Here is a 202,666-nt window from a genome sequence, read left to right on the forward strand (position 1 = left end):
GCCCCCAGTCCCCAGACTGTCGGTGAATAAAGAGGCCCGGGGCTTGTGCAGTTTAAGGAGGGCTAACTTGGCCACCCTCGGTCCAGAGCGCCGCAGCGCGCACGCTCTGCCTGAACCCCCGGGCAAGCCGCGGGACTCGCGGCAGGTAACACCTGCACAGACGCTCAAGTTCTGGCTCGCGCTCAAGTACCCATCCCTAGTCTACATGCCCTAGAAAAACACGGGAACCAGTTCTCAGTCGTAGTGACCCATCTCGCACCCCACGCTCCTCCCAGGCACTAACCTCCTGCCCACACCACCCGGCCCAGGCGGGACCGCCCACCCCACCAGAGCGCAGCTCCGGCCCTCGGAACTTCCCCCGCCCACTGCGCCCACGTGACTAAGAACCCCCTCCCCCGCCTCACCCTCCACCAATCAGCAACCACCTCCTCCCGGAATCCGGTCTCCGGCGCTCCTCTTTCAAAAGGGCAGCTTACTCTTCCCGCCCTCCGCCCCGCCCTCTTCCCCACCTCCCCGCCCCGCTGGCCCCGCCCACTCTCCCAACTCCCTTTCCCCCTCCTCCCCTCTCGGCGCGCCCTCCCGCTCCCGGGCTTCGCCCCGCCCCACCGAGGGCAGCGCGCTCGCTGCGCTCTCGCGAGATCCGAGCGTCCCTGCGGCCGCCCGCCTCCCCCTCCCGTCCTCCCACCCCCCTCCCCCCAACCTCTCCACTCTCCGGCTCTCCTCCCTCCCTCCTCCCCCCTCCACCCTCTGGGCCGGATCTCGTCTCGCTGAGGCGGAGGAGGAGAAGGAGGAGGAGGAGGACGTTCGGCCTGCGCAGTGAGATGTTTGTCCGTCGCCGCCGCCGCCGCCATCGCGGAGGAGCGCGATAAAGGCAGCCGACCCGGGCGTGAGGGGCATCCCGCGGAGCCGCCGCGCCAGCGCAGCCCCTCAGCCGAGCCCGCGTCGCCGGAGCCCGCGCCGCCGCCGCCGCGGCCGCCCAGGGGCCGGCCAGCTGCCCAGCCCAGCCCGGGGGCCGCGCCGCCGCCGCCCCCAGCGTCGCCCCCCGCCTGCCCGCCCGCCTTAAATGTGACACCGGCGCCTCGGAGAGCGACCTGAAGCCGCCGCCGGGGAGGGGACGAGCACCATGTCGAATCTGAGCAAAGGCACGGGCAGCCGGAAGGACACCAAGATGCGGATCCGGGCCTTTCCGGTGAGTCTCTTGGCGGCGTCCGGGACCCCGGGGCCGGGGGCCCGGCCGAGAGCCGCACGCGAGGCCCGGGCTGAACTCCCCCAACAGGCCGCAGGCCCGGCCTCCCCTCCCCCACGCCCGCCGGCCGCGGGGCTCGAGCCTGCCCGGCCACGGGGCGCCGCGGCCGCCCTCCCGGGCCGTTCCCCGCGCTCGGCGCCCCGGGCCGGCGCCGCGCCCCCGCCCGAGAGCTGCGCCCCCAGCCGCCCCGCGGGCGTCGGCTTGCGCGGGGGCCCCGGCGGCGCCCCGGCGGCTCCCCACGTTCCTGGGGTGTAGGCCCGACCCTCGGCGCTCCGCTCCGCTGCAGGGTCCCGGGACTCCAGCCCTACGCGGATGGAGGCTGGAAGTCTTCCTTGTGTGGGGCGTGTGTGTGTAACTTTTCACGTGTGGTCTCTCTGCGGCTTAAAAATGAGCTGGTTTGGCTAGCTGTTGGGGTGCGAAGAGGGCTGCCTCGTCTCCCTCCTTTCTCCCAGGAAGGGTTCTGCCACAGGCCGTCCTGGTGCAGTGACAGCGGTTCCGCGAAATGCCCAGTGCTCATTCACTAATCACCTCGAGTGTGATGATAGCATCTTTCATCCCGCGAGCTTCCTAAGCACTTCACTAACTCGTATGCAGCCAGGAATTGCCTCGCCTCTCCTGGGGGTCCAAAGGAAGCGAGCCAGCGAGAACAAACTGGACGTTGATTTTCCATTTCTGAGCTGTGGAAGCCCAGAAGGATGATTATAGTCACCCACCGAGGCGTTCTACTCTATCGATTTTAGTGACAGCAAACAGTGTTTGTTCAGAAACTTTCCTTTTTTGACGTTACGTTGAGATCCACGCTTGCGGGTTGAGTATGTAGATAGGGTATGACTTTAGATGTCATATCTGATTCAGATAGCCAATAGCAAGCAATTAAGTTGTACTGTTGTAACAGAAAAACTTGACATACTTGCTCATGTCGCTACAGTAACAGGCAGACGTCAAGGTAGACAGCAATTGATGGAAGATTGTGAAAAGTAAAACTGGCGAAAGATCTTAATTTTCCCTTCTCAGATTCATGAACATCGTGTGAGGGGAAAGGGGTCATTTGCATGTTTATTTTTTTAATCATTTTATTTTGAAGTGCAGTTTGCCGTCAGGAAAGACTTAACTACCTTAATACGATTGTCTTAATTAAGAATATTAGTCCCAGAGTACTTGGGGATCCCTCTGAATTCTTAAAGTTTAAGAAAATTCACCTGATTGTAGAATTCAGGCCCAGAAATACCATTGTCAATATGCAGCAACTTCCTACTTTATGTGAATAAATAGGTGTGGTATACTCAGAATTAAATGTTTTGGTACTAATTAAAGGTTTCAAATGTTTGAGTTTTTTTAAAAGTAGGTGTGAGAAACTATCAGAAAGTGAGAAAGAAATGTTGACTAAAGTGCACTAATGAAGTTCACTAGCATGTTTTCTTATTACCAGGCAAAGAGCTAGGCTTGTGAGTTGGAGTAATGTTAATTTTCTTACTAAATCAATTTAACCATTTTTAGCAGAATTTAGAATTTAGAATGAATGCATTGTATTCCAAAACAAGAAAATATTTATGGTTACATGTATGTGCAAACTTAATAAATATTGTAGTTTTTATATACCATTTGGGCATAAAGTTACTGTAAGGTAAATTATAGCTTAAGCAAAAGTCTCTAGTGCTCATTTCAGATTATGTATTATAAAATTGATCTGTAAAATGCAGATATTTATCTGTTTTGTTCTTATTTTGTTTTCATCATAAAAATAGAGTGGGAAGCGAATTTATAGCATATTTTCATTTATATTCTTGTGTTTTGAGTACTTTGAGAGAAAGAGAGTTCCCATTCCTGGTTTGCTGCCCAAATGCCTGCCAATGCTGGGAATTGACTGGTGCTGAAACTAGGACCTGGGAACATAAGCAAGATCTTTTACCCAGGTGACTGGAACCCAGTTACTTCAGCCATTGCCATTTCTTCTCAGGGTGCAAGTTGGTGGGAAGCAGAAGTCAGGAACTAGAGCCAGGCATTGAACCTGAGCACTGTAAATAGAGGATATGGACATCTTTTTTTTTGTCATCTAAGATTTATTTTATGTATTTGAAAGGCAGAGTTACAGGGAGAGAAAGAGACAGAGAGAGAGAGAGATTGATCTTTCATCTGTTGGTGGTTCATTCAGAGAATCACCATCTGCTGGTGGTTCACTTTCCAAGCTACCAGGACTGGGTCATGCTAGGCTAGGCAGAAGCCAGGAACCCCATCTGGGTCACTCATATGGGTAGCTGGGGTCCAAGTACTTGGATTAACTTTTGTGCTTTTCCCAGGTGTGTGAGTGGGGAGCTGGATGGGAAGTGGAGCACCTGAGCAGCAGCTTAACCTGCTCTGCAAGAACTCCTGCCCCAAGGATGCAGGCATCTTAACTGCTAGGCTAAACGCCTACTCCCTGAGTCCATTTTAAAAGTATTACTGTCCACAAGAGTGAAAATTATACCATACCACAGTTCAATGCACAATTTACATTTTTAAAGTAGAACTTTTCCTAAGAGAAACTGTTTTTAACGTGAAAAATAATAAGGAAATTTCTACTTAAAAACTGTTGATAGTGGAAAAGTTTATTCTAGTTTGTAAGCTTTCCTGCATTATAATACATGTCATTTCACATCTTTTTGTTGATAGTGTTTAATTTCTTTTCTATACAAAACCAGAAAACTTTTCCAAAAAGAGAGACTAATAGTTGTCATACTCTTGGAAACCATATGGGTTTGGACCCAGTAATTCCACCCTAAGAAATCTCTTACTGGCTGTTGCCATCTGTCTTGCTCCTGAGCTTTTGTTCCGCTTTGTAGAGTTAGTGGCTGTCAGGTAAACATTTTATCCTTACCTTTGAAAAACTATTCCTCACCATCTGTACTGTCCAGGGTTTTGTCTGTCTTCAAAGGTTTGACAGGCTTGATGTGAATCAGAGGAGTAATGTTTGAATGAACATGCTGTAGTGTTCTCTCATTTGCCTTTCTTAGCCTTCAGAGTCCAGGAGACATACTCTATGACTGTCTCCGAGAGAGATGAGGCTCTTAAGATCTGTATCGTGGAGTCCTGGAGATAACTTCAGTTATTAGTTTATAAAGGCATGCAAAATCATGTCAGGAACAAATCTCTAGATGTAATACTGCTCCATATGTAATTCCAGGTGAACTCCACCTGTGTAGCATGGACAGTGAATGATACGAAGATTACTGTTAGGTGAAACCCACAAATTGACTGCTGTTGGTGAAAGAGGGGTTTTAAGGTCATTTGTGATGTACTCAAGACGAAAAGACTCTAAGGACAAATAGGGACAGTTAACAGTTTTTGTTTTGTGTTTCTTTTCTTCTACCTGCAGTTATATTGCTACATTTGGGGAACAGCTTTGCTCTTTATAATAATCTTTTTCTCTTTCTTTGGGTAGGAAATTGTTGTATAGAACTACCTGGACTGTACATGCAGAAGAGCTGAATAATCTTGTAAATTACACAGAACAGGGGATTTACTATTAATTTGTTTTTCATTCTCCATGTTACTTTCTTACAGAGAAATTATGAAGTAAGGTATAACAGATTTATGAAGTGTTGCTTATACTTGACCAAGTCTTTCTGTTTAATACTTTGGGGACAGCCAGCTGTTTTACAGCTGTTAGTATATCTCTGGCTTTAGAAGGCAAAAGGAAGAAAAGGAACATAAAGTTGTTACTAATAAATAGTGTTTATTTGCACTTCATAGTTCAGAGGAGTTTGAAAAATTATTAATACCAATATTGAAGTTGAGACTGTTTTTGTAGTATAGAATGTAATGTGAAAGTTTGGCCTCTTAGATAGTACATGTTAATCAATTAATTCATTCAAATAAGATAATGAAAGCTTCATTTGTTTACACTTCATTGTTATATGCAGCTAAGTAGTAGTAGCATTTGTCCAGTTAAAGAAGGTCATATACTTAAGATTACAAAATGTAGTATGCCTCTCTTTTGTGTTATGAATTAGGAGGCCTTAGAGGTAATTTTGTTGTTCTTTAAGAGTGTATAAATGGTCTTTTAGCAGTTTTTTACATTTACACATGTTACTGCATTCCTTGCTGTTTTAAATAACTTGGCAAACAGTTCTTTTTTGCCCTTTGTAAAGTCTGTAAAATGCTCTAAGGATGAATCCTTGGAGTCAAGTATGAATTGTTGTAAGTATTAGTTGATCAGTGTAATGTGAAACTGTTCAGTCTGTCAAAGCAATGAACTTCTTAGTTTTTCTAATTATAAAAGTGATATATTTGCATGTTAGAAAATTTTTTTATTTTTAATTATTTATTTGAGAGGCAGAGTTACAGAGAGAGAGAGAGACTGAGAGAAAGATCTTCCATCTGTTGGTTTGCTCCCCAAATGGCCGCATCCAAAGCCAGGAGCTTTTTCTGGGTCTCCCACAGTGCAGGGACCCAAGCACTTGGGCCATCTTCCACTGCTTTCTCGGGCCATAAGCAGACAGCTGGATGGGTAGAGGAGCAGCAGAACTAGAACCAGTGCCCATGTGGGATGCCGACACTACATCACATGCCACAGCGCTACCCTTGTTAGGAAACTTTTTAAATATCTACATTTATAAGTAAGAAAATTTAAAAAATCACCTGTAATCCTATCACTTGAAAGTATTAACATTTTGATTGATTTTAATCTTTCATATGCATGTATGAACACTGAGTAAAGGTGAGATAGTGCTTTTAAAAAAGTTTCATGCAGTAAATATACCTCATGTTAAATATTAATGAAAACTTGATTTTTAATGACTGTGTGATACTTCACAGTACCTAAATTTGTGTCACCATTTCCTTCCTGCTAGGTATTTTGATTGATTTCAGGAAGTTCAGATTTTCTTGAGTTAATAAAGAATGCAACTGTGACTGTTTAGGAATAGAAATATTTGAGCCCAGCTGTGGTTATAGAACTATTAAACTAAATATAGTTGGTATATTTTACCTAATAGACCTCCAGAAAGGTAGTAGTGATAGTTAACACTTTTGAACGCTTACCATTTACCAGGCACTCTTTCACTATACTTTGCTTGTCTAAATTTACTTAATTCCTTCAACTCTATGAAGTAGTACTGTTGTCTTCTGTTTTACAGATGAGGCCTTAAAAGGTTAACTAATTTGCTTAAAGTTACTATGCTTGCAAGTGGGAGAACTGGGGTTCTAACCAAAGCAGTCTGGCTCTAAAGTGAGTGCTTTTAAGAATTACAGGGGACTGCGTTGTGGCATAGCAGGTAAAGCTGCCTGAGACATTGCGTCCCATGTGGGCACCTGTTCCATTCCTGGCTGCTCTACTTCCAATCCAACTCCCTGCTAATGCACCTGGGAGAGCAGTGGAAGGTGGCTCAAGTGCTTGGGCTCCTGCCACTCACATGAGAGACTTGGAAGAAGCTCCTGGCTTCTGGCTTCAGCTTGCCCAGCCCTGGCTGTTGAGGCCATTTGGGGAGTGAACCAGAGGATAGATTTTTTTTCTCCTCTTCTCTTTCTAACTCTGCCTTTCAAATAAGTAATGAAAATCTTTAAAAAATTACATTTCTCTAGATTCTGTCAGTTTAACCTCTCTGTAGTAGTATTGTGGCCAACATAATTGCGTCTAACTTTATGGGTGAGAAAATAGTTCTCTTTAAGGCTTAATTTGTATTTCTGTTGACTACTTGGAAGAACAAAACAGACTTGGTAGTCTGTAGGGAATTTTCATTTAATTCGCACTAGAGAAACTCAATGTATATTTTAGGTATCCTACTGAAAAGTAAAGAGACTGAGAGCATAATAGTACAAACTCTTCTGTTTTTAACTGCTTTAACAAGTTACTTAATTTTTTCTAGCTTGTTTTCTCCACTGTAAAATGAGCATAGTAATAGAATTTACCTTACAAGGCTTGTTTTCAGTAGAGAAAATAAAGGTTTTACAGGAGTGGGGAAACTTTTGTGCCAAGGACCATTTGGACATTTATACTATTTGTAGGCCATGCAGAATTATCAGTTTAAAAATTTGCTTGCTATAGATTTATTGAATTTTGAGTCCTGCCTGTGGTTGTATTGGTAAGGTCAGACCAGTTGATTTTTGTAGGCCTTATATAGCCTGTAGGCTGGACGGTTCCCACCCCTGCTTTCCAACTGTGTCTGCCATATAGTTCATACCAACATTTAGCTGTGATTATGTCAAAATTTAAATATTAAAAATCAGTGTTATTTTTGCATGACATTGAAAAGCTATACACTTACATTATTGATGCTGTTTTTGGGGGTACAGTTTCTAAAAGTTTAAAAAAAAATCTTTAAAGATTTATTTATTTGAAAGGCAGAGTTAGCATGAGCAAGCTTCCATCAACTGGTTCACTCCCCAAATGGCCGCATTGGCCAAGACTGGGCCAGGCTGAAGCCAGAAGTTAGGATCTTCCAGGTTTCCTGGGTGCAGGGGTCCAAGCACTTGGACCATCCTCTGCTCCTTTCTCAGGCACATTATCAGAAAGCTGAATCTGAAGTGGAGCAGCTGAAACATGCATATGTGATGCTGTCATCTCAGGCGGTGGTTTAATCCATTACTCCACAATGACAGCCCCAGAACTTAAGTCTGCAGAGCCAACTTGTGAACAACACGAAGAAATCAATTCTCAGAGGATACAGGTTTGATACCACAGAGATATTTCCAATTAGTACTACTGGCTCTTGGGGTAATTTCAAAAGAGAAGTTCTTGTGATTCTCATATAATCATTAAGTAAGTACCTAATGTCTCCAGGTAACTTTTGAAGGAGTGAACCGTCATTTGGTGTGTACATTCTAATATGTACGTTAAATGTTCATCTAAAAGCACATCTTGTTTCTCTTATTATTTGCTCTTTTTTTTCCTCTTTTATTCCTTTCCCTTTTCTTCAGTTTATTTCACTTATGAATGAGGTTGTGGTTCCAGGCCAAACTTTATACCAGGGACCCTTTTGAACCACTGGTCATTTAGCGCAGTGGGTGGTTAGTGAAGGGTTGATTCAGTGAGAAACTAGTCTCACTAAGCCAGACCATAATAATTGATTAGGTTAGTCAGTACAAATGATAATCCAAAACTCTGAACTCTTTTTGCAACTCTAAGACATTACTATCTTGGCACTTCCCTTAGAAGGGTAGTCAGCTGGAATAATAATGACTTCAAACTACAGGTGGCTATGATGCATTGCATGTCAGAAGACATGATTTCTGAATACTTGATCTTTAGTTCACTTCAGCCATCATGATTTCCTCTTTGCAACCCATCCATCACATTTCAGCTTCTTAACACTGTATGCTGTGTTCCTTCGGTTGCTGATTTTTTTAATTTATTTGAAAGGCAGAATTACAGAAAAGGAAAGAGACATCTTCCATCTGCTGGTTCACTTCCCAGATGGCTGCAGTGACCAGTGCTAGATCAGGAGCTTCCTCCTGGTCTCCCTTGTGGGTGCAGGGGCCCAAGGATTTGGGCCATCTTCTGCTGCTTTTCCCAGGCACATTAGGGAGCTGGATCAGAAGTGGAGCAGCTGGGACTCGAACCAGCATCGTAGGTGGCGGCTTAAGCCGTTATGCCACAACACTGGCCCCATCTGGTGCCCAATTTTCATTGCAGATTAGCTCTCCTAAATACTTAGCTTGTTCTCGGATCTCTGCTTTCCCTTTATCTGAAATCTGGTGTTTCTCTGAAGATACAGGGTCACCTTCTTGAATTGAGGTGTCTGTATTCTTTATAATCCTTTATAATCTGCTCCCATTAGGGCAGATACTGTGTATTGCCTTTTTTCTTTTCTTTTTTTTTGGGGGGGGGGGGGTACAGGCCTTAGAGAACCACTCTCCTCCTGTGTTCCTCCACTGTTTTTTTTTTTTTTTTTAAAGATTTATTTATTTATTTGAAAGTTGGAGTTAACAGAGAAAAGGAGAGATAGAGAGATCTTCCATCTGCTGATTCACTCCCCAGATGGCAGCACTGGTTGGAGCTTGGCCAGTGTGAAGCCAGGAGCCAGGAGCTTCTCCTGGGTCTCCCATGTGGATGCTGGGACCATGCACTTGAGCCATCTTCCACTGCTTTTCCAATGTGTTAGCAGGGAGCTGGATCGGAAGTAGAGCAGCTGTGTCTTGAATGGGGGCCCATATGGGATGCTGGCATTGCAGGCAGAGGCTTAACCTGCTACACCACCATGACGCCAGCCCATAAAAGATGTTTATTTTGATGCAACATTTTTTTGAAATCCAGGCATAGTTTTTTTCATAATACAGGTTTCCCATGAACTAGAACCTCTTATGCATGGATTTAAATTTTTTTTTTTTTTTTTTTTTTTTTTTTTTTTTGGACAGGCAGAGTGGATAGTGAGAGACAGAGAGACAGAGAGAAAGGTCTTCCTTTTGCCGTTGGTACACCCTCCAATGGCCGCCACGGCTGGCACGCTGCGGCCGGCGCACCGCGCTGATCCGAAGGCAGGAGCCAGGTGCTTCTCCTGGTCTCCCATGTGGGTGTAGGGCCCAAGGACTTGGGCCATCCTCCACTGCCTTCCCGGGCCACAGCAGAGAGCTGGCCTGGAAGAGGGGCACCTGGGAAAGAAGCTGGCACCCCAACCGGGATTAGAACCCGGTGTGCCAGCGCCGCTAGGTGGAGGATTAGCCTATTGAGCCGCGGCGCCGGCCAGATTTAAAAAAATATTTTATACATGAATAAACTTGTTTTTCAATTTCATTTTCCACAAACTTTTGAAGTACCCTAAATCACACAAAGCTCTTAGAATAGTGACTGGCATTTAATAAACATCAAAAGTGAATACAAGCTGTTATTTAATTATCCTACTTGTTCCTTCTCACATCTCTCATTAATGTGCTATCTGTCTTCAGAAAGACACCTTTCATCTCCCCTAGTCATGTTGCCATTCCTTCAGCTTATACTGGTTACTCCTTCTTTCTTACTACCTCTCTGGAACAAAGCCAGAAATATCAGCAAAAAGCATCTTTTGGATCATTCTCCCTGTATGTTTTCACTGCTCATATTTTGCTGTGCTGTTAAGCATTCAGTGCAGCTGAGCATGTGTGTGTGTGTGTTTTATATTCATAGTACGTTCCTTCCTTCTTTTCCTCTATGAACTATTCTGTACTTTAAACACTGCCCTTTATCTAACTTTATTTCTTCAAGAAGCTCAACTGAGACAGGCATTTAGCCTAGCGATTAAGGTGTCAGTTACATGCCTGCCTGCCTTATTAGATAGAGTACCTGGGTTTGATAACCAGTTCTGGCTCCTGACTTGTTTCTTGCCAGTTTGGGCCCTGGAAGGCAGTGGTGGGTAATGACTCGGCTTTAGCTGTTGTGGGCATTCAGGGAATGAAACAGCAAATTGGAGCACTGTTTCTCTTGTTTCTCTCAAATAAATAAAACCTAACTACCACTTTACTGTGAAAACTAATGTTCATAGGTAAAAGTTGTTCAGTGATCTTCCTTCAACTTGTATTCTTTAATCCATAACTACCCATTCTCAGGTGTTTGTGTCTGATATCTGAGAAGGAAGATTTTTTTTTCCTGTCTTTCCCTTCACAGCCAGAATTCCTAATAGTCTGTATCTCTCTTTTCAGAGCAGTTTTCTTTAGAGGAGGCTAAAGTCTTTTTGCATTGGTCTTCATCTGTGCAGCTTAATGGAACCCAGCATATTATATGCAGTGTTGATTGGATGAACTAACATTTTGAGTTTTTCATTTTTTTTTAACTTTTATTTGAAAGGCAGAATGACAGGGAGAAAGAGCACACATATGAGCAAGAGTGTTTCCATGTGTTGGTTCACTCTCCAAATGGCTGCAACAACCAGAGCTGGGGCAGGCCAAAGCCAGGAACCAAAATTCCATCCAGGTCTCCCATGTGAGTGGCAGGGACACCAGCACTTGGGCCATAAACTTCTGCCTTCCCAGATGTATTAGTGAGGAGCAGCTGGGACTCTGATACATGTTGCTGGCATCACAAGCAGAGGCATAACCCACTGTACCACAAAATTGACTCCCTCTTTCTTCACCTTTAAGATGGGAACTGCAACAGTCTTTCACAATGTTAATTGTAAGAATTAAATGAAATAGTTAGTAAACAGGGGTATTACTGAGACATTAAAAAGAATTGCCTAATCATAAAGTCATTTTTCAACTAAATGTGGTATGTTTATGTAAGATACTTTTCATCCTTATGAGGAGCCTGAAGGGCCTCCAGGACCCAGGAAATAAAGTAGTAGAGTGGTTGTCTTCAGTATCCTACTGTAGTCGTGTACAGGAGATCTTATGTTGTCTTTGTATGTGGAATTTTACAAATGATTTTATTTTAAAAGGTTCTGTTCATTGTGTGTGTGTATTTTTTAAGATTTTATTTATTTGGGAGGTAGAGTTACAGGTGGAGGGAAGGAGAGACAGAGAGAAAGGTCTTCTATTAGCTTGGTAATAACTGTCTCAGATGGCCACAGTGGCCAGAGCCAAGCTGATCTAAAGCCAGGAGCTTCTTCTGGGTCTCCCATGTGGGTACAGAGACCTAAGCACTTAGGCCATCTTCTGCTTTCCCAGGCCATAGCAGAGAGCTGGATAGGAGGAGGAGCAGCCAGAACTAGAACCCGTGACCCTATGGGATATGGGATGCCGGCACTGCAGGCAGAGGCTTAGCCTGCTAAGTCACATTGCTGGCCCCTGTTCAATGTTTTAAAATCAGTAGTCATTAATCCAATCTTTCTCAAGATGAGGAGAGTCCTACTTCCCCAACATGCTAATAGAAAATTGAGGGCTGACCCTGAACTAGAGCTTTTGCTACTAGTTAGCATTTTTTTTTTACTTTGCTTAAATTCAGTGTTAAAGTTGAAATGTAATTAAGTAAAACTTCATTTGGCTTAGTTTTCATTTAGTACTTAGCAGTCAGCGAGGAAGGAAAAAGCAATATGCCCACTTTACTCTTTTTTTTTTAAGGTAGAGTAATTTATTGCAAAGAGGCAGATGTATAAATATATACAGAGAAAGGAGTAGTTGCTGCTGAGCAAATGGACAAAAGACTGCAGAGAGGAGAACTTTATTTACTTTTAGAAAATAAAAGATCTTAGAGATTCTTTTCTATAAAAGCAAGCTGTCACTGCTAAGAAGAATTCTATAATACACTGCTTGCAAGACATTCTTATCTACAGCAACTTTTAAGGGAGCAATGCTGAGCTTCTTTTATTCTATCCTTTCCAAAGAAATATTTAAAAATTCCTTTCAATCTCCAAAAAGAGAAGTTGCTTTATTAAGGTTAGTAACTACAAATTGTTGAGAGTCTGTCTTGTGTTAGGTTATTTTAGGTAGTTTGAGCTACTTATCTCAAATCCTCAACACATTTTTCAAGTTTAAATGTTGTTACTTCTGTTTTAAATCCATGGGGGTTGTGGAGGTCGTGGTCTTAGAGACCTACTAAAATATATACATTATCACATATGCACTAGGAAAGGGTAGAGCTGGGATTTAAATTGCAGGTGTGTCGGACTCAAAAGTCCATGCTTTTTCTGTTATATCACATGGGTAGTTACATCTTTAAGAATTTCCTAGATTCTGAAAACCATTTTTAACAGCATATTAGAAAATTAATTCTAAGGTTGCTATTTAAGTTATTTAGCAGAGGAGGCAGATCCTGAGTCCATGAAGCTTAAAGTGCACTCTCTTTACAAAAACAATCAGGTTCTGTTCCTTGGGGGGAGTTTTTACAAGTCTAAGCTTCACTAAGTACAATGTAAATGGACCTTTATGAGAGAATGAAAGTTACAGAAACTTTGAATCAGTTGCAGTAGATATTGCTCAGGAATATTTGGACATATGTGAAGGTTTCAAATATTTCATGGAAAATGTGTATTATCTTCATTTTCCCACAAACTAATATATTAAACAGTAAAATGAATTTGAAACACAAATAATAGATAGTTTATTGTTACTATAATGAAATAACTGGCACAGGCTAACTTTGTAAAGAAAAGAGATTTACTTTGGTTCATAGTTCTAGAATTTCACAGTCCAAGATATGGCAGCCTGCACGTATTTGGCCTCTGGGGATGGCATTCTTGTTGGCAGAGTCCTGAGGTGGCACAGAGCATCATTTGGCGAGATGCAGGGAGCATTAATGTCTTTGTGTAATTTCTCTCCCCTTCCTTATAAAGCCACTAGGATTCAATCATGGGGCTTTCTTTAATGAACTGATCTAAACTGGTCACTTTCCAAGAACCCTTACCTCTAAATACCATAATTAGGCTAAGTTTCCAACCGCTCAGTGCTGTTAATATAAGACTTGGAGACTAAATTCCTCCATGAGTTGTGGTGTGTCGGGGGAGGTGGTGAAACAGTTATTCAGAGCATTGCAGAAGGTGAGACCAGGTGAGGATTCTCTTGCTGGAGCTAGGGCTGACCTGGCTTGAACTTTTCCTTGAGGCCAAAGGAGGAAGCACAGGACCTTTCATGCTGGTTTTCCCAGTTGTGAGACCAGAATGGAGAGGTAGGGGGTGGGGGTGCAGAATGTTAGGCTTGAAACTGTCAGCATTCAAACACAGAAATGGAGTCACACTGTATTACAGAACATGATTGTGGAGTTGTGTGTCTGTTCTCTATTATTTTAATGTATGTTGGAAACTTCCACTCAAAAACAAATTTTATGCATTATAGCTTTAGAAAAGCTGGTAAGTTTACTCATTTAAAAAACAAACCTAAGTAACTTAAACTAAGAGAGACTGCTACCACTTTTGATTAATGTTAATTTTAGGTTGTAGGATAGAAGTATAGGATTCAAATACGTATTCAGAAATATTTTTTCTCTTTAACATTACTGTAACTATGAGATTCTATGCGAAGTACCCGATTCCTGGTTCTCCACTGTTTGTATCTACCAAATGAATGTTTAAAGGATTACATGAATAGTAGTGTTTTGGATTTAATTGTATACTGAGAAATGCAGCAGATTTTATTAAAGTTTTGCTCTTATAAGTGTAATAACTAATTTTCTTAATAGAGATCACCTGTAAGTATAATGCTTGAAGGGTTCAAATGAAGATGAATACTACATGTACATTCTGTGGATAAAATGTGTTTCAGGGAACCCACTGTCACATCTCCTTTTTAAAGATTTATGTATTTGAAAGGCAGAGTGACAGGGAGGGAGGGTGGGAGGAGAGAGAGAGAAAGATAATCTCTCCATCTACTAGTTCATTCCCTAGATGGCTGCAGCAGCCAACGCTGGTGGGTGGCAGGTGCCCAAGTGTTTGAACCATCATTTGCTGCCTCCAAGGTATATCAGCAGGAAACTGGATTGAAAGCAGAACAGCTGGGACTTGAATAGGCACTCTGATACAGAATGCCAATGTTGCAAGTGGGAGTTTAGCCTACTGCAGGACAGTGTTGTCCTAGATGTCTGAAGTGGTGAGAACAGTACCAGCAGTAGGATGCTGACAGGGTTTCTGCCTCAGGGAGAATACAGTCAGCTCAACCAATTGTGTGGATGGAAAATACTCAGAAAAAGAAATTGTGTCTATACTGAACATGTACAGTATCCTATTTACATAGCATTTACATTGTATTAGGTATTGTAAGTCACCTAGAGATGATTTAAAGTATACAGGATTGCATAGATTATGTATGAATATTACTTCATGTTAAGAGACTTTAGAATATCCTCTAATTTTGGTGTAGGAGGGTAATCCTGTATCCAATTCCCCACAGATCCCAAGTGCATCTCAAAGATTGATTTTATTTATTTGAAAGGCAGAGTGACAGAGAAGGAGAGGGAGTCAGTTCTTTTCATCTGCTGGCTCACTCTCCAAATGGTCACAACAGCCAAGGCTCTGCTAGGTAGAAGCCAAGAACCAGAAACTCCATCTGGGTCTCCCCATGTAGGTGGTAGGGGCCAAGTTGAGCCATTATCCACTGCCTTTCTAGGCACATTAACAGGGAGCTGGTTGGAAGTAGAGCAGCTGGGACTGGAACCTACACTCTGATATGGGAGGCTAGTGTTAAAAGTTGGCCATTATCAGATAATGTTAAATGTAAATTTTTTCCTTATATGCAAAATCCTTCTCAGAGAAACAAGTTGAAGTTACCACACTTCAAGTCAATTCCTCTGACTTAATTGGATTTTAATAACCTAATGTGGGAGCTTGACCTGTGTCTTCGAAAAAAATTGTTCTAGATTTCTCAGATTTTTCGAATTGAGTTTTGGACAATCTGCTCGTGTTGAAGACTGATACAGATTGTAATTGATCATTTTATTGATGATTTAACTTTCTCATTATGACTAACTTAATGATACTCATTAGAGGCCAATTGACTGTAGATCAGGGTTAGTGTACGATTTTTGTGGAGTTGTCCCAGGCCACTGTGCTTTTCTTTTTTTTTTTTTTTTTTTTTTTTTTTTTTTTTTTTTTGACAGGCAGAGTGGACAGTGAGAGAGAGAGACAGAGAGAAAGGTCTTCCTTTGCCGTTGGTTCACCCTCCAATGGCCGCCGCGGCCGGCGCGCTGCGGCCGGCGCACCGCGCTGATCCGATGGCAGGAGCCAGGAGCCAGGTGCTTTTCCTGGTCTCCCATGGGGTGCAGGGCCCAAGCACCTGGGCCATCCTCCACTGCACTCCCTGGCCACAGCAGAGGGCTGGCCTGGAAGAGGGGCAACCGGGACAGAATCCGGCGCCCCGACCGGGACTAGAACCCGGTGTGCCGGCGCCGCTAGGCGGAGGATTAGCCTAGTGAGCCGCGGCGCCGGCCCCACTGTGCTTTTCTAATTGATAACCCTTATCTGTACTTCTTGACTTTTCTTTTGGTAACACACTTCAATTCCCCTTTGTAACCAAAGAGAAGCCCATTGAGATATTTTTAAGTCTTTCAGCAAGGCTCTGTCTCCTCTGTAGTAAAGGCAAAAACATATTTATTGAGAAATTGATAACGTGTGAGATGCTTTCATAAACTTTAAAATACCAGCTCCCGTATCTCTGGCTAGTAGCAGGCAAAGGAAATTGAGATTTGAAAAGTTTTGAATGTGCCCCATCAAGCTGTTTTCCTCATAGCTTGGAGTTTTGCTGCTTGACATTGCCCAAGGAATAATTTACAGATAAATGGGATTTTGTAGATGTCATAGGTCAGTTTATTTGTTGATTATTGAGTAAGATTCTTTATCATTATTGACTGTAAGTGGACTGTGTTCAGATTTTTTTTTAATGTCATGTAGGTATTGGGCCATGTATAATACAAAAAGAAAGATCTTACCTATTCTGCAATGCTTACAGCCTGGGAGGAAGCTTTTTTACATAATTAATGGCTTTGTTATATCTGATTAGAATACTGTGGTTCTTCAGATATTTGTATCAAAGCAGCTTTTTTGAGGCTGACGCTCAAAATTAAGATGAAGCATTTTTCTTTTTTTTTTTTTTCCTAGCTGTGTCATTCTGAATTGCTTGGAATTTCAGATTCTCACCCTTTTCCCCCACCCACCCTGTTCTAAATTTCTTCTTGTGGAAAATTATTCACAGAGGACTAAAGACTTCTTGTCCTTTGTGTGTAGTGAATGAATACAGTTCTCTTCAGTTTTGTTTTACTTTTTCTTTTGATATAGTTCTGTACAACTTTTAATAATTACAGAAACTTTAATATGTCTAAGTATATGATAGACTGACATCTGATCAAATTCAGCATTTTGAAGATTGTTTTTATATCACTTGAGGTAATGTGGATGTTTATGAAAGAAAACAAAGACCATTAGAGTTTTTTTGGCTTAATGAGGGTGGTGGTTGGGGGCAAAGATCACTTAAGAACCTAAGTCTTGATTTGATTTTTAAAAGTCTCATTAAACTATAAATATTTAAGAATACTTAAATACTGTTTTTCTTTTATAAAAGAACTTTTCTAGCTTTTCGTTTCCTTCTGTATGAATTTACTTTGCTTTGTAACTTGAGGGAACTTTGTAACTTCTTATAACTGTATGCATCTGATAATTAGATAGTAAACATAAAATATGTATATATACCTGTGTGTATTTTATTATTTTAATGTTTTCTAAACCATCGGTCACTAGATTGCTTCCTGAGTGTCTACAGTTATTGTGACTTAAATAAATTAGTTTTATCAATGGAATTAAAATCCTACCCAAATAATTTAAGTTGTTGTTTTAAAACAATGTTATTACTCTTTTAAAAATATGTAAAAATAGAGCTTCTAAATTTTATCTGAGTGACAACAGTTTATCATTTAGTCCTTTAAGAAAACTCAATAATAGTTAATGTTTCTGTATCAAGGATGGGTGAGTAGAACATTAATATTAATCAGAAACAGTTATTTTGCCAGTGTTGATGTGTTTGATGCCAAAACCAAATCACATGTATGTAGGAATCTACACTTGTGGCCTGTTTCATTTGGTGTATTCCTTTTTAACTTGTTTATTTAGGGAAAGGTTGTACCTTATTGATTCTTTCCTGAAAGGCCTATTCAGTCTACTATTTATTTTTCTCTGTTAACATTTATCATTTATTAATAAAATTAGTAATTAGGGTGCCGGCCCTGTGGTGTAGTAGGCTGAGCCTCAGCCTGCAGCACTGTCATCCCATGTGGGCACCGGTTCTTGTCCTGGCTGTTCCTCTTACGATCAGCTAGCTCTCGGCTATGGCCTGGGAAAGCAGTAGAAGATGACCAAGCGCCCATGAGGGAGACCCAGAAGAAGCTCCTGGCTTCAGCCCAGCCTAGCTTCAGCCATTTCGGCCATTTACGGAGTGAACCAGCGGGTGCAAGACCTTTCTGTCTCTCCCTCTCTGTATCTCTACCTCTCAAAATCTTTAAAAAAAAAAAAAAAAAAAAAAAAAAAAGACCTTGTCTCTCAGCAATTAAAAATTAATAAATTGGGGTTGGCACTGTGGCACAGTGGGTTAAAGCCCTGGCCTGAAGTGCCGGCATCTCATATGGGCGCTGGCTCTAGTCCTGGCTACTCCTCTTCCGATCCAGCTCTCTGCTGTGGTCTAGGAAAGTAGTACCATCTGGGGAGTGAACCAGCGGAGTGGATGGAAGACCTCTCTCAATGTCTCTACCTCTCTCTGTAATTCTGTCTTTCAAATAAATAAAATTAAAAAAAATAATAATGAATTAACAGCCTCCTGAGGCCATCAGTTAGTAGGTAAATGGGAAAATCTGAAAATACTAGTTGATATATGAAATTTGAGAGTCTGTTGCTTGTTCTTTATTGTACTTTATTTGAAGAAGTCATTTGATTATTTAACATTTAGTTAACTAGTATTAATTAGAACAAATATATTTTCATATCGTTGTGTATAGTAATTAAAATGTTTTTGTTTTCAAAGTTGCATTGCTGTAAAGTGGGTGAAATAATAGTGCATTCAACAGAAATTTGTTTATGGCCATCGAAGTGACATTGACGATAATTACACAGTCCCTTACAAATCTCATGAATTCTAGTGGAAGAAGATGCACAGATAATTATGAAGTTGTGTAGGAGTGTATTGAGAGATATAATCTTAGTACTGCAGAGGAGCTGGGAGAGAATCATTAACTTTGCTTGAGGAGGTAGGGAAGGATTTCTTGAGTATATGATACCTGAACTGTGTTCATAGGATATGTAAAGAATTAGATAAAAAAGAGGCAGAGGAGAGGGGTAGAAGATAGAAGACATTGGGGCTGAGGCGCTGATGGAAATGCAGTGATAAACACCAAGTTGTATATTTCTTGAGACTTCCCATTGGCTTAATGTTTAATTAAGGAATAAATTTAAGACAGGTGGTAGGGGCTGGCAGTGTGGTATAGTGGGTGAAGCCACTGCTTGTGGGTGCCAGTTCAAGTCCTGGCTGCTCCACTTCTAATCCAGCTCTCTGCTATGGCCTGGGAAAGCAGTAGAAGATGGCCCAAGACCTTGGGCCCCTTCACACATGTGGGAGATCTGGAAGGGGCTCCTGGCTCCTGGCTTCAGATTAGCACAGCTCCAGCTGTTGTGGCCATCTGGGGAGTGAACCAGCGGATGGAAGACTTCTCTCTCTCTCTTTCTCTCTGGCTCTGCCTCTCTGTTGGTCTGCTGTTCAAATAAAAAAATAAATCTTAAAAAAAAAAGATAGTAGTAGTGAATAGAGACATAGACACAGACTAGATCTTGGAAGGTATCATCTTTCCCTTTTAAAGTTTTAGTTTTTTTTTTTTGTAAGAGTTACACAGAAAGAGAAGAATCTTCCATCCACTGGTTCACTCCCTAGTTGTATGCAACGGCTGGAGCTGCGCCAATCCGGAGCCAGGAGCTTCCTCCGGGTTTCCCACGCGGGTGCAGTGGCCCAAGGACTTGGGCCATCTTCTGCTGTTTACTCAGGCTTTAGCAGAGAGCTGGATCGGAATTGGAGCAGCTGGGACTCGAACCAGCGCCCACATGGGATGTCAGTACTGCAGGCAGCAGTCTTACCTGCCGCGCCACAGTGCCAGACCCAGCATCTTTACCTTTTAAAAAAGAGAATTGTTTTTAAAAAAGAAAAGTGTTGGGGATAGAGATAGATAGATCTTGCCCATCTGCTGGTTTTCTCCTGAAGTGACTAAATTGCTGTGGCTCTGTCAGGCCTAAATCTGTATCTCCCACATTGGTAACAAGGACTCAAGTATATGAGCCATCGTCTTGCCTCCCAGGTTGTACATTAACAGGAAGCTGGAATCAGGAGAAGAACCAGGACTACAGGCCAGGCAGCCTGGTATGAAATGTGGGCATCCCAGATGACATTAACTTGCCACACTAAAGGCCTGCTCCAATTTATGTTCCTGTTTAAGGTAATTCCCCCATCTTTGAAGGGTTTTAAACAGGGCATGATATGCTTATGTTTATTTCAGTGGAGATTTTGAGGAAGATAGATTCCATGAGTTTGAAGTTCATAATGGTTGGAAGGCTGCTGCAATGATTTAAATGAAAGTTTTAGATAGTCGTATTTGAGTTGAAAGACTGGGACGTAACTTGACAAATAGGTTGGACTTATGTACTTTAGTACTTGAACATTATTAATACTTTAATGATTGGATGAGAAGGGACTCATAGAGGGGAAAGAATATGAGATACAGCTTATACTTCTAGCTTCTAAAATTAGATGTTTTCTGTTGCCTTGACTGAATTAAAGAATACTTGGGCAGATTTAGATGGCAGTTTCACCAGGGGTTTGGATGTGTTAAGTTTGATTTTTGTCATCAACATTTGGTTACAGATTTATACCAGGTATTTGAATATAGAGATTTTGGGTTTTGGGGAAAAATTGGGACTGGAATTTTAATTTGGGAGCCATAAACTTTTTTTATTTAATTTTTTTAAAGATTTATTTATTTATTTGAAAGTCAGAGTTACACAGAGAGAGCAGTAGAGAGATGGTTCACTCCCCAATTGGCCGCAATGGCCGGAACTGCGCAGAACCGAAGCCAGGAGCTTCTTCTGGTCTCCTACGTGGGTGCAGGGGCCCAAGGACTTGGGCCATCTTCTTACTGCTTTCCCAGGCCATAGCAGAGAGCTGGATCAGAAGTGGAGCAGCCCGGTCTCGGACCGGCACCCATATGGGATGCCGGCGCTTTAGGCCAGGGCATTAACTCTGTGCCACAGCGGCTGCCCCTAGGAGGCATAGACTTTTAAGTGAGTAATTCATCTTTTTTTTTTTTTTTTTTTTTTACAGGCAGAGTGGATAGTGAGAGAGAAAGACAGAGAGAAAGGTCTTCCTTTGCCATTGGTTCACCCTCCAATGGCCGCCGCGGCCAGCGCGCTGCGGCCGGCGCACCGCGCTGATCCGATGGCAGGAGCCAGGTACTTATCCTGGTCTCCATGGGGTGCAGGGCCCAAGCACTTGGGCCATCCTCCACTGCCTTCCCGGGCCACAGCAGAGAGCTGGCCTGGAAGAGGAGCAACCGGGACAGAATCCGGCGCCCCGACCGGGACTAGAACCCGGTGTGCTGGTGCCGCAAGGCGGAGGATTAGCCTAGTGAGCCACGGTGCCGGCTGAGTAATTCATCTTTAAGATGTGTGTCAAACTTCTTGGAAAATCAACTAAAAGCTAGAAACCCACCTCTCAGAAAAGAATACACGCATTTTATTGTAAAATCGTGTGTTGCAGATTTTGGAACCTCCTGAATCTTTTACAGCCAATTTAGAATTTATTTGAATTTTATGACTACAAAGAATAGCAGTTGTAATCATGAGACTTCATAGGGACCCAGTATAGATTGAAAGATTCAAGGACAGGGTTAAGAGGGTAAATAGGATTTCTATGACTTTGGAAAAGTTAGGATAGATGTAGGGAAATAATGTTTCTGAAAGAAAACTAAGTTATATGATTTGCTTTTAACATAGTTGTACTCTTATTTGTTTGGTGCCCACTCTTGGGAGTTTAAGAAATTCTCTCATTGGGTACTTCTTTAATCTATATGGGAGGGATTATTCTGTGCCCCAGACTGACTTAATCTGACACCATTTAACATTTTTGACAGTCCTTTGAAAATAAATGCTGTAACTGAAACCATTTTACAAGTGAGGAAATAAGGCTTTGGAAGAATTAAATAATTTGCCCAGGATTGCATGGCTTGTGAGTAGCAAAACCATACACACATCCAAGTGCATCTGATAGAAGCAACCTGTGTTCTCTACCAGTATTCTGTATTGTATTTACCCAGATATTTAGTGATTCAGGTTGTGATACTATTTTACCGTGTTAGCACAATGAAATATGAAGGTAATCCAACAGTTTGGTTTGGGGAATATGTGACTTTAATCCCAGCTGCATAATTCTGGTTATATCATTTAATCTCTTTGTGTCTGTTTCTTACTTGGAAATACCTTTTACCTTGTAACAGTCTCTGGAAGGAACATTATTATCTTGTGGCTCATCTCTGCTCTATCTGTAAGGCCTGTAAGGCATAACTACTGAGAACATTGCAACATACAGTCTTGGATTTACATATGTGAAAATGGTTCTTCAATCATAAGAATTTGAGAATGCATGGAAATACTTGAAGTCTCTTGTGTTTTAAAAATTCTTTTTTTTTGGCCTAAAGAGCATCCAGTTTTTTTTTTTTTTTTCCCTGAGTAGAGATCTTTCTGTATACTCTTTTCTGTCTTTCACTGGATCTCTTACATTCTTATAATACAGAACCTGAATAAATCATTTGACATTTTGCTCAATTGTTACCAGTGAATTTATCTCTGGAGTTGATAGCCCACATCAACATTGCTCTTTCTTTGAAATTGTTCTGAATATTCTGCTTTATGTGTTTGCCATTTAATGTCAAGGGTTGTGTTTGCTCTTTAGTTGCACATACATGGAACATTTCTGGTCATTGTTATCCATGGGCTTGTATATTTTACTTGTGAAAAGTTAGATAGCTGCATCTTTATATTTTATATGGATGACAGTGTTTGTATCAAGATGTCTGATAAAAATAGGTAGCAGTTAAGGTGTAGGGATAAATTCTTCCAAGGTCATTTTATAATGTCTGATGGACATAAACTTCGGATAACAGGAAAGGTGTTGATCTGTTAAATCGGTACTTTGTAAGTTCTCCAAAGAAGATGACCACAGTGAGACTCAGTTTTGTTATTTAAAGATCTTCTTGATTGACAGTTGATCAGATATTTTACAGCTAGGATGACTGAAATTAATTTACCTACTCTTTTCTCTTTCACATTCATAACCATCATTCTTGAGGATTCCACTGAGTCAGTAATTTTTATTCAGTTCAAATCAGGAATATGTAAAGCTGACTAATCTTGCTCCATTGTAAATGGAGAGCTTGTCGGTTTTATGTGGGATAAGAAGGGTTCCTTACTCAGAGGTTTATCAGAAAATTCTTCATGGGTTAACTGAGTGCTTATTGTGTGCTTTTAGGGGCTGAGTAATTAAGTGAAAAATAGCCCAACTTTTTTATTTTTATTTTTTTAAGATTTTTATTCATTTTGAAAGGCAGAGTTACAGGGAGGGAGAGAGAGAAAAGTCTTCCATCTGCTGATTCACTCCCCAAATGGCTGCAGTGGCCGGAGCTGGGCTGATGAAAAGCCGAGAGCCACAAGTTTGGTTCTTCCTGTATGAGTGCAGTGGCCCAAGAACTTTGGCCATCTTCCACTTCCTAGGCTATGTGCAGAGAGCTGGATTGGAACAGGAGCAGCTGGGATTAGAACCAGCTAAAACCAGAACTAGAACTACAAAATCTAATTGGCGTGATTTCAAGATATGGTGGAAAGATGATGGTACCTGGAGACAAGAATGTAGAAATCTTACCCTCTCCCTGCCTGTGATTTGCTATAAATGGAAAGAGAAATTAGGTGATGCTGGAGGGCAATGTGAAGATTTGTTTAGGAAAAACTGACAGTTTTGAATGTAAATGGAAATTACTTAGCCGAGAGGAAAAATATTGTTGACGCTGAGAAGAGTGATTGCTAATAGTGTTCTTTAAATAGATGATTTGAGTTGGAGCTAGAGTAGTCTTTGTCCAGTGTCATTCTATATCACCTACAGTTCTTGTTAAAATGCAGATTCTGTTTATGTAGGTCTGGGATAGGGCCTAGAGTTCATGATTTCTGAAAAGTTCCTAGGTAATGTCTGTGTTTCTGGTCCTTGTGCTTTGCGTTTAGTGCAAGAACTTGGCACTTTTTGACACAACAATGAGCAGATTATATTGGCGTAACATTAAAATAGATTGATGGATATGGTCAGAGTTTGTGCAGTCTATTCATGTTTCTGTTTTCTCAGTGCATCAGGAAGCAGTCATCTTAGAGTGAGGATGTAGGAGGTGGTGCAAAATGATGTAGGAGGGTGAAGTCAGACTTAGGGGTAGTGGTTATAAGTTTAAACTCAGAGGGGTCAAACATGAGTGCATGTCTATGTCAGGAGTAGGTGGTAGGCTATTAGAATTAGCATAGCAAGAATTTTGGAGGGAGAGAGAAAAGAAGGTTCAAGGGATTTATGGGCATATAAATCATGATTTCGCTTAAGGTCATTAATGCTGCTGTAGGTAAGAATGGAGAGAGATCTTAATGGATTAGAAAAACTGCCTCTGTTAAACTCTGTTAACTATTTTTAAATGTATACCTTTATTTATGTTAAAACAGTTTTAGAAGTAATTCAGATTTATAATCATAGCAGTGTAACAAATATTTAGTATTTGGACAAATATTTTCTACCATTGGAAAGATTTTCAATCACTGGCTTTTTTGTCTCTTTTCTGTCTTGGATATTACAGATGACCATGGATGAAAAATACGTAAACAGCATTTGGGACCTTCTGAAAAATGCAATTCAAGAAATCCAGCGCAAGAATAACAGTGGTCTTAGTTTTGAGGAGCTCTATAGAAATGCATATACAATGGTTTTGCATAAACATGGAGAAAAGCTCTACACTGGACTAAGAGAAGTTGTTACTGAACATCTCATTAATAAGGTATCCAATTTTAAAGAACTATTGCTAATACTAGTGAATATACTATATTGTATTTCGGAAGTATTCTTTTGAAATGCCCCATGAAGCTGTAAGAGTTACTTCATGACTGTATTATAAAACTTTACTGAAACATACATGCAGCTAAAGCAGAATTTTTGATAATTGAGGGAAGATAGTTTGTGATCTATGATGGTAACATTCTCTGTATCATAAGTAATGAGTCATATCAGTTCTTGATATTCTTGCTTATTTATTGATATATTAATTATAGATAATTTCTTTAAATGCTATAAGCCCATTTTTAGCTTTCTCTAATTTCTCTATATTTGAAATAAAAAACTACAGTGTTAAAAAGTATATTCTCTAAGACATTTTATTAACTGAAACTGACCTTATTCATATTAATTGAGTTTTGTGGTAAAAATGATACATATATTGATTTTTATCTTAAGATAAATTAACAGTTGGCTATTTCTATTATAAAACAAATCTTTGATTCCAGAAGTAGCTTTTTAGAACAACTATTTTTATAGAGCAAACTCTTCACTGCAGATAAAATGTAATTTTGCTTATAGAATAACTTCACTACAATGTCTTGCTTTTAAGATTGTGAGATACAGTGTAAAATATCACAGATGCATACAAATTTCCCATAGTTTTTGTGGTATTAGGATATTCATTTTTGAAATTTCATTTTGGAGGGGAGGAGCCAGAAGAGTTGTATGAATAGTACAATGAACTCATGTGTACCCTTTTACTTACATTTAAATGTAATGGTTTTGGCACATTTTTGCTAAACTTTCTATTGATACTAGTTACTACTATTATCAGTTTTAGATTTCATTTACCCTAAAATACTTCCTAACATTTCTCATAAGAGTAAGGAAATTTCTTTTACATAACCAAAGAACAATGATCAGTATCAGGCAGTTTAATATAATACTGTTTTAAAATACAGTAAATATTCAAATTTCACCAGTTGTCGTGTGTAGCAGTGATACCCTTTATAGCAGTTTGTTTTCTGATCCTCTAGTCATACCCAGGATCACGTACTCAGTTCCTCAGCCTTTCTTTGTCTTTCAGCACATTGACATGTTTGAAGAGTTATAGGTCAGTTGTTTTGCAGATTGTCCCTCAGTTTTTGGTTTGTCTGATTGTTTCCTCATGACTAGTTTCAGGTTATGCATTTTTGGCAGGAATAATACATAAGTGATGTTGTGTCCTCAGTGCATCACATCAGGAGGCACATGATGTCAGTTTATCCCATTATTGGTGATGTTAACTTTGATCACTTGGTGTCCGCCAGATTTCTCCACTGTGAAGGTACCTTTTTTCCCTTTGTAATTCATAAGTAATCTGTTCAGTTATATTTTGAGACTGTATGAATATCCTGTTTCCCTAGAAACTTCCCATGTGATGATTTTAGCATCCATTGATGATTCTTGCATGAATCATTGTTACTGTGGTGGTTGCAAATTAGTTACTTTCTATTGCTATTCTTCCTTCTATAATTTCTTTCTCTTAAATGGGATTATATGAGCCAGGTGTTAGTATCTCATGAAAGGGAGTAGTTGTGTTCTCAATGAAATCAGTGTTTTGTTATGTGTTTGTTGTGCCCAGCTTTCAATGAAAACAAAGTAGATGCAAATAGGTAAGATACTTTCCTGGGGTTTTTAACTGGTGTGAGAGATGACACACATTTAGATAACAATATGAGAAATTTTATAATTAAGTGGCAATGAGTTGTATAGGTGATAAATGGCTTTTAAATTCAAGTGAAGGAGAGATTACCCTATGCAGTAAGACTTCATGGGCAGGGATGAAATTGAACTGAACCTTGAAAAATCTGGGAGGTATTTGAGCAGTGTGAAAGGCATTCCAGAATGGCAGATATCATGTGATTCTGTAGAGATGGTGGTAAGTAAAGATTGAGGTTTATTTTCTATTTATGGAGATTAGAGAATTACAGTGTTAGAAAGATGGTGTGGGAATAGATGAATTCCAGTCAAAATTTGAACAGTGGAGAGTTATTGGAGATTTTTAAGTGGGTGATAATGTGACAGAATATTTAAAGAGATTAACTTGAGAATAAGTGCAGAGTTGGAGGATGTTCACTAGAATCAAGCGAAGTCCTGGGAAAATTTGGATATAGTGATAGGTTAGAACAGAATGAGTATTGTTAGAAATTCTAATTTAAGACTAGAGAGAATTTGGTTACTGCAAGAATTATGTTGTCACCCATAGAAATGGTGCAAAACCATAACGGAAACCTTACTTGGTTGGGTACAGGAGATGATCAATTTTGTTTTAGATTATATTGAACGATTTTATAGCTGGAAGTTACCCTAGAAATCATTTTACATGAGAGAGGATTGAATTGATGGTAGGGTTAAGAAGTTTTGGTACAAATGTAATATTTTGTAGATAGGATACTTCAAAGGGTTTGTAGAAAAATATAATCAAAGGATTAGTTTATTGTGGTGCAAAAGTAATTTGAAATTATGCATAATTTTTCATAATATGCATTTTCTGCAAACTTTTGGGGACCTTTTGTATAAAAAACTACATACAGAGATTTAACATTTGGTGGCATATACTGAGGAATAAGGATTAGAGTTAAGAGATTCTGTGAAGAGCCCATAACCAAAGGGTTAATCTTCAGAAACAAATTATAATATTTTTCTCAGAAATAAATAATAATTTAAGAAGTTTGGCATTGAAAAAAAAAAACTAGATTGGAAGAATTTTCCTTAAAGCTTCTGCAGGGGAGAAGATTGGAACATCTGAGTTCTTGGATATGGAAAGAGTATAGACTTAAGAACAGTGGATAAGAAATAAATTTAGAAGAGGGATATGTTTTCATTTGGCAGAGATTGTATTGCAGGTAATAATAACTATCATTTATTTATTGTTTTACTATGTGATAGGTTCTATTCCAGCAATTTTACTTGTATTAGCTGATGTTCACAACTCATTGTATCAGTTACCACTGTTACCTCTGTTTTGCAAATAAAGAAACCAAGAAGCAGAAAATGGCAATTTGTGTTAGATATCTGTAGTTAGTGAATGTCCTAGCTGGAATTGAATTTATGCAGTGTAGCTTCAGGCTGAGACTTTGACTTCGCTGTAGGTCTGCTATAGAATGAGTTGATCAAGGTGCAATAAATAGGTGGGTAAGGAACTTCATGTGAATTACCTCACTTCTGTTAAAACTGTAGTCCTTTACATTCTGATTCATTTAAATGTTACTTTTATGTAATGAGTTAGAAATAATGGCCTAAGGATTTGGCAAGTGAGGAAAAAGATGGCTTGGTAGGAGTTGGCCTGAATGTGTGATTGTCATTTTTTTTTTCTTAATGCTTTGCAGCTTGGGCACAGATGCAGAAAAATATCTGTAGTCATGTGTTATGATTGAAAATTGGCCCATCCAAAAAGTGAGAAGAGGGAAGGCCAGAGTGCGAGGTTAGTGTTCAAGTGATTGGTTTTTGACTCTGAAATATGGTCAAGTAGATATTGAATTCATGTGAACAGTAATTCCAGGGCAATTCTTAAGAGCATCAGGATATTATAAGTTGTTATAAGTGGTTTGGTATCTGAAATTAACTGTTGTCTCAGTTTGGGTTGCTATAACATATAGCATAGACAGGCTAACTTAGATTTCTCAGTTGTGGAAGCTGGGAAATCCAAGATCATGTTTCCTGCAGATAAATTTCTGGTGAGAGCCCCAGTGCTGGTTTGCAGATGATCTCTTCCTTGCTGTATCTTCATATGGTAGAGAGGAGAAATCATCTCTCTCATGTCTGTTCTTACAATAGCGCTAATCCTACTCAAGAGGGCTCTGCCCTCATCACCTAATTACCTCCCAAAGGCTCTGCCTCCAGATACCACCACACTGGGTATTAGGGCTTCATTATGGATTTAAAGCAGTCCATAGCAACTGTCATTTTGAAATACAGAAATTCCCTGTAGACCCTAAAACATGTGTTCACATTGACTGTGCTAAATTAAAAAATATGTTAAATTTTTAATTTTCTTTCTCTTACACATTGGTAATATGTCTCCCACTTTTGAAAATGTTCTTTAATTTTTGTATTCTTTCACACTCATTTGACCAGTTTTTGACCAGGAAATACATCAGCTTCAGCACATCTCTTGATTGACTTTCTTGTGTCAACTGAATTAACTTTTTGAAATCTCTGCTATTTGTGCTTTCATTTTTGTGTTATCCATGTTTCTTATTTCATTTTTACTCTTATATCTATGCAAATACAGTATTACTGTATGAATGAGACACTACCAAAATAAAACGATTAACTAAGGCTGGACAGTAGCCACAATGTTTGTCTCTGGATGTGGGAAGTCTTCATTTGTTCTCCCAAATGGAATGTAGAACTGTTACTGTTACATTGCCTTTCTCTGTATTACAGCTCCTGTGGTATCAGAATACCTGCATTTAATCCCACAGAATATACCCATTTTTGTGATTCTGAAAATGTTAATATTTAATCTGTTCATTTTTTTTTATGGTGCTTTTTACAATTAGCTGAATTAACTGTGTACTTGTATATGTATAAATTTTAATTTTAAAATCTTTATTTCATTTCCTTGATTGGCAGAGAGCGAGGTCGGGGAGCTCTCTTCTGCTTGTTCACTCCCCAAATGTTTGCAACAGCTGGGGCTGGGTCAAGCTGAAGGTAGAAGCTGGGAACTTAGTCCAGGTCTCCCACATGGATGGTAGGAACCCAAGTACTTGATCCATCATGTGCTCTCTCCCAGAATGCATTAGTAGGAAGGTGGACTCCGAAGCAGAGCTGGGACTCCACTGCAGACACTGTAATGTGCCGTGTAGCCAAAGTGGTATATTAACTGCTATGCCAAACACCCTCCCCTTTGCCCCTATTGATTCTAAAGCAAAGTTCTTGTTAGTATTGTGGTGTACACAGCCAGGACCCACCTTTTCACATTGAAGGATTAAAAGGAAATAACTCTCTTTATGTGGTGTCAGGGCTGGTTTTATATAGTTTTACATTGATTTCAAGGTGAACAGAGTGAAAATCTTTAAAAGGTTTATTTCTTTACTTGAAAGGCAGACTAACAGAAACAAGACGAGAGAGAGAAGAAGGGAGGGAAGGTAGGTCAGTGGGAAGAGGTATCTTCCATCCATTGGTTCACTCCACAAAGACTGAAGCTGGTCCCGGCCAACACCAGAGCCAGGAATGCCATTTGAGTCTTCCATGTTGGTGATGGGCCCAAGAACTTGGGCCATCTTCTGTTGCTTTCCCAGTAGGGAGCTGGTTCTGAAGTGGTGCAGCCAGAACTCCAATCTTTGCTCTGATACAGAATGCCAGTACTGCAGGCAGAGACTTTTAACCTGCTGTGCCACAGCACAGGCCCTTATAGTGAATATCTTTTGACAACCAATTTTGCTAAAGCAGAACAGTGAAGACATCCAGAGGGCAAGTAAAATGAAGTTTCTGAAAGGATGCTTCTTAAGTATTAAAATAGCTTTAGTATTGGCTTTGGGAATAAGGTCCCCAAACTGAGCCAGGTGTAGAAAGTGTAAATGGTGTTTCCCTAATTAACTTGAAGCACTCCTGGTAGTATTTTTCCTTATCTCTAGAAGGTTGTTTCCTCTGAGGAAACTGAAGCCCCAAAGCAACTCAGTGAATTTCTGAAGACTACAAATTAAAATGTAGGGTGTCATGTATTCTTTTGTGCCTTGTCATAAGAAAAATCTTATTTTAGTAAACATGAAAACATTTTAGCTCTCACAGGTTTTTTCTTTAACTTTTTTTCTAAATAGTTTAAAAATTATGGTTATACTGCAGAAAAAAGTTCTGCTTTTCAGATTTAAGGACTTCGTATCATTTTATCAAAGACTCACAGGTATCTTTTATGATAGAATTCAGCATTCAGAAGTATTATTTGTCATGCTCTTAGTTAGGTGTAAGGAATATATTGGTAAGCTGAACACATCTGACCCTTGAAATCATGAAAGATAATAAAGTAAACAAATGTTTAGCTATAAAATATAATGATAAAATGATGCAGTGATGGAGGAAAAAATGGCAAGAATAACTAGCTACATAGGTCCAGAAATGGTTGTTTGAGGAAGTGGTGACTGGAAGAGTGGGGGGGGTGCTCATGAGAAAAGTGAGTTGAAGAACCTTCCAGGTAGGTAAAGAGGATAGTTACAGAACATTTTATAAGACAGGATAGCTGTTATTTTGGTTTTTCTAAGCCATGCTTGTCTCTGTTGCAGCTGCTCAACTGTTTTTTCCCCAGAGCGGTAGTAGACCATATGTAAATAAATGAGCATGATAGCATTTGAATAAAACTTTTAAAAAACAGCAGGTCATCCTTGGCTAATTCCTGGAGTAGAGATATTGGGGGAGGGGGGAATCCTTACAGATGGACAATTAAAAATTAGTAGTGATGGGGCCAAGCATTGTGGTGTGCCTGCGACACTGGTATCCCACATTGAGCCCTGGTTTCAGCCCTGCCTTCTCTGCTTCTGATTCAGCACCCCACTTAAGTGCTTGGTAAAAGAGCAGAAGATGACCTTAGTGCATGGGCCTCCTACCACCCATGTGGGAGACCTCGATGGAGTTTTGGGTTCTTAGTTTCCGCCTGCTCCATCCCCATCCATTGTGGCCATTTGAGGAGTGAACCACAGATAGAGATCCCTATTTCTCTGTAAGTCTGCCTTTCAAATAAATAAACCTTAAAAAAAAGTTGGTTGTGGGAGGATTAGGACAATAAGAAGTTGGAGAGAAAAGCAGAAGCTGGAGCTGTTTCTGTGGCGCAGTGGGTTAAGGCCCTGGCCTGCAGTGCCAGCATCCCATATGGGTGCTGGTTCTAGTCCCGGCTGCCACACTTCTGATCCAGTTCTCTGCTATGGTCTGGGAAAACAGTAGAAGATGGCCCAAGTCCTTGGGCCCCTGCATCCACATGGGAGACCTGGAGGAAGCTCCTGGCTTCAGATCGGCGCAGCTCCGGCCATTGTGGCCAACTAGGGAGTGAACCAGCAGATGGAAGACCTCTCTCTTTGTCTCTACCTCTCTCTGTAACTCTGTCTTTCAAATAAAATAAAATAAATCTTTAGAAAAAAAAAAAGCAGAAGCCAGATCCTGACAGGACTTGAAGTTAATGTCATAAGGGCTTTGTATTGCATTTTATTAATGTAAGGAGGCCTTTCAAGAATTTTAAGTAAGGCAATGACATAGTGTGATGTAGATTTTTAAAATACTGCTGTGGTTGTTATGTGTGAGTAGGTTAGGGAGCTTCAGAGTTTAAGTGAGGGGTACCAGGAAGGGGTAATGGTGGTGATTTACACCAGTGTAGTAACAGTGATTGTAGAGAAGAATGTTCAGATTCAAGATAAGTTTCAAATGTAGATAGAATGTTATAGATGGATTGATTATAGGGAACAGTAGAGGGTATAATTCAAGAGAATTTCTGAGTTTTGACTCTTGGACAGTTCTGATACAGACTTTTTATAGAAAAAGGAACTTCTTATACAGATGTAGTTCTCGGAGAAGTTTGAACTGGAAATGTAAATTTGGAAATTGTGAACATATTGATGTCATTTAAAGCACTGGAGGTAGCCGAAAACAAATGACAAGAAGCACCAATATTGAACTCTGAGGAATTTAAACATTTAGTGTTCAGATCCCACTGAGTATTGCAGTGGAGACTGAAAAATGACCAGTTAGTGCTACTTTAACACTGAACTCTATCTTCAGTTACAATTTAATTTTGGCATTTAGTGAGCAGAGTTAATGTTTCTCAAAACCATTGGGTGTGAAAAGTCAGTTTTAAATTAAGAAATACTGATAATCAGTTCCACCATTTTATGGGCAGATTAAGAGTGGTAAAATTCCTGTCTGGGAATCAAACTTGACATTCTCTAATGTTGTATAGCAATGAATTTTCATCTTGTAACTCCTCTTCAGCATTCTGTTTAATAATAAGAAATAACATGCAGGTGCATGTTCTGTTCTGGAGTTCAGTTTATTAATCTGTAAAATGAGATTGAGGATTTTCTTTTAGCCTAAAGAGCTTTAGAATAAAGACGATGTGTTTTGAAAAGTTTAGTTATTCCATTCATGACTGTGCCATAATATGTGTTTAGATAAAACCATTTCAATTTTAAATTAAGTCATGGGATCGCCAGCGCCTCCGCTCACTAGGCTAATCCTCTGCCTTGCAGCGCCGGCATACCGGGTTCTAGTCCCGGTCGGAGCGCCGGATTCTGTCCCGGTTGCCCCTCTTCCAGGCCAGCTCTCTGCTGTGGCCAGGGAGTGCAGTGGAGGATGGCCCAAGTGCTTGGGCCCTGCACCCCATGGGAGACCAGGATAAGCACCTGGCTCCTGCCATCGGTTCAGCGCAGTGCGCAGGCTGCAGCAGCCATTGGAGGGTGAACCAACGGCAAAGGAAGACCTTTCTCTCTCTCTCTCTCACTGTCCACTCTGCCTGTCAAAAAAAAAAAAAAAAAAAAGGTCAGGGGAGACTAATTTTACTGTGACAGTTTTGTAATAGCATACTTCAGATTTCCCTTATGCTTAATTTCTGCTTTAATAGTAAATAACATGGTTGTCTCATGTTAACATGGAAAAATTGGTTTTATTTTTTAAAAAGATTTGTTTGTTTATTTGAAAGAGTTATAGGGGGGAGGAGGGAGAGAGGGAGAGGGAGATCTCCCATCCGCTGGTTCACTCCCCAAATGGCTATAATGGCCCAGACTGGGCCAGGCTGAAGCCAGTAGCTTCATCTCGGTCTCCCATGTGGGTGTCAGGGGCCCAGACACTTGGGCCATCTTCTCCTGCTTTTCCCAGGCTATTTGCAGGGAGCTGGATGAGAAGTGGAGCATGCAAGACATGAACCAGTGCCCATATGGCATGCTGGTGTCACAGGCTTTACCTGCTGCTGTGCCACAGTGCCGGCCCCTAAAAGCTAGTTCTTAAACTTTGGAATTTGGTTTTCTTTTTAAGAAAATTAGCTGAAGTAAAAGATGTTAACCTTTAAAATCTTTAGAAGCAGCTTATTACTAGAAAGAATGTTTATTCTAGTGGTTTTCAAAGTCTGTATATCCTGTTCTTCAAATAGTATCTTACTTTGATTTAATGGAGAAAGACAAAATAAAAGAAGCTTAGTCTTGCTCATTTTTCTTTCATTCAGAAAACTGCATATTTTTTTGAATTTTTTTATTTTTTTATTTTTAGACAGGCAGAGTGGACAGTGAGAGACAGAGAGAAAGGTCTTCCTGTTACCATTGGTTCACCCTCCAATGGCCGCTGCGGCCGGCGCACTGTGCTGATCCGAAGCCAGGAGCCAGGTGCTTCCTCCTGGTCTCCCATGTGGGTGTAGGGCCCAAGGACTTGGGCCATCCTCCACTGCCCTCCCTGGCCACAGCAGAGAGCTGGCCTGGAAGAGGGGCAACTGGGACAGAATCTGGCACCTCGACTGGGACTAGAACCCGGTGTGCCGGCACCGCAGGCGGAGGATTAGCCTATTGAGCCGCGGCACCGGCCAAAACTGCATATTGAGACACTGGTCTGAGTATTTGTGATAGATCAAAGATTCCCACCTTTGTGGAACTTGGGTTTTGGACACACAGAGTTGTATATATGCATTGTAATTGCGATGTATTTTAAGCACTTTGTTTTCTTCCCCCCCCTTTTTTTTTTTAAATTTTTTTTGACAGAGTTAGAGAAACAGAAAGGTCTTCCTTTTCTGTTGGCTCACCTGCCAAGTGGCTGCTACGGCCGGTGCATTCGGTGTGCTGTGCTGATCTGAAGCCAGGAGCCAGGTGCTTCCTCCTGGTCTCCCATGCAGGTGCAGGGCCCAAGGACCTGGGCCATCTTCCACTGCACTCCTGGGCCACAGCTGAGAGCTGGCCTGGAAGAGGAGCAGCTGGGACAGAATCTGGTACCCCAACTGGGACTAGAACCCGGGGTGCTGGCGCCGTAGGCAGAGGATTAGCCAAGTGAGCCGCGGTGCCAGCCAGCACTTTGTTTTACAAGTAGAGAAATCAAAACCTTGAAGGGGACCTGGTTTCAAATTTGAGTGACTGTTTTGAGTCTCTTGTAAATGGGAAAATTCTTTTTGGTAGAACAAGTGACACCTTAACCATTTACTTTTGTACGTGGGATCTCATTTGCTGAAAATGATTCTCTTTGCAAGGTACTTTTTCAATATTTTGGTTTTTCTTCCCATTTAAAGAGGGAGAAAGAGAAGAGGTGGCATTTTAAATATTATATCTGTAGATAATAAAGGTATTTATGTCAGAGTACTAATTGGCTGTGAAAATGATGGGGGGAGGCAGCACTGTGGCGTAGTGGATAAAACAGCCACCTGCAATTCCAGTATCCCATATGGGTGCCGGTTCAAGTCCTGACTATTCCGCTTCCTGTCCAGCTCTCTGCTATGGCCTGGGAAAGCAGTAGAAGATGGCCCAGGTCCTTGGGACCCTGCACCCACACAGAAGACCCAGAAGAAGCTCCTGGCTCCTGGCTTAAGATCAGCGCAGCTCAGGCCATTGCTTCCATTTGGGGTGTGAACCAGCAGATGGAAGACACACCTCTCTCTCTCTCTCTCTGCCTCTCTGTAACTCTGTAACTCTGCCTTTCAAATAAAATAAAAGTTTAAAAAAGAAAGAAAATGATGATGTTAACTCTAAGGTAAACAACTGTTTTGTAGGCTGTTATCTAAACATTTTATACACATCCTTCTTTCTAGGCAAATGTGGAGACATTTTTAATAGCATTTTTTTTTAATTAAAATAGAAGTATAGTGATATTTAAGAAAGATAATGAGATTGGGCATTTTGGTATAGTGGGTAAAGCTGCTGCCTGCAATGCTGGCATTCCATATGGACTCAGGTTTGTGTCCTGGCTGCTCCACTTATGATCTGTCTCCCTGTTGATGGCCTGGGAAAAGCAACAGAAGATGGCCCAAGTGTTTGGCCCTGATACCCATATGAAAGACCTACATGAAGCTCCTGACTTCAGCCTGGCCCAGCTGTGGCCATTGAGGCTACCTGGGGAGTGAACTAATGGATGGAAGATTGATATCTCTCTCTCTTCCTCTCCTTCTCCCTCTTGCCCCCTCCCTCTGTATGTAACTCTGACTTTCAAATAAATAAATTTTAAAATAAAAAGATGGTTACAACAGATGGAAATAAAGTTTTAGTCAAGACAGTTCAGAAGCTTGTGTTTCAGTTATCTAAAAATTTCTAAGACAATGTGACCTGGTCATCAAGAAGCTCAAAGTTTGAGTTAGGTAAGCAGATTTGAAGAGAAATTGTTTTGCTTGAGAAATACAAAGAGGAGAGGGACCTTTAAAAAGAACTAAGAGACAGAGAGCGAGCTAGCGAGTGCACAAGTGAGTGTGCTCCCTCATCCACTGGTACACTCAAATGCCTGCATGCAGTACAAATACTCCTCTGTCTTACTTCTGTTGTGGTTTTTGATGATGTTCATTTAAAATTATGTAAATACGTGAATGAATGCATTCATCTGTGTGCCTCCTGTTCATTGCATATAGTTGGCATTCATTTGAAATGAACCACTGAGAATAGTACCAGCAGTCAAAATGGAGGCCATTGTGGTTATAAACCACACATTGCTGAGACCCATTTTGTCTTATGAACGTGAGGTTCTATACCTACACAAGTTAGTTACTAAACCTAAGCTCTAATTAAAGGCATGATGTGGTTTTGGGGGCTACGTACCTCTATATTTTTGGGGTTTGAATTTGGTGTCCACTGGGACTAGATCATGATTTTGTGAAACTATGGTTCTTTTCTTCCATGATATTCAAGAAAACAAAAATAGTAATTGCCATATTACCATGCTTTTTACTAGTTAACACTGTCAGTGTCTCTGTTGCTCAGTTTAATTGTGATACTAATACTATAATAGCTTTTAATGTGTATCTTATTATTTTAATCACTGGAATTGAAGTAATTCATAGTGGTGTCCTTTTGTGATATAACCTTTACTTTTTTTCTGCATTTTTTTTTAAGATTTTATTTTATTTATTTGAAAGAGTTACAGAAAGAGTTAGAGACAGAGAGAGGTCTTCATCCGCTGGTTCCCCAGATGGTAGCAACGGCAGGAGCTGCACCAATCCGAAGCCAGGAGCTTCTTCTGGGTCTGCCACGCAGGTGCAGGGGCCCAAGGACTTGGGCCATCTTCCACTGCTTTCTCAGGCCATAGCAGAGAGCTGGATCGAAAGTGGAGCAGCCGGGACTAGAACCTGCACCCTTATGGGATGCTGGCGCTTCAGGCCAGGGCTTTAACCTGCTGCGCCACAGCACTGGCCTCTGCATTCCCTTCTAATCAGTAAATTAAAATTAAAAGTTACTGTTTTTCATGGTGCTTTTTTTTTTTTTTTTGAAGATTTATTTTATTTGACAGAGAGAGGTCTTCTATCTGCTGGTTCACTCCCCAAATAGCCTCAACAGCTGGAGTTGGGTGGATGGGAAACCAGGAGCCTGGAGATTCTTCTGGGTCTCCCACATGGATGCAGGACCCCAAGTACTTGGGTCATCCTCTCTTGTTTTCTCATGCACATTAACAGGGAGCTGAATCAGAAGTGGAGCAGCTGAGACTCGAAATGGCTCCCACATGGGATGCTGCAGATGGTGGCTTTACCAGCTCTGCCACAGCGCTGGCCCCAGTACTTTCAAAACAAAACAAAACAAAAAGCAATGTATTAGAGTGAAAGGGGGGGTAGAGGGCGGATGAATGAGAGACACTGAGAGAGAGAGAGAAATAAAAAGAGATCTCATTCAAAGGTTCTCTCCCCAGAAGCTCCCAACAGTTGGGACTGGGCTGGGCAGGAGCCAGGAACCCACCCCAGGTCTCCCACATAGGTGTCAGAAACCCAACTACTTGAGCAATCACCTGCTACCTCCCAGGGTCCTCAAAAGGAGGAAGCTGAAATCAGGAACTTGGGCAGAAATCCAATCCAGGTACTCCTGTATGGAATGCTGGTATCTTTATCTCTAGGATGAATGCTCACACTTCATTGTACTGTTTTGTACTTATAGAAAAAGCCTGATTTTGTATGGTGTGTCATTTTTACAAATTTAAAAAGACTATTTGAATTAAGAATACATTTTGAGAAGTGATTCTAGATTTGTTTGTTTTTTATTTGCTTTAGTATGTAGCAAATTATCTTTTTTAAAAACAAAGATTTATTTATATATTTGAACAGCGGAGTTACAGAGAAGGAGAGGCATAGAGAGAGAAAGAGATATCTTCCATTTGTTGGTTCACTCCCTAAATAGCTGCAACGGCCAGGGCTGGGCCATGCTGAAGCCAGAAGCTTAATCCTGGTCTCCCTCCTGGGTGCAGGGGTCCAAGTACTTGTGCTATCCTCCATTGCTTTCCCAGACCATTAGCAGGGAGCTGAATGGGAAGTGGAGCAGCCAGGACTACAACAGGTGCCCATACGGGATGCCAGCACTGCAGGTGGCAGCTTCATCTGCTACGCCACAGTGCCATCCCATAAATTATCTATGTATGTAATTGTGAAGATTGTTGTGCCCCTGCTTTGAACCTCATCATTATCTAATAACTGTTCATTGTATTTTACTTTGCGTTAAGGTCGTATGAATGGTGATATTAGGCTATTATTAGAGATTATAAATTGACTAAAATGAGTCTTGCATCCCATATTGTGCCTGTTGCCCTGTTTTGCTTGTTAGAAGCCATTATAAGTATTAGAACTGTCATTTCTGTGAAAGATTTTTATATATTCTTTAATGGACGATTGACATCTGATTTTTTCTTTTTCTTTTTTTTTTTTTTTTGACAGGCAGAGTGGACAGTGAGAGAGAGAGAGACAGAGAGAAAGGTCTTCCTTTGCCGTTGGTTCACCCTCCAATGGCTGCCGCGACCAGTGCGATGCGGCCGGCGCACCGCGCTGATCCGATGGCAGGAGCCAGGAGCCAGGTGCTTCTCCTGGTCTCCCATGGGGTGCAGGGCCCAAGCACCTGGGCCATCCTCCACTGCACTCCCGGGCCACAGCAGAGGGCTGGCCTGGAAGGGGGGCAACCGGGACAGAATCCGGCGCCCCGACCGGGACTAGAACCCGGTGTGCCGGCGCCGCTAGGCGGAGGATTAGCCTAGTGAGCCGCGGCGCCGGCCCTGATTTTTTCTTTTAAAAAGCTTCACTTTACACATTTTTTAAAAATTTTTTTGTTTGACGCATTTAAAACAAAGCAGGAGAGTAGGGATATTACTGCTAAGAATTAGATTGATTTTGAAATTGAAAGTGGTATGTTCTCTGTGAAATGCTTAAAATGATATCTATATATAAATCAGTAAAATCACTTGTACAAAAATCTTCTGGAGGCTGGCGCTGTGGCTCAGTGGGTTGAGGCCCTGGCCTGAAGCGCTGGCATCCTATATGGGCTCCGCTTCTATTCCCGGCTGCTCCTTTTCCAATCCAGCTCTCTGCTGTGGCCTGGGAAAGTGGTGGAGGGTGGCCCAAGTCCTTGGGCCTCTGCACCCATGTGGGATACCCAGAAGTTGTTCCTGGCTCCTGACTTCGGATCGGCGCAGCTCCTGACATCTGGGCAGTGAACCAGTGGATGGAAGAACCTCTCTCTCTGTCTCTACTTCGATCTGTAACTGTCTTTCAAATAAATGAAATTAAAAAAAAAAATTTTGACAACAGTTGAACCAAAAGTTTTCCCTTATTTATTTATTTGAAAGAATTAACAGAGAGAGGAGGAGAGGTGGGGGGGGGGGGAGCGGGGACTCTATCTGCTGGTTCATCACTCCCCAGTGAGTTGCAATGGCCAGAGCTGCACTGATCTGAAGCCAGGAGCTTCCTCTGGGTCTCCCAGGTGGGTACAGGGCCCAAGGACCTGGGTCATCTTCCACTGCTTTCCCAGGCTGCAGCAGAGAGCTGGATTGGAAGTGGAGTAGCAGGGACTTGAACCGACGCCCATATGGGATGCCGGCACTGAGGCAGCGGCTTTACCCACTATGCCACAGTTCCGGCCCCAAAAGCTTTCCCTTAATGTTTGTTAATGGAACTGGTGAAATTTCTGTCATCAGTATTGCCATCTTTATTCTTAAAAGTTAGTGAACAACAATGAGACGAATACTACCAGCTTAGAAAATATGTAAGTAAATTTTATATCCTTAGGAAAATTTTTCTTTGAAATACGGAATTCTTAAATTCTAACATGTGCTTTGAAAGATAGCAATATCTGGTCAGCAGATTTATATTGAATATAGAGGTAATTGAGGTTCAGCATCATTAAAGTTCTTCAGAGTTTGAAATAAATTTTTTTCTAGTCTTAAAAAATTTCTGTTCTTTGAAGGAATGGAAAGCATGTGTGCTCTGTGCTGTTACTTTTGTATATGACTGTTGTGTTTAATTAGCAAAAAGTTACACTCTTTTTACCCTTTTAAATTTAGGAATTCCTGGGGCAAAGAGAAATGCTGTGGAGCTTTTTTCAAACTTTTGTGTTCTATTGGAAGAAGTGTCTTCTGTGTTCCATAGCTAGGTGGCTACTGAGTCACTTACGTAGTCATCCACTGGTTTTGATAGGTTTGTGTCATATCACTCTGGTGTGATAAAATGGTAATTTTTTTGACATCTTCAAGAATTATTTAATGGCACCCCTTGGAAAAATAAGATTTAATAACTTGTGAAAATTTTTAGGGGACTCCCTGATCGTGATTAATTCAGAACTTTGGAAAATCTTAAATGTTGTAAGTGGACATAAATGCTGTTTTTATAGATCATGGTAAATGTTGCATATTTGTGTGTTTTTCTTGCAGCAACAGATGAAACAAGTCTCATGTTTTAGAATTTAGAGCCAGAAGGATGCTTAATGATCATCCAGTGGCTCTTATTTTTTTTTAAAACAGTGGAAAGCCCCCTGCTAAAAAAATTGTACAAAAATAATATAGATCATATTTAATCAGGGGAAATAGAACTTTTCCTTCAAGAGTACTATGGCATCATAGTGGTACATTGTGTAGAAGTTACTGATCTAATCTGTCAAGTCCTGTTATAGGTTAAGAGTAGCTACACATTAGATAGGTTAATGACTTGATTAAAATCCTGCCTGAGTAATTCTTTTGGGCAGTTGTCTACAAATAATGATTTTGATTATTTTATTTTCTGGGTGAATGTTAATATAAAATTACAGATTTTAAAAGGACATACTTCTTAAGAGTTACCTTTTACTGTTCTTTGTATGATCAGCGTTTACTCCATGTTATTCATGCTATTTTGTGTTTTTAATACATGATGTGTGTGTGTGTTTAATTTGACAGGTAGAGTAGACAGAGACAGAGAGAAAGGTCTTCCTTCCGTTGGTTTACTCTCCAAATGGTCGCCACGGCCAGCGCTGTGCCGATCCGAAGCCAGGAGCCAGGTGCTTCTTCCTGGTCTCCCATTGTGGGTACAGGGGCCCAAGCACTTGAGCCATCCTCCACTGCCCTCCCAGGCTACAGCAGAGAGCTGGCCTGGAAGAGGAGCAACCGGGACTAGAATCTGGCGCCCATATGGGATGCTGGCGCCACAGGCAGAGGATTAACCAAGTGAGCCACAGCACCAGCCCCATGATGTGTGGTTTTTTCACTGCAGTATAATGCGAAGTGTAAATTTCTGTACTGTTGGGGTGTCTATATTTGGATTATGTATTGTCATGAAATTTGAATCTTTTTAAGAAGAAAGTCCTCAGTGTTTATTCTGAAATGATGATTCTATAGCTGTGTTCTGGTTTCAGTGTACTTTAGCATTTAAACCTTTATATATAATAATTTGTTTTGGCTGATGTTATGACTTTCCTGGACATTTTATTAGGAATCACTGGAATTTTGCCCTAGGCACTGATATTTAGAGGGTAAAAAATTTTAGTTAAAGATAATTGTGTGTATTGGAGAGTGGAGGATATTGTATAAATTATGATGTGCTTCAGTTCTCTAAGTAGTCTTACCCAGGGTCAGCTTCTTCGCCAAACTGTAAAGACGCTTAGGTGCTAAAAAACTCAAGAAAACAGACTAGAAGCCCACAGCTCTCTGACATTCTCATGCCTGCTGTCCTCTTCTGTCATTTTCTTAAACATTTCCTTTACATTTCCTTCCTCATTCCCTTCTCCTTACCAGTAATTTGATTTATTTGATTGTATGTTTCTTGTGGCTTAGACAGTAATCTTACCAGTAAACAGTATGTCATTGAAAAAATAGTCATTACAGTTTGATATTTCTAAGGGTATAATTTTTAGAATTCAAGAAAAGCTATATTCACAGGAGTGAAAGCATGTAGTGTGTACATTCAGATTGTTTCAGTGGTGGTTCACAAGATTGATGTACTCAGATTGCTTAGTTCTTTCAGTGTTTGGTGTTTAAGTTACTTTTCTTATAAAGGTTGTAACATGTTACGATAAAATAACCAAATGCTACCCAACATGAGAATCATAATTACTGCAAGTTTTTAAAAAAATTAAATATGTAATAAAGTTGGCCTTTGTTTTTATGTATACTTTGAATTTTAACACACAGACTCATGTAACCATTAACACTCTATAGGGGCTGACACTGTGTGGCGCAATGGACTAGACCTCCACCTGCAGTGCTGGCATCCTGTCTGGGTGCTGGTTAAAGTCCTGGCTGCACCTCTTCTGATCCAGCTCTCTGCTATGGCCTGTGAAAGCAGTGCAAGATGGCCCAAGTTCTGGGGGCCGCTACACTCATGTGAGAGACTGAGAAGAAGCTTTGGATTGGCTCAGTTCTGACTGTTGCAGCCATTTGGGGAGTGAACTAGCAGAAGGATGACCTTTATCTCCGTGTGTCTGTCTGTCTCTCTCTCTCTGTAACCCTCTCTCAAATAAATAATAAAAATCTTTAAAAAAAAACTTAGTATAAAAATTCCCCAGAAAACTCCTTCTGATACCCCTTTATTTTCATACCTTTATAAAATAAGATTTATTTATTTATTTATTTGAAAGTCAGTATTACAGAGAGAGCTGGAGGGAGAGGGAGAAGTGAGGGGGAGAAAGATCTTCCATCTGTTGGTTCACTCCCCAGTTGGCTACAATAGCTAGGGCTGTGCCATGCCAAAGCCAGGAGCCAGGAACTTCATCTGGGTGTCCCATGTTGGTGCAGGTGTCTCATGTGGGTGTAGGGGCCCAGGCTCTTTAGCTATCCTCTGCTGTTTTCCCAGGCCGATTAGCAGGGAACTAGATCAAAAGTGGGGCAGCTGGGACTCGAACTTATACCAGTGTGGGATGCCGGCACTGTAGACGGTGGGTCAACCTGCTTGTGCCACAGTACCAACCCCTCACACCTTTCTTTAACTTTTAATTCTTGACAGCTACTGATCTGTTCTCTACTGCTAAGGTTTTCATTTTTAAGAGTGTTGTATAATTGGAGACAAAGTATAACTTCTCAGATTGGCTTCTTTTCAACATAGTAATTACTACGTTTTTAATGTTTTTTAAAATATTTACTTATTTGAAAGGCATAGAGGGAGAAACAAAGGAGGACATTTTTCATTCACTAATTCACTCTCAAAATGACCACCAACAACTGGTACTGGGGCCACGGAATAGCCAGGAGCTGGGAACTCCATTCGGGCCTCCCACGTGGGTGGCAGGAACTCAAGTACTTGAGTCACCATCTGCTTCTTTCCAGGCACATTAGCAGGGAGGTGGATCGAAAGTGAAGTAGCCAGGACTCCAACTGGCACTTTGATGTGGGATGTCTGGGCATTGTAAGTGGTACCCTAACTCACTGCACCACAACACCCGCCCCAACATGACTATTTGAGGTTGATCTAAGCTATTGTGTATATCACTAGTTTGTTCTCTTTTATGACTGAATGATACTCCATTGTATGAATGTACGACAGTTTGCTTGTCTGTTTACTTATATCTTTGTTGAAAGACAGTTTTGTAGGGGCCAGCACTGTGGCATAGCAGATAAAGCCACCACCTGCAGTGCCGGCATCCCATATAGGCACCCATTTGAGTCTTGGTTGCTTCACTTCCAATCCAGCTCTCTGCTATGGACTGGGAAAGCAGTAAAAGATGGCCCAAGTCCTTGGGCCCCTGTACCCTCATGGGAGACCAGAAGCTCCTTGCTTATGATCAGCGCAGCTCCGGCCGTTGAGGCCAATGGGGAGTAAACCAGTGGATAGAAGAACACCCCCCCCCCCCCCGCTGCCGCCTTTCCTTCTCTCTCTGTGTAACTCTTTCAAATAAATAAATCTTAAAAAAAAAGACAACTTTGTATATGGAGTTGTGTGGTTATAAACAGAACTGCTTTGAAAATTTGTGTGCAGATTTTTGTGTGGAATCTCTTTTTATTTCACCAGGGTAAATACCTACAGGTAGGACTGTTGGGTTATATGGTAATCATATACTTAACTTCCTAAGAACTACCACTCTCTATGTGAGCCTCTGCCAGTCTGCACTCAAATCAGCAATGTATTATAGTTTCAGTTGCTCTGAATCTTTGCCAGCTCTTCATATTATTAACACATTTTATTTTAGCCATTCTAATGAGTGTGTGGAGGTATCTTACTGTGTTTTATTTTTTAATGATCTATTTGTTTATTTAGAGTTATAGAGAGAGAAGGTGAGACACAGATTAAGCATCCATCCAGTGATTCATTTCCCAGATGCCTGCAATGCCCAGAGATGGGCCAGGCGGAAGCCAAGAGCTTCTTTGTATCTCTCTCCTGGGTGGCCAGGGCCCAAATATTGGGCCGTCTTCTGCTGCTTTTCCCAGGCCATTAGCGAACTGGATCAGAAGTAGAGTATCTGGGACCAAACTGGCACTTGTGGGATACTGGCATTACAGGTGGTGGCTTTTCCTGATAATGCCACAGTATCAGGCCCTCTCCCTGTGATTTTAATTTGGATTTCCCCAGTGGGTATTATTGAGCCATGTTTATATGCAAAATTGTCTCCTTTTTTTTTTTTTTTTTTTTTTTTACAGGCAGAGTTAGAGAGAGAGAGAGAGAAAGGTCTAACTTCTGTTGGTTCACCCCCCAAATGGCTGCCACGGCCAGCGCGCTGCACCAATCCGAAGCAAGAAGCCAGGTGCTTCCTCCTGGTCTCCCATGAGGGTGCAGGGCCCAAGCACTTGGGCCATCCTCCACTGCACTCCCGGGCCACAGCAGAGAGCTGGCCTGGAAGAGGGGCAACCGGGACAGAATTCGGTGCCCCAACTGGGACTAGAACCCAGGGTGCCGGTGCCACTGGCGAAGGATTAGCCAAGTGAGCTGTGGCGCCGGCCACAAAATTGTCTTCTACGTATGCTGTTTATTGAATTACCTGTTCAAGTCTTTTGCCCCTTTTTTGGTTATTTGCCTTTTTTTTTTTTTTGACTGATTTTTAAGAGTTTTTTTCAAATATATTCTGAATACAAGTCATTTGGATTTTTTTTTCTGGTTTGTAGATCAAAAATTTTTAATTTGATGGAGTCCTGCTTCCCTTTCATTTCATGCTTTTTATATCAGCTTGGCAGTTAAAATTCTTGAATGATTTTTTTACTGTTTCATTGTAATATAATTCTTCTCTGTATTAGTGTGTTTAATAATGTATAAACATATTCTGTAAAGAACAGAAGTGGTTAATATGGCTCTTAGAAGCCAGTGGTTTTATAATCCTGGATGTTGTATCCGATTTGCCTGCGTAGCAGAGATTGTCTTTCCTTGGATCTTGAATGGTACCAACATGTAAGTTTTGAACAGACTGTTTTTAGAGCAGTTTTAGATTTATAACAAAATTGAGCAGAGGGCCCAGAATTTTCATGTATACCCTAAGCCTCCCTACTATCAACATCCTTCACCAAATTGGTATATTTGTCACATCAACACTTAATTACCAAAATCCATAGTTTTCATGAGGGTTTGTGTTGGGTGTGTACTTATGTGCGTGTGCCTACCATTATAAGTACCATTTAGATTGGTTTCACTTTTGTGCTCTGCCTTTTCATTTTTCCTGCCCCCAATCTCTGGCAACCAAATCATTTTATTGTCTCATTTTTTTTTTTTTTCTATTCTGCAGTCATCTGTTTGGAATCGTATGGTATATGTCCTTTTCAAATCAGTTTCTTTGGCTTAGTAGTATGCCTTAATATTTCTGCCATGGTTTCATGGTTGATGGCTCATTTTTTTTTTTATGGTAAATAGTATTCTGTTGTCTGGATATTCCACAGTTTTTTTTATCCATTCACCTACTGAAAGGCATCTTGGTCTCTTCCACGCCTAAATAAAACTGTTATAAATATTTGTGTAGAGGTTTTTGGTGGAAACAAGTTGTTATCTTATTTGAGCAGATTCTACAGAGTGAATTGCCAGTTCCTGTGGTAAGAATCTGCATACTCTTTTCCAAAGTGGCTGTACCATTTTGCTTCCATAGTAACAATAAGAGTTCCTATTGCTCTACATCCTTGTCAGCATTTTATGTTAGTGTTTGGAGTTTTGCCATTCTAGCACATATATAGTAGTATATTTTAATTTGCAACTGCCTGATGATGAGTGATGTTGAGCGTGAGCGTTTTTATTTGCTGTCCCTGTATCTTCTTTGGTCATTCATGTGCCTGTTTTTTTTTTTTTTTTTTTTTTTTTTTTTTTTTTTTTTTTTTTTAAGGTTTTTTTATTTATTTGAAAGGCAGAGATACAGAGAGAAGAGGAGAAACAGAGCAAGAGAGAGATTTTCCATCTGTAGGTTCACTCCCCAAATGGCCACCATGGCCAGGACTGGGCTGGTCCAAAGCCAGGAGCCAGGTCTCCCACATAGGTGCAGGGGCCCACGCATTCGTGCCATCTTCAGCTGCTTTCTCACACCCATTAACAGGGAACTGGATCAGAAGTGGAGCAGCTGGGACTTGAACTGGTGCCCATATGGGATAATAGCACTGCAGATGGTGGCTTAATATGGTACCCCACAATGCAGACCCCTCTTATGCCTATTTTAAGGCTTATTTATTTGAAAGACAGAGCACAGACAGATCTTTCAGCCTGGGCTGCACTAGGCTGAAGCTAGGAGCCAGGAACTCCATCTGGATCTCCCAACATGAATGTCAGGGGCCCAAGTACTTGCGCCATCTTCCGCTGCCTTCTCAGGAGCATTAGCAGGGAGCTGGATCAGAAGTGGACCAACCGGGACTTGAATTGGCACTCCAGTGTGGGATGATGATGGTGCAAGCAGCCTTCTAATCTACTGTGCCGTAATGCTGGCCCCTCTTGTGTGTTTGTAGTCTTCAGTCTGGTATCTCTTTTGCAAGTATTTTTTCCCAGCCTGTGGTTTATCTTCTCATTCTGTTCTCTTGTATCTACTTTTAAAAGCTCTTGAAGTGATTCTAATTCTCTGCCAAATTTGTGATTCAGTATTCTGCGCTGCGCTGCTTTATCTTTCGTTTGGGTAAATACTGTGAACAGCTGTCAGTTCTCAACTTGTCATTTTGTTCTCTTTGTCACATTGTTTTTAGACCCATCCTACTTGTACTTCATGTGCTTCTTTGTCTCACCCAATTTCCTGTTCTTCATGTAGATAACTTTATTTTACATTTCCTATAATAATAACACCGGTAGTACCTGCAGTGGAGGGCTCTCTGATTCTGACACCACCTTTACAGCAGACTTTCCTCCCATTTGTCTTGCTGGTACAAAAAGTAATTATTTTTATTCAGGTGTGAGATTAACAATGTTTACTTCCCACACTGTTTTTTAAAGTTTATTTATTTGAAAGGCAGTTACAGTGAGGAGGGGTGGCATGGAGAGATTAGAGATCAGTCTTCTATTCGTTGAATCACTTTCCAAGTAGCATCAAGAGCCAGGGCTGTGCCAAGCCAGTGCCAGGAGCCAGGAACTCTATCCAAGTCTCTTTCCACATGGGTGGCGAGGGCCTAAGTAGTTGGGTCATCTTTTGTTGTCTTCCCAGGCACATCAGCAGGGAGCTGAATTGGAAGCAGAGTAGCCTGGTCTAGAACCTGCACTCATGGAATTCTCGTCCACCTTAACCCACTGAGCCACAGTATCAACCCCATCCCTTTTTGACTTTGGGGGGGGGGCGTATATCATATCAGTAATGCGTGTTTTTTAACATTTCATTTCATTTATTTAAAAGGCAGAGAGATAGCAACAGAGATCTTCCCATCCACTGGTTCACTCCCCAAATGCCCTCAGCATCCAGGGCTACACCAGGCTGAAGTCAGGCTCTCAGAATTCTGGGTCCTGCACACAAGTGGCAGGGTCCTAAGTATTCACATCATCACCTGCTACCTCCTAAGGTATGGATTACCTGGAAGTTGGATCAGTAGTGGAGGTGGCCCTGGAACCTGGACTTCCCAGTATGGGATGTGGGTATCCCAAGTAGTGTGTTAAGTGCTGCACCAAATGCCTGCCCCATGTAGAATAAATGTATTTTTTTTTCTTCACTTAACGTAGGTTTTGCTTTTATGCCAGTTTACTCTCTTCAGATTCCTGTTTTAATCTTCATAAAGGTTGTATTTTCTTCTCCTATAATTTTGTTGTATATGCTTGAACAAATATTTATTCATTTTCCATGTATGAGGGTCAAAATATTTTAGGGCAGTGATAGAGAAGAAATCCTTCACTCAAAAAATATGAATAATTACTTGTACTTACTTTTATCATATTTTATGTGTATATGCCCAAAGATTAAAAAATGAACATAAAATCAGCTTTTGTCAGGATGATTTTTTGAGGTATGATATAGAGCAATTGTTTATGGTACATTGTGCTAGTTGATCGCATTTTCATTTTGCTGAAAGGCAGGTATATTAGTCTGCTTTTTAGTTACTTTAAAATACCTTTTAGGAGTAGCCAGCGTTGTGGTGCAGCAAATTACGCCACCACTCACTGTGTCAACATCCCATATCCATGCTTCTGATGGAGCTACCTGCTAATATGCCAGGGAAGGCAGCAGAAGATGACTCAACTGCGTGGGTCCTTACCATGCAGATGGCATTCCTGGTTCTTGGCTTCTGTTTGTTCCTCTGTCTCTGAAGCTCAGCCTTTCAAATAAATTAGTTAGCTAAAAAAAAAAAAAAAAAAAAAAAAAGCACCTGAGAGGAACTTCTTTGGTAAAGAGAAGGTTTATTTCAGCTTACAGTTGAGGATACAGGATCAGGTGCCCCATAGTCAGGTGTTGAATGGAGGCTGATTATGATGGATGCAGAGGCAGGAATGCATAATGTGCTAGGAAGGAGAGAGAAACTAAGTTGAACTTAAGTGCAATAATTAAACCTTTCCTGAGACCCACCCTCCAAGAATACTCCACTGACCCAAAGATCTACCTGTCCCTCTCTTAGATAACACCATTAGATCCAGTCTCCACTCTTAGTTATTCAGTTGTTAATGTTAAACATCAGAGTTTAAACACTAGCATCAGTTTTGGAAAGACAAAGCCTACTCAAAAGCGGGTTCATATAAATTATAAAACTACTTAAGTACTTGTTGATAAGTTTTATTTTAAAGTGCATAAGTCGATGACTTTAGAGAACATGCCTTATTATATGCAAGCTTTTGTTTTGTTTTGTTTATTTCTTGACAGGCAGAGTGGATAGTGAGAAAGACAGAGAGAGAGGTCTTCCTTTTCCGTTGGTTCACTGCTCAGTGGCCGCTGCGGCCAGTGTACCGCGCCAGTCCAAAGCCAGGAGCCAGGTGCTTCTCTTGGTCTCCCATGCGGGTGCAGGGCCCAAGGACTTGGGCCATCCTCCTCTGCACTCCTGAGCCACAGCAGAGAGCTGGATAGAAGAGGGGCAACCGGGACAGAATCCGCCGCCCTGACCGGGACTAGAATCCGGTGTGCTGGCACCGCAGGCGGAGAATTAGCCTATTGAGCCGCGGCGCTGGCTCATGTACAAGCTTTAATTGATGAGCTTTTAATTTATTTAACAATTATGTTAAGCATATTTGTATTAGCTTTTGTAACAAAGGGGTATATAAATGTTCTCTTAAGTCCTTAATAATTAATTGGCCAATGTTTATACATTCTTGTGAATTCTATTTATATATTTTAAAAATGTTTTTATTTATACAAGATAAACACATTCCATGTATTCATATACACAGATTAAGGAACATAGTGATACTTCCCACCCTACCCATGCTCCCTCCTTCCTTCCTTCCTTATTCTTTCTTTAAATTTTTACAATGATATACTTTATTTTATAATCATAAGCTTAATGCTCCACTAAGTAAAGAATTCAACAAATAGTAAGAAGAAAAAAAAACCAAAATGTCAATTCTATTTTTATATATTACATTTTTTTTGTTCACTATTAGTTACCACAAATCAAGGAAAACATAGATATTTGTCTTTTGAGGACTGGCTTATTTCACTAAGTATAATCGTTTCTAGTTGCATCCATTTTGTTGCAAAAGACAGGATTTCTTCTTTTTTATGGCTGAGTAGTATTCCGTATTGTATATATACAGTAATTTCTTTATCCAGTCATCAGACGATAGATATCTGGATTTATTCCATATCTTAGCTGTTGTACAATGAGCTGCATTAAACATGGGAGTACAGGTAACTCTTTCATATGCTGATTTCATTTTGTTTGGATAAATTCCCAGGAGTAGGATGGCTGGGTCATATGGTAGATCTATTTTCACATTTCTGAGCAATCTCCATAATGCCTTCCACGATGGCTGTACTAGTTTACATTCCCACCAACAGTGGATTAAGGTACCTTTTTCCTCACATCCTTGCCAGCATTTACTGTTTTTTGATTTCTGTATGAGAGCCATTCTAATTGGGGTGAGATAAAACCTCATTGTGGTTTTGATTTGCATTTCCCTGATGCCTAGTGATCCTGAGCATTTTGTTTTATGTGTCTGTTAGCCATTTGTATTTCATCTTTTGAAAAATGGCTGTTCAAGTCCTTCACCCGTTTCTTAACTGGATTGTTTGTGTTATTATTGATTTTCTTGAACTCTTTATAGATTCTGAATATTAATCTATAGATTCTAAATATTAATCCTTTATCAGTTAAATGTTTTTTATTTAAAGATTTATTTTATTTATTTGAAAGAGTTACAGAGAGAGGTCTTCCATCCACTGGTTCACTGCCTAGATGGCCGCAACGGCTGGAGCTGCTCTGATCAGGAGCCAGGAGCTTCATCCGGGTCTCTCACGTAGGTGCCGGGGGCCCAAGGAGTTGGGCCATCTTCTACCAGGCCATAGCAGAGAGCTGGGTCGGAAATGGAGCAGCCATAACTTGAACTGGGATGCTGGTGCTTCAGGCCAGGGCGTAAACCCACTGCGCCACAGTGCCGGCCCCTCAGTTGAATGTTTGCAAATATTTTCTCCCATTCTGTCAGTTGCCTCTTCATTCTGTGTTTCTTTGTAGTGCAGAGCTTCTTAGCTTGATGTAATCCCATTTGTCTATTTTTGCTTTGATTGCCTGTGCTTTTGGAGTGTTTTCCAAGAAGTCTTTACCTGTGCCAGTATCTTACAAAGTTTCGCCTATTTTCTTCTCTAGTAATTTGATGGTGTCAGGTCATAGACTTAGATCCTTGATCCATTGTGGGTTGATTTTTGGTTAAGATGTAAGGTAGGGGTCTTGTTTCATACTTCCACATGTGGAGATCCAGTTTCCTAACAACATTTGTTGAAGATACTCTTCTTTCTCCAGGGATTGATTTTATTTCCTTTGTCAAAGATTAGTTGTACAAGATGTGTAGATTGACTTCTGAAGTTTATTCTGTTCCATTGGTCTACCCTTCTGTTTTTTGCCCAGCCCAGTCTGTTTTGATTATAAACTGCCTGTAGTATGTCTTGAAATCTGGTATGGTGAAGCCTCTTGGCTTTGTTTTTGTTGTTCAAGATTGCTTTATCTATTCTAGGTCTCTTGTGTTTCCATATGAATTTTAGCATCTTTTTTCTTTTTAGATGTCAGAAGAATGTCATTGGTATTTTAATTGGGATTGCATTGAATCTGTAAATTGTTTTTGGTTATATGGACATTTGTTGTTATTTCTTCAATCCACGAGCATGGAAGATTTTTCTGTTTTTCATGTCTTCTGTTTCTTCCTTTGACATTTTATAATTTTCATTGTAGAGATCATTTACATCCTTGGTTAAACCTACACCAAGGTATTTAACGTTTTTTGTAGCCATCGTGAGTGGGACTGATCTTAACAGGTTCTTTCTCAGCCATGCATTGTCTATGTATACAGAAGCTATTGAGTTCTTTTTTTTTTTTTAAGATTAATTGTATTTATTTGAAAGTCATAGTTATACAGAAAGAGAAAGAGAGGCAGAGAGAGAGATCTTCCATCCACTGGTTCAGTGGATTTTCTGCAATTTTCTGCAACAGCTGGAGCTATGCCGATCTGAAGCCAGGAGCCAGTGGCTTCCTCTGGGTCTTTCCACTGCTTTCCCAGGCCATAGCAGAGAGCTGGATCCCAAGTGGAGCAGCTGGGACTCGAACCGGCGCCCATATGGGATGCCAGCTCTGCAGGTAGCGGCTTTACCCACTAAGCCATAACGCTGGCCCCAAGCCATTGAGTTTGTTTGTTTGTTTGTTTGTTTTAATTTATTTATTTATTTGAAAGTTTGAGTTACACAGAGAGGGAGGGAGAGGCAGAAAGAGAGAGGGTGATGTCTTCCATCCCCTGGTTCATTCCGCAAACGGCCACAGTGGCCGGAGCTGCGCCGATCCGAAGCCAGGAGCCCTTAGCTTCTTCTGGGTCTCCTGTGAGGCTGCAAGGGCCAAAGGACTTGAATGATCTTCTACTGCTTTCCCAGGCCACAGCAGAGAGCGGGATCGGAAGTGGAGCCCACATGGGATGCCGGCACTCTGTAGGCAGCAGCTTTACTCCCTACGCCACAGTGCCAGCCCGTCTATTGAGTTTTATGTGTTGATTTTATATCCTGCAGCTTTACCAAACTCTTCTATGAGTTCCAGTAGTCTCTTAGTGGAATCTTTTTGTTCCTCTATGTGTAGAATCATGTCATCTGCAAACAGTGATAATTTGACTTCCTGCTTTCCAATTTGTATCCATTTCATTTCTTTTTCTTGCTTAATGGTTCTGGCTAAAACTTCCAGGACTATGTTGAATAATAATGATGAGAGTGGGCATCCTTGTCTGCTTCTGGATCTTAGTGGAAATGCTTTCAGCTTTTCCGCATTCAACATGATGCTGGCTGTGGGTTTGTCATAAATTGCCTTGATTGTATTGACCAATGTTCCTTCTATACTGAATTTATCATGAAAGGATGTTGTATTTTATTAAATGCTTTCTTTACATTTACTGAAGTAATTATATGTTTTTTATTCAGTTTATTAGTGTAGTGCCTCACATTTATTGATTTGCAAGTGTTGAACCATCCCTGCATACCAGGGATAAATCCCACTTGATGCCCACATGGGATGCCTACGTTGCAGGCGGTTACCTAAGCTGCTGCATCACAACGCTGACCCTCTAGTTTTATTTTGTAAGTAACATAGTTTACTCTAAGACTGTCACTTTAATTTACTACTGTTTTGTGGTTCCATGAAAGCTTTTGAAGGTTGGTTAAGAATTTCGTGAATAGGTGTGTTTTTATTTTGTAGATTTTTTTCATGTTAACCACCTTGGAAAAGTCCATATAAAGTGCAAAATCATTTGGCCTGGCTCTGCCAAGGCAACCAACAGCAGCACTTTGAAATTCAGTAAATTGAAGAAAACTAATGTTTAAGTTAATTTTATATAGCCGAGAATGGTGTTACAAATATGCAAATAGTCCTTGGCAGGGTAAAGGTTCCCTGCTCCTGTTGCAAACAAATGACTAAATAGGTAATAGGATTCTAAATTATGTGGGGTACCCTGATGGTTTTCATAGTTAGGGTTATGGAAAACAGCCTGTTGAGGCTGGTGTCATATGCTGAGAAAGAATTCACTGAACACACAGAGAGCAGGGCTAGATTTATTGAACTCAGGGCAAGGAAGCATTGGTCAAGCAGGTCATCAGGTAGAGGCTGACGACTGTTGCAGTATGGACTGTACTCTGCTTTATGTTTGGAGTAACAGTGCCGTTTTAGTTAAAGTGACTGTTGGCATATGCTTTCAAGGGAGTAGCTGACAGGATAGCCAAATGCTGTCCATTGCAATATGGGCTACAATCCAAGAAACACATTTGTAACTATAATATTTTCTCAGTTGAATTTTCTGCAGTCCAAAAGGTTTTCCCAGGTAGTTAATTTGCATCTCTGGGTTTATATCTGAAGCCAGGAGCCAGTGGCTTTCTCTGGGTCTTTCCTCGTGGGTGCAGGGGCCCAAGGACTTGGGCCATCTTCCACTGCTTTCCCAGGTCATAGCAGAGAGCTGGATTGGAAGTGGAGCAAGCGGGACTCGAACTGGCGCCCTTATGGGATCTCATTTATTCTAGGAGAAACTACACCAAATGCACTGGGGCCACCCTCTACACTTGTTAGCTCACATGGATTGTCCTTTCATTTAAACTGAATGACCTCTTTTCCTCCATACATAAGAAAAACATAGATAACGGTTTTCTCAATTTGAACTTACTTTTGTGTATTACATTTTTTTTTCAATTTGGCACTTCCAACTACTTGTTAATAATGTGTCTAATATGAGATTGCATGTTTTCATATATATTTATAATGATAATTATAGATATCTATATCAACATGTTTATTAAGTATAGTTCATGTTTCTCCAAAAAGCACCTTGACTTCAGATTTTCCCTGTCACAGAAAAGTTTAGCTACTAGTCTGGATTACCTGTGCTAAAGGATGATTGGAATTATTGATAGTTGAGTAGGTTATAGAAGGTTGGCTAGAGATGAATAACTGGAGAGAGGATTGCAGGAAAATAATCATCCCTGGTATCCACAAGGGATTAGTTCTAGAGCTTCCTGTGTATGCCGGAGTCCACAAATGCTCAAGTTCCTTGTATAAAATGGCATAGTCCTTGCATATAATCTATCTGCATCCTCCCATATAGTTTTTTATTCATTTAAAATGTACCTATTTATGATGTTTAGGTACTTGAAGACATTATGTAGTGTTCAGTTAGCATAAGTATATTTATTCTTTCAGACATTTAACATTGCTTTATAGTAAAAAAAAAAAAGTGCATTTTATTTATTTGAAAAGCAGAGTTGCTGAGAGAAAAAGTGAGATACAGAGACAAATCATCTTCTACCGGTTCACTCCCCAACAGCTGGGGTTTGGCCAGGCCTAAGCCAGAAGCCAGTAACTTCATATGGGTTCCTCACATGGGTTCAGGGGCCTTGGCCATCTTCCACTGCTTTCCCAGGTTAGTTAGCAGAGAGCTGGATTGGAAGTGAAGCATCCAGGACTCAAACTGGTGCCCATATAGGATGCTGGCACTACAGGCGGTGGCTTGACACTTCAAACCACAGCACTGTTTTTTAATAGAGATATATAGTACCTCAATGATAGTCAACCTACCCTGTAACAGAACCCTCAAACTTCTTATTCCCTTCTACTTAGAGTGTTGCAGTCAGTTTTTCCCTGTGCTTTCTGTTCTACTTCTGTCCCTAGCCTCTGGTAGCTTCCATTCTGTTTTTGACTTCTATGAGATCACCTATTTTTTAGACTCCATAGATGAGTGAAATCATCTGATGTTTATCTTTCTGTAGTTGATTGATTTCCCTTAACCTAATGACCTCCAATTTCATCTGTGTTGTAGCAAATGACAAGAAGATATCCATTTATAGGTGAATAATTGTCCATTGTGTATATGTACTACATTTTCTTTATCAATGAATAAGCACTTCGGTTGTTTTCACTCCTTGGTGGTTGTGAACAGTGCTGCAATAAACATGGGAAATCAAATATCTCTGACTGATGGATTTCATATACATGGGTAGGATTGCTAAATTCTATGGTAGATTTATAGATTTGTGAGAAACCTCTATACTATTTTCTGCAACGACCATACTAATTTGCATTCCCATCAACAATGTACAAGGATCCTCTTTTCTCCATATCCTTGTCAACACTTGTTTTTTGTCTTATTAAAAGCCAGTCTTACTGGAGTGAGGTGGTAACTCATTGTGGTTTTAGCTTACATTTCTCTGATTACTAATGGTGCTGAGCATTTTTTCATGTAGTTATTGCCCATTTGTATGTCTTCCTTTGAGAAAAATCTGTTAGATCTGATCTTCGCCCATTTTTAGATTGGGGTTTTTTTGGTTTTTGTTTTTTTTTTTTTTTTTTTTTTGCTATTTAGGTTTTTTAGTTTTTTATATATTATGGATACTAAGTGCCTATCAGATGTATAATTTGCAAATATTTTCTTCCATTCTGTAGGTTGTCTCTTCATTCTGATTCTTTCCTTTGCAGAAGGTTTTTAGTTTGATGAAATCCTATTTGTCTGTTTCTGCTTTTATTTTCTTTTGGGATCTGATGTAGAAAACTCTTGCCTATTCGATATTCTGGAATTTTTCCCTATGTTTTTTCTTGTAGTTTAAAAATTTCAGGTCTCACATTTAGATCTTTAATCCATGGCTCTAGTTTCTTCTGCATGTGGATATCCAACTTTCCTAGTACAGTTTATTGAAAATACTATTCTTTTCTCAATGCATGTTCTTAACACTTTCGTCTTGGATCGGTTGGCTATTTATGTGTGGCTACATATGTGTTTGTATTCTGTTGCACTGGTTAATGATTCTGTAATGTCAATGCCATGCTGTTTTCATTACTGTAGCTTTGTAATGTATTTTAAAGTCAGATAGTTAATGCCTCTTTGTTCTTTTTACTCAAGATCATTTTAGTAATTTGTATCTTTCTTGTTCCACGCAAATATTAATGATGCTTATTTGTAGTTGTCATTGAAATTTTGATAAGGATTGCATTGATTCTAAATCTCTTTGTGTACTTCACATTTTGATGGTATTAATTCTTCCAGTCCATGAATGTGGGCTGTCTTTCTGTTAATTTGTATCCTCTTCAGTTTCTTCCATCAACGATTTATAATTTTTATTGTAGAGAGCTTTCATCTCTTTGGTTAAATTTATTCCCAAGGTGGTATTTTTGTTTTGTTTTGTCGTTTTCTTTTCTGGTGTGGAAGAGGTAGCTGTTGGAAATAGGATTGCTTTCCTGATTTCCTTTTCAGGTGATTCCTTGTTGGTGAATAATGATACTACTGATTTTTGTAAATTGATTTGGCATCCTGCATTTTGTTGAATTTGTTCATTAGTTCTAATAACTGGCAAAGTCTTTGGGGTTTTTTATGTAAAATCGCTTTCTTTAAATTTGGATGCCCTTTATTTCTTTGTTTTGCCTATTGCTCTAGCTATAAACAAAAGTGGTGAAAATGGACATCATTATCTTGTTCCAGTCTTTTTTTTTTTTTTTTTTTTTTTTTTTGACAGAGTTACAGACAGTGAGAGAGAGAGAGACAGAGAAAGGTCCTCCTTCTGTTGGTTCATTCCCCAAATGGCCGCCACGGCCGGTGCTGCGTTGATCCGAAGCCAGGAGCCAGGTGCTTCCTCCTGGTCTCCCATATGGGTCCAAGCACTTGGACCATCCTCCACTTGGACCATCCTCCACTGCCCTCCCTGCCTGCGCCGGTCCCTTGTTCCAGTCTTAAAAGAAAACCTTCAACTTTCCCCGTTCAGCATAATGTTGGCTATTGACTTGTTACATATATAGCCTTTATTATGTTGAGGTATGTTCCTTCTGTACCTAACTTGTTCACAGTTAAATGCCTTTTCTACATCTATTGTAATGATCATATGATTTTTGTACATTCTGTTGATGTGGTGTATCACATTTGTTGTTCAGTCAACCTTGCCTCTGGACTGAATCCCACTTGGTCTGAATCCCACTTGGTCATTATGAGTGATTTTTTTTCTTTTAAGTTTGTACATTTTATTTGACAGGATGAGTTAGAGGGGAAGAGGGGCAGGAAGAGAGATATAGATATCGTCTGCTGGTTCATTCCCCAAATGGCTAGGTCAAAGGCTGGAACTCCTCCTGGTTCTCCTGTGTAGGTAGCAGGGGCCTAAGTACTTGGGTCATCTGCTGCTGCTTTCCCTGGCATGTTAGCAGGAAGCTGGATCAGAAGTAGAGCAACTGGGATGTGGGATGCCTGCGTTTTAGGTAGCCCTTGGAACTGTTGTGCAAGAAAGTTGGCCCCAGTGAGTGATCTTAATTTTGTTGAATTCAATTTGGAAGTATTTTGTTGGGGATTTTACATGTTGACCTGTAAGCTTTCTTTTTTATTGTGATTTTGGAAGAATTTCTTCTCATTGTAGTTTTGTAACTAATTTAAGGAAGATTTGGAGTTAATTCTTCAAAAGTTTGGTAGAATTCAGTGGTGAAGCCATCTATTCCTGGTGTTTTTTTTTGTTTTTGTTTTTTTTTGTTTGTTTGTTTTTTGTTTTTTGTTTGTTTTTTGTTTTTGACAGACTGGACAGTGGAAAGGTCTTCCTCCTTTTCCGTTGATTCATCCCCCAATGGCTGCTGCGGCTGGCACACTGCGCTGATCCGAAGCCAGAAGCCAGGTGCTTCTCCTGGTCTCCCATGTGGGTGCAGGGCCCAAGGACTTGGGCCATCCTCCACTGCACTCCCTGGCCACAGCGGAGAGCTGGCCTGGAAGAGGAGCAACTGGGACAGAATCTGGCGCCCCAACTGGGACTAGAACCTGGGGTGCTAGCACCGTAGGTGGAGGATTAGCCTATTGAGCCACGGCGCCTGCCCTAGGGTTTTCTTTAATGGGAGTTTTTTTGTGTATGTGGTTTTTTTGTTGTTGTTGTTTGTTTGTTTTTTGACAGGCAGAGTGGATAGTGAGAGAGAGACAAGAGAGAAAGGTCTTCCTTTGCCATTGGTTCACCCTCCAATGGCCGCCATGGCAGGTGCGCTGCAGCCAGTGCACTGCGCTGATCCGAAGGCAGGAGCCAGGTGCTTCTCCTGGTCTCCCATGGGGTGCAGGGCCCAAGCACTTGGGCCATCTTCCACTGCACTCCCTGGCCACAGCAGAGAGCTGGCGTGGAAGAGGGGCAACCGGGACAGAATCCGGCGGCCTGACCGGGACTAGAACCCGGTGTGCCGGCGCCACAAGGCGGAGGATTAGCCTAGTGAGCCGCGGCGCCGGCCCTCCCATGTTTTCTTATGTTCTGTTTGCATTTTCATTAATTTCAAAAAATTATAAAATTTCTTCCTTGACCCATTGGTTGCCCAGGAAAAATTTCTTTGTTTTCTTTCTTTCTTTCTTTTTTTTTTTTTATTTGACAGAGTTATAGACAGTGAGAGAGAGATGGACAGAAAGATCTTCCTTCTCTTAGTTCACTCCCCAAATAGCCGCTATGGCCGGCACTACGCCAGTCCGAAGCCAGGAGCCAGGTGCTTCCTCTTGGTCTCCCATGGGGTGCAGGGCCCAAGCACTTGGGCCATCCTCCACTGCCCTCCCGGGCCACAGCAGAGAGCTGGGCTGGAAGAGGAGCAACCGGGACTAGAACCTGGTGCCCATATGGGATGCCAGCACCGCAGGCAGAGGATTAAGCAAGTGAGCCACGGTGTCAGCCCCTCCTTTTTTTTTTTTTTTTAAAAGGTTAATTTATTTGTTTGAAAGGCAGAGTTACAGAGGCAGAGAGAGGTCTTCCATCTGCTGGTTACTCCCCAAATGGCCACAATGGCCAGAGCTGTGCTGGTCCAAAGCCAGGTGCCTGGAGCTTCTTCCAGATCTCTCCCACATGGGCGCAGGGGCTCAAGGTCTTGGGCCATTATCTGCTGCTTTCCTGGGCCATAGCAGAGAGTTGGATTGGAAGTGAAGCAGCTGGGACTCGGCTCCATGTGCCCATATGGGATACCAGCACTGCAGGCCATGGGTTTACCACTATAACACAGCACCAACCACTGGAGAGAGGTTATTTATGTATTTGTGTGGTTTCCAAAGTTTTTCTTGTTAACTGATTTGTAGTTTCATCACATTTTTTTTTTTTAAAAAGATGTATTTATTTATTTGAGGGCCGGTGCTGCGGCTCAATAGGCTAATCCTCCACCTAGCGGCGCCGGCACACCGGGTTCTAGTCCCGGTCAGGCCGCCGGATTCTTTCCCGGTTGCCCCTCTTCCAGGCCAGCTCTCTGCTGTGGCCAGGGAGTGCAGTGGCGGATGGCCCAAGTGCTTGGGCCCTGCACCCACATGGGAGACCAGGAGAAGCACCTGGCTCCTGCCTTCGGATCAGCGCGGTGCGCCGGCCACAGTGCGCCAGCCGTGGCGGCCATTGGAGGGTGAACCAATGGCAAAAGGAAGACCTTTCTCTCTTGTCTCTCTCTCACTATCCACTCTGTCTGTCCAAAAAAAAAAAAAGAGAGAGAGATTTATTTATTTATTTGAAAATCAGTTAACACAGAGAAAGAAGAGGCAGAGAGAGAGAGGTCTTCTATCTCCCCAATTGTACACAACTGCCGAAGCTGCGCTGATCTGAAGACAGGAGCCAGGAGCTTCTTCCAGGTCTTCCCTTTTGGGTGCAGGGCCCAAGGCCTTGGGCCATCTTCTACAGCTTTCCCAGGCCGTAGCATAGAGCTGGATCAGAAGTGCAGTCGGGACTTGAACCATTGCATGTATGTGATGCTGGCATTGCAGGCGGTGGCTTTATTATGATGGAGTCTCTCCCTTTAGATTATATTAAATATTTATATATTTGGGGGCTCCACTGTTGGGTGCGTCTATAATTTACAAGTGTTATTTCTTATACCTGGATTGATCCTCTTATTATATTATGACCTTCTTGGTCTATTTTTACTGCTTTTGATTGGAGATATGTTTTATCTCATAGGAGTATAGATACTCTTATTTTGTGTACCATTTACATGTAAAGTCTTATTCCATCTTTAGCTTTCAATCTGTGTATCCTTAGAGGTAAAGTGAGTTTCCTGTGAGAAGCATGCAGTTGAGACCTGTGTTTTAGTCCATCTAGTCACTCTGTCTTCTGATATTTTCTTCTTAATTGTTAAGATCTCTTTCTTTCTGTTTAAAGAACTCCCTTTCGCTTTCTCACATAAAGCAGGCCTGGTGATGTTAGTGATGAACTCTCCAGCTTTTGTTTGGGAATGTCTTTATTGCTCTCTGAGATTGAAAGGAAAGCTTTGCTGAGCATAGTATTTTTTTTTTTTAATTTATTTACTTATTTGAAAGGTGGAGTTAGAGAGATCTTCCTATCTGCTGGTTCACTCTACAAATGGCTGCAATGGGCAGAGCTGAGCTAATCAAGCCAGGAGATTCTTCCCGGTCTCCCATGTAGGTGCAGGTGCCCAAGAACTTGGGCCATCTTGTACTGCTTTCCCAGGCCATAGCAGAGAACTGGATTGGAAGTGGAGCAGCTGGGACTCGAACTGGTACCCATATGGGATGCCAGCACTGCAGGCGGCTGCTTTACCCATTAGGCCACAATGCTGGCCCCAAGTATAGTATTCTTTAGCTTTTTTTCGTTTGCTTGTTGGTTTGTTTGTTTGTTTTCAGTACTCATTTCAGTTCCCTTCTGGCCTGTTAGGTTTCTCCTTGGAAGTCCAGTCAGGTGAATTTGAGACCCTTTATGTGTTACTTGGTTTCTTTCTCTTGCAGCTTTGTCAATCCTCCCTTTAGCCATGAAGAGCTTGATTTTGTCTTGGGGTGGACTTGGTTGGGTTGAATCTGACTAGGGATCTTTGATGTCCTAGTACCAGGATAGTTGGGATCTTCTCTAGGTTTAGGGAGTTTTCCATCCTTATCTCTTTTGAATCCCAGTAATTTGGGTGTTGTTCTTTTATATGCTTAGAGTTCCCAGAGCTCTCTTCATTCTTTGATCTATTCTAGCATTGCTGTCTTCTATTGTATTTCAAATTTTACTTAGTGTACTTTTCAGTTGAAAGATTTCTGTTTTTGTTTAGATCTCTCTGTTAGAATATGGAATTGTTTGTTCTCCTGAATTTCATTGAGTTCCTGTAAACCAGCTGTTTTGAATCCTTCCTCTGAGCATTTTGAAGTTTTGATTCCTAAATAGTTGATTTCTGGCACCTTATTTTGCCCATTAAGTGAAATCTTTTTTTTTTTTTAAAGATTTATTTTTGTTTATCTGAAAGAGTTACAGAGAGAGGTGGAGACAGAGAGAGATCTTCCATCCGCTGGTTCACTCCCTAGATGGCCTCAACAGCCAGAGCTGTGCCGATCTGAAGTCAGGAACCAGGAGCTTCTTCCAGGTCTCCCATGTGGGTGCAGGGGCTCAAGGACTTGGGCCATCTTCCGCTGCTTTCCCAGGCCGTAGCAGAGAGCTGGATTGGAAGAGGAGCATCCGGGTCACGAACCAGCGCCCATATGGGATGCCGGCGCTTCAGGCCAGGGCTTTAACTCAGTGCGGTCTCTGGAAGGTCTTAATGCTTGTTGGTATATGACATTATCTAGACATTGAAGGACTGTAGTAATCTTTGTGGCTGTCCTTCTGGAAATTTCATTCCATTTTCTCTGAACCTGTGGATGCTTCTAGTGGAAGCTCCCGAAGTCAAGTTTGCCTCAAGTTCGTGTTTACCTATTCACTGATTCAGTCCCACAGTACTCTCCAAACTCAGATTTCTCTAAAATGTGGAATTCATATGTTGTTAAGTATAAACTGGGTAAATGTCTAAAAAGGAGTACTCTGTCCTACAAAGCTGTTCTGAGGCCTGTGGTAGGTTCACATTTCTTGCCATATGTCTACCAATGCCACAATGCTGGGTTACATCTGGAACCCACCGCCCACCATGGACACTGCAGACTGTGGGTAAAACCCAAGCTCATACTGCTGTGGTCTTTCTGCTGCTGAAGTGGGCTTACTGCCTGATGCCCATCCCTGCTAGCTACTGGTGATGCTGCCTGGGGTGTAAGACTGTTCAGCCAGGACCATGGAACTCTGCTTGCCCTGAAGCAGGTCCAGTGGCTCTGTCTGCAGGCACTGGCCTAAGGTCAAGAACCGTTAAGATCTGCTCAATGCTAGGTTTTACCAGCCTAGCATCAAATCACAAACACAGTCCCATGATTCTTTGCTGTTTACACAAGGTTGTAGGAAGGATGATAAAGGCAGCCTCTCAGCTCGTGTACTACGTGGGTCTCCTGGTCCTCAGGCCCTGTGCACTCTTGGGGGTCCACAATATACCTGTGAGAGGTTGGTGATACATGCCTCAACAAAGCTGTCTCATGAGGGTGCAGCTTTCCACCTGATACTGGGGCAAGTACTGAGATTTTATTCACAGGCACTTACCTAGGCAAGGAAACTCTTAGGAACTACCAGTGTTGTGCTTTATCAGCCCAACACTGAGTCCCAAGACACAGTCCGGTGGATCCTTGCTATTGGCCCAAGATTGGAGGAGACTAGTAAGTCAGTCCTCTGGCTGCTCAGGCTGGTCATACCTGTCACCATCACCAGCCCCCATGTAATCTCAAGGGTGTGCTCCAAGCCCATCTGAGGCCAACAGTGACATGCCAAAATGAGTGACCCACTGGAATATAGATTTCTACCTGAGCCAGGCAAATCTAGAGGTTCACACTGTGAGCACCAGTGGTCGGGTGGAGACCTTTGGGCTTTATCAGGTGCCTGGACTGTGGTAGGCTTGGCTCTGACCTCCAAGATGAGATCCTAGGTTCCCTTTCCTGTCCTCTCAGCACTTCTGGAGTTTGCCTTTCTGTCAGCAGTAAGTGGAGGCTTGGCAGCCACTCCCTAACTTGGAAGCTGCAAATACTCAGTCTACAGGTACAGAGCTGGGGGCAAGTGCATGGGGCTCAGTCCAGCTGAGTTTTTTCTTAGTAAGCCTGGCACTGGGATTCAGTTCTCTCTTCCCCCTATCAAGTGGGAGGTGTCTCTCTTTAAACTCTGTTCCCTGGAGCTGGAAGAGGGGTGATGCAGGCAGCTTTTTGTTACTTGCTTTCAGTGTAGCTTTTATGATTATAACAACAGGTCTCTCACCTGGCTATGATAGCTCCTGCGGTTTCTATGAAGGTTACTTAGTGTGTGTATAGATGTTCAAATTGGTATCTGGGAAGGGATCACTGGAGCATTTTGCTCAGCTGCCATCTTTTCTCACAAGACACATACTCATCTATAAATTACATTATAAATGCCATATAATTATTGTTAGACTGTATTGTTTAGGGAATAGTGACAAAAAGTCCACTTGTTCAGAATATGTGCATTTTTATTTTTACTTACTTTTATCTGCAGTTGGTTGAATCCATGGGTATGGAACACAGGGATATGGGAGGTAGAGTTGATAGTCCCAAAGTGTTATAGGAATTTAGAGGACACACTATTTCTTCATGATAAAGCTAGAAGTAGAGACTAGATTTTGTTTCCTGGGCAAATAATCTCTTGTTGGACTGATAGTAAGTGGTCTATAACCTCTTACTGGAGAAGATGGTACTAAGCTTGTGGATTATGAAAAATAATTCTTGAAGTTTGAATTGTCTCAATGAGATTGGATTAGGATGGCTTTTCAGACTCAAGGGAACTGTATGTGTAAAAGCAGATATCCTGAAAGTGTTCGCCATGTAGAAAATGAGTCCCGGTACTGGAGGGTGGGGATGAAATAAATGGTCTGATACATTAATCAAGTATAATTCTATGTGAAGAAGGTATACACAGAAAAGATAGGAATCCTGCCACTGTGGAGGCTTTTATGTTTATATGTTAATGAGAGAAAGTACTGCATATACTTAGAGGAAATAGGTCACGATGAGACTGTGGAAAACTATGAAACTAGATTTGAAAAAATGAAGTGTAAGTAAAGAAGAGGTGGATATTATTGAAACATAGTGGTCAGGAACACCTTTCTAGAGATGAAATTTGAGCTGAATAAAGTGTAAAAGTGAGCCATGTGAATGGAGGTGAAAGAAATGGCAGAGCAATTACTGTATTTAGCAAGAAGACCATTGTAACTGGAGCATATTAATAGTATATATTTATTTATTGAGTGTGTACTGAGTGCTAGGCACTGTTCCAAGTGCATTGCTCATGTTCAAGCTTATCAGCAGTCCTACAAGGATATTACTTGACATATAAGGCAAACTGAAGCTTAGGAATTAATTTATTCAAGGTCACTGTGGTATTCATGGAGCTGGGATTGGTAACCCAAGACATTTGACTCCAAAATCAGTATTCTCAACCCTTATTTGGAGGCAAGGGAGGGAAAGTTTAGGAGGAAATTTAGTTGGAGCTTAGTCTAAGAACACTAAATTCTTACAGTTTATTGTTGTAAGAATTCAGGATTTTCTTTTGTGATGTTAGGTCAGTAGGAAATTGCTTTATGATTCTGGAGGTCAAGAGAAAAGTCTAGACCGTACATAACATTGGTAGTTATCTATGTGTAGGATATAGCTGATAATATTTCTACTGGCATATTATATACAAATATTTCTTTGACTTAAAATTAAGAACTCTGCATTTTTTATTGAACAGATATGCTTGTATGTGTATAAACAAACTGTAATGAACTCTTCTGTTAATAGGTGCGAGAAGATGTACTAAATTCATTGAATAACAACTTTCTTCAAACACTAAACCAAGCTTGGAATGATCATCAAACAGCTATGGTGATGATTAGAGACATACTAATGTATATGGTAAGTAGAGCATTGTTTTTTTCTTTTAAGAAGATAAACATTTCAAAAACGTAATGACTTTCTGTCAATTTTAGTCAGATTGTACATCCCAGTGTGGAAGGTGGTTTTTGTTTTCTTATAAGCAGTTATTTCCTTTGTTAAGGGCCAGCCTCAGCCTGTGAGTGGAGTCTTAATTGTTCACTTAGCTAACTGGATGATTAGAATGGAAAAGTGAAAAGGAATGATTTTATTTTTGTTTAGTACTTGTGCTTAAAAATGGGAAATAATGAAAAGCCTTTTATTAACAGCTGTTAATTAAGGGTGGTTAAATGACAACATGAGAGATGAAAGGCGAGTTTTCTCTAACAGGTTTTTAAACTCAAGTCCATATATCTTCAGTGACAGGGGATGTCATAGTAATACAAATATTTCTCTAATAATTATATTCTAATAGTCACCATCTGTCTTTTCCTCCTACTAAATTCTTAGAGTGCATTATTGCAGCCAGTCTTGTTTCAATGCACTAGCAATCTTAGCTTCTTCAGATGTTGTATTCCACTTTTTACCTCTTCTTCTGGGTTTTATTTGTTTCGTTTTTGTCAGCCAAGAAGAATCCTGAGCAGGAATTGGATCTAGTGATTTCCTTCCAAAGTTTTAGATTCTTCAAATTATTTTCAATTTTGTTAGTCATGATTTTAGTAGTAATAAGAGCTTGTGCTAGTTTGCTTTATTTGATAAACTAAAACTATTGAGAACAGATAGCTGTAGAAGTTTTTGTTTGGCTGAGTGAATTCGGTTAGGCTTGTTACCCCTGGTTTTGTTAGGGCTTAATGGCAAGGGGATCAGAGAGACTACTTTATTTTTCTGGGATTTGATAAAAAAAAATTACCAAATTTCTTAGCTTTTCTGAGCATAATTTTCCTTGTCATGTTACAGATTCACCTTGTGTTGTCATTTGGAGGATAAATGAGATACCATGTGAAAACAAATGTATCTGGCATGAAAATGTCAACTAAGTTAGCTTGCCGTTCTTCTCTTTTAATTCTTGATTTGGTAATTCTTTAATTTCCATTCCAAAACTATCTCATACTAAGAGAGAAAAGTAACTTATGATTTCAATTTCTAATGACAAATATTTTAAAGTAAGCATGCAGATGGTCATGTTATTTTTTAAAATATGGTTTTGTTTCAGTTCCTTTTTTCTTTTTTCGTTTGCAGCAAAATCTCAGACCTTGAATCCTGGTTCAGCCTCTTATGTGACCATGGTCAAGCAATTATTCATACCTGAGCTTCCTCGTTTATAAAGTGAAAATAATATTGTACCATTTGGGTAGGATAGCTGTGAGTCTTAAATGACCCATTCATGTAAGGCACTCAGAGGGCTTGCTCTGTAGTCACATACTCACTTAAAATATACTACTGTTAATATTTTTTGTCTCTTCATCCTTTTATCAAACCCATCTGGTGGTATTGCAAACTGGATAAACCCAGCAGCTTGCCTGTCCTGTCTTCTGCTGGAAGAAGCTTCATGGAGTAGATAAGTGCTGTAGACTTCCCATCAACTGTGCCCACTGCCCTTACACAGCACTCTCACTTTCTCTCCAGTCAGCCTGCTCTACCAGTCATTTCTGTACAACCTGTAGCTTTCCTTCTGTTCCCCTGTTAGTAAATTATCTTGCCTTCTGCCTGTCAGAAAACAAAGCATCAGGCACAAACTGTGTTCATTCCTTACCACTGAATCTACATTACCTCTAAATTCTCCCTTTTTTTCTCCTTTTTTTTTTTTTAAAGGAATATTACGTCTGCTTTCCTGTTAAAGTCCAGTGCTTCACCTCATATTAAGTGGTTTTGAAGTTTGCGTTGTTTAAAAAAAAAAAAAGAAAAATTGAATCTTACAAGCATTAAACATGTTCAAGCCACTCCACATCCTGAAAATTAAATTTCATGAAATTTTCTGATGGATTCCTACCCTGTATCCTAAACGTCTCTCATCTGCCCAAATGTCTCATAAGAAACGTTGATACTTTCTCCCTTGTCTCAGATTTCATTCACTTTGAATATGTTCCAGTTAAGCGTCTACCTCAAATATTCTGTTCAGTTTTTGCCCTTTCGAGGACCACTAATGTATTTCTGCATCTTTGAATGCAAAGATCACTGCTAATCCTCATTTTCCTTGATTATTCAGCAACATTTGGCACAGCTGATCACTCTTCCTTTCTAAAGTCCTTGGTTTCTGTGACAAAGTACTCCCTGAGATGCCTCCTGCCTGCTCCCGTTTCCTGTTCATTAGAGGCATCCTTGATACTTCGTCCTCAGTTTTCTTTTCATAGTACATTCTCTTCATGTTATTCACTCCCATAGTTTCTTGTGACTCTGTGCGGATAATTCCCAAATAATGTCTCTTGCCTTAACCTCTAAGATTCACACTTGTGTTACTTGTGTTTGTCTAGTTGATGGCTCCCTTCATTGTATGAAAGCCACACTCATTTGATGTGTCCACATAAACTCATAATCACTGTCATTCTAGTTTATACCGGGAACTTGGAGCTTACTCTTGTCAGATCCTTCTATCTCCCCCTCTTTATACATCTGTTGCTAGAATCTGAAATTTCTCTGTGCTTTCATGTCTAATAGCTAAGAACAAACCACCTTCATTTCTCTGAAGGAATATTCATTGGGCTCTTAGAATATTCATTGGGCTCTTTTCTATTTTGTTTTCCATATTATTCTCAGAGTTACTATTTTAACAAATCTGATCGTGTTATTGCCCTACTGAAATCCTTACATTTTATCGTAGAATCCTCACACATATCCTCTATCTGGAAATATTTTAGAACATTTCTTTTCTTCCTGTGACTTATTCTTTCTTTAAGTCTTAAATTCCATGTAGACTTTGTGTGACCCATGTATTCCTCACTAACTGCAGTTGCTCTCAGTTTTTGTACTCAGTACTATTCCATTGTAATATTTATTTTAGTAGACCCCGTTATCTGTGGGGTATGTTCCAAGACCCCCAGTGGATGTCTGGGAATAGTACCAAACTCCATATGTGTTTTTCCTGTGCATGCATTCCTATGATACAGACCAGTTTATAAGTTAGGTACAGTAAGAAATTAACAATAATAAATAATAGTAAAACATAATATTCATAACAATATTCTGTAATATAATTGCCAGCATCACTACTCTTGTACTTTGGGGTCATTAAGTAGAATAAAGATTGCACATACACAAGCTCTGTGAAATTGACAATTGATGGGGATGAGGGGTACCACAGTATGGATACAAGCGACGAAGGAATGTTTGCCTTCAGGTCAGGTGAAGTATCATGGTGCTAGATTTTTATAATGCCATTCAGAACGGTATGCAATTTAAAACTTATGATTTATTTGTTGGTTTCTTATCTAATATTTTTGTGCCATTGTTGACCATGGGTAATTTAAAACTACGGGATAAAGGGGTACTACTGCAGTAACTGTTTAGTGCATGGTTTCCCAGTAGTCTGAACTTTATGAATATGGGGAAAATGTCTGTAACCCCTATACCCTAAACACCTAAGCACATAGCACATCTGCTTGCACAAACTAGGTTATCATATATGTATCTTTCATGAATTGATGCAGATGTTGTATGTTTACGTATAGTATGTTTTTCCTTTTTCTTTTTTTAACAGATTTATTTATTTTATTTGAAAGAGAGGGAGAGAGATTTCTTCCATCCACTGGTTTACTCCCCAGATGGCTGCAGCAGCCAAGGATGGGCCAGGCAGAAGCCAGGAACTTCATCCAGGTTTTCTGTGCTGGTGGCAGGGCCCAAACATTTGGGCCATCTTCCATTGTTTTTTCCAGGCCGTTAATATGGAGCTGGATTAAAAGTAACGTAGCTGGGACTGAACCTGGTGCCCAAATGGGATCAGTGTTGCAGGTAGCAGCTTTACCTGCTACACCACAAATGCCAGCCCCTAGGCCATTGCTTTTCAAAATTTCTATTAAAAGTGTTATTTTAGATTCAGAGAGAAATTAAAATATCCATATCCTCATGTTCTACAAGGTAAATGCTTTTCATTTCATATCCTCCATTCTGTTATTTTATGCATAATAGTATATGCTTAATATGCACTTAATGCATTTTAACATAAAGATGCGATTCATGTATGTTGAAATGATCTGGATTGCTCAGGGTGAATTTTGGCAAATATATGCCACTCTATAATCACTACCCTAGGTAAGATAAATTTATGGTTTTAATTTTCCAACAGTAAAAAATTTGTTTTCCTAATGACATTGGTTACTATCATAGATAGCTCAGTTCATAATAACTTGGATAGTGCACGTATCCCAGCTACACTGGCTGTGCCTCCCTAGAGCCTCTATAAGTTTCTTCTTCCTGTGATTACTGGCTTTGACTGTTGGAATTTTGAGTGTCAGTTTCAGACACCCAACTACCACCTACTCAGCTGGTTGACTTTTACTCTTGGATGTCTGTGTCTAAAATGTCATTTATGAGCATACGTGTGTAGATTCCATATAGAACACATTTTTTTTCTTCAAGTCTTGAAAGTGAATAAAATTACAAGTTCATGGAGGCATCGTTGGTCAAAATTTTTCCCATGTAATTTTGTTGTTTGACAGGTTCACTATTTGAGGAGGTATATTTGTGTCTTTTTTTTTTTTTTTTTGACAGGCAGAGTAGACAGAGAGAGAGAGACAGAGAGAAAGGTCTTCCTTTGCCATTGGTTCACCCTCCAATGGCCGCCGCGGCCGGCGCACTGCGGCCAGCGCACTGCGCTGAGCCAATGGCAGGAGCCAGGTGCTTCTTCTGGTCTCCCATGGGGTGCAGGGCCCAAGGACTTGGGCCATCCTCCACTGCACTCCCTGGCCACAGCAGAGAGCTGGCCTGGAAGAGGGGCAACCGGGACAGAATCCAGGACCCCGACCGGGACTAGAACCCGGTATGCCAGCGCCACAGGCGGAGGATTAACCTAGTGAGCAGCAGCCCCGGCCCATATTTGTATTTGTGTCTTGATGGTAGCCTCTGGCACTCTGCCTATTCCTGATGTTTGAGACTTGTGTTACCTCTTTGGCTCCTGCTGGCTTTTGAGTTTGTAATGTCTGCTTTACTCAAATTTATTGCTTTTCAGTCATTGCATATTTAGCTTTTAAGATTGTTTGGAAGTAGTTAGTGTAAGTTTCCTGTAAAGTTTTAATGATGCAAAAGCTTTAATGAACTGCAAAAAATTACAGCATTTCATACAGAATATTTGTTCTTTAAATTATTTAATCTAGAAGTATTAATATTTGGTTCTTTTTTTTCCCCTTGAACCAGGAGAATTAATATAATACAAAGGAAAATTAAATTTATGAGTGGTATTCTGTAGGCTACCGTGGGGTTAATAGAATGTTAATAGTAGAATTTTCTGCATGAAACCTTATGGTGAATTTCAAAGATTTTTTTTTATGTCTTTACTTGAATATTTCTGTTTTCAGTCATATTCACAAACAAGAAAGGTAGAGTTCTATTGCAAGTTATTTATCCTTAAAGATTAGAGGGACTAAATTCAAAGGCAGAGGTAGAAAGGAACCTGGAAAAGAGGAGGATCACTGTTCCCTTGAGCTATTTGAAAGTTGTCAAGGATGGGTAAAGAGGTGAGGTAGAGTGAAGCAACAATTTTGTGACGATGAGGGAAACAGAGAAACTTTTCTGAAGCTTAGTCTCCTTAGTGAATTAGAACGTGGTACTGTCAGTAACAGAAGCATATGAATGAGTAGTTGGTAGCTTGAGGGAGGTGTTTGACTGAAAAGTACTCTTGCTCTCCAGCATATCCATTGCTAGTGTCTAAAATCTGGGAATGTTAACCTTATGTTGCAAAAGGAACTTTGTACAAGTGGATAAGGATTTTTAGGTGAGTTGATCCTTTGGCTGTTCCCATGGCTTGATACAATCACAAGGGTCCTTAAGAAATAGAGGGGATTCAGAGAGTTGGAGGAAAGGTTGACATGGGATAAGCCATGGGTCATGGCCTTTTTAGATGGAGGAAGGATCACTAGCAACAGAATATAGATGGCCACTAGAAAAAGAAAATGGCAAAGAGGTAGAGTCTGCTTTGGAGCTCCCAAAAAGAACGTGGCAGCATCCTCTTGACTTCAGTTCACTGAAACTGCTTTCCGTTTTCTGAATTCTGGAACTATAAGAGAAAAATAAGCCACTTAATTTCTGGTAACTTGTTACAACAGCAACAGGAAATGCTATAAGCTGTTTGCTTAGGCTGCCAAGGAGGATGTGGGTGGCCTTGGGGAAGAGAAGTTAGGATGAGAATGTGGAGATGATGGACTTGGTGGGTCTGTAGATTGTGATACTTTTAGCTCCAAAAAGCATTTCTTCCCAGTATTCTATAATGTACATGAGGAGAAGTTTGAAAATAGCTATAGTCTGGAGAGGATAGATGGGTTGATTAAAAATCTTCTTGATACCTTCTGTGCTTTCAGAATGAAATCTTAAAGTAGGGTAGGGGTCAGTGCAGTGATGTAGTGGGTTAAGCTGCCTCCTTCAGTGCAAGCTATCTATATTGGTGCAGGTTCTTGTCCTGGCTGCTCCACTTCTGATCCAGCTCCCTGCTTGGGAAAACACCAGAGGATAGCCCAAATGCCTGGGACCCTGCACCCACATGGGAGACCCAGATGGAGTTCCTGGATCCTGGCTTCTGCCTGGTCCAGCCCTGGCTGTTTTGGCTATTTGGGGAGTGAACCAGTGGATGGAAGATCTCTGTCTCCCTCTGTCTCTATGTAACTGCCTTTCAAATAAATAAAATCTTTAAAAAACAAAAAAAAAAAAACAAAAAAAAAAAAAAGAAAGAAAAGAAAAGAAATAGGGGGCTGGCACTGTGGTGTAGCAGGTAAAGCCACCACCTGCAGTGCCGGAATCCCATGTGGGCACCGGTTCGAGTCCCAGCTGCTCCACTTCTTTTTTTTTTTAGCTTTTATTTAATAAATATAAATTTCCAAAGTACAACTTTTGGATTATACCAGCTTGTTCCTCCCATAACCTCTCTCCCACTCGCAACCCTCCCATCTCCCGCTCCCTCTCCCATCCCATTCACATCAAGATTCATTTTCAATTATCTTTATATACAGAAGATCAGTTTAGTATATACTAAGTAAAGATTTCAACAGTTTGCACCCACACAGAAACACAAAGTATGAAGTACTGTTTGAGCACTAGTTATACCGTTAATTCACATAGCACAACACAACACATTAAAGACAGAGATCCTACATTAGGAGCAACTGCACAGTGACTCCTGTTGATTTAACAAATGACACTCTTACTTATGACGTCAGTAATCACCCAAAGCTTTTGTCATGAGTTGCCAAGGCTATGGAAGCCTCTTCAGTTGGCCAACTCTGATCTTATTTAGACAAGGTCATAGTCAAAGTGGAAGTTCTCTCCTCCCTTCAGAGAAAGGTACCTCTTTCTTTGATGGCCCATTCTTTCCGCTGGGATCTCACTCACAGAGATCTTTCATTTAGGTCAATTTTTTTTTTTTTTCGGCTGCTCCACTTCTGATCCAGCTCTCTGCTATGGGAAAGCAGTAGAAGATGGCCCAAGTCCTCAGGCCCCTGCACCAGCATGGGAGACCCAGAGGAAACTCCTGGCTTCAGATCGGCCCAGCTGTGGCCATTGCAGCCATTTGGGAAGTAAACCAGCGGATGGAAGACCTTTCTCTCTTTCTCTCTGTCTCTGCCTCTCTCTAACTCTGCCTTTCAAACAAATCTTTAAAAAAGAAAATAGGATCCCATGACTTTTAGGTTATTAAGCATCATATCTGTTGAACATGTTTACCAGCTCTGCTTTTATGTGAATGATATATTTAAGACAGGATTTTCTCATGCTCTTAATTTTTGTATCCATGACTAACAATGTCAATTATGCTGACATCTTTTTATAGTAAGGGCAAAAGCCAGGTACTAAGCATTTATATAAAATAAAGCCACTACATCATTAATAATATTATGTGCTTGAAAGTTAGGATTTTTACCTTGCCTTCCTTCTCAATTCTTGTTTCTTTTTTGTTCTGTTTTTGTCCTACATAATTGTTTCATTCTTCTTGCTGTTTAAAGTTGTTATTTAATATTTTTCTTTTCCTGTTTGAAACAAAGTAATAGAACCATAAACATGTTGACCACCATGTTCTTGTAGCCGGTTTTTTCTGTGTGTGGTGATTAGCAGATTGTTTAGGAAGGCAGGTATCTATGTGCTGTTCACATTGCTCAGCACAAAGCAGGCAGGCCTGTAGTCAGAAATAGAGCACGTATTTCTTGGTGGAGGACAGGGGATGAAGCTACAGTGCATAAAATGGACTGCTTCCAGTTTATATAAGCCATTTGGAGTAGTGAAGAAAATTAAGGCACACAACTTTTATTTAGCCTCTCTGGGTAAGATTCTTTTTTTCCTTATCTGTGAAAATAATTTATTGGATAAAAACTTGCTTTTATGTTTTTGAGAGTGATGAAAATCCATTGGTTAGTGGTGAAAAGTCATGGACCCTTTCTGGAAGTAGGCATGTAGGGATCCACATACTGCATAACAGTTTCACAGGCTTTATTGGTGGCTGAAAACCAATCTGTTGGATCTAGTTAAGGATAAATCATATGATTTAAAATTTTAGAATCCTTTTGGCTCTGAAGTTTTACACCATCTTAAAACTGAAAGTGAACAACTGGATGTGATGTCTTGTAAATGGCAATGAATTTAGAAAGTGTAGGTAGATTGTTTTAATTGGATCACGGGTTTCCTTAAAATGAGTTTATGTGGCCTTGGTTGGCTAGGGTTCTACCCATATCACTTAGAAGAGCTGATAACACTTTACATAGTCATTTTGTGTGTACCAAGCGCTGTTTTAGGCAAATAAAGTATATTAATTCATTTAATCCTCACAGTACCTCCTCTTCCTGTTGCTGTTTCAGGAAGTTGTGGTTTGGGAAACCAAAATTAAATTCCTATTTTCATTTCTTTGAAAAAGTAAAAAATACTTTTCTGTGTATATAACAATAAATATCTTTAGTTTCATAGCCCTATCACTGTATGAAATGCTTTAAATACCTGTCCTTCAAGTTGAGTGTCAAAATCTCTATTTTGTGGGTTAAGAAATGGAGTTTAAGAAGATTGATTATTGAGATGAGAGATTAACCCACAAGCATATTTAAGTTGCTAAATAACTAAAGTAAAGAATTAAATCAAGTCTTTTTTGATGTCAAAGCCTGTGGTCTTTCCCACTTTGCTGTACCACCTCAGTGCAGAATTGTATTAGTTGACTGTTTAATAGAATTTATGATAAACTCAGAGTTGAGGTACATTCACCTTTGTGCAGTGAGCATAAGTTCATTTGTATACTGAATGTGTGTTATTATATCAGGCACTGTTCTAAGACTTAAAGACTCCTATTTGTGATCAGAAGTTATTTAAAACTTATTGGAATACTTAGACTCAATACTTAACTCATTATTGGAATACTTGGAAACTCAACCAAAAATGATAGATACCATAAAAGTTACTCTTATGTACCTATTAATCCACCAGCCCTATGATAATTTGAAAATACTTAATTTGAGTGGAAAGTTTGTTTGTTGATATATAATATAAAAATGCACACACAAATCTTTGGCCCATTTTTAAAAAATGTATATTTGTCGTCCTCTTAGTGTTTTGTCTGAATTCTTTATCAAGGCTCATTAAAAGTCCTAAATCAGATATATGAATTGCAAGGTACTGTCTTCTATTCTGGACTTAACCTTTTCCCTTTTTTAGGGGGGTGTCTTTGGTGAAGAACTTAAATTTCTATTAATTATACTTTTTTAACTTAGACTTATTAGATGAAGTGTAAGTACCAGTTTGGTTAAATGTATTAACCATGTTGTTTACATCTTCTATATTCTTACTGATTTTTGTTTGTTTCCTTCTGTCGGCTATTGAGAAATGTTAAAATCTTCAGGTTGGAGTATGTGATATTGGAATTTCGGGTGCCATACGATATCACCATATACTTATTAATAAATCCCATTATTAATAAGCCTGAGTGGATTCTTGCCTAATATTTTGAGAAGAATTCTAAATACCGGCATAAATGAATGAGGCAGCATGGTACATTTTAAGCTTATTTAGTGAGAGAAATCATAGGAGAGTGAGGGCTTTATTTATAAGAGAGGGGTAAATCTAGGCTCATACCAAATACCAGGAACCAGCCACGTGGAAGAGCATCTAGGACAGGAAGCATGGGGCAAGTGGCCCAAGGCCATGCGCCCAGGAGGCTCAAGGCTGCAGCCAGCCCCTTACTTGCAAGAGGCCAGAGTGAAGAGAAAGGAGGGAAAGGGCCAGACACACCCTGTCCCAGATTTTAATCCACTTTCAAAGGGGAGTGGTTAATTAACCTGATTGGCCTGTGGGCACTCAGGTATGGCTAGGTAGGGGTATGAGATCACACAGGAGCATGGTGAAGGCATGGTCTTCCAGCTCACAAACCTAATCAGTTTTAAGCTGTATGCTTGTGTACTTCATATGGATTTGTTTCTCCTTTTGATGTATGTACTTGAGGTTTATAAATGTGTGTAAATTTACAAATGTTTTCTCTTGTTGAATTGACTTTTTTTTTTTTTTTAAGATTTTATTTTATTTGAAAGAGTTAAATAGAGAGGCCGGCGCTGCGGCTCACTAGGCTAATCCTCCACCTTGCGGCGCTGGCACACGGGGTTCTAGTCCCAGTCGGGGCACCGGATTCTGTCCCGGTTGCCCCTCTTCCAGGCCAGCTCTCTGCTATGGCCTGGGAGTGCAGTGGAGGATGACCCAAGTGCTTGGGCCCTGCACCCACATGGGAGACCAGAAGAAGCACCTGGCCATGGCGGCCATTGGAGGGTGAACCAACGGCAAAAAGGAAGACCTTTCTCTCTGTCTCTCTCTCTCTCTCACTGTCCACTCTGCCTGTCAAAAAAAAAAAAAAAAAAAAAAAAAGTTAGAGAAGGAGAGGGGAGAGGCAGAGAGAGGTCTTCCATCAACTAATTCATTCCACAGATGGCTACAACAGGCAGGAGCCGTGCTGATCCGAAGCCAGGAGCTTTCTCACATGGGTGGCAGGGGCTCAAGGACTTGGGCCATCTTCTGCTGCTTTCCCAGGCCGTAGCAGAGAGCTGGATCAGAAGTGGAGCAGCCGGGACTTGAACTGGCACCCATATGGAATGCAAGCACTGTAGGCGGCAGCTTTACCTGCTAAGCCACAGTGCTGGCCCCGAATTGACTCTTTATTTCTATAAAAATATCCCTCTATATGTCCAGTAGTACTTCTTGCCTTAAAGTCTGTGTTATTTGATATTGTCCTAATGTCTTTCTGTTGGTTAATATTTAAATGATGAGTTAGTTCCCAACCTTTTTATTCAACTTTTCTGTGCCCTTCTATTTAAGGTGTGTCATTTGCACCAGATAGTTACATGCTTTTTAACTCCATCTGACAGTCTTTGTTTTTAAATTGAAGCATTTGGCTTATTTATATTTGGGTTTAAATTTACTATCCCACTGTTTTATTTTCTATTTCATCCATTTTTTGTTGCTTATTCCAGCTTTTTGGGGGCTTTAAGTTAATAAGTAGGTTTCATTATGCCATCTCCTTCCCTATAGCTTATTATTCATGTTTTATTATTACTCTAGGAATTACTTAAGAGACTACAGTATACATTGTATTCATTCTTGTTTTGTTTTGCTTTTTACCACATTCTGGGTAGTATTAGAACTCTTTGCCTGATTTTTTTTTTCCCCCATGGGTCTTCAAATGTTCAATCCTGAGTGTCTTGGGGGGTTTGGTTTGGTTTGGTTTGGTTTTTTGTGGAGAGGGACAAGCCTTGTAATTTTGGATTAAATGCCATTATTGTATGTGAAAATTGTGGAGATTCTGGATGATATTTCCTTACAAAGGAAGTTTAATATTGTTCTGTCAAGAAGGCAAAGTATGAACAGATCACCGTGATCTTTTAGGCTTTGTTAGTACTGTTTTGTTTTCAGTTTGCCTGTTTATTCACAGGACATAGCCTTTCTGAGATCTCAGCTGTAAAGCCCAAGCTCTTTACCAGGTTGCTTTCCACATTACTGACATCGATCTCTTCACTCTTCAGTACTGCAAGTCTGCCTGTAGTCTCTGCTCACCTCTTTAGCCTTCTGGCACTCCTTTGTTTCACTGTTTTGGTTTGGTTTTTGTGGGCTGGGTTTTTGTTTTTTGTGAGGTTTTTTTGGGTGGAGGTTGTTGGTTTTTGTTTTTGTGTGTGTGTGTGTGTCTCAACTACTTGCTTGGTGATCTGTCAATAAACATCTCAGTGGGAACATTACTTGCAGAATTTCTGATTCTTCCTATTTCTCTCACCTTCATAACCTTGGCCTCTTAAATCTTAGCTGCTCCATAGCTAACTTCACCTAGGGCTTTCTGCTTGTCCTTTTATTTCCAGTCCTCCAAATATAGCAGATGACCCATGGGACCCAGTGAAGGTGAATGTGAGACTCCTCTCAGTATCCTTGCCTTTTCTCTAGATTCTTGGCTCCAAAAAATCCAGGTTGTTTTTGTTGTTTTTGATGCTATGAAACAGTGGGACTTGAGGGTTTTGTTTTTAAATTGTAAAATAATGGAAAATTTACTATTTTACTCATCTTTGAAGTGCACAGTCCAGGGCTATTAACCACACTCACATTTTTGTGCAGCTGTCACAACCATCCATTCACAGAACCTTACGTCCTGAAAAACTGAAACTCTTGAATCCATTCAACAATAACTTTACATTTCTCTGTCCCCTGCCAACCATCATTTTACTTTTTATTTTGTGATTTTTTTTTTTATTTATTTGAGAGACAGAGTGAGCTCCAGTTTGCTGGTTCACTCCTCAAATACCTCCAGTGGCTGGGACTGTGAGCCAGCAACTTAAATCTCGATCTCATTTGATTGACAAGAACCCAGCTACTTGAGCCATAACAGCCGCTTCTCATGTTCTGCTTTGACAGGAATTGAACCCAGGGCACTCTGATGTGGGACATGGGTGTCTTAACCATTAGGCCAAATGCTGACCTGTTTCTATAAATTTGACCACTTTGGGTATCCCATTTCAGTGGAATCATAAAGTATTTATCTTTTGGCTTATTTAATTTAACATAATGTCCTTAAGGCTCATCCATATTATGACATATGTCAGTTTCCTTCCTTTTAAAGGCAAATAATGCATCATATGTAATTTATTTGTCCATCACTGGATACTTGTATTTATTTCTACCTTTTACCTGGTGTGAATAATGATCCTGTGAATATGGGTGTACAGATTTCCTCAAGAACCTGCTTTTAGTTCCTTGGGGTTTATCTCCAGAAGTGGAATTGCTGGATCATATAATACTTAATTTTTTGAGGAACTTCTGTACTGTTTTCTACAGCAGCCATACCATCTTCAATTCCCATGAATAGTGTACAAGAGTTCCAGTTTTCCTAGCTCTTTACCAACACTTGTTATTTTCTGAGGATTTTGGATATTACCTATCCTAAGAAGTGTGAGGTGGTAGCTTTTTATTTTTACCCTTTTATTTTTATGCAGCTTTAACAGTTCTTGCTGGGGGAGTTGTTTTTTGTTTTTTGTTTTTGTTTTTTTTTTTTTTGTTTTTTTTTTTTTTTTGGACAGGCAGAGTGGATAGTGAGAGAGAGACAGAGAGAAAGGTCTTCCTTTTGCCGTTGGTTCACCCTCCAATGGCCGCCGCAGCCGGCGTACTGCGGCCGGCGCACCGCGCTGATCTGAAGGCAGGAGCCAGGTGCTTCTCCTGGTCTCCCATGTGGGTGCAGGGCCCAAGTACTTGCGCCATCCTCCACTGCACTCCCTGGCCACAGCAGAGAGCTGGCCTGGAAGAGGGGCAACTGGGACAGAATCTGGCACCTCGACTGGGACTAGAACCCGGTGTGCCAGCACCGCAGGCAGAGGATTAGCCTGGTGAGCCGCGGTGCTGGCCAGATTAACTTTTCTTGATCTAACAATATTTATTTTTAGTAGAAAATCACAGGATATGGTCAAAACCCCGTTGTGAAGACTTAGCCACAACTTAAGCTCAGTCATAGTTTCCACCACAGTCAAATGGGCTGCTCACACCCGTTGTTCTTTGAGGGCTGTGAAGGCTTTTAACAACAACAACAACATACTACTCAAGAACCAGACAGCTTCTGTTTTCAACTGTTCCTCTGCCTTGGTGTAACCTTGGTATGTGCGGTCTTAGGTTCTTTATCTATAAAATAACATCTACTGGCAGTGTGCCGGCCACAGCGCGCTGGCTGCAGAGGCAGCCATTGGAGGGTGAACCAACGGAAAAGGAAGACCTTTCTTTCTCTCTGTCTCTCTCTCTCTCACTGTCCACTCTGCCTGTCGACAAAAATAATAATAATAATTATCTGTACAATGTGCTTCTTCATCTCTTAATGATGTCTTTTTAAAAATGTGGTTCACTGGGGCTGACATTGTGGCACAGTGGGTTAAAGCACAGCTTGTAGTTCTAGCATCCCATCTGGTTGTCTATTCAATTCCCAGCTGCTTCCTTCTGATTCAGCTCTCTGGTAATGAGCCTGGGAAAGCAACCGAGAATGGCCTAAGTCCTTCAGCCCCTGCACCCATGTGAGAGACTCAGAAGCTCCTGGCTTCAGCCTGGCCTAGCCTGAGTCATTTCAGCCATTTAGGGAGTGAACCAATAGATGGAAGATATCTTTCTTGGTCTCTCTTCTCCCTCAAACTCTGCCTTTCACATGAATAAATAAAGTTTGAAAGAAAAATGTAGTTCCCTAGCATTGTGGAAAATATTGGGATTATTCTTTAAACTCTGATTAGACACACTCCCCCGTTACTGTGATTCTGTAATAGAAACTTTCTGCTGCTGTTCTCTGTATATGTGTTACTGTTGTCTGTTTCTGATTTCCTTGTTAAACCTTTTTAACCGACTGTTTATATTGCATGATTTCATAGTCAACTCTTTGAAAACATTCCAATTTTTTTATTTGTTGATAGATGGTCTAATGATTACCTTGGTGAGACAGAATCAGATGTGTTCTACAGACTTGCTCTATACAGTTACTTGCTTGTTTTTTTAAACAAATTACGAGTTTTAAGTTTTCAGGGTTTATCTATAGTTTGTTATTAGCAGAATAAGTATTTAATATTGGTAAAAGTTTTTAACCCTAAACTTACATTTTTCTTTTCCTGTCCTCTTTTTAAAAAGATGAAAACACAGTTTAACACTTAGTTTGAGAACAAGAAACTGAAAGAGTAATTACTTAAGAATTTGAATACTAGCTTGACAGTTTTAAATACACCAACTTTCACAGCTATTCACATTTTCACCTGTGGTCTTCACCTAAGTAAACAGCAGTTGCTAGAAGTGACTGTTAAGTGGGACCAGCCAGGGAAATGTAGAATGAGTGCTAATACTATTTATATTGTTAAAAGTACTGAACCTACTGAACTTTAAAAGCAAAAATGTGGTTTCCTTAAACTTTGTAATGGAATCAAAGGACTGTTGTATTTATATTTGAGTGTGACCCAGAGGTTAGTTTGGAATTTATTTCCAAATGCTCTTTTAATCTTGGAAGCAAGCATGGTTCAAATGAAACACTAGATATGGATGGTACTGAAAGAATTTGTAAGTTGTTTCTTTCCTTGGGTACACTGCTTTACTGTACTCAGAGCCCATGTATCCTAGTTTGCTGTTCTATAACGTAATAACTTGAAAATACTCATCCTTACTGAACATTTTTTGCATGTAAATTAAGCAGTAAGAGTTGCTGTTTCTGAATTTTATTTTTTCAAGTTTGTTTTTATTTTGATATTTTGATTTTGTTTTTGTTATCACTCCCTGAGTAATGAAGCCGTTTAGCCCAATTACAAAGGCAGTCCTTGACTTTGCATAAGCTTAGCTTTCCAGAAGAGAGTATTTTGTCATAACTTTATATATTTAATTGGTTTGAAAGGCAGAGACAAATCTCCTAACTGCCTATAAATCTGATACTCAAGAGCCTGGAACTCCATCTGTCTCCCACGTGGGTGACAGGGATCCAAGGACTTGTCGTTTCTTGCTGCCTCCTTAGGTGTGTATTAGCAGGAAGCTGGAATGAGGAGCAGGTACTGTGATATTGATTGCACATGTTCCAAGTGATCCTTAATCACTGTTTCAAATGCCCACCCTATTTTTAATCTAACTTTTATAGTTGTTCTTGGCAGGGAAGTCGATCTTTAAAAAACTATTCCTTTGATACTAGAAGTGAAAATCAGTGGAATGTATTGTAAGACAGATGTTGTGTTATAGGTCAAGTGTTTATAGGTTGGTTTGTCAGCTAACCATATGAATGAAGACAGATTTAGAAGCAGTCTGACTTCTGCCTAGCCTTGTCAGAAGAGGGGCATGAGGTAGTTCCCATCATTGATTTCTTGTCTTTCCTCAGGACCCACCTGGTCTGTGGAGGTTCTTGCCCATTGCAGGCCTAGTTGGCTTAATAGCAACCCATGATACAGAACTGTAAATAGAGATGTAGAATGTGGTTTATGTCTGTGGTGATGAAACTCACATCTCTTTATGTAAATAAAATTTTTGCCCCACACATTAAGCTTTCAATATGTATTTCAGAACATTTTATATTTAAAATGCCTGCATTTTGGTTATAAAAAAAGCAGTTGAAAACTACCAATTTTTGATTTCTGTTAAGCTCTCTTCAGTAGACAAGGATTAATATCAGATCATACAAACTGCACTTTGCCTGTAGCCTGAGATTAAAGTATTTTAAAGTTCAGCTTTAATATTTTTTCTCTCTGTCAAGGTGAGTTTCTTAATCTTTGTCATATTTGGGGGATTGCATTTATTTAGCCAGTTAGCAGTTAACTGGAGCCAGGACTTCAGAAAGTCTTGAAGAAAATTAAATGCTGTGGCCCACGCTGTGGCTTAGGGGATAAAGCCACCACCTGCAGTGCTGGCATCCCATTTGGGCACCGGTTTGTGTCCCGGCTGCTCCTCTTCCAATCCAGCTCTCTGCTGTGGCCTGGGAAAGCAGTAGAAGGTGACCCAAGTCCTTGGCCCCTGCACCCACGGGGAAGACCCAAAGAAGCTCCTGGCTCCTGGCTTTGGATCGGTGCAGCTCTGTCCGTTGCGGCCAACTGGGGAATGAACCAGTGGCTGAAAGACTTCTCTCTTTGTGTAACTCTGACTTTCAAATAAATAAATAAATATTTTTAAAAAAGTTAAATGCTAACCTGGAAATATATATAAAAATAAAAACCTTACAGTGTTTTTAATGAGTGGAGCTACATTAATATTGTATTGCATAAAAGCTACCACTTATATTTTAACAAAGGGAGAGTCCTGTTAGAGTTTTAGGGAAAATGCTGCTGTTTACTGATGGGCCAGATTCGTTTTGATTGTGGTAATAAGCAGTATAAGCAGTTAAAAAAAGCTCAGTAAGCAAATATTTTCATAGTTTACTATATAGCCCTTATTTATTTGATGGTAAGAAATCATAAATATCAAACCTTTAATATAAATGACAGTTTAGTATTAATGGTTTCATATTACCACATTAAATTTCTGAATTTTTCCTTAAATTTCTTAGCTCTCTGATTTCTCTAATTAGATTTCATTGTTAATATTAGATTTTCTTAATATTATATGTCATTTAATTATAATTATTATACACAGCTTGACAATCTCAAGTTGAAAAACAAAGGTTTAGCTTTTGCATTATTACAGATTCTGCCTTGCCATACAACTGTGTTCTGATCATACTTAGCTTCCTCTACTGAAGTATCCATTCCCCCATACCAGCATACTGAGTAGTTAGTTCATCAGCTGCTCCTGATTCCTTTCTTTTTGCCTAGGAACTCGAGATAGCAGACATTATAGCACCTTTTTCAGTGGTGGTAGCATTACTGCTTAGGAGATAGATAACCAATAGAAAGGAAATAAATAGTTGTGCAGTGCATCTTGGATCCCCCACCATGGACCATTAATTTTTGGTCAGAGAATTAAGCTTCATAGATGATCATATTAAAATTGTAAAGATTCTCCTTAGCACCACTGTGTTTAACTGAGGACCAGATGACTTAAGAGTTTCAACAAATTAAGAGTAGGGTCAGGTTTCATAAAAGAATCCCTAACTCCACATTTCATATTCTTACCAGTGTAATTTTCATATTCAAAAATTTGCCGTAACTGGTGGAGCCACTTTAGAGAACAGCTTGGTAAAAATCCTGCAACCCAGTAATCCATGCTTAGGACCCACCAAGAAAAATGAAGATGAGGGGCCAGCATTGTGGCATAGTGGGTAAGGCCATTGCCTGCAATGCCATCATCTCCCTTGGGTGCTGGTTCAAGTCCTGGCTGCTCTACTTTCAAACCAGCTCCCTGCTGATGCTCCGGACAGGGCAGCGGAGGATGGCCTAAGTGCTTAGGTCTCTGCACCCTTGTTGCAGATATGGATGAAGCTCCTGGTTCCTGGCTTCAGTCTGCCCCAGCCCTCGATGTTTTGGTCATTTGGGTGGTGAGCCAGTTGATGGAGGTGTTCTCTCTTTCTCTCTCTCTCTGTCTCTCCCCCACCTCTTTGTAACTGTACCTTTCAAAGAAATAATTTTTTGAAAAAAAGAAAAGAAAAATGAAGATGAATGTCCACATAAAGATTATACCCAAATGTTCATAGTCACATTACCCATAATAGACAAGAATTGAAAGTAACCCAAAATTTCAATTTATGAATGGGTAAGCAAAATGAATCATATCCATATAATGGGATACTGTTCAGTACTTAAAAGAACAAAATACTTGCATTTATTACCACATTAATAAACCTTATAAACTTTATAAAAAGAAAATTAACACAAAAGATTACACATAATTATATGAAATGTCCAGAAAAAGAAATTTATATATAGAGAAAGTAGGAGTGTAGATGTGTAGCCTAGGCTTGAGGAATTATCTAGGGGAGTGGAAATGTTCTAGAACCAGATTATGGCAGTGCTCACACAACTCTAGAAATCTCTCTACATTATTGAACTGTATTATTTAAAACATTTTCTATTTGTTTATTTGTGAGACAAGAGAATCCTCCTCTGCTGATGCACTTCTCAAGTGCCTGCCACAGCTTTAAGTAGCCAAAGTCGGCAGCTGGGAATGGACATGGGTGGCAGAAATCCAATACTTGAGCAACCACTGTGAGCTGCCTCACAGGGTCTGCATTGGCAGGAGACTGGAGGCAGGAGCCAGGAATTGAAGCCAGTTATTCTAGTACAGAACACGAGTTGGTAACTGCTAGGCTAAACACCCACTCCCTTGAAGTATATTTTCTCATGAACTTTTTAATTAAAAAAAAAAGTAATTTTAATTAGTTTGTAGCAGATTCAGTGTACTTTGTAGATACAATTCTAAGAACATAATGATATTTTCTTCCTTGCTCCCTCTCCCACTATCCTTCCTAACAGAGACTTTATGGTACATAAATTATACTAGAGTAAAGCAAAATGGGGGGAAAAAAAAGGAATGTTTAAAAAATGACTGCAACATTGATTCACTGAATATTTGTGTGAACCTTTTGAAATTCTTGTAGGTAATGTTCTGTTTGCCCTTCCACCAAAAACATTGAACACTGCTTGAAAAGTTTATTTTGTGCAAATAATTTTTAAGATCTATGCATAATTTTTTTATAATATGCATTTTCAAGATTTATTTATTTATTTGAAAGAGTTCCAGGGAGGCACAGAGAGAGAATCTCCCATCTGCTGGTTCACTCCTCCGATGGCCACAACAGCAGGGATGGGCCAAGCCAAGGCTGTAAGCCTCATTTAGGTCTCCACATGAATGGCAGGGGACCAAATAATTAAGCTGTCTTCTGGAGCTTTTCCCAGACCATTAGCAGAGAGCTGGATCAAAAGTGGAGCAGCCAGTATGTGAATCAGCAGCCATATTTCCTTGAAATTTTGAAGAATCCTTGTGTAGTTGAAACTTAAAGTACTTGACTAAAATTACCAGTACTTCCTGTTCTAGCTGTGAAACTTCACACATATTTAGATCCTTCTCTATTCTGTTGTGCTTACTGAAAGTTGTATTGTTTTCAAGCATTTTTATGCCAGTTATACTTCTTGTTAATACTTACATGTCTCTAGTTCATGCTCTATTGAAACCAAGAATGGCAATATATTATGTGAGGATATCTATCAGAAAGATAATTCTAGCTATATAACTTATTTTCAAAGAACACATTGATAAATGAGTGAACATTTATGTTTTAAAATGTTTAATAGTTGCCTTTTTTTACCATCTGTCTTTAACTCAACTAGATGCTAGTTTTGGTTACATTGGGTAACTGTGATTCTCCAAGGAGGTAGTGCTTTACTGTGCTGCAGAATTTTATATTCAGAACTGTAAAAAATCAGTATTTAAAATACCTTAAGTAATGTTAAGAATGTTTATTTTCATAATAAAATTATCATTGGTTTTTAAATTATTATATTATGGCAGCATTTTTTTTTTGTCATACATCTTGTTTTATGTTGAAAGGAAGATAGGATGACAGTGGAGAAAAAGTTGGGCCTGGGGTTTACAATGAGAATAAAGAGGGTCCAATGCTGTGGCGTAGCGGCTAAAGCTGCTGCCTGCAGTGCTGGCATCCCATATGGGCGCCAGTTCGCATCCCGGCTGCTCCACTTCCAATCCAGCTCTCTGCTATGGCCTGGGAAAGCAGTGGAAGTCCTTGGGCCCCTGCACCCATGTGGGAGACCCAGAAGAAGCTCCTGGCTCCTGGCTTCAGATTGAGCCCAGCTTTGGCCATGACAGCCATTTGAGGATTGAACCAGTGGATAGCCGACCTCTCTCCCTCTCTTTGCCTCTGCCTCTCTGTAACTCTTCCTTTCAAATAAGTAATCTTTAAAGAGTAAAGAGGAGGTTCAGAGAGGATGGGAACCATCAAAAAAAGGAGTGTTGTAGTCAGAGAAAGACTTGAATTTAAGATCTTGGTGATGAAAATGTGAACTTAGTGAAAACTGTCATCTGTGAAAATTTGAGCTGATGTCAATATTTGAAGAATGTGAGCTTGAGCAAAAATTATAGAGAATGTAGAATAGTGAACACCAAAGATTCTAGTAAAAGAATAGCCTTCCTTGTGCCAACTGATGTATGCCATTAAGATGAACAAAGAGAGAGAATTGGAGAAATGATGTATTAAAATGAAGGCTGCACATAGAGAATTAAGTTTGGAAGATTGGTTAATACCATTGTAGTTACATTATTAATGATGGGTGTTATCTGTAATGTTTTAAGTTTTTAGGTAATTACTTTAAAAAGTTAATAGAAACATGGATTAAAAGTATGTATACTGGAGTAAGCATTGTGGCACAGCAAGTTAAGCCTAGGATGCCTGCCTCCCATACTGGAGGGCTAGATTGAGTGCTGGCTACTTCACTTCTGATCCAGTTTCCTGCTAATGCATTCTGGGTGCCAGCTGATGATGGCTCAAGTACTTGGGTCCCTGCTACCCGCTTGGGAGACAAGGATGGAGCTCCCAGCTCCTAACTTTGGCCTGGCCCAGCCCTGGCTGTAGTGGATGGAAGATCTTTCTCTAGCCCGCTCTTTCTTTCCAGTAGATGAAAATAAACATACATGAAAGACAAAGTGATAACACATTGTAAAAATGTAGATAATTTTTTTAAAAAAGCCAAGTATTAGTACTTTTTGTTGGAAAAATTGTTTCTGTCCTCAAATATACCCTTACATTTAGCTTCATGTTTTCACGAACTTTCTGAAGTATGCTTGTATATATAATACAGTGTTTCAGAAAGTTCAAAGATCAGTGTTTGTAATGATATTTAACTGTTCTTTGATTATAGATTTCTTTAAGACTGGTAAAAGTTATGGTTTTATTTGCAAAGTACTTACATACAAATAAACACGTAATGATTTCATAATTTCAGAATGTTGACACAATCAGCCAACATAGAGACCCTTGTTTAAGGACAGAAAGGGATTATATTACTAATTCCTTGTGCATGAAAAACAGTAGTTGTATGTTAATATATTTCAACGTAAATATAAGTTTTTCAAATAATCCATAAAATAGAGACCTTAATAGCCCTTTATTCTGGATTATCTGTACTATCGACAGTGAGATACCTAGAATCAAGTTAGTAAGAACTTGAAAGTGAGGATTACAAGTCATCTGTTTGAAGTGATAATATTAATGGTGTTTTAAATATGTAATGTTTAATGCTGTTATGAAGAGACTTCAAAATCTTCCTGCAATATGGAATTTAAAAGTTGATTCTGCTGCAAAAAATTTTTGATACCCATACATACATACAAGTCTTCAAAAGTTAATGGGAAATATGAAAAAACTGCATGGATTTCTTAATTACCTTTTCCATGAACTTTTTGAAGTTTTCTGCCAAATGTGTTATAGCCTTTTAATACTTACTAGTGGCAGTCAGCTTAAGTCATATTTCAGCTCTCAATTTTACTTTGAGCAATATGATCTTCAAGTACAGCTTTTAAGAAAGAACCATGTCTGGGCATGTTCTAACTTTGGGGAGAAAGTGTGATCTGCCTGCCTCACTGTCTGCCTTTTCCTCTGCTGTCTGCTTACCTTTCTGTCCCTGGGTATGATGCTTGCTTACAACTCTCCTTCCCCCACCTCTTTTTCTTAACGTAAATGGGCAACTATTTATAGTCAGACTTGTTTCAGTAACCATATAAAAATTACGAATTGTAAAGATTCACTTTTAAATAACTTACAAAATAGTAGAAAATACCTGATTGCTTAAGGATAATTTGAAGTGTTTCTCACCTGAAAGATAACTAAGTTTGGAATGTTATTTGCTTTATTTGTTATAGTAGCTTATAGTAATGATGTTTGTGAAAACTATTCACATTTATATGGTTTTATTTTGACTACAGGACCGTGTATATGTACAACAAAATAATGTGGAGAATGTCTACAATTTGGGATTGATTATTTTTCGAGATCAAGTTGTGCGTTATGGTTGTATTAGGGATCATCTTCGACAAACTCTATTGGATATGATTGCAAGAGAGCGCAAAGGAGAAGTTGTAGACAGGTATAATTTATCTTTCTACTCTTGTGGTTTGGGTTTTTAGTGGTTATATCTGAAGAACCAATTGGCTGTCATGGTTTTACTTTAAGAAAGGTTTGACTATCCATCACATTGCTTAAAATCCTCAAAAACCTTTGTGTGTCATAGTTTAAAAAGTTGCCTAGTATTGAAACACACCTGTTATATGTTTAGAAGCAATCATCCTAAGCTTTTGTTTTGAACTTTAAAGACAAATCAGTCATTAGTCTTCCCTTTTGATTTTTCGTATTTTTTTCTGCTGACATTTTGTTTCTTTTTTGCTGCATAATAACATTTTTTATTTCTGCTCTTACTTATTTTCTTTAAGGGCATTGATCTAGCTTTCATTCTTACCATTTTTGAAGAAAAATGTTGAACACAATCTAAAATGACTAAGAACTACTATACTTCTTCTCAGTCATATTCCATCCCCCTTCCTGATATGATTTCCATGCCATATTTGTGATGCTGCAGCTAGAATGACTTTAAACATGTAAGATTGCTTTCTCTCCTTCTCTGTTTTTATGCAGCTGTTAGATGAAGACTTGCAAAATTATTATCATTTCAGTTCTGGTGTTTTATAAATATTGCCCAAAAGTCATTTAGTGCAGAAAAATTTATAGCCTACGAGTAGCTGTATGTTGTAAATCCATGTCTGGCAATAAATACATCCCAACCTGCTTATCTACACTTCTCTCTCTTTCCTGCTTCTACATATAGAAATATTTGACTCCTTAAACATTTTCTTTAAAAGTTCTAAGTTATAGCAGGGTAAACAACTTGAGGTAAATAGCTGTGCATTCAAGGTATGCTTTCTAAACAAAATTACTCTAGGGGAGGACATTTGGAAAAGCAGTTACGATGTTGCTTTGCACACCTGCATCTCGAATCTGAGTGCCTGGGTTTGAGTCCCAGCTCCTGATTCCATATTCCTTTGTCTGTGTACCCTGAAAGACAGCAGGTGACGGCTCAAGTACATGGGTCCCTGTCTGTCATGTGGGAAACCCGGAATTGAGTTCCCAGCTCCTGAAATTAGCTTGATCCAGCCCTGGCTTTTGCAAGCATTTGGGAAATCAGCCATCAGATGGAAGATCTGTGTCTGTCTCTTTCTCTTCCCATTCTCTCCTCTCTTTCTTTCTCCCCTCTCCCATCCCACCTGCCTCTCAAAGTTTTAAAAATTGTACTACATTATTACATTATAAATGAGTTGCTTATGGGAAAGTGATCACCTTGATAAAAGTAAAGTTCTACAGTATTTCTAATTACTTTTGCATTTTCATATGAATCTTAATATAATTTGACTATCAAGTGATTTAACTTCTTTTGACAGAGGCGCAATAAGAAATGCTTGCCAGATGTTAATGATTTTAGGTCTTGAAGGAAGATCAGTCTATGAAGAAGATTTTGAGGCTCCTTTTTTGGAAATGTCTGCAGAATTTTTTCAGGTAATCAGTGAAGATATAAACAAATGCACATTAAAATGGTTTCATATTTTTGATTATAGTTATGTAAACCTTTTGACCTTTTTTGACTGAGACGTATTGGGATTCTAAGGGATTCAGAAAATACCTTCTGCACACATACCCCACATTCCCATATTCCAGGAAAGGGTATCATTCATAACAGATGCAAGAGTCTGAACTTACACACATGGTTTTTAAAATTACAAATATAAAAATACAAATATCTTTAGCATTATTTTCTGTTACAAATTAAGTACTGTAAATTCAAAGGTAGCACTTCACCAATGAAGTTCTTACTGTGTAGGCTTTAATTGATATTAATTATTAGTAAAAAGTATATTGTAATATGCATGATTCCATAACGCATATTTGCTTTTGGAGTTGTTGTTTAGGAAAATATAGGCAGGTAAGTACAAAATTACTACTCTTCTATCATGAAATGATGGCAATAACAGTAATTGAGTACTGATAAATGTCAGAAAACATTTGTAAGGTAATGATAACCAGGCATCTTCCTGAAATTCATAACTGAGCATTTCACCTGAGGAGCTTTGCAGTTTTTGCCAAAACAGAAGTCTTAGTAAAATGTTAATTTAAAAATTTTACTCCAATAACATTTTTTAAAAATATATAAAATTCAAAGTTATCAGTTTCTTCATAAGAGACACTAGGTGTATACAAAATGGAACTGGGTGGAGTTTGGTATTGTTTACCCATAAACAAAGAATGGACTTGGTACCTATTTCCCTTCCCCATAAATCAGTTTATAGCCCACCATGAAGATGTTTGGCTATACTGGTGAGCTAGGACCATCCTTTATGAGCTGTTAATTTATAATGTAGGAAATATTCTTTATATTGTATTATATCAAATAATCTAGACATTTTTGACAGTATTTTTGACCTTTGCAAATTTTTAATTTCACTACAGTGTATAAACACTAGAGGAAGATACATCACTTGTATATCAAGATTCTAAAATGACATGTATATTTGTGTGCATAAATACATACATAGACAAACACACAAACACAGTTATTTAATGGTCACTAGATAGATGGTCTCACGTAGACTTTTGTTTGGTGTATTGGTGTCTGCTCTTAGGAACTTGATTATCCTCAAGGATTAAAACTACTTTTTGTTAAGGAAGTAGGAAATATCATTGAACATTGTACATAGTTTATATCAGTGTGAATTCCATTATATAATGCTTAAATGCTCATTAATGCTATCATGTAGATTAAAATCAATTGGCATGGCATTTGTAATTTGGTGGAACTTCTGTAAGGCTAGTGCTAGCAGACAAGATTAGTAATTATTTAAATGCTCTGTTTCCCAGTATATGTACTCCTTTGATACTATCAGTGGGATAGCACAAGAACTTTAAAATAAACATGATGACTCTTTTTAGTTATAATTTTACATTAAAACAAATCAATTCTTAGGAGGGGGGAGGGTCAGATTTTTCACTCCAATACTTAGGACACTTAACTATCAAGTGTTTGCTTTCTCTACTATTTGAATTATATTGGCATAGTTTTAAGAATACTGTTTAGAGATAATGTATTAATGGAAATACATGCTTTAAATGATATAATTCAGACTATGTATGAATTTACATAGGGGAAATTATATAAAAATTGATAATCTTTAGGTTATTTAGGCTGATTTATGAGAAAACTCTGTAGAAACCCAATAAATACCTTCTGCATTTTAAAGGAAAAAAAATCATTCTTATTAATTACAGATGGAAAGCCAGAAATTTTTAGCAGAGAACAGTGCTTCCGTATATATAAAGAAAGTAGAAGCTAGAATTAATGAAGAAATAGAACGGGTGATGCACTGCCTTGACAAATCAACTGAAGAACCAATTGTAAAAGTGGTTGAGAGGGAACTCATTTCCAAGCACATGAAGACTATAGTAGAAATGGAGAATTCTGGTCTAGTCCATATGTTGAAAAATGGAAAGACAGAAGGTAGGTGTGTTACCAGTTGAAAATCAGTTAAATTCATATATGACCTATCAATTTTTTTATTCTTCTGCAATTAAAGTAGATTATAAATGTCGGTTTTCAGGAAGTTGTGGTTTGTGTCATTAATTTATTACCTTGTTACTTTCTTTTTTACAATTTTAGGTAGTTCTAGTGAATTGAATGACTTTTCTTTTTCTCCTATCCCTCAAGTCTCCTCACTTTGTGTTTTTCTTATGTGGACAGTAAGAGGTTTAATAATATTGATGTGACTCGTAGTTGAGCTCCTTATTCATTTCTGTATTTTATTTTTATATAGTGGTGGATTTGGCTTCTTACTATGCCCATGTACTCTCAAAGTTTTTGTGATTCTTTTAAAATCTGAAATCCACATTTTAAAATTTCTGTAGGATTCTCTGTGGAACTTAATTTTGATAAGTGAGCCAAAATGTAAAAATAAGTTTGTTTAAATTATTAGTAAAATACATACAGGGATATGTGTGATTCCATTATACATATTTCTCAAATGTTGTTAGTACTTGTTGACTTGTAATTTCCTATTAATGAAAACTTGAAACTTTACAATTTCAAACCAACTAAATTATTGAAGGTGAAGCTAAATAAAAATACTGACATATTTAGGAAAACTAATAGATTGGTTTGGAGGAACTCTGAAGTGATAGACTGGTAGAAAAGGAGTAGAAATTACAGAAATTAAAGGTAAGCATTTTTGACCTAATTGTAACATTTATTCTTTAGGGCTTTTTTCTTCCTGTTTAAAAAAAAAAAATATTGAGCAGCCTAGGAGAAATATTAGAAGTAGAACAACAACAATCAAAGGATCTCATTCTTCTAAAATTTAAATTTTTCACTTTCTAAACTACTGATAATGGTAATAAACATAAGTAAGCATGATTTATTCTTGCTTTCTTTCCTTGATGAAATCTTAGCAATAACTTAGCCATTTATCCTTACTAAAGGAAATACATGTTTCCTATTGGGTTCATGACCTAAGAAGCAGGGAATGAAAAACATCTTTATGTGAGAGGCAGAGAGAACGCCCCCTTCCTGCTGATCCCCAGATGTCCAAACTTGCAGGAGCTGAGCCTGGCCTGAATTGGGAACTGGCTGGGAAATCAATCTAGGTCTCCAACATCATTTGCAGGAACCCAATTAGTTGAGCCATTCATTACCTGCTACTTCCTAGAGTACATTTTAGCTAGAATTGGAACTGAGAGCCAGAACCCAGATGTGGGCATGCCAGCTGGCATCTTAACCACTCGGCTAACCACCTATCCAGGAAACAGTTTTTCAAAGAAGAGTTGCAAAGGGAGGAAGGTGCATAAGAAAGGAAAAGAAAACTGATAGGAGGAGGGGATTACTCATCTTTTTTTTTTTTTTTTTTTTTTTTTTTTTTTTTTTTGACAGGCAGAGTGGACAGTGAGAGAGAGAGACAGAGAGAAAGGTCTTCTTTTTTTGCCATTGGTTCACCCTCCAATGGCCGCCGCGGCCGGCGCACCGTGCTGATCCGATGGCAGGAGCCAGGTACTTCTCCTGGTCTCCCATGGGGTGCAGGGCCCAAGTACTTGCGCCATCCTCCACTGCACTCCCGGGCCACAGCAGAGAGCTGGCCTGGAAGAGGGGCAACCGGGACAGAATCCGGTGCCCCGACCGGGACTGGAACTCAGTGTGCCGGCACCGCAAGGCGGAGGATTAGCCTAGTGAGCCGCAGCGCTGGCCCATCTATTTTTACTAGTGAAATTCTTGCCTTGTGTTTTTTAATGGTTACATTTCTGTATATGTGACAAATTCATAAAAGTTGTATGTAACTTTGTTGTTTTTATTAAATCAGAAACTTCTAATAGGATTTGTCTGATAAACTTGTTTGGTAAAAGCAAAAAAACAAAACAAAAATCATGTTTTAGTTTGTTTGCCATGTTTTATAAAATAAGGTACTCTTGTAACGTTTAAACCGGGGATAGGTGAAGTTCTTTTGGTAAAGGACAAGCTAGTCAATATTTTAGGCTCCGAGGCTATACATTCAATTACTCATCTCTGCTGTCATAGTGAGGATGTAGCCTTAGACAGTAACTCAAATGAATATGCTTGACTGTGTCCGTATAAAACTATTGGATTTTCAGATGTCACTAAATATTTTTCTTTTAATATTTTCTGCAACCATTAAAAAATGTGAAAACCATTCTTAATTTGTGAGCTGATAAAAATAAGTGCCAGCCTGTATTCAGTCCACAGGCTGTAATTTGATGAGCCCTGGCTGAGTAGGACTTTATGAAAAGTGAGAATGATTGTCTATATTAACTGATGTACTATTCAAGGATTGATTTAGTGCTTTCCTGCTTACCTTTAGAATGTGTGGGGAGAGGTGATTAAATACTCAAAAGATTAGGGCTAGGAAATGTTTGATGAAGAGATTGTTGGGATATTCCTGAATTAATACCATCTCTATAACCTGCATGGAGACTTGTGTTAAAGGTATTAATTATGCCTAACATACTTACTTAATGTTTTCAGCAAGTATTTGTGACTCTAAATTAAATTTTTCAATTTTGCCTTCAATTTATTTGAACTGCTGCTGGAAACCTAATTGTGAAATGTCTTAATTGTGGTAGGCCCTGCTCTTGAGCAGTATGTTGAAAGAATATCAGAGACACAACTTCATCATTATGAAGCCAAATTCTCATAAATCAGAAAGTAAAAGACAACTTTGTCACTGTGAATGGAAGATAAAGTTGGATTATTAGATGCAGACAGCACTATGAAATTAAGTTCAAATGGTATCTTTTTATTGTCTTATTAAGTGTATATAGAAATAATGATACTTGATTTTTGAATTTCAAATATTTTTCATTAACTTTTCCATTCTCTACTACCTCATACATTTAAATGAGTACAGTGAAAGTATCTCATACAACATGCAATATCTAAATAAAATTTATAACAACACAAAATACTCAAGTGGGCAACTATTTTGTTAGAGGTATTTATGTCAAATTTACTATTTTACATATTCATAAATAGCTATTGCAATTTTAACACCTATTTTTAAAAGGCGTAATATTTGTATATTCATTATTTGAAAGGCAGAGAGAGAGAGCGCGATCTTCCATCTGCTGGTGCACTCTCCCTATACCGGCGGCAACCAGGGCTGGGCCAGTGTGAAGCCAAGAGCCCAGAACTCCGTTTGAGTATCCAGTATGAGTGGCAGGAACTGAAGTATTTGGGACATTATCTGCTACTTTCTCAGTGGCATTAACAGGAAGCTGGATCAGAAGAGGAGGAGCCAGGACCATAATAGGCACTCAGATAAGATGTGTAGGAATTCCCAAACAGCGGTTTAACCCTCTGTGTCACAGTACCCACTCCCAAAATGTCTATTTTTCATACAGGAATTTTGATTATAATTTATGAAGAATATGAAGGTACTTCAAAAAGATTGTGGAAAAATGGAATTAAAAGATATGTGAAATGTGTGTTTGTAATAGTTAAGATTCCAGTTGGGATACTCATGTTCTGTATTTGAGTGTCTGGGTTTGAGTCCACCTTCACTGCTGATTCCACCTTCCTGCTAACATGAACTATTGATGGCAGCAGGTGATAACTCAAGTGACAGGGTCCCTGCCACCTGTCTTCAGGGCCAGAATTGATTTCCTGGCTTGCTGCTTTAGCTTAGTCCAACCACAGCCATTATAGGCATTTATGGAGTGAACCAAACAATGGGAACTCTCTCTTACCTGTCTCTGCTCTTCTGCCCTGCACCTACTTCTGCCTCTCACTTAAAAAAATAAAAGATGCTATGCATGTGCATTTTCCTTCAACTTTTTGACAACGTTTGTTTGTGAGATACTATAAGATTTACCATTTGTAGATTACTTTGGTTATGTATTATTAATTAAACTTGGGGCCGGCACTGTGGCGTAGCAGGTAAAGCCACTGCCTGCAGTGCCAGCATCCCATATGGGCGCCGGTTTGAGTCCCGGCTGCTCACTTCTGATCCATCTCTCTTCTATGGCCTGGGAAAGCAGTAGAAGATGACCCAAGTCCTTGGGCTCCTGCACCTTCTTGGGAGACCTGGAAGAAGCTCCTGGCTCCTGCCTTTGGATCGGCGCAGCTCTGGCCATTGTGGTCATCTGGGGAGTGAACCAGCAGATGGAGGACTTCTCGACCTCTCTCTGCCTCTCCTTCTCTCTCTGTGTAACTCTGACTTTCAAGTAAATAAATAAATCTTTAAAGAAAATTAATGAAAATTTGCTATCAGCCAGTGTTGTGGCATAGCCAGTAAAGCCACTACCTGTGATGCCAGAATCCCATACAGGTGACGTTCCATGACCCACTGCTCCACTTCTAATCCAGTTCCCTGATTATGGCCTGGGAAAAGCAATAGAAAATGACGCAAGTGTTTGGGCCCCTGCACCCATGTGGGAGATGCAGGTGAAGCTGTTGGCTTTGGCCTGGCCCATCCCTAGCTATTGGTGAACATCTGGGGAGTGTAGCCGCGAATGGAAAAATCTTTTTTTCCCTCTCTATATGTAATTCTGACTTTCAAATAAATAAATCTTTAAAAATGAATAAAATTTGCTATTAAAACATTTCAAAGTTCCTTTTGTAAAACTTGGTTTTAAATACTTTTAAAATGTATACAATTTCAGTTTTTTAAAATTTTTGTTTCTTCTTGAAAGGCAAAAATACATCTTCCACCCTGTGGTTCACTCCTCAAATGCCTGCTATGGCAGGCAGAAGCCAGGAACCTGGAACTTAATCCAGATCTCCCATGTAGGTGTCAGTGACCCAAGTATTTAAGCTATGTTCTGCTGCCTCCCAGGGTGTGCCTTGGCAGGAAGCTGGAAAGGAAGCAGAGTTTCCCTTCTAATATGGGATGCAGATGTCTCAAGTGGTGTTTTAACCTCTGGGTGAAACCTCACCCCACAACTTTAAAGGTCTAAATTGCTCTTACAAAATAGAGCAAGGTAGGCAAATTATGACCTGTCTACGAAATCTGACCTGCTGTCTGTTTTGGTTGAAAAACAATCGGAAGAATACTTTGACACATGAAAATGTTTGTCAGTTTTCAGTGTCCATAAAATTTTATTTGAGGCATACTCATTTGTTTATGCTTTATCTCTGTTCAGCTTTCTTGCTACAATGGCAATATTGAATAGTTACATCAGATACCTTCTAACCCACCAGCCAAAAATAGTTATTACTCTCTGGTGCTAAGCAGAAAAAAATTAGTCAACCAGAATCTAGAAACTATTATTCTAACTCCTTTTTTTTTTTTTTTTTTTTTGAAAGGCAGAGATAGAAGTAGAGAAAGAGAGATCTTCCATCTTCTGGTTCACTCTCCAAGTGGCTGCAACGGCTAGCGCTGGGCCAGGCTGAAGGCAGGAGCCAGAAGCTTCTTCCTGGTCTCCCATATGGGTACAGTGGTCCAAGTACTTGGGCCATCTTTGCTGCTTCCCCAGGTTCATTAACAGGGAGCTGGATTGGAAGTGGAGCAGCCAGGACTGAAACCAGTGCCCATATAGGATGCTGGTACTGAAGGCGGAGGTTTAACCTTTTTTTTTTTTTTTTTTTTAATTTATTTATATATTTTTTTAAGATTTATTTGTTTATTTGAAAGAGTTACCAAGGCAGAGGCAGAAATAGGGCGAGATAAGTCTTCCATCCGCTGGTTCCCTCCTGCAATGGCCACAAAGGCCAGAGCACGGCCAATCCAAAGACTGGAGCCTTTTCCAGGTCTCCTTGCATGTGTGTGGAGGCCCAAGGACTTGGGCCATCTTCTGCTTTCCCAGGTCATAGCAGAGAGTTGGATTGGAAGTGAAGCAGCCAGGACTTGAACTGACTCCCATTTGGGATGCCAGCACTGCAGACTGTGGCCTTACCTATTATGTCACAGTGCCAGTCCCCCTAACTCCATTTTTAAAAGTTGTATTGCTGTAATATAACTTTCTAATAGGCTATCAGCTATTTCTAGTAGGATATCAGCTTATTTCACAGAAATATTAGACATATGGAAGAACAGTATTTTAAATGTGTATTACAGTTTTGTGGAAAATTGCACAGAAATAGGTGGGTACTAGACTTTTCATTCTAAGTAAAAACAATAGTGTGAGATAAACCAGTTTTTAAAATACAGACATTGGCCTAAGATACCACATGGTAAAACTAGCTGTTACTCTGAGGAAAATATTAAAGAACAGTTATTTATATTATAAATTTCATGTCTGTTACCGTGAGATGTAATGAAGTAAATCTCATTGTATCATTCGATTGTCATACTGATTAGTAACTCTCTTTTAAAAGATTTATTTATTTATTTGAAAGAGTTATAAAGAGGCATAGGTAGAGGTAGAGAAAGAGGTCTTCATCTGCTGGTTCACTCTCCAAATGGCTGCAACAGCCATAGCTGTGCCAATCCAAAGCCAGGAGCAGAGAGTTTCTTCTGGGTCTCCTTTGTGGGTGCAGGGGACCAAGGACTTGGGACATCTTCCACTGCTTTCGCAGGCCATACCAGGGAGTTGGATCGGAAGTGGAGCAGCTGGGACTCAAACTGCTGCTCATATGGGATGCCAGCATTGGAAGCGGTGCCTTTACCCACTATACCACAGCGCCAGCCCCATACCTATAAAGATTTTAAATTGTAAATTTCTTATGTTAACTAACAGTTATACTATAACTAAGTTCTCCTTTATAATATCAGTAGACTCCACATTAAAGAGGATAAATCATGTGTTAACTCAAAACTACAGTTTTTGTGTTATATCCACATTCTCTTTGGGAATCTTCAATGTGAATAAAAAAATGCCAAGTCATTTTATTGATATTTCCACAGCATCTCATTTAAAGTTTATGTTTAACAAATTGTGAGAATAACTATTAACCTATTTTTTTCATTTTGCTGTTTTATAGAAATAGTCATATGTTCACCAAATGGTGGTTAATGGAGAAATAATATTTTCTCGCAGTAACAACTTGAAACACAGATGCAGATTTTGTTCTTTAATCTTTAATATAGCTAATTTGTGTTTTCTTTTTGATTGTAGACCTTGCTTGCATGTACAAGTTATTTAGTCGTGTGCCAAATGGTTTGAAAACAATGTGTGAGTGTATGAGTTCCTATCTGAGGGAGCAAGGTAAAGCCCTTGTTTCTGAGGAAGGAGAAGGAAAAAATCCTGTTGACTATATCCAGGTAAGTAAACACAAAAGAATCTCTAAGATTACAACAAAGGCATTTGTCAAAATATGACAGAAGATCAGTTTTCTGTGTCCTTTCAATATAATTATCCCAGTGGTAGATTTATACATGTAATTAGCCTAACTATTTTAGGATTTTTCATGGTATTCAAATACCTGAGGCAGACTGAGCTGCTGTTTTTCTTCTAACTTCTCTGATGAAGACCTAGTTTAATAGTCTTAGTCTAATTATTTAGTATGTTAGGGAAAAGTACCTGTATTTTAGTTGAATACTTTTTGTTTCAAGATGTTTTGTTTTTAAGCATTGCTATGAATAAATTATATTCTGAGTTAATTGTGTTTTCATAAAAACAATTAGCTTTTTTGTGCATTGTTAGCCTGATTTTCTGTCTGCATAACCCTTCAGCCAACACATAGGAGCGTGAGATGAAAAGTGAGGAGGTGCTTTGTTTCATCTCCAGTAGAGTAATCCATACTTATACATGGAAGATAGACTACTACCCTATCCCCTGAGATTTTTAATATGGTCTTTCATACAGACTCTTGAATATAATAATATAGAATCTATAAGTTTAACAATAAGTACATATGTTTATTACAAGCAAAGAAATAAGATATACATAGTCATAGGTATATTATTTATGGAAGAATTATTATAATGTGTCCTAAATTTCTTCATTTTTATTTATAAGGGCCTATTGGATCTGAAGAGTAGGTTTGATCGCTTCCTCCAGGAATCATTCAATAATGACCGGCTCTTTAAACAAACTATTGCGGGTGACTTTGAGTATTTTCTCAACCTCAACTCCAGGTCTCCCGAATACCTCTCATTATTTATTGATGATAAGCTGAAAAAGGGAGTCAAAGGGGTAAGTAGTAATGCAGTGAAAATGCATTAAATTTTATTTGTAGATACAAAAATCAGGAAATTTTAAACATTTAAAACCCTGCTTATTCTTATAACACATGCTGTAATCTGTTAGAAAATACTGTTTATATTTACTGTGATCAGGAATACCTTGACATTTCTCTTAGTGTATAAATTGACATCATAAGAATTACCCAGCTATTATTAAACAGTTATCTTTATGACTGTGAGAATTGGGTATTCTATAGATAAAACAGTTGAGCAGCATTTAGCCTGGTGAATTTAAGACACCTGCATTCTGTATCATACCTGGGTTCAATTCCTGGCTTTGTTTCCTTATCCTAGCTTCCTGCTACACAGACCCTGGAAGGCAGTGGTGATGGACCAAGCATTTGGATTACTGTCACCCACATGGGGGACCTTACATTGTTAGCATTTAAACCGGCAGATAAGAAAGTTTCTCTATCTCTCTTTTTTCTTTTCCTCTTATTCTTGAGATTTATTTATTCATTTGCAGAATTTAAAATTGCAGAGAGGGAGAGACAGAGAGTGAGATCTTCTATCTGTTGGTATTCTCCTCAGGTAGCCACAATGGCCAGGTGTAGGTCAGGCCAGAAATAAAGAGCTTCATCCTGGTCTCCCATGTAGGTACAGGGTCCTAAATACTTGGGCCATCTTCTGCAGCTTTTCTCCAGCCATTAGCAGGGATCTGGGTCAAAAGTGCACCAGCTGGGACACGAACCAGCACCCACATGGGATGCCAGTATCACAGTTGGCAGGCTTTACCCACTATACTACAGTGTCAGCCCCCTGTATCTGTTTTTCTGTCTCTCTCAGCCTCTCAAATAAATTAAAATCAACAACTGAATAGCTCTTCAGTAGGTATGGAATGTTCCTTTCTATCATCTGGTTTTGGAGATTACGTATCAGACCTTAGATTCTAAGAATTTGAAGCCCAGGGTAGAACAACAACTGTCTTCTCTGAAAATAGTTGGAAAACATATACTGAAGCTCATTTTTTAAAACAAAGTTACTTATTTTAGAAAGGTGGAGTTACAGAGATGGGAGAGGAGGGAGAGATCTGCTGGAACACTCCCTAAGTGGCCACTGGGGCTGGAACTGGACCAGGCCAAAGCCAGGAGCCAAGGACTTAGTTCATCCTGGTCTCCCATATGGGTGACATAGCCTAAGTGCCACCTTCTGTGGCTTTCCCAAGTGCATGAACAGGGAGCTGGATTGGAAGTGGAGTAGCCAAGACTCAGACCTGCACACATGAGCTGCAGGTGGTGTCCTATATCACTGTGCCACAACACCAGCTCCTGAAGCTCAATTTTAAAACCTTATTATATATCTCTCGGACTCTGGGAGCTCCCTATAGCATCAAAAGTCAAATTAAACATATTTTGATCACATGATTTTAAAATTTATTTTATTGCTATTATTTGAAAGTCATAGAGACAGAGTTCTCATTTATTGGTTCATTCCCCAAATGCCAGTGACAGCTGGGACTGATTGGACCAGGCCGAAGACAGGAGCCTGGGACTCATGCCGTTCTCCCATGTTGGGGGCAAGGGCTCAGTACTTGAGTCATCCCTCGTTGCCTCCTAGGGTGTGCATTAGCCATTAGCAGAAAGCTGCTTCGAAATGGAGCTGGAGCTCAAATCCAGGTACTCTGACAAGGGATGCAGGCATCCTAAGTAGACTCTTCAACACTGTGCCAAATGCTTACCCCTGAATGGAGCTTTTTTAACTCCATGTTGGAATTTGTGAGACAAAGGGGCAAAATAGCCACTGGTTTTTCATGCAGTAAGTAGTATAACAACAAAATAAGACCACTGAGTATACACACTGTTGAAAAGATTTTAATTACATATACGTTTAGTCTTTCATTTAAAAATATAAACTTAATACAGCCTGCCACAGTATCATCTTGCCTTGTTATATTTCAATTATAACAAATTATTACTATTTCAGTTGTTACAAACTTTCACCCTTTTGTTTGCAACATTTAGGTTTTGAATGAGCTTAAATAAAAAGCTTCCTTGACTTTTTAAATTTATAAAATTGTGTAGCTAAAATTTTACTTAAAATTTTATTAATCTATTTGAGAGGTAGAGTTACAGACAGAGGGAGAGACAGACAGAAAGGTCATTCATCTGCTGGTTCACTCCTCAAATGGCCACAATAGCCAGACCTTAGCTGACCCAAAGCCAGAAGCCAGGAGCTTCCTCTGGATCCTGCGACGAGGGCACAGGGGCCCAAGCACTTGGGCCATCCTCCTCTGCTTTCCCAGGCCATAGCAGAAAGCTGGATCAGAAGAGGAGCAGCAGGGAGTAGATCCAGTACCCATATAGGAAGCTGGCATTGAAGGGGGCGCCTTACCCACTCTGCCACAGTGCCAGCCCCAAAATTTTACTTCTTAGTCATCCCTTAATCCAGCCTTGTATTATCTCATACCTCCATTTCAGTGGTAATCTGGGAGAATTGAATTCCATTCCAGCCCTTTGTTAATGTTGGCACTAGATGAGGTAGAACAACTATGTCCCTCTCAATCAAAAATTTCAACCAAATGCTTACATTTGCTTTCAAACTGTTTTAAACATAGACAAACTGTGATGCTATTTTTGTAGAACTAAATTTTTTTAATTGTTAAATTGTCTTTTAATTTTGCAGCTAACAGAACAAGAAGTAGAAACAATATTGGATAAAGCAATGGTCCTTTTCAGGTTTATGCAAGAAAAAGATGTATTTGAACGTTATTATAAACAACACTTGGCAAGGAGACTGCTCACAAATAAAAGTGTGTCTGATGACTCTGAAAAAAACATGATATCCAAGCTAAAGGTAAGATGTATGTGGGATCAGTGGAGTGCCCCTAACTTATCACAGTGGTACTCCAACATGTGATTTTAAATGAGTTACTTGATTTTCAGTGTCTGTTTCAGAAACTAATAAAGATAACTTTTGAGTAGGACACAGGCTATCTTTAGATTTGTTCAAGTTCTGGGACATTTGTTGTTCTCTGGAATTTGTGTTGATGTGTCAGCTTATATTCATTGAGGTCTGAGTGTGGAATAATAAAAACAAAACTGTAAAGAGAATATTACTATATAATTTTAAATGACAGTGTGTAGTCCAAAGACTATTTGAACCTGAATCACCTGAGATGCTTGTTAAAAATGCAGAACTGTGGGCCATACCTTTCATGTCTATATATTAGAATTAGAAAGAGTCTAGAAATCTGCATTTCAAAATAAAATCCTTGGTTTATTCTTAAATTGAAGTTTGGTGACCACAAGTATAGAGCAACTGTTGGAAAGATTTACGAAGGACATTATCAGGGGTGGTAGTAACATGGAGTAGGTTCTTTAACCATTATTTGTGTATGTTTGTCTTTTTCCTCCACAGACTGAATGTGGATGTCAGTTCACATCAAAACTGGAAGGAATGTTTAGAGATATGAGCATCTCAAACACAACTATGGATGAATTCAGGCAACATCTACAGGCAACAGGGGTAAGATTCTGAGTTAATTTATTTGAAAGGCAGAGATACAGAGAGAGAGAGAGAGAGGTCTTCCATCCGCTGGTTCATTGCCCAGATGGCCACAATGGCCAGAGCTATACCAGTCTGAAGGCAGGAGCTTCCTCCAGGTCTCCCACATGGGTACAGGGGCCCAAGGACTTGGGCCATCTTCTGCTGCTTTACCAGGCCATAGCAGAGAGCTGGATTGGAAGTAGAGCAGCCGGGGCTTGTACTGGTGCCCATATGTGATGCTGGCACTGGAGGCAGCAGCTTTACCCGCTGTGCCGTAGTGCTAGCCCTGAGTTAATTTTTATTTACATATATTTAAGTAAGATATTTTGTCCTGTAGATGTTCATTCTTATAGCAAGTAACTGATCTGGTTTTTTAAATGTCACTAGGTATTACCAACTTGTATTATCTGAGTATATTAAGAAAATTACTTCTCTCCATATAAAAAGTATTTATTGACCTCTTTTTCTAACTTTATGTCAGAAACTTTATTGTTCTTTAATTTATCCTCCCTACTTGAAGGATTGTGGTAAAAATTTAATAAAGCAAGTTATTTTGTTAAAATCATTACAGATTGTGGAAAGAGTACTGGGCTTTGGCAGGCTGAGTTTTAACCTTTTTTTTTTTTTTTTAACTTTAACCCAGTATTCTGTTACCTTAGAATAGTTCCTTGATCTTCTGTGCTCAGTGCTGTCATTCTCATCCATGAGGTGAGCATCATTGAGCCTCACCAGAATTCTTAGGGAAGGTGGTGAATAAATTTAGACCATGAATTAGCATGTTACAGAAGATAGTAAACTGTAACTTTCAGGGCTTTGAAGTTTAAATGTGGTTTTTTGCAAGGATATGATGTTCAAACTTTTGTTTGTTTGCTTGTTTTACAGTGTTTTTCAACTTAGTTTTGCAAACTTTAACATCTTAAAATTTTCTCTGTACGTGACCACACAGCACTCCAATTCAGGCACACATCACACGATTAATGAATTTGGACGCCTTCCTTTGATATATAAATATGAAATCATAACTTCTAATGATTTCATAGTCTCATTATAAACAAGATAAATGAAAATACTTTTGTAGAATGGGCGTTTATATTCAATGGGCTCCTTTGAAATTGTTGAATTATTTGCCTCAATAAATATCAGTGCTTACAATAGACAAAGGCTGAGCAGAGAAGGTACAAGTCTCTGATAGAAAATTGGGTGTGCAAATAGATTATGTCAGAGATGATTTTATTTTTAGATCATTTAGTGATTTGTGCTTCAATACACTGATAATCATATTTTCTTATACTTTGTTTGGTATATGTAAGATTAGTGGAAGAAAAATATAGTTTATAGTAAGTTTTTCTTCTACTAATCTTACATATATTGAGAACTCCAGGGAGATAAGTCTGTTGAAACCATCTTGTAAGGCAAACTGAATCTGGGTCTCCCATGAGAATGAGTGGCAGGGACTCAAGTACTTGAGACATCACTGCTACCTCTCAAGAGTGCACATTAGCAGGAAGCTAGAACTTGAAGGCAGGCACTGTGATACGGGATATGGGGGTCTCAGGCATTGTCTTAAATGCTGTGCCAAATGCCCACCCCTAAGAAACTATGTTTTGAGGAAATATTTGAAGGAGATTAAAGAGCAAGATGTGTACATATATATCTTTTTACCTGTGAAATCATGGGGAAATCACATGCACATTGCTGCGAGTGGTTTGATTAGCGATACCACCACCAGTTTGAAATTGTATTATCAGTTCTCTACCTTCTCTGGTGCATCATTTAGCAGTCTCTGCTATCATCCTTACTTCAGTGTGCTATGTGGGATTTCTATTCAGTTTCTTTATAGTGGAGCAACCTTTTAGTAAATACTTGTGAAGAAATCTGAGTATGGAATGCGATTATTAATAACCCTCCCTCCTTTAAAAATCTGTATTGCTACATCATCCAGGTAGATAAAAATGGAATATTGGTTTATAGCCAGTTGTGAACATCAGTTATTTATAAAAGTAGTATTTCATGTTTAAGAATTTCTTTTGATGTGATTTATTGTTGTTTTCTTTAAAATTTGTTTTTGGAACAAAGAATTTTTTTTTTTAACATTTATTTATTTGAGAGGCAAAGTTACAGAGGGGGTGAGATAGACAGAAAGGTCTTCAATCCACTGATTCACTCCCCAAATGGCTGCAACAGCTGGAGCTGGGCCAATCCAGACCCAAGAGCCAGGAGCTTCTTCTGGATCTCCATTGTGGGTACAGGGGCCCGATTACTTAAGTGGAGCAGCCGGGACTTGAACCGGCGCCCATATGGGATGCAGATACTCCATGCTGAGGCTTAACTCATTGTGCCACATTGCCAGCCCAAAACAAAAAATATTTGTGATAGTGATGCAGGCATATATTTTGTAGAAGCAGTTATCCATTATACCACTAGTGCATGTGCTTTGTAGCACTGCATCTACAGTTTCATGTTTCCTTTTGTTGGTCCTATATGGAGGTTGTTAGAATGTGAGCTGCCTATTGAAACATGAAAATTTTGTTCAGTGTCATTGAATTTGGGGTAGGATATTAGAAACATCCCATTTATCTGTTCAGATGGTAAAAACTGAGATGGAAGATGTTATAACTTTCTTTAAAATGATATTGAAATAACCTGTTGACATCTTGGGGAAAAAAAAAAAACTTGAAGGATCCAAACTTTGCACTTCTCAATGATACCATTAAGACTGTGTTCACATGCTAAGAACTCTCCCTTGTTTTTAAGTTAATATGCTGAGCAATAATGAAAGTATTTACCATGACAGCTAAAATTGGGAAAACAATACACAAATAGAACCTCTATGAAAGTCTGTTTTATATACCAGATGTTGGACATTCATTTATATATTTTGATACAACTACTTTGATAAATCTGGTGCCATATCTATGGAATGGGTAACAGATCCTAATTAATTTGTGGGAATTGTCTTTCTGATTTACATAGGTATCCTTAGGTGGTGTTGATCTCACAGTCCGGGTGCTCACAACAGGCTATTGGCCCACTCAGTCGGCTACACCAAAGTGCAACATCCCACCAGCACCAAGACATGCTTTTGAGATATTCAGAAGGTAAACCTAAATCATATGTGCATTTTCAGTCTAAATAATTGTCCAAAAATAAGTGTACTACCTTTATCTTTTTAATATCTAGCAAAGTTGCAGAAGTCTCAACTCCCCCATTACCTTTTCTGTTTCCTCTTTTGTAAAAATTGGAATTGAATTTATTAAATCTTCGGGTTTCCTTTAAGGTTCTCATTAAATTTATATTTAAGAGTTATTATCCTGCAGTTTGTAATTTCACATGTATAAATTGTGTGATTGCAAATACAAATTGTATATAAATTCTCTGCTTCTCTAAAACCTGGTTTGGTTTGCTTAAGGTTCTACTTAGCCAAACACAGTGGTCGACAGCTCACACTCCAGCATCATATGGGTTCTGCAGATCTCAATGCCACTTTTTATGGACCAGTTAAAAAGGTAACTTTGATGGTTTGAATGTTCTAAGTTACTGAAAATTTGTCCTTAGAGCTTATGATGATTTCTGTTGACTCAGGTACATTTTTAATTCATATTTTCTATCTGTTTCAAATATTAAAAATGTTAAAATACGGGCTTGGATATTTTACTTTTTTACCTCAGTTGTTAACTTTATTTGAAAATATGAAGACTATGCTAGTAGCCTTCCTTAAGGAATAAATAATGCTAGTGTAATTATACATTATATTTTTAAAATTAAACTTGAGACAGTATTGCATAAAATAGGAAAATGAAGTTGATCTGAAAGTATGCAATCCTTATATCTGATCAGCCACAAACCAGAAAATTAGTACTTGAAATTTTTGAAATACGTAAGCATTCATGTCATTAAAAAATTCAGTGATGCATTAATGATATGCCTTCTTAATTAAAGTACTTTGTGTGTTCTATCACTGTCATCGTGGTGAGTACTGTTAAAATAATTTCAAATTTAAATATAGGGAATTGGTGCTCAATTATTTTCTCAGATACATTAAAATATTCACAATGCAAGGAGAAAGGACAATCCTAAATAAAGATTTGTTTTTGTATGTATAGGATTTTCTTTTGATGCAGGAATAAGTAGTGTTAAGGGATAGAAATGACAGGAATTTTCTGAAACATACATTAAAATTATCAGGAGATAATTATATCTTGTTTATATTTTTTGTAAAAAAATTCAAACAGGAAGATGGATCTGAAGTTGGTGTTGGAGGTGCACAAGTAACTGGCTCTAATACACGGAAGCACATTTTACAAGTCTCTACTTTCCAGATGACCATATTAATGCTTTTTAATAATAGAGAAAAATACACATTTGAGGTATGGATTATGCTTATATACATTTTAACCAGTTGTTTTCTTTCTCTCATTGTGGGAGTCTTATTTGAGTAACCCTAAGATAGTTTTTCAGAATATATTTATAGAAAATTGCATAAAACTGGGCCATACGTTTCTTGGGTCATGTTTCTTTTTGTTGGTTTATTTTTTTAAGCAATTCTTTGATGCATAATTTTCATGTAATAGAACATAGCCCCTGAAAGCACATGATTTGATGAGCTTTAAACATGTGTACAATGTAATCAAGAATATTAACTCCCAATCTCTTTGTCTCCCCTCTCTTCTATTCCCCTCCCATCTTTACTATTCAAATAAATAAGTAAATCTTTAAAAAACAGAAAATAAAAAAGCCAGCAATGTGATGCAGTATGTTAAGCTGCTGCCTTTGACACCAGAATCCCATGTTGGAGTGCCATTTCCAGTCCTGGCTGCTTTACTTCCGGTCCAGCAGTGGATGGATGATGTCCTACATACACTTGGGCCTCTGGCACCCATGTGGGAGACCAGCATTGCATTTTAGGCTCCTTGCTTCAGCCTGTCCCAGCCCTGGCCCTTGCGATGGCTTAGGGCATAAATCAACAGCTGGAAGATCTCTTTCTTTTTTTGTTTCTCCTTTCTCTTTGTCACTTTACCTTTCAAAAAACAATAAATAAATATTTTTTTAAAGATTTTATTTATTTATTTGACAGAGTTACAGACAGAGAGACAGAAAGGTCTTCTTTCCGTTGGTTCACTCCCCAAATGGCCGCAACGGCCAGAGCTGGCCCGAGCCGAAGCCGGGAGCCAGGTGCTTCTTCCCAGTCTCCCAAGTGGATGCAGGGGCCCAAGCACTTGGGCCATCTTCTGCTATCCCAGGCCACAGCAGAGAGCTGGACTGGAAGAGGAGCATCCGAGACTAGAACCAATGCCCATATGGGATGCCAGTGCCGTAGGCAGAGGATTAGCCTGGTGCACCATGGCACCAGCCCCAATAAATAAATCTTTAAAAAAAAAAATTATTTCCCCCAGGTTTCTTTGTATCTTTTTAACTTTTATTTAATGAATATAAATTTCCAAAGTACAGCTTATGGATTACAGTGGCTTCCCCCCACCCCATAACTTCCCTCCCACCCGCAACCCTCCCCTTTCCCTCTCCTTCCCCTCTTCCATTCACATGAATATTCATTTTCAATTCTCTTTATATACAGAAGATCAGTTTAGCATATATTAAGTAAAGATTTCAACAGTTTGCACCCACATAGAAACACAAAGTGAAAAATACTGTTTGAGTACTAGTTATAGCATTAAATCACAATGTACAGCACATTAAGGACAGAGATCCTACATGAGGAGTAAGTGCACAGTGACTCCTGTTGTTGACTTAACAAATTGACACTCTTGTTTATGGCATCAGTAATCACCCTAGGCTCTTGTCATGAGTTGCCAAGGCTATGGAAGCCTTTTGAGTTCACCGACTCGGATCATATTTAAGACAAGGTCATAGTCAAAGTGGAGTTCTCTCCTCCCTTCAGAGAAAGCTACTTCCTTCTTTTCACTGGGATCTCACTCGCGGAGATCTTTCATGTAGGGTTGTTTGTTTTGTTTTGTTTTGTTTTGTTTTGTTTTGTTTTTTTGCCAGAGTGTTTTGGTTTTCCATGCCTGTAATACTCTCATGGGCTTTTCAGCCAGATCCGCATGCCTTAAGGGCTGATTCTGAGAGGCCAGAGTGCTGTTTAGGACATCTGGCATTCTATGGGTCTGCTGTGTATCTCGCTTCCCATGTTGGATCGTTCTCTCCCTTACAGTTGATTCCTTCCCACCTCCTTAGACAGCCAGATATGTGTGTTGTATCACTGTCGATTAGTTTTTGTCTCTTCTAAAATTTCATCTAAGTAAGATCATATAATATGTGTTGTTCGTGTTCAGCTTCTTTCACATAGTACAGTTTGAGATTCATCCGTGTGTCTACATGTATAGGATTAGTACTCCCTCCTTTTTTACTTCTGACTGATCTTTTGTTTTGTTTTCTTTATAAATTCATCTATTGATGGCCAACTGAGTTGTTAACACATTTGGGATGTTAACTGTGTCCCAACGCAGTTGTGCCATTTTACGTTCCTACTATCAGCGGAAAAGAAGTCCAACTGTTCCACATCCCCCAGAGTTTTTATAATGTAAATCAGTGTAGTGGGTTTGCAGTTGTATCTCACTGTGGGTTTAATTTTTCTTTCCTTAATAACAAATGATGTATGTCTTTGATGTGTTCCTATACCAGGAATGTGGTGAAGTGTCTGCTCATATCTTTATTGAAAGTTGTAAAAATTGTTTATAAATTCTGAATAGGAATCCTTTTCCAGATATGTATGCTGTGATTATTTTTTTACTTTGTCACCCTTTTCATTTTCTTAATGGTGTTTTTGAAGAGCAGAATTAATACTGACAATGTAATTGATCACTTTTTTCTTTCATAGTTTATGGTTAGGAAATCACAGCCTATTCCAAAAGTACAAGAATTTTGTTCTGTTTTCTTTTGAGTGCCTTATAATTTTAGTTTTTACATTTAGGTCAATGATCAAGTTCATTTTTTATACAATATGAAGTAAGGATTAAGATTTATTTTTTCCCTCACACAATCATTTACTTGTTCTAGCATTATTTTTTGAAAGCACTGTTTTTTTCTTCATTGAATTACCGTAATAACCTTCATTTAAAAAAAAAAATCAGTTGACCATATATGGGTGGGACTCTCTAGTATCTGATCTGTTTCATCAGTTTGTCTGTCCTTATACCAGTTTTACACTGTCTTGAGAATATGATCATTTCCTTTTGTACTTTTTTTTTTTGCCTCAGTGTAGCTAATTGTTACGCACACTTTTATTACCTTTTTCAACTTGAGTGTGATTCGGATTCCAAGAATATTGATTAAGCAATCATTGAGAACCTCAAACATCATATGTGTTAAGACAGCAATGGAATTAAATTTTTTCTCTAGCAGATGTTTTTCAGAGGTGTTCTTAATTTACAACTGTCATGGACAACATATTTTAAACAAAATAGGCTATTTGATAAATACTAGAGTGGATGTTCATTCACAGTTTATAAAAACTGGCAAAACATAGGATAATCACAAATGCAAATTAATTTTCCAAAACCATTATTAGAATTGTTAGAAATGTGGTTAAAGCTAACTTTCCCTTTTCCAACCAGCAAATCATTGATGCTAATGAGTAGATGTAGATAAAAAAATAGAAAATTCCTCTGTTTGAATTTTTTTTAAAAGATTTATTTATTTATTTGAAAGAGTTATACAGAGAGGAGAGGCAGAGAGAGAGAGAGAGGGAGAGAGAGAGAGGTCTTACATCTGCTGATTCACTCCCTAGTTGGCCGCAGCAGCCAGAGCTGTGCTGATCCAAAGCCAGGAACTTCTGGGTCTCCCACGCAGGTGCAGGGGCCCAAGGACTTGGGCCGTCTTCTACTGCTTTCCCAGGCCATAGCAGAGAGCTGGGTCTGGAAATGGAGCCCATATGGGATGCCGGCAACAGGCCAGGGCGATAACCCGCTGCGCCACAGAGCTGGCCCCCTGTTTGAAATTTAAGCTAAGTTGCAAGCCTAAAGGCTACACATAATATATATAGAAGCCATACCTATGACTTCAAAGCCTTTTGGCTGTTCACACCTCAGATCTAGCCATTGTGAGAAGAACATGTAGTTTAGTTTTACAGTCATATGGTGTGTTTCTCTGTAGTGTGCTGCTTTAATTTTATTAACTCTTTTATAGAAATCATCTCCCAGAATTAAAAGAGATAGTTAAAAGTATTCATCTCTGACAATTTCAAAAGAAACTAATCTTTGTCTTTGAATATTTTTTGAGTTCAGTAAAGTGGTATATTAGTTATTTAATACTATATAACAGATCTCAAAACGTAGTGATTTAAAACAACCACTAACAATTTATCATCTCCCATGGTTTCTAAGAGTCAGGGATCCAGTATGGGCTTGGTTGGGTGATTCTGGCTTGAGGTCTTTGTTGAGGTTGCATTTAGATGTCAGTTCGAATTTCATTAATCTAAGTGGTTTGACTGGGGTTGGGAAGTAGACTTCCATGATGGCTCATACAGCTTGCAAAGTTGTTTTGGCTTTAGGTAAGAGGCCTTGGTTTATCTCCATGTAGACTTTTCCATGTGGGTATTTTAATTGTCCACATGTGCTAATGGCTTCCTTTTGCTCAACAGTCCAAGAGCCCAAGTCAGAACCTGCAGTATGACCACACACTGTCACTTCCTTGTTTTCTTGGTCACCCAAGTGAGACAGCAAAGAGTAAAAAAAGAAAAAGAAAAAAACAAGCTGAAAACACATCAAGGGAGTCAGCACTGTGGCATAGCCCTGCCTGCAGTGCCAACATCTCATATGGGCGCCAGTTCGAGTCCCAGCTGCTCCACTTCTGATCCATCTCCCTGCTATGGCCTGGGAAAGCAATAAAAGATGGCCCATGTCCCTGGGCCCCTGCACCTATGTGGGAGACTCAGAAGAAGCTCCTGGCTTCAGATTGGCCCAGCTCTGGCTGTTACGACCATCTGGGGAGTGAACCAGCAGGTGGAAATCTCTCTCCGTCTCTCCCTCTTTCCTTCTCTCCTTCTCTCCCTCCCTCCCTCCCTCTCTCTCCCTCTCTCTCTCCCTTTTTTTCCCTCCCTCCCTCCCTCTCTCTCCCTCTCTCTCTCCCCCCCTCTGTCTCCCTCTCTCTCTCTCCTTCTCCTTTTCTCCCGCTCTTCCTCCCTTTCTCTCCATCCCCACGCCCCCATGCCTCTGCCTTTCAAATAAATAAAATCTTAAAACACACACACATACATTAGGATCATTATGAGCTATTTGAAAGTTGAATGTAGTAGGTGGCTTTGATTTCCAGTGTTATAATTAATCCACAGTAGTCAGGCTGCTAAGGCCTTTTCACCCTTTTATACACACACACACACACACACACACACATACACACATATAGTGCATACACATTTATTGTGATTCAAAACAGCTAAAAATAGGGAAAATATATACAGTGACAGTCTCTACTTTGGACTTTAGTAACTTGCATTTGTCTTTTGAAAGAGGTATGGATAGTAATTATTAATGTTTTTCTTCTCGCTCTTTATTGTACTTTAAAATTTTTTATGATAATATTAAATATAAAAGTAATTGTGGGCAGTAGCAATATTAACTGTCAGTTGAATTTAAATAGAAAACTGTCAAATTTCATCAAGAATTTATAATAGTCATCAGTGATACAACCACAATATTTGAGGGAGAATGAGCAGAAATACAAAGAGACAGTTCCGCAGAGGAATCCCACAAATTACTGGGTAACCAAATAGTTGTCAGGGAGGGAGGCAGGCAGGTGTAGAAGATTTGAATAACCCAGTTAACAAATTAAAAAATTAAAAACAGTAGTCGAACTCAGAAAGCCAAGTATACATACTGCTCTTGCAAATATATGAGGTTAATATAATTTTGTTACTAAAACTGAACAGGGAACATACAGCAAAGAAACTATGGGTTAGTCAGTGTAAATGCATAAGTCATAAATGTTAGTCATATTCAGCAGTGTATTAAAAGAATAATGCACTGTGTCCAAATGGAATTTATCCCTAGAATACAAAGAAGCATTAACATGAGGAAATTCATTAATATAGTTAAAATATAATAGTAAAATTAACAATTTTCTGAATTGTTGGATATCATGTTAAGGCAAAAGCCAACTGATGATCTGTATAGATTTACAAAATAGTAGGAGAAAATCCTCATTTTTTTTATTTGTATTTCAGTTTTATTTGAAAAGCAGACACAGAGATCTTCTGTGCGTTCTTTCACTCCACACATGCCCACAACAGTCAGAGTAGGCCAGGCCAAACCCAGGAGTCCAGGACTCAATCCAGGTCTGCAACATGTGGTAGGGACCCAACCACATGAACTATCTTTTGCTGCCTCCCAGGATGTTTATTAGCAGAAGGTTGGATCAGAAGTGGAGAAGGCGGGATTCAAACCAGGCTCTCCTATGTACAATGAAGGCGTCTTAATCACTGTGCCAAACCCGTGTTCCCTCTGCCCTTTTTATTTCTAGGGTAAGAGACGTTTAGCCACCTAAGAATAGAATGAAATGCCCTTAACATCATAAGAGTTTATCTAATGTGAGACTTAAGTATAACTGTGGTTGGTAGTAAAATACTAGATACCTTATTAAAGTTAGGAATAAGGACATCTGCTTTTACTTTTGCTATTTCCACCTAGCTCTGCAGCTCCTAACTAACGTGCTAGAAAAGAAGGGTGAACATTTGTAAGTATAATGAAGGAATTTACAGTATTTGGAGACAGTATGATTGTCAGCTTGGCAGTGTGTGATAATCAGGTGATCAGACTTTTAAGAGTTTTGTTGAAAAAGCTACCTTTTCTATAGACCAGCATTAGACAGGAAAGAACATAAGGAAAAGGATATTTTATCAAGAATCCTAATCTTCCTAGGAATCATTCTAACAAGAAATACTTCTTGAAGATTTACATCCAGGAGACAATAAAAGTAAAAGATCAGGAAATGGTAAATGTGCTTCAGTGAGAACTTAACATTTTACAAGGATGTTGACATTTTTAAGGCTCCTATACATTTGATTAATTCCTAATCAAAATTCCCAAAGTAATTTTAATTTTTAAAATTAAACTCAAGAAGATGATCCCAGATTTTATCAGGATAAGAAAATTTACAAGAGTAGGCTAAGCCTCCCCACTCTGCAAATAGGAAGAGGTATTGAGATTGGGAAGCCCAGGAAGAAATTTTCCCTAAAAGCAAAACATACCACAAAGTAAAAGCACAGACAGCTCATTTGAACAAAGTAGTTTCCAGAACCAGATTGATGTATACTTTGTGGGTGTTTGTAATGTGATCAGCTTCTTTTCAGTCAAACTAAGTTAACTGGTTTATTATCCTGGGAGGGCAGGATACTTTGAGGACCTTAGTTGTGTGTATCAAATCAAGTACAGATTTTCCAGATATATGTGGAACTCTAAATATAAGCATAAATCTATACAAATAATAAAATAGGGTATTTTTGATAGCCTTGGTTTAAGAAGGCTCATTTTTAAAATTTCCCTGCCCTCCTCCCACCACAAAAAAAAAAAAAAAAAAACACAAAGACTGACAGACTTAACCATATAAAAATTCAGTAAAGCATCTGTGTTATCATAAATCATAGGAACTAGGAGAAACTATTTACAACATGTGTCAGAATTGGAAAACCATAACTTATAAAGAGCACCAATAAATCAATATTAAACCAATGATTGGATAGAAAAACATTCAAGGCATATTAAGTAGTCAAACAGCAGAAGAGGAGTTAAAGATGCCTTGCAAACATAAAAAGATAGGTTTTTCTCTCCTAGTGATCCTGAGAAGTTACAAATTAAAATGACACAGCATTTTTAGCTCAGTAAATAGGCAAAAGAAAAATATGGTGCTAAAGACAGGAGTGAGGGAATGGATATCATACATTGTTGTACGGGTTACATTTTTAAGCATTTAAAAGGCAGTTTGTTGGTATCCATCAAATACAAAATGTTTATGACTTGGAGAAAGCCAATATATTTCTATAGAAGTTTTCTTTAAAAAAATCTGGCAGTTGTGTTCAAAGACAGAAATGGGTATAGCAGGACAAAGTTGAATCCACTCTCAGTCTGTATCTGTATCATGATAGCAATGCTGTGGAATTCCATGTAGCTTTAATATCTATGCTAATGTGGAAAATCTGAAGAAATTAGTAGAAAAATCCCTATGTTATTATCTCATTTATGTACAACACTCATATTAGGTGTAAATAGGAGGGTGTGTTCATATACATAAATGTAAATGTGTGTATTTGTATTCATGTTTATATAGGTGAATAGGAAAAGGTATGGAAAGATATATAGTGAATTGCAGTAGTTACTTCTGAGAATTAGCTGTAATTACCAGAGAAATAGCCCCTAAGAAAGTATTTTTGGTTTTTTGAATGTAGTTAAACAATAACTGTAATATGTAAGTCACTTTTAACATGCATAATATATCCATTCTAATAATAGTGTTATTTTAATTTTCTGGTATTAAAATTGGCAGCACATTTAGGATCATTTGAAGGAAAGGAATGTATATAATCACTGAAATTGGATCTTGAACTTGAAAATAGAAATCTTTCTGATTTCCAGATTTTAAGATTTTTGTTTTCATTTGATTACACACAGGCAGTAAATACAGTCAACTTAGATTGTAACTATTTATGGAAGACTGATGGACTGTACTCCATTTCGCTGGTTTACTCCCCAAATGCCAGGGCCAAAGCTTGGAGCCAGGAACACAGTCCAGGGTCTCTCATGTGGATATTAAAATTCAGCTACATGAGCAGTCACCATTGCCTCTTGGGACCTGCACTGGCAGGAAGCATAAGACTGAAGCTGCTCCAGTGCTAGGAGCTAGGCTCAAGCCTATTCCTGTGATGTGAATTTTAATTGTATAATAGAAGAACTGCGATTAGGCTCACTTTACTCTCTTTCTAGGAAAGATGTTATTAAGTGAACAGGAGTATACCTCATCCTGGAAGGAAAATTATAAAATGTTTCTAAAATCAGTAGTTACATGTTGGTTAACACTTTATTTTTACCTAAACATTAAAGTAGGTTCTTGATAATCTCTACTGGATGACATATTTGGATGAGGCATTATATCTCTTGGAACAAAAAAGAACATGTTTTAATATTTTGTAATTTAAATCACCCTTTTTCAGTTTGTTTAAACAATGAGATTTTAATGATAAGTCATAATATTCAGGGAATTCTTGTTGTAAATTATTTCTTTAATAGAATTACCTTTCTCTAACCACTGCTTGGTCAATTTACTTGCTAATTAACTAATGTGCTCTTAATTTTCCAATAAGTCTAATTATGTCAATCTGATGAAATTTCAGGAAATTCAGCAAGAGACAGATATCCCTGAAAGAGAGCTTGTTAGAGCCCTACAGTCCCTCGCCTGTGGTAAACCAACACAGCGGGTTCTTACCAAAGAGCCCAAGTCAAAGGAAATAGAAAATGGTCACATATTTACAGTTAACGATCAGTTCACATCCAAACTACACAGAGTCAAGATTCAAACAGGTATCTGGAATTATATTTTTCCTCTTAAAAAGATTATATTTTTTTCTCTAGAAAACATTTTCATCTGTTTCTATTAAAAAATAACGCTTTTCTAGTGCCGTGTGATTCTTACGCATAAGAAATAAAGCAATTTTTATTGATAAATGCTTGTATCAGAATGTAATTGAATCCAAGTACAATAAGCATTTTGGAAAGTAATTCATAATATGAACAAGGTACTTCTTTCCTTGTTTTTCAGCAAATGAAATTTTGCAGACATGCTAATACTTAAATTATTTTTAACTTGTTAACTAATAGACACTGGAAGTCTATTTTTAAAGCCCACTTACCATTTTTCAAAATTTACCTATGTAAAATTTGGTCTTTTAAATACAACTGTTTATGTTTTGATAAACATTTAGGATTCAAAATCTTAAATTATATATTATCTTGAATTCTGAGACATAGAAATTACAGTTTTGAACAGCTTGTAGTATAGGCTTCTAAGTTCATAGTGAAAAATTGTATCGATTATATATTTAACATAACGCAAAGTGTGTATTATCTATTTATTTAAGGGGAAGAAAGTACCCTGCTTTTGGGGATATTTAAAAATCATGTAGTTTACTGTCTGGTTTCAAAATTACTATTTAGAGAAGCTTCCAAGTACTATTTCATCCATTACAGCTTATTTATCTGTGTAGTAAAATAGTATTTTAGAGTAAGCTAGGTAAGATCAGTTTTTAAAATACCTATAGTTTTCTGATTTAAAAATAGATATTTAGTGAAAGATTAGTGTTAAAAATATATGATTACCAGAATACATTGATTCAAGAACTTTTTGTACATATTTCATTTGTTTTCCTCCTTGATCTTTTTGATTTTTTTGTATATATGCTTTGTGAACCAGTGTGGAGTGTCTATTAAAGCCTGATCAGCTTGTCTCATAGTTGGGATCTGTATCATTGTAATCTCAGCAGCCCAGATTGGCCCAAGTCTTTGTGACACAGAAATATTAAACAATCTTTAAAGTATCATGGAATATAATTTCTTTTCTCCTCTAGTGCAAGGCCTTTAAGCTTACAGATTTGGGCAGATGCAGGTTTTGGATTGGGAATTTCAGTGCTCATTTGTATCCTAGATTTCACAAAAAATATATGGGTATATATATATCTGAATTACCTGTGTTCACCCTGCTTTGCCCTGGATAAGTATCTTTGTAATCCCTGATTGCATCATGTCCAGTAATGAGCAGTTATTGTGGAAAAATAATTTCTGAATTTTTAGTTTTTGGTGTTAAGTTGTATGCAGCACATGTTTGTGTATAGCATGTTAGGTGTGATTAAAATAGAAATTGGTTTTATATGATGAAGGATTTGACTAGATGAGCTCTTGAAAGTTCTTTTCAATGATAAAATTCTGCAAAGAAGTATATTTTTCATTTGAGGATGGTTTTAGATGATCTTGGCTCTGAGTCATATTTTTTTAAGTGAAAATTTTCTCTTTGGCAGTAAATATTGTGACCATGTTGGTGCGTTGGTTTTCTTAAATTGCCAAAGGCTCAGTAACATCAAAAACACAGACTCTGACCTTTCCCTTTTACGCTGCTTTTGCTGTAGCCAGCAGTAGCAGTTTTGTAAAGAAGTTAACAAAATTATTAACAATACTCAATATTTGAAAAGAATTAGATTCGTTTTAGTCTACAGCAGTTTCCAGTGGTGACAGTACTCTCCATCTCACCACTTGCCTGCTTAAACTCCTCTTGCCTCAGCATACATATAGCTATATTTGTAGGCCCTCAAACAAGCAAACCCCTCTGTTCTCGTTAAGTACAGAATGTTGTGTTGGACTCTGTGAGTGAGGCCCTGTGCTCACATTTTTCAAAGCCATCATATTTTAATGTATTATGACCAGTCTTCTCGTTTATCTTTTTTTATGCATATTTAAGGAGTACACCTATTTAGGTGACCAAAGCCAAAAAATTTCCCCAACATTTTTTTCTTAAGATTTTATTTGAAAGTCAGTTACAGAGAGAGAGGAAGAGACAGAGATTCTGTCCACTTGTTCACTCCCCAAATCGCCTTGACAGCAAGGGCTGGGCCAAGCCTGGACCTCCACCTGGGTCTCACATGTGAATGGTAGGGGTCCAAGCACTTGGCTGTCTTCCCCTGCTTTCCCAAGCACATTAAATAAAATACTTATTTTAAAAAATACATATTTTCATACAAAAATTTTTAAAATCAATGCATAGGTTTTTTCATAATACACATTTTCTCTGAACTTTTTGAAGGCCACTTATATGTGTGAATTTCAGTTTTTCCTTGTACCAAGATAAACATCTTTGAATTCTATTTCCCACAAACTTTTTGGAGTACTCTTATGTACCAGCCATTGAAATTTTTCCATATATGCTTTCTCTTCCTCCCCCTGTGTATGTATGTCTTTGTGACAGCATTTGAAATTGATTCACAAACAACACTTTCCCTCTAAACTTCAGCAGATACTTCTTAGAATGAAATATTTCCCTACATCACTGTAATACTGCATTACATATTATCTCTGTACCTTATTTCTGTGTCCTCGGTTGTCTCAAAGATTCCTTTCATACCTTTTAGAATCTAGGATACTATCAAAGTTTCTACATTATTTCATTTTTATGTCTCTTTACTTCCATTTGAACTAGTATCTCTACTTTAACTTTTCACATGACCTCTTTTTTTTTTTTTTTTTTAAGGAAAAGTATTATTATGCATAGGTTATTTTCATCCATTCTGTTTTGCTAAGACATTAGGTTTTGTTTTTTTTTGTTTTTTGTTTGTTTGTTTTTTTACAGGCGGAGTTAGACAGTGAGAGAGACAGAAAGGTCTTTCTTTTCCATTGGTTCACCTCCCAATGGCCGCTGCAGCCAGCGCACCCCACTGATCTGAAGCCAGGAGCCAGGTTCTCCCTCCTGGTTTCCCATGCGGGTGCAGGGCCCAAACACTTGGGCCATCCTCCACTGCACTCCTGGGCCACAGCAGAGAGCTGGACAGGAAAAGGAGCAACCGAGACAGAATCTGGTGCCCCGACTGGGACTAGAACGCGGGGTGCCGGTGCCGCAGGTGGAGGATTAGCCCATTGAGCCGCGGCACTGGCCTGCTAGGATATTAATTAGTAATAACACTGGGAAATGATGCTGAAAGCAGTATTTTTTTACTGAAGGATTCTAATTAATTAGAAACAGCTGAATGGATATGCACACCAGAATGATTTTCTGAACTGTAGAGTGTGCTGTCTCTTGCCTTGCCTTAGTTAGCAGTGTCCAAAGATCTTGTTTGTGATTTCCCAATTTCTACCCCCAGAAAATTCACGTTTCCTTTTAACGACCAAATATGTCAAAAATCAATCTTCTGTTTTCTTTTTCTGCTATTTTAATTAGAATGAAGTTGTAGGAAAGAGGTCTGTCTTTTGTATTCCCTTAGCAGATGCTTTGAAGACTAGGGGAGGATAGAGTAATGTTCTGATAAAGCGTGAATGAATTTGTGATAAAGATAGTGACATAAAAAGCTCATAAAATGTATTACCAGAATTTGTTAGATAATAGAATTGTTGAAGATTCAGATAAGAAGTACAAATGAATTAACTTGACTGTTGGGAATTTCCGTTAACTGATGCCCTAGTGGTGTTTTTAATTACTTATTTAGCTGACAGAATCTTGACAGTACATGTTCTTTCCACTCATCAGTGCTGTAGAGATTACAACTGTATTTTGAATTAGATGACAATTCACATGTTTTAGATAATGTTGGTGAAGTTTAATTTGAAGCTGAGGTGGTAAAGTATTAGTTGACCTGTGGAAGTCTCATAATAAAAATAGTTTGCTGTTAATTTTACTACTGAAGAGATCCAGCTACATTTTTCTTTCAGGAAAAGAAGTGTCTTATTCTATGAAAAGAAAGTTTATTTTATTGCCGTAATATTAAATTCTTTATTTTTGAAAATTCAAAATTTTTTAGTATTTGGATTAATAAGTATGTATATATTCAGAGGTTGCCATTGGTTTTTCTTTGTAAATAATACTGTATTAATTACTTATAAGCCAAATGTTTTGATTGCATTTATTGCAAATGCTTTTATTTCTATTTTAGTTGCTGCCAAACAAGGTGAATCCGACCCAGAAAGGAAAGAAACAAGGCAGAAAGTAGACGATGACAGAAAACATGAGATAGAAGCTGCTATAGTGCGGATAATGAAATCTAGAAAGAAGATGCAGCACAATGTTTTAGTAGCAGAGGTGAGAACACATCAAGACTGGGGTAACATAGAAGCAGAGAATAAGGTTACTAACAACTTTTATTTAGCAAAGTACTGTTTTCGGCTAATTTTTTAAACTTAAATTAGTAAGCCACAGTTACATACCACTTTATTAAAAGCATGGCACTTACTTTGAACTAAAATACCTTTCTAAGGACAATAGGGTATTTTCACATGAAGAATAAAGAAAAAAAGCTTCACTTCTACTTTTTTCTTAAATATTTTTAATTTACCATTTATTGAGTGTTTTTATTTTATAAATTGGGAACTTAAGGAGAAGGAGACCCACTAAGAGGCCATTAAAATATATCCAGTAAGAGATGAGTGCTTAGAGCCTATGTGAAGAGTTTGTAGAGGGTAGGAAGGTGAATTAAAGTAATTGGGAAGTAGAATTGGCAGGCGATAGTAAATTAGAGGGGAAGAGTTGAGGATCCTCAACCAGAAAGGGAAAGGTAATATGCTACTGTGGTCCAGATTTTGGTTGATAACATTTTGTACAAATTAACGTTATTGTATTTCAGAATATCTAGGGCCAGTATCCATTAGGTCAGTTGGAAGCCTTTAATGTGAGGACTGCAAGTTGAATTGGAAATTGAGTATGTGGTAATGAGGTTAAAGCCATGTGTTTGGATTAAGTTACTCGAGGGTAGCCTGAAGAAAAAGAAAAGAAAACTATAGAATAGGCCTCTTCGTCGTGATTTAGAAAGCAGTGAGAATAGCAAATGGCATTGAGGAAAGGCCTTTCAACCCTTGTTTTCAGAATGTGATTCCTAGACCAACTACCTCATTCTCACCTGGGAACTTGTTAGAACTACATGTACTCAAGCTGCACCCAGACGGCTGCAGGTAGAGCCCAGCAGTCTGGTTTAACAAGCTCTGTCAGTAATCCTGAACTATGTGCAAGTGCGGGAACATCGCTATGGAAGCAAAGCAAAACAAAACACAGTGAGCATCATATGGCAAGGGAAGAGAATCACAAGGTGTGCAAATGGGCAGTAATTTCAAAAATAAAGACCAAGGTGAACACCTGGCAGTTAGATGACTGGGTAGCTTTCCCAGATATTTTCACTGGACTGTAAGATTGGATATCCATGGCAGTGTCCTGGGAAGTAAATGAAGTGAAACCAAAAGTGCCTTGTCCGTTGAGATACTGACTAAAGGGGAAAGGAAATCTCAGGTGGGTTGAGAGCAGGTTTGTTGCCATTGATGTTGTAGATTTTAGTTGCTAAATGAAGTGTTGGAGATTTCAAAGAATTGTCAATCCTGTGGGCCTTGGGAAATGCAGAGAAGAGTGGTAAAACAAGCACTTGGTATGAGTGGCCATTATTCCAAGACATTACATCTGTTAACTCATTTAGCATTCACAGAAGTTTCCCAAGATCCCAGAGTTAGTTAAGTGATAAAGAGTTGGAATTTAACCCAGGTAGTCTGTGTCCAGCATTGTGCTCCTAAACACATTATGCTACTCCAGTTCTGTGAATTAATAGTGCCAAATTGGTTAATTATAGGTGGTTTCCAATTAATTTAACTACTAATTCACTTTAACATTTATACACATTATGTAGCATAAAATACATTTTGATGTGAGGAAGTATGTTCTAAATAAAACCTTTAAAATTTTTCTGTGTTTTATCCCTGAATCTTAAAGTGATACATTAGTTCTGGTCAAAGATAGTATTTTTTGGTGTTTATATGAAAATAAAATTTTTGGTAGAAATAAGTCCTTTTTACCTTCTTTTTTAGGTAACTCAGCAGTTGAAGGCTCGATTCTTACCAAGCCCAGTTGTTATTAAGAAACGTATTGAAGGACTAATTGAGAGAGAATATTTGGCACGAACACCTGAGGATCGCAAAGTATACACATATGTAGCATAAAATGCGCTCAGAAATTTGATTTACTCTTGGACTGTACTATTCGCATGGACTGGGAAGTTCTTTTAAATCATTAATATTAAGACGACCATCTCTTCTATTAAATTACAGTACATGTTCTAGACCATTCAGATCAAGCCTTTACTCCCTTTGAGAGTTTTCAACATCAGTTGATTGAGCTTCAGGCTTTACAACGTTTATCCCTGTAGAGATCATCTTTACAGTTCCTCGGGAAAATGTGAATGTGCCGCGTTTTGTTTTCAATACTGTATGAAAACAGGAAAAAATAAAACAAAAGTTTAGAAAATACAGCTCATTAAAATAAAATTGTTGGATTTCATTTCCCCAGGTCTTCAGTGTTGATGTAAATGTGTTTCTGTAGTGTTGCTTAGCACTTTGCGCATTGTGTAAGTTGGGTCACAAAAACGGCAAAAGAAATGCAGAATTCCCAATTATCTTGCTTTGCTTAAGAAATTTCTTTAGGTAGTCTTGTTTAATTTAAAAGTTTGATAAATATACAAAGACCCAGGCATACAATTTGAGCATGCTTTATTCTACCACTTGCACTTACTAATCTTATAGCCTTATGACCGGGAACCTTTGTTTTGGGCTGAATATACCATGAGTTGGTTTTTCCCTATTGTAATTTGAGATTTCCCAAATTAAGTCTTAACAGTGATTAGGTTTTGTTCTGAGTTATTTCTAGAGAAAGAAAATATTTTAGTATGTATAAATTGTACAATAATTTTTGCTGTTGTACTCACTGCTAATAGTGGATTGTATAGGGTGATGTTTTTATTTCATTTATTGTAGACGAAAATAAATGAATTTAGTATACACATACCCACTAATTCAAGTATGTCAGAGCACAAAGTTGGCAGCTGGTTATATTTAATTCAGCCCCTCTGAAAAGCACATGTAGTCTATACCTTGTTTATAAATATTTTAGGTTCCCCCCTTCCTAAATATATATTTTGTGAAACTGGTACACTATTCATTTTTTGTTTAAAGATGCAATAAATATAATTACTTTGATAGTTTTAACAAAATCTTCAGTTCTTGCAGCTGTGTTTTGGAAAGTGATTAAGCAATATTTTTCAAACCTGATGATTCTTGGGTATTTAGCTCTTGTCCTCCAAAGAGTCATCGTTTCATGTTTTCAAAGATGTGCTTTGTGCTGAAGATTGATGTAAGTTATCCTGTGCTTCCAACTTTCACCAATGTTTTTTACCTGATTGATCTGCCAAGGATTATAGTTTGCTTTATTTTAACTTCAGAGTATTTTTATCTTCAATTTTATTTAATTTTGTTTCATTTAGTTTTTATAAGACAATGTTTCCGATGTAATTGGGGCAAACCACTATAGATTTCTGTTGGATAGAAAAATGAAATGTTACTAATAACTTCAAATAACTGGGGGCCCTTCATTGACTATTAGTGCTGTTGATACATTTATTAGAATGTATATCTCAGAAGATGGTTTCTGTTTAAATTTATGGTCAAGATACAACAACTGAATTCTAATATGGATTAAAACGCCACATAAATATTTTCCCCCATGCGTCTTGGGTTATAATTTTCCTTTTATATTCAAAAATATGCTTTTATTGCATTTAATTTTGTCTCTGTTTTGTAGAATTATAGACTTTATGCTGTTAAATTCTACTTTTTCCACTTTTACATCATGCATTTAAGAGGCCAATGAAAAATGTCATGAACCTTACTTTTGGGAGACTTTTGCCATACTTTTGTCAGTAAATCAGATGTAACATGGAAAACTGAAGGGTTTCACTTTCTGATTTTGATATAATTGGAATTTTCTCTGATGATAAGGTGTTTACAGGAAAGCATTTGTACTTCAGGTTTGAGAACTTCTTTACTGCTGTCAGTTCCCAGTTCAGTGATATTTAACACCTTGGCAAAATAGTGACAGCTGAGATACTAAATAGGAGAGATATAAAAACAATATCCTACGTGAGACATTTAACAATAACTTAAGTGCTAGTTTAACACATTAAAGTAGGTAAAGTCAACTTTGTCATTGTTTCAAATGTGGCTGTATAGATCCAATCCAGAGTTTAGGAACAAGAATTGTTAGTTTTGTAACACAGGTTTGTTGGTATTTATGATTCTGAATACTTAACAAATGCATTAAGACATTTTGCTGAATTGTAGTTGAATGGTTGGGGAATTCTGGTGTTGGCTACATTGAAATTTTGTAAGCAAAATTAGGCCACCACAGTATTTCTGTGTTTTAGCCCATAAGTGTTATTTTAGCTCTTAAAACTCATAAGAAACATTTTGACCTTGTTTTCTTTTCAGTGAGAGATCATTGATGGTGCTTTCAGTTAACATTTTAATTTAAAATAATGATACTTCCTAACCATTCATTCAGTCCTGTTGATGTGAATAAATTTTGGAAGAATTTTAAGGAGGGTTCAATATATAGTTTTCCAGCTACAAAAATGATGTAGTCTCTGTTCAGAAATTGTTAAATTGTAATCATCTGTTGCCATTTTCAAATCCAGGACAGTATTTATTTTAAACTGTTGTATTACTTTAAGATTGAAAGTTCATTGTGATTAGGGAACACACAGCCTCACAAAATAAAAAGTGGTTGTGATTGCAAGGATTCTTATGTCAGTGAATTTAAAAAGGGAGTGGGGAAAGGGATGCATGCCTCTCTAAAGGATATTCTAGAGTCAACTCTAATTTTGTAAACCTAAATATGCACCACTCCCAAGCCACTGCAACGATGTTAGGCCCTCTCAAGAAGAATCCTTGTTGTAGTGAAGCCCTTTTGATGCTTTGTTTACCCAGTAAGTTGGGTAGCAGAAAAGATTTGTGTGAGAACCAGTGATTTTTAAGATCATGCCTGTATTTCTAGAATCTCCACCTTGGCACCATTTCAAACCTTTAAGTGCTTCCTCAGTTTGGAAAATAATTTTAATATGTTAAATCCAGGTAATACTATTTTTGTTTAGTCTTAAATATTTACCTTGGGTAACTAGTATTACAGAATTTTACTTTGCCTTTCTACTGTATCTTAAGACAATTTCTGTAGCCTAATTTTTCATAAGTTATATATACTATTTTTGGAAGGAAGGAAAGCTGTTACATATCAGTTGGTAGATGGTTTACTTTGCTTTACTTTGGTGCATAATCAGTAAATATTTTGCATTCTGTTGATAAACATGTTAAAACATTTCAGGTTAACAAAATTTTTACAAGTCACTTCTGGTCCCCAAAGCAGAAATAATTAGAAATATTAAACTGTAGTAATGAGATGCTTACCATTTGCCAGATGCTTTTCTGAATGCTCTGTGTATATTCAGATAGTTGCCACAACGTTGTCCCTATGAAAGGAAGAGCCATCACGCCAGTGTTTTCCTAGGTTGTTGCTAAAATTGTTAAAGCCAAGAGTTGGGTATAGGTTTATCTTGGCTTCTGACTTCTGAGCCTGTGTATTTCCCTCGCTGCAAATTGACATGTTTTTTTCATTTTAAGCAGTTTATTGTGCTTCATTCGTGCTTCATTCACATGAATGAGTTTATAATAGGGCAAGCAAGTTAAAGATATTACATGAGAATTTCCATAAGGAGTTTGACATATTTTCATTAGCTTTACATTATTTGCTGTTAACTTTTGGCAGGAAGGGAAACAAGATCCTATTCTGGAGTGAATCCCCTTTTTAAAGAAAATGTGCCATCACAAAAGTGGATAACACAGATGTGTATTTTAAAGGAAAACTGGCAATTTAGGTTGTCTTTATTGCACGCTTTCCCTGCACTAAAGCAGTTGGGCAGTAAAAAGGAAGAAAAAGTCATAAGAATGACAGAGAATTTAGTAAGTATTAATAGAGATCAGTCATGAAGCTAGGTTTCAGGACAGCATGAATTACTAAGACGTCTTGAAGCTCAGTTTAATATTTTCGGAAATAGATTGATGAACATCATTTAGGTAATTTGATCCTCAGTGTTAAGGCCTAAGTTGACCTTCGATAAGGCTCACAAAAATAGCTTCAAAATTGTACATGAACGGACTGGTGGTGTGGCAGAGCAGAACAGTCCTTTTTTTTTTTTTTTAACAATTCATTTAAAAAATAATAGAATTATACATGAAGACTCAAGTATATGTATTTTTATATTTTAAGCAACAGTAAAATTGTCAATTTTCAGTATTTTAATGAAGTATAATTCAGATAATATATGACACCATATTACATGCAGGAATTCTTGCAGTGTGGGAAAAGTCTGACTCAGATTCCTCCAGCAGCTGGGATTCTTGAATGCATACCTCTTCCGTGTAATTCCTGGTATGTGGTGGGTGTAGAGGCACAGTAAGTCTGCCATGAATGTGCTTAAGGAGGACAGACCAAACATCTTTTGAAAACAGGTACTAACATTTTAAAATTTATCCTATATTGAGGTAAAATAGCATGCACAACTTAAGGATTTTAGTGCAAGGTGCCCGTCACATAACAAATCTTCCCAGGCAGAAGAATCAGTTAATTCACAAGCTTTTATTGGGATTCCGCTCCCGGGCAAGGTTCCCCAGTCCAAACAGAGCGGGGGGCCAGGGAAGTCAGGATTGGGAGGGCTCCTTTTATAGATTCAGGGCATGGGGGTTAAAGGTTGAGGCAGGTCTGATCCTCCTTGGTTGACCTTTAGGCACCTGTGGGGACCTTGACAAGGACTTTTCTTCCCTGGAAGTACAGGTAGGGACTCCATTCCCGGAAGTGTAGGCCTTCCCTCCTTGCGGATCCCCAAGCTACCATTTAGTTTTTACATTTACAAATGAGAATTATTTAATGTTTGATCTTCAAATAGATAAAAGGTAGAAAATGCAGGCCAGCTGCTGAGTTGTAGATGTTAAATGCTTGTGTAAAGCCCTCCTGCCACTGTGATAAAACACTTTGCCAATATTAGCTCATTTGATCCTTCCAGTATCTTTTGAAAAACTGGTGTAGTAATGTAAAAAACTCACCCTGCTAATACTTAATGTGTTACAGAATTGGAAACAGTCTTAATTTCAAAACCTGTGCTTTTGTTGACTAGTAATGTGTCCTCAGTAACAGGTTGTAATATAAATTGAATTTGGATCTGAAGATAGATTTTCTTGGGAAATGTATGTGGTGAAAGCTTGTGTTGGTTTATTAGAAAATATTGTTGGAGACTTGGTATCATGAAACTTTCTAAGAGGAGAAGTTGATAATACCTATGCATACTGGTGTGTATGGTATGAGTTGTCTATAAGTTTGTAGAACTGATGGTGAGGTGTCAGTACCTACAGAATTAATCTTGTTTTCTGTAGAATGCTGTTCTCTAAAAGTAATAAGCACTAGGCAATTTTTTAAGATGGAATGGAAAACTTAAAAGAGCTTGGGAAAAAAGGACAAAATCTGCATTTTGTTCCAGTGCAGCTCTACCCTATTATAGGAAACCAGTATGTGTGACCATCACAAAGCAAGAAAGTTCATCCATATAGTGTTCATCAGAATTTTAAAATTCATCTATTGTCTGCAAAATTCTTTTGCAGTGTTACTAAGAAAATCATCACTATTTCCTGACCAAAATTAACATTATCCAAGTTTATAATAAGGATTTATATTCATTAGATTTGAACTGATAAAAATTGATTATCAAATGAAGATTTGTAATCATTAAGGTTATACAAAAGTGTGCTACAGACTGTTACAGGCAACTCCAGGGATGGGCATGTGGTGTAGTGGTTTTTTTGGGACATTCACGTCCAGAGGTCCTCCCATTCTGTACCAGCTCCATGCTAGTGCAGACCCTCAAGAAAGCAAATAACGGTTCAAGTACTTGGGTCCCTGCCACCCATGTGGGATACCCAGATTGAGTTCTGGGCTCCTGGCTGTCCAGCATTTGGTGAGTAAACCAGCAAAAGGAAGATCTATTTGTATTCTCTCTCTCAAAAATAAGGCAGTTCCAAAGAGGAGGGGGTGGGGATGTTAATAGTGCTTTGGTATTTTCCAACCTAACTGCATACTAGAGTTTCTTAGGGAACCCTTAAAAAGGAAAAAAATAGGTGCACACACAATCTAATGCTTTTTATGGAATTGATATAATCAAGATGATTTGGGGCAGGTTGAGTTTGTGAGCCTTAGCTGATACTCCTACATGTTAGAATAAAGCAGATACACTCCCAATTTCCACTAATTATGAGACATTTGATGTATGCAAGTTGCGAAGTTTTCTTAAACATTTCTTACCTGTACTTACTAAGTCTCAGCTGATAGGTTGTAGATAGCTATATTTTAAAAGACCCTGAGGAAGAAGCAAGTGCCTACTGAACAGATTCAAATATGTTTTGCTTGTAAGAACCGTTGGTTGTGAAGCAGTTTAGTGAGTTTTCGGTGACAAATTGGGATTACTTGTGCTGTTTACTTTGTAAGATCGTAAGCATAAATGTTAGTTGTAATCTGGGCCACTGGTATCCAGGTGGTGCTAAGTGTTTCTAGTGAGTCTGGTTCGACAGTCATCTACTTACCCTCAATGGGAGGTGACTCCCCTAAGAGTGTGATGCTGCCCATTCCCTAAAACAAACCTCATTAGAGATTAATGCTTTCATAGAATCATCCATGTTCTCTTGATTTAAGCAAAATATTTATTTTTAAAACTTTTTCATTCTTGAGAACAAATGTCCTTCTCAGATTGGCTTATACATTAGGTAAGGTTTGAATGTGTAAGAAACCTACAAGCTCTTAAGAAAATCAAACTCCAGCTTTCAAGGTTGGTAAAGCATGAAGGGCACCCCTGCTTCCATTCTGTTCTGTACCCTACCTGTGCACCTTCCCTTTGGAAACTTCTCACTAATGAATGGTTTTTTTTGTTTGTTTTGTTTTGTTTTTTGTTTTTTTGACAGGCAGAGTGGACAGTGAGAGAGAGAGACAGAGAGAAAGGTCTTCCTTTTTGCCATTGGTTCACCCTCCAATGGTTGCCGCGGCTGGCGCACCGCGCTGATCCGATGGCAGGAGCCAGGTACTTATCCTGGTCTCCCATGGGGTGCAGGGCCCAAGTACTTGCGCCATCCTCCACTGCACTCCCTGGCCACAGCAGAGAGCTGGCCTGGAAGAGGGGCAACCGGGACAGAATCCAGCGCCCCGATCAGGACTAGAAGCCAGTGTGCCGGTGCCGCAAGGTGGAGGATTAGCCTAGTGAGCCGCGGCGCTGGCCATGAATGCTCTTCTTAGGACACTGGTCATAATGCCTACTACTGCAACATTAATATGGGTACGTAGCCATATTTTAAAGATTTATTTATTTTTATTTGAAAGAGTTACACAGAAGAGACAGAGAAAGAGAGGTCTTCCATCTGCTGGTTCACTCCCCAGTTGGCCTCAAAGGCCAGAGCTGCACCAGTCCAAAGTCAGGAGTCAGGAGCTTCCTCCAGGTCTCCCTCACAGGTGCAGGGGCCCTAAGACTTGGGCCATTTTCTACTGCTTTCCCAGGCCATAGCAGAGAGCTAGATCAGAAGTGGAGCAGTCACTGGAACTGGTGCCCATATGGGATGCTGCCACTGCAGGCAGCGGCTTTATCTGCTACGCCACAGTGCCAGCCCCCAGTGTATACTTCTTGATATAATTTTATTTCCCATAGGACTCTGTCACTCCTGTGGGAGGTTGTCCCCTCTGGTCTTAGAAGAATGGAGCTGACATTTGACAAAGCTAACATTTGAGATTGGATAGTGTACTCTCTTTTTATCAGCTCTTAGTCTGGTACTGTCAGGTTTTTAAATTTTTTAATTTTCAAAAGCATATTTATTTGAAAGGCAGAGTTAGAGATCTTCCATTTGCTGGTTAACACCTCAAATTGGGGCTGGGCCAGGCTGAAGCCTGGAGCATGGAATTCTATCCTGGTTTCCCAGGTGCCTCTGTGTCAAGTCTTGCTCCCATGATGGCACCCTGTCCCCACTATACACCTTGCCTATCACCTTGGCTTACCTATGTCCTGGAGGATTGTTCCTATTTTCCTGGTGACTGTACCAGCAGATTTCTCTTCCACCCAGTAAACTGTGGACAGACCTTCAGTGAGTTTATCCTGAATGAGTACTCTGCTTCCACCCAGGGTACCCAAATGGAGTTCTCTTGCTGTTGTCATGATACTCCGCTGTAGTCGCTTAATAACTCCTTACTTAAAATAACGGTTCTTTTTTTTTTTTGGACAGGCAGAGTGGACAGTGAGAGAGAGAGAGAGAGAGAAAGGTCTTCCTTTGCCGTTGGTTCACCCTCCAATGGCCGCCGCGGTCGGCGCGCTGCGGCCGGCGCACCGCGCTGATCCGATGGCAGGAGCCAGGAGCCAGGTGCTTTTCCTGGTCTCCCATGGGGTGCAGGGCCCAAGCACCTGGGCCATCCTCCACTGCACTCCCTGGCCACAGCAGAGGGCTGGCCTGGAAGAGGGGCAACCGGGACAGAATCCGGCGCCCCGACCGGGACTAGAACCCGGTGTGCCGGCGCCGCTAGGTGGAGGATTAGCCTAGTGAGCCGCGGCGCCGGCCGGTTCTTTGTTTTAAACTTGCCCAGTTTAGATGGCACTACAAGGTATCTGTCTCCTGTTCCTATTCTGACTGATACAGAAGTTGAGAGCTGAGAGAAAAGGACTGGGCTTTGAGGTATCTCATTTGATAAGTCAGAGGGACCAGTTTAGTAAGAAGCCTGTAAGCAAGTGGCCAGTGAAGGTGGAAAAATCAAAAAAATATGGCATGATATTATAGAAGCCAAGTAAAGAACATGGTTATATAGAAGGAAGTGACCAGCTATCTCAGAAACTGCTAGCTAAGTCATGTACAATGAGAACTGAGGGATAATACTTATAAAATGAGAAGGTAGAAGGAATATGAAAATTGTCTACCAACCTCTACCCAAAGCTATACCACTTTCCAGGCACCCTTGAGAGATCTTCCACCATGTCTATACACACAGATTTACTTGTAATGTTAGTAGTAGTTAAGTCATTTGCATTTTGGAGCTTTATATGCCCATGGTTTATAAACAGAAACAGAAGTTATTAAAATTTTAGAAAGCATAGAATACTGAGATCAGTCTCCCAGTACTACTATTTTAAGATTTTATTTATTTATTTGAAAGAGTTACACAGAGAGAGGAGAGGCAGAGAGAGAGAGAGAGAGAGAGGTCTTCCATCCGATGGTTCACACCCCAATTGACCACAACAGCCAGAGCTGTGCCGTTCCAAAGCCAGGAGCCAGGAGCTTCCTTCGGGTCTCCCACGTGGGTGCAGGGGCCCAAGGACTTGAGCCATCATCTACTGCTTTCCCAGGCCATGGCAGAGAGCTGGATAGGAAGTGGAGCAACCGTGTCTTGAACTGGCGCCCATATGGGATGCCAGTGCTTCAGGCCAGGGCATTAACCCACTGAGCCTCAGTGCCAGCCCCTCCCAGTACTACTTTGTATGTAGTACTTAAATATTCATTGAGCATTTGTTGTGTTAGACATTAAGAACTGAGAGGCAGTAGTGAAAAAGTTAAGCAAGGACCTTGACATCATGAAGCTTCATTTTGGAGGGGGACACAAGTGATGAACTAGTAAAGAAATACAAAAATTAGTGTTTTGGGAATGTTATGTGCAATGAGAAATAAGTGACAGGAATAGCAAGAAACTACTATCAGTGATTAGAAAAGTCCTTCCCAAAGAGATAGCATTTGGGCTGACTTAAATGGGGAGAGAAGTGAGCAAAAATCTAGATAAGAGCATTCTAGGTAGAGTGTATGGCGAACTAAAAGGTTAGGCATATTAGGTATTTGACCTACTGGTTAAAACACCAATGAAGAAACATGTGCCCCCTGTTGGAGTGCCTGGGTCTCATCCCTGGCTCTTGCTCCTGGCTCCAGCTTCCTTCTGATGCAGACCTTGGAAGGCAGTGATGGTGGCTCAGATAGTTGGGTTCCTGCCACCCATGTAGGTGACTTGGATTGGCATCACAGCTACTGGCTTCCACCCAGCCACCGTGGGCATTTAGGGAGTGAACCAGTGAATAGAAGTCCACCCTTCCTTTTTGCCTGCCTTCCCGCAGCTCCATCCTCCCCCCCCCACCACCACTGCCCTGGTGCCTGTCTCTGTCTCTGTCTCTGTCTCTCTCTCTCTCAAATTTTTTAAATGGAAGGGGAAAAAAGGATTAGAAAGGAGAACATTTGTGGATTCAACAGACAAAAATAGACCAGATAACTGAAGCATGGTATGAAATCTGGGAGAGAAGCACAAGACAGGGACTTCCAATTTCAGTCAAGGCGGAGTAACAGAGGTAAGATTAACTGCATCACCTTAAACAATGAGAAAAGTGGGGAAAATACATAAAACAATGGCTTTCAGATTTTGGACAACATGCAATTTAGCACTATGATCCCTAAGATGGGGGAAGGCCAAGGTGATGCCCACAACTGCACTGATTTATAAGAGCCCATTTCCAGGCTGTCGTGCAGGGAGGAGGAACCAAGCCAGGGCCTGGGAATCTGTGAAGTGTGAGAGATCTGAGCTTAGAGGGTAAAAGATGGGTCATGGTCCTGAGAGGAGATTGTTACGGTGGAGGGAGAGCTGCGGAGGTCTGCCGAGATAACCTCTCAAATCTTTGCCTAGTATAGGCCTGAACATTCACAGAGGAAGTCGCCCAAGGCTAAGGAAAGATCTATCAGAAGTAGGCAGGATGGTTCTCAGGACTCATTGAAAAACTAGAAATGGCTTGTGTTCTTATCAGACAGGTGGAAAAGTTTTATAAGCACTACATAGATTTCTCAATGATGATAGTTTAGCAGCAAAGCAAAATTAGCTCAAGACTAAAACAGGTTACTCTAGACACATATCAACAAAGATAAAAAGCAATCTTCAAAAGGACCCAACTAATTTCAAGTAGTTTGTGCACCAGGGCAAAATCCAACATTATTTAAAGTAATGTGGGATCTTGGAAAATTGGTGGAAAGTATGTATTACGAAAAAAACTAAGCATGGATTTAAAATGTTTTTGCACAAAAATAAATTTGTCATTTAAATGCATTTTCCACAAACTTTTACAAGTTATCATCATACTGCAAAGTCCTGCAATCCATGTAACTCAGTCTCTAATATCTGTAAAGAATGCCTAGGCTTGCAAAACAAATGAACTGTAATTTAAAGTCAGTAGGTACATCAACACACACAGAATACATAGATGATGAAACTAGCAGACAAAGACACTGAAGCAACTACTACAAATAGGCCCTACATAGTCAAGAAAAATAAAAATCATAATAAGAGGAATAAAAGATAGAAAGATACTTAGAGATGAAAAATGCAACATCTGAAATGAAAAAACAGATTAAAGAGATTAGAGGTCATAGGAGAAATAATTAACCAACATAAAGACAGAGCAATAGAAATTAACCAAAGGGGAGCATGTTTGTTTTTATATTTTTAAAAAGATTTTTAAAAATGTGTTTAAAAGGCAGAGTGACAGAGAGATCTTCATTCATCCACTGGTTCTCTCCTAGATGGGTGCAATTGCTGAGGGTGGGCTATACCAAGCCAGGAGCTCGGAACTCCATCTGAGTCTCGCACGTGGGTGTCACAGGGCCTAAGTACTCGGGCCGTTATCTGCTGATTTCCCAGACACATTCTCCAGGAGTTGTGCAGGAGCCAGTACATGAGCAGGCACTCCATTTTGGGGGATGCCAGCATCACAAGTGGCTGCTTAACCCGCTGTGCCACAAGCCCTGGGAAGCACTTTTTTTTTTTTTTTTTTTTTTTTTGACAGGCAGAGTGGACAGTGAGAGAGAGAGACAGAGAGAAAGGTCTTCCTTTGCCATTGGTTCACCCTCCAATGGCCGCCACGGCCGGCGCGCTGCAGCCAGCGCACCGCGCTGATCCGATGGCAGGAGCCAGGTGCTTCTCCTGGTCTCCCATGGGGTACAGGGCCCAAGCACTTGGGCCATCCTCCACTGCCTTCCCTGGCCACAGCAGAGAGCTGGCCTGGAAGAGGGGCAACCGGGACAGAATCCGGCGCCCCGACCGGGACTAGAACCCGGTGTGCTGGTGCCGCAAGGCAGAGGATTAGCCTAGTGAGCCGTGGCGCCGGCCTGGGAAGCATATTTTTAAACAAATGAACAGAGCATCAGAGTGTTGTGGAGCAATATTAAAGGTCTAACATGTGTCTAATTGAGAGCCCAGTATGATAAAAAGTGGGGAGGAAACAAAAAATGTTTTAAGAAATAGCAAAATTTCTCATGATTTCATGACAAACTTAAGGTATTAGAAAACCTGTCTCCTGCTGACCTATTTTTTGTGTATACAGTTTGGTTAAAACACAGCATTGCTCATGTGTTCATCACCAGTGGCTACCTTTCAGCAGTTGTGATAAATGATATGGTCTGCAAAACATAAAATATCTAGTATGTAGCCTTCTATAGAAAAGTTTGTGGATGGGAGAGATGGACCTGTAAGTGACCAGGAAAGAAAATGTTTGATTGGCAGTATTGTTCTATGTACGGCACCCTTGAAATTGAAAATTTTATTATTGTAAATTGTACTCCAAAATATCTTTGTCTTATTTGTTTTTTTTTTTTTTTAAGATTTATTTATTTATTTGAAAGGCAAGTTACAGAGAGGCAGTGAGAGAGAGAGAGAGAGAGATATCTTCCATCCGCTGGTTCACTCCCCAGATGGCTGCGAAGCTGAAACAGGGCCGATCCGAAGCCAGGAGCCAGGAGCTTCTTTGGGTCTCCCATGTGGGTGCAGGGGCCCCAGGACTTGAGCCATTTTCCACTGCTTTCCCAGGCGCATTAGCAGAGGCCTGGATCAGAAGTATAGTAGCCAGGACTGGAACAGGCAGCCATAAGGAAGGCCAGCACTGCAGGCGGCGGCTTTACTTGTTCTGCCACTGCGCCAGCCTCTTTGGTTTTTTTCTATGAGGTGTAATGACTTGTTCAGCATCTTGCAGACCTTGATAAGGAATTTGGCTTTCGTTTTCAGGGTGATCAGTGGGAAACCAGTGGAGAGTTTTAATCAGAGATAAAATGATCTAAAAGTTTTTCAGCAATTACTCCGACAATTGTGTCACGGATGAGAGACAAGGGTCTGGTACACTGGCTTTTGTAGTATTTTCTTTAAGGGTTGATGGTAGTTTTGGAAGGAGGGTGATGAAAGTGAACTCAGAGAACTCCATGGATTTGCGAGTTGTTCTTGAGACTTGTGAGTGATTGGATGTGGAATCCAAGGAAGGTATCAGACATCTTCTAGGACTGGGGCTTAAACAAGGAAGTAGGTGTAGTGCTCTTCTCCAGAATGAGAGAGACGAGGTGGAAGGCAAAGGCCAGGGTGTGGAAACCAAATCTTGTTTGACTGTGTATAGTGCAGATAAACTGATATAAAATGTTTTCTATGCATAATCCTTTTATTGTTGCAGCAGAGGTATTGCTAATCTAGCATTAAGATAAAGTTCGCAGCTGACGCCGCGGCTCACTAGGCTAATCCTCTGCCTTGTGGCGCCGGCACACGGGGTTCTAGTCCCGGTCGGGGCGCCGGATTCTGTCCCGGTTGCCCCTCTTCCAGGCCAGCTCTCTGCTGTGGCCAGGGAAGGCAGTGGAGGATGGCCCAAGTGCTTGGGCCCTGCACCCCATGGGAGACCAGAAGAAGCACCTGGCCATGGTGGCCATTGGAGGGTGAACCAACGGCAAAGGAAGACCTTTCTCTCTGTCTCTCTCTCTCACTGTCCACTCTGCCTGTCAAAAAAAAAAAAAAAAAAAAAAAAAGATAAAGTTCACTTTCATTGACAGTTTTGTAAGAAGTAAATATTCTTCTTTCAAATGTAGTTTATCACTGTCACTGTCAACTCTGACCTAATTCCTCATCCCATGAGATATTTAAAAATTATGGCAAAGCAAAATTAAGATATAATCAAACATAAGGCATTTTGAATCGCAACCTCACTCATTTTAAAAACAATCGAGATTTGATAAAATAACGATATTTTATTAGTCATCATCAGGGTAACTTCTGTCTGTATTCCTTCTGTTATTTCCTAGATGCCTTAATTCCCAGAAGATTCTGTGCTAAATTGTATTTGGGAAAATGCTTAACCCAAATCTGACCATTTTATTTTTAATAATGAAAACAATTTTCTGATGAATCAATGGTAAAGTATATATTTTACTATTTGTGATTTCGACTTCATTAAGTGAAAGTATATTTGCTCTTTGCGTAAGCCTTCACCTCCTTGCAAAAACACTCACCTGTTTACCTGGGCTTTCTCAGGCTGTGGTCGTGCTACACGTGAAGCAACCAGGACCCAGAAAACTGGTTCCCACACCACTGGGGTCTGGCAGGAGCCTGCCACCTGTGCCGCCTGAAGTCAGTGCCTGTGGCTGAATGAGTGTGCGGGGTTCAATCCACACTGACCTCTAGTGTGGCTCCTACCATTCCTTCTCCAGATTACACCCATCCCATCACCTGTTTTGCCCTATACCACACCTCTGCTTTAACCCTCCCATCAGCTTCCTTCTGGATATAAAATTTGTCTCACTACCTCTCTAATTTTTTCTGCCTATTGAACTTGTGACACCGTAAATTCCTCTTGTCTCCAGCTAAACTGATACTTCTTAAGGGAGAGAGTTTCTTTACAAAACATGCCTGCTCCCTGGAGATACACATTCAGCTATAACATGAATGTTTGTGTTCCCTACAAATTCGATGACAAACCTCATTCCAGGGGTGTGCATGGTGGCAGAGTGAGTTAAGCCATCACTTGGGACACACTCATATGTATGTATGAGTGTGGTACTGGAGTGCCTGGGATTGAGTCTTTTTTTTTTTTTTTTTTTTTTTTTTTTTTTTTTTTTTACAGGCAGAGTGGACAGTGAGAGAGAGAGAGACAGAGAGAAAGGTCTTCCTTTGCCATTGGTTCACCCTCCAATGGCCGCCGCGGCCGGTGTGCTGCGGCCGGCGCACCGCGCTGATCCGATGGCAGGAGCCAGGTGCTTCTCCTGGTCTCCCATGGGGTGCAGGGCCCAAGCACTTGGGCCATCCTCCACTGCACTCCCTGGCCACAGCAGAGAGCTGGCCTGGAAGAGGGGCAACCGGGACAGAATCCGGCACCCCGACCGGGACTAGAACCCGGTGTGCCGGCACCACTAGGTGGAGGATTAGCCTAGTGAGCTGCAGCGCCGGCCTGGGATTGAGTCTTAAGTCCACTTTCAATCCAACTTCCTGCTACTGAGCCTTGGAGGCAGCAGATGATGGCCTAAGAACTCGGGTTCCTGCCACCCGTGTGAGAGATTCAGATGGATTTCTGGGCTCCAGGCTTCAAACTGGCCCAGCTCTGGCATTTGGGACATCAACTTGTGAATGGAAGCACACACTCACTCACTCTGCCTTTCAGGTAAATAAACAAATAAATAAGTATTTTTTAAAAAACCACAATCATCAGGACCAGAATTTGGTTATGGCACCCTCTGGCATGCCCACACCCCATATTAGAGTGTCTGGTTCAGGTTCTGGTTTCACTTCCAATCCAGCTTTCTGCTAGTTCACATCCTGGGAAGACAGCAGATGATGGCTCAAGTACTTAGGTACCCGCTACCCATGTGGAAGATCTGGGTGGAGTTCCTGGCCCCTGGCTTTGGCTTGGGTAGCCCTGGCTATTATGGGCAGTTGGGGGAGTGAATCAGCAGGTGGAAGATCGCACTCTCTACTGTTTAACCCTCTTTGCCACCCTGCTTTTTAAATAAAGAAATGAGTCTTTTTTAAAAACTCAAGTTGAGTATATTTGTGGGCTTTCCATTTTGTTTCATTGACTTATTTCTCTATTCTTTAGCCCCTACCTTACTGTCTTATTACTGTAGTTTTGTAATAACCCTTAAAGCCAGCTAGAGTCAGGCTTCTTGCTAGAACATGGAGTTTGTTTTTTTTTTAGATTTATTTGTTCGAAAGTCAGAATTACATAGAGAGAAGGAGAGGAAGAGAGAGAGAGAGGTTTTCCACCCACTGGTTCGCTCCCCAATTGGCCGCAACGGCCGGAGCTGCACCAATCCGAAGCCAGGAGCCAGGAGGTTCTTCCAGGTCTCCCACATGGGTGCAGGGGCGCGAGGACTTGGGCCATCTTCCACTGCTCTCCCAGGCCATAGCAGAGAGCTGGATAGGAAGTGGAGCAGCCGGGACTTGAACCGGCGCCCATATGGGATGCCAGCACTGCAGGTGGTGGCTTTACCTGCTATGCCACAGCGCCAGCCCCGACCATGGAGTTTTAAATACAATTCTCACATGTTTCCCTGATGTAGGAGCACCATCATGCTGCGTTTTATCATAGCTCCAAATTCCAGATTCTTTTTCCTTCCAAACTCATTTCTATGCAGAATAATTTCACTATTATCAATGAACTTTAAATAGGAACAGACTGTTTCCTAGAAAGGGCAACAAGGCCATCCCAATTCCAAACAGGGTAGTCTTCTTTGTGAACTAAACTCTTTCTAAAATAGACTCTAGGATGCTCATATGTCCCCAACTCTAATTAAGTTGTTGGTGGATGTGATGAAGAGTGTGGCCTGAGAATGTGCCTTCTTGAACTCCATCCCTCTTTTGAGTTCCTCACCAAGGTGCCTCAGCTACTGAGGAAACAATGTTCTCACCACTGAAAAACTGTGTGTGGGTAGCACCTCACAGCTATGCTGCCACGGGACAAATTGGAATGATACAAATGAGACTGATATTTGCTATCAGTTCTCTTGCAGGAGAAATCGTTTACCAAGTAACTTCCTTCCATCCAACGAGGGTGGAAAATCACCTCCCCAGCTTCCTAAGCTGAGAACACATCACTTCTAATGTTCAAGAGATAAAATCTGCCCTGACACACTCGGGGGTAAGACCTAAGCCAGGGTCTCCTGCAGTCAGACCAACATGGATGCTGCCAGAGCCCATGTCTCCAGCAATCCCTGGGGCACTGCCATCATAGGTGAGCATGGGGACAGATGACAATAGAGCTTAAGCAGGATCAGCCACTTGAAAACAAGATGCCATCATGAACAGTAAGTGTCCCTGTAAGACCTAAATAAGATAGGAGGAGAAGGCAATTTAACAATACTTGAATGTGTGTCTTCTCACTGACTTCAGGGAGCAACCTTGAATCAGTATTTTCAAGAAATAACACTCACAGCATTTCATTACTGTAACAAAGCACCAGAGGCAGGCTACTTTATAAAGAAAGGACGTTTATTTTGGTTCAGAGTTCGGGAGGTGTAAGGTTGAGTGGTGTGGTCATGCACTTCTTGCTGGCAGAGACCTGAGGAGCGCAGAGCATCACATGACAGCAGGCATGCATCTGTCCGTGTGTTGTCTCTCTCCTTAAAAAGAGATTCAACCATAGGGGCTACACCCCAATGGCCAAATCCTGTAGAATCCACCTTGAAACACCATAATTAGAGTCAGTCTGCACCCTCTTAGTACCATGATCATGGACTGGGGACTTAACTTCTGCAGGAGTTCTGGAGGACAGATATTCAAACCATCCCAAGCACTAACTACAAAAATTAGGAGGATTCATTAGAAATAAGAAAATATCTTAGTTGTCAAAACTGTCCTTAACTCATTAGAAGTATTGAATGGGAGCATTCTCCACAATGAAAATAAAGATTTTGAAGGATAAAGAACTCTTTCAAAGTGTAGAGCAAAATAACCAAGAAAGAATTTATAGAAGAAAAGATAAGACATAAGGAACGAATCAAACTCATCTCATGTACAGGAAATGGCCGAGGGATGCCAAGCAGGATACAGGCACTCAGGAAAAAACTTCCTCAAGTTCAAGAATGAAATGAGCTACAACACAAAAAGCTTCACAAAAATGTATCGGGATTATTAGAAAAGTTTAAGGAAACTAAAAAGTACACATTTATTTTCTCAAGAGAAGTGAGTGCTTTCTGGGGGTGAACACTTGGCATAGTATTTAATACACCTCTTGGGATGCCTGCATCCCCCATCTGAGTGCCTGGTTCAAGTCTGCTGGCTCCATCGAATCCAGCTTCCTGCTAATCTGCCCCTGGTAGATGGCAGGTGGTAGCTCAAATATGTGGGTCCCTCCCTGATGTGGGAGACCTGGATTGAGTTCTGGGCTCCTGGCTTTGGCCTTTCTCATGCCTGGCTATTGCAGTCCTTTGGAAAGTGAATCAGTAGATAGCCTATTTCTCCCTTTCTCTTTCTCTCTTTTCCCATTTCCTCCTCAACCCTCCCCCCACCCTCCAAATAAGCAGTTTTCCTATAAAGGAAAGCAAATCAGACGGACTTTGGAATTCTCATTTGCAAAACCGCAGATGCAAAACGTGTTGTAAAATTCCTGAGGAAGAATGTTCTCTGAAAGTTCTGTACCAAACTGCGGCTCATCACTGAGGGCAAAAACACTTTCAAACCAGCCACATCACCTTCTAAAAATAGTAACTTTGAAATTCTGCAGCTAAGGATACATTTGAATCTGAGTTTGAACTTTAGATGTTTTAGCAAGTGAAAGACACAGTGCCTGTAACAGCGGTGAGCAAGGAAGTCAGGCCCACCTATGACCTACTGACTCAGAATCTTCGGTTTACAAAATTCCCCAGCAAGGAGCTCTGCTCTGAAAACAATTCTGAACTCCCTCACAATCCCTACCTGCTGAGTGGTGGGGACATTTAATTAAATTTTAATCCAAGTAGTTTTATGCCATTTTGGCTTAACAGAATAATTCGTACCATCTCTAGGCTTATTTCCAATGTGCAAGATTCTTAGGGTTCCATTCTGCTTCCCTCGATCCTTTCCAGCACATCCAGAACACAGCGGGTGGAGCCAGCAGAGTGTGATGTCACCTGGGGGCAAAGGGAGCCTTTGATCTCAACTGGCCTTGGGTTGCATTGACTGGAATCTGCTGGGAGGCAGAGGGTCCCATCCAACTCCAGTATCCTGCTGCTCTCTGTGTCTGGCCTGTGGAAGGCATGAATTCACAACTTGTTTCCTGGTCTCCAACAGGACCCGATTGCCTCTCCCTGCTCCCTCGTTCTCCTCCCCTCAGTTTTCACCAATGCTGCAGGCCCTCACCACACCTCCATCCCGGCTTTAACTCCTACAATCCTTACCACAGCCTGGGACTCCTTTGACTTCTCCTTCCAATGTCTCATATCTGACTCTCTCCTGCTCTTCTTACCACCCCCAGGACCAGAAGGCACAAATCCTTGGCTCTGTTTAAAATCCTCCACCTTTCTGATTGTAGCCTTCTTGGCTAAATCCTAAGGGCGGACAAGATTATTTTCCATGAACTCTGGGAGAAATTCTCCATCTTTCTGGCTCAGGCCTAGCATTCAATATATTAAGTACAAACAAAGGAATTTAGGCATTTCTTTGTTTTCTACTGACTTTTAAGCGTATTTGCCTATTGTCTTACTGCAAAATACCATTTAAATGTCAAAAACTGAAAGCTCTTTGTTCATCAATGCATTTCTTTCCCACAAAGGAATCTCAAGAATTCTCATTTTCAACATCTTTTGATATATGAACACCTTGCACTTATGTGTGAGGATCTTCAAAAAGTTCATGGCGATTTTTATTACTATGAAAAAACTAGGCAGGTATTCCAAAAATTGTTAGCACCAAAATAAATTTATCTTTTAATTATGTATTTTCCATGAACTTTTGGAACTACCCTCACATGTGTAAAAGCAGAAGAGGAATGCATATATATACATATTATTTTTTAAGGGAAAGGGTTTATTGGGGAAACCCGACAGACTTGAGGGAAGGGGCAAAGAAGGAAGAAGAGAGAGAAGGAGAGTGTAAGAGAGATCCAGAAAGACAGAGAGACAGAGACAGAGAGAGGGAGAGAGATCAGGAGATGAAGAGAAAGAGAGCCGCATGTTCAGGAACAAGTCCTTTTAAAACTTTGCCAGCAGGGAGCGGGCAGGGAAGTAGGGGCAGCGAATCCTATTAGGATGGGGGTGGCACGGACACTGGTGGTTGGGCCATGTGGCCACCTGGCTTTCAGCAATGGCGGCGGGGGCTAGAGCTTAGGATGGTGTTAGGGGTAGATCACGCCATAGATAAGACTGTGCCATTTTACATTCGCCCCTCTTGTTTTATATAAAGCAGGCGTTGCATAGGATTACATTAGCCCCAAAAGTCCAAGAGAGGTAGAGGGATGATGATCTGTCTTTAGAGCTACTTCCTGCTGACATGGGGTGATGAGGTACTCTCTGCTGGCATGGGGCGATGCCTCAAGCAGCTGTCTCCTGAGTGGGGAGCTGAGTATATCCCTGTAGCAGCATTTGGTTGACTGCCTGGTTGCTGAAGGCCTTGGTTCATTCTATTATCAACTCCTGTTAACACTTAAGCAGACATGGTAGTATAAAAGACAGGGAGAGAACAGCAACCAATGGTCCTAGTAGTGGCAATAACCAAGTAACAGAGGATTTCAGAGAGGAGAGGAAATGAGGAGGGTCTCTGGGCCATTGTGAAGACTGATGGATGTGATTTAAAGGTGACCCCAACCAAGACTGGAGAAAAGCCACTCATCTTTTGCGGGTAGAGGGGTTTGTCTGTAGAGAAATTCTGAACACTCATACAACATTAAGTAGGGGAGAGGACCATCAATACACACAGGTCAGGAGTAGAGCTATTGATGTAAAAGTAGAGGCTATGATTACAAAGGAATGAGGCCCCAGATGGGCTAGACAGGGTCTAGAACAAAAGAGAGTCATTATTGGAGAACCCAAGAGAATTGCTGTCTAAACCATGACTAAGTTTGCTGATCAAGAGGCAAATAGAAACTGACAGAAAAAGGATCTGATAATAATCAGGTGGGCTTTAAGGCCTTGTCAGTTATGAGGCCCAGCGCTATCTATTTCTTCTCTTAGGATGGGGTACATCCTAAGGGAGGTGTGAACCTCCTTGGGGAAGGCACCCTGTTGACTTCCATTTCCTAGCTGGCCTGGGAGGAGGGCTGGCCAGGTAAAGACAGGTGGCATCTTTAACAAGAAGTTTACAGTTCTGCCTGCAATGTTACTGACCCTACTTGGCCCTCCCCTCAGCAGCAGTGGTCACTTTGGAAGCTGGGACGAGTGAAGGGCTTTTCAGCTTGGAGCCAGCAAGCTCTGTGGCTCTGACCTGAAGTCCTTCGACTCCAGGGCAGTTCCATACCCAGTGACCCAACTCTCGGCTGGCAGAGCTGCCAGGGCTCTTCATAAGCTGACTTCTTCTGAAGCCCAGGCTTACCACATTGAAAGCCACTGCAGTGGACTGGCCTGTTGGGTCTCTGAGGACAGATCACTGTACAGAGCTGCCTTTAATAGGCCTGCTACCTATCCTTACATTGCTTCTGATGCCTAGCTTCCTTTTCCTCCTGGTTTTTGTTAGAGCAGACCAGAGGATGCAAATCAAGGAGATGCTCAAGTCCCATCTCTAATCTTTGGTGGCCTAAACTATAAGTCTGTAGTCACAGGCGTGTTCTGATAGTTTATTTTGAGGTAGACAATGCCCATGAGCAAAGCTTTGTCCTCACTTTAATACTTTCTCTCTGGTCAGCACCGTGGCTCACTTGGCTAATCCTCTGCCTGTGGCGCCAGCACCCCAGGTTCTAGTCCCAGTTGGGGTGTCGGTTCTGTCCCGGTTACTCCTCTTCCAGTCCAGCTCTCTGCTGTGGCTCAGGAGTGCAGTGGAGGATGGCCCAAGTGCTTGGGCCCTGCACCCGCATGGAAGACCAGGAGGAAGTATCTGACGGCTGGCTTCGGATCGGTGCAGCATGCCGGCCGTAGTGGCCATTGTGGGGTGAACCAACGATAAAGGAAGACCTTTCTCTCTGTCTCTGTCTCTCTCACTGTCTAACTCTGCCTGTCAAAAAAAAAAAAAAAAAAAAAAAAACTTTCCCTCTGGTCTGAAAGAGAAGTTTTGCCTGTTTACTGTGCCAATGGCAAAGTAAATCTAGCTGTGAAATTATAATTTAAACTCTCATTTTGGCTATGCTATTATAGAAAATGTTAGCCATCCCTTTTATAAGTTCTAAAAATCAAATTGTGGGGGCCAGTGCTGTGGCAAAGCGAGTTAACCCCCTGGCCTGAAGCGCCAGCATCCTATATGGGAACCGGTTCGAGACCCGGCTGCTCCACTTACGATCCAGCTCTCTGCTATGGCCTGGGAAAACAGTAGAAGATGGCCCAAGTCCTTGGGCCCCTGCATTCCCGGGAGACCTGGAAGAAGCTCCTGGCTCCTGGCTTCGGATCGGCGCATCTCCGGCCTTTGCGGCCATCTGGGGAGTGAACCATCGGATGGAAGACCTCTCTCTCTCTCTCTCTCTCTCTCTCTCTCTGCCTCTCCTCTCTCTGTGTGTAACTCTGACTTTCAAATGTATAAATCTTAAAAAAAATAACAAAAATAAAATTGTGTGTCCTAGAGAGTCCTTCAGTATAGTCAATTTCCCACCTTGAAGAGAATAGAGAAATGAGGGGGAAAGTAGGGCTTTAGAATAAAGAAATGAGGAAGCAAGTCCCAGATCGCTTACTGACAATAATCAAATGAAAACTTAGCAAGCAATTTTAACTATTAAATAACAACCTATTAAAATATTCACCAGAAGGTCCAATGCCTTCTACAAATTTTAAGAACACATGTACCTAGAAACATCTCTTAAATATCTAACATGGTGTGGCTTGTTTAACCAGCAAGTTCAAGCACAAACATATAAAAACATTTTTAGTTTTTTTCTACCAGCAGATTTAAAACATCTGATACAGAGATTCAGGTCACATGAATTGAAAAGTATCTTTGATTAATTTTAGTTGTTTAAATTTAGGTCAATCTTTTATCTATAAGCCAATTAAAGCAAAGTTCTTAATAAATTTTCCCATGTAGACATGCGATATGTGTACACATATAACATAACATACAAGATAGTAAAGCAGTTTCAGTAATAGCTTTTAAACTCTTTAACTGTATTTTCTTTAAATAACCAATTGATTCAAATTACTTTCTCCTCTTAGTAACCTTAAGGATAAAGTATTTTTATTATTAAATAAGAGGTAAGCATTTGATTCACGCATGTAATAAAAACAAATCAAAATAAAGGAAGTGATATAATAAATAGAAAACTTGGGTGACAAGCAAGTGAAAGAAGCGATGGATAAAACCAAGAGTTCGGTCTTTGGGGAAGTAATATCAATGACCGATAATTTTAGCAAAACAGATTGGTTCTCAAGTTCACCCGCAAGATTCAATGGAGACCACTGGTTAGAGCTGTCTGATTGGGTATATCCATTTAACTTCCATTCTCTCCTGAAATTCTACAAAAATGAGAGTCGCTGAGTTTTTCTTTGTTAGCTTTTTGTGTGATTCGCAAGGACGACGAGGGCAGGACAAAGAACAACCACAATTAGGACTAGCAAAGCGATTTCTGGAAAGCTGACTCCTCAGCAGTGAAGAGAATCCAGTGGCAAGTGATTGCACACTGCAGAGCCTGTCAGCGCCTGAGGTCTGGACAAGAGGAAGCTGTGAGCATGGAAAAGGCAGGCTAAAACCAGGCAGCGCGTGTTGCTCTTTGTTTAACAAGTCAGAATGTCGATATCTCCTGCAGAGTCTGGACATAACTCTTTTTTAAAAAGTTTTATTTATTTTTTATTTATTTGAGAGGCACTGCAAAAAGAGAGTGAGAAAGAGAGAGAGAGAGAGAATCTTTTATCCACTCATTCACTGGTTCGTTCTTCAAATACCCACAGCAGCCAGGGCTAGGCCTGCCTGAAGTCAGAAACTCAGAAATTAGTCTGAGTCTCCCATGTGAGTTGCAAAGACCCAAAACACTTGAGCCATCACCTGCAGCCTCCCGGGGGCAAATGAGCAGGAAACTGGATCTGAAGCAGAGGAACTGGGTCTTGAAGATGTGTACTCTGATGTGGGGTGCAGGAGGCCCAAGAGGTGTCCTACCTGTTGTGCCAAACACCTGCTTCCTACATGTCATTTTTTTTAAAGATTTATTTGAAAGACTGAGTTACAGGGAGAGGTAGAGACAGAGGTCTTCCATCCACTGGTTCACTCCTCAGCTGGCTACAATGGCCAGAGCTGATCCAAAGCCAGGATCCAGGAGCTTCTTCTGGGTCTCCCACATGGGTGCAGAGGCCCAAGCGATTGGGCCATCCTCTGCTGCTTTCCCAGGCACATTAGCAGGGAGCTGGATCGGAAGTGGAGTAGCTGGTACTAGAAGCCATGGCCTGGGGTTTTAACCTGTTGTACCACACCACCTGCCCAGTCATTATTTTTATTAATGGAGATGGTTTTGAATCATTGCCCTGTATAAGAATTCATATATATTTAAAATTTTTTAATGTCTCTTAATTATTTCAAGCCATCAACAAATGTGTATATGAGTATGTAAATATATGCAGAAATGCATTAGTTCTCTCTCTCTCTCTCTCACACACACACACACACACACACAGAATCCATTCCTCATGCTCCTTGTGCTACTCTAAAGTGTTAGCCACATGAGTGGCTGTGAGTGTTAAGATGTCCATGCCCCATGTTGGAATACCTGGGTTTGATTCCTGGCCCCAGCTCCTGACTTCAGCTTCCTGGAAGGCAGTAGGTGATGACTCAAGTGGCCAGGTTCCTGCTGCGTCCACATGGGAGACCTGAACCCAATCCACAGCTCCAGGTTTCAGCGGCAGCCCAGCCCTAGCCTAATCCTGGCCTTTGTGAGCATTGGGGAGTAAACCAGCAAATGGGAGCTTGCTCTCTGCCTCTCTCTTCCTCCATCTGTTTTCAAAAAATTGAAAGTATATGTAATAGAGAGTGATGGTGGGGATTGGCTGGCTGAAAATATGGGATTTAACATGGTAGAGGAGTGAGACAACAGACAGACACTTGGAAAAACTGGGTAAGTATGTTAAATTGACCAGCCCCCCCCCCAAAAAAAAAGAGAGATTAAATGTCTTAATATTTATAATTACAATCATTTGGAAATATAATTTGGATTTATTCAAACATCAACAAAACAATTTGACTCCAAAATATCACTGCTGTTGCTACTGTTATATGATCCACTCCTTCGCTTTTCAGTTACAAATATAGCATATTGGGAATTTTTTTCTGATTAGCTCTTTAACTTCAAATTGAGAGAAAAATTTAAAATTAGTATACATTTAATGTTTTATGGGGGAAATTTTATTGCACAATGTCTCACATAATTTATTACAGAAATGTCTTTTACTTGAAACATAGAAATAATCCATGGAGCCGGTGCTGTAGAGAAAGCATCCACCTGGGGATCGGCATCCCGTATGGGCGTTGGTTCAAGTCCTGGCTGCTCCTCTTCCGCCCCAGCTCTCTGCTATGGCCTGAGAAAACAGTGGAAGATGGCCCAAGGCCTTGGGCCCCTATACCCACATGAGGAACCCAGAAGAAATTCCTGGCTCCTGGCTTCAGATGGGCCCAACTCTGGCCATTGTGCCCATTTGGGGAGTGAACCAGTGGATGGAAGACCTCTCTTTCTGTCTCTCCCTCTCTCTCCATCTGTAACTCTGACGCTCAAGTAAACAAATATTTAAAAAAAGAAAAAGAAATAATCCAGGAATTCACTTGAATAATAGAATTTTTCCTTTGGTCTTGTTAGCAAATTTCTTACCTATTTTATTTTTAGACAAGATTTATATTTTATTTATTAGAAAGGCAGAGTTAGAGAGAGGGAACAATAGATAGAGCTTCCATCCACTGGCTCACTCCCCAAATGGCTGCAACAGCTGGGGCTGGGCCCCATGGAAGCCAGGAGCCAGGAACTTAATTGGGGTTTCCCATGAGGGTGCAAGGGCCCAAGGACTTGGGCCATCCTCTGCTGCTTTCCCAGGCCATTAGCAGGGATCTGGATCAAAAGTGGAGCATCTGGGACCCCAACAAGGTGCCTAAATGGGATTCCAGCATCACAGGCGGAGGCTTAACTCTCTAAGCCACAACTCCTACCCCCAAATCCTATTTTCTAAACATAGCCCACTAAAGCATAGATGTTTTTGCTATATTTTTCGAAAATAAAATTGGCTCATGGAAAGAGAATTAGTTATCACTTTACAAACCAAGCTTTGAGTGTGACCTCAGGCCAGAGGCGTAGGCTTTCCATGTGTAACTTAAACATAGTATATTGGGCCTGATCAGGCTCCTACTCTGGATTTCACCTAAGTGTACATGTTTTGCCACCATTAACAAAAAAGTGATTTTATATGACACTGGTGGAGTCTGCCTTCTTCAGTCTCACCACACTGAACACTGTGATTGTTGTCATATAGAGAGTTATTGATTAATTTGCATAACCTGGCTGGTTCTCAAAGGCATTTGAGACTAACTCTTGGAGTTAGATCTATTCCCCAAATTGTCATAAATAGGACTTGCTGAATCCACCAGGGGGCAGCACATGGAGCATTTTCACCCCAACGTGGCAACGAATTGAACCAAGGAAAACTTAGAAAGCTTAGAAAAGCCTAATATTTTTTGAAATTTGCATATGTCCATAATTTCAACCAATCTTTTCCCTGCAGGCACTTGGTGCAGGTTCACTACTTGCTAGCTTTGTACTGCTTTCTCCCTTCCATGTGAGGACCAGGAACTCAGCAGTCATGCACTCTGATTTCTACTCAAGATGACCCCATTAATTAGCATTTCAACTTATCCCCCTTACATGAAACCCAAGGCAAAGGCAGCCTTTAGAGGGAACATTGTCAAGGTGGAGCCTGGATTCTAAACAAAATCTGGGTTGAGCACCCCTAAATTGAACATCTGAAACGCTAAACGATCCAAAATCTGAAACTGAGCACCAGCATGACTCCACAGTGAAAAATTCCACGAAACTTTGGTTCATGAACGAAATTATTATTTACTTATTTATACTATTATTCATTTTGAAAGACGGGGAGACAGACAGGCAGAGATCTCTTCCATCTGCTGGTTCACTCCCCAAACGCCTACAACAGCCAGAGCCGGGACATGCTGGTGCCAGGAACTGGAAACTCCATGAGGGTCTGCCGCATGCATGGCGGGGACCCAGCCCTTGGGCCTGTGCTGCCTCCTGGGGTGTGCATTAGCAGGAAGCTGGAGTGGAGAGTGGAGCCAGGACTCACACTAGGCAGTGCAGTATGAGATGAAGGCATCCTAAGTGGTGTCTTAACCACTACATCAGACATCTACCCCATTGTGCACAAAATTATTAAAAATATCGTATAAAACTACCTCAGCCTATGTGCATAAGATATATATGAAAGAAATTAATTTTATATTTAGTCTTGGACCCCCTACCCAAGATACCTCACTATATATGAGAAAGTATGCCAAGATATAGACATTTAGTATCTGAAATATTTCTGGTCCTAAGCATTTTGTGTAAGGGGTATTCAAGTTCTACATTATTCCACAGGTTAGAAACTGACCAGAAATGCATGCTGTGAATGAAACCAAAACCCCACAAAGACCCTCACTAAAATAACTACTGCAGAACTTGCTTCACTAGGGAAAAAAAGCATAAAGAGAACACTCAGGGGCTGGCATTGTGGTGCAGCAGGTTAAGCCACTACCTGCGGCGCTTCTGATCCAGCTCTCTGTTTAGTGGCCTGGGAAAGCAATTGTTTGGGCACCTGCCACCCACATGGGAGACCTGGATGAAGCTCCTGACTCCTAGATTCAGTCTGGCTCAGCCCTGGCCATTGCAGCAGTTTGGAGAATGAACCAGAGGATGGAAGAAGTCTCTGTCTCTCCCTCTCTCGCTGTAACTCTATCTTTCAAATAACTAAATGTTTTTAAAAAAGAGAAAAGTTTAGAATATAACGAAGAAAGACCAGCATAGAAATTGATGAAGTGAGAGCAAATGTTGGTAAATTATGAACTGTGAAAGTAAATCTTAGTTTTTGTTGGTCTTATTTCATGAAGTTCAATATCAACACTAGATAACAATACATTGGAAAAGAAATTAAATGGGTAGTTAAAGTGTGATGAGAGATTTTTTTTTTATTCTCCAGGACAAAACATAAAATTACTGAGCATTTTGGATTATTTAAACATATAGTCTAACATATGTTAAATAACTAAAGGTAGTCAAAAAATGAAGTTGCTGTAAATAACTTCCAAACCAAAAAGGGGAGAAGTTCAGGTTGGTAGAAATAGAGAGCAAGCTGTTGAGGTCTTACAGTCTAGGGGTATTTCTATGTCTTTAACATGTCGTCTCCAATGAGCAAATGTAGTGGTTCTACATTAGCTATTGTGAAGGCAGGGGTAGTCTTTTTTTAAAATATTTATTTTATTTATTTGAAAGAGTTACAGAGAGAGGTAGAGCCAGAGAGAGAGAGAGAATTAGAGAAAGAGAGAGAGAGGTCTTCCATCTGCTGGTTCACTCCCCAACTAGCCGAAACAGCTGGAGCTGCGTTGATACAAAGCCAGGAGCCAGGAGCTTCTTCCAGGTCTCCCACACAGATGCAGGGGTCCAAAGATGGGTCATTTTCTACTTCTTTCCCAGGCCATAGCAGAGAGCTGGGTCGGAAGAGGAGCAGCCGGGACTTGAACCAGCCTGTATATGGATGGGATGCTGGCACTGCTTTACCCACTAAGCCACAGCTCTGGGCCCCAACATATTCTTTCACATACTGATTGGCTACTTAATTTTAAGAGAATGTGTAAAGATATAGGAATAAAAAATAAAACAAATAGGTTCAATTCAAAACACTTTGAAAAATTGGCAACATAATAGGCAAGAAAGACAATCTGAAAAAACAAAAATATAATGCAGACCATATTCACACTGAAATTAAATGAGAACTGAACAATTAAAATACCAAATAAATAAATGCAGCAATAAACTGTTATACATTTGGAAACTGTAAACTGTACTTCTGAATAGTTTGTGGGTTATTAAAATAAATATCACAAGGGAAATTATGTAATATTTAAGACTAGAAGGCTAATAAACTTGTTACATATCAAAATGTGTGGGATGCAGCAAAACCAGTTATTAGAAATACATTTTTTAGGGCTGGTGCCGCGGCTCACTAGTCTAATCCTCCGCCTTGCGGCGCTGGCACACCGGGTTCTAGTCCCAGTTGGGGCGCCGGATTCTGTCCTAGTTGCCCCTCTTCCAGGCCAGCTCTCTGCTGTGGCCAGGGAGTGCAGTGGAGGATGGCCCAAGTCCTTGGGCCCTGCACCCCATGGGAAAAAAAAAAAAAAAAAAAAAAAAAAGAAATACATTTTTTAGGCCGGCGCCATGGCTCAATAGGCTAATCCTCCACCTAGCGGCGCTGGCACCCCAGGTTCTAGTCCCGGTTGGGGCGCCGGATTCTGTTCCGGTTGCTCCTCTTCCAGTCCAGCTCTCGGCTGTGCCCCAGGAGTGCAGTGGAGGATGGCCCAAGCACTTGGGCCCTGCACCCACATGGGAGACCAGGAGAAGCACCTGGCTCCTGCCTTCGGATCAGTGCGGTGCACTGGCCGAAGCACGCCAGCCGTGGCGGTCATTGGAGGGTGAACCAACGGCAAAAGGAAGACCTTTCTCTCTGTCTCTCTCTCTCACTATCCACTCTGCCTGTCAAAAAACAAAAACAAAAACAAAAACAAAAAAAAACAAAACAAAACATTTTTTAGGGGTAGGCACTGGTGCAGTGGGTTAAGTTACTGCCTGGAGTGCTGGCCTCTCATTGGGCATTGGTTTGAGTCCCATCTGCTCCACTTCCAATCCAGCTCCCTGCTAATGCGCCTGGGAAAGCGGTAGAAGACGGCCCAGGTTCTTGGGCCCCTGCTACCCATGTGGGAAATCTGGAAGAAAAACCTGGCTCCTAGCTTCCAGCTGCGGCTGTTGTGGCCATTTTGGGAGTGAACCAGTGGATGGAAAATCTCTCTCTCTGACTCTCCCATGCTCTCTCTCTCTAACTCTGCCTTTCAAATAATAAATAGATCTTTTTTTAAAAAAGATTTTTTAGGCCACAATGTTTGATTTGAAGAGGAATACTGAAAATAGATGGATAGGGGCCAGTGCTGTGGCGCAGCAGGTAAAACTACTGCCTGCAGTGCTGGCATCCCATATGGGTGCTGGTTCAAGTCCCAGCTCTTCCGATTCCGATCCAGTTCTCTGCTATGGCCTGGGAAAGCAGTGGAAGATAGCCCAAGTCCTTGGGCCCCTGCACCCTCATGGGAGACCCAGAGGAGGCTCCTGGCTCCTGGCTTCGGATCTGCACAGCTCCAGGGAGTGAACCATCGGATGGAAGACCTCTCTCTCTGCAACTCTGCCTTTCAAATAAATAAGTCTTTAAAAAAAAATACATTTTTTAGGCCGGCGCCGCGGCTCAATAGGCTAATCCTCTACCTAGCGGCGCTGGCACACCGGGTTCTTGTCCTGGTCGGGGCACCGGATTTTTTCTCGGTTGCCCCTCTTCCACACCAGCTCTCTGCTGTGGCCCGGGAGTGCAGTGGAGGATGGCCCAAGTGCTTGGGCCCTGCACCCCATGGGAGACCAGGAGAAACACCTGGATCCTGGCTTCGGATCAGCGCGGTGCGCCGGCCGCAGCGCGCCAGCTGTGGCGGCCATTGGAGGGTGAACCAATGGCAAAAGGAGGACCTTTCTCTCTGTCTTTCTCTCTCACTATCCACTCTGCCTGTCAAAAAAAAAATTTTTTTTAAGGCTTCAATGTTTGATTTGAAGAGGGAATATTGAAAATAAATGGATAAAGCATCTCAAAAGTCAACCAAAGAATAAATATTTTTAAAATGGAAGGAAGGAACTTAGAAGAATACAAGTATGTAATGAAGTATAGAAGACTGAAAGTAGGGTGGACATTTGAAGCAGCTGTTAAGTCACTGCTTGGGATACCTGCATCCCATATTGAAGTGCATGGTGTGAGTGCTACTAATGTGCAGCCTGGGAGACAGCAGGTGATGGCTCAAGTACTTGTGTCACTGGCACCACATGGGAGACTCTGATTGGGTTCTGGGGTCCTGACTGCAGGCTGACCCAGCCCTGGCTGTTGCAGATATTTGGGAAGTGGATCAAAAGAACAAAGATCTTTCTCTCTCCTTCTCTGTGTGTGTGTGTGTCTCTGTGTATCCCTCTCTTTGTCTCTCACATAAATTAGTTTTATATTTGATAGATCCCTAGTTCCTATCTTTAATTTTAATGTTTTAAAGTTTTTATTTATTTGTTTTCATTTTTACTTAAGAGAGAGAGAGAGAGAGAGAGAACAAGTGAGCTACCATCCCCTGGGTCAAACCAGGGGCAGGAACCCAGTCCCTTGAGCCATCATTGCTGCTGAAAGCTGGAGTCAGGAGCCAGAACTGGGTATCAAACCCAGAAACTCCTACATGGGACACAGGTATCTTAACTACTGGGCCAAATGCCTACCTCTTTTTAATTTTTTGAATAATTTTTTATTCTGAGATACTTATCGATTCATATAAGAATTAATATAACAGGGCCAGTGCTGTGGTGTAGCAGGTAAAGCTGCTGCCTGCAGTGCTGGCATCCCACAAGGGCCGCTAGTTCAAGTCCTGGCTGCTCCACTTCTGATCTGGCTCTCTGCTATGCCTGGGAAAGCAGTAGAAGATGGCCCAAGTCCTTGGGCCCCTGCACCTGTGTGGGAGACCCAGAGAAAGCTCCTGGCTCCTGGCTTCAGATCGGCGCAGCTCTAGTTGTGGCCATCTGGGGAGTGAACCAGCGGAGAGAAGACCCCTCCCCCCGCCTCTGCTTCTGTTTAACTCTGCCTTTCAATTAAATAAATAAATCTTTTATGTTATTTTATTTTTATTTTTTTTATAGGCAGAGTGGACAGTGAGAGAGAGACAGAGAGAAAGGTCTTCCTTTGCTGTTGGTTTACCCTCCAATGGCTGCTGCAGCCGGCGCGCTGCGGCCAGCGCACCGCGCTGATCCGAAGGCAGGAGCCAGGTGCTTATCCTGGTCTCCCATGGGGTGCAGGGCCCAAGCACTTGGGCCATCCTCCACTGCACTCCCGGGCCACAGCAGAGAGCTGACTTGGAAGAGGGGCAACCGGGACAGAATCCGGCGCCCCGACTGGGACTAGAACCCGGTGTGCTGGCGCCGCAAGGCGGAGGATTAGCCTGTTGAGCCACGGCGCCGGCCATCAATTAAATAAATAAATATTTTTAAAAAAGAAATAATATAGCATGTATCCACATATATTTTACATACTCTAATTAATAAGACACGAAATAATCGGGAAATCCTCCTTACTCTTTGCCCAGTGTTCGTCAGTAGTAGCTTCATGGAAAACCATAGTGCAGTATTTCAACCAGGATACTGACACTTATACAGGCACAAAAACAGAACCATTTAAATACCAAAGAGTCTCTCCTTCTGCCCTGTCATTTAATTTTTTCATTTAAGTCCAGTATTTGTTTAATTCATATCCACTTGGAATCCTTTTAGTCACCTAACACCTATGGATTCCTACAGAGTTCGGCTTGGGAATGTAAGTTTCAGTCTTGAGTTGAAGAGAGTATTACAGAACCTAGTGTTCCCAGCTGCCTAGAGATCAGACAGTCCCTTGTAAAACCTCCCTCTTTCCTATTTTTCTGGTCATTGATTGCTAACAGAACAGCTGATTTGTTTCTTGATGCCCAGCCTTACCACAGATGGCTGGGTTTCCCTTGCTGCTCAGGTATAGGCGGCTCATCTCTTTCGAAGGCGGAGCCTATAGATTTAGGGGCAGGTTCTCAAGGAGCTGGTAGGGGGGAAGCTTCAATGGGTGTGTGTGTGTGTGTGTGTGTGTGCAGAGCTTCTGGAACTGGGTGGGAGGCAGAAGCTCCTAAGTCCCTTACAGCTTCAAAGGTCCCATGATTCCAACTGCGTTTCAGGCCTTTGTCTTCTCTCTCCGGAGTCCCCCACCCCTTGCATCTTCTTCAACAAAGGTATCACACTATGAAAGCCAAGCTGGGTGGTCCTCCCTTAACCACATGAGAAAATTCAGAACCCTGCTGTGCGTGGCTGTGGTTTTTGTATGTTAACAAGCAACTCATAATCCAGCTGTCTCGGATTGGGTGCACATTTGACTTGAGATTTTCCTGTAGGAATGACAGCTACCAGTCTCTGGCTAAGACTTTAAGACTTCGGGAATGAGGAAGAGGACACTTAGCAACTAGAGGGCACCTCTGGGTCAGACCTGCAGGGGAGCAGAGGGGAAGAAGAGCTACAGCTGGAAACCTCAACTTCCTCGTTCGACTTCTAAAAGAAAGCTTCATAATATTTTTCCTAAATACTTTTCTGGGATGGTTTTCTTTTTGGAAAACTGTAGCCTGTCTCCATGGCTAAGGGAAAAAGGGCAACCACCTTTCCTGTCCAGGGAGGATGGGAGAGGTGGCAGGAGCCTGGCATAGTGGCACCTGCTGAGACAGACCCCACTAGAAGGTCAGAGGGTAAGGAAGAGGAAGAGACTGGTCTAACAGGAACAAGTGTGCACAGGTGCCTGGGCTCCTCCCCCACTGTGAGAATTTGTGCTTTATGCATTTAGACACGCAAGCAGCATGCCCTTAAAGGTTATTATGTTCCGGGGAGGAGTGGAAGAATTGGAAAAATTAAAATGGAACCTGAGTGGGCATTTTGCAAAGCAGTTAAGATGCCATTTGGGATGTCTGTATCCCCTATCAGTGTCTGGGGTTGAATCTTGGCTGTGGCTTCCTGCTAATGCACACCGTGGGCAGCAGCAGGTGAAGGGCTCAAGGACGTGGGTTCCTGCCACACACATGGGAGACCAGATTCGGTTCCAGGCTCCTGGTTTCAGCCTGACGCCCTCCCAGCTGTTGCAGGTATTTGGGCAGTGAACCAGCAGATGAAAGCTCTCTCGCTGCCTCTCTTTCTGTTGCTAAAAGAAATAAAATACATGGAAACCTGAAACTTTAAAAATTTTTTTTGGGAGGAAGGAGATGCCGTGAACTGCAAAATAGTTCAGGGGAGCGGGCTGACAGAGAGAGAGGTAGGTGCGCCCAGGGGCCTGCTGCTTCTCTGTGCCTTTGTGGATACTACCTGCTGAGTCCCGTGGAGAGTGATGACTCCCATCTGATCCCCAGAGCAGGTGGAGGGACCGTGGAAGGCAAGCCTGAAACGCAGGCCACCTGCCATGCGGACTCCATGGCTGGATCAGTTTGTTCCGAGAGAGAGAGAGAGAGAGAGAGAGAGAGAGAGAGAGAGAGAGAGAGAGAGAGAGAGAGAGAGAGAGAGAGAGAGAGAGAGAGAGAGAGAGAGCGCGCGCAAAGTCAGGACCCAGGTGGAACTGCTTCATGAGATGGCCCACAGGTGCCATTAGTGTGGAAATAACCTTCGTGAAAAGAAGGGCAGGCCAAAATCAAGTAGCAAGCTCCGCTTACAGGGAGCCCTGCCTGGTTTCTTCCGCGGCCCGTTCTGGATAGCCCCTTCCCCGCAGGCCTTGAGAGGACCAGGTCCCAGGCGGCCTCCGATCAGTGCGACCTTGGCTCCGCATCCTGGTGCTGCGATGAGGCTTGCAGGCCTGGGTAAGGGTCTGGCAGCCTTGAGGGTGACCTAGGAGAGCGCAGGACGCATCTGGCCTAGGGGAGCATCCCGCGTGTCCCCTGTATCCCGGGGAATCCTCGGGGCCTCCCACGTGGCGCCGCCCAGGTGGGAGACACCCGGGTGGGAAACGGGGCTGCCACAGGCCCCGCGTCCAGACGTTGGGGCAGGGGCAGCCTCTCACACGCCTTCCAAGGCTTCGCCTCGGATCCCAGCCTGCGGAATGCCAAGTCGGAAGAGGGCAGTCGCACGCGCAAGGCTTCTGTGTATTTTTCCTTTCTTAGCTTGCTCTTGGTCCGGGGTCTCTGGTTCTTATTGTGGGGCCTCATTGCAGGTTAGTCTTGTTCCTGAATCCTGACCTTGGCTTCCAAGTTTGACTTCGCTCCAAATCCATCTTGCCTGGGCTGAAGCCCCATCTCCCCGACCTTTACAGCGCTCGGGAATCCTTGGCACTGTACCCAAAGCGGTGGAAACCCTACCCTCTTACTGCCCGCTGTCCCAATGTCCCCATCCCAAGTCACTGTGAAGAGACTCAAGGTTAGAGGCCGGATTCTCTGAGTCCTCAAACAGGACCGCCGCCCCCCATACCCATCCTCCTCACCCCCTTTGGACAAGGATGTATGGAAATCCACTATAGGCCTCGTCCCTATATTTTCCTTTGTGGTTATGGCTTCGTTGTGTCCTGGACACCTAAAATCATTTTCATCCCCCCCCCCCCTTTACTAAAAGATGTGTGGCCATATCAGCACTTGTTAAAGTGAAAGGGAAGGCCAAGCTGCATGAAGCTCCTGTCTCTGAGTGGCAAGCCAGCAGGGTGGGAAAGACAACCTGGGCCAGAACAGCAGGTGACACTTCAACGAGTTGCAGAATCTGGGAGAGTTCACCCTGTCCTTTCTAACCTGGGCTGATCAGATTTTGCTTGAGAAAGGCCACGTTGTTGCAGGTTACCTGTGTAATGCCAACTCAAGGAAAAGACAAACTCAAATGGTGAATTTGATGTTTGCTTGCCGATTTAATACCTAGATGATAATGGTTCAAGTTAGGGGCCCCAGTAACTCCAGAAGTCAGAAGTAAAATACAAGAATGAGAAATAGCTTATCCCTTTGATTCTTTTTTTAAAATATTTTATTTATTTGAAAGGCAGAATGGGAGAGAGACAGACAGACAGAATATCTTCCATTTGCTGGTTCATTCCCCAAATGGCTGAAGCCAGGAGCCAGAACTCCTGGGTCTCCCACATGGGTGGCGGAGACCCAAGCACTTGGACCATCTTCTGCTATATTCCCAGATGCCTTAGCAGGGATCAGAAGCAGAGAAGCTGGGACTCACCAGTGCTCCGATACAGGATTGTTGGCATCACCAGCTGGGACTTAACCTGCACCACAACGCTCCCACCTCCCTTTGAACCTTGACATTAATCAACTAGGATTCAAGTTGAACTTGAGCAGGTTCCCAACAAGCAAACACTGTGCAAAAGAACATTTACTACACAGCATTAAACTGGAGAGTTGGACAAAAGGCAAAGAAAAGGTGGGGAGGGGTGAGCTTTACAGTCTCAAGTTGAATAAAGAATTCACTTAGTAAGCTTAGTTCATCCCTTCCCTGTAGGGAGTAAAGAAAGGCAGTAATCGGAAAGCCCAGCTTAACAATTTCAGAGATCACTGTAATGAACTGAACAGTTGCTTGAACAATGAAGATGGGAAATGTAGATGGCTTTAATTATGAACTATATTTTTGTAAACTGAAGCTATTTCCTTCCATCTCTCCCTTCTTTGCAATAGGACGTTGTAGGAGACCGTGGAATTGAAGAGAAAAGAAATCATTTCAAATTCTAACTCTCTGACTTAAAGCTGGGTGATGTGGGGACAAGTAAATGACCACTCAGAGCTTCTGCTTCCATCTGCTAAGTAGACTGTTGTGCGAGTTAAATGACATAAAGTGCCAGCTATACCTGGTAGCTGCTATTCGCACATACAACTGTCATTGCTAAAATTAGCACTCATGACAATAAACTGTTTCTGTAGGAATTGTGCCAAAGCATTAATCAGCACTCAACAAATGGTTTTAAAAAATGCAATGAGTTGAGTTGTATTTGGTGCAGCAGTGAAGATGCTGCCTGGGATGCCTGCACTACTACTGGAGTGACTGGGTTTGAGTGTCAGCTGCATTTCCAATACAGCTTCCTTCTAACACTCACCCTGAAATGGAGCAGGTAATGATCCAAGTATTTTGGCTCTGCCATCCATGTGGGAGACCTGGACAGAGTTTGAGGCTCCTGGTTTCAGCCTGGCCAAGCCCCAGCTGTTATAGGCAGTTGGGAGAGTGAACCAACAGATAGAAACTCTTTCTGTCTCTGTCTCACTATCTCTGTCTTTCTACTTTTCAAAAATAAATTAAAAATAAATGAGCTTACCTCATAAATGATATTGTCTAAATCTTGTAGATAGTCACATAATTACTATCTTATCCAAAAGACAGTGTTAGCCAAACTAAAATATTGGTATGCTCTTCTATTTGTTCTATTTAAAAATAATAGAGAAGTTCACATACGATGGCAACAAAGGAGATGATTATAGCTCTGAATGGAAGGTATGAGAGGTGAGAGAAAAGGACCACAACAATCACAATGGTATCTAGGACACCTTCTCATTCTAAATCCATTTTAATTTTGGATGTTTCCCAAGTTATCTTGTTATACTCAAGGTCAGTACCTAGCATTCCTTGGATGTAAAGTTGGCTCTGGAATGTCAGGAAAAAGCAGGAACTAATTTTCCTACCCCTTGGAATCTTACTTCCCAGAGGTTGGTGGGGAAATAGGAGAATAAATGGAAACATTGCTAACATTCTTTTTGTAGGGGTGATATGATGGGATTGTTATAGGAAAGCTAGTGACATGAGCTCAGTTTCGTGTCCTGGTGTTGATGACAATTTATGAGATCAGATACAACTGTGAGAAGAGAAGAAGCAAAGTTTTATTTGAGTAAGAGACACAGAAGCTCTGAACAAATGGCGAGGTTGGTAGAAATAGAGACCAAGCTGCTGAGGTCTTGCAGTCTAGGGGTATTTGTATGTCTTCAACACGTCGTCACCAAGGAGCAATGTAGTGGTTGTACATTAGCTACTGTGAAGGCAGGAGTAGTCTTAATGGAGTCTTTTCCAACTTATTTTTGTCAAAGCCTAAATCTTGTACATTGGCAAGTATTTGTAGAATGGGCTTCCAGGGATACACAGCATACTCATAGAATGGCAGATTCCTAAACAGCAATCTGGCCTCAGAATCAGCCCTTAAGGCATTTGGATCTGGCTAAAAGGCCCATGAGGGTATTTCAGGCATGGAAAGCCAAGACACTCTGGGGCTCTGGGGGGGAAAAAAAAACCCAAAACCAAAAAACAAAAAACTAAATAAAAGATCTCTGTGAGTGAGATCCCAGTGGAAAGAACGGGCCATCAAAGAAAGAGGCACCTTTCTCTGAAGGGAGGAGAGAACTTCCACTTTGACTATGGCCTTGTCTAAATAAGATCGGAGTTGGCAAACTCAAGAGGCTTCCATAGCCTTGGCAGCTCATGACAAGAGCCTCAGGTGATTACTGACGTCATAAATAAGAGTGTCAATTGTTAAATCAACAACAGGAGTCACTCTGCACTTACTCCCCATGTAGAATCTCTGTCCTTAATGTGTTATTCAATGTGAATTAACAGTATAACTAGTACTCAAACAGTACTTTATACCTTGTGTTTCTGTGTGGTTGCAAACTGTTGGAATCTTTACTTAGTATATACTAAATTGATCTTCTGTATATAAAGATAATTGAAAATGAATCTTGATGTGAATGGGATGGGAGAGGAGTGGGATATGGGATGGTTGTGGGTGGGAGGGAGGTTATAGGGGGAAAAAACTGCTATAATCGAAAAGTTGTACTTTGGAACTTTATATTTATTAAATGAAAGTTTTTTTAAAAAAAGAATGGGCTTCTATCCTGCCTTTTTTTCAAAGATTTATTTATTTATTTGAAAGTCAGATTTACACAGATACACAGAAAGAGAAGGAGTAGCAGAGAGAGAGGTCTTCCATCCGCTGGTTCACTCCCCAACTGGCCGCAGCAGCCAGAGCTGCACTGATCTGAAGCCAGAAGCCAGGAGCTTCCTCCAGGTCTCCCATGTGGGTGCAGGGGCCCCGGGACTTGGGCCATCTTCTACTGCTTTCAAAGGCCACAGCAGAGAGCTGGATCAGAAGTGGAGCAGCCGGGACTTGAACCAGCGTCCATATGGGACGCCGGTACCTGATACGCCATAGTGCTGGCCCCCCATCCTGTCTTGTTTAGTGTGTACATGCTGGTGAGGAGCTGTGGGATGGCATTGGTCTGGCCTCCTTCTAGTCCTGGGTTCCCTCAGGATTTGCCTGAGAATATTGGTTTATATTATAAAGAAGTCCTTAGTCACTTTATAACTAAATCCTCTTAAGCAAAGACCTGCAAAGTCTTGTCCTGACTCATTAAGACTGTTTATAACATATCCAAATTTTACATAAAGCCTAATAATCTGTGATAGGATGGATACTGGTTGGATTTGGTAGGTGGGAGGGCATGGTGGTGGTAGGGACATGGCTGGGTGGGATGTTTGGACAAAAGCTTGACATGGGAGTTGGCAGTGGAGAGTAGTATGCTGTGGTCAGGAGCGGAGCAACTCCTGTATCAACGTGACCATGGTGGTGATGGTGTAGAGGTGGGGGTAGAGGAATTTGTGTTGGGAATAGGTATTGGCTCATACACCCCAGGAGGGCAGAGCACTTAGCCATGCTGAGGTGGACAGGAGAGGGACTAAATGGGCTACTGGGAATGAGGCTTAAAGCCCTGGACAGGAACTTGAGGGTGAAGCAAGGGGCCATTGGGCAAAGAATGACAAGGGTTGAGAGAAAGCCAGAGTGTCTTCTGCAGCAGCCCAGAGCTCCCTGTGCAGGAGGTGATTTGGGGCAGCCTCCTCTCTGGGGACTCCCACGTGTGTCTCTCTTGGAAGCTCACCTGCAGGGCAAGCACAGATTTTACTTGGATTGCACATCTATCTGGATTGGATGTCTGTGACTGAGGAGATGGGCTGGCTAATGCACCACTCCTCCCAAATAAGTTTATTTTGGTACAAGATAATTTTGAAGTTTATGGATAGTTTTTTAATTTTTTTTTAAACCTCGGAACTTTTAGTTAAGATATACAAACTTCAAACACCAAATGCCTCTAAAATTATGTAGATTGTTTGCACTGAAAATAAATAAGAGGGAGAAGAAGGAACTCTATTATGTAGGCTTCTTCAGGGAAACAGAACTGGTGTGGCGATCAGGAGCCTGGGCTGAGAGATCCCTTACTTGGTTCAGGTTCTTGTCTTCCCACGTGTAGGAAAATAGCCAGCAGACATAGGTATAGGTGAGTGGAAGAGCAGACTTGGAGAAACCATTTCATTAGCTCAGGTCATGGAGGGGCTTCAGCTGGGTTAGCTGGGATGGCTGGGTGGCTCCCATTATGCGGACTGGAAGAGCTCTCGTGGGCTGGAAGCCTCACGCGCAGGTCTGGGGCCTGGGTGCTCTTGATTCAGGAGGAGCTTGGATTCCCCTCTAGCAGCCCCTCCCTCTCTTGCCGTGGTGTGTCATCTTTCAGCAGTTTAGTTCTGTCTTTCTTATAAGGTGGTTGTATTCTTTTTTTTTTAATCTTAAAAATTAATAAATTTGAAAAGCAGAGAGACAGATACAGAGGGAGAGAGCTGCCACCCATTGGCCCAGTCACCAAGTGCTCAAAACAGCCAGGGTTGGGCCAGGCTGAAGCCAGCAGCCAGGAACTCAATCCAGGTCTCATGTGGGTGGTAGGGACACAGCTACACAAGCCATCATTGTCTTCGAAGAGGGAAAACATGGGAACTGCAAAATCTAGGGGAGAGGAGATAAAAATATCCTGCCCCAAATACATTCCTGTGGCATATTCTAAGTTTATTATTCATCAAAATTGCAGACACGGGCATGGTGCCAAAAAGCTATCATTTTGTATAAAGAAATTTATGTGTATCTACACTAGCAAAGGGCACACGCAGGCAGGGGCTTTTCTGTTTTATATCCTCGTACCAACCTAGAAGGATTTTTTCACAGGAAGGAGACATGGGGGTTGGAGGTGATTGTCAGACATCTGGGCCATGCAGAGACTGCCCTGGTGGTCTTCTGATGACTGTCACTTGAAAACTTGATCTGCATGGTTGGTAGCCTTTGTTTGCTTTGTATTCCTCTCCTCACCCTCCCGGATGTTGGCACCATTCATTCACCAGAGTCCTCAAGTCTGTGTTTCTATAGTTCAAAATGCAATTTAAGTTTCAACTATCTTGATACTCCTTAGAGTTCGAAGTGTGTGTGTGCCTCCCATGCTTAGACAAATAATAAAATTTGTCATTGTTTATCTATTGTCAACTTATTTCATAGACTAACATTAGACAACTTTCAGAGGGAAATTTTTTTTTTTTTTGACAGGCAAAGTGGACAGTGAGAGAGAGAGAGACAGAGAGAAAGGTCTTCCTTTGCCGTTGGTTCACCCTCCAATGGCAGCCGCGGCAGGTGCGCTGCAGCCGGCGCACCGGGCTGATCCAAAGGCAGGAGCCAGGTACTTCTCCTGGTCTCCCATGGGGTGCAGGGCCCAAGCACTTGGGCCATCCTCCACTGCACTCCCAGGCCACAGCAGAGAGCTGGCCTGGAAGAGGGGCAACCGGGACAGAATCCGGTGCCCCGACCGGGACTAGAACCCGGTGTGCTGGGGCCGCAAGGCGGAGGATTAGCCTTACTGAGCCGTGGCGCCGGCCGGGAAAAATGTTTTAAACTGCCTCATCCGATAGATTTTCAATTCCATTTTCCTTCTCTTTTCTCTCAGGTATCCCTGTAAGATGAATATTTTCTCACTTAATGGTACCCCAAATCTCTTGTGGGCTTTTTTTCATTAAAAAAAAAATCTTTTCTTGGGGCTGGCACCGTGGCTCACTTGATTAATTCTCCACCTGTGGTGCTGGAATCCCATATGGGCGCCGGGTTCTAGTCCCGGTTGCTCCTCTTCCAGTCCAGCTCTCTGCTTTGGCCTGGGAGAGCAGTGGAGGAAGGCCCAAGTGCTTGGGCCCCTGCACCCATGGGGGAGACCAGGAAGAAGCACCTGGCTCCTGGCTTTGGACTGATGCAGTGCCAGCCATGGTGGCCATTTGGGGACTGAACCAATGGAAGGAAGACCTTTCTCTTTGTTTCTCTCTCTCTCACTGTCTATAACTCTACCTGTCAAATAAAAAAAATCTTTTCTCTTTATTTTTGTTTTACTGGGTTATTTGAAAAGTCTTGTCCTCAGGATTAGAAATTCTTTCTTCTGCTTGGTGTATTCTGTTGTTGAAGCTTTCAATTGTGTTTTTGTTTTGTTTCATTGATTGAAATTTTCAGTTCAGAAATTTCTGATGGATACTCTATAATGATTTCTATCTCTGTTAAATTTCTCATTCATAACTTGCATTGTTTTTCCCATTCTTTGAATTGTCTGTCTGTATTCTCTTTCATCTCAGTGAGTTTCCTTAAGATCATTCTTCTGAATTCCTTTTTAGGTATTTCATAGATTTCCTTCAAGTCAGGATCTATTTATGGAGAACTATTGTATTCTTTGGGAGGTGTCATGATTTACTGTTTCCTCATCTTTCCTGTGTTCCTACATTGAGCTATGCATGTCTGATGTAATAGTTCCTTCTTCTTTATGGAGTAGCTTTCATTGGAAGACTTCTTTGTTTAGGTAGAATGTGAGATGTCAGTTGGCTAGCTTCTTTGTCTTTGATTTCAGTTGAGCGCAGAAATGTAACCTCTGAGTACTTTCTTCAGCTGTAATCAATGTCAACCATGTCTATGTGTGCCATGATTGTCTGTCTGCAGCAGTTAATGGAGGTAGTAGTATCATTTTGAAGTGTATGTGAGCTTCCAAAGTTATGTGCCTTCAGGCCATAAGAGTTGAGTATCAAATACATGATAGTTTTTTTTTTTTTTTTTTTTTACAGGCAGAGTGGACAGTGAGAGAGAGAGAGACAGAGGGTCTTCCTTTGCCATTGGTTCACCCTCCAATGGCTGCCGCAGCCGGCGCGCTGTGGCCAGCGCACTGCGCTGATCCGATGGCAGGAGCCAGGTACTTCTCCTGGTCTCCCATGGGGTGCAGGGTCCAAGTACTTGGGCCATCCTCCACTGCACTCCCTGGCCACAGCAGAGAGCTGGCCTGGAAGAGGGGCAACCGGGACAGAATCCGGTGCCCTGACCGGGACTAGAACCCCATGAACCCCATGTGCTGGCACCGCAAGGCGGAGGATTAGCCTAGTGAGCCGCGGTGCCGGCCCAGTTTTTGATGGCAGTAGTTATATTCCTGGTGCTCTGGAACCCAAGGGTACTGCCATTTTCCTACCAGGTAAGCCTGAGTGATGCTGACCCTGGAATTGTATAATATGGATCACACTTTCCCCAGTCCTACCATGTATGCGTGGGGGATACTGAGGATTCTAGAACCAAAAGGACCGAACTCAGCACTGGGGGAAGTCAAAGGGATCTTGCCCAGGTCCAATAGGGTGCACATGGTTACCTTGGGGATCGTGTACTGGCAGGTATAGACCTGGAGCAGTGGAATGCAGGTTGGGTCTTCCCTAGGTCCTGTGGGTCAGATGGCTTCTGGTGACTCAGGAATATAGTAGTAAGAGTGTTATTCCAGATCTTCAGGCAGGAAGGGTGCCATGTCTAGGCTCCATGGGAAAAGCATCGGTTTTGCTGGGGATTGTGCACTGTGGGCCTGCAGCAGTGGAGTGGAGATAGAGCTCTCCCCGATCCCATAAGGCAAGCGCAAGAGTTCCCAGGACTTAGAGTCAGCAGTCATGGCTGCAGAATGCAATGAAGACCTTACCCACAGGTCTCACTTTTCCAGCTAATGTTATGCTTGTAACTGTGTATTGGCAGGCATGGGCCTAAAGCAATGGAATGCATGTAGAGTCCTCCCCAGGTCTCACAGGGAGAACTCTGGTGACTCTGTGCAATATAGTTCCTATAGTCACAGTCCTAGAGGAGCAGGATTCAAAGTATATCTTATTTAGTTCCCACACAATGCTTCCACATTATACTGGGGATTGTACACTGGCAGGCACAGATCTGAAGCAAGGGAATGCATATGGCCTTCTTCAGGTCTCTCCAGGGAGTGCAGATGGCCTTGGGACTTAGAGAACCAACAGCTCCAGTTGCAGCGCTGTAGGATGCAGTGGGGCCCTCACCCAGGTCTCACAGATTGACTGCTGATTATACAGGGGGTTGCAGCCTGGCAGCCACCAGCCTGAAGCAAAGGAATTCAGTGTCCTCCAGGTCCCGCCAGTGCATGCAAGTTACTCCAGGGATTGTAGCATCAGTAGCCACAATCTCAGAGCTGGAGGATACAGAAGAGTCTGCCCCCAGTACCCACAGGGCATGTAATTGTGCCCTGGCCACCCTGCACCCTGTGCTAAGAGATGCAGAAGTGGGACTTGCTCAGTTCTGGTTCTCTGGGCTCATGAATTGGCTGCTGCTGGTACCAGGCCCCAGGCAGCAGTGGGGGGTTTCCCTGGATTGCGTGGAGCAGGCCAATGTGACTCCAGGGCTTGCGCCCAGCGATCCACCGTTTCAGGATGCAGAGGGCCCTGCTCTGCACAGCGCCCTGCTCTGACTCTGGGGACTTCTGATGCCACTGCTGCTTGGGTCTGGCACTTTGTGGACAGGTGGAGATAATGCAGATTCCCTTCTTAGACCAACGCAGTCCTTCATACCCCAGGCAGCTTTCTAGAGTGGATTTAAAGCCCGTGAGGACTGTGGAATTCTGTAGTTGGGGCTTCCAGTCTGTGGCAATGACAGGTGTTGTGGAACTTTCCCCATACCTTTTCCCAGCAAGATGGTGGTCTCCCTGGCTGGGGAACTGGGTAGGAACTGCAGTTGTGTGCTTTGTTCCTCTCTCTCTGCCGGCTGTAGGAGTCTCTGTGTTGCCTTTAGTTCCTGTCACTTATTTATTGAAGTTTCCCCTCCGTCTCCTAGAAGCATGGTCATTCTTTTGTTGTTCTTATTCTTCTCTGGTACAGGTGAGCCCAGGGCCTCTCTATTCAGCTGGTTTGGATCCTCTCAATTGTTTCCCTTCTATCTCTCACCACTTTGAATTTGCTTCTCTCTAACCATTTACTTTTTTTCTGCTTGGATTCAGTTGATGGACTATTCCATAAAGAAATTTGTAGGATGAAACCAGGTTTTCATTATTGCAATGAAATATCTGAAGTGACTAACTTCACAAAGTGAAAAGGCTTGCCTAGTTCACAGTTTTGGGAGTTCAAGTCCAAGGTTAAGCAGTCCCATTGGTTGAACATCTGACAAAGATAGTGAAACTAATCTCCTACACAGTACCTTAGATTAATATGCTAGATTCCATTGGGTCTTAGTCTCCCATGGTCTCCAGCCTCCATCCCTTAGCTTAAAATTTCCTTCCCTACTTTTATAATTGCAAATCCACCTCTTGCTAAAATTAGCTAACTGATTTGCGAAGTAGCTGGTCCTACAGGGTCCCAGACCACAAGACTCGGGAGGTTGGGAGGTCGGGAGGTCATTTTTTCTTGCCTGTAGATAACATATTGATGTTCAGTCTTGTCTTGAGGGGTTTCTTTTCTGGGAATTCCAGGCCTGAGGCAAAAGGTAACTACCACCTGCATAGTTCCCAGACAGACTGGAGCCCACTCTGCTGTCATCAAAATTCCCAAAGGAGCATGATATCACCTGCCAATTGAAGGAGTGCAGCAAGCACTACAGACCAACCAGGAGCCTGGACATGAACTGAACACTCACCTCTCTCTTGGCCCAACTTCAATATATGAAAATGTTTACCTTTAGCCCCTAAGGGAGCCTGGAAATGAAGTGGTAGTTGTCTGGCTCCTTGTGATGAGTTTTGCAGTAAACACCCACTTTCTTTCACCACTTCTATGTAATTGGCTTGCTGTGTGTTAGGTGAGCAGACCCAGTTTGGCAGGTTCTATAGCAATTCCTTCAACCAGCTTTAAGAGTGTTCTGTCACAGTGGCAGGTGACAGTGGCATGGAGATCCAAGAGCCTCACCTTCTGAGGCCACACCCCTATGACCTAAGGACCTCCCACTAGACCCAGACACCTAAACACCATACTTTGATTAGATTTTCACCCTCTAAGTACCATCAACTTATGCTTTTCAGGCTTAAATATCCCCACGGGCACTCACTACTCATGTTTTAATGACAGCATTTCTCATATTTTTAGAACAGAGACTGTGTTGTGAGAAGTGCTTTGGAGAAGTCTGAGCCAACAGGAGGCTCAGCAATGGGCTTCTAGAACTTTTTTTCCTTTCTGCTATTGTTGTTTTATTTTGGAAACTAAATATTTAGCTCGAAGCATTTCAGCTCTTGCTGGAAAATCCAAGAGAATGAATTAATTTCTTGCCTTTTAAACTGTGGCATAGAAGACATATTTCAACTTTGGTTCACAAGTGAACCTCTCTTGTCTCCATGTCAATATCTGAGTGCTATTTTCTGAATCAGCTGTAGTGGGACCAAGTGTCTGAGTTGAATACGGAGTCCTCAGGAAGTGTTAATCCTTTTGTTGATAATTTGGGTAATCTTCATACAACCTTCCTCTTTCTGAGGAAATTAAAGACAACTTCTCTTTTCAAAAAATGCTATCTAGTTGGTATTTTGCCGCTGGCTAATGCCTGGAGCAGCTCAAATGTCTTTATTCTGACTCATTTCTATGATATTCTCCAAAGCTGTCTTTCAGGTTTCCAGTCACATTCCAGGGAGAGATGCAGTCACTAACCAGTCTGAGCCAGACCCTACTACAAGAGCAATGGCTGCCCTGTGCTAATGGGTCCAAGAGGGCCCAAGCTTACCCTCTGCTTCCTTTCAGCGCTAAGATCTCCACCCCCAGAATGAGCTTAAGCCTCATCATCTTAACATGCAATCTTTGTTGATGCCTGTGCTTGTGTGTATTTCTACCCACCCCTACATGTGATGGCAGGAACTCCTCTCTTACATATTCATTCACACCTAAAATAAGAGGTATATATTTTCCCTGCTGGTGCAGGCACAGCTTTGGAAATATTCCTTGAAGTCTCCTTATTTGCTGAAAGTAAAGAACCTGGCATGACAACTTCTTATACTGAGTTTCTTAGAATTCTCTAGGAAATGGACAAACAATTTTAGGTGGGTAATAATTAAACTACTAACGTAAGCAAAGTATCTCAACAAAATGGTGGAAATTATTTGGTCATTTATAATTATGGAGACTTTTACTCTTGGTTTATCTGGCTCTTCAAGAGGAAATAAGTAATTATTATGAGATTGGTCTACATCTGCACAGAATCCTAGTCCTTCCTAAAAGGAAGGCCCTGAACTTCAGGGCATGTGACCTTTTGTTAGGCTATTATTACGGTAAATGGGCAAGTCTGTCCAGGCATCCTTATTTGAACTTCTACTGCAGTTAAAACTTTCACCTCTCACACATTTCTCCATTAGACTTTTTATATTTTCTGAAAGATTTAAAATTGTGTACATAATTATAAAAAGCAGTTTTAAGATTGGGTGATATTGTCTTTTATGGATAAAGTTAAACTTTTTGAAAGAGTTATTTGATGGCTTTTATTTAAAAACAGAACTCTTCCAGTAGAGTGGCATTGTTTTCTAATCAAGTGTGGTCTACTGAATAAAAATTCCATGTGTGTGTTCCAACTTAATTGTATAATCAGGAAGTGTGATTACCAAAGATGTTCCACAGTTATAAAAGTGAGAGTCCTCTCTGTGTTATTAAAAACAAATCCAAGCAACTTATATTGTGGGTATTACATAAAAATCAGTTTATAGCGGTCTCAGCTGTTCCAGCCTGCCTTTATCTGTTTATTCATTTGTGTAGCTACAAGCTTTGATAAACATGTGTCAGGCACTAGGGATCCAACCATGAAGAGCTGTAGCCCCTGCTCTCTGGAGGCAGCTAGGTGCTAAGTTCACAACTGGATGTGAACCTGCTGAGGACTGCAGAGGTCAGAGAAGGCTTCTGGAGGAAGAAATGCTTGTATTGGATCTCTTGGTCAAAGGTATTTTAGGGAATGAGATGTGAAAAGGAAGATAAAGTGCAGGTGTTGGGGAAGCTGCAGACATTTGGGAGGTGCCAGAGACCCATTCTCGTGGAAGTGCGAGAATCAACTGTGGACAGGAAACCAGGGACAGGGTAGTAGGGCCCTTTGTTGCCAAGGCAGGAATTGAAGCTCTGTTCTGACATATGAGTCCTGAAGGATTTCAAATCTCTATAAGTAAAAGCAGTGATGGTTGTGGTAGGTGACTAGGAGGTGAAGCTGCAAGAGGGTTGAAGCAGAAATGTAGGAGCAAGGGGTGGGCATTTGACACAGTGGTTAGGATGCCACTTGGGATGCCTGCATCCCACACAGGAGTGCCTGGTTTGAGTCCAGGCTCCACTTCTGATTCCATCTTGCCATTATGGACCCTGGGAGGCAGTTGATTTCTCAAGTAGTTGGGTCTCTGCAAACCACATGAGAGACTTGGGTCAAGTTCCTGTTTCCTAGCTTTGGTCTGGCTCAGCCCTAGCTGTTACAAGCATATGTGGAATGGACCAGCAGGTGGAAGATCTCTCTTTCTCTTAATGAATAAAGGAAGAAAAACAGACGAAAGAAAGAAAGAAAAAGCAAGCCAACAAAGGCTGGTGTTGGAAGCTGGCTGGCACTATCCATCCCACTGCTCCTTGCTGGTTGTGTGCACCTGCAACAAGTCACTTCTCTGAGCTTCCATTTCCTCATCTTATGATAGAAATAATAACATGGTATATCTTAAAAACTTGTTGAAATGTTTCAAATGTGTGTAAAGCATGCAGGACAATGAGCAGTCCATCACAGTAAATGGTACTTGTTATGGAAGTCACTGACTGGCATCAGACATGAACTAGAAAGCTTGCTCTGGTGACCCAATAGAGAAAGGTTTAAGGGAGAGAAGCTGATGGGAAGGTTTTTGAAGTTTAGTAGATGAGAGACCCTTGGGCCAGTGGTGCAAGCAACCAGGAGATTGATTCAAAAGATCTTTAAAATAATAATTCTTCAGGACTTCAAGGGGGAAAATAAACTGGTAGAACATGAGATGTGAGAGCCATGAATCAAAACTGCTGCTCCAGGTTGCTCTCTGGGGAACTGGGAGTGTTAGGTGTTAATAAGAAGGAGAAGAAAAGCAGAGGAGATTGGGTTTGAGGTGAGGAGGAAGTCATGGGCTCAGTTTGACATGTTGTACTTGAGGGGTTCTGTGGCACACTGAACTGTAGATGCTTGGGTGATCAGGCTAGGGCATTTGTATAGGGGACTCCTTGTGACTTGGGAAGTAGGAGAAGCCATGGAAGTGGATGAGCTGATGCAGGCCACATGTTCAGGAGGAGATAAGGTGGACAGAGGCCAAAGCATGATCCCATGGAGATCTGGGTCTGGGGAACTCTAGACCACACCCTCTTTATTTACCAAAAATTTTTTTTGAGGGCAGAAAGAACAAGATAAATAGACAAAGAGAGAGAAGCTCCCATCCACTGACTCACTCTACAGTGCCTGTCATGACAGGGGCTGGCCCAACTCAAGAGTCAAGCATTCAGTCCAGGTTTCTCACATGAATGGCAGGAACCCAACTACCTGAGCAGTCACCACTACCTCTCAGGGTTTGCTTTAGCAGGAAGCTGGGGACACGTATGAACTTGGATACTCTGAAGCAGGACATGGGTGTCTTGACTAGCATCTGTACTGCTAGGCTAAATGTCCATCCCTAGACCTCTTTCTTCTGGGCTGATCACCACATTGTAATGATTCCAAAGCTGCTCTCCAAGTGTCTGAATGGCCCACCAGGAGGCCTGTGCCTCTGAAGGGGCCATAGCTACTGGGAACAGGAGGAAGAAGGAACCTGGCAGTGACTAGAAAGGGTGGTAAGGGATTGTAAGGGACGAAAGCTTGTTACCTGCTACCCATCCTAGGTTCATGGCAAAGCTCCTATAACAAAGGCCAGATTAACAAGAAAAAAGCATGCACATCTATTCAATATAATTTTACATGGCATAGGAGCTTTCATAAGGAAATGGAGACCCAAAGAAACAGTTAAATTTGTGTGTGTGTGTGTGTGTGTGTGTGTTTTACGTAGATTTGAGTGGACAGACCCAGAGAAAGATGATAGGACAAAGAATATGACATAGTGGTGATGCTATTCAGACTGGGAAAATCTTAGCCAGGTCTGCTTGTTCAGACTCTTCTGTGTCCCTTCATGTTCAGAGATAAGATGTTACTTTATGAGGTATAGGGAGAGCACAAGTCACACGAAGATCTTGTGACCTGCTTCAGGTGATGGTCAGAACATCCTTCCTAGGTTTCATAACCTCCTTTATGAGAGACCAGTGAGGAAAGGTCCGATACTTTCCTGCTTCTGCTGTAATCTCAAAATCCTTCATCTGAAAATATTCAGGTTTTTGGGAAAGGCAGGTGTTGTGGTGCAACAGCTTAAACTGCTCATTGGGATGCCTGAATCCCATACCAGAGTGCCTGGCTCAAATTCTAGTACTCTGCACTTCTGATCCAGCTTCCTGCTAATGTGCCTAAGAGGCAGCAGATGATGATTCAACATGCTTGGGTTCCTACCACCCATCTACCAGGGAGACCAGGATTGAATTCTGGATCCTGACTTTGATATGGCTCAGTGTTGGCTGTTGAAGGCATTTAGGGTATGAGCCACTAGATGGTAGATTCTCTCTTTCTGTGTGTGTGTGTGTGTGTGTGTGTGTGTGTTTGTGTGTCTCCCTCTCTCCCTCTCTCTCTGTCATTCTGCCTTTCAAATAAAAAAATATTAAAAATATATTCTAGGCCTTGTGTCCTGAAACCCATCATTTGAAAAGGTAGCAGAATCCCTATAGAAATGTTCCCAAGGAGGAGGTGACATTGGCAGATTGGTGACGGCTTGTCAGTGGTGGACAGATGATGAATAGCAGTGGGTCCTGGGGAAGACTGGGAACTGGACTCAGACTGGAGTGCAGCTGCCCCTCAAAATACCTGCTGCATATGGAGCATTTACTGTGTTACTTACAACGTTCTGGGCCTGTCAGATGGGTGCAGTAATTCTCATGGCAGCCTTTGGAATTGGGTATTACTATCATCCGTGTTTTACTAATTAAAAAATGGTCTCAAAGCAGAGGCTTGCTCAAGGTGCTGTGCTAGTAAATGATAGCTGCAGGCTATGCAGAGTCCAGGCACGTCCACCCCTGGGGCTGAGGTTGCTCTTTATGGCGTGCAGGTCAACGTTTTATCAAGGAAACAGATGACATAATTTTTTTTAAAATTGTTTTTATTTACTTAAAAGGTAGAGAGAGAGAGAGAGAGAGAGAGAGAGATTTTACAATCTGCTGGTTCAGTTCCCAAATGCCTACAACAGCTAAGGCTGGGTCAGGCCAAAGCCAGGAACCTGGGACTTTCTGGGTCTCCCACATGGTTGTAACCATAGCACCAAATCCCTACCCCAATATGGCACATTCAGACTGGTAGTTTAAGGTGATTTTAATAAAGGGGCTATTTTTAAGGATGTGGGCATGCTGATTGGGAGCCAGAGGGAATGAGGGTAGGGCCCTGGAGCAGGGAGCAAGGAGGCATTATGGTGGCCCTTAATCCTGGAGGGGGAGGAGAAGTCAGCAGTGAGATCTGGGAAGAGGTGATGGGAAGAACTGTGATCTTCAGAACAAGGTAGCTTCATTTGACCCTGAGGGAAGGGAGCCTGAAATGATATCCTCTCTTGCCATCCTGTAGCACCCAGATCTTATCAATCAAACTCAATGGAAAGCAAAGGATCAGCAACCTGTCTTGGGCTGTAGAGCAGGATGCGGAAGAATGCAGAGTAGACACTGAAGTGCAAGTGGAACTTCCAGCATGGTCAGGCAAAGGGACCTGGGCTGGGAGAAGCTGAAAAACATGGCTCTCTGGGCCCATGGTTGGACCCGTTTAGTTATACCTCCCAGCTGTGCACTGAATATGTGACATTAGGACCATCCTAGGAGATTCAGCCCCCTTTAGTGCCACAAAGCCCCATCAACAACTCCTTCCAATTCTGGGGCTGAGAGGACTGATAATGAAACCAACAGTTCCCCTGTTGTTCTTCCAGAACCTCAACCTGCTCTCACGGTCCTTCCCGATACTTGTTACGGATTTTTCCAGGACATTCCCAGCAATCAAATGCTGGCTGACAACGTGATAATGGGTTATGACTTAGGGGCAATTTAGAAGAACCCTGCCTTACTCCTGTGTATGTGTGATGTGTGGATAGAAAGACAGAGACTGAATGAATGAATGCATGAATGGGTTGGAAATGCTGTAAGCTAAAACTGAGGTCAGAATGGGACTGCGCACCTATGCAAAGTGTCCTGGCTCCACCCTGACCCTCACGTTATGACTTGGTCCTGGAAAGCTGGCCAAGACAAGGATACTTTGATGGAGTCGCTGTAGCATAGGAGTACGAATGTGTTGGCTGGGTGTCCAGATACACTGTGAATCCTGGAGTAACAGTGCAACCCCATGTATGATGCCTTCTGGGCAATGTTGTTATGGTTGCCTCTGTCTCCTGGGAGCATCTGAATAAGCAGCATTTTCGAGTTCTTATTTGGGTAGCTCTGAAATTCCATTCATTCACTCGTGAAAATTAATATGAAGCACTGATTTAGAACTTCCAGTGAACGGGAAGCTGAATTAGATGGACATGAGAAATAATGGGATTGTTTTTAATTTTTGGTGGACTCTGCGAGTTTTCATCTGCTGCCTCCCAGCCATGTCCTTCCTGGACCTGCACACACATCACAGAGCCTCCAAGAGTGGTTCTATGATGGTAAGCATGGTTTTAAGTTCCCATAAATTTTGCTATAGCCACCAGGAGGCTCAGGGCCAACCACTATCTTAACACTGCCTGGAACATGTTTCTTATTTTTCTTGCTTGTGGATTCCTTTTTTTATTCCATGTCATCATTATTTCAGTTTATGACTTTTAAAATAGACACCCCAAACTTGTCTAGGCAGAAACAGAAGATACATTAATATAAATAGAATAGAACTGAGAATTTAAGATGTAAATAGCATACTGATTTGTTTTTTAAAATCAGTCTTGGTTGCTTGATATCACCTGTTAAAGTCATCATGCTAAAACACCAGATTGTCATTACTAAAAAGCATTGCAGCAAGTAACGGCCCTGGTTTACTAACTGCCTTCATCCACTCAGGCTGTTGTAACAAAATACCATGGAATGGGTAGTTGACACCATGAAAATTAATTTTCTCATGCTCTGGAAGCTGGAAGTCCGAGATGACAGTACTGGCAGGCTTGGTTTCTTGTGATGGTTTCTTCCTGACTTGCAGATGGCTGCCTTCTTCCGTGTCCTCACGTGGCAGAGAGAGTGAGAGCGAGCTCTCTTGCTGTTTCTTCTAAGGACACTAACCCCATGGGATCAGGGTCCTACCCTATGACTTCATTAAATTATAATTACTTCCTTAGAGGCTTCATTTCCAAATATAGCCACACTGGGGCTAGAGGGACAGCACATGGATTTGAGTGGGAGGAGGGACACAAATATTCACTCCATGCATGGCACTCAACAAAGTGGGTTGAATGCTGGATCCCAAGAAGCATGGGCTATTCTTTGAGTCTGGCCTCTGGCACCATTACAACACAACTGTATTCTCCTTTCTGTGCTCATCATTACTAAGTTCCTTCATTAGACATATTCTGTTTATTTCTATCACAGTATAATGGGAAAAAAAAAACTCAAGGATTTTTGTGTATTTATCTCTGGGATAATGCCTGGCACATTGTTGGATCCAATGGACAGTCAGTGAATGAATGAATGAAATGAATGCTGGTATGGATTTCCCAGTTAAGGGACAAAGAAACAAATGGAGTAGCAGGTATTTTGCAAAGGGATGAACATTTTAAATTTTGGGTAGAGTGAGAAGTTTCTGGACCATTGAACAAAATATTTTGCAGGTTCACAGCAAAGAAACATTCACACTATCCTCATTCCTTCTTGCTGTGTGTTTGATTTCAAGCTAAGCATTTATCTGGGCATAAAGAGTCAAAGGGCATTCAGTGGAATCGAGGGTATGTTTTTCTTGCTTTTGATGTATTGAATAGTTTCTCACCATGGTGATACATTAAACTTGATGCATTGGCAATGATTTCTTGAGTACTTGATGTATTCAATTAATTTTTAAGCTAGCTTTCCATTGTCATTTAGGAATTGTAGTATATCTACTATAGTCTGTATTTAGTGGTTTCTAAAACCTCTTAAAAGTATTTCCTTGGAGTGGGCATTTGGTGCAGTTTTTAAGCTATAGCCTGGGTCTGCCCACATCCCTTATTGGAGTGCCTGGGTTCCAGTCCCTGCTCTGCTCTTTATTCTAGCTTCCTGTTAATGTGCACCTTGGAAGACAGCAAGTGATGGTTCAAGTACTCGTGTAATGGGTTAAGTAAGTCACTTTGTATTCCAAGTTCTTGCCCCCACAGACATAATAATTCAAAGCAGAGGCATAAACTCAGTGTACAAGTGAGAGCAGGATTTATTTAAAAGTGGGAGAGTAAATATCCACTCACATGAGAGTGTGGGCAACACCTAGTGGAAAGACACCTGTTGTGAGTGGCCCAGAGAATTGCCTATAAGAAGACAATGTGAGAGAGGGCCAGAAAAAGACTCATAAGCTAAGTCCTAAAGCCAAAAGCAAAAGGGCCCCATCCATGTGTGTCAGTCCCTTTAATGAGGTAGGGGGTAGTACCCTAATTGAATTACAAATAGGGTGGAGTTTAGTGTGCGTGAGGCTCTCTGGGAGTTTCTTGGCTCCTCCACTTGTCATGTAACTTCCACGCAGCTGTGATGGTGTCTCCTTGTTCCTGGCCCCCTGTAAAACACAGGGGTGCACTGTGGGAAAATGGGAATACTGGATTGACTGGTAAGGAGGATTACAATGTAGGGGTAGAGGTAGAAATTATAATTCCAGATCACCTATTCCTGCTCTATCTTCTTGCCTAGTTCCCCCATATCATGTGGGTCCCTATCATCCATGTAGGAAACCTAGATTGAGTTCCCAGTTCCTTGTTTCCTCTTGGCCTTGCCTTGGCTGTTGCAGACATTTGGGGAATGAATTAGTTGACGGAAGACCTCTCCTTCTGTCTTTGTCTTTGTCTATTGTTCTTTTTCTCTCTGCCTTTCAAATAAATTTAAAAAAGAGAAGTATTAGTAATCAAATGTTATTTGGGCATGTGATAATTCTAGGGAATGAATTCTTTTTTTAAGATTTATTTTTATTTATTTGAATGGCAGAATTACAGAGAGGTAGAGGTGAGAGTGGTGGGGGGGGGGAGAGAGAGAGATCTATCTTTCATCCACTGGTTCACTCCACAGATGGCCGCAATGGCTGGAGCTGGGCCAATCTGAAGCCAGGAGCCAGGAGCTTCTTCTGGGTTTCCCACGTGGATACAAGGGCTCAAGGACTTGGACCATCTTTCACTGCTTTCCCAGGTGTATTAGCAGGGAGCTGAGTTGCAGTGGAGCTGCTGAGACACGAACTGGCTCCTTATAGGATGCCAGCACTGCAGGCAGCAGCTTTACCTGCTATGTCATAGCATTGGCCCCAGGGGAATGAATTATTTTTAAAATATTGTTAGGGATGCTGATGCCCTTCTTGTAAATTGAATCAGAGGAGAGGAAACTGTCTTTATTTATTTCACTATTTTAATTAAAGTAGAAGTTGAGTGACTGTGAAACCAACTCCCCAGTGTTCTTGGTCTCCCCAGTACTATAGACCACAGCTAGTAAATGTTTACTGAAAGTGCTGAATTTATGAGCATCCTAGTCTGTGCACTACTATGTCAGACATTGGCAGAAATAGAGCAGAACCATAAGGCAGGACCTCCTCTGGTTTACTGTCTCTCTAAGGAGATATTACAACCAATAAATCACCTACAAGTGATAGAGTAGAAGGAGCATGTGCTATTTATGGTGCTGAGTTGCTGAGAGCTCTGTCGTGGGCCATCTCCTCTCTATACTCACTCCTCTGGTGACCTCTTTTAAAGCCTTTAAAGGCTCTAAACATTGTGTTCGTACTGTTGACTCTCAAATTTATGTCTTCCACCCAGAGTTCTCCCAACTGTAAATCAAAACAGTTGCCCACCAAACCTCCTTGGGCTGGTCTCATCATCTTAGTAAATGGCATCACCATCCACCTGGATGGTCAAGCCACAAATCAGGGAGTCACAAAGCTTCTCCCTGGGGCTGGTGCTTGTGGCATAGCAGGTAAAGCTGCTGCCTGCAGTGCTGGCATCCCATACGGGCGCTGGCCGGTTCAAGTGCTGGCTGCTCCACTTCTGATCCAGTTCCCTGCTCATGCTCCTGGGAAAGCAATGGAAGATGGTCCAAGTCTCAACCGGTCTTCTGATCCAACCTATGCTCCTCCTAGCAAGTGGTTTCAAAAACATGGATCTGATTACATGACTTACAGAAAATCCCTCAGTAAAGTCTGTACACAGCGTTGTGCAGAACTACATATACACACAGATGAGGGAATGCATGTCAAACTTGGTAGAAGCTGAATAAGGTCTGTAGTTTGGCTAACAGTAGTGTACTGATGTCAGTCTCCTGATTTGATACTGTCCTACACTCACATACCGTGCCATCACTGGGGGTAACTGGGAGAAGTACAGGTGGAAATCTGTGCACTAATTTTGCAACTCCCTTTGAATTTATAATAAAAAGTTTTTTAAATGCTTGATTAAGTGTAAAGAAAACCCTTCACCGACTTCTCTCTGTCGCAAATCCAGATCCTTCCCGCGGGCAGAGAAATCATTGCCTGCTCTGACTCTCGCCACCAATGTCACTCTCCAAACAGTCACTCGTCCTCAGCTACACTGGATTTCTGACAGCTCTGAAAACACAGCAGATGCCTTCTCGCCCCAGGACATTTCCATATGCTGTGACATCCGTCTAGGATGCTGTTCTCAAGGCTGGTTCTTCCTCATTTTTCAAAGAAGCCTTTTCTGACACCTCAACACTTAAGAATAACTGTGTGATAATTACAGAATTAAACCAGTCATATTAAGTAGAACAGACAAAAAAAAAAATACTATGAGGGATAATTTGGATCCTGACTTGGGTCTTGTCTTTGATAGAACTGTTTGTGATGTATACTTTGCCTAATGTTCACTGGTAATTGTATTCTAGTGAGAGTGAGAGAAAGCGAGCTGATTATATCTGTGTATTGTTGGTCAGTAGGATAATGTTCGGGATATCATCGTGTTCACCAAGTATTTACAGATAAAAGAGAAAGAAAGAAAAAAAAACTGATTTGCTTTAGGTTCCCAGGAAATGGGGATGCCAGTGTTGAGAGAAGGTTTAAGAAAATTTCAGGCAAGCTTGTTAAAATATAAATTAACTAAAAATATCTGGTTTCGTAAAATGTTGCTGGTGTCTGTGTGTGTGTGTATAAGATTCTATCTTTGAATCAGAAATGTAAATCATGGACATATACAATTCCATTTTATGTTTTAATTACTTTGAAATTTGCTGTCTATTGGAAGATCACTTGCAGGAGTTATTATAAGGTCTAGATGTTTTAAGTCTCCATCAAAAATCTTTGAATTTATTTAAATTCATTTTATCTGATATTTGTGTACAAGAAGAGGTATGTGCTACATTTAGACTAACTTATGTTTTAAAAAATATTATTTTATTAAAATAGTATTTATTATATTCTTACTAAAGTTCTAAATTTACATTGCAGGTAATCTGGAAAATACAAAAAGATAAAAATAAATATAGTTGTCCCCTTATCCAGAGATTCATACTTTTATTTTCTTACTATTATGTCTACAACTATTTTATTACCAAAATTGAAAAGCATAGTGTATATGAAATATTATATCTTCACTTTTATAAGTTAACATTAACATAAGCCATTTTATGACAACAGGTATTATTTGAAAGCAACTTTAAAAAAATTATTTATTTATTTCTTTGAAAGGCAGAGTGACAGAGAGAGAGGAAGGAACAGAGAGGGGGAGCTATCTTCATCTGCTAATTCACTCCCCAATGGGTGCAACAGCCAGATCTGGGCCAGGCTGAAGTCAGGAACCAGGAACCCCACCCTGGACACTCACATGGCTGGCAGGGACCAAAGTACTTGGGCTATCTCCCATCGCCTTCCAGGCATAGTAGCAGGTAGTTGGATTGGAAATGGAACAGGCAGGACTTGGCCTGGCACTCTGCTATGGATTGCCAGGGTCACAAATGGCAGCTAAACCCACTGCACCACACCATTGGCCCTGAAAGTGGCTTTTAAAGTAATAGGAGTTATATACTCTGATTTCTCTTCAGATCGTATGACCCTTTTGCCTTTTACAGCGTTAGGTGCCATGATTTATTTCAGCATTTCCCTACCATGTGGGTATATTTAATATTATTATTATATTTTATGAAATTTATGGGGAAGGTGTTGGGATGCTGCAGGTTAATTAAGCTGCACCTTGGGATGCCTGCATTACAGGTCAGAGAGCCTGGGATCAAGTCCTGACGCCTGCACTTCTGATCCAGCTTCCTATTAACACCTCTGGGAGGCAGAAGAGGGTGGACTTGATGGCTCAAGTACTTGAGTTCCTGCCACTCAAGGGGGAGACACGAATGGGCTTGAAGGTGCTTGCTTTTGGTCTGGCCCAGCTCCAGCAGTTGTGGGCGTTTGGGGAGTGAAACACTGATAGAAGCTTGCTCTCCTCTCTCTCTCTATGTGTCACTTCTTTATCTTTCAAATATATAAATACATTTAAATATTTAATAATTTTAGACTATTTTCTACTTTTCCAAACTCGCAATGTGGCAAACCTCTCTGCATCAAGTATTTTTCAGAGTTTCTGATACATTCCAGAAGCATTGCTTTCCCAAGTCTATTACTGATTTTCAAAGCTCCTCTGGCATTTCACTTTAAACTGAGATTGCTATGAGTCAGGCCTATTTTGGATTCCTTCCAAGAGATGTGTTACTAAGGCCCAAGAATGGTCTCACTTTGGGGTGGTCTTGCATTAAAAATGACCTCAAAGCACGAATATCTGAAGACAGGATTACCCTATGTCTCCTGTACACTGAGTTCCTCAGTCTCTAGGGGGAAATGTTTATATTCTGGTCTGGATGGCTGCCTGAGCTCTCATTTGAAGAAAAAGGTGGAGGACGTGGGCTAGTTTAAATTTCCAGAGCCTTTCTTTCATCAGCAAGAAGTTAGCATTTTTGAATAGATACCTGTGTTTCAGCTGGTCCCTCGGTGCTTGAAGAATTTAGGGCACGGGTAAAAGAGATGAAAGGAAATAGTGTCAAAAGACCTAGACAATCTCACATGTTGAGTCTGAAAACAGGATTTCAAGCTTTGTGAATTCTACAGTCACAGCAGTGCATCCTGTCGGATCCGAGCCCTGGCTAATCTCTTTGGAAAATAGCACTGCCATCTGAGACATTTTTAACATGAAAGCAAATGAACAACTGAAATTACAATAGGCTGACAAGTTTTCTGGAAAAGTAGTCATTTTTATTCTTAACGAGGTAGGAAATGACTACACTGAATCCAGCGAGTATTTTTGGCTCTTCCACCTGGGTCTTCAAGATTTTTCTTCAAAATTGTGTTGACTGAACACAGTAAGGATATTTTTACAGATCTGGTGGTGGTAAAACACAGAGACTTAATAACAAGTAAACAATGTCTTTGTGCATGTGTGTAGACAGAGAGTATTAATGTAGAGTTGTATATCCTATTGACTGTGGAATTCAATATAGATATGTATGTTGGATGTCTCTTCTTAGCTGTCTTAAGAGCTTATGTGAGTGCCTGGTGAGGAGTCCAGTAACTCCAGAACAACAAAGCGTGGCATACATATTTCTACCTTCAAAGTGGCAGTTCCAGTAGGGTTAAATTCCTTTCACACTGTATTTCCTGTTGTTCAAGAGCTTGCCTTGCTAACAGAGATACCATCACTGCACTTGTGTCACGCTTCCCTTTGAAGGCATGTTTGGGTGTTAACTAATTACTAGGCAAATAGACTATTATTTCTAAGAGGTTATTTTTAACCATGATTTTTATACTATAATTAGGCTATCTATAGGAATCTTTTCAGCAGTTTTCTGAGACTCTCTCTGTAACATCAGAGATAAAATTGAGAGACGGTAGAGTAGTAGTGATGTTAGCACTTGGTGAGAATGTGGAGCTAACAAGGACATGATCGCCTGAAGACCAGAAAAACAATTACACTGATGCCAGACAGGTAATCCTCACCTTCCCCAGGCCTCTCATAACTTGAGGCTGTTTGTCACGAGAGGAGCCGATCAATGGGACAAGGTGTTCAGCCCAAACTTAACTGCCTGTGGCAATGAGCTGCAGTCATTAATACAAATGACTATGATGACTCTCTTCTTAGCGAATGGAAAATTGAAAATATGCCCCTGAATTTACCCTGGATTTTCCTTGCAAGTGTCCCATGTCAACTGTCAACACTAACACTTCGGCAAAGACACAAAGGTGGTACTGTCTATGCCCACAGAAGGGAGGGAAGGCAAGGCATTGTGAGGATCTGAGGCCCTGCTGGGAGCCCTGCTGTGCCAGATGCAAATGTCTTCTCTGTCCAGTTGTCTGCAGCCTGCTCCTGGGATGGCTCTTACCACAGCATAAGCTCTCAGGAAATATTCATCTATGGAATGAGGAACCATGTCGCCTGCCCCTTGAAAACCACATCTGACCCTTCCTCCTCCTTCTAGCCCAACCAAAGAATCCATCTCTGGACTAATCTGTGATTGGAGTAAGGGAGGTCAATACAGAATTATATTTTTTTAAGTAAAAAACATGTATTTGAGAGGGAGAGAGAGAGAGAGAATATTCCTATTTGTTGGTTCACTTCCCAAATGCCCCTCAATAGCTGAGCCTGGGATCTAAGTAAGGTTCAAGCCTCTGGGTTGTTAGGGGACCCATGAGTGTAGGGGACCCAAGCGCTTGAGCCCTCAATCACCTGCTGCGTCTCGGGATGTGTACTGGCAGAAAGCTGGAATCAGGAACTGGAGCCAGAACTTGAACCCAGGCACTCTGATAGGAGACGCAGGTATCTTAACAGCTGGGACAAATGATTGCCTCGAGGATTTTCCTGATCATATCTTTTTTTAACACTTTGAAAAATATATTTTCTAATCCTGGGAGAGTTTGTCTACAACTTCTCCCTTCACTCCACCCTTTTCTCTGTTTATTATTACAGCTCATATCACTTTTGGCTGAATTGTTACGCAGCTAAAACCAAGTGCTGTTAAATACATTTGTACAATTAAAGATAATACTATCAATTCTATCTATATAAAGTTAGTAATTTTCAATTTCAAAAGACTGTAATTAGTACATAAATGTACTCATTTCTTTTAAGAGATATGTGTCTATAGTCCTAGTGTGATAGAAGTAAATGCATGTGATAAACCAATTCAAGGGATGTTTAAGAGTGGCAATTATATCCCACAACGAAATCTCAAAGTCTGCTTTTTTTGAGTGGCCAATAAACACAGTAGGAACTAATTATCTAACTTATTTAATCTATTCTTTTTTCTTAAAGTTATCAGACATCATAACTTTTCTCCCTTTTGTACTGACTATGCATCACTGAAAAGAACAGGCATTTTCCTACTTAACCATACCATTATCACACCACCAAAATCAATAGAAATTCTGGGTGAGTGTTGTGGTATAGGTCACTGCTTGGGATGCCTGCATCCTGTATTGGAGTGCCTGGGATGGAGTACTGCCTCCACTTCTTTTTTATTTATTTATTTATTTTTTGAGATTTATTTACTTATTTGAAAGGCAGTGTTACATAGAGGCTGAGACAGAGAGAGAGAGAGAGAGAGAGAGAGAGAGAAAGTCTTCTATCCACTGTTCACTCCCCAGTGGTTGCAATGGCCAGAGCTGGGCTGATCTGAAGCCAGGGGCCAGGAGCTCCTTCTAGGTCTCCCACGTTGGGTACAGGAGACCAAGCACTTGGGCCATCTTCTATTCCTTTCCTAGACCACAGCAGAGAGCTGGATTGGAAGTGGTGCAGCCAGGGCATGAACAGGTGCCCATATGGGATGCCAGCACTGCAGGCAGTGACTTTACCTGCTATGCCACAGCACCAGCCCCCTGCCTCCACTTCTAATCCAGATTCCTGTTAATTGTTACCCTGGGAGGCAGCAAATGATGGCCCAAGTATTTGTGTCCCTGCTGAGAGAGCTGGATGATCAGGTTCTCATCTCATGGATCCAGTCCCTGCTGTTGTGAGCATTTGAGGAGTAAACCAGTAGATGGAAGACTGAACTCATTCTCCCTCCCTCTTTCTCTCTCTCCCTTCTTCAAAGAAATAAAAATGAATAAATAAAAAGAATTCCTTAATTGTATTTTCAAAAATGCTAACAAATTATTTTTCTCACTGTATCTTCATTTTTAATTTATATTTTTAAATTAAAATTACATTTATAAAAAGAGAACAGACTTCATGTATTTCATAGGTAGAGTTCTAAGAAGATAACCATATTTCATTACCTCCGTATCTCCCTTCCACAATACCTCTCATTCCTTCCTTTCTTTTTTTTTCTTTAATTTTTACAAAGATATAATTTCAGTACAGCCTATAACCCAGGCTTAATACACCATTAACCATAACATTCAACAAGTAAAAAGTATAGAAATCAAAGTCCTACATGAGTATAAATAAGGCAAAAACCAACAATCAAATCAGAAGATATCTGTTTCATTCCTATACATCTTTTTGTATTCTATATTAACTACTACATATAAGAGAAAAATATGATATTTTTCTGTTTGGGACTGGCTAATTTCACTAAATATAATTGTTTCCAGTTGCATCCATTTTGTTGCAAAAAATAAGATTTAAATTTTTTTATAGCTAAGTTGAATTCCATAGTATATAATATGACTTACTTTATCCAATCATAAGTTGATGGACCTTAAGGTTGATTCCATATCTTAGCTATTGAGAGTTGAGCTCAATGGGTGTACAAATAACTGTTTCATACACTGATTTCATTTCCTTTTGATAAACTCCCAGTAGTGGGATATCTGGGTCATATGTTAAATAGGATGTCTGGGTCATATGTTAAATCTATTTTCAGATTTCTGAGCAATCTCCATACTGTCTTTCATGATGGTTGAACTATTTTACATCCACCAACAGTGGATTAGGCTACCTTTTCCTCCACATCCTCACCAGCATTTATTTTTTGATTTTTGGATGATAGACATTCTAACTGGTATGAGGTGAGACCTCATTGTGGTTTTGATTTGCATTTCTCTGATGAATAGTGATCTTGAGCATTTCTCAATGTGCCTGTTGGCCATTTGTATTTCATCCTTTGAAAAATGCCTGTTCATTTCTTTTGCCCATTTATTAACTGGATTGTTTGTTTTGTTTTTGTTGAGTTTCTTGAGCTCTTCATAGATCCTGGATATTAATCCATTGAAAGTTTCATAGTGTGCAAATATTTTCTTCCATTCTGTTGGTTTCCTCTTAACTTTGTTGAGTATTTCCTTTGCAGTGCATAACCTTCTTAGCTTGATGTAATCCCATTTGTCAATTTTTGCTTTTATTGTCTGTGCTTCTGTGATCTTCTCCAAGAAGTCTTTGCCTATGCTGATGTCTTGCAGAGTTTCTCTGATGTTTCTCTGATGTAGTAATTTGATAGTATCACATTATAGATTTAGATCCTTGATCAAATGCAAGTTGATTTTCATATAAGGAGTGACGTAGGGGTCTTTGTTCATACTCTTACATGCATAGATCCACTTTACCCAACACCATTTGTTGAAGAGATTATCCTTTCTCCAGGGATTGATTTTAACTACTTTGTCAAAGATTAGGTGGTTGTAGCTGCATAGATTAATTTCTGGGGTTTCAATTGTGTTCCATTGGTCTACATGTCTGTTTTTCTGCCAGTAGCAGGCTGTTTTGATTATAACTGCCCTGTAGTATATCTTGAAATCTGATATTGTGATGACTCCAGTTTTGTTTTTGTTGTTCAAGATTATTTTAGATATTAAAGGTCTCTTGTGTTTCCACATGAATTTTAGCAGTATTTTTTTCTAGACTTGAGAAGATTGTGCTTGGTATTTGTATTGGATTGCATTGAATCTATAAATTGTCTTGAGTAGTATGGACATTTTGATGAAATTAATTCTTCTAGTCAACAAACATGGAAGATTCTTCCATTTTTTGGTGCCTTTTCTATTTCCTTCTTTAATGTTTTATAATTTTCACTGTAGAAATCTTTCACATCCTTGGTTAAATTTATTCCAAAGTATTTATATTTTTGCAGCTATTCTGAACTGGACTGATTTTACAAGTTCTTTCTCAGCCATGGCATTGTTTTTGTATGCAAAGCTATTGATTTTTGTGTGTTGATTTTATATCCTGCAACTTTATCAGACTCTCTTATAAGCTCCAACAGTCTCTTAGTGAAGTCTTTTGGTTTTCCTATATATGGGATCATGTCATATATACACAAGGATAACTTGACTTTCTCCTTTCCAACTTGTATCCCTTTGATTTCTTTTTGTTTGTTTGTTTGTTTAATGGTGCTGGCTAAAACTTCCAGAACTATATTGAACAGCAATAGTGAAAGTGGACATTTTTGCCTGGTTCTGAATCTTAACAGAAATGCTTCCAACTTTCCCCCATTCAATGTGATGCTGGCTGTAAGTTTGTCATTTTGTCATTTATTGCCTTGATTGTGTTGGGGAATGTTCCTTCTATACCCAGTTTAAGGTTTTTAACCTTAAATCACTAAAGATGTGATGTTTTAGGCTGGCGCTGTGGCTCAATAGGCTAATCCTCCGCCTTGCGGCACCGGCACACTGGGTTCTAGTCCTGGTCGGGGCGCCGGATTCTGTCCCAGTTGCCCCTCTTCCAGGCCAGCTCTCTGCTGTGGCCAGGGAGTGCAGTGGAGGATGGCCCAAGTGCTTGGGCCCTGCACCCCATGGGAGACCAGGAGGAAGCACCTGGTTCCTGGCTTCAGATCAGCGGGTGCACCGGCCGCAGTGCGCCGGCTGCGGCAGCCATTGGAGGGTGAGCCAATGGCAAAAGGAAGACCTTTCTGTCTCTCTCACTGTCCACTCTGCCTGTCCAAAAAAAAAAAAAAAAAAAAAAAAGATGTGATGTTTTATCAAATACTTTCCTTGCACCTGTTAAAACAATCATATGTTTTTTTCCTCAATTTGTTAATGTGAAGTATTGCATTTATTGATCTGTATTTAGTGAACCATCCTTGCATATGAGGGATGAATCTCATTTGGTCCTGGTGAATATCTCTGAAGTGTTGTTGGATTTGACTAGGTAGTATTATTTTTTTTAACTTTTATTTAATGAATATAAATTTCCAAAGTACAGAATATTGATTACAATGGCTTCCCCCCCATAACGTCCCTCCCACCCGCAACCTTCCCCTTATCCAATCCCTCTCCCCTTCCATTCACATCAAGATTCATTTTCCATTATCTTTATATACAGAAGATTAGTTTAGCATACATTCAGTAAAGATTTCAACAGTTTGCTCCCACACAGAAACATAAAGTGAAAAATACTGTTTGAGTACTAGTTATAGCATTAAATCTCAATGTACAGCACACTAAGGACAAAGATCCTACATGAGGAGTAAGTGCACAGTGACTCCTGTTGTTGACTTAACAAATTGACACTCTTGTTTGTGGCATCAGTAATCACCCTAGGCTCTTGTCATGAGTTGCCAAGGCTATGGAAGCCCCCTGAGTTCACTGACTCTGATCATTTTTAGACAAGGCCATGGTCAAAGTGGAAGTTCTCTCCTCCCTTCAGAGAAAGGTACCTCCTTCTTTGATGACCCATTCTTTCCACTGGGATCTCACTCACGGAGATCTTTCATTTAGGTTTTTTTTTCCCCCAGAGTGTCTTGGCTTTCCATGCCTGAAATACTCTCATGGGTATTTCAGCCGGATCCGCATGCCTTAAGGGCTGATTATGAGGCCAGAGTGCTGTTAGGACATTTGCCATTCTATGGGTCTGCTGTGTATCTCACTTCCCATGTTGGATCATTCTCTCCCTTTTTGATTCTATCAGCTAGTATTTGCAGACACTATTCTTGTTTATGTGATCCCTTTGGTTCTTAGTCCTATCATTATGATCAGTTGTGAACAGAAATTGATCACTGGGACTAGTGAGATGGCATTGGTAAATGCCACCTTGATGGGATTGAATTCGAATCTCCTGGTATGTTTCTAACTCTACCGTTCGAGGTAAGTCAGCTTGAGCATGTCCCGAATTGCACATCTCTTCCCTCTCTTATCCCCACTCTTATATTTAACAGGGATCACTTTTCAGTTAAGTTTCAGCACTTAAGAAGAATTGTGTATTGATTACAGTATTCAACCAAAAGTATTAAGTAGAACAAACAAAAAAAATACTAAGAGGGATAACATATTAAGCTGCTCATCAACAGTCAGGGTGAGGACTGATCAAGTCACCGTTTCTCATAGTGTTCATTTCACTTTAACAGGTTTCCTTTTTGGTGCTTAGTTGTCACCTATCAGGGAGAACAAGTGGTATTTGTCCCTTTGGCATTGGCTTATTTCACTCAACATAATGTTTTCCAAATTCCTAACAGGGATCACTTTTCAGTTAAAATTTAAATACCTAAGAATAATTGTGTGTTAATTACAGAGTTCAACCAATGGTACTAGAACAAAAAAAATATTAAAATGGATAAAGTATTACATTGTACATCAACCGTCAGGACAAGAGCTGATCAAGTCACTGTTTCTCATAGTGTCAATTTCACTTCAACAAGTTTCCCCTTTGGTGCTCAGTTAGTTGTCGCCAATCAGGGATTTGACTAGGTAGTATTTTATTGAGGATTTTTGCATCTGTTCATCAGGGAAATTGGTCTGTAGTTGTCTTTTTCTTTTGTATCTTTTTCAGGTTTGGGAATTAAGGTCATGCTGGCTTCATAGAAGAGGTTTCAGAGGACTCCCTCTCTTTCAACTGTTTTGAAGTTTAAGAAGAATTGGAATTAGTTCTTGAAAAGTCTGGTAGAATTCAGCAGTGAAAACTGGGACCTGGTCTTTTCTTTGTCGGGAGGATCTTTATTACTGATTCAATCTCTATCTTGGTTACTGGTCTGTTTGGGTTTTCTGTGGCTTCATGACTCAATTTTGGTAGATTATATGTGTTCAGAAATCTCCCCATTTCTTCTGGGTTTTCCAGTTTGTTGGCCTACAGCTCTTTGTAATAATTCCTGATGATTCTTTGTATTTCTGTGATATCTGTTGTTACATTTCCTTTTTCATCTCTGATTTTATTGATTTGGGTCTTCTCTTCTTTTGGTTATTTGGTCCAATGATGTATCAGTTTTGTTTATTTTTCAAAAAAGGCAGCTTTTAATTTCTCTGATCTTTTGGTTTCAATTTTGTATATTTCTTCTCTAGTTTTAATTATTTCTTTACTCCTACTAATTTTAAGTTTTGTTTGCTTTTGTTTTTCTAGGCCTTGAGATGCATTGTTAGATCCTTTATTTGATGCCTTTCCAGTTTCTTAATATAGGCACTGTTATAAACTTTCCTCTTAACTCTGCTTTTGCTATATCCTGTAAGTTTTAATGTGTTGTTATCTTCATTCATTTCCAGTAAGTTTTTTATTTCCCTTTTGATTTCATTTATGACCCTGATATGTATTTCATGTTTATTGTGTTATAGTCTATTTTTTTCCGATATTAGGATGGCTACCCCTGATTGTTTTTGCTTTCCTTTAGCATGGAATATCCTTTTCCACGCTTTCACTTTCAATCTGTGTATCTTTATTGGTGAGGTGTGTTTCTTATAGGCAACAAATAGATGGGTCTTGTTTTCTATACCACTTAACCAGTTTGTATCTTTTAATTGGAGAATTTAAGCTGTTTACATTCAAGACTATTATTGATAATTAAGACTTGGCCCTGCCATTTTTCCATAAATATTTCTATTGGTTTTTATTTTTATTTACTTTGTACTTTCACTAGGGGATTTTCTGCATTCACATTTCTTCAAGATGATGAATATTTTTCTGTTTCTGTGTGTACCACATCATTAAGTAACATTTGTAAGATTGGATGAGTGGTGACACATTCTTTCAATTTCTGTTTGTTTTGCAAGGTCTTTATTTCATTTTCATTTATAGATGAGAGCTTTGCAGGGTACAGTGTTCTGGTTGACAATTTTTTTTTTCTTTAAGGACTTGGACTACATCTCTCCATTCTCTTCTTGACTACAGGGTTTCTGATGAGACATCAGCTGTCACTCTAATTGGAGATCCTTTGAAGCTAATCTGGTGTTTCTCTCATGCTCATTTTAGAATCTCTTCTTTATATTTGACTTTTGAAAGTTTGACTGTAATGTGTCACGGTGAAGATCTTTTCTGATTATGTCTATTAGGAGTTCTTCATGCTTCCTCTATTTGGGTGTCCCTATCTTTCTCCAAACTAGGAAAATTTTTTGCTATTATTTCATTGAATAGGTATTATAATCCATTCTCTGTTCCCACACGTTCAGGAACTCCTAAGACAGATATTTATCCTATAAATCTTAAACTTCTTTCTCCTCCTCCTCCTTTTTATTTTTTAAAATATTTTATTTATTTGTTTGAGAGGTAGAGTTACAGCAATAAGAGGGAAAGAGAGAGAAACGTCTTCCATTTGCTGGTTCACTCCCCAAACGGAGTGAGGAATTGGCCGGAGCTGGGCCTATCCGAAGCCAGGAGCCAGGAGCTTCTTCTGGGTCTCCCACAGGATGCGTGAACCCAAGCACTTGGCTATCTTCCACTGTGTTCTCAGGCCATAGCAGAAAGCTGGATCAGAAGAGGAACAGCTGGGAATGGAACCGTGCCCATATGGGATGCCGGTGCTGCAGGTGGAGGATTAACCTACTGCACTGAGGGCAAGCTCCCCTCCTCTTCCTCTTTCTCTTCCTCCTTCTCCTCTTCCTGTGCCTCTCCTTCTCCTCCTCCTCCTCCTTCCTCATTGTCTGACTGAGATATTTCCAAAAATTTGTCTTCTTGCTTGGATATTCTTTCCTCTCACCATTCTGTTGTTAAGACTGTACACTGTATTTTTTATTTGACATATTGAACTCTTCATTTCCAATATTTCAGTTTGTTTCTCTATAATCTCTATCTCCAAGCAAAATTTTTCATCCATGTCATGTATGGATTACTGTAACTCACATATTTGCTTCTCTGGGTTTTTGAGTAATCTTATGACCATTCTTTTGAATTCCTTTTCAGATATTTCATCAGCCTCTTCATCTTCACATTCTGATATTGTTATGTTGTTGTATTCCTTTTTCGGGAGTCATATTTTCTTCCTTATTTGTGTTTCTTGTATTTCTACATTTATTTTTAAGGCATCTTTGGAAACGCTTGTTGGTTCTCTTCTCTGAGTGATTTTACCTTTGAAATATGATTCTTATCTTTTATCTTTGAAATATGCCTCCGTGGCTTAGTGGAGTGTCTGATCCTTCAGTGGATATCCAGAGGCTTATGCTGGGTGGGGCCAGAAAGCTCTGGTCAGTGTTCGAGTGTGGTGCAAGAGCCTAGGGTGACACCCAAGTTGGGCATCATACATCTCTTCTTGTCTTCAGCAGTGGGGATTGTACAATTGTGTCAGCTGGCATGATCACAGCATTAGCACCCTTGTGTCAAGATGAACCCAATCAGGGTGAGCCCACAGTGTCTAGACGCCTCTGCCATGCAGGTGCATGAACCACACAAAGGATCTGTGTGCTCCTCAGTGTGAGAGTGGAACCCTGAGCCCCTTAAGCCAGTGACTGCCCAAAGACCCAGCCACACTGTCTCACATGCCCATAGTCACAGAATTCCCATAGTTACAGGGCATAGCTCTCCTGTAGTCACAGGGAGCAGGAGACCTACTCTCAACACCAGAAGAGCTCTCTCTTCCACTGAGAGAGCTGTGGTGTTCCCAGAGCCAGTTAGCCAATAGAGGCTGTTCTGCGCTCCACCATGGCAAGTCGAGTGGGCACACTGATAGAGTGAGTGCAGGGAGTACTTCATGGATATAAGTGTATGCCCTGCCCCCTGCCAACCCTCCAAGCCAGACTCAAAGTCAGTGGGGAGCATGGATTTATCCCTCTATTAAAGTCACTGAGCCATGTGCAGGTTGCAGCAGCCTCTGCTGGCCTTATTAAGATGGTGTTTCCTCCATGCTGATTGTTCAGTGCCTTGTTCCAAGAAGATGGTGTCCCCTCTAGCCACCATTGCCTTGCCTGCTGCTGCCTGATTGACTGTTCCCTCAGCTCCATAGCATCTCTCTTTTTGTAGAATTTCCTCTGCAAACTACTCTCCAACTGTCCCCTGAGAATGCAGTTCCTCCTCTTCTCTTCTGTTATCTTCCTGTGGCCAGAATCAACATGTCTCTATCCTAGTCAGTCTCCTTGGATCCCTTAAAGGTATTTAACCCAAAAGTTATTTACAGTTGCCTTATTTTGAACCAGGATTTGGTCAAAGTTCACATATTGCATTTGGTTATTATGGTGTTATTTTTTTTGACAGGCAGAGTGGATAGTGAGAGAGAGAGACAGAGAGAAAGGTCTTCCTTTGCCGTTGGTTCACCCTCCAATGGCCGGCGCGGCTGGCACGCTGCGGCCAGCGCATAGCGCTGATCCGAAGGCAGGAGCCAGGTGCTTCTCCTGGTCTCCCATGGGGTGCAGGGCCCAAGCATTTGGGCCATCCTCCACTGCACTCCCAGGCCACAGCAGAGAGCTGGCCTGGAAGAGGGGCAACCAGGAAAGAATCCGGCGCCCCGACCGGGACTAGAACCCCGTGTGCCAGCACCGCTAGGTGGAGGATTAGCCTATTGAGCTGCAGCGCCGTTGTTTTTTTTGTTGTTGTTGTTTTTGTTTTTTTTTTAAATGCTCCCTTTAACCTAGAAAAATCTCCTCTCTCTCCAGACCTCACTTAATTTGATGAAGAAATCCAGTCCATTCTTCTGCAACAATTAACCTTGTTTCAGTAACTGCTAAACCATGCCGAAAAAGGGAAAAGAGTCTTACTATTTTAAAACTGGTGTCTTCATTTCATGATTGATCATTTTGGTCTGGGGTTTACTGAAACTCAACCTTGAAGGCAAAGAAAACAAAATAAAAATCCCCAATCTTGATTTGAATCCCACTCAGATCCATTAATTCCATGGCAGGGTCCTTGTGATTTCATTCTGAATCATTTTTTTTTTTTTTTTTAGGATTTATATATTTATTTGAAAGGCAGAGTTACAGAGAGGCAGAGGCAGAGAGAGAGAGAGAGAGAGAGAGATCAGAAGCCAGGAGCCAGGAGCTTCTTCCAGGTCTCCCATGTGGGTGCAGGGGCCCAAACACTTGAACCATCTTCTACTACTTTCCCAGGCCACAGCAGAGAGCTGGGTTGGAAGTGGAGCAGCCACAGCCACAACTCAAACTGGTGCCCACTTGGTACTGCAGGTGGTTGCTTTGCCCTCTATGCCATAGCGCTGGCCTCCTGTGGGTCTCTGCATTGATGGCTGCTTTTGTTGTTTGGTGCCCAGGTTCTCTGCCCACATGATTTCTTCCTACTTCTTAGTTCTCAGTCCAACGATCTTTTTCTTTTGAGTTGCCTTTTGGAAAGAATGCGATCAACTACCAGCTCCATAAAATTTCTCCCTGGCAAGGAGCCTCTATCAAGTGGAAGGATGTTAACCAAATTTCCTTTTTACTTGGGTATACTATCTACTTGGGTATACTATCTACTTCTCTATCTGTTTCTCATACCAAAAAGAAAGCTTGGGAGGCAGAATGGAAGTTAGCACTAATTTTCCCTTTGGTCACCTTAAATCTTGTAGCGCAGGGGCATTGGGACTGTGGGGAAAGTGTCCCTTATTCTCAATGAAAGGAAAATTACCAGTTAAAAATATGACTTTTCCAGGAAATGTTTAGAAACTGTGCTTATGGGGCTGATGTGGACACATAGCAGGAAAACTGTTAATCTGCGGCACCAGCATCCCATATGGGCCCTGGTCTGAGTCTGGCTGCTCCACTTCTGATCCAGCTCCCTACTGATAAACCTGGGAAAGTGGCAGAGGATGGCCAAGCCTTTGGGCCCTGGGAGGAGACTATGTGGGAGACCTGGAGGAGGTTCCTAACTTTAGATGGGCCCAGCTCTGGCCATGGTAGCCCTTTGGGAAGTGAACTAGTAGATGGAGGATCCTTCTCTCTTCTCTCTATAATTTTGCCTTTCAGAAAAGTAGATGAATCTTTAAAAAAAAAAAAAAAGAAAAAAGTAACTGGTACCTACTAGCTGACTAGTATAGGTTGTTATCGATCTCTCTATCTTATCTATTTATCTATACCTATCTTTATTTATTTATTTTTTAAGATTAATTTATTTACTTCCCAAATGGCAGCAATGGGCCAGACCCAAGCCAAGAGCCAGGCACTTCATTCAGATCTTTAACGTGGATGAAGTGGCCCACGCACTTGGGCCGTCTTCTCTTGCTTTCTCAGGCACATCAGCAGGGAGCCGGGCCAGAAGTGGAGCAGCCAGGACTTGGAACGGAGTGCATATAGGATGCCGGCACTGTAGGTGGCAGCTTAACCTGCTGCACCACAGCGCTGGCCCCTTTTTATCCTTTCTTACACTTGTAGACTAAAGTGCTTCCATTAGCGTGTGTTCCAGTTTGACCATATTAAACTGGGTGGCACAGGTTAGCCTATTCATCTTCCTTGGCCTTATATTCTCAATCTAAAGAGTGAGGAGGTTGGGCTAAGACCCCATTCAATTAAGAGCTTGATGACTTAACTTCATTAATAGCAACTAATTTTTCCATTTTGTCTTTCGCTTCCTCTCCCTTCTGACAGGCCCTTGGTTTTATGTGTGCTAGAAGCTTCCAGAATGATTATTGAGCCATGAATCAAGAAGTCCTTGCTCTTAATCTTCTTTCTTTCTTCTTTCTTTCTTTCTTTCTTTCTTTCTTTCTTTCTTTCTTTCTTTCTTTCTTTCTTTCTTTCTTTCGACAGGCAGAGTGGACAGTGAGAGAGAGAGACAGAGAGAAAGGTCTTCCTTTGCCATTGGTTCACCCTCCAATGGCCGCCACGGCTGGCGTGCTGCGGCCGGCGCACCGCGCCTATCCGAAGGCAGGAGCCAGGTGCTTCTCCTGGTCTCCCATGGGGTGCAGGGCCCAAGCACTTGGGCCATCCTCCACTGCACTCCCGGGCCACAGCAGAGAGCTGGCCTGGAAGAGGGGCAACCGGGACAGAATCCGGTGCCCCGACCGGGACTGGAACCTGGTGTGCCAGCGCCGTAAGGCAGAGGATTAGCCTAGTGAGCCGTGGCGCCGGCCTGTTCTTAATCTTCAAGTATGACTTTGCTGAACAGATAATTTCATGTCTGGGTCTATAAACTTTAGATTTCCCACTAATGCATAGTACTTACCTGTCTGCTTAAATCTGCTGCATCTGAATATGATTTTATTAAGATGTGTGTTATCATAGAGTTGCTTAGAACTGGTGGGAGAACAGGATAAGTAACTGGCTCCTGCCATCGGATCAGCGCGGTGCGCCAGCCGCAGTGCGCCAGCCGCGGCGGCCATTAGAGGGTGAACCAACGGCAAAAAGGAAGACCTTTCTCTCTTTCTCTCTGTCTCTCTCTCTCACTGTCCACTCTGCCTGTCCAAAAAAAAAAAAAAAATAGGGAGCAGGAAAAATATGGTAGTACTGAATGAAATAGTTGAAATTCAGCACATGCATTGCTTATACTGAAAAAAAAAAAATGGAATGTATATTGGGTACACACCCTGTGCCTGGCATGTGCAGGATCATTATCTTATTAAAGGCCACAGTAAAACTGGCCCACTCATTTTGGAATGAGCAAAGTAGCTTTACCTTGTGTATAACATAGTGAGGATCCAACTCAGGTCTTCTGCCTCTCATACCAATTCCTTCCCAGTGTTTAAGTCCAACTTTCAAAGTTGCATATTAGAGCAATATTATTGTTTATTCTTAGACTGTGCATGATTCAAGAACTGTCCCCATTTTTCTCATGTTTTATCCCACAGAACAGATCCCACAGACAACTTTAGACAGCTTTTCAGGATGATTCATATCTGGAGAAAAACAGCCACAGGATGTTTGTGCCAGGCAGTCACAGAAGCCACAACCTCAATTTGTGTCTTATAGCAGCTCTTTGATGAAGCTGAATACCAACTTGAATTCCTGCTTCCTATTTAAAAATGCACTGGTTATGCATGTGTATGGCTATTTCCCCCTCTCTGCTTTCTATTTTTGCTGTCTGGTAGGCACAGCCGTGGCCTTTGGAAGCAGCTGGGATATAAATACAAAGTGGGAATTGAGGTCCATTAGTAGTGGAAGAACAGCTGACGGAGCACAGCAAAGCCCTGGGCTCTGCAGGGCCGACCGACCAGCCCAGGCACGTTGGTTTCGGGCTGATTGACTCGTTGGCTTTGTGCTGAGCAGGCTTTAATGGTTGAAAGGCTGGCAGAGGCAGCAGGATCTCTTGCCACGAGACTGTCCATCTCTATTTGTAATCTGCCTGGTAATTAAAGCCAGACTTTTTGATAGAGCATCCTCTCTCGCAGCATTTGAGCTGTGGTATTATAGTGTATGCTCGTTTCTAACTCCTTGTTAGAGGTGCATATTAATGCTAGTAAAATATGTAAGGTTGTCATGATTCAGAATTAGTTGGTATACCAACTAATAGATAGATAGAGGCGTCACTTCCTGAATGTGAGCCCTTATGTTGGAAGCGTGCTTATCTAAAAGCACAGAGAATGTTTATGACATTTGTGATTTGTTGGCAAACGTTGGCAGAATTTTTGTTTTGGTTGTTTTGCTTTGTTTGCTTCTGAATGGGTCATTTCTTAAACTTCTCTTGAGGGAACGTTACTATTGCTTAGTAATGAGAGTTGACTTTTGATTAAATTGTAAAAAGTAATTAACCTTTTCCTATCAGGAGACTAGAGGTCATGGAAATGTAAAAGTGGAAAACTCTCCGTGTATACTCAGCCAATAGCTAATTGTACTAAACATTTGTGAAGGGCCTAACAGCTACCAGGCCTTGTAGCAGCGCTTGATTGCATCTCAGAAACACACAGCTCTTTTTCCCTGTTGAGTGAATCTCAATTTTTTTTTTGTAAAATGTATGCAGATATTTATATATATTTCCTACTACAATTATTAAATAGTATTTTGGTTTTATATATCTTGATGTCATACGACTAAAACTTCTAGGCTCCTTTTTTCTGCATCTGTTCCTCAGTTTGCTGATTTGTAAAATGGGCATAATGATAGTACCTACCCTGTAACTGTTGTGAGGATTAAACTAGTTAATATGTGTCAGTGTAATCCAATGCCTGCCACAAAGTAAGTGCTCAATCTTAGCATGTGTTCTCATCACTGTCTAGTAATTGTCTGGATTCGCTGCTTCTCTGGGTTGCTAGGAGCATTCTAATCATGCAACATTCTCCCACAGGCTCATTCATCAGAAACCTTCCCATCACACCCCAGTCAAACTTGCTCTTCTTGCAGAATTTCCTGTTTTAGGACTTGGTACCACCAGTAGCATAAGCCAGTGCTCCCTCCCACTATGCTCCCATCTGCTTTGCTTGTGCTATTCCTTGTCTTAGCATGTCCTCCTTTTTTAAAATGTATTTATTTATTTGAAGGGCAGAGAGAGGAGGTCTTCCATCCACTGGTTCACTGCCCCAGTGGCCGCAATGGCCAAAGCTGGGCTGATTTAAAGCCAGAAGCCTGGAGCTTCTTCCAGGTCTCCCACAATGGTGCAGGGGCCCAGAGACTTGAGTCATCATCTACTACTCTCCCATTCCATAGCAGAGAGCTGGATTAGAAGTGGAGTAGCCAGGACTTGAACTGGTGCTCGTATGGGATGCCTGCAATGCAGGTAGTGGCTTTATCCACTATGCCACAGCCCCAGAATGTCCTTCTTAGATCTTTCAGTTAATTCTATTTTTATTTATTTGAGAGGTAGAGTTACAGACAATGAGAGGAAGAAACAGAGAAAAAGGTCCTCCCTCCATTGGCTCACTCCCCAGATGGCCACAACGGCCAGAGCTGTGCCGATCCGAAGCCAGGAGCCAGGAGCCAGGAGCCAGGAGCCAGGAGCTTCCTCCAGGTCTCCCATGCAGATACAGGGGCCCAAGCACCTGGGCCATCTTCTACTGCTTTCCCAGGCCATAGCAGAGAGCTGGATCAGAAGAGGAGCAGCTGGGACTAGAACCAGTGCCCATATGGGATGCCGGTGCTGCAGGCGGAAGATTAACCTATTGCACCACGGCGCTGGCCCTGCTTCCTTCTATGAAGATGACCTTTCTGAGCTTCTCTGAACAGATCAGACCCTATGCAGCACTTGTCTAGCATTTAGCACAGATGTCACTTTGCATTTAATTGTATGATTGACTGGTTAACATAGTCTCTCCCCAGAATATAAATTCCATGAGGACCATCACTTTTTGTTGATCATGGTACCCCCAGAATTTAGCCCAGTACCTGGATTATATAGCCAGTGTTTGATAAACATTTATGGAAAGAATTAGAATGTTTCAGTTCATTTATTGTTTTAATTGCTTCTATACCAACAATGCAGAAATATATAAAATAAGAAGTGAAAGTGCGCCTATATTCTATAATATCATCACTCAAAGAATCACTACTGACACATTATTTTTAAAACAGATTTATTTATGTTATTTATTTGAAAGGTAGAATAACAGGGATAAAGTGACATACATATACACACATACTCACAGAGAGAGGGAGAGAGGGAGTGGGAGTACTTCTATCCACCGGCTTGTTCCCCACGTGCCTGCAATGGCCAGGGCTGACGCCAGAAGCCCTCTGTCTGCACCTCCTCCAAGGATGGCAGGGACCCAAGACACATTAGCAGGAAGCTGTGTTAGAAGCAGAGGAGCTCTCTGAAGCTCTAACATAGGATGAGGGTGTCCTAAGAGGCACTTTAACCTGCTGTACCACAATGCCCATGCTATTGACACACTATTGCTACAAGCTTGCCTTATATCCTTCCAGATGGTATTTCTGTGTGTACTAGTCATGTGATATATGCATGTTTTCTTAGAGGAAAATAGAATCATATGCTATAAATCCTTCAGTTTTCTTTAACACTATGGTGAGCTGTCTAGGTCTGCACATAATAGAGCTTCCTCATTAAAATCATTATGAAATATCTCAGAAGGGTCTAAAAGACAACGCAAGTGTTATGGGAAAATGGCGGAGAAGTTATTGTTACCTCGGTTCTTTGTCTCTCAGGGAAGAAGAATTTCCAAGCGGACAGCAGAGAGATTTACGTAGATTTATTAGAGTCGAAGGCCTTCAGCCAGAGTGGCATGGAGTGCTGCTTCCAAGAGACTAAAAAATCCAAAGGGGCCGGCGCCGTGGCTCACTAGGCTAATCCTCCACCTTGCGGCGCCGGCACACCGGGTTCTAGTCCCGGTCGGGGCGCCGGATTCTGTCCCGGTTGCCCCTCTTCCAGGCCAGCTCTCTGCTATGGCCAGGGAGTGCAGTGGAGGATGGCCCAGGTGCTTGGGCCCTGCACCCCATGGGAGACCAGGAAAAGCACCTGGCTCCTGGCTCCTGCCATCAGATCAGCGCGGTGCGCCGGCTGCAGCGGCGGCCATTGGAGGGTGAACCAACGGCAAAAGGAAGACCTTTCTCTCTCTGTCTCTCTCTCTCACTGTCCACTCTGCCTGTAAAAAAAAAAAAAAAAAAAAAAAAAAAAAAAAAAAAAAAAATCCAAAGGGGCTGCTGGTGGTGAGGTTTTTAAATACAATTTTGAAGAAAAAAAACCTTGACAAACAGATTGGCATTCAGTTACCAGGCAGAGACAAAACCCATCAAAAGGCCTGATTTACAATTCTCCATCCTGTCTGGCCTGCCCATGATAAAACAAAAAACCATCCAGAAGGGTGGGATAGGTAACTTGTTTTCACAATAAGCTGTAAGATCAGGAAGGGTTCCCTTGCTATTCTCGTGGTAAATTTTTAGGTTCGGAAGGAAGGAGGGCAGCCTATTGGCTCTTGCTAAAGATAATGTTTATAGGGAACAGGCAGCTCCCTATTCCAAGTTTCTACCTGGGGACCACCCTGACTGCCTGTTCCCCATTTGACTCCTCACACAAGGCACATGCATGTACTCTCCACTCAGCTTAATAAATGAAGATTATCAGTAGGCTGATCACTCCCCCCCCACATACACTCGAGGGAGCCACCAGCTTGAATTAATTTTTCATTACTATTCATTTCTTTGACTATTGAGGTTTATGTCCATAATTTCTGGAGAGTCCTTGCATAGTTCCAGTTTTTATATAAATGATACAATTATGCATGCAAACTTGCTGTTTTCCACTATTATGTTGGTGGTGCACATTCAAATCAAAGTGGAGATCTCAGATTCATCCATTTCCTTTAACATAGACTATTCTGCTACATAGGTATCTTGCAGTCCTTCTTCTCTCACAAAAGTATCTTGCAGTCCTTCTTCTCTCACCCCGTCCCCCTTTTTTTTCTTGCTATTTCTATCAGAGAAGCCTTAAGCAGGCTTGGACCTGCTCGAGGGGACAAGCGCTGAGGGATACAATTTATACATCTTCAACCTGAGTAGGTACTAGCAAATCCAAAGTTCTTTCATTTTTAACAGTTGCATAGTATTCCATGAAAAGAATGCTAACTTATTCATCAATATCAATTCTCCACTGCCTTTACTGGATTTTGTGTTGGGGGATAAAGCAATATGAAATGTAAAATCTTTAAGTTGAGATGGCTATGCTGGTAGAGCCCTTGAGAGCTTGGAATACACTCTGGGGTATTTAAATCCATTTGATCATCTCTGTTCAGTCAGGTCAATTATAATGCTACATTTTAGCAAAAATGGATGATGAAATCAAACTCATGGATTAGGAATGTAAGGTCTGGGTGCACAGCCATAGAGCCAGCTGGAACAGCCCAGGCTTCTGGCTCGCATCTTCTTCCACTTGACTTTTCTGCCTTAGCTGAGAACTATTGCTGGGCTGGCTGCAGCATGGGAAATGAAGTCATAGCAGAAGACCCCAACAAAGCACCAGGAGGAAATACGCCTTCTTTGTCTGCACCTGTGAAAATGCAGGGTATCAACTCCCAGGCTGCCCCTGGGCTGTATTGTCCTGGAAAGGGGGAAACAGATGGCAAATTAATAGGAACCTGATAGCATTGTTTGGGGTGGAGCAGGAGGTGTCCTCTGGGAAGCCAGAGAGGAGCTTTTTCAGCTAAGAACCACAACAGCCTGGAGAAGGGCTCCTGTGGCTGCTTCCTCCCTCCTCCCCTTTGCCCTAGTAGGAGTTCAGAGTGGGTGGGAGTGCACAGGACTGCATTGTTTGCCTGCTACTGTTTCTGCCACAAACTGCCCCCAGAAGCCATCAGCAACAACCCAAGAGCCTGTGTGTGTGTGTGTGTGTGTGTGTGTTGGGGGAAGGGCTGGGTGGTAAAAGCTGAGTACAAGAATAGCCTGTACTCTGGAATGCTTAGAACAGAGAAACGGGGCCTGGAGCACAGGACAGGAACCGAGTGTCAGGGCTCTGAGGCTCATCCCCACTGCCTGCATCTCCATATTTCCTTTCAACGTGTCCTGGGCATCAGAGCCTCTTTCCTGCATAGCTTCAGCGGCAGTGCACGATCACCTTAGGAGTGGCAGGGAAATGTGATTTAAAACCTAGCAATCCAGGCTCTTCCAATACAATCACCAGCTCTGTAAGCTCGGGAAAGTCACTCAGCCTCCCTGGAATTCTTATTTCTTAGGAGATACCAACAGGCCTTCATCTACAACAGACACAGCTAGTGCCTGCACTGAAGGTACAGGGTTCTGGACTGCCATCAGGAGTTAAAAACAAGCATGAATAATGCCAAGGTCCCATCCTCTTCCCTCTCCTGTCCTTATCGGGTCGTCCTTTTGGTT

At 40.8% G+C, this 202,666-nt stretch overlaps 1 protein-coding gene across 2 annotated transcripts; it reads left to right on the forward strand.

The window, feature by feature from the left end:
- Positions 1 to 738: 738 nt before the first annotated feature.
- On the forward strand, positions 739 to 124,600 carry CUL3 (cullin 3). Of its 2 annotated transcripts, none has more exons than XM_051848110.3 (16): positions 739 to 1,189; positions 24,453 to 24,650; positions 65,100 to 65,213; positions 88,155 to 88,315; positions 89,661 to 89,775; positions 91,540 to 91,768; positions 98,824 to 98,969; positions 99,667 to 99,843; positions 102,516 to 102,686; positions 103,251 to 103,358; positions 106,353 to 106,477; positions 106,789 to 106,885; positions 107,612 to 107,746; positions 116,716 to 116,902; positions 121,009 to 121,154; positions 122,918 to 124,600. In XM_051848110.3, exons 1-16 carry the CDS (start codon positions 1,124 to 1,126, stop codon positions 123,047 to 123,049), a joined length of 2,307 nt encoding a protein of 768 aa, XP_051704070.1. In that variant the 5' UTR covers positions 739 to 1,123; the 3' UTR covers positions 123,050 to 124,600. The 2 variants fall into 2 exon arrangements, with proteins under 2 accessions (XP_051704070.1, XP_051704071.1); XM_051848111.3 differs by lacking the exon at positions 739 to 1,189 and adding an exon at positions 25,847 to 25,973 and having other exon boundaries at positions 24,535 to 24,650.
- Positions 124,601 to 202,666: the final 78,066 nt, after the last annotated feature.

Source organism: Oryctolagus cuniculus, chromosome 3, assembly GCF_051225735.1.
Source record: "Oryctolagus cuniculus isolate XC-2025 breed Fujian yellow rabbit chromosome 3, ASM5122573v1, whole genome shotgun sequence".
In the NCBI taxonomy this organism is placed as follows: domain Eukaryota; kingdom Metazoa; phylum Chordata; class Mammalia; order Lagomorpha; family Leporidae; genus Oryctolagus; species Oryctolagus cuniculus.

What these genes read in the sequence shown, in the direction of transcription:
- CUL3 (XM_051848110.3), top strand. Translation starts at nt 1,124, where the DNA reads ATGTCGAATCTGAGCAAAGGCACGGGCAGCCGGAAGGACACCAAGATG. An exon ending in TGTCTGCAGAATTTTTTCAG is followed by an intron (nt 89,776 to 91,539) that starts GTAATCAGTGAA and finishes TATTAATTACAG; the next exon opens with ATGGAAAGCCAGAAATTTTT. An exon ending in ACAATGTTTTAGTAGCAGAG is followed by an intron (nt 121,155 to 122,917) that starts GTGAGAACACAT and finishes CTTCTTTTTTAG; the next exon opens with GTAACTCAGCAGTTGAAGGC.